Source organism: Tachysurus fulvidraco, chromosome 4 (assembly GCF_022655615.1).
Source record: "Tachysurus fulvidraco isolate hzauxx_2018 chromosome 4, HZAU_PFXX_2.0, whole genome shotgun sequence".
NCBI classification, from domain to species: Eukaryota; Metazoa; Chordata; class Actinopteri; order Siluriformes; family Bagridae; genus Tachysurus; species Tachysurus fulvidraco.
In genome coordinates, this window is record NC_062521.1 from 9,240,094 (window position 1) to 9,475,391 (window position 235,298).

A 235,298-nucleotide genomic window follows, 5' to 3' on the forward strand; every position below is an offset into this window, starting at 1 on the left:
ATCTGTGGTAATCTCACTAATGCTAAAATTTCCACAAAGACAAAAGACAATTCAGACCTCTTTGAATCCAATTACCTTGTGAAACCCAAAAGCACAGACACCATTTGCATCTCTTTACCTTTCAGGTGAACTTTAACATGACTGAGTATGGTTTGTTTAAAAATGGCTATATATGAAAACACCAGTGTGTGAATATAGAGCAGAAGACTTTGATTATAGTGCTTGTTAGTACTCTCACTTTTTTCTTGATTCACTGCCTGCAAATACCATTGAAAATCCCCTTTTTAATACATAAATTGATAAACACAATATTTTTTCCCACTTATTTCCCAGATGAACATCAATTCACCTGTATTTTTGTGAAGAATATAATGGCCATCAGTTTAGACCATCTGTCATGCAAATTCCTAGTAAGTTTTTTTTTATTTTTAATAGGACTAAAACCCATAATCCACAATCCCACACCAACAATTATTAGACTCTGTATGAGCATCTGTTCCACAGATGTCTGTTATGCTTATATGGTAATATAAACCAAAAGCCTGATATTTTCATAAGCATTCATTTGGAGACTTCAGGGACAAACATTCTCTCTGATTAAATTATTACAAATACAATACAAATACTGTATTTTAGGCAAAAGACAAAGTTTGAAAATTGATTTAATGAAACTTGTTTTTTTATGCATTCTGAAAGTGAAAGAGAGTTTCTGAGTATATTTATCAATGTATCGGTTACTCAGCTGACATGCAAACCCTTCTTTGTGCTAAGGCTTGTTGTCTTTTATCCCTCTGCTTAATAAATAATTGGAAAAGATTGCATTTGTCAGGTTTACACTGATGGTGCTACTGTTTGTCATTAAGTACCTGGGTATAGGTTTCCATTTAAAAAAAATCATTGAAGTGTAGATCACTACTGCCTGAATAGATAAGCAATATTATCATTGTTTCGAAGCTCTTAATATGAAGATGCTTCTTCAGATATTGCTTAATTGAGGAACTGTACTCCTAGAAAAAAGTTCCTTGAGAGTTCTTGGTATAGCTACCAGATCTTCTATCCTGGAACCTTGAAAAAAGGTGCAGGTCTGGTTTATATGTTTTCTACATAGAATCTTTAAGGATTTTAACCCTTGTGGGACTAACTAAAGCAAGCAGAAGGTAATTTATGGGCTGTTTTTCGTACATTGTGTAATTACTGATTATAGACTATGTCACATCGAATTAAAGAATCATCTCCTGTCCTTTATCCCAGTTGACCTTGAGACTTTACTGTAACTCCACTAATGAATTAATTTGCTGTTCTCAATACATATAATTTGTTTGGGTAAAAATAATACTGAATGGGAGTTATAACATGAGTAAGGTGTGCTAGAACAGTTTGTTCTTGATCAGAGAGCTGCTGTAGAATAGCAGGTCATTTGGCTGCACTAAATCACACTGAAATCCAATTCCATTGCGTCCTTTGCTGATTACTATCAGTGTAACAAAACTGATTGATGTTCAGGGATATGTTTAACCAGAGACACAGGGGAGATGAATTCAATCTTCAGTTCAATCTTAAATCTCATAGCCTCTGTGACATTTGCACTTTATTGGGTCATTCCTTGAATGAGCATATTAGATTTCTGTTCAATATTTTACCTCACATTCCTGACATGTTCTCAATAGGGATCCGAATGAGATTGGAAGCGCTGAATAGACACAGTAATTTATTCCTTCAATTAGCAATATAGTATATTGTTTTTCTTCATGAGGGCATGTCTCTGATAAAGGAATATCGCCCAACCTCAATTCATGACAAGAAAGAGATTTCATGGTCAAATGCAAGCACTTTTATCCCTCCACATTCATCTCACCTTGTGTTATTCCCTTTAGAGTAAAGCTTCTATTAGAGTTTTTTTTTCCCAATTTATTACTGTTCCACACATGGCAGTTGATTTAAGCTGAAAAGAAGCCACATGGCCGTGACACCATAGGGACAACAAAACTGGTGATCGAAAAAGACGAAAAATGTAAACGTTATAAATATAAATAAAGCCCATGTGATTCCACTTCAGCCCTCCAACTGTTTACATGTAATCTCATCAGTATGCAGATACAGTCAGTGTAAGCAAAATGGCTCAGACCTCATAATGTTCTGCAGGGCTCTGCATTAAACTGCACCATGTTCACATGAATTTCATATTAGGAGACTCAGCATGGTTGAAATACTCCAGTGACTTCAAATCACACAGTAGCATCTCAACACTGCATGGTTTAGTGTTTTCTCTATTCAGACACTGACTCAGCTTTTGAAATGCTGATTCAGGAGTTTTTAAAGCAAGAGATTAAAACTTGAAACCTAAAAATGCAATTCAACACATGCAAAACAGACAGGTGTTCAGTGTTCAGACTGATTCTGAGTCTTGGGTTAGGTAATGTTATGGTTTGGACCAAATGCATGGTAATGTTCTTAAAATCACATTCTGTTTTTAAATGCAAATGAATACTATTCTGAAAGATGAAACTATTGATTTGCTATTTTGTAGAATTTTTATTTTTATAGAATCTGGAATCATTGATTTTTACTACTTATTGCCACCCATTTCTGTTGTTTTTCTTCAAAAGAGATCTCAGAAACATTTCAATCATCCAATAGGAGAACAGAAGAAAATTCAAAAAAGAACTGGTGGCGCTGCTTTTTCAATGGGGTCAGAACTCAGAGTCATCCACGATACAGCACCGTGCATCAGAGAGGGTTAAGGGATCAAGGGCAGCTGCAGCTTGACAGTGTTGAGACCGTCTGATCAGATCTGCAGAGTATTAACCGTTGACCCAACTTTGTCTGTGGCTTGTGTCCATTTGTCTTCTAAGGTGGAGGTCACTTCAAATCGATACAAAGCATTTCAGACAGATCACCTCTATCCGATGATGAAACATTTATATCCACATTGCTGAGACCTCTTCTGGGATTAAAATGTCCCCATGCCCAGGACATATGGGCTCACTCACTAGTTTGATATGTGTGAAATCTGATAGTCACCAGTAGTGATGAAGTGATGGCAGTTCCTGCTCATTTCAGTGAGTCAGGTCATTAAGCTCAGCTCACCAGTAGTAGCCGATGCTTTCAGATCACAAAAGACCCATTGCCATTTTTTCTGTAATGGACAAAGTATTCAATAGTTTGCCCAATGAACAATGTCTGAAAATGTCTCATTAAATCTTAATTAATCTTTTAATTAACAAAAGAGCAATACTTTGCATTGTATTTCATAACCCATTACACATACAGAAAGCATTCACTAAGCACATTATTGTGTTTGCTGTGTGTGTGTTTCATTATGAAGATTCATTTTCATTTATACTGACAATGAACTCCTCTAATACACTGAAGACAAACATCTTCAACAAGCAATGTTTAGCACCTCGTTCTGCCTAATAATATTTCAAGCAATGGTCTGTGTCCAATAAACACAAGTAGTTGAAACTAGTTATTGGTTAGTTATCTGTGAAAAAGAGGAATTTGCAGCATTTTCTACCACAAATATCAAAACATTCATTGAGGGAATAGAATTTTCATACCTCATACAGTACCTTCAATATAGTCCCGGAGATATCTAAACACATTAAACCAACATTTTTACTAAAACACTGTGATGAAATGTACTTAAATCTGTCAACCTTCTGTATGCATTTTTGTAAACAACTAATTAAAATCTTTTTTCAACATGTTCAGAAATCATTAAGCTAGTTACTTTGGTAAATAAGTATCCCGATATTTTGTCTTTCTTCTGCACAATGCATTTTCATGAAGTACTATAGAAATACCAGTGATGTAACTAACAACCTTACCATTGCTAAAAATAACATGTGCTCCATGTAGGATGCACAATTAATAATTTTTCCTCTCTCCAAGCCCGTTTTCTGATCATCAGTTTGAGAAGCTGCCATAGCTGCAAAGTAAACTTTAACCCCTTTAACACAAGAATGTAGACGGGCATTTCTCACTAGCCCTCAGCTCTGTGTAGAGTGTAACCTAGCAACAGTGTCTAAGTGCCATTTACTTTAATCTAGATTTCCAAACCCAGTGCTGCTGAAGTAGGGCTTGTAGCTAATGTCACCTGGATTTGCATTTTCCACAGCCTGTACGAGAATGCTAAATAAAATGTTTGGCATCAAGGGAAATAACTGTGGTTATTCTTTCCATGGTGCATGGCTCCATTATTCTTTCCAGCACATTGCTTTATTGGTGGAATGATTGGCTATTGATTACAGGTGGTTTGTTTTTCCAATAAGGCACAGTAGGACAATTTGAAATTTGAAATTTGGTAGATGGAAAGCAACCATGCAGGAGATGATAAGAGTATTGTCAGGAAATAAGGCATGACACAGACTAAAAAAAAGATCACGTTGGAAAGGGCTGTGGAGGTCCTTCACTAGAGAGTTGTGAATGCTGAATTCTCTCTTTATACCTTCTGAAACTTGGCTTTTATAAGTGCTTATATTTAAAGACCAATAAATGACAGATGGGCTTGTTATAAATGTATATCCTATAAAACCCAAATGGAGATTTAAAAAAAATAATAATAATTTCATTAAAGCAATTAAAAAAAAAAGTTTCTAAGGCAGAAATTTATAGAACTTCAGGAATCAACATAAAAAGACTTAGTTGTTCATAATAATAGTCTGTAATAAGACATTCAGAACTAGTCTCTCGTTTAGTCTCATTACTGCTGATTTATATTAGTGAATTATTATCTTGAAAAGAAGGATTAGATGATGGCTATCAGCACCACAGATATATTCCAGTTCCAGTTCCTTGCTTTGGGCTAAATTCATTGGGCTACTAATTTATCATCTAAAAAATATTTGGCAGATGACTTTATCAAAAATGAAATGAAATTTTTATTTTTTTTTGTATTTATCCAATAAAGGAAAAAATCTTCTGAACTTTTATAACACCAATGCAATATTAGTTGGCACAGAGAGCACTGGATAATATCTGTGAAAATAATTGCAAGAGATAACTCTTTTTTTGCAAATAAGCGCTTCCAGCAATCGTTTGCTTTTAAATAAGGCTTTGAAACTACACTCTAGTGACATTTATCTGGGTAAATCTAAAAAAAAATTAAAACATTGCCAACATAATTATAGTGAATGCTTATTGTTAATCTGCTCTCCATGTTATTTTTTGCCAGTGAGTCAAGAGAACAGATTGAATATCAGGGGATAAAATAACAAAAAAAGAGTAACATCCTACCCCTGAAACCATGCTCTGTGTGTAGCAAACTGCCATTGCATTAACACATTAATGTGCAGAAGTCTCTCATGTTAGTAAATGTAGTTCACAGCAGAAAGCCTCTGTTCAAGGCTCAAGATTCATTTTGTATTCAGTGTCTGATTCTCTGTGTATGCTTTTCTGACAGAGTAAATATAACCTTGTTTGTTTTTGTGTGTGTTTGTGTGTGTGTGTGTGTGTGTGTGTGTGTGTGTGTGTGTGTGTGTGTGTGTGTGTGTGTGTGTGTGTGTGTGTGTGTGTGTGGGCGTGTGTGTGTTCTTTGTGGAGTCCGAACATCCCAAAAATGGAACAAAAGTAAAGACATGTTGCAAACACAACACAGCTCTGCTACAACTTAGATACTTTTCCACTAGCCAGTGCAGAATTGCAAGGAAAGGTAACAAATCCATTATCTCACATTTTTTCTTTATTTCTGTATTTGTGTTTCTTACCCAGGTTACCTTTCTCTTCAATTGTTCTTTCACGGTAAGCTTTTCATAAGTGTAATTTTAAGTGTAAGTTAATCCTACATTCCCTATAAAACATATCCACAAAAAGTCAGCTCTCTCCACTTTTAGCTAAATTGCTAATAGCTCAATATTTGCTGTGTTGCAAGGGAATAAAAATGGTGTCATATTTTCATCTGTTTTCATTATGTTTAGCAAACTCATCTACGTTTGGTCATTAATTAAAATTACAACAAAGTCTCAGTCATAACAGGTTTCAAACAATGGAGACAATAAACAGCACCACACATTTGACATGCTACATAACCTGACAACCCCACATTCTAGTCACCCCACAAGCTCCAGAGAACTCCTCCTTGATTTACACATTATAATGCAATTAGAAAACATGCACAGGATATTCAGAGTTCTGGATTTTGATTTGTTGCCATATTGAACTCTGTGTATTGTAATTAATTAAAGAGCATTGTAACAGTCCCTCCAGGATTTTGCAAATTGGGAATTGCAACTGAAGTGATATTTGTAGGTTTATGCAATCTTATAAAACAAGAGAGTTTAAAGTTTAAGAATAGAGTTTAGAGGTAGACATAAGTTACATGTCTCTACAGTAATGCAGTGTGCAGGAGACTGAGGGAGAAACTGACAGAGAGAAAATTATTAGGTATGCTTGTAATCATGTGATGGTTAAAGACAATGGATAATGACAGCATAACTAAAAGGAAGAGCCAGAAGGTGACACAGACATGGGAAACAGCGTATAAAGTGACTTGCGAGGGTGTTAAGACAACAGCATTCAAACATCCCAGTTCACCAAATACTCTATGCCCATGAACCCTCCACATCTGCTCCTTTACCTAAGAAAAACTATTTTGAAAAAGCTAGACTAAAGAAATTTGTTTTCAGCCTGGACTTAAACACTGAGACTCTGTCTGAGTCCCGAACACTAATTGGAAGGCTGATCCATAACTGCAGGGCTCTGTAACAAAAATCTCTGCCCCCTGTTTACTACTTGAGGTAGTAAAGCTTACAGCAGTAAGTAACCTACACATTTTAATTGAAGTAGGTGCGGTGGATCATAAAAAAAAATATCGCTCAGGTTCTGTGACATGAGACCATTCAGTGCTTTATAGGTCAGTAATAGTATTTTATAAACAATGTGAAATTTGACTGGGATAGGAGTGATGTTTTCATATCTTGTGGTTCTAGTTATTACTAGACTAACTGGAGAGAGTTTATAGTCCTACTGGAACATCCAGACAGTAAAGCATTACTATAAACTAAATAAAATAAACCAACCTAGAAGTAACAAAAGCATGAACTAGAGTTTCTGCATCATGTAATGACATCATATTTCTTAGTAATATTTCTGATATAAAAGAGGGCTACCCTTGTGACATTAACTACATGAGCTTCAATTGAGAAACTGAAGTCAATAATCACACCAAGGTCTTTTACTTCTGGACATAATGAAACAGAAAGACCACCCAGGGTTACTCTGTGGCCCTAGTAAGAGAACTGAATTGAAATTCTGATAATTTGTTTAACACCTTTTACCTTTTAATTTCCTAGTTGATTGCTTGAAAGTTCATGTGTGGTTATTGTACCAGGGTACTAGTTATTTCTCTTTAATTATTTGAGTGGAGCTACAATATTTAAGGTATAGCGAAACACTGACTCTAAGTAATCAGTCACCTGACCAAGTACTGTGGGTTCAGACAGCGATCCAATCACTGGATGATAATTCTGGGAGACATTTGGTAAATCTCACTGCAGTAGCAGATGTAAATATACATTGAACATTTTTCAAATCTTTCCTATACTGTACTTAATTAATAATTTACAGGAATTATTGTGTAGTATACTTTAAGGTGAATAACTGAATGATAAGCTACAATTAATCCTCTGTTCTTTATATACTCAACACTTAGTAAATTATTTAGTGAAGTTATACATCTACATGACATTAAATGTTAATTAAACCTTTTGCAAATTCTCCACTGGCTTTAGCATTCATTGTGTTTCACTTGAATTCATTGATTTTGCACTGTATTAGCTCTGTCATTTTATCAATTAGAAAATAGAAATTATACATTATATATGTAAATGAGAAATGTTGGTGTTTTACAAATACATATTATTTATTTATTTATTTATTTATTTGCCTATATTTCAATGCCTGGGTGGTTCTGTACCCCAGTGTGTCCAAAATGTGCATAGTAATTAATTGCCTGTTGCTGGGGTGAGCATAATTTCCATTTGACTGCAGTGGCTGCCCTTTTAAAGGTTGATTTATTCTGTCCTTTTTTAAAATTAGCCTCTTATACCTCTCTTTGTCTTTTTTTTCTCTCCTCTCCCATTTATTCCTCAAGCCGCCATATTGCAGGATGAGGTCCAGTAGTGATTGGATGCCCCTGTTGACATTATAATGTGAGTAACCACTTATTTCTGTGCTCAGTATAAGAACTGCAGAACCTTTTTCAGTCATCCTAATATTCCACGGATTCCAAGGCTGGACTTTTCTGTCAGTCAGATCACAACACTAATATAACACTATACTGCTGCCACTGCTGTGATGACTGAACAGGTTTCACAGCTCTTGTTTTTTCAGATTGTTGTGTGATGATTGGTGTGTATATGCAGAGCTCCCCTCTCGACAAGACCCACTGGTGCTGGAAATGTCTTCATTCAGGGCAAGTGCTGTGTTTCAGTGGAGTAGAAAGACAGTCAAGAGCATTTGGATCTGAGCCTAAATTGCTTTATTCTGTTTTATGGTCATTTTGAAAATATATGAAGTGAGTGAGAGTGAGTTTAACTAGATTATAGTTAACCTTTAGAACATGGCCCGTATTAGATTTTTATAAATGCCATTCAACGTTATATTCACACTGTACAGAAGAGTTTTTTTTTTTTTGACAAAACAGTACTAAAATACTGATCATTGTTTCTTTCTGAAAGTTGCTTGAAGCAAACCTCAGAAATGATTAATTACGTGTATTGAAATGCCAGAAGGCAACATTTGTTCTAGATATAATTTCTCATTTATTGGCATTCAAGCACACTCAATCAATAAAATGTAAATAATGCTGTTTATATGTAGTCATGTCTGGATAATTAGAATGCAAATTTGCAAACAACATATTAACAACCTTTCAACCCTGTCCATTTATTTTATTTTCTTATGAAAGATTCCTGGCCTATCATCCTATTGGTTTTTGTGTATATTTTATGGACAATAGATTTCACTCATGCAGCAGCAAGATATGGTGCTGTATTAGAAGCCGGTAGAATAAGCAGAGCCGTCTTTCTGTTTGTGTTCTGTTTGTGTTCATTTCTATTTAATGACCCTAGAGGAAAGACTGCCTCACTGATTCATTGAGCAGATGCCTGAACACAATGCCCAGTCTCTGATGAATGCTGCCACTCTTTCATTTTTCCACCCCTTGAATCATTTATTTGATGTTTCTGAAGTTCTACTATATACACAGACTTTCATTAGATGTGTTCTGGATGACTTTAGTGTGCTTTGTATTATCTGTGTGAATATACAGTAGACAGCATGTATTGTAAACTTGTCTAGATTTTTTCAATATAAAATATAAGACCATTCTTAGAAAGCATTTAATATTATTATCATTTTATATGATATATGGAATATATAAAAATATTTTTTTTGTTCTTGTCCCATTGTCCTTGTATTGTGTATCTCATTTGGATTAAAAATAATAATAATAATAAGGAAATTTAGGAAAGGACACAAGAATCCAGTTAACAATGCTGTGTTTACTGTATTTACAAAATTATATCTACCCACCCCCCCACGCACACGCACACACACACACACACACACACACACACACACACACACACACACACACACACACACACACACACACACAAACACACATTCAAAACAAGCATTCAGTTGTAAGAACTAGTCTGTGTTTATTTTTATGCTTAATCCTGTAGAGTAATAATTTCCAAAGTGGTATACATAAAAGCCACGATGCTGACATTTTTCCACCTCTCCAGACTCTCTCTGAGCTATTAAAACAAAACCCAATCTGATCATGCATTAAGCTAATTCTGCAGATGCCCTAGCTGCCTTCTAACCCTTTTAAATGAATAGAGTCATGATGCTTGCTGTTATGAGTAATGGTAGTGTCTACAACTTGATAGCTTATATTTTCCTGCCATCAGTGAGTGCAGATAAACAGTGTTCTAAATGTTTATACTTATTAAATTGAACTCAAACAACTAGCCAAAAAATCCATTTAATTTATTGATGCCTTACAAGAACTGTCACAAAAAATTGGCCACTGCCAGCAGACGGCACTGGAATACTGATGAGGTGAACCTTTTTCAACCTCTATCTATGTCAGATTATAGGCCAAGATAATGGCGTGTGTGTGTGTAGATAGATAGATAGATAGATAGATAGATAGATAGATAGATAGATAGATAGATAGATAGATAGATAGATAGATAGATAGATAGATAGATAGATAGATAGATAGATAGATAGATAGATAGATAGATAGATAGATAGTAATGCTGCAATAAAGCTTATTTATACAATTATCCATTCATGTGGCAGCAGTGCAATGTTTAAAGGTGTGAAATCATGCAGATAGAGGTCAAGAGCTTGAGTTAATGCTTGCAGCAAACACATCATAATAGGGAATGATTGTTGCTAGCAGGTGGTCTGGTTCCAATATTGATCTCCTGGGATTTTTTTATGCACAACAGTCTCTCAAATTTACACAGCACTTACATCTAGTTAAGAGCAGTTCTGTAGGTTTCAGGCTGCAGTGAGCAAATGAAAATGGACCGTTGAAGATCAGAAAGACGATAAATCTTGATTTCTGTTGGTATATGCAGATGAATTTTGTGTCAGTAGAATCCATGGACCCTGCCTGGTTTCTCTCAACAGTTCAGGCTGGTGGGGGAAATGTAGCAGTGTGCAGAATGATTTGTGGCAAATAATAAACCCCTTAATACCAGTTGATCATTGTCGTAATGCCACAACATTCCTTAATTGACAAAACTCATTGTCGAGAGTATTACATCTGATTTCCTTCCTGATGCAACCCTCCCATTTTATACAGGATTGGGACTGGCACTGAGAATTAACCCTTTATTGGCTGGGTTGGTTCTCTGCCCGGGAATCAAACCTAGGCTGGAGGAGAGAGTTTACTGACATAATTCAAAATTTGTAGTGCTTTTAACAAAAGACATTTTCACAGGAATATAACAATTCAGAATAAAAATTATTCAAATGTTCAAATTTATATGTATCCTTAATGGTCAAGCCAGAGGCGAAGGTTGCAAGTAAAAACTCCTTGAGACTATATAAGGAATTAACCTTGAGAGGAACTAGACTCAAACGTGACCCCATCCTCATCTGGGTGACACCAGAGAGTGTGATTGTAAACAGTTTACTCATACTATAATGGTTACTTCTAGCATAAGAATACCCAGTGCCATAAAGCACAAGTTGTCTTAAACTGGATCCATGAACATGACAAAAGGTTTCAATGACAAAATAAGAATTTATTGTACTTCAGTGGTTTATATACTCATGATATGAATCCAATTGTGCTTTTTGGGATGTGGTAGTATAACATCCAGTATGAACATTTCCCCTCCACAATGCCACAAGGCTGAATTTTAACTTACTTCTTCAGTTATCTCACTCATTTCCTGTTTGCATGCTTTAAAAAGCACATGGACCTTTCAATAGATATGAAGCAGTTTGCCTGCAACCTCTTAAGCTCTGAGCTGTGATTTCTCAGACAGCTATTTTGTGTATGACCCTTTTGCCTTTTCGTGTTTCTTGCCATTTGTCTAGTGCTTGTTGTTTTGACGTTACATTTGAGAATAATTTTTTTATCTTTACTCACCCTTCACAATTTCAGTCTGTGTATGGTTGTTGGATTGTTGTATGGTTGTCTGTGTTGGATTTTCTGCAATGATTCTTTTTGTTTCTTTCTTTTTCAGTTGCAATGGAGTTGGTCGTCTGGAGTGTCTGGTCGACTAGGAGGGATACGGCCCGGAGGAGCCCTCGTGGTTGAAGGCGGGGGATGTCCTGCACCCATTGCTCACAGCCGACTTTCACCAGCAACCTACATCTCCCAGAATCCTTCACCGCCGCTGATTACGCTGCCACCTGTTCCTCATCAACCACTCCCTACATAAGCTGAACTTGAACTCTACGCCGGTGCGAATTCTCAATGTGTTTCTACTGTCATTCTGAGCGTTTCCTGTGTATTTCTAGTTTGGTTTTGATCCTGTTACTGTTTACTGGTTTTTCTGATTGCTTGCTGCCTGCCCCGACCTTGTGCCTGTTTTCCATTGATGATTTCTGTATCTGCTCTGATATTGTGTTTGCCGGCTTTGACCCTGCCTGTCTGACTTCGAGTGTTTGTTCATTAAAACCGCTGCACATGGATCCTCAGCCTGTTGACCACTCATTACAGCAGACTTCGCCACCCACTGATCCAGCAGCTGTCATCCAGCTTGCCACTCAGCTCACCACGCTCACCGGAGCCCTCGCCGAGGTGTTGCAGAGCCTGCGTGGAGCTGCCGAAACGCCGAGCCTACAACCTCATCCGCATCAGAGAGAGAGACGAATGGAAGACTGCTTTCTCGACCCAATCTGGCCACTATGAGTATTTGGTCATACCATTCAGCCTTTCTAACAGTCCGGCGGTCTTTCAGTCCTTCATCACCGACGTGCTTCTCAACATGTTAGACCGCTTGGTAATTGTCTATATCGGCGACATCCTCATCTATTCCGAAAACCTGCAGGAGCACGTTCAACACGTGAGGGCAGTATTGCAGCGCTTGATTCAGCACCGTCTCTACGCCAAGGCAGAAAAGTGTGAGTTTCACCAGACCTCGACAGCCTTCCTGGGCTACATCATTTCGGCTGAGGGGGTCGCCATGAACGAAACAAAGGTACAGGCGGTGCTACAGTGGCCTCGATCACGGAAGATCAAAGATTTGCAGCGCTTTCTAGGGTTCGCCAACTTCTACCACCGTTTCATCCGTGGATTCAGCACAATTGCTGTGCCCCTGACATCTATGACCAAGAAAGCACCAACCTGACTCACTTGGTCATCGGAGGTGGAAGCCGCGTTCCGGCACCTGAAAGAAAGCTTTACCTCGGCACCCATTCTTCACCACCCAGACCCGGACCGGCCATTCATAGTGGAGGTGGACGCCTCCAGCACAGGAATCGGGGCCATCCTGTGTCAATGCCAGGGGTTGGCCAATAAGATGTTCCCGTGCACGTTCTTCTCCCGCAAGTTGTCACCTATGGAGCGCAACTACGATGTTGGGAGACCATGAGCTGCTGGCCATAAAAGCGGAATTCACTGAGTGGCGGCACTGGCTGGAAGGCGCGCAGCACCCCTTTGTCGTCCTCACCGACCACCGAAACCTCGAATACCTACGCGCCGTGAAAACCATGAACCCACGCCAGGCACGGTGGGCCATGTTTTTTACCCGCTTTCAGTTTACTGTAACCTACTGACCAGGGAGCAAGAACGCCAAAGCCGACGCCCTGTCGCGCGTACACAGAGAGACTGACCAGAACACGCCAGCTGAACCCATCATCCCCGGAACTCGCATCCTCGCTCCCATCCAGTGGGACATCCTGACCAAAATCTCCCAGGTCAACGTGAAAACAACACCACCAGCTGAATGCCCCTTGACCAAGACCTACGTGCCCGAGAACCTGCGTACAGCCCTCTTGCACGCCAGCCCTGGCTCCGGCCATCCCGGCATCTCAGGAACTATCCACCTCGCTCAAAATCAATTTTGGTGGCCGTCCCTGCCCACGGACACCTGGGAGTTCGTCCGAAGTTGCACAGTGTGCAACACCTCTAAAGCCTCCCATCAACGCCCCGAGGGTTTGTTACAACCTCTGCCCATTCCACAACGACCATGGTCTCACATCACTCTAGACTTCATTACCGACTTGCCCCGATCAAACAACTACAGTACACAGTCATTCTAACCGTCATTGACCGGTTCTCTAAGGCCTGCCACCTGATCCCTCTGACCAAGCTCCCCACAGCCTTCGAGACAGCAGAAGCGCTATGTAATTCCATTTTCTGCTTTTATGGTCTACCTGAAGACATCGTTTCTGACAGAGGTCCCCAGTTCATGTGACGGGTCTGGACAGCTTTCTTCAAACGACTGAACATCAATATCAGCCTCACCTCGGGGTACCACCCACAGTCCAACGGGCAGACCGAGCGCTTGAACCAGAAAATCATCCGCTTCATCCGGTCATATTGCCAAAGCCACCTGAGTGAATGGAGCAGGTACTTGATGTGGGTGGAACTCCTTCATTAAACACGCCACCGGTCTAACCCCCTTTCAATGCGTCCTGGGTTTCCAGCCTCCCTTATTCCCGTGATCCGGTACACCCACCGACCTGCCGGCCGTGGACGATTGTTTTCGCCAGAGCGAAGAGGTCCGGTGGCACACCACATCAACAGCTGCAGAGGGCCATCTGGAGACAGAAGACCCAGGCTGATAAGTGCCGCAGGGCGCACCCCGAATACAAACCCGGCCAGTGGGTGTGGCTCTCGACCCACGACATCTGTCTCCGCCTGCCCTGCCGCAAACTAAGCCCCAGGTATGTGGGGCCGTTTCGGATCCTCAGACAGGTTAACCCAGTCTCGTACCATCTCGCGCTGCCCCCGACCAACCGCATCTCACCTACCTTTAATGCCTCACTACTGAAACCTGCCAATGACCCGAGAATGGACCCTGAAAGCACCAACGACCCGTCTGAACCACTGCCCTTGCTGATCGACGGCAAAGAGGCATATCGAGTCCGAGGTGGTCGTCTGGAGTATCTGGTCAACTGGGAGGGATACGGCCCGGAGGAGCGCTCGTGAGTGAAGGCGGGGGATGTTCTGGACCCATCGCTCACAACCGACTTTCACCAGCAACATCCTGACAAGCCAGCTCCCAATTCTCGAGGAAGACCCCGACGTTGCGAGCGCCCTTGCGTCGGGAGCCGCTCACAGGGAGGGGGCTCTGTCACGGTCAGTGTGTCACACGCCCCTCCCGAACGCCAGCAAAGGGAAGCATCCCCAGAATATTAAGCTCTTCCGGACTACATCTCCCAGAATCCTTCACCGCCGCTGATTACGCTGCCACCTGTTCCTCATCAACCACTCCCTACATAAGCTGAAATTGAACTCTATGCAAGTGTGAAGTCTTGATGTGTTTCTACTGTCATTCTGAGCGTTTCCTGTGTATTTCTAGTTTGGTTTTGATCCTGTTTCTGTTTACTGGTTTTTCTGATTGCTTGCTACCTGCCCCGACCTTCAGCCTGTTTGCCGTTGCCGATTTCTGTATCTGCTCTGATACTGTGTTTGCCGGCTTTGACCCTGCCTGACTGACTTCGAGTGTTTGTTCATTAAAACCGCTGCACATGGATCCTCAGCCTGTTGACCCCTCATTACACACACACACACACACACACACACACACACACACACACACACACACACACACATATATATATATATATATATATATATATATATATATATATATATATATATATATATATATATATATATATATATATATATATTTGCATGCTCGTACAACTGATGAATCTGCAGACTCTCAGCAAGTAACACTTGGTGCAATCCTCAAAAAGCAATGATTATTCTGGGGTTCCTTCCTTCATAATATTATGCTCATGGTGCCATGTGTAAATTTGTTTGCTCTGTCAGAGCATGTAAATATAAAGCTACTTAATGTTTCTTTTACAGTTACAGAACTACTAGAACTGTTCTACTATAGTGAACTTTAAATACTAATTACAATAGCAAATAGCTTAGCAAATCAATGTTAGAGATTGAACCATGACTTTAGTCTGATTTATGTGGCTTTTACCGGTTGCAGTGTAAAATTACAAGTTGGAACTAGAGGGCTGCATTGGGATTGGGCTCCCGCGGGACCCGCGGGACCCAACGCAAATCTCGCGGGAGCGGGTGGTTTCACCTTTGCCCCGGGCGGGAGTGGGCAGTCAGAAAATTTAGCGGGAGATCCGTGGGACCCGGTGGGATTTGACGTGTAGCCTAATAATAAGAACACATGACGTTGAGAAGAAGATTAAAGGCGGTTTACTTGACAAAAGCAAAGCAACGCAAGTCAGAAATCTGGACACAATTCTCAATTGTCACAAAAAAAATTGGAAAGAGTTAAACTTCGTAAGTTGCAATAAATGTGCAAAAGTGTTAATTTACAACGGACATAAATCTGGCACGTCTGGCCAGAGGCGACATACATGCACAGTTCTCAGTGGTTAAAGCAAGCTCTCATTCTCTCATTCTCCAACCTCTCATTCTCCATTGTCGCACTTTAAAAAATGATGTGCCGCTAGTTGTGGTTTTGTTAAAACGGTTAATGTTTTATAATAAAAGAACAAATGTTTTTGTTAGGTGTGTTGCTTTGGTTTAGTATTAAATTATCTTATTTAAATGCAATCATGTTTAATTCTGTTATTCTGGACTTTAGCCTGAACTAATAATTAGTCTGATCATTTGTATACAATCAAAATTTTCACAAGACCTCAAGAAAAAATCCGCGGGAGTGGGCGGGAGTGGACACAAACATTGCATGTGCGGGCGGGAGTGGAACACGCAGCTTGCGGGCGCAGGCGGTCCTGGTCAGAAATTCAGCGGGAGAGCGCACGTGCGGGTTTATAAAAACAGCGCAGGGCTCTAGTTGGAACTGATTAAAATGAAGGATACACTAGCTTGATGAAACAGGAGTGATAAGTCTGCCCATTTACACTGATAGGTGTAGGACTGCTGCAAACTTTATGGTCCTCCTCCATGCAGATAGGACTAATGGCATAATGACGCTACCAAATCACACAGAATGAAACCTTCATGCATACAAAGTTTAACGGTTACTTGTATCTGTAAATGTTTTTACTGCTGTTAAAAATCATTTTATTTTTTCATAATTTTTGCTTGAAATAAGCGAAAGCTATGACAAAATCCCTCACACACTCAATGGAGCACTAAAAGGTTTCCTAATTACTTCAAGTTGAGCATTCTGCTTGGGTTGAATTACAATTTCCTTAATTAGAGAACAACCTCAGCCTCGTCTGATCCTTCTCCTCAGGGTCCTCATCCCCTTGCCATATAACAGCTTCACAAAGCCGCTATCGTCATCTCATTTACTTCCTCTGGCAAACACAGGCCATAAATCATTTCAGAGCAGCAAGCAGGCTGTTTCCACTGCTATGAAATATGCATATTTTGTCCAGGTGGTTAGTCATTCATGCTGCATGTGATGCTGATAATGTAGGCTGAAATGACCTCTAATAGGGCTTGATGAATTTCTGTTTTCACAGCGTAAAAGTGCCCATGTAAGTTTATGTAAACCTCTGCCTCAATAATTGTTATAATAGTCTGGTGACACATTGCTAAGTTGTTTTTATTGTATTTCTTATTAATACAAATCAAATGTGATAGATTTGTGACAAAAACACTAAGACTAACTGGAACTTACAGACTAATGAAGATCAGATTTGGGCTGTAATGGAACACAGAATTATAATAGTAATTATCCAAAATACAATAGTGAATTATTTGTATTCAGTCCATGAAATAATTTAAAGGTATTCTTCAGAAAACATTTACTTACCCTTAGAAAAAAAAAATTGTGCCCTTAAAAGACGTATACTAATCGTATTATGAATGTTAGATTTTGTGTCCTTTATATATTTACTAAACACATTTAGGGCAGTTAATTCGGTACTTTTTCATAGAATCCACCTTAACCCTTCTGGTAACAATGATAGTAGCATTTGTTTAATATGTCATTGTTCAATTAAAATGCCATTTATTATTGTAGCTAGTGTTGTAGCGCTTAACCATTACAACTTATTTTTTTAGCATTATTCTGCAATGAAGCCAAGACAACATCCATTTAACTATTGAAACAAATTAAACTTGTCCCAAGACAGTGACACAAAGAAATCTAGTCCTGCATGTTACTAATTTCTATGCAAGAAATACCGTTAATATAATGTATACAGCACTTCAAACATAAAATAAGCTATTGAAGAAAAACTATTTCAGACATTTGACCTTGCTGTGACCCTGTAATGAGACGCTCGCCCACTCAGTGGCAGAGGCATAACAATGCTTTAACCTATCTCAGGCAAAAACCTTGTTTTCTGTATACTTTTTTTTTTTATTTCATTTGGCTATATTTTGCTTTTACATAACACAGAAGAAAGTTTAAAAAAAAATCTGTGTAGAAATCACAAATACACAAAATATGGGTGACTAGCATTCTTGCTAATGGCATGTGAGACATACAGTAAAGGCATTTCCACTGATTCACTGATTACACAACAAAAATATTACTTTCACTGTATAATTTGTATAATTTGGGCAACATGGTTGTACATGGACGTGCTTGACGTTACCAGTGAATATCACAATATTATTGAACATACAAAAAAGAATGAGAGAACTCACTTTTATTTATTCTGCAATAAGATTGGTTAAGTTTAGATGATGTCACCTCTTGTTAATGTGAGTCCAGTTAAAATGTACATTTAGACTTAAAAAAAAGATGTTTAAAGCATGATACGTTTCCTGACTATATAATGCTGATTTGGTTTAAGTGAAACTTAAAATAGGTGTTTATTTTGCTGTGCATTTTAGTTGCTTTTAGTTAGGATATACATATGCCTTTATGTGTAGATGATATTTCTAAACCCAGTCCTCCAATGGTATAAGTTTTTTTTCAGTTCCATCACCCTACATACCCATACATGGTTGCTGTAAAATAACTAAAGGCAAATAAAGTCCATGTATTTAGATTCAATGTTGAAATACAAGACCAATCAGATGATCACGCCTGTACAATTGACAAAATGTCATTTTGACCAGACCAGTGAAATCGTGAACACCGGGAAGGAAAAGACAATGAAATACATTTGCTTGCTTCAGTATGTGGATGTGTGCAGGTCAAGACTTAATTAAGCAGGGCATAATCAAGTACAATCAAACAGGGTACATAAATAAAGACTAGGTTTGAATGAAAAGACTATTTAATTGGCAAGAGGTTGCAGTTTGGCGATTAAAATCTCCCACAAGGTGAAAATCTATAACACAGTGTAAGCATGTACACCATCATAATTTGGCATGTAGAAACTGAAAGCATATGGCCTGGTTTTAAGACTCCATGTGTTATCCCACAAAAAAAAAAAAGATTCATAAATATTTACAGCCCTCTTAGATCAAAATGTTACTGCTAAACCGAAAAAGCCCACAATCAGGTCATACAGCCCATCTATATGGCTTTTTGTCCATCTTACCCTTGAGTGTTGAATAAGCCCATTCTTATGGTCCTTATAATATTGTATCTCCTTATAAGAAGGCTTCAAAGCACTGTGGCACTTCAGATAGATTGTTGTTCGTACTTCACCATCATACAGAAAAAAAATAACACTACACAAAAGGCTCAGAAGACAAGATTGGCACAATAAATATTATGGTTGATCAAACCGGACTGATGTTTTCACCTTGTAAACAGGTATTAAAGTCTATTACTACAGTATGTCTACACAAATGCCACTGTGATAAACAGTGAATACGAAAAGGGAATGCCATGATTTACTGTGTCGTAATGTTTACAAATGAGAATCCATTCAATAATTCCATGTGATTCATAAAAGTGCTATAGAGTGTGTAGATCATTACTCAGTGCAGTACTGTAAGTGGCCTTACAGTAAATCCACATGAACTGTCAGTGGTAAGATGGGCAGCGAGGCAAGGCTACAAGTGGTTGTTCTTGGAAAGGTATGCAATAAGAGCCACTGCCACGCCAACGTAGATGCCTGTACCGATGGTGATGGACAGCACAGCTAGGAACAGAGCACGTCTGGAGCTGGAGCTGGCACGGTGAAAATCCCCTTTATTTACTGCTTTGTTAGTCTGGTGGAGAAGGAGAGAGATGCAGAGAAAAAGTAATGCTTCAGTAAATGCCACAGTAGAACAAATTGAGAATAATCAACAGAGAACATTATGAGAAAAAATGGAAAAGAGATGATGATGAGGGAGCAGTGAAAAGGAGAGCAAATAGTGAGTAGAAATTATTAATTGGCTCCTCTCCAGCATCTGACTGACAGGGGGTTCTAGTACAGAGTGGATACATAAATAATTCGAGTGCCATGATTCATTTCTCTCCTGAGGGCACCCAAGCCTTTGAAGTTCAGGAAACCTTGCCAAGATTTAAGACACATTTATATCTCAATGTTCTGAGTTATTATTCTCCTCCAATATGGCAGATGTTTCTCTATAACCTCTTAGATAGTTTCTTTTTCTATTCATTTGAGCTACAGCATACAGTAATGGGGGGGAAAACAAGCTGTCTGCCTCTAGCCTTTTGGCTGACATTTTTGCCTGAGCATGCAGCCATCAAAACAGGCAGCAGCACACTGGAACATAGCTTGATAATGTTAATTGACGGACATAAGCTCTAATCTATCAGCCAATTATATTAGGAAAAGCCAACCTAGCTGCATCAAAAGACAAATTGGATTACTGCAAGCAAGCATCACCAATCAGAGTGATCTGTGGGCCAGGGAATAGGATTGCAGTTTTTCCTTCTATATGCTTTACCTCCACACCCTTCAGCTCAGTTATCTAACACTGTATACTAAGTTAATCAAGTTTTTAGTAAATATTAGTCCCATTTATATGTTTATCAGTTTTATTTCTCGCTCTTATTTCAGCAGGAGTGTCTGTCTGAGACTAGGCAGACTAATGAGAGTGAAACAGCATGCAGGGTCTTTGGAATAGATTTAGAGCACTGGAGAATTTCTCTTTTGCTTAATAAATGAGGTTTAAAGTATTCTCTCTCTCTCTCTCTCTCTCTCTCTCTCTCTCACACACACACACACACACACACACACACACACACACACACACACACACACACACACACACACACACACACACACACACACACACACACACACACACACTCCTCTCCTGAGAGCCCCAGTTTCTCTTTTCTCAGTGCATGGTGAGAACTAGAGGGTAGAGAGTGTCAGTAAAAGTCCTCTGAAATGAAAATTGGAAACAACAGTCCACATTCTACAAAATAATCCACAGTATACATTCATAACACACGAATTCATCTTATGAATTGTGCCTTCATCGTGAGTGTGGGTGTGAAATGGTCAGTGGCAGCGCTGCTGAAAAATGTATGTGTTCTTTTTGTCCCATGAGATCAGTACGTCAGCAGGACATCAGCACAGCAGACAACACTGCAAAATCCACTGGGCTCTAAGTGCAAACACAGGGTGGAGAGGACATGTTTACCTGCTGAGTTCGCAGGCAAGATGACGATCAGTAAAACTGAAAAAGTACAGCATTTTCTACAACTGTTGCTGTGTTTTTGCATTGCATTTTTTAACTTTAACTTCTTCTGCAGGGTCGCTTTTGTGTCACTCCAGCTGTTGTCACACACTGTAATCTCAAATGAGTAGGTGGATTAACTCAGTTTTGGGGAGCTGAACAAAATATGTCTTGTCATACTGTATTCTATTGTATGAGATGTCTTCTGTTGTTAACTTTATCTGACAAATTTCAATAAAATGTCTTGTGACAACAGATTTTAATCCTTGTTATATCGCCACATATACATTACAGCACAGTGGAATTCTTTTCTTCACATATCCCAACTGAGGAGGTTGGGGTCAGAGTGCAGGGGCAGCTGGAGCAGAGAGGGTTGAGGGCCTTGCTCAAGGGCCCAGCAGTGGCAGCTTTGGCTATGCTGGGCCTTGAACCCCGATCCTCAGATCAATAACCCAGAGCCTTAACCAGTTGAGCCACCACTCAGAATTTATGATATTAATAACACAGAGTTATCATCATGACACACATGTGGTCAATGCCTTGCTGGTACACAGTACAAACCTGTATATCAGCTCTACAGTGAAAATCTTTCAAACAGAGATGCATATGTTTTCTGTCGAACATAAATATCTGGTCTTGAACAACAAGGACAAACCAACTAGTTGTCTGCTGGTCTCTCGTCCATTTTTTCCATATTGCAGGAGACAGTAGAGAGAGATATAGTTTATAGTTCATGGGCAGGATAATGCTACATGCTACACAGGAATGGTTTGAGTAACATGACAAAACCCCAGTAAAATTTTTGCTTGGTGTCTAAATTCCCCAGATCTCGATCCAATCAAGCATATGTACTGTGATGTGCTGCATCTAGTTTTAATGTTCTTGCTGATCGGTGTACTGTATGCAACACACAATGCTGGGACAATCATCTGCTGGTTTCAGAGGTTTCCTCTGTTCCTGAGCAGTATTGGAAGGAGAAATCAATGTTTGTCCCATTACATGAGCTTATACTGCTCTACTGTTTTGTCTTTGTGAAAAGAAAATTAAGGCAGTTGCGTTCTGTAATAGTGACTACAATTTCTCTGATGGTGAAGGTTGATTTTTTTCTCACTATATTTCAATCTCAGAATTTCTTACTGGAACACTGTGGGGTAAAAACGCCAATGCCAGATGAACTCCTACAGTTTATAATTACATCTTAAGTTGTTTATTTGTATCTTGTTGGACTTATATAAACATTGTAGGCCTTAATCAATTACTCATGATTTTGTTCACATTTACTTCTCAAATTGCCTGCAATACATTTAAGGAAATTAAATATTGAAACTAATATGTATCTAGGGAAAAACTGAAATACTGTAAGCCAGGTAATGAAGCCGCAATGTATCATATTAACAACCAAGTCAGTATTATTAACTACTAATAAATACAGGGTAATTACTTAATAATAATAATAAACTAAGGGTTGGGTAGTTTATCACAATCTATATTATACTTACAGAGTGTTATACACCTCCTAGAGATGCACTATTGATAATTATCCCAGTATTCTTTAGAAGCTAATAGTGAGTTAGCGGTTAATGTTGTACTACTTATTCATTCCTAATAGTCACTGCATAGTTAACTTTAAAATATTACACAGCATTGTAATATAATGTTTTACTATATGTAGTTATACATATAGGAATCATTTTCTGTTTATGAGGTTGAGTTGTTTTGTTAATAACCTGAACAACCCAACACGATGAAATCAACACTATATGGCCAATAGTTTGTGGACACCTACTGTATATCACTCACTTACAATAATTATATTATATTATATATTATATATACAATAATAATTGTACTTGCTGAAAAATTTATTCATATTTTAGTATCCTTTTAGTATTATAATAATTAAATTCAATGAAATTAAAAAGACTTTCCACTAGGTGATGTTGTATGGCTGTAAAGTGTTTAGTGGGTTTGAGGTCAGGTCACTGTGCAGGAGCATCTTCCACTTTGCGAATCATGGCTTCATGAACATCAGTGTCTTTTGAAGGAACATGTTTGGACTAGGTCTCTTGCAATGTCACAGTATCCCAAAACATTCTGTATCATTTTGTGCTTCTAGCTTAGCGAAAAAGACATAAAGAATGGCCTGAAACTTAATAACAGCAACAGTTATGTGAAACCTGTAGTGTGTACTACTAAGGTGAGGTGCATAGCATTGATAGTTTGTTTCTTCACTTTATACTAATGTATCTATAAATAAGACAGGTATTAAAAGCTTTATTATGAAACGTTAATGTGAAGAGCCTACAGATGGCTCACTGAAACATCCTTTCCTTACCAGCATTGAACAATGACTGCAAATGAAGCTGGCTTCAGAGAAAAACCTTCTTGAAATTCTTTCCCATGAGGCATAAGTAGGCACTTACTATGCAAATAAGATTAACAATTCCATTGTTCTGGCCAGATGAGGAACTCTTGTAATTACTGTTTTACTTTAAGTATGCCTGATTAAGACTAAATCAAAGCAAACCTGATTAACAGTGGCTCAATAGTGGCGATACATGGAAAAGATGAATGAAAATATAAGAGAAAAAGGTGCTCCAAAGATGAAGCAGTAGGTTTAATGTATCTCTAACTATGAATTGGATTCAATTATTACAAAGCATTAAGTACATGAGCAGCAGGATGAAACAGTGGGTGGTGTTGTCTCCTCACAGTTCTAGGCTTTAGAGACGCAATGATTCAGAGCTCTGATTACTGTCTTTGTGAAGTTTTTATTGTTCTGCCCATGTATATGTGGGTCTCATTCTTCCACATCCAGAAAAACATGCAGGAAGGTGGATAGGCTATTTTAAATTTTGCCTAGAAGTGAATGAGTGAGTGTGCCTGGTGCCCTGTGATGGACTGGAGTCCCATCCTAGCTGTATTCCTCAAGCTCAGTGTTCTTATGCTAATCCAGCAAAAATCTTATAACAGTCCCAATAAAAAAGTTGGTGTAGATGAAAAAGTGAATTTTGTACATCACAAAATAATACTGCAGGATGATTATTGGTGTTGCCATTATTATAAAGCTTATAAAGATCCTTATAGGGTAATGAAAAAAACAATTTGAAAGCTGTAATGAACACACAAACACATGTAAGAACACTCACAGCTGTATATATGTATATACATGTAAAGTGTTAACTGCTTTGTCTTTATTGCCTCCGTTTGTTGTCCATGGAAGGTGTTTTTAAGAGCTCATGCCTTACAAGGCCCACTCTAGCACATTCCCATGCCAGAATATTACATAAGGAGTTTACTCATACAGCATGCTCTAAAACCAACAAATCAGATTATGCACAGCGGATTAGCAAAAACAGATGCTGCAGTTCATATACACATATGAGGAATAGCATTTCTACCTCTTCATAAGAGATCATTTATTTGATGGATTTTTTTGTGAAGGCATTTTTATAATTGTGCATGTCTATAAGAAATAAGGCTGAAACATACACAATCAGATAGTTATGGAGGAATCCTGCTCATATTTTGAGCAGAACGTGTTCTAATTAGGAACGAGGTGGTCAAAGTAAATGTTTTGCTGACTCTGCAGTGGTTTGAAAGGTGGTGCAAACAAAACATTGAGTAATTCATTATTTTTCTAGCAGCCTGGGGAAACACTTCATATGGTCCAATTTTGATATATGTAGTTCTTAAAATTACAGGCTGTTCTAAACTGAATCTGAACTGAAATCATAATAAAGTTATAAAATCTGGTTATGTCCAGCAGTAAAAAAAAAAGAAATTCTGACTCCAATAAGCAGTACCAAAATTGTGTAAAAGCATTATTAAATTTAATTTGCATTTCATTTAATGTGTAATAAATATATAAATAAATAGATAGATAGATAGCTGACAGAAGACCTGCCCATGCAGCAGACATTTACTCTTTAATAATATAATATCTTATATTTAAAAGGCAGACATTTGTGGTCTAGTAAAGATTTTCAGTAGAAATTGTTTATCTCTACAGTATATTATCTCAGTTGGAATAATCTTAATCTAATTTAATATCAAGTTGAGATGGCCACCTAATCTACTCCTGAAAAACATTATTGCCCGTTTGGGATATTATCAGTTGGGAATTGATTATCAGCATCATTTATTTGATTATCAGCATCATTTACATTTCTACATCTCACCATCTGAGTTAAAAGCCATCTAAGGCATTTAAACACAAGCCTCATCATTGTTATTTCACTTGAGTGATCTCTGTTCATGATAATTGATTGGGAAAATCACTGATTAATTCCTCCAGGTCTGTCTGATTTCTTATAAATTCGTTTCTGTATTGTCATCTAACTGCTTTTTGATAAGGTGACAGCTTCATTTGCATTCATTTTGGTATGACAGGTAGTTATTCAGCAATTTGCTCAAAGCATGACATTCATTTTGCGAGAAAGTGCATTTAGTTAGTATGATTTATACATATTTACACATTCTGGATTCACTGCTGTGTTTGTTAAAATGTGTTTGCTAAACTTACATCTTTACAGGCAGACAGCTAAGGAGATGTTAGATAGAAACCTAAATAAAAACATTTACACTCATTTTGGGGAATTCACAAATTGGGGTACAAGGGACAGGTTTTTCCAGGCTGACATATACAGTATTTCTTGTTTAAGCATGCATATGTATACCATGCTGTAATTAGATATTTTTAGATATATTGAGTCGAAATGTTGGCTGTGTTTTTGTGTGACAATTTTATTTTCAGGGCTGTTTGTCAAAGATCTCTTCATGTAAAAGCTCATGCAGTGTGTGTGGGAGCCTCCTCTGCACTTTCAGTTTAGTGTGGACACTGTTACTCTGACAAAACAACAGCCTGCAAGCAATAAATGTTGTGTAATGTGAGCAATACAGTGATTTCTGAATTTTAAATGTTGCCCAATGTCCACTAGACATCAAAGAGGATGTCAGATTATAATGCTCTTCAATGTTAATCCAAAATATCAGGTATACAAATAAATTATTCATACACTATGGTGTGTGTGTGCTTCCAAATATGTTAGCTTCCAAAATACTTCAGAGAACCTGCTGTTCTTCCAGTCCAGTGCGTGCGATAAGCTCAGAGGATTCTTAGGGGGTTTCAGGGAATTGATTTTGGCGTGGGCTTAGTTGCTTGGGCCTGTCTGAGTAAACTTTTTTCTTTCATACGGAAGATTAGAGAGTTGTAGGTGTTGATTCTTGACGTGATGTGAGCGAGTGATATGCTGCTGAGCTGCTTTTCAAGTCAGCATTTAAATATCAGGGAATTTTTTATCCTGTCTCATTAGTACAAAGTAACTAATTAGTACAAAGCAATAGATGTATTTACTAGGTTTCGATAATTTATCTGTTTTAAAATGAGTACATTTGTACAATAAAGAAAGACGTCAAATACTTTAGCTTGGAACCACCGACAACTGGCACTTATCTACTTCCATTTTTGTTCTGTACTCCAGAGTGAACATCACACAGGACTAAAAACCCACTTGACTGTGCAGCAAGCAGAAGTCATCTCTGTTTGAAAGAATAATGTCTCCAGAAATCCTTATACTGTATTGGTGTTGTTGGTTTTACAAAAAATAATAACAATAATTGAGGCAAAGATCGAATCCTAATTTGTTAATTTTTTAAAGGCATGTATATACATATTTTTGGTTCAGAATTTGAATTTGAACTTCATAATGAGACATGAGACAACAAAAAATAAATAAAAGACCAGGATTTGATCTAACATAATAAGAATAAACAATAATGACATTTGATATTGGTGTGATATCTTTGTACAGTGAGGAGCAGGTGTTAAGAGATCTTTACCTCATGAGACAGGTAGAAGGCAGCGATGCCAAGGGGCCAGAAGCAGCACAACATTGAAAAGACACTGAGGCCCAGGTGGTCTCGCGGGGGCATCATCAGGAAGTTGTCTTCACTCTCTGAGTCACTTGAGTACTCACTCTGCAGAAAGTACATGAAAATTCATTATCGAGGACAGGTTATTTTACTTTATTTGTACACTTTCCAAACCATTTCTAAGCCACAGAAAACAGCAGATTATTGTGTCTCTAATCTCTTATTTCTAAAGCTGATGAGTTGCTACTGAGGTGAAGCCATTGCAGATGCATATTTAGCATAGCACATTTAATGACACACTTCCAATAACTGTTGATTCATCTGTGCTACAGAAACATCTGTGTTATTCCCTGAAGTATATCATATTTAAATTTGCCATATTGCTCCTCGCAAACAATAGAATAACTCGCTGTTCAAGTAACATTTGTAAGCAAGCGATATAATTAAAGGGAAAGATAATCCATTTTGAACAGAAGTGTAATCTACTTTTGAAGATGACGGTCATAAAATCTAGAATGGTCGTCGTCATTGATCAAACATCACATCACGCCTTAGTCGCACAGTAGAAGACACTCGGGAATGATTCGAAAGTCACATCCCTCTAATCATTTACACTTACTTGTTAGTCAGACAATTTATCTTAAGCAACATTCACAGAAAGCAAGTGTGATTTAAGCAGAATAATAGACTTTACCTCTATTGAGAATTGCAAGAGATTCTCCAAGAGCCAATGTAGTACAGTAACTATCTAATTCCATCACTGAGGACTGTTGTGTAAGAAGTGTTTTAGGAATAAGAAAATTATCCAATGAATATAACTATAGATGATATTGCACTACAGCTACAGCTCTTTGAATGCTGGGTTACTTATATGGTTGAATAGATGTTGCTCTAGTTATAGTGCTGAAGCTGATCTTAATGCAAATGAAGCTGATCTTAATCCCTAGAGCCAGTACAAAGAGACAAGTAGAGGTATGACTCAGAAGACTTCTTAGTCAACAGCTTCACTTTGTTTGCTGAAAGGTGAGCCAAGACAAAATAAAATCTCTCGCTGAAACAGTGAGTTAAAAGTGGAAGACAAATCTTTCATCAAGGCTGCAATGTTGAAGCAGGCTGAAAAGTTGTTTACTATAAAAGATTAGCAGGCCAAGCGCTGATCCCTGGGGAATACTTTACTTTTACTTATTATGCCTTGGTCACATCCCCTTACAAAGCACTCTGTAAGTCTCAAACTGTATTTGTGACATCCTAATAAGAGTTGCATGTGTTGTTTATGTGACTTATCTGTGAACTCCAGATGGCTGTCTTTGCTTTCACCTTACTGTTTACATGTCTAGGCTGAAACAGCTTGTATCCAATGCATTTCTTGCCACCAATTTGTACAAAGTTGGCCTTTTGCATATGTTCACAGACAAGGACATAATGGGCAATGATTCTCTCTCTCTCTCTCTCTCTCTCTCTCTCTCTCTCTCTCTCTCTCTCTCTCTCTCTCTCTCTCTCTCTCCCGCTTATGCAACACTATTTAGAACTGAGCTGTACTCTATGTGCCATGGCAACATAATCTTTGAAATATTATGGAAACATGTTGCAGAGGATGAGACAATGAGACAATAGATCAGTAAGAGTGTGGAGGATTTTACACCAACTCCACATAAAAACAGCAAAATATATCAGTGAGAAAGATATCAAAAGCAAGCAGTGGTGTTTTTACATACATAACAACTGAAGTTCTAATTTGTTTTTTGTTTTGTTTTTTTATTTTACCATGTGTGAGTTAAAGACTTTACATGAGTTAAAGACCTTACATGAATACATATTTAAAAAAGCATTGTGTTTCATCTGAATAAACAGTATCATCACCAACTCATAGAAAAGACATTAATAAAATATTATATAAACCAATCATCATTAGAAGGCTGAGAGACTAGGGTTCAGTGTAAGGCCAATGATTCTGTCACACAGCTTCTAAAGTACACCAAATTAACTTCAGAAGTGGACGTTACATAAACTGCCTCAAACTGTGTAATGGGTCTTAATTAATTATCCATCATCTTTTACACTGGTGTATACTTTTGATGATGTCTTTTGCATTACCTTTATAATATTTCTAGTCTACATTTTACAATTATTTATCTAAATATTTATCTGAGTTATGTTCTAAGATGATACTGCACATAGGACTAGAAACATTTTACGCAGAGCAGTGTGTTATGGAGAGGAATGGAACTGTATAACTACAGTACACTAACACTGTAGTGAGGTTGCATGCTTTGAATTGTAATTGCTTCACTAATATGCCGAATTTTAAAATCTTAATTCCTAAATATTTTAAAGGATCGAAGGAACTTTCAGTAATGAAATGGATCTGTACATGCCATGTAGCTTTACCCACTACAATCTGTTCAGAGTGGTGATCAGGAGCACTTGGTCCAAACCAATGCTGAGAAGAACATTGCATAAATCATTCAAGACACTCAAACAGTGCGTAATAATGGAGTATTTCTATTCCACAGTATAATGACAGTGTAATGTCATTTTTTTCATTATGAGAATCATTTATCTCTGCATGAAAGTGTATATAAATGTTTGATATAACTGCAGTTCATTCAACATGAGAAGAGGGTGAAGTATGTATTCATACGTACTCAAGAGACAAGGGTCAACGTCAGAATGTATGCATATGCAATCACATACATTTACTTTCACCTGATAAACCTGCAGGCATCACAGACCATTTATTTGCATAAAATGTATCTGTCTCTATGTAAGGATGCATACATCCACATAGCAGTGCTTTGAAATCACATACATACAATTTATGTGTGCATACAGGTGCATCTCAACAAATTAGAATGTTGTGGAAAAGTTACATATTATTTTTTCTGTAATTCAACTCAAATAGTGAAACTTGTGTTTTATATAAATTTAGTACACACAGACTGAAGTAGTTTAAGTCTCTGGTACTTTTAATTGTGATGATTTTTGCTCATATTAACAAAAACTCACCAACTCACTATCTTAAAAAACATGCTATTGGTGACATGCCAATCAGCCAATCAAAATGCTCTCTCAAGTTGGTTCACTAGGCTACACAATCATGGGGAAAACTGCTGAGCTGACAGTCGTCCAAAAGACAATCATTGACACCCTTCACAAGGAGGGTAAGCCACAAACATGTATTGCCAAAGAAGCTGGCTGTTCACAGAGTGCTGTATCCAAGCCTGTTAACAGAAGGTGGAGTGGAAGGAAAAAGGATGGAAGTAAAGTGTGCACAACTAACTGAGAGGCTTGTCAACCAAAATCAATTCAAGAATTTGGGTGAACGTCACAAGGAATGGACTGAAATGGACAAGGCATCAACAGCTACCACACACAGATGTGTCAAGGAATTTTACTACAGTTGTCCTCTTGTTAAGCCACTCCGGAACAACAGACAACATCAGAGGCATCTTAGCGGGATAAGGAGAAGAAGAACTGGACTGTTGCTCAGTGGTCCAATGTCCTCTTTTCAGATGAGAGCAAGTTTTGTATTTTATTTGGAAACCAAGGTCCTAGAGTCTGGAGGAAGATCATAGCCCAAGTTGCTTGAAGTCCAGTGTTAAGTTTCCACAGTCTGTGATGATTTGGGGTGCAACGTCATCTGCTGCTTTTGGTCCACTTTGTTTTTTGAAAACCAAAATCATTGCACCCATTTACCAAGAAATTGTAGAGCACTTCATGCTTCCTTTTGCTGAAAGATGCTAATTTCATTTTCCAGCAGGATTTGGCACCTGCCCACACTGTCAAAAGGTCCAAAAGTTGGTTAAATGACCATGGTGTTGCTGTGCTTGACTGGCCAGCAAACTCACCAGACCTGAACCCCATAGAGAATCTATAGAGTATTTTTTATTGGTCCTATGAAGTATTCTATTTTTTTAAAATAGTGAATTGGTGGGTTTTTGTTAAATGTGAGCCAAAATCATCACAATTAAAAGAATCAAAGACTTAAACTACATTAAGTCTGTGTGCACTGAATTGATATAATACACAAGTTTCACTATTTGAGTTGAATTACTGGAATAAATGAACTTTTCCACAACATTCTAATTTATTGAGATGCACCTGTGTATAACTGTTTCTTGTCAATATAGGAAGCCAGGTCATGTCAAAATATAGCATGATTACACAACATTGCATTTATACTGTCATGATCAGCACACCTGCCTCACCTCCGCACCCACAACGGAGAGAATCGTCTCCGGAGTATTAAGCGCTCCCGGACTACACTTCCCACTACACCCCGCTCAGCCTAATCAGTGCACCAGCTGTTCTCTATCAGCTGGCGCACTTAAATAAGCAAACGAACTTGATCCCATTGCGAAGTCTTGATTTGCTACGGCTATCATTCTGAGCGTTGTCTGATTATTCCTGTTTCTGGTTTTTGATCTGTTTCTGTATTTTGCCTCACGACTGATTTCTGCCTGCCCTGACCTTTTGCCTGTTGTTCTGACTACGTTTTTGCCTTACCTACACTGTCGTGCTTACCGGTACTGAACTCTGCCTGTTGTTTCCGAGATTATATATTAAAGCTGCAAATGGATCCTCAGTCTTACGACTCATCATTACAGAAGACTTCGCCCCCAAGCGATCCAGCAGCCGTCTCTCAGCTTGCCACCCAGCTCTCCGCTCAAGCCCAGCAGCTCGCCGGACACCACCAACAACTAACGCGACTTACCTCGCTCATCGGAGAGCTCGCTGCGGCGTTACAAGGTCTGCGAGGCTCCGCTGCGGCTCCGAACCCTCCGGCACCGGCGCCCCGCCCGCCGGCCGATCCAATCGCGACCCCAGCTGTCACCAGCCCGCGGCTCGCGTTTCCGGAAAAGTTTAACGGAGATCCTGGAAAATGCGGAGGTTTCTTAATGCAATGTCAGCTCTTTGTGGCGCAACAACCGTCCCTGTATCCGACCGCCGCTAGCCGCGTAGCGTTTGTGTGCACGCTCCTCACCGGGAAAGCGCTGGAGTGGGCCACGGCGGTTTGGCAAGAGGATGGCTCCGCCTTCCCCACGTTTGAACACTTCCTCTCCCAATTCTGCGCTGTCTTCGAGCACTCCGCCACGGGTGAGAGCGCAGAGGAGCGTTTGTTGGCCGTATCTCAGGGCGACCGTCCCGCCGCTGAGTACGCGCTGACATTCCGTACGCTCGCCGCCGAGACAGGTTGGGAGGAGCGACCCCTAAAGGTGATCTACCGCAAAGGGCTGCATCCGGGTCTACAAGCCGAGCTCGCCTGCCGTGATGAAGGGAGAGATTTGACGGAGTTCATTGACCTGTCCATCCGCATTGACAATTTGATGCGGACACGTCGACCTCCTACGCACACCGCCCGACACGCGCGCGAGACACTTCGCACAGCCCGACCGGCGGACCCCGAGCCCATGCAGCTCGACGCCACGCACCTCACGCCTGAGGAGAGAGCAAGACGCTTCCGCTTCCAACTCTGCCTCTACTGCGGAGAAGCCGGTCACAGACTGGCCGCCTGCCCCAACAAGCCGCCCGGCAGACGGAACACATCGGTGAGTCCTGACCCGCTCATTCCTCAATCTTCGAACTGCGCGGTAGTACAAGTACAAGTTGAAATATGGGGGAAAATGATTAACCAGTCTGCTCTAATCGACTCCGGCGCCGCGGGCAATTTCATGTCAAGGGAGTTTGCGCAAGCCTATAACGTGCCAGTGACCCCATGTGCTTTTCCTTTGGCAGTGGAGGCGGTAGACGGCAGGCCGCTCAGTGAGGGCCCCATCACGCACATCTCCAGGCGTCTCCGGCTGCAGGTGGGCCCTCACCATCAAGAATACCTACCTTTCCACATCATCCGCTCCCCGCGTCACACCCTCATCCTAGGCTTCCCCTGGCTCCAACTTCACAACCCCGTCATCTCCTGGAGAGACCTGCACATCTCAAGCTGGGGCGAAGCATGCCACCGACACCAGCCACTGCCTCCGAAAACCCCACGACCCAGCACCACGCTCTCTGTATGCTCCACTTCCACCACCTCTAAACTCCCAGCGGAATACCAAGACCTTTCGGCGGCCTTCAGCAAGACTCGGGCCACCGAACTACCACCGCACCGGCCCAGTGACTGCGCCATAGAACTTCTGCCTGGATCCACTCCACCCAGAGGGAGAATCTTCCTGCTGTCGCAACCAGAGACGGCAGCCATGAAAACCTACATCGAGGAGGAGCTCCAGAAGGGCTTCATCCGACCCTCTGTCTCCCCGGCATCCTCCGGGTTCTTCTTCGTGAAGAAAAAAGATGGAGGCCTCCGCCCATGCATTGACTACCGGGCGCTGAACGACATGACAGTCAAGTTCCGGTATCCTCTTCCCCTCGTGCCGTCGGCTCTCGAACAGCTCCGCCAGGCCCGATACTTCACGAAATTGGACTTACGCAGCGCTTACAACCTCATCCGGATCAGAGAGGGGGATGAATGGAAGACCGCCTTTTCGACCCAATCAGGCCATTATGAATATTTAGTCATGCCGTTCGGCCTTTCGAACAGTCCCGCGGTGTTCCAGTCATTCATTAATGACGTGTTCCGCGACATGCTGGACCGCTGGGTGGTCGTATACATCGATGACATCCTTATATATTCAGAGACCATGGAGGAACACACCCAGCACGTGCGGGCAGTCCTTAAACGTCTCATCCAACACCGTCTGTACGCCAAGGCCGAAAAATGCGAATTCCACCAGACCTCCACGACCTTCCTAGGCTACGTCATCTCAGCCGAGGGGGTCGCCATGGACGACTCCAAGGTGCACGCAGTACTACAGTGGCCCCGACCACAGAGCCTGAAGGAGTTACAGCGCTTCCTGGGGTTCGCTAATTTCTATCGCCGCTTCATCCGTGGTTTCAGCACTGATTGCGGCCCCGCTCACCTCTATGACCAAAAAAGCATCCACTCGGCTTACCTGGTCCCTTGAAGCTATAACGGCATTCCGGCGCTTGAAAGCGAGCTTCACCTCAGCTCCCATTCTCCACCACCCGGATCCAGACCGGCCGTTCATAGTAGAGGTGGACGCCTCTAATACGGGGGTGGGAGCCATACTGTCTCAACGCCAGGGCCCGGCCAACAAGATGTTTCCGTGTGCATACTTCTCTCGCAAGCTATCTCCGACGGAACGCAACTACGAGGTGGGGGACCGAGAGCTGCTAGCCATGAAGGTAGCATTCGAGGAGTGGCGGCACTGGCTAGAGGGCGCGGTACACCCGTTCACCGTGCTCACCGACCACCGGAACTTGGAATACCTTCGCGCCGCCAAACGCCTGAATCCCCGTCAATCGAGGTGGGCCATGTTCTTCACGAGGTTCAGATTCACAGTGACCTACAGGCCGGGGACCAAGAATATCAAGGCCGATGCCCTGTCCCGCATGTTCCGTGAACCCGGCCCGGACACAAGCCCTGAACCCATCATCTCCGAAGCCCACATCCTCGCGCCCATCCAGTGGGACATCATGACGGAACTAACCCAGGCCAACGCCCACACACCACCACCTGCCAATTGCCCTCCATCCCGGACCTATGTGCCCGAGAACTGGCGCACGAACCTCCTGGAGCTCCTACACTCCAACCCCAGCGCCGGCCATCCCGGCGTCACAGGCACCCTACACCTGGCTCAGAACCAGTTTTGGTGGCCGACTCTAGCCACAGACGTGCGCGAATTCGTCCGAGCCTGTACAATCTGCAATACCTCTAAGCCCTCTCATCAGCTCCCCGCGGGCTTACTGCTTCCCCTGCCCACGCCTCAACGCCCCTGGTCCCACATTGCAATTGACTTTGTCACCGACCTTCCCCGTTCCAACAACCACACGGTTATCCTCACCGTGATCGACCGATTCTCCAAGGCCTGCCGTCTGATCCCCATGCCGAAACTTCCCACAGCCTTCGAGACCGCGGAGGCATTGTGCAACTTTGTCTTCCGGTACTATGGCCTGCCTGAGGATATCGTGTCCGACCGCGGTCCCCAGTTCACCTCACGAGTCTGAGCGGCATTCTTCAAACAACTCAACGTGAACATCTGCCTCACCTCGGGGTACCACCCGCAAGCCAACGGACAGACGGAAAGGCTGAACCAAGATCTCATCCGGTTCCTACGCTCCTACTGCCACGATAACCAGACCGACTGGAGCACATACTTGATGTGGGCTGAGTATGCTCAGAATTCTCTCCTCAAACCCGCCACGGGTCTAACCCCATTCCAGTGCGCCCTGGGATTTCAACCTCCTTTGTTCCCCTGGTCCGACACACCCTCGGACCTACCGGCCGTTGACGAGTGGTTTCGTCGCAGCGAGGACACATGGAGCGCGGCGCACCGGCAGCTACGGCGAGCCATTCGCAGGCAAAAGACACAGGCCGACAGACGCCGCCGTGAGCACCCCGACTACCAACCCGGACAGTGGGCCTGGCTGTCCACCCGCGACCTCCGCTCCTCCGTCTGCCCTGTCGTAAGCTCAGCCCACGGTTTGTGGGCCCATTCCGAATCATCAGACGGATTAATCCAGTCTCCTACCGCCTGGCACTACCCCCGTCATACCGCGTATCTCCCACCTTTCACGCCTCACTTCTGAAACCCGCGGAGAGACCACCGAGAGACCCAGAAACCTCCGCCGAACCACCAGCACCCCTCTTGGTTGACGAGGGAGAGGCATACCAGGTCCACGAATTGCTGGACTCCAGGCGCCGACGGGGCCGCCTGGAATACCTAGCCGACTGGGTGGGGTACGGCCCGGAAGAACGCTCCTGGGTCAAGGCAGAGGACATCCTGGACCCTTCACTCACCACTGACTTCCACCTACGCCACCCAGACAGGCCCGCTCCCCGGTCTCGTGGTAGACCTCGACGTCGCACACGTCCTCGCGTCAGGAGCCGCTCGCAGGGGGGGGGCTCTGTCATGATCAGCACACCTGCCTCACCTCCGCACCCACAATGGAGAGAATCGTCTCCGGAGTATTAAGCGCTCCCGGACTACACTTCCCACTACACCCCGCTCAGCCTAATCAGTGCACCAGCTGTTCTCTATCAGCTGGCGCACTTAAATAAGCAAACGAACTTGATCCCATTGCGAAGTCTTGATTTGCTACGGCTATCATTCTGAGCGTTGTCTGATTATTCCTGTTTCTGGTTTTTGATCTGTTTCTGTATTTTGCCTCACGACTGATTTCTGCCTTCCCTGACCTTTTGCCTGTTGTTCTGACTACGTTTTTGCCTTACCTACACTGTCGTGTTTACCGGTACTGAACTCTGCCTGTTGTTTCCGAGATTATATATTAAAGCTGCAAATGGATCCTCAGTCTTACGACTCATCATTACATATACTGTATAAAAAAATAACCCTTTATTAGCTCTTTATCAGTCCTTCATCAGTAATCTTACTGTAAGTATTGTAAGATTACATTCTGCATTGGAGTACAGTTGTAGTAAACAAAGCACATAAACCTTTCAATACTGCACCAGTCGGTTCTTAATAATAGGTTCCCAACTATCAGTGGTAGTGATTAACCGGTAGGCTAGGTCAATTAATACAATTACATAATCTAATAGTATAAGCTACTAGACTGTCATGACAACAGTTCAACATCAACACTACCCTTTAAACTCATATCAATTTATTATGGTTTCATTATAGTCTACGTCTTGCAGCCCAATATTTAGAAAAGATTTTGAAATCTGAGTTTCCTTTGAATTGCATACAATATTACTTCAGGCACTATACAAATGTTTCAGAGTGAATCAATGTCCCCTTAAGACATATGGAATCATAAATTAGGCATTGTTTACAACATCCCTTCTTCTATTTATGGTCAGTTTTTCCCCTGATTACAAAACCTTTTAAGAGCAGTGAAGAAATACTGCACATGTGTAATAAATGTCAGTGTGAATACCAGCAGGTTATGCATGTGATGCTCTTTATAATGTAAGCTCAAAGGTTTTTAGAGGTTATTTATTGATGTTGAATAGATCACAGTGTGAGTAAACCACAGCACATCTGCAAGCCTTCTTCTTCTTCAGCTTCTTCAAGCATTATTGTCACCACATAGAGATCTGCAGAATGTGCGGCAGTCTTAGAACAGGTGGCCTAGGCAGGTTGGAAACAGCAGGAAACTGGCTATCCAGACTGCCCTTACACTCAGACCCCTCTCCCTTAATACACACACACACACACACACACACACACACACACACACACACACACACACACACACACACACACACACACACACACACAAACACAGCCAGAAATATGGATTGCTTCCAGTGAAACAAGACTGAAGGTTGAAAAAGAAATGAATGGTGACAAGTTCGACTACAATGCAAAAAAAAAAAAATGCTGAAAATTATATTAGCTTTGATGAATCACCTACAAACATCTGAAACATCCCAGTATTGTCAGTACTTGTTTAGAATGTGCTGTCTTTTTTACCCTGAAATTGTACACTACTGCTATAATTTCTATATGTGTCCATATGTGTGTTTTTATGGTTATTATCTGTAGTGGTTTTCATTCAGTGCAAGATGCCTTATAAATAAAAGTTACATTCTATGTTATGTTTTTGATTTATAGATAAACAATTTTAACATCATAAAGTTTATAGATTACAACAATGACACATATCCAGATCCTACCTCCAACTCTTGAAACTCATCGTCATCATCCACATCATAAGAGAGTGTATGAATCTTGGTATCCTCCATAGATAAATCCAGGAATTTGTTGTCAGTGAGCATGAGCCCATCTTTAGTAACCGTAGCGGTGGAGTTAGCAGGAGCTATGTCCTCAATGAACGTGGTCTCACAGCAGTCGCTTCCCTCTCCCCACGCTCTCAGTACTCCTTCAGGGTACAGGATGAGGTTGGGCTTATAAAAAGGGTCCAGAGCCTGGGGCAAGGCACTGGGGTTGAGCAGCTGTGGATGGTGCCCACTAATCCGTGTCCCAGTTCTGTCCTGACCTGGATGCTCGGAGGAATAATTGACCACCACATGGCCCTGATACTGTGGGGCAGAGTACACTGACACTCGCCCTTCCTTGGTCTCCACCATTACACTTCGGGTGTTGATCAGACCATTGCATTTGCAGCACTCAGGCCCCAAGTCACCACCACCTGCTGTTGATAAGTTTCTCTGAGCAGGAGGATCTTTCTCCTCTTCTGCTCTGGGGGCAGTTCTGAGCCCTGTTTCCATTCTGACCTAGTGAGCACTGTTGTTGTGGATGGTCCCTGTCCAGGCACTAGATTGCCTCATCAGTACTTCCATGAGGTGGAAGCATTGCCCTGTTCTCTCCTAGATAGAACCACAGCAAACAGAATCAATCATGTTTACCATTAATAGTTTTTACTCTAATATTCATGATCTACTCCATTGTAAAGAAAATTTTCACATATAACGTCAGGAATCTTTTCTTATAACAAGGCTACCATGACTGATTTACATACACACATACATACACAATTAGAAGTTACATTTATGCTATTCTTCTATATTTTTAGAAATGAGGCCCAAGGATCAACACATACATTCTTCATATAAAATATAAATTTTATATAAATTATATGGTGTAAATTATACTGGAGATGTTTAAGAATTTAATTAGTTGTACTTAGAATCTGTCAATAAGCACATGAAAGCACATATTGCTATATGACTATATACAGAGTTTGGAAAAAGTAATGTGAACACCCATTGTAATAGGGGTTAATATTATTTGTGTAGGCTACTGTGAAAAAAAATGTTGTGATTATCATTTATGTGTTTTTCTTTGCCATATAATGCCAATATGAAAGGAGTTGTGCTCAGCAGTGGTTAGTTTAAAACATTGTTGAAATGGGTGACTTGTCAGACTTCCAAAGGGAACAGATCATGGGAGCTCTTTAGCACCTGTAACCTTCAAGAGCAACAGCCTCCACGATTATGACTGTGTACACAAAGCATGACAGTACTTCATCAGTGAAGTATAGTGGATGAAAATCAAGACATAATGATAGGGACTGTGAAACTCTAGTAAGGACTGTGTCCAAACAACACAAAACTACTGCAGCAAACGTGACAGCAGAACTAAATGTCCATCTTTACAATTACTTTGTTTCTACAAAAAACAATCTGCAGAAAACTTCACAAAGCCAAAATCCATGAAAGAGTTGCACTTGCTAGATTACTGATCACAGACACAATGCAAAATGCAAAAAGATGGTGTCAAGGTCATAAACCCTGGACAGATAAAGTCTGGTCAGATGAATCATCATTTACAGGACATTATTCCCAACAGCAGATCGAGATAATGGATGGAAAAGCCTCAAGGAACAATAGCTATACTACTTGGACTAGCCCCAGATGGAGCATGCCAATGTGAATAAAGGCAGGTCATAATGATTGAGTAAATTATTCTTCTGCACTTTTGGTCTCATACAAAGCAAAATACAGCACAGATATTCTTTATACATATTCAGAATACTAAAGAACTCACTGCTGAAATAGCCCAGTAGTCCTGATTTTACTTTTGAGTCCTATAAACAAATAAGGAATACAAACAATATTGTCACTTCTCAGGAGTAGACCTTTCTTTTCATATGAGTTCTAATAATACATAAGCTGGCATTTGCTATTGTTGTTTCCTTTGACAGTAGCTACTGCTCAAGGTACAGAGACAGGATAAGGAGGCTGGATCCCAAGCGCTAACCTTGGTTTTAAAGCAAAACTACAATTATTACTTGAACATGAACATGCTTTATTTTGTTGAATTGTAAATTTTATACCTGCAGCACTTCACAGTTTCTGGACGGCTGTATTGTTATTCACAGTAATGCAAGAAGCATTTCTTCTGTTGCTTGAAATGATTATTGGCTGTGATGTCATTCTCATCAAATAATATCTCTAGTAGTAGCTGTACCTCTCAGTCATTTTATTCTATGACCTAAAGAGCCATTTCAGTGTTTTAATATAACCTTATATATATGATACATCTTTACTAATACTACAAATGTTGATGTGAAAACCTATTTGTAATTGAAAACTTAATCAATTATTCTTTACACATTACACTTGTAAATAAACCATAATGGAAAGCAACACAAAATATCGATTGAGTGTATTTACTGAATAATAGAAATTACAATGAATGCCTAAATAATAAGTTGGACTACAAAGGGTTACTACAAAGACAAACAGCAATAATCCTTTTGAATAGAAAGTTTTTGTGACAAAGCTATATCACTTAGAATTGAATATGAATTGGATAGTTCGATTCGTAGTTACACTAAACGATTAATTACAAAATAAAGAAATAATGCATGCAATCAGCAGAGAGTAATTATTTTTCTATTGCTTTTGGTTAAGTGTTGGTGCTGTCGACGTTTTGGGGCCGCAATGAGAGCTGTCCATGGTACTGCACTATAAGATCCAAGGAAGAAAGACAGAAAACTAAAATAAGACGACAAAAACGTGTCATTCAGCATTCAGTTATGCTTAAAATTCTTGAAATCCATGAAATAAAGCTAAAATTTCAAAAGAGACAAATGCCAAACTAATCGTCTCTAACCTTTCGAAGCGCGTAACTAACAGCAACCTGGCTTCTGTTGTCTCTCGGCGGCATCTTGGTGCAATCATTCATTTGCGGTACAAGTTCGTGATCTGACTGGTAAAGCAAGCGCTTACCTCCCGTGCCAAGTGCGTGCCATTCGACGTCCAAAACACACGCGGACTTGTGTGCCTTCAGTCCGTCGTGATATGCATGCACAACAGTAGAGAAGGTTAAATAAAAACCTCTATCCAAAGAGTAATATTTGTGAAATGAGAAGGAAAATCAGCCAGCTGGTGTGGACTCGCCTTTCGTGTGGAAGCCGTGTAGAGGACGCTGCATGGTGACACTCTCAGTTGTTTATTTAATTTATTTATGTATTTATTTATTTACGTATCACGCACTCTTCTGCATTTCAAACATGCTTCATCCAAGCTATTGGGGCTGTCTGTGTGTCCTGAACGTGTGTACTGTCCTAATATGTATAAGTGCGCTCGCGTTCCTCTTGGTCCTAAAGAGCAATCTGCTCTGGGACATCCTACACACACCACACCGTCATTCTAATAAAATCTTAACCAATTGAAACCCACATTATGCCTGTTAACATTTAACCGATGCATATAATAGTGTCCTATGGATTGCAAAATATAACTCTAATAATATATAACTCTAATAAAATTGATATAAAGTATGATGTGTGAGAAAAATCATTGTTACACAATTACAATAGTTAATCCAGTCAATGAGGCTATCAAATTTCTCCGCAAACTTTGGTTCCTTTTGGTGTCGACTAACTTAATGTAATATTGCCACCTAGTGATCTGTCCTAAGAGGGCTAGAGCACATCACTAACAGTAAATTCACTGCATTGTTTAAGATTTTTTTCCATTTGCAAAGTAGATACCAAAGCACATGATACATTTCTAAATTCCTCAGGTGCTAACTATCAACTGGCAAGAGAATATGTTCTCCAGTTTTAGTAACATTTGGTTATTTGGGACGCACATTCATGACACAGTAAATCAGTATTTTGCACACGGTTCTTAGTTTTCCTTTGGGTTATCCATTTTCCTGCCCCAGTCTAAAACATGCTAATAGGTGGTGGAACTTCTACACCACATTGCCCCCAGGGGTGAATGTTTGTGTGCATTGAGCCCTGCGATGGACTGGCAACTGTTTCTATGTGAGTTCTACTGTTTTACACCCAGAGTTACTAGCACAGACTCCCGATCCATGATAACCCTATATCCACCATAAAATCAAGATAAAACAGAATCAGAATCAGAATCAGGTTTATTGGCCAAATGTTTTGACACACACAAGGAATTTGGTTCCAGCTGTTGATGACTCTTAAAAATACAGACAGAAATAACACTATACATGTAGCTTGGATTATACAAGACAAAAACAGACATGACAAGACAAGACAAGATAAGACCAGACAAAACAGACCATATGAGACAATGTGAGACAATATTAGCAAGTTTACATTATTTGTAAGAATGAGAATGTTAGTGGGTTTATTACTATTTTAGGCCTTTAGTTATATGATTACTTATTATTTCCTAATTTCAGAAAAGATTGTGAACAGATTAAGTAGGATTTTTTTTAATCAAAGCTTTTCAATTTTTTTCTAATCAAAGCTTTTACAGCAACTAGCTAGATGTTTTCATCATGTAAGTGGTGCAGTGTGACAAAACAAGCTAGCTAGATATGTTCAGTAATGTTCTTCTTAAATGTAAATTCAAAATGTATTTGCTACAATAGTACAATGTGTGTAAATGTATGTTTTGTTTGGTTTGGGGTTTTGTTTTTTGGAAGCACTGAAATAGCTGCATAATGTAATAAAAAGTAAAATTTTTACACTCCAATTTCACACCCAAAAAAACAAATAAGTATTCTTTTCAGAGCTTGTAGGGTAGCTAACTAGTTTATCAGCAGGTTAGTTTGACTGTAGCCTTTCTACTTTAAATCACAAGTAGCTTGACAAGTTACAGTTGCCATTAATTAGCTCATTGCAGAAGAGATACAAAAGCTATACATAAACAAAAGTACAAAAGGAAAAAAGCATGAATCAAATACTAAAAATACTATAACACAATAATGATAATTTAGTTTATGATTTAAAAGATATTTTGAACATTTTCAAAACTTGTATTTTGAACTCCTTGATAAGTCTTGGATAAGTGCTTCCAGGTTAAAAGTTCAGAAGACCAAGTGGCCATTTCAGCTATCACTAGTAGAGTTTCCATTCACACTCTGTTTTATTAATGTACAAGAATATTGGTTAATCATTAAAAACATCGTTATTGATACAGTTTCCTAAATGAAATCTCAGAAAATCTCAATATTATAAAAATGGCCAATATAGCAGCTTGCAGCCTGTGAGACATGGATTGTACATTGTGAGAGTTTTTCTTGCATTTGTAATTAATAATATTCTGTGCAAAGATAACTAATTTTTTACACACACACACACACACACACACACACACACACACACACACACACACACACACACACACACACTATGTGTTGTCAAGTGTTGTCAAGTGTGTGCTGTCAAAGAAGTTACCCTCTTAGCACCTTCGTCCACTGAGAAAAGCCACATTTGGTGGATAGTATGGATAGTTTCACTGGATGATGTTAAGTCCAGTGTTAGTACCGTTGACAAGGCAGCATCCTTCTCACCTGACAGAAATATCTATCAATTTAACACACACTAGGATAAAGATTTGCCTAGTCAACAAACTCAGCAAAGCTATATAATGTATAAGGTATACATGTGAAGCAGCAGGTAAAATGCTAGTAAACAAGACCACACACATAATTGACCAGTTCTTCAAATTTTAATAGCAGATCCTGTTAAAAAAAAAAAAGACATATTGAATGCCATCACCTCTAACTCATACTCATCTACATGTTTGAATGTATTTATGCTGCTGAGACAGTAGTAGAGAAGTCTACCCAGCTTAATGAGGAGAAATTTGAATAAGGCAAATATAACTGAAAATATTAAGACCATTATCAAAGACTTGATGCAATACAATTAATGCATAATCTTGCATTTAAACCGAATACACGCAGGAGCAGAGCTGCAATATTCGAGTGTTAATAAAAAATATCATTAAATATTTCAAACTGTGAAGTTGAACTGTAAAAGTTTAATGAGTTCAGCTTCTAGCTCCTGTTCAGCCACTGGGAGCATGCAGACGTCGGGCTCAGAATATTTCCACTTCCGCTTTTGGGGCGGAAGACAAACTCATAAGTCTTCACGTAGAAGGAAATATTGTGAATAAGATTACTATTGGTAAAGCGTATAGCTAAGTTAAGAAAACGTTCTCAGGCTGGGCAACGATACGATATTAAGGAGAAGGAAATCTCATCGATTGAGGGAGAAAGTAGTGAAGACGCGGAAGTCGTATAACACTGGAGGTAAACGATAATTATGAGTTTTATTTTATATAGCATCCTGGCTAAGCTACTAGTCGGGCCGCGCTGTTTGGACCGCTTACAGCGCGCTAGCAACCATGTACTAGCCTAGCTGGATAGCTTAGCCTGGATAGCTTAGCTTGCAAATTAACAGGTCGTGGTCGCCGGCGTGTGAACAGCTTTTATCCTTAAACCCCAAAAGTCACTTTCCCCCCCAAAAAATAGCGTTATAACAGAGTGTTTGTAAACGTCCACGCCGGTGTGTTTAGCTTTAAGCTGACATGTAGTAAGTAGCATTTAGGATGGGGAGTGGCACAGGAGGGCATCAGATAGATGTGAGTCAGCATCAAAAGTCAGTCTGAGAAATAAGTTAGTGCTTGTGAAAACTCTTCTTATGTTTTAACAACCTAATAAATGCGTGTGAACGGTATTGTAGTAACTGAGCGTTTGTTTACATGTTAGCCGAAGCTAAGTTGCCTCCTACTGCTCCTGTTTGTGCGAGAGTGAAACTTGGCACCAATTGACACTCGGATGAAGTGGAAGTGTGTAAGAGAGAGAGCACCATTTTTGATACAAGGCCCCGAGTTGCTCACTGCTGTATTTTTTAACATGAACTAACGGAAAAAGAATGTGCTGTTTCATTAGCTTAGTGTACGCAGCTAACGCTAACGCCCAGTGACTCCACACTTGACCCTAACTAACTGTAATGAGTACAGTGACGTTACAGTTAGCATTACATCAGGCTTGCTATGATCTCAGTTCTGATATATAGTATAGGTATTGAAAGCTTCCACTTTGTGTTTTTTATTTTATTTTATTTATTTCAGACGACATGAGTAAATCTTTTAGCCTGTTACTCATTCATTCCTGTTCTCATTCAGGTTCATTTGCATGAACCAACAGTAGAAATAGCTTTAAATCTTCTTGGTTTATCAGACCTTTATACCAGGCCAATACACATTGGTATGGTTTGAGTAATTTTATTTACACATTTAATATGCTATAACCACCTACTGCATGTGTGTCATTATTCATTTGCCAGCTGTCATGGTGGGCGAGCGGCGCAATGGGAACCTGCTGGTTCAACTTGGACCAAAACAGCAGGCTTACCCAGAGGAGCTGATCCGTCAGAGACGTACCCATGATGGCCAGACGGAGTATCTGATCCGCTGGAGCCTGCAAGCTGTAGATGATGGCTCCATCTCAGGCAGCAGCGGTAATGAAGGAGGCAGCAGCAGTAGCGGTAACTCTGGAGTGGGAAGCTCCAGTGGGTGCGCTTCAGGAGAGAGTAAGACAGAGAATATCCTGATGTGGATGACTACTGAGGATGTGTATGCTAACTGCCCTACTCTACTTGGAAAGCGCCCACTGCAGGAGGAGAAGGCGAGACCCAGTGGCCAGTTCCCATCCGATGTCACCTTTGATGAAGTGGACCTTCGTGACATGAAGGAAGACGTCAAAAACCTTGTTGAGCGAGCTCGGAAGCAGATGGCCAAAAACAGCGATTTTGCCATTAGCCTTACACACACCATTCATGTGCTGAGTGCTTATGCAAGCATTGGCTCACTGGTGGGAGTCTTCAAGGAAACTGGGGCACTTGACCTGCTGATGGAGCTGCTGGGAAACAAAGAGCGACAAACCCGTCGCAGTGCTGGCAAGATGCTGCGTGCTCTGGCCTCTCACGATGCAGGTATGTAACAACTGTGACTGTACTCTTTGCACATACCAGTGTACCACTAATCTGGGAAGGTGTTCAACTACATTTTGAATCGGGGATTTGTGCTCATTCTAAGAGCATTTGTGAAGTCAGGTGCTAATGTTGGGAGAGGAGTCCTTGGATGCAGCCAGTATTCTGGGGCTCTTTAGTTCTTCCGCTTCATCCTAGTGAAGCCATATCTTTATGGACCTCGCTTTGTATACCAGGGCATTGTCATGCTGGAACGTTGCATGCTTTGCATTGTGGAATATGCATATGTGGAATACGGCAACGAGTGAGAGATAGATAACATAAGTGTGCTGCTGTAAAAGCCAATTTTCATATATTGAAAATAAATTACTGTATTTTTGATCACACAAAAAATCACAGAAGCTGGTGTGTCTGAAGCACTTTAAGCACGTTTTTATTCTGCTGTTAGTTGCAGTGATTTCTTGAACCCAGACTGAAAGGCTGTTTTTTTGTGATCTCAGTATTCGTGTGTTGCACACACATTTAGAGTATTTGGCACACTAATGTTTAATTCAAATACTCACTAGTTGGCTGCATCATAATTTACCAGGAAGTTGATGGAAATATGCAATGAATTGTACAGCTTTGGGCCATGCACATGTTTTATACAATAAACAATCTTCCTTTGTATCTTAAATTATTCCAGCACTAAAAATTCAGAAGGTAATTTGCTAAGAATTGCCTCTGAACCCAGAGAGTATTAATAATGAGCTTACATCAAGACTAAAGGTCAGTTGTAAGCAATGATAGCCTTCAAAGTTTCAGCAAATAAATCCCTCCTGCTGTATGTTTCATTCGCATAAATTCTTACAGGAAGTAGCTTCATTCAGTAAAAGTGGGGAGGGAGGGGTGTTGCTCTGTAGAATTTCCTTTGAAGTTTAATGTTCATGAGATCAAGTAAAACCTGGTGCACTGTGGAAATAGTATTCTGTTTACTCAGAAGTTACTAAGCAACAGTTCAGCCACAAGGAGCCGAAATGTTTGAGCTGGATGGAGAGATACAGAGAACAAACATTCCAACATTGTGGTTATATACTTTTGAACTGTATTTGACAATAATGCTGGTTCATCACTACATTTATGGAAAAACAAATGCACACTACTTATTTTAAAAGACTACGGGTATACGTTTTTTCCCCCCTTGGTTTCCGAGGAAGGATACAGTGTGTGTGCTTTCAGTGCCGGAATGCTAAGTTTCCTTTTTTAGTTTATTTATATTGAAAATAACAAAAATCCTAAAATATAGATGTTTACAGACTTATACAAACTGTAAAGTGATCCATCTATCGCTTAAATCAGTGTTTCTCAACCAGGAGCTTGTTTTACAATTACAGATGTTCGGTGAGATTTCTAAAAATGATTTGAGAAGTGGCATAATGGTAAAAATAAATCCATTATAAGCCAAATAAAGGCCCAAAATTTGGTGGGTTTTTTTAATTGCATGTACATTTAGAGAGCCCACTTCATGAAAACATTGTTCATGAAAACATTGAGTGTACAGTCTACCATTAAAGTACTGAATTTGCAAGTCCAAATCTTTTGGTTTTGCTTGACATGTGAGTTCAAAAGAGATTTAATTTCCTGATACCTTTTGTGATGTTACTTACATGTAGGTGTGTTAAACAGTACTCGCGTCTAGGTGTGTTAAACAGCTTAGAGCATGGCACCTTTTGTTGAACACACACAGTTTCCAGATGATCAGACATATTGGGACATGTGACTTGTAGGTGTATCTTGTTTCCCACATGTGTCCTGTTAAATTGATTTGTTTAAACAGTTGTTAGCTCAGAATGTGTATACTTGGGTTGAGCTAGATTGACTTGTGAAGTCTGCATTTGGTGCTGAAAAGGATCAACCAGTATGAAGAATATGTGGTATGGGGATGTGGTAGCCTAGTGATTAAGGTGTTGGGCTACCATGTGAATTCGATTCCTACGTCCACCAAGTTGCCACTGCTGGGCCCCTGAGCAAGGCCCTTAACCCTCAATTGCTCATTGTATAAAAATTAGATTAAAAAAAAAAGCCGCTCTGGATAAGGGCATCTGCTAAATGCTGTAAATGTAAGAATAGAGAGCTGTCTATGTGGTGGAGCCATTCAGAATATGTAATAGGTAGACAGATGACAGACGTTTGAGAGCCACTGGCTTAAACTGCTGTAGCTTCATCTATAGGTAAAAATCAATAGAATTAGCCATTCCAGACTGTTTATTAGATGTAAAGGAAGTGTACATGGATTATAATTTGCACAAGTGTGATTACACTCGCCTCATGTGTTTGTGTGTGCTTTTGTGCACGGTATTGAAACTGTAAAATAACTTAAGCCAGGCTGTAAAGAAAATCAAATAAGTATTAGGTTACCACAGTTTGTGGTGTTGTTCTACACTACTTCTACACAGAATCTGAAAATGTGCAGAGAAAGAGCAGCAGTGATAGATGTTAGTTTGTTTTGTTTTTTTTTAAACACACTCAGTTTTCAGAAAGGAAGTACACAAGCAAGATATGGTGCATTATCACTTATTTACACTGGCTTATATGCTTTAGTAAATATTCCAAATATCCGTTCTGAGTCAGACTGTCCGATTTTTTTAAATGTGCATAGCCACTGTTGACAGAAGGATCATTAATCCAGCAAGATTTCAGATTTTTAAATCTTAAAAGCTGTTACAATTAGCACTGCCAATTTAAGAGCATGTGCATCAGCACAAATAGGAAGATTTCATTTTCAATATAGTTTCGGTGTGTAGTTGGTTAGCCTCTAAGATCAGTTTTACTTTCATCTCACAGAAAAACAATAGCTAAACTATACACAAACATCACTTCAGCATCACAATCAAACAGCCAGTCGCAGAAAGCTAATGCATGCTTCCTACAAGAGTTTACTCATTCATGCTTGTTCTCACTCATTCTCTGGTCATGGTGAGAGAGAATGTGAAAATGTCAGTGTACTTAAAGTGAGAAATGGGAGAATAATAATTTGGCTTTCGTACTGATTGTGTGTTGTGTTGATTCTAAAATCTTAGGCACTTGATGTGTTTCTTAAACCCCCCCCCCCCCCCCCCCCGTGCTCTTTTGCAGGAAGTCGTGCCTATGTGCTGCTATCCCTAAGCCAACAGGATGGCATTGAGCAACACATGGACTTTGACAACCGCTACACCCTACTGGAGCTGTTTGCAGAGACAACGTCTTCAGAGGAGCATGGCATCTCTTTTGAGGGCATCCACCTCCCTCAAGTAAACATCCCTCATCTCACTTAGTGCCTGGTTTGCTCTTTTATAGGAACTTGTTCTTAGTTATCTGAAACTTACATTTTACTTTGCATTTTTATACTGCAAAACTAGCTGTTAATTACCCAGTAGGGAAGTAAAACCAGCAGGAATGCCGAGAGAGTATTGTTATGTGATGATCAGTAACTTTGGAGCTACACAGTGCCTCCAGAAAGTATTTACACCCTGGTGATTTTACTTTTGCTGTATTGCAGCATCAAATTCAAATATATTAGGAAGGGATTATTTTTTTGCTTCTTTTGAAGTGACTCTTTACAGAAATAAAATGAGTATCCTTCATTATTTCTAAGTCTTAAAATGTAAAAAAATTCTAAACACCACTTTAGTCATTACAAACGATTTTAGTTCCAAAAAGTAAGAAATTACAGATTTGAGTGTCTGAGATATGTTTCTGTAAGATTGCACATGCTGGCATCAAACTTCTTCCACAAATGTTCTCCAAAGCTTTAGACACTGGATGTCTGGAACAGGTTCTCAGTAAGAATTTGCTTGTATATGAGGGCATTCCGTGAACTCTGTAACTCCTACGCTGTGGTGTAGATGGACTCTTGAACACTTCTCTGATAATTTTCTGAGCACTCAGCTAGCCCGTGCCATATAGATCCACCTTGCTATAAGAGAAGTCAGTGTTCCTAAACAGTTCACAGCTTTGCCGGTTGAGTTTTTCCTCCTTTATCTTCATTGCTGTTCCTTGGGCCTCATTACAGCATGACTGATCTGAACTTTCTTTTTTAGTTCTGAGACCTTGCAAAGACAGTGGACCTTATTGTACTGCTGTACATTTGCATTCAAACTGACCACAGTGTACACGGATTAACACATTTAGTATGAGTGCGCAAGAAAATGAAATACTAGTTCTAAATTAGATTGTTTAAGGAAGTGGAGATGAATAATTAGCAGCTGTCTATTTATTTATGGATTTTAATTCTGGGGACATTGCGCTGTATTTAATTTTACATTTTAGCAAGTAACAAGCAGCAAAAAAAAAAAGATAATACCCGTTGTCCCCTAATATATGTAAATTTGATGTTGTACTGAAAGAAATAATCATTGAGGGGTGAATCCATTCTGTAGATAGTCTTCTATGTCACAAATGCTTAAATCTTCCACAGCAGTTTATGCCTTTTGCGTTAGATATATGTAGCTTCAGATTTGTGTCCTGAAACAGTATTCTTTTGTTCAGAATTGGGCTTACAGCATAAATGAGCCTTTCATTACTAGTGTACAGTATGTATGTGCATTTACATTACAGTGGTATATTTATTACTCTTATGCATATGACTATTATTATGATACTGGATCCTCTTGACTTTTTTCAAAATATTTTCTTTTTATTTATAAGCAATATACATTGCATAATAATCGAACAAATGAAACAACTCCACCTCGCCAGAGGCTAACCAACAGGAAATACAAGCATGGATGATATCATATGGATTCCTTAAAGTTTAACATGCTATTTTGACTTGGGTTGTGATTCTCTGTGGTTATAGATCCCAGGCAAACTGCTCTTTTCTCTGGTGAAGCGATACCTGTGTGTGACCTCACTGATGGACAAGCTCAACACCTTCGGGGCCGAGTTGAGCTCAGAGCGGCAGGAGCCTGGCCCCTCCTCTTCCACAGCAGCTCACCAATCAGAGCAATCCAGGCTACACCGGGAGTTTGAGTTCACCATGGCAATGGCGAACCTCATCTCAGAGCTGGTGCGAGTGATGGGCTGGGATCGTAATCGCCAGCCGCCCCTTGCCTCCACCACAACACCTTTGGGAGCAGAAGAGATAGTGGGAGATATGAACAGACGCACCTTACGTTCTATCTTCCAGCCCCGTTTTTCTGCTTCTCCCGTTATGACCACAACAGTAACAGCAGCACCTGCTCCACCCAAAAAGAAGGCAAATGGCTTCAGGACTCGCACAGACTTCTCCACACGTTCAGCTTATGTGGAGTATGTCCAGGACACCCTGAAGAGCGGCATGCAGGTGCGCATGCTGGAGGACTATGAGGAAGTCAGTGCCGGTGATGAGGGAGAGTTTCGCTACAGCAATGACGGCTCACCGCCTGTTCAGGTAGACATAGTGTTTGCTATTTTCCCCCACTGTCTTCCTTAAACGCTGTCAGATGTATGACAGACTTTGTGATTATGCTGTAGGTGTACTGGAACTCAATCTCCAGAACATACTGGGTGCACTGGCACATGATTGAGATTCTGGGAAATGGAAGCAGTGGACAAACCGAGAAGGAAACTCAGGAAAAGGCTCTTTCTCTAACCGAGACAATTAAACTTACTGCAGGTAAGACTGGATTACACACACACACACACACACACACACACACACACACACACACACACACACATTTGGGTAATAGGACACGATTGTGTTATTGGCTCATTTAGCCTTGCTCCAGTATGCTTCCCTGCACCATGGTAAAACCGCTGTTGCTAATTAATTACTGACTTTTCATGTGTGTTGGTGTATCCCATCTTCTTCTTCTTGTGTTACAGTAAGTCAGATGTTCTCAAAGCCACCTGGTGGGCTGTACTCATTACCTTACCTAACAGACAGCCTGCAGGATGATGCAGAGACACTTACTCGTGCTGAGTGGTGGGAAGTGCTTTTCTTCATCAAGAAGCTGGAGCCAAAGCAGCAACAAGAGATCAACAACATCCTTCGACAGAATATTGATGAACAGGCATTTACAGATTTCTGATTCCTTTATGAATCTTCAGAATAGATAATGGAGTACAGATGGGCTTTTTTTAGCTACTTCAAGTATGTTTCAGTTATTAAGTGACTTTTGTTTAAAGATTTCATTTTCTAATTTTTTTTTCTGTCAGATGGTGGAGCTGGATGAGGCCACTTTAATTCAGATGTCGGTTTCGAGTGAGGTTGCCCGAAAGGTTCTGCATTATCTGAAGCAGACCCTACAGGCCTCCTGCTTGGGTGACTTGCTCTGTGCACACGCCTTTGCTAAGCACTACTTGCGCCGTGGTGGAGCCAGTCTGGAGGATGAGGAAATGTTCACTGACAACTCTCTCAACAGCTCTGGGATTGGTATGCAGGGAGCCTCATCATCTTCATCAGTGACACCTAAAGCTTCTACCTCTGCTGATTCTTTTTCCATTAATGGCTGTGTATCTAAGAAACCCAAAAAAGAGATTCTTGTAGATAACAGCAGCGGTAACAGCGACACAGAGTGTGAGCTACCAGCAGAAGATGAGACTAAGTATCCCATAGATCTGGAGGAAAAGATGAAATGTGAGTTGCATCTGGTAGTTTTCGATTTTAGATTTTTACACTGAAATTACACTAAATGAGTAAAGGTTTGTGGAAACATGACCATCACACTTATATGTGGGTCTTCTCCAACACTGGAGGCGCACAGGTGTATAGGATGTCTTTGTATTTTGAAGCATTACAATCTCCTTTCACTTGAATGGGGCACGAACCCCACAACAACGCCCCTGTGCACAAAGTGAGCTCCATAAAGACGTGGTCTGGAAAGTAAACTAAATTTGGAATGGGATGTTCACAAATCTTTGTTCATATAGTGTATTGATTCCTGCAAGAACCAATACAAAAAGATATCTGTACATTCAGTCTGCCACCAAATTACTGTGGTTATGGAATTGCTTTCAATTTGAGAAAAATAAAAATCTGATATCTTTTATTTTATTATAGTATTTAATAACCCAAAAGTACAAGGTAAGAAGACAGCCTTGGAGAAAATTGGAGAGGTTGTGGACATTATGAAGAAGAGTAGCTCTGACTCTGGACAGCTGCTGGCTGGCATGAAGTTTATGTGTAAGATCCTGGATGAAGAGGGGCCTCAGGAGCGTAGCACTCTTCGATCAGACTCAGCACAGAGCATCCGGTGAGTGAAAATACACCCCGTAACAACAGATTATATCTGATTATTCAAATCCACTTAAGGAGATTTCACATGGATTGTAGCTTATGTATCTCCAAGGCACATTTGACAACTTAAAATGAATACCTTAAAAATGATGTAAGGAGGAAAAAAAATTATTTTGGAAATTGGAGCCATCTTATTAAAAAAAGAAAAGAACACATAATACAGCAATTGGTGTTCTGTTTGGCCAACATGGACAGATTGCCTACGGTGCATTTGTGCAAAGTCTTATACAGAAACAAAATGCATGAAATGACTAGGTATCAACAGTTCTAGTTCAGTTTTGCTGTAGATTTAATTGCTTCAGGAAATGCATGATACACAGTCTCTCACCACTGAAAATATGTTCCAAATTGTTCATATCTGTGCATTTCTAAGTTTCTGAGGGTCATGTCACATGTATATCAACTGAGTTTGCTGTATGATGCTTAAACTTCTGGCTAACCACAGACCCAATCCTTTATTTCTTTAGGGACAAAGTCTTAAAGCTACTGGTTGAGATGGTTGGTAGTCAACCAAAACAAAATGCCATCATGGCTTTGCTTCTAACACGTAGCCTAATGCTCAAATATGAGTGGCGGGTTTCCTTCGCTACAGAGGGTGGAGTGAAAGCCATTTTATCCTGCATGCAGGAGTATCCCACCTGCACACAAGTGCAGCAGATTGCATTAGCAGTAAGTACCTTATTGACATCCACGTACACTCATAATTTCATTGCCTTTCTTCTGCACTTTGCCGGCCAGTAATAGTCCAAGTGTCTGCCCGACTCATTCTGTGGGTGCGCACACAGCCAGCACTATAGCTAAGTACAAACAATCTAACAATGCATGTAAATACTGTAAGATGTTAGAAACAGAAAATGCATCATTTGGAATTTACTGTATGTGTACAATAGTCCACAAATCCTCCTTTTATTGTTTATCATCTTACAGATTTTAGGGATTAGCAGTTTTCCAGTCCAACTAAACTAGCCTCAATTAACCTTAATTCTATTGATCAGTGAATTTTCCAGCCTGAATTTCTGTGTTATAACAAAACATACAGGTAAATGAGCAAGACGAACACAAAATATATATGTTCTCCCTTCAGACATTAAAAGTCATAACTGGTGCCAGTAAGCATGACCTACGAAGTGTGGGAAGCTGCCTGCCCCTCTCTGAATCGGGCACTCAGATGATGCTGGAGATCTTTGCAAGCATTGGCTCAGCAACACCTGAAGGGTCAAAGGGGCTTCTTGGAGCAATTCCATCTGCCATTGATCTTATGCTGAACACCTCTAGGTAGGTGACTGAAAGCTATTATCAAAATTACTTCTGTCTCAAAATACCAGAAAAGCAAGTCTTTTTTCTGTTTAAAATTGTTTTTAGCTGACTTGATATTGTTGAAATTGTACTGCCTAAAGATAAATCATCTGCAAGTGTTTTCTTGAAGCGAACAGCCACTAGAATATTTGATTGCCTTGAAATTTCCATTAGTTCTTGTTTTACAAACCTTCGAAATCTATTAAAATTCACGATTCAGGCCATCCTTAAAAATTTTTTGGTTTGCGGTAATAGTAAAAAAAAAAGGGTCGGTAGGTAGGTCTATATTATTATTTTTTTTCCAAGTTTCAATGTAAAACAAAAAAAAAGGTACAATTTCTGTGATGGTGATTACGTAGGTAAATTAGCATATCGTGACGTCACTGACTGGGTCTTCAACCCGTGCCTTCGGGCGCATGATTGCAAACTTTATTTTGATGCTGGACACAGTTTTTCCAGAACTTCGTGCCAAGTTAAAGCGGTGTTGAGCTGTTTTAATGAATTTTTTAGATGTATTATGGTGCCCGAACCCGTAAGACTTTGAACGGTGACCGCGGACATTTTGTTTACTGCAGCCGCAGCGCGAACCGTTGACTCTGACAGTGAATGAGAGTATGAGACGAAGCGAACTCACAGGCCATAGTGTGACATCCATTAACCAATAGTGTAAACATAGATGACGTCACGGTTTTTTTTATTTAAAAGAAAGAACGTAGCCTTCGTTTGTATGTACAGTAGGCCTAGGCAATTTATATATTTACAATACTTACTAAAATATAATTATTATTATTTTATTGCTTTTCTATTAGTTGTTTAAAGAGTAAAAAAAAAAAAAAAAATGGTCGTTTTTAACACAAAAAAATAAATAAATAAATTTGAGTCAGTCCTAAAATGACAAGGATGGCCTCATTACATAATTTTTTTCAAAATATTTGAAGATGTGTGGTATTTTTGTAGAAATCTACAGTCAGGTCCATAGATATTTGGACATATTGGTCAGTGGTGTTGCATATCGTACCTGTCCACCACAGTATTATATGGTTTCGGATGGGATGCTAGAATTTGATCTTTATTTATGTTGCCATTGTTTTATGTATCTGAAGATGTTGATCTTCTAATGATACATGTTTCTCGGCTTCATTTAGTTGTAGTCTATCCGTACGGAATGGGCTGTTGGTGATAATCATGCTGATCTCCAGCCACAAGAGCCTAGCAGAACAACTGGTGGCCTGTGACATCACCACCGTACTCCGGAAGTGCCTTTCTGGACACCGCTCAGAAAGCATGCTGGCAATAATTGCCCTCACTCACATCTCCAACGTTCATAAACTGGAAAAGCAAGGTAGCATTAACGAACGCTCATGTATGTTTACTTTTGATTTCAGAACAACGTGTTCTGAGTAACTTTTTTGGATTGCTTCCTGTAGAGTCTAAGGAGGAGCTTGACTTCAAGGACACAGAGCTGAAGATGTTAGTTGTAGGTCTAAAGGAGATGACTACCACCAAGGAGGTGATCCAGACGCTGGAACAGCTGCTGTGTGATGAAACCTCTCAGCTGGAGGATGAGAGGAATGAGGTGATGCATAGCAGAGACACATTTCAGGACCTGGTGCGCCTCATGGACCAACACAGAGTGGAGCGCACAGTACAACTCTCCATTCTCAGGCAAGGAGTCCAAAGTTTGCACTTCATTTGCTTCATTTATCTGACCAGACCACACCAAATGACATAGTTTACATTAAGATTTTTAAATGGAGTGTCTCCTTACAATCCAGTGTGATGTATAGATGATTCTTAAATCTTTTAAGACATTATTTGAGGCCTTTATTTGCAGTGAATAACTTTGGCTGCTCCTGACCATCAGTTTGTGAATAAAAGATCTAATTATGACAATATTTTATGGCATGGCTTCACTCACACCAGGATTGTTTTAGTCTGGAAAAGGGTAATAAATAATAAATAATGACTTGCTTTATTGCTATGTTTCTAACAGAATCCTGAACAAGTTCTTGGACAATTACCAGGAGGATTTACTTCCCTGGCATGAGAGTATTGAACCTTCTCTCTCATCTATGACAGCTTGTATTAATGACAGAGAGGTACCTAGTTGTCTTCACATACATACTTGTTTGCTAAAAGTTCTCTCTTACTCCACTTTGGTGCTTCTTTTTTAAGATTCCTACATCTTTCTCTTAATATCTAGGCCGTGCAGCAGTTTATCCGTTTCCTATACCGACTGGCTTCTCTGAACAAAGACTATGCTGTAGTTATGTGTCGTCTTGGCACTAAGGAAACACTTGTCAAAGCTTTGGACAAGCATAGCACCAACTTGCTACTGGTCACAGAGCTACGAGACCTCATTAACGATTGTGAAAAGTATGCCAGCCTTTACAAGAAGATGACCACCAGTGTGTTGGCTGGATGCATACAGGTAATTACAGTAACTGTCGATATTGTTCCTTGTCTGAGTTTTAACAGGGTTTTCACTACTAACAGAGTACAGGAATTTATTTTTGTTAAACAAATGTCTTATATATTACTAGGGCTGTCAGCTTTCTCAGTCATATTGGTGTGAAGTTTGCAAACTACAACCTGATTGTGCTTTTGATTTTTATGTTAAATAAACTGATCCTATTAAAAAAGTGACAACTTTCTTTTCCATCTACTTTCTCTTTTTAATTTTTACTTTTTGTTAATCACTACTCTCCCATCCCCCAAGAAAAAAGTGGAGAGGTGCATAAGAACCTGATTACAATAACAATAGTATGTGATTTTAAAAAGTAACTAAGGATATAATTCATTACTATTTTCAGAATTAATTCTGTACGTTATCACATAACTCGGGTGGCCAACCCGCGACTCCCGAGCCGCATGCGGCTCTTTGCCCGGTTTCATCCGGCTCATGCGTTCATACCGAAGTTTGTATTTGTGTTTTTAATATACATGTTTGCTTCGCTTGTGTTCAATACGGTATTTTCGTCAAACGCGCATGTGAGTGGGATGAAAATACCTCAAAGTTTCCCAGTAGGAGCAAGATCATTTGAGTAAACAATTTGTGTGAAGGTCACTCTCAATATGGCAGGGGAAAAAAAGGTGACGTTCAAGTGTGCTCATGTGTATGATGCGGCTCTTTGCGGTAACACGGTAAAAAAATGTGGCTCTTGGTCTCTGACTGGTGAATGCCAGCCCTAATGTATACTGCTCTAGGATCAATTAAAAAAAATCTTAATCATCAGAAATATTTGCCATCACAGGAAGTCTCATATGATTTTGTTTCACACTAGATGGTTTTGGGCCAGATTGAGGAACATCGACGCAATCATCAGCCTATCAACATCCCTTTCTTTGATGTGTTCTTGCGCAACTTGTGCCAAGGTTTGAGAACAACACATGATAAGAAGTTATAAGTGATGAATTTTAAAACCCAGGGAGGTCAGATATGTTCAGTATTGAGTATTGAGTCTGGGCTGCAAAGTCCACAGATTGGAGCAAAACGAAATGTGGTATGTGTTTTGATTTTTAGCTCAATGTTGTTGTTTTCCAGGTTCCAGTGTGGAGCTGAAAGAGGATAAATGCTGGGAGAAAGTGGAAGTCTCCTCTAACCATCACCGAGCTAATAAGTTAACTGACAAGAATCCCAAGACATTCTGGGAATCCAACGGTTGCACAGGCTCTCATTTTATCAATATTTACATGCACAAGGGGGTAGTGATTAGGTTTGTATATATTCATCCTATATGTTTGAAACTAGTCATCATATAGAGCAATGAATATTTGTCTTTATTTATCTGTTTATTTATTAATAATACAGTGGTAAAAATCACAACATACTGTTTATTAAATCATATTTATTAAGTTATTTCTTATCACTTTTATTGCTATTAGCCAGTTTCATCCACCACTCGAATAAATCAAAACGTCATTTGATATTTTTACCCGACAGAAATAAAGCAAGGGCAAAATAAATGCATGTTTATATAGGTTTGGTTTTTCTTCTGCAGGCAACTTGCAGTCCTTGTAGCCAGCGAAGATTCCAGTTACATGCCGGCACGTATAGTAGTACTGGGTGGAGATGATCCCACAAACATCAATACTGAACTCAATACTGTAAGAAATCATACTGTCTCTGCTACACTAACGTTGTTAATGCAGTTTCTTATTCTTTTTGAACGAAAGCTTTATCTGATGTTTGACAGGTCAACGTGCCACCATCTGCTAGCCGTGTTGTTCTGCTGGAGAATATGACCCGCTTCTGGTCCATAATTCAGATCCGTATAAAGAGGTGTCAGCAGGTCAGGAGTATTTTTCTGTTCTTCTTTGTGGTGTAATGATGTTTAAATGAACAGATGTATGTGAATGTTTGGTAAACATCAAATCTAAATGAAGGAAAAAGGAATCCTGTTGAATTAATGCATGGATTCATTTTGCATCAGGGTGGTATTGATACTCGAGTGCACGGCTTTGAAATTCTGGGGCCGAAGCCAACATTCTGGCCAGTGTTCAAGGAGCAGCTGTGCTGTCGTACCTACCTCTTCTACACAACCAAGGCTCACACCTGGTGCCAGGAAATCTTAGGGGACAGGAACCAACTGCTGCAGCTTTTCAATAAGTGAGTAATGTGCTGCTTATAAGAGCTCTTTCTTATTATTTATCTGAGCTTAAAACCCCATTTTGCAAGGGACTGCTAGCCAAGTTAGCATCAGAAAGAATAACACCACAAAATGGACACGTGCAATATTAACATTTTAAAAGCCCGAGCGAAAACTTTCTCACCCAGAACATTAAGAGTACAATATAAACAAATCATTTAACAAGTTTGTTTTTTTAATAAACCAAAATATCCAAGAATGTGGAGCTAAAACATAGTAATAAGGCGATTAGGTCATATGCTAGATTATATAGCTGACTGACTGGAAATTTTAAATTACTGTTAAAATCTGACCACAATGTCTGTAAGTGTTTTTAATAAGTTACTTGCTGTGTAAAAGTAAGTCAGGGGACCTGGATTTGTTTAAACTTGAACATACTTTGCTGCCTATTTAAGGTGCTTCATCAGTTTTTACAGAACATCTCTTATGGTCCCATGAGAGTGATTGAAGTCAATGTTGTGACCTGGTGTGAAGCTGCTGTGGTGAATGTGTTAAAACTGCATTGCAAGATGATAACTTGTCTTGCCTAATCCAACAGAAGTAGTTGCATGTTGGTCTATAGGGTCTCCTTCACTAAACGTTTAAACTCAACAAAGCTTTGAGTTTTGAGTACATCTATGAGTCTAAGAAGCCAGTCTTAGAGCAGCTTGTGAGATTTGTAATAACAGAAGACAATTTACTGTCATGTGTAAATAAGAATGGTTAAAGACAGCCTTTATTAAATGACGAGACAAAGGGTAAAAGGGATAATTGGACAAAAAAATAGGTATATTTACGAAGCAACAGTATAAATAAATGCTGCATGCTGTGGTTCACATATTCTATGTTAAAGAATTCATGATCTCAGTAAGTTCTAGTCTTGCATATCTTCTGGTCCTTAATTACTTGACTTGCTGTGTTTTTTATTCTTGTAAGGTTGAACAGTGCTCTGCGTCACGAACAAATGTTTGCTGACCGTTTCCTGCCTGACGCTGAGGCTGCAGAGGCCCTTGGTCGAACTTGCTGGGAGGCTCTAATCACTCCTATTGTACAGAGCATCACTCTCTCTGGTAAACAGTCTCATATAGTCTGCTCTGAATATTTAGCTGCTAAATGAAGTGGCGAGGTCTTGTGGCTATTGTTATACTGTCAAGATTTTTTTTTTCCCCATGTAATTTATTCTGAGACAAAATATTTAAATTTTATTTAAAATGCTCTTGCACTCTTGCAACTGGGTGATGGTGATGTCCTATTTAATTATGGTTAAATAGGATTTGTGTTGAACATCCTCAGTGAAAAGAACAAAGTGATTTTTTTTTTTCTTTTCTTGACTTGACCTTATTGTAGAATATTACATTTTATTTTTCTCCGAGTAAGTGGTGTATGTATTATGTTTTTGGGTCGTGCATCTAGGCTTCTTGTTCGCATGATATCTCAAGATCGAGAGGTTGAATGTTTTAGAAACTATATGGAATATTTTTTCTTTTTTCTTTTCTTAATCAGACAGCCAAGCTCTTAGCCCACTGGCGTGGTTGCTCAGTGAGTACCTGGAGAAGTCAGAATCTTCAAAATGCTATAAGAGCAGGGCTGCGATCTTTAACTCCCGTGTGCGCCGTCTCTCCCACTTACTGGTTCATGTGGACACCAGCCGAGTGGATGTGGAAGAACTCAAACCTCCTGTCAAATCCAGTGAGTAATCTGAAAAAGTCTGTCTCCAACATATCATCTGCTTTGCCATACGTTTACTCTCATACATAAAAACCTATCAGTAGCTTTTAATTTAGCAGCACATTAAAAAAACATAGAAGTGAGTGTCTCTTAACACTGCATTCAAACCAACAAACATCAACGCATCAGGCAGCTGTTTGTTTTTCATGATCGTGTTCTATTTATGTAGTTTTCACACTTGGCACATTTTCTGTGGTCTGAATCCAAGTGCATTGTTTCCACTGTCCTGTGCAACATTGGTTTAGTTTTTAGACCAGGGCATTTGGGTGTCACAAACGCAGATGATCTTTTTCTTTCCTTCTTTCTTTTTCTTCTTCTTCTTCTTCTTCCTGTTTTTTTGGGGGGGGGGGGGGGGGTTAAAATACATAGCAGTGCACCTTGTCTGCTGTGTCCCACAACATTCCCCTGCCACTCATGGTACACGTATGCTGTGGAAAATAGTGGAACACTTTTACAGTTTGTTTAACTTCCTTATCAAATCTGGCCACGAGTATGAATCCTGTTCATGTTCACAGGAATCATGACACAATTCCAGTGCAATGGAAGTCAGACACTTCACTTCCTGGTGTGACACCTTTCATTTTAACAACTGCCAGTGTGAAAGCCCCTAAAATCTATTTTTAGGGTTGTTTTTTTTTTCTCTCAGTCATTCAGCGTGCACAAATTTTCAGACTATTCAAAATCAGTTAGGCTTCTGTTTTTCAAACTTATCTTTTTGCTTTCAGAAGGTATCAACAGAAGCAAAGATGTAAAGAGTAAGTAACAGTTTAGAGAATAATCAGCAATGTATTTCATGTGTGTTTTTCTTGCAGAATCTTTGTTTGTAATTGGGTTTTTCATCAATACATCCATCCAACTATCTATTCCATGGTGAAAAAGCACAAACGTTCATGTCATAGCATTTAAATTTTTATTTTTTTATTTTATTTTATTTTATTTTATTTATTTATTTTTTTATTTATGTATTTATTTATAGAGTGCACAATTTTTCCAGCTCTGAAAGACTTAATTGTTGTCAGTTAAGCTTTTGATTTCCATGGTCCTTTTTTTGCTTCTGTATTGTCACTGTGGGCACTTCTGAAGATTTCTGATGCAAAACCGATTGGTTTTTTTTTTTTTTGGAATTCAGATGGTAAAGAAGGAAAGAACAAGGAAGCATCTGCAGTGAGCTCGTCCTCCTCCTCATCTGCTGCTAAACCTAAAGTAAAGAACACCAGCAGCATCGCTGGCATTGCACTTTGCTGGCAGGCTGTTGTACAACGACAGGTAATTCACAACCTATTCGTATTTATTCATAAATTTATTATAATCATGTTCATAAAGTGCTACATTTATTCTTAAATATGTGGGGTTTTTTTTTTTTTTTTTTTTTTTTTTTTTTTGCCTGCAAATAAAAAAAGTTAAAATCTGCACGTTTATTTAAATGTGATAAGATTGAGTTAGTCATTTTGCTTTGTGCTTTTTGCAGGTGAAGAAGTTTCTGGACTTAACGTACAACCTCCCAGACTTTGTAGAACGCTACAAGGATATGTACTTGCGCCTGAAGAACGCCATGGAGGAGCTGTTTGGCCAGCAAACAGCCTTCGTGCTGGCACTGCGCCAGGGGTTTTCTGCAGCACTGTTGCAGCTCTCCATCATTACTGCTATGCATGTGAGTCTCACTGCTCTGCAGGACTTTCTCTCACACATTTGGTTGCAAGTCTTTTGCCTGAAAGCTCTGGGAGTGGTGATCATGAGTAACATTTTGATGACAAAATTGCTCAAATATCTTTAATGAAGAGCTGTCGAATGCTCATTTCTGATTTGTAAGAAGGTGATTATTTCCCAAATCAATTTCAACAGCGGCTTTGGCAGTAGATTCAGTTGCAAGGTTAGAATTAATACTATTCTTGTAGTAACTGTAACTAAAATGAAGACTATAATAATTGTTGTGATGTTTCTGAGTTTTCAATGTCAGACTTTTGTAACAGAAAAATACACAGATGGGTAAAGAGTGAAAAATTGGTGGTGACTATTTATAACTGCTATGACGTAAGTGATAACAGGCACTAACTTGTTTCAACGACATTCCACAATATTATATGTAACTATGAATTAAGGAAAGCACAGCATGTCATTTATTATGCAATATTCAAATTTATCACCGATTACCCAACAGCATTTTCTCTCATGTTTTATTCCTTCTATTACAGGCTCTTAATCTAAAGCTGTGATTCTCTTATGTCTTTCTGCTTTGCTAGGTGAGTGAACGGTTTGCTCAGTACATAGACCACATGATCCAGGAGAGCGGAGTGGATACTGGGAACGTGGAGACTCTAAACAAGTTACAGCAGTTTTTGGAGCCCATGCTTTTCCTCTCGGGTTTAGAGTTGGCCAACACATTTGAGCACTTTTACAGGTGTGGGAATTTGAAGACTTCTTTCTAAAAATGTGTGAATTACACTTGTAAGGGCTTATTTTTGATGGGTAGGGGTTCTATCAAAATAAATAAGTTCTGTATGGACATTGATTTAACCCTCAGGTTCTGTTAAGCCTAAAACAAATGTCAGAAAAGCAAAGTTAAATATTGAAAAAGAAAGAATGCACTGGTGAGCTCAGGAACACCACAGAAAACAAATGTGACCCTGGTGTAGAAACCCCCTTTTACAACAGTTGGCCAGATTGACAACAACTTCTACCATTCCAGCTGTGAAGCACGGGGGGTGGTAGCATCATGTTGTGGGTTTGTTTTGCTCTTAAACAGACTGGTAACAAATGACGTTTAAACTTCCAGCAGGACAGTGATCCTGAGCATGCCTTCAATGTTGAATCTCCATGACATTAAAGCAAAAGTATTGGAGTAGCCACCATAAAGCTTAAAGAATACTTGTGGGCTTAAAGACAAGCAGGTCTGAGCAAGGAGGCTCACAAACCTGACAGTTATACCAGTTCTTTCAGGAGGAATGTGCAAATATTTTGTAAATTATCGTGAGAAGCTTGTGTGAATCTGTTGGGGTTTTTATACAAAATAAGTAATATTATTTATTTAATGATGCTTAATATATAATAAGTTCTAAATTAGAGTAAGAAGGCTTTCCATTCATTTCCTTTAAAGGTACTACCTGGGGGATCGGCTGCTGAGCCAAGGGAAGGTGTGGCTGGAGAGTGCAGTGATTGAGCACATTGGTACCTGTTTTCCTGAACGTTTCCCTCAGCAGATGCTGAGCAACCTGATTGAGTCAGATGAACTTCAGCAGGAATTTCACCTTTACCGGCTGCAGCAGCTGGACAAGAGTCTGCAAGATATGAACGAGGAGGTGGGAAATGAAACTGAGATCAGATTGTACCGCCGTCCTTTTGCTGATATAGGCTTGGAAATTCATTAGATTTTAGGCATATTTACAAGCTCTTAGCTTTTCCCTGTTATGAAAAGACTGGGTTTGTGTCGGTGAATACTGATTTGTTTTGATGAGTAATAGTAGACCGTGTGTTGATCAGATGGTGGATGAGGAGATGTCAGAGCCAGAAGATGAGAGTGAGGTGAAGGTGCTGCTTTTATCGCCACGTTGTTGGGCGGTTTCTGCTCCCTGCTATCTGAAGAATCCCGCCAAATATTTCCCCCAGAATCTCTGCACCTACTTGGATGAGTTTACTGACTTTTATTCCAACAGTAAGTTGGTTTTCACATACTTGCTCTATTCTCCACACTTGTTGTTTATTGGTTATTATTTAACAATTATTAAATTAACACTTTTTTTTTTAAATTACTCTAATTTTCTTTATGTATCAATGTATAAATTATTGGATTTATTTAATTTTAAAATATATTAACTACAGAAATATTTGCTACTGCGGAACTAATTAAATAACAGCTTATAATCTGATTAATGTCAGTCATGTTGTACAGCAGTTGATCTGAGTGCATAATTATTAGTGTTTGTCAGTCAAAAGAGGCACCAAAATTGACGCAAGATTAATGGCATGCTGTTGTTTATTTAAATGTATTTATTTATTTATTTTATACACTTTACTGGTTCTGCAAACTGTTTAAATTGTACATCTTAGCTTCAATTGCAACCAGAAGAATTCAGAATGAAAGTAAAATAAATATTCCCTAGCTATACCGCTAACTCAAACACGCTGATACAGAATTCCTTTCTGCTTTGCTGTGTGCATATCAGGTGAATTGTTTTTGCCTTGTAAAGTAAAATGCAATGACGTTTCTCACTGCTTTTTTTTTTTTATATACAATTTGTAGCATTCATTTTGAGGAGGTGTTTGTGTTGGTCAGTCTGAAGTGTTTGTAAATGTGTCTGTAGGTCAGTGCACGTACCAACTTGGCAACAGTAAGCCACGGCGATTGCAGTGGACCTGGCTTGGTCATGCGGAACTGTGTTACGGCTCCTGCACGCTGTATGTCTCCACACTGCAAATGTTCATCCTGCTTCAGTTCAATCACCAAGAGGTACTATATTTTAGAGTAATTGGTCAAACCCAGTTTTTTTTTAAGACACTGGGGTGTTTTATATTTGTATTTATTCCCATATATGGTTTCCGTCTCTCAATCTATTGCATCTTTTCTGGTGATCTTCTCCTCTTCAGGAAGTGAGCGTGCAGGCCGTACAGCAGGCCACTGGCCTGTCTCCATCTGTACTGGTACATGCTCTTACGCCATTGATCTCAGAAAAGGGTGTTCTGTCCCATGAAGGTTTTAATCAGGATCTTCAGAAGGGTGAGCATGCTGCTAAATTTCTAGTATTACTATCTGTTCATATATAAACTGTTTTTGTTCTAATCCTTTCTACTTTTTGATAATATTTACTGTATTTGTTGTAATTCTTAAAATAATTCATATAAGGGTTTATATCAAATTAGGAAATTACTTTCATCCTGGAGATGGATGTGTTAACTAATTTGCCCATAATTCCTCAGGGGTTCTCAGGTTGAATAAGATGTCCTTGGCACAGAGCTCAGAGAAGCAAAGATATTGCTATCTACTGCCAAAACAGACCTACCTGAATGTAGATGAGGATGCAGTCTTAACGCTGGAGAGGAAACGGAACTATTTGTACTGCCTCATTGTGCAGATCATGAAGAATGAGAAGGAGATGCATATCGACAACCTGGTGTTCAAGGTCAAGTCTGATTCTCTAGTACCTATTAGTCTTCAAGCCCTCAGAGTCATAACTGAACAGTGTGCTTGCTAACTCTGAAAACATAATGGGAATGCATGCAGATGGATATGTATGACTCACAGCAGGTACTTGTTAATGTGTTCTAATCCTGTGTGTCTCTTAACGCTACAGGTCCTGGACACTTGTCAAAAGCAGGAGGCTGTGCGCTCTTCCAACACTGTGCGCTTTAGCTGCAGCACCACAGATGTACTATCCTGCATTATGCACATCATCAACAAGGGCTACATACGCCGTAATGAGGATAACCCCCACATCGTGGAATTTCTGATAGAAGATCCCTCCACGCCCCAGAAGAGCCAGGCTCACTTCTTCAGCAAGCTGGACCTAAACAAGAGCATGGGCAGCACTAAAGCTGACACCAGGTGTGCTGATGACCCCTAGACCACATGCGCATGGGGAGGGTGAAGACATGCAATGACTGGGGGAATATTAAGCTCTGCCCATTGGGAGCAAATACTTTTTGTTTTCTTAAGATAGGAAAGATTCTTCCCAATGGGCAGTCCTTCCAGGAAGCTGACCCCACCTTGTGTGATTACCTATGTGGACATGCATATCATTTGCATCAGGATATATTAAGCAAATATTATTGCTTTTCTCGATCATGTAAAGATCCTAAAACCTCGAGTGTTAAAAATGTTAAACAGTGCCATAATTGTAGACATAATTCTTAATTCCTGGTGAATCGCTCAGTGCCACTGAAATGGAATTCTCTTTTTGCTAGATGGGGAATGTTCATTTCAAATTTGTCAAAATGCTTTTGTTGAAGTGACCAAACAGAGACAAGTCTGAGAAACCTACAAATGTTTTTCCGTTTTATTTTACCAGAATAAAGCCAAATGTGCCTTCGATTTATTTTCTAAGATCTGTTATAATTAGAGGAACTAGAAAAATTGAAAATGTGCTGAACACCGACATGCTGACAGGTCAATTTATTTGCTCAATTTACACATGGAGATGTTCAAAAACAGGCAAACCTACAAGTTTGTTTTTTTTATTAAATTAAGAAATAAAACTTAATACTCAATTTCATGTTTGTTGCTTTTTTATTTTCTTAAACACTTTTAATAAATTGATCATTTAATCCCTTTAATCACTGTGACTAAATCAGGCTTCTTTCTTTAAACTAATCACAGTTTGATCCATTCGCAGCAAGCTTATATGAACAAAAATACATTCTAACTTACACAAATATTAATGACATGTAATGCGTAGTTCAGAGGAGAAATCGGGAGACATCTATACTGTGTGCTTTATGGGAACATTTGGGAAATCTGAACACGCATTGTGACTTGATTTGTGTATGTCTGTCTCTGCAGCCTGGGAGACCCTATTATAGCCCCTCAACGGGTGGAGGATGGGGCTTTGGAGACTGTGCTGTTCTCCATGGGTCGCACAATGACCCAGGAGGAGGTGAAACATCTGATGCGGCGCACCATCCAGCAGGTGGCTGACACGCTCAGCTTGGAAGAAGAACCAGCTGAGCACCTGCTCATGCACTGCAAGTGGAACATTGATATGTTGATCCAGCGCTACACAGATGATCCAGAGACACTGGTGCTGGCTGCTGGCCTCAAGACACTCAACCCTCAGCCTCCGCCTAGTCCAATGAGTCTCTGCCCTGTATGTCTTGTGTCCTGGTCTGGGGACAGTGAATCCGAGCCCTTGATGCTCAGCTGCAGGCACTACTGCTGCAGGGTAATTATCTTGCCTGCAGCTGTAAACATCTTTGCTTTGAGTTTAAAATTTGGAGTAAAGACATGGGTCTGATCAGCAAAATCCAAAACATGAACATTTTTATTTTTAATTTAGACCATATGAAATAAAGGAGGACAAATAACTTACCAATGGTGGCATCATTGACCAATGTACCCTGGACATATTATTAGGATATGTGTTGGATTGTTTGTTTAAGCTGCTCATTTGCTGAAATGTCAAATAGTTATTTGCTAGCAATGGTTAACTGATTTAAAATACTTTAAACTGTCTTTAAGTTATAGTAATTTGTAAAGTACAGCATTACAGCTTTGTAATACATTTCTCTATCCCTTGCAGTCTTGTTGGCAGGAGTACCTGACTGCTCGGATTGAACAGAACCTCGTGATGAACTGCAACTGTCCGATCACAGACTGTCCTGCTCAACCCACTTCTAAATTCTTCTTCAGCATTCTGACTGACAAGGATACCATTGCAAAGGTCTAAATCTGATTTCTGCTTTACAGTTATTAGGAGAACTGGAGATCATCTTTCTATACGTTGAAACCTTGTCTTGCCTTAAAGGGCATGTTCTTTTCATTCTTTTTAATGATTTTATTTCCGTTCCAGTATCGTTAAGGAATCTGAAATGCCTTCTTTTGTGTTGTATATCTTTCTTGTAGTATGAGAATGCACTCCTGCGGGGCTATGTTGAGTGCTGCTCCAACCTGACCTGGTGTACCAACCCTCTGGGCTGTGATCAGATCCTGTGCAAGGAGAACATTGGCAGCATGGGCACCTGCTCCAAGTGCTGCTGGTCATCCTGCTTCAGCTGTAACTTCCCTGAGGTAAAAGTGCAAAGAACGTTCGTGCAAGGTCTTTGTGTGACAAAATTAAATGGCACCAACTGGCACCAAAAGTATCCAAGAATGTAGCATTGTGTACAATATATGTGTATATATGTTTATATAATGACGTCTTCTTTTGCAAGGCTCACTATCCAGCTACCTGCAGTCATATGTCCCAGTGGATGGATGATGGTGGCTACTATGAAGGAATGAGCATGGAGGCCCAAAGTAAGCATTTGGCCAAACTCATCTCCAAGCGCTGCCCAAGCTGCCAGGCACAGATTGAGAAAAATGAAGGCTGTCTGCAGTGAGTATACACACACACACTCAAACACACACATTGTATATATGACAACACAAGGTAAGAAAACAAGAAAAAAAAACATTTTCTGTTAGTTCCTGAGAGTTAAAGGAATTCCTGTTAAAAGATATACAGTTTATGACATACAGACTAACTGTTGAGTATGAATTATCATACAAAGCAAATATTTACTGCAGAAAATTGGGACACAAAAGTGCTGGCACCTTGCAGATCATGTGGCATCAGCACAGTGCGTAACATCCACCAGATACTGGTCAGATTCATTTGTGATCACAGTGACAATCACTTTGGTATTGTTTTTGTTGCCAAGTAGAGTGCTTTTGAGTATTTCATAAGCTGTACATTTTATACATATCTATCTGCAGAGTTTACATTAACAACAACAAAAACAGTGTGGCTGGACATTCTGTATGCAGTCCGGTCTTGTTGATGGAGGGCCGAACAGAATGGTTAGACTGATTTGAGCTGATAATAAGGCTGGAGTAACTACTCTGTACAACTATGTTGAGCAGAAAAGCATCTCATAATACACACTGAGTTAGATCAGATGCATCAACCGGAGCCAAGAACAAGAATCTGATCTTACACTGGGCACGGGCTCAACAAAACTGGACAGCTGAAAACTGAAAAAAGACTAGGCGTTGCTTTCTAATCTTTAACTGTCTTATAGTGTTAATGAAGCCTGCAAGTTCCATTTTAGGCTGAAAGGAGTTGAATCCAACATGGTTTTCTGCAGCTGTGGACTTTCCATCTTAAAATTAACCTATTGTGCTTTCTTGGATGCTTTTCTGCTCATTATGGTTGTATGGTTATTTGCATTAATCTAGCTGTCCTATCAACCCAAATGAGTCTGTCCATACCTCGATCATCTTCTTCATCAACAAGGTGTTTCTGCCACCAGAACTGCTCATTCTCTGTAAATTCTGATGTTTAAAGCAAACATTAACTAAAGCTCTTGACCTGTATCAGCGTAATTGTATATATTGTGCTGCTTGACATGAGATCTACTGTAGATCATAAATTACATAAGTGAACAGCGATACAGACGCTCCACTTAAAGTGGCCTATGTACATGATAAGTAAGACATACCATTTTGTTCTGGCAGTATGACCTGTGCCAAATGTAACCATGGATTTTGCTGGAGATGCCTTAAGCCTTGGAAACCTACTCATAAAGACTATTACAACTGTTCTGCCATGGTAAGTATTTATACCTGACATGGTTTTTACATTGCACTCATGATACAAATCTACACATGTAGCTTGGTTGTATGCTAAATCAACTAATGATTTGTATTTGCTTATTCAGGATATATTATTGAGTAATTATAATGCATCTGTCATTACAGGTCAGCAAAGCTGCAAGACAAGAGAAAAAGTTCCAGGACTATAACGAGAGGTGTACTTTCCATAACCAGGCCAAGGTTGGGATTAGTGGCTTACAATAATGTTCTTGTTCTGTAATGCTGCTTTAAATGCTAATAGTGCCTGTATTTTACTGTTCATGACCTGTTTAGGAGTTTGCGATCAATCTGGAAAACAAAGTGTCTTCCATCAATGAAGCCTTGCAGATGAAGTCTTTGACGTTTGTTATTGATGCTTGCAAGATTCTTGCTCAAGGGCGAAAGGTGAGCTCTTTAAATCTATTCTTCAATGAATCTGTTCTTTAATTTATCCAATGATAATTGTTCCCCATATATATGTGATCATCTCCCCAAATAACAACATCATAATTCAAGCAAAATGTTTATATTTAGCTGAAGGGTGTCACAGGCAGGGCAATGTTTTAGACATCTGGTGCTAAGCTAAACAGTCTTCATGTGTTTTCAACAGTAGCATAAATGAAAAAGAGCTGTTAACTGAAAGAGGAGGCGCATGCAACTTGTGTGTATGAGCTAAATTCTGTACACATGAACTGGTGGTGTTCTGTAGTCTCAGGCTTTAAAACAGTACTTTAATCTAAGTTTGTACTTTTTGCTACTCAGGTGTTGGCCTACTCATGTGTGTACAGCTATTACAACCAAGACACAGAGAAGATGGATGTCATGGAGCAACAGACCGAAGCCCTGGACCTTCACACTAATGCCCTTCAGATCTTACTTGGTTAGTGTTAAAAAAACAAAACTGTACAAAAAAATATATAAAATGTAAACATTGCATTTTACAATCGGTTAAATCAGTACAAATATTTGATCAATTAAATATCCATAGTGTAAATATTTAAAGCGGTGTGTATTTTTGCACTCCACAGAGGAGACACTGTTGCAGTGTACAGACTTGGCATCTTGTGTGCGACTGCTGAAGCCGGAGCACATTAACACCGGCCTGGAGCTTATTCGCCGCATCCAGGAGCGTCTTGTGGCGATACTGCAGCACTCTACACAGGTAGGCTTACATTCAAATGCTTTTATAAAGCTGACAAATACACCGTAAGCAAAATAAATTCCAAACAGCCTTAAAAAAATAAACCACAAATCAGACTGTGCTGAAGTTGATAAAGCATCAAAAAATGTACAGTTTTTTTTAAAATAATCTCTTATAATTCTTATCATTCTTATCATTCTTAATATTATTCTTATTATTTTTCTTATTATTACATATTCTTATTTTTCTTTGTAGAAATCACCTGTAGGTGCATAAATTCAGAGTTATTTTGATGACCAACTTATTTTGATTTATTTTATTTATTTTTGTAGGACTTCCGTGTAGGATATCAGTCCAAGACTGGGCCAGATCATGAGGCTGCACAAGCCTTAAATGTTGCTAACACCACAGAAAAGAGCAAAGAGTGAGTTGCACAAAAAGAATAATATCAATTCTTATAAACTTGGCACAATGTTTCAATTAATTAGATTTGTATCTAAGTTTTGTATGTGTCGAAAAGCACAAAAGTGACAGAAGTGCCATCAGTACTTCAGATCACAGGTTTATATTAATGCTCTCGTTCTAGTATGCTATTGTTTCTATGGTAACGACTCATACGCACAGAGTTCTATGCCTAATGCTTCACATAATCTACATAATCTAAGGATACTATTAAACGTGTTGTTTCTTAACAAAGAAAAAAGTCTGTTAGCAACGATGCTGACGGCACCAGAGAAGCATATTTATGATGATTATCAAATATGAACAGTTTGATTTTGGTTTCTAATTATTTTGCTGTAATTTTGAGAAAATTACTCATTATTAAGACTTGGTAAATCGTGTCATTTTGTCTTAAAAAGGGTATAGATATAAATACTATAAATTGACATACAGTTTGTGCTCCCAGTATATTAAACTGTGCATGAAATCACTCTTCCCAGAGTCATTTACAGGTTTACTATAAACTGTGCTGTAAAAACTCCTCTCTGTCATTATGTACAAATAACCCAAACTGCATATTCATTAATACCAAATGCCTGACTGGGATAAAGCAGCTACTGCCATTGCTCATGTGAAAGTCGTAGTTGTCTGTGGTCCCTGTTAGTAAATCAACTTGCAAGTTTTATATATATATATATATATAATATATACAGGTGCTACAAGGTTTTTACATTTCTTACACACACACTTTTGAATAAACCAGGGCCACAGTGTAGACTATATTTACACTCTATTTAACACTTACATTTAGTGCTAGAGGAAATGGAACATAATTAATCTTAGTATTATGTGAAGAACATCACTGTTTTTAGACCTATTGCACTGAGCTGATCAGTAACAAATTTAAGAGAGTAAAACAGCTGACCTGTTTTCAGGGCCAAATCAGATAGAGGTTCTGAGACCGGAGACTCTGACAACAACAATAACAACAATGAAGATGGGGGAGACGAGGCAGAGGAAGATGATGAGTATGATGACGAGTATGTCCCAGAATGGCACGAAGACTACGACGAGGAGGAAATTGACGAGGACGACTTTTTCTCTGATGATGATGAATCTGAGAACCTGGACAGGGACTTTGTTCCTTACGACTGAATCGATAATGAATGACCGGTCACTGTGCCTAGGAAGAAAGAAAGCAAAGATGCATCAGCTTCAGTTCTGGAGGTCAAACCTATGCTGTAGAGATCAGTGTTTTCCCTCATGTAACATTCATATTCACTAGTTCAGCAGATATGTGTAACAGTGGAGAAAGCACCCTTGTGGCTGAAAACACTGGTCTAAAAATAGTAAGCAATCACTAACAACATTCAAAATGTTGAATGAACAGCACTTAAAAGATTTATTTTTTATTTAATCTTTTTTTTTCTTTCCTTTCTTCTCAGCTAACTAAGCCTCTGTATCTATTGGATTTGTTGCATTTATGTTTGCTCATTATTATGTGGTTAAAAAAAATCCACTTATGCTAATTCATTTCTTTTCCAGACATCTTAAAAAAAAAAAGTTAAGATAACCATGAAAATAGTGACATATACGCCAAAGCAGAGGCAATTACACACATTGCTTGACACAAGTCCTCTCTTCTTAATAACCTGAGCTTTTTTTTTTATTACTATTATTTACTCACATTGCTAAAGAAGGAATACACACACAGGTATCAAAACTTCTTCACAAAAGCAGTTGGCCTTGATTTATTTTATAAATTCTTTTGAATGCTTTAATATACTGTATTTCTAAACTGTTCTGGGTTCATTCTTTCGGTGATGGGCTCATATGGAGTCGTATGGAATTATCTGAAGAAAGTTTTGTTCAGGAGAATCTTCGTGGAAAGGAATTTGAATGCAGTCCACTATAAAGACGTTTGGGTCTGTAAGAAGAATCATTTGATAGCCTGGACCCAGAATTTGTTATGGCAATAAATAACTGAACATATTATTACAGAGGATCATATTATTTGCTGAGCAAACTTTATTTAGCTGATTTTTCCCCTCAAAGTAAGAGAACAAACTTTTAAAAACATGTTTATGTTGTATAAAAATACAGAGATGAAGAATATCTTGCAATGTTACATGCAATCTGTTGTAGGCTGCTTTCTTTATACAATATAGTTATTGTTCTGCTCATTTAAAGTTCTCGCTTAGACTTGTGCAACTTCGGCTAAGTAAATAAAAAAAAAAATCTTGAATTGCTTGACTGTCAGGTTATTCTTAATTATTGTGTGTTTTAATGCAGGCTTTTTTAGGGTATTCACAAATGATGACTCCGAGTGCATACTTTCGTTGTGCCCAATATCATCCCCTACTCACTTTTTCCTACACTGGAAAATCAATACATAGCACATTATAGGCAGGACTAGTTCTTAGATTTTGTAGGCCCTAAGCAACATCATACTCTGACTTAAATAAATATCTTACCCAGTTTAATGACTACTTGAATATTACTAGAAAATTGTAAATACCCTGGTTATACCTGGACATCTGGTTCTGCTATGCTTTTATCTGAATCTAGCTATTCATTTATAGCTGTGTTTCTTCACTTCTATAGAGAGCAATACGCAGTCACAATGATGACAAACATGAAATGTAGTGTACACCGTTTCAGCAGAAATCTTTAAGAATGAAATCACAAAGGGGGATTTGTGTGAGAAGTGACTTTAATTCCCTCATGAAGAATTTTGTCATGTCTACACATGCAAAATCTGAAGAAGAAAAAAGTAAAAGAAATAATTATATCCTTTAAATTTGGGGCAAGTTTCAAGTTAGACAGTTGCTAGACTGTATGATGGATGAGTCGACTCTCAGCTGCCTGCTCGTTCACAGAGTCGTTCACAGAGTCGTTCACAGAGTCGTTCACAGAGTCGTTCACAGAGTCGTTCACAGAGTCGTTCACAGAGTCGTTCACAGAGTCGTTCACAGAGTCGTTCACAGAGTCGTTCACAGAGTCGTTCACAGAGTCGTTCACAGACACCCAGTGATTTCTGCCCAATAAGCATGCAATAATAGAATATTGTACATTATAGGAAGAAAAGTGTAAATGTGCAATATACAATTTATGTCCATGTCAAAAAAGCAGATTACAAACTGTAACCTCAATGATTTAGACGTTTCATTTACTGAAGATAAAACTAAGGACAAAACAAAGAACAAGACGGAAGTGACGACATTGGCTGCATTAAACCCCAGTGGAAGAAACTCAAATTCTGCTGACGTTTATGGGTCTCAGACTTCAGCTAGTCAAAGACTGCAAAGCTTTTGCAGCCAAGTATTATACGGATTATTTTGATTTATCCAGTCATAATTAATAGTGGTAATTAGATTTATTCTTTTTTGGCTTCCGTACTTTTATTATTAAACGTTGGGATGCAACCGGAAGTCAACACTGTTATGGTGCTAGTTCCACAGTGATGGCGCAGCGACACGGAAGTTTTGCTAGCTGGGATAAATATGATGGAAATGTTACGTTTAAGAAAGTTTAATTCTTTAACAGAACTTATCAGTTAAATCTAGGGTTTGTCTGCTGAGACGAACGTGTTTTCTGCCACCGTTTTGTTGCAGAGTAACGGTTTATGTCACTCAGCTAGGATTAGCTAGAACACTAGCTTACTTTATGTTCACTTCGCTAGAACACTAGCCTACTTGCTGTAAGTAACACAGAGCTGCGGAGGTCGGTGACTGGCTGCAACTTGCAGCTGGTGCCCAAAGTTTTATCTCAAGCGAAATGTCTAAAGCCAGTCGAAAACGCTCGAAAGCCAGAAGAGCCGCAAAAGCTGCAGCAAAAGCAGCTGAATTCGGAATGGCACCGGGACCAAGGCCTCCGCCTCCCGATGGATTTTGTGGTGGTGGTCCGCCACATCCAGTGCCTCTCCTCGGACCGATGATGACTGGAGATCGCTTTCATACGAGCCCACCAGACTTTGGACCGCCAATGATGGAGGATAGACCGTTTAGAAATGAGCCCCCCGAGTTTGTCCCCAGAGACCGGTTTGTGCATAGACCAGGGTTCCACCCGCAGGAGCTTGACATTCACCAACGTTTCCGCCATCCAGATTTGGTGGATGGACCACGAGGTTTTCACCCAGAGCCATATGGAGACCGACCACTAGAGTTTGAGGGTGGACCTTCGGGTTTCGTGCCACCAGAATTTAGAGATGGACCACGTGGCTTTGTCCCTCCTGAGTTTAGGGATGGACCAAATGACTTTGTCCCTCCAGAGTTTAGGGATGGACCACAAGGGTTTGTCCCTCCTGAGTTTAGGGATAGACAACCAGGCTTTGTCCCTCCTGAGTTTAGGGATGGACCACAAGGGTTTGTCCCTCCTGAGTTTAGGGATGAACCACAAGGATTTGTCCCTCCTGAGTTTAGGGAAAGACAACCAGGCTTTGTCCCTCCTGAGTTTAGAGATAGACCACAAGGCTTTGTCCCACCAGAGACAATGGATGGACAACATGGGTTTGACCCTCCCGAATTTAGGGGTGGACAACAAGGGTTTGACCCTCCTGAATTTAGGGGTGGACAACAAGGGTTTGATCTTCCTGAATTTAGGGGTGGACAACAAGGGTTTGATCTTCCTGAATTTAGGGGTGGACCACCAAGATTTGCCCCAGTGGCAGGAATCCAGCCATCACAGTTTGTGGATGGACCAGGTTATCCAGCGAAAATCCCTGATCATGGACCACAAGATCTTCATGTATGTGTATATATAATCTCATTTTATATATAGAATCATTTAAATATAACAATATACAATTGGTTAAAAATGTCACTTGGTGTAGTGTTAACATAATATCTATCATTTCTTTTTTCTTTCTTTCTTAGTTCCTTTCTTACTTTTCTGGGTTGTGATTATAATATGAGGACTATTATTAGTGACAAGTTATGAGACTTTGAACTGCTCTTATATTGTTGCATTCTTTTTTGCTTGCTTTTTATTTTCAAGAACACTGCGTCCTCTGTTGCTTCCTGCCCACCTCTCACAACTCCTGAGGCAACTCAATCCAGCACTTCAGTCAATAATGAAAATAGTAAAAGTTCCACTACAACAACAACAAAGAAAGAAATGCCCGTTGTCAAGAGCTTGCTTGGTTCAGTCAAGTAAGAACATTTTTATTCAGTTTTAAAGCAATGTTGGCGAGGTCACTGTTTTAAATGATCTCAAACTATACTATTTTTCAGACCTCCACCTGGGCGATCACTGGGAGTCATCACATTTATTGCTGTAGGTTCCTACACACATGCTTTTTTTTTGTTGTTTTTTTTTTAAGAATAAAGATAATTGAATTCAGATTCGAGCTAACAATAAAATTGAGTTGCCATTTAAAAACCTAATTTAGAAATAATACAATAAATAATCTTTAAATTGTGTTATGTAAAAATTGTCTGTATATGTATGGCCATACCTTGAAATTGATACAGTGGTCTGTATAGTGTTGGAGGATTCAGGCATATATATGTGTGACGTGGTGGCAAAACTTTTTTTTTTTACATTCCATAAATAAGAGCAAAGCATGAAGGTTGAATTACTAGAGCAACAGGACAGCTATGCTTACAATGTTGCAATCCATACAACATAGAGACATATCAAGAAAAAGGACAAATGGAAGCAATCTTTCACTAGGCAATTTTTTTGCTGGAAGACTTTGAGTCTTTGATTCATTGGGAGGAGGCCTTACTTTGACAGACACCACCTACCGAAATATTGTTGCAGACCAAGTACATGTCTTTTTGGCAGTGGTTGTCCCTGTTGGCTGTAGTTCTTTTCAGCAAGATGATGTTCCCTGCCCTAGTACAAAAATTACTTATGAGGGGTTTAAAGGACAAAAAAAAGTTGAACGTGTTTGCATGCACTGGAGAAATACAACAAATGAATGGTTAGGCATGTTGTTGAACTGAAAACCACAACCAAAGTTTTTTCTTGGCACCGGTCAAGAGGTATAGCCGCTTCTTACCAAACCACTTCTAGGTCTAGGTCTGAGTTCTACTGCTCTGGAAGTATGGTTGTTCTTGGGTGTGTACCTTTGTACAGGACCAGCAGATCAGTTGCCCTTAGTGGGGGGCATTCAATAACTCAACTGTGGACATTCTGCAAGGAGCAAGGTGGCTAGACTATTTTGTGAGTGGACTAACCAGCTGAAAGGACAGCGGCTCCACATGGGGATACCTCATTTTGCATTAACCACTTTTTTGGAGGCCTTGCATTTCAAAAAAAGGCTGTTCGACAGTGATGGAACTCCGCTTTGTATACCTGCGATATTGAACCACTCATTGGATGTATTGGATGCCATGTTTTCCTCCATTAAGTATCCCTTTGAGGGCCAATCATTGATCTGAGGGAATGACAGATGTTTTGGAACATGTATCTGGATTGTGGTGACATAAAGGTGCCAAGGAACTGATCTGTTTGGCTAATAATTTGTGTTACAATAATTAGACATGTATTTTGTGCTTACTGTTTACAGTTTCCTTTTTGTCATTTTGAAATTTAGAACAGCTACGGATTCATCGAACGCGAGGATCTGAAAAAATATTCTTTCTCATTTGATGCTTTTTTTGGCAAACGGAACCATTTGGTACCTGGGGTTAAAGTGCATTTCACAGCAGTAAAAGAATTGGTGAGTGATTTAAAATGTAATGCTGTTATGTGATTTGATGTTATCTTCTAAGCTCTGTTGTGTTTGTAGGGAAAAGAATGTGCTACTGATGTGAAGATTGCACCACAAGGGACAGAAGAGATTGAACCCACAGTGTATGAAGGCATTGTCACTACAGTGCTGCCGGATGTGAGTAGAAAACTTCTTACATTAACTTCACTCAGCAAGGTTGTAGTTTAATAACAAACGTGAAACCATGCATACTTAGGCTACCAATAATGAAGTGCAATGAATATTACTTTGTATCTTGGCATGCTTGGCCCTGGGCTAACTGAGATATGTGCTGACCTTGATTATGACCTTGTCTCTGACGGTATCCTTTGTTTTGGGCTAGACATTATGTCTAATCTAACATGCGCCAAGCCCAGACAAGCTATAACAGTCAAATCAAATCTTGTCACGTCATCAGTAATGCATTAACCACCGTGCCAGTTTCTTGTCAATTTTGCTTATAGACAACACTAAATCCTACACCTTTCTTTTGTATAAATTCTCCCTGTTGGTCTCAGTAAACTTTGAACAGTTTTGCTATTGAATCATCGATGCCGTAGGGTTCTGTTGGCATTCTTTTCCCTAAATTCAGCTCAGATGTTGTGGCAGCAGAACAACTTAGACAACTTCTTAGAGTAAACTTGAAAAATCTCTCTCTCTCTCTCTCTCTCTCTCTCTCTCTCTCTCTCTCTCTATATATATATATATATATATATATATATATATATATATATATATATATATATACACACACACACACACACACAGTTAGGCCCAGAAATATTTGGACATAACTATTGTTATTTTAGCTGCCTGACACAACACAGCATCTAAAATTAAAATGGGCTTAAAGTGCAGACTCTCTGTTGTAATCTGAGGATATTTACACGGATAAAGAGTTTAGAAACATTACAGCTCCTTAATATGTAGTTGCCTCTTTTCAAGGGACCAAATGTAATTTTCACAATTGCCTCAAAAGCTATTGCATGGGCCGTTCCCTCGTTAATCCATCATCAATTGAGCAGACATGTTCTGGAATTGATGCTCTTGCTGTGAATCCCAACATTTGGTCAAAAGAGCTCTCAATGGAAGTGAAAAACACCATCATTCGGATGAAAAAGCAGACGAAATCCATCAGAGAAATAGCAGAAATGTTCGGAGTGGCCAAATCAACAGGTTCTCATTCAGAGAAAACAAAAGGGCGCACTGGCAAGCTCGGGGACTTAAGACCCGGATGTACACAGAAAACAACAGTGGAGGATGATCGCAGGATCCTTTCCATGGTGAAGAAAATCCTCTTCACAACATCCACCGAAGTGAAGAACACTCTGAACGAAGTATCAGTAGATACCAGAGGTCTACCAGAAAGAGAAGAATTCATGAGGGCAAACACAGAGGCTTCACCACAAGGTGCAAACCATTAATCAGCCTCAAGAATAGAAGGGCCAGATTAGACTTTGCCTAAAAACATCTTAAAGAAGCTGGCCCAGTACTGGAACAGCATTCTTTGGGCAGATAAAATCTAAAATCATCCTGTACCTGAATGATGGGGGGGGAAAGAAAGTATGGAAAAGGCTTGGAACAGCTCATGATCCAAAGCACACCACGTCCTCTGTAAAACATGGTGGATGTGGTGTGATTGCATGAGCATGTATGGCTTTAAATGGCACTGGGTCACTAGTGTTTGTTGATATGACAGAAGCAGCCAAATAAATTCTAAATTGTATAGCGATACACTTTCTGCTCAGATTCTGCCAAACGCTGCAAAGTTGTTTGGACGGCGCTTCTTGGTACAGCTCGGACAATGTTCCAAAACATACTGCAAAAGCATCCCAGGAGTTTTTTAAGGCAAAGAAGTGGAATATTCTGCAATATTCATCAAGTCAATCAACCCAAGTAGATCTCAACCCAATTGAGCATGCATTTAATTACAAGACAAAACTTGAAAGAGAAAGACTCACTAACAAGCAACAACTGAAGACCGCTGCAATAAAGGTCTGATGAAGCATCTCTAAGGAGGAAACCCATCATTTGGTGATGTCCATGGGTTCAAGAGTTCAGGCAGTCACTGCTCCAAAGGATTCTCAACAAAGAATTAATTTATTTGCGGTAATGTTAATTTGTCCAATTACTTTGGAACCCCTGAAATGAGAACTTTGTATTAAAATGGTTGCAATTCCTAAATGTTTCATAGGACATTTGTTCAACTCCTAATTAAAGCTGAATGTCTGCCCTTCAGTTGTATCTTAGTTTGTTTGTTTTTTTTTCATTTCAAATCCAATGTGGTGGCATGAAGATTGTGTGACTGTAGGTGTGTGTGTGTGTGTGTGTTTGTGTGTGTGTGTGTGTACGTGTATGTATTGGAGTGTGTGTGTATATAAAAAAATAGAATATAATGAAAAAGTTTCTTTTTGCAAGTACATGTAAGCTAAAATGTTTTTGTTTGTTTTTTTTATCCTAATAACTGTGGCCCACAGCTCAAATCGTTTACAAAGCTGATCTCAAAACATCAGAATATTTCGTTTCCATTTTGAGAAAATAATTTTTTATGCAGTATAAATACCATGACACCCAGTCAGGTTTAGTACACAATACCATGCTCATCATCACAGGGAAGCCTGCTGACTTGACAGTTGTCCAGAAGACACTTGACACCCTGCATAAGGATTCTAAGCCACGGAAGATCATTGCTGAAAGGGCTGGCTGTTCAGAGAGTTCTGTATCAAGGCATATTCGTGGGCAACGTATGGCAGGAAAAGGTGCACACGCAACAGGGATGACCATGGCTTTGAGAAGTTTGTCAAACAAAGCCGATTCAAGAACATGGGGAGCTTTACAAGGAGTGGACTGAGGCTGGAGTCAGTGCATCGAGAGCCACCACACACAGACATGTCCAGGAAATGGGCTGCAAGTGTTACATTCCTGGTGTCAGTCCACCCCTTAACCCAGGGGTCGGCAACCTTAAACACTCAAAGAGCCATTTGGACCCGTTTCCCACAGAAAAATTACCACAGGGAGCCACAAAATTCTTTTGACATCTAAATTGAAGATAACACTGCATATATCGTTTTTTAACCTTTATGGAAAGTATAGAAAAAACTGTGGTGTGTTGCATTTATGAAATCAATTAACTGCTACCGAGTAAACGCAATTTTATTTCTGCAGGCAAACAAAAATATTTTTAACAGTTTGAACTCACCTTAAGAAAAAAGACGCTGGGTTGAAGGTTACTTTCAAATAAAATGTTCAATGTCTAATTGAGTCCTTCGTATTCATGACCAGGGCTCTCAAGTTTTGAAGACAGGCCAGCATGACATCTCCAACCCCTCGCTTTTTTTCATTGGATGTTGCGTTAAAACTTTCGAAGATAGTGCTATTTTCTGATTGGCTATTGTGTAGCCTCTTTTTTGATTGGCTGATAAGTGTCCGGCTCGACTAAGAACTGAGACGCGCATGATTCCTGCCCGGTTCCACAGAGACAGCAGTGCGGACTGATACATTTTGGGCGCTGCGGCTTATTAAATATATGATAGTTTTTCTGCGTGAGAATATGATGTGTGGCGGGAGAGTGTGAGAAAAGACTGAAATGCGTGAATGTCACTCTTTATGCGTGTCACTTGACAGCCATGCATGACATCAAAAATTTAATTTGCCGGCTGCAGCAAACCAAAAATGCGCCTGCTTCTGTGTGTCAGATTTCGCAAGTCGGCAATTATGACGCAGAAAGTATTCAGACCCTTTCACTATTTCAAATTTTGAGACACTTAATACTGACTGACAACAGCAGATATTTGGGAGCATCCCAATGCACACACATTGTTTCAAGGCCTGATACTCAATGACATGGGAAATATTCTTGTGTGAGAGCAAAAGAGGGGCATGGAGAACTGAGTGGTGCCTCGTACGCAATAAAATTTCCCTCTGCCAGTTGGATTGCCTTGTCAAGCTAAACCAAACTGTCACTGGAATTCAGGCGATAAACTGCTGTAGCAACACATGATTGACTACGTCCTCTTTGCCATGCTCTTCTCTTAGTTGCCACTTTTGACAGGTGTCTTGGTGCTGTTGTTCAAATGCAAATAGACAGCCAAGCTTACTGATGAGTTTCAGATGTGCAGCCTTGCAAACTTGTTGCAAAACAGCTCACGTTAGGTTCGGCTACTCCAGCATGTTCATGACTAGATCTATTAGATGCTCACCAGCCCCATGCTTCTGCAGCATGCTTGAAGAACTTGACGAATAGCTCTGGGTTGTCCTGTGGTCTCATGTTTGGAAGCGTGATGTGAGGTATGGCTGCAGGAGCTGTTGGGGTTGTGTCTGGGAATGAGGAAGTGGGAGGCAGGTGTGGGGAAAACTCAAAGATGTGTTGGTGTGTGTGTGTGTTATTGCACAGTTAGATTTACTTACACTGTCAGTATTTGAAGTGTTTAAAGTCTTCTGTTTTCCAGACTTATGTGTTGGAAGCGCATCCAGGCCGCATCAGAACCATTCTTAAGACTGAAACTGTAAAATTGCCTTTTGGAAAGATGGACTCAAAAGCCACCCTACTACTGTTTGACCGGGTGAAATTTCAGCTGCTCACAAATATTATTACAAAGGTGCGCAGAGCAACGAATGTCACACCACAAATGCCAGAAACCTTTCAGCTCACCAAGGAGATGAGGGAAAAGGTAAGAAAAGGCTCTAACCGGAAAACATTTACAATTATATGAGCTGTTAAGTTCTTACTTTTCACTGAATTAAAACAAATTGTTTGCCCTGAACATCTGGCATTTCAATTTTCTTAATTAACAGGGAATTATAACGAACATCAATAATGATACCTGTACTATCGTGTCAAAGAAACATGAAAACCTCACTGCTTCTCTCAGTGAGTATCTGTCAGATGAACAGTTAAAAGTCATGGATGAGGTGGACTTCACACTTGTAACTGTAAGTGAGAGGAACTCTTTTATTTTTTTTAATTATATATATATATATATATATATATATATATATATATATATATATATATATTACGGTCTTAATTTGTAATTTATGGCTTATGAAGGTGAAAGAAAAATTGAAGGCCATCAGGTTGAAGAAACTTCCCGAGGGCTCGGTGGAGTTTAAAGACAAACTTACCGATACCTCTGCATGCAAATCAATGGCAAGTACTTTTTTAACATGGTGTTTAACTGCTTACAAACAGTATTTGTTTTTATGATGTAGTAACATAGTCTTTACTTGTTTTAAACTGCAAACTATTTTTGTTATTGTTAATTATTTTGTTTTTGCAATACTGTTTTTGTGCAGTGGAAACCAGTAATCTCTAAGGAAGAAACTGTTGAAGACATAAGCAGTGAGAAATATGAAGGAACGGTTTCCAAAACCATCCCCAAAGGTTCTAAAATGGAGGTGATGTGCTAACAATTTTGGATGTAGTTCCTGGTTATTTGGTGAAATTTCTTTTTGAGTTTTGAGCAACGCATTTAAATATAATTCACATCCTACGTACTGTTGGAGAAATTCAACATATATATACTTCAGTGAGTGAAATTTAACTGAGCTTGTGTTCTATCAGATTCTGGAGGACTTACCTGCTAAATATTTCTGTACTGATTTAATATAAACTGTGAATGTAAATTGCAATTTTCTCTTCATCTCAGAGATGCTTTATAAATAACTATAGCCCTAATGCCATGTGACCTTGTGTCACATTATCCAGGTGGAGGAACTATCTTTCATGATTATGAAAGTAATCTGGTCACTGTTCATGCAGATATGCTTTATCCTTAACTGGTTTTTCTATAGGAATCTCAAATGTGTAGTGCGACTTGTATCTTAACAGCAAATTCACTGACCCCATGATATTAAATTTCTGTTTACGGCATTGGCAGATGCTCCTTATCCAGGGCAACTTGCATTTTTCTCATATATACAACTGAGCAGTTGAGGCCTTGCTCAGAGCCCCAGTGCTGGCACAATGGTGTTTCTGAGATTTGAACTCGGGACCTTTTCAATTCAGTTCAATTCAAGTTTATTTGTATAGCGCTTTTTACAATGGACATTGTCTCAAAGCAGCTTTACAGAACATAAACATAGAACAGAAGGTAAACATAAGGAGAAATATAAAGAATTAATATAATAAACATTCAAGATATATATAGTTCACAGTGTGTATGTATGTATGTATGTATGGTGACCTTATGATCAGTAATACACTGCTTTAACCACTGACTCATTCATCCACTGGTGTCACTGGTTTTGTATAAAAATGGACCATGTCCATTGAACTCCATTGAACTACCTTTTGCTCTGATGTACCATTTGTAAGATACTTTTGTTTTGTTTTGGGCAGACGGGGCAGCAGCTGCCACAGGGACTTGTGATCACCACTGAGGCTGGTGCACAGAAAAGTTTACCATTTGGTTCAGGTGATGTAGTCACACAGGCCACAATGATGGTTGGTGACAAGGTCCAGTTCAACATTGCCACCAAACAGGAGACCAAGGAGGAGCGTGCCATCAACATTGTGATTCAGCCAGAAACCTTCCAGCAAGAATCCACAGAGCAACGCAAGATAGTGAGTCACTTTCGTTTGTAGGTATTTAGGTATTGGAGCCTCTTCCAAATGTTCCAAATAGAACCATATTTTCTTGTCAAGGAATTTTACATTTATGTATTATTTGTATTTTCTCAGAATTTCCAGGACCTTCGACTTACTTAGGACCATTTTCAGTGTTGTCGACTTAACTGCAAATTCTGTGCCAGTATTTATCTGGGGAAAGTTATTCATATTCAGAGATTCGAATATTGTCAGACATGCTTTTTCAGTAACATCTGGACCTCTTGGTTTTAGCCAAACACACCCACACCCTGAAAAAATGTCTTTCAACAGTTAATTTTGCATACATTTCTGAAACTAAATTTAAAACTAGATTAAACTAAAACACTAAAATACTGTTACAATTGACCTGTGTTGCTGAATAGGGTTATGTCTGGAAAATGTTTTTCTGAAAGTACATCCTTACTGCAGATCAGTAAATCCAGCGATAATTAATGCTGAGAAAGTATAATTCACTTTATATTCACTTTATATGTAGCTTTTGTCCTGTTCCGATAATTAAATGCGTAATTTTGTGTTCATATTATCCCCTGATCATATATCAGGTTAATAACAAATATCTCCATGCCATTCTTCTGAGTGCTGGCTTTTCTTCTTTGTGGTTAACTAAAAAAAATTTCTTAGCTCAGAATGGTAAGAAAACTTCTAGTATGATTATTAATTAACATTGCAGGCTTGATGCAAAGACGTATATCTGCTTCTGCTCTGTAGGAGGAATGTATTGCTTTTATTCTTCTTTTTTCTTGTTATTGGGATGCTGGACATTCAGGGCTTTCTGTTTGTTTAACAAAAATTAACAGTCAGCTGCCTAATGATGTCACACAAGCAGCAGGTTGGAGGGATTTGGTGTCTGGCTTAACATGGCAGAGGAAGCCTCCTTTAGCCTCAACTGTCTAGACCTAATGATGGAGTGAAAATTGATGACTATTAAATTAAAAGACATTTGGATAATCATGATTTTTTTTTTCTTTCTTCAGGGCATTGTTGTAAAATTGAATGATAATTCTGGGTTTATCAAGGCTCCTCTGGACCCACAACTGTTTTTTGACCTGTCTGAGGTTATGGATGAAGCCAAGCTCATGTTGTCAGAGAAAGTTGAGTTTACACTCGCAATGGTAAGAGCTCTTTTTGAATACTGTAATATCTGATAGCAGATATTTTGCTCTTCCTATGCTGCTCATATATACCGAAGTATTTTAAACAGCCGATTCTAAAACATTATCTATATGATGACTTTTTAAAATAATGCCTGGTATTTTTTTACAGGGCGCTTCAGAAGGCAAACAAGCAATTAGAATCAGAAGGCTAACTGAGAGTGTCTTCACATCTGTACCAAAAATAGAAGAAAAGAAAGAAAAGGTGAAAATACTTTTTAAATGACTTTGTGTCTGTGCTGTGTGGTGGAATTAAGAATGAAATATTTTGTTTGACTATCTGCAGAAGAAAATGACAATCAAATTGCTGAAAGACCCAAACGAGCACATCAAGAACGACAACAAAACCACAGAGGATAAAGATTGTGATTCTCTGGCTGCAGAGTGAGTACATAAGTTGTAAACTATAGCTTTTTCTGATTGGATAAAAAAAAATCCTGAATTGTCAAAATATTGAATGCAGTTGATATTCAAGCTGCAACATCTAAAGAAATCCAGTGAACAGCAGTTATGTGGGTAGAGATGGCATATTAAGTGTGTTTAGAGAAAAGCATCTCAGTATACAGAGGAAACCAAATATTGAGGTTGTCTAATGCCAACAACCATGTCAGGTCACGGTCACTGAGATCAAATCCAGCTTTCCCCTTTATGATGTATGATGTAATCATTCACTGGAACTTTTGACCTCTAACTACATGTTTTTAATATTTGCACAGTCGCCACATGATAGGCCGATTGAATAATTGCACAAATGGACCAACATAAAGTGGCTGGTGAATATATGTGGCGATATATGAACACTTTGAAATAATTGTTAGGATGTCAATTCCATAAGAAATCCATACTGGTATATATTACTGGTACTAATATATTACAACTGGTATTTAGTTGAGGACACCTATTTACAATAAGCATTGTGAGAAGCTTGTGGAAGGCTAGCCCAAACAATTGATTTATGCGAATGATGAGCAATGTCACCAAATGTTAAGTGTTTGTAAACATTGGACTCCGTGAAAGTTTTATATAGTAAATTAGATACCCTAAGTGACGTATCATAGGAAAGGTATGGTAATGTGAAATGTTTGGAGTCAGTTTGAATGTCTTTGGTCTACATGCATATATTTCTTTCTCATGATAAACATGGGCTTAAATTTGTGTTAAATAAAAGCCTCTCTAAGAAACATAATGGCCATTTATTTTTGTTTTGTTTTTTTTGCTTTAGTAACCCAGCCAGGGAAAAGGTGGAGGTCTCAAATGCTTCAAAGCAGGACAATAAAGACAAACAGGAAAACATTAATAAGGGTAGCAGAGAGCGTAGTAAAAGCCGAGAAAGCAATAGCCGCAGCCGGGATAAGAGTAACGCCTACTATGGCAAGCACAGGAGCTCCAGTCGTGATAGAAGTTACCGAAATTACAGACGGAGCCGCAGTCGTAGTAGAGATCGATCGCGCAGATGCAGCCGCAGTAAAAGCAGGGAAAGGCTCAGTCGGAGTGGCAAAAAGAGAAGTCACAGCCCAGAATACACGGATGAGCATCGCAGAAGACGGATCGACAATAAAGAAAGCAGCAGCAAGAGGCGAAGCAAAAGCCCTGATGGCCAGAACAAGACGGCAAAACATGCAGCTATCTCACCATCAACTGAGGCTGTAAATAATGAAATAGAAAAGAAGAGGAAAGAGTTATTGGAGCTCAATGAGTTAATAGCACGTAAAAAAGCAATAATTGCGATGGAACAAACCACCAAAAGTCAGTTTAAAGAGACACTGGAAATGAATGATCAACATGGGATTGCAATGTTTGATTATCAGCACAAAACCTATGTAGACAACTCATGGACCCCTGACTTGAAGCCAGTTAGGTCCATTTTAAAGAAATACTCTGAATCTCTCAGCTGTCTACAACATCAGGTCTGGGTTTTTTTTTCTGTATTTATTTTTTTAAATGGTACCTTACACCATCTTATTGGTTGTTGTTTTTTTCCCCATAAAGAAAAGTGAAAGAATTGACAGTCCAGAAGAGCCAGTGGGATGCCCAGAAACCAAAATTTCCAGTGCATACATGTCGGTTGGCTCAGTCCCTGGATGGATTAAACAGAGTTCTAAACCTGAGACTGACGATCAGGAATTAGCAAGGAAAAAGAGACAGTTAGAGGAACTAAGTGAAAGCATTGCACGTAAAAGAGCCATTATAGCCATGGAACAAAAAGCTAAAGCCCTTAGCGATGGTTCTGAAATGAAAAAGAAATACGATTTTGTGTCACGTTCAGATGATCTGGACATAACAATGCCAATCAAGAACACCTGGCAACTTGATATAAAACCTGACCTTCAGCCAAAGAAGTCCATTTTGAAGAATCGGTCAGAATGTGTTACTGACCAGGCACAGGTTTGTCTTATTTCTCTCACGATCAGTTACAATTTATTTTTGTTGACATCTCTAACTATTGTACCTTTTTCTAGCCATTCTCACATTTCTAGGTGAAAATGTTGCCATCACCAAGTGTTCCTTGCTGTTCACCAAAATGTTTGCATTTTTTATAGTGCATATTATATACTATATTTTATAGTGTATATTCTATATTTTTCATTAATGTATTTGCTATTAGGATTTTCATATACACAGATGGATAGATGTTACAATGACAGGAAAGTAAAGATGGCAGAAAAGATCCAGTAGTGTTGCCTTTGCATGGAAATCACTTTGCCGTACTTTTTGTTTCCCATTAGTCCTGAGGAAGGAAAATGTCATTGACGTACATCAGTGGAGTATTTTTAATGTTCATTTGGAGAATGCTGAAGGAAAAGACTTCAAATAATGATTTAACTTTTTTGTTTTGCAGAAGGATTTGACTTCAGGCGGTCAGTATGCTATTTTTTCAATGTCTAAACAACCTAACTCAGCTTTCCTCAGTCCCTCTGAGCCTTCAGATGCTTCATTTAAAAAACCCTGTAATCCACCTTCAGTGCTCTCGAATACTGATGATCTTTTCAAGAAGTTGATTGACACCTCTGCCAGTTCATGTAAAAGCAGTAACAACACAATGGGCCAGCAGTCCTTTCAGCCAAGTTCTAATTTATTTTATGACCAAAAAAGTAGCAGAGAGTCCAAAGACAAAAGTTATTCAACATCTCCTTGTCAGATACCACAGTTTTCTCATCAGGGTTGTGACCAGGCTTCCACAAGTGAGGCTTCTTCAACCGAGTCTTCAGCTACAAAACGACAGAGTAATCTTGCAACCCAGATGGAACGCTTTCTCGGTGCTTTAAATAAAGCAGATTCACATTTAGTCTCCTCATTGTTAAGAGATGCTAATGATTCTGGTCCACTGGAGAGTCAGAGGAACCCACAACAGCAGGCAAAAAGTAAAGTGTCCTGTGGTGGCGAATTGTATGATCCGTTCAAAGAAACGGACAGAAATGAAGACAACTATCCCTTAATAGGGAGCAGACAGAAAATAATCCCTATGTTGGGACGAATTGAAAGCACCCAAGACGATTTGTTGCCACATGAAAGAGCTGTGGTAGATGGCAGTGGCTTTTCCAAAATTGTTGGAATGAGATATGGCATTGAAACAAAGCCTGAGAATCCGTTCCTTTATGGAGAGTCAATACCTTCTACTAGCCAAAGCAGACTTTTAGAAGAACACGAAAAATTTTTGGAGGAGTGTGATCAATTTAAACAGTCCCAGGATCATTACATTGATGAGCCATATCATAATGACTCGAAATATGTAGAGGACAGAGAGAGATACAAACGACAAAAACCATCTGACAGGCGAAGAGTAGAAGGTGGACTTGGCCCAGTGCAACGCACATCAAAGGATGCCCACAAAGATGCGGACCAAAGAGCAAGCCACTATAAAATAATTCAGGATCTTCTGCAAACTGTTGGTCTTGATTTAGACACGACAGATATTAGCAATTTAGCTGATAGGACAAATGAGCGCTTGTATGGTAAGAAAGTCAAACCTCAGAGCTCTCACTCTTCTGATCACAAAGACGAACGATCAGCACGTAGGTATGAACGAAGAGATAGTAGTCATTCCACTGATTCTGAGGGTGTCAGGTCTGTATCCCCTGCTAAAAGCTCTAATCGTGAGGTCTACATGAGCTATTCGGACACACTTAAGCATCGTCACGATGAAGTCGCAGCCGGGAAGCCGGACCTATTTAGCCTTAAAAGGACTATTAGGAATAGTCCAGAAGCCAAACAAACGACACCAGACCCATATAATATTGCACCACCGGAAGTTTCACATGAAGCAGTCTCAGAAGCTCAGCCTGTTGGTTTGCAGTATACTCAAATATTCAGTGAATACTCCTCGGTTTCACACCATGTTACAATCAAGCAAGATTCCCAGCAGTGTAGTTATGCTGTAGATGGAAAACAAAATCCCTATGGGTCAGTTTCTGTAAATCCTCTGCATTATGCTTCTGGCTATCCGACACTACCCTCTCAATTACCCCCTGGCTATGGGGCTTATGCATCATCTGCCGGGCCTTTACCAATGATGCCACCAAGCCCTGCCCTGTTCTATCCACCTCTCTCTACTTTTACCCCCCCAGTTCCTCCTCCACCTGCTCTTTATCCACCCACTTCAGGCCAGTTTAGCTATGCCATGCTGCCTGCCAGCTCTGGATATGTCACCCAGCAAGCTAAACCAAGGCCTGCTCCACAGAGCAGGTGTCTCAAAACAATAAAAACAGTGCAAACTCAGAATTCTGTTAGTGTAAAGCTTTCTGCTGCCAAGGAAATTCCTACTGTCATTAGCATACAGACACAAAAGGAGCCTAATAATGAAGGTGAAACTAAATCCCAAAAAGTACCCATGATGGAAGATGACATCAAAGCTAAACAGAAAAAAAGGGTATGTTATCTTTCTTCTCACCCCCACATAGTGGGTGGGGTGAAGTGGTTTCTTGTTTGTATACTTGTACCTACTTGTAACCGAACATTCGGTTAAGGAGAGAGTTTTTGTTGTGAAATTATTTCATGTAATGCTTGCATTCACTGTTGGGCTCTTGAAATCCTTTAACACTTTTGTTTGGAGCAGCTGGAGCAGTTTAATCAGAGAATGAGACTGAAGAAGGAACAGCAGATGGAAGCGCAGCGAACACGAGGACTAAACCAGAAATCAGCACCAGGTATCAGAGTAGTATTTGACATATATAGCTATGAGGCATATTCAACAATAACCCCACTACTAAACCATGGCCAGAAAATGAAATGCAGTCATGAGAATAGTATTAGCTATATGTTAAACACAGGGCCAGTTGGGCCTCCGCTAAGAAAGGTTTGCGTGCTTTAGAGTGAAGGTATTGCAATTGAAAAGAACGATCAAGACCGTAAGGATTTGGCTAGGGCGGTTACCTTCACTGGGCATCAGGCAGTATTGAGTATTCAGTAGAATTGTTAAAGGGAGGTAAACTAGCGATGAAGATCTAAGCAAGGAGATAGACAATGTAAGAGTAGTAGGGGAAGGGCCATCCATTATCCATTTGATGCTTTTGCTAAGGAGATGTCTCAAGTGATTGAATGTTGGCAAGATTTGTATAGATAGTTTGAGTGTAAACCAGCAGATAAACAGATCAGATTTTGGATTTACTCATACAGGGTCAAGGTCACAGCAAAGTCAATTGTCAGAAGCAGTTCAATAGTTTTAATAGCATCCTTTCTGTTTAAAGTACAAGATTTAAGAGCATTTGAGAGGTAGTACCAAGTATAAACTGGCTACGCAACCTTGTGTGCAACAATTGCTTTGCTAACCTGATACTTCTCTACATACAGTGCACTGTTAATTACTGAATATGCTTTTGTAACTATGGTTCTGCCCAATATGAGGCTCTTCAATCCCCTTCAGCTTTTGCACACTATTGTGCTAGAGATTTAATTTAAAATGGACATAAGCACATAAAACAACTCGATGACAATGCAAAAATATCTTTGTACATTTATTAAAAAATCAAAAACTGTCAGTAAAACTTAGATTATAATACTTTATTCTGTACTTTGTAGAACATCCACCTTGTTCTCCATTGTTCAGCAGTTGCAATGTTGAAACGAGGAACCTTGTATGCGTAGGTATGTGCGTTTCTAAATCCTCTAATCATGAATTTGCCACAAGGGGACTAATGTTCAACAAAAGTTATAGAGAACTAGAGAGCAATACCTGAACTCAATCTGGAGTGCCTTAAACTATTATCTGAATATTTATCTATATATACCCGAACTCAATCTGGAGTGATATCTTCAATTGGGGAGGAAAATATAGTTTTTGATTTTTAATACAGGTACAAGAATTTCTAAAAGCATGTATTTACTTTGTAATTAACGTATTATTGTGTGTAAATTAATGTTCAGAATTTGTCTGCCTCTCTATCTATCTGCCTCTCTCTCTCTCTCTCTCTCTCTCTCTCTATCTGCCTCTCACTCTCTCTCTCTTTATCTTTCACACACACATTCTTACTCACTCTTTTATTCTAATCTAGATGGATGCTGGATTGATGGATAGATAGGTAAATGGTTAGGTTGATTGATCGATTGATTGATCTTTAGCTAAGTTAGCTGGAAAGTTTACCCAGCTCAAAGAAAAACCTGGGATAATACTTGCAGTTTATCGGCCACCGCACATGCGTGGCACGTGTCATGGTGGCCAGATAACCTGGAATTATCCTTGAAATTGAAGCCTACTGTGTGGTAGACGACATCACCTTGGTCTGAATGGATGACTCTTCCTACTTTAGGAGGGGCTGTTCCACCAGTGGTGCTTATGTTCAATTCACTTCTGTTCAAGTGTATTTGTGTAGCTTTACAGAACATAAGTATAATACAGCTAGTTCAAAATTATACATAGATTAATATAATACAAAAAGATCAAGATTAATATTAGATGTATTCAAATATGTTTGTATTTATAATCAAGCCTGAGGTGACTGTGGCAAAGAAAATCTCCCTTGAATGGAAGAGGAAGAAACCTTGGGAGGAACTAGACTCAAAATGGAACCTCATCCTCATTTGGGTGACACTGGAGGTTGTGATTATAAATATACAGTCAGACAATTGTGTAATGATGAAGAGGTTGTCCTTAAAGACCACTTTTAGTTGGCATCTCCTCTTAGAATGTCTGAACGCTTCATGAAGCAGAGTCCAACTGGAGCAGGTACATCTCTAGATGCCTCAGTATCCTCACAGGGTTGGCCTCATCTCAGTGAAGGTCCAAAATCTTCATGACACTGATCATAACTGGAGCTGGTACAATCTCTGGATGCCTCTGTATGGGTAGAAAAAGAGAAGCAGTAGAGAGGAATTGGTGTAGCTGCTGTTCATAATATTAGCACTAGATGATGTGCAGGTAATGTGCATTTGATCAGATTATGGGAAGTGTTATTTGTACATCTGACTAAAGAGAGAGATCTTTAGTCTAAATTTATTTTGGGGAAGTGTGTGTGAGCCCTGAACACTTGTCAGGAAGGCTATTCCAAAGTTTGGGAACTAACTGATGTCATGAGTTTTGTTATCCCAGAGAGCTGAAGGATTGTAGCATGCTAGAAGACTGGTTAGATACATGGGAGCTAAACTATTTAGACCCTTGAATGTAAGTAGCAGCAGTTTGTATTCAATTCTAAACTTAACAGGTAGCCAGTGTGGAGATGATAAACTTGAGGGTAAATGATCATATTTTCTCGAACTGGTAAGACCTCTGGCAGCTGCATATTGGACTAACTGTAGCCTATTTATTGAAGAGGCAGGACAACCACCGTCCAGTCTGGAGGTCCTGAATGCAAGAACTTTCTTCTCAGCATCAGATATGGGTGATATGATTATGTTGCTGTCTAATATAACACCCAGGTCTTTCACTGTTGAGCTAGTAGTAACAGTACATCCCTCTAAATGGAAGTTGAAGTTTGAGAGCTTCTGTGCACTGGTTTTTGTACTGAGAAGTAATATTTCTTTCTTATCAGAATTTAACAATCGAAAATTACAGGTCATCCAGTCTTTTTTATCTTTAATGTACTCGTTAACTTAGATATTTTAGAGGTTTCATCTGGTTTTGAAGAAATATATAATTGGTTATCAAAACCTGTAACATTTAAGTTTATAGAAAGTTAATCAACACATTCTGCTGGAGACAGCTTTAGGTTTTTAACTCATCCTGATACAAGTTACTAAGAAAGGAACCGAACAAACATCCTTCACTGTGCATCACTTTGTGTGAAATTTGCACACGTTCTTTACCCATTATTCTAAAATCTACTGGAATTTCCTACAGAAAGTAACATTATGTTGCTGCTGTAATACGCTGCATTTGTTTCAGAAGCCACAGTGGTCGTCTTCTGGTAGCGGCAATCTAGCCAGCTAACTGTGATGAGTGATGTTTTATTTACCTCCTCAAAAGCTAAGCTGATGAAACAACAGTAAATACTACTTTGAAACAACTCAATTTAAAAGAAATTCTGCTTTGTTTATTGTTCTATACCAGCTTTCTGAGTAGGAATTCCATGTCATAGAATATCTTAGAATTGCAGATTTTATAGTCCCCTAAATCCACTGAATGAGAACAGGAATTTATGGGCACACTTTGAGCACCATGACAAGTAAAGAGCAGGACTACCAGGAAGCACAAGCCCTGCCTTCAATGAGGAGGAAAAATGCTCAGAAATGTTCTATATCCTGTTTGGTGAGATTTTGCATTACTTTGAGCTTTTCAACTCTGAGGAGTGCTAGTGTGTTCTTGTCTCAGACATGCTTGTGATGGTTTCTTGGTGTGAACCCAGTTGCCCTTCACCTGTGTCACTGTGCCTGCCTGGAGATTATTGCAATAGTAGCTGACTTCAGACGGTTTCTTGATCCACATCTGTCTCTATGGTAAAGCAGTTAATTGTGATAGTAAAGATTAGTAAATCACTTCACATTTATTAAAAAATAATGAGCAGGGTTTTTTTTTATGGGTGCAAATACTGCAGGCTTTGTACTGCAACCTGAGATTCTAACTGGAAAAAAGCAGCTTTTGCAATATAGAATGCACAGTGACCGGGGCATTTTAATCTTAGTTAATAGGTTCATACTGATCCTGATAAAATCCAGCTCTGAAGCTTCAGGCTATGTTGTTAAGTGCTATTCGATTTAGCTATTACAGTCTGAATTACAACTATTGTGGGTTTTCAGTCAGGCAATTAGAAAATCTCAAAAATGTATTAATCACTTTAAAGAACAGCTCATGATATATTCACCCACATAGTGACTCGCAGCAACAAGGCAACCGGAGACCATTTATTTATTTTCAATGTGGGCTGATGACTTTCTGGTGACATGAGTGACAGCGACCGGATGTGGAAGTGTCCTGCGACACAACAAAGTTGAGAGAAGATTATGGAAATATGGAAAGAATTGTTGCAGCAACCACCAGTGGGTGTGAAGACAGTAGAACACACGAGGTCCATGGAAACGCAATGCTGCTTCTTCGCCTCGTATTTGATGCACACGTGCACTGCTAAAATTAATCATTTTCTACCTCTGGTAGGTTTTATTTTGGTGGCAAGAAAATTGATTTTCTCCACTGAAATGTTATTACTATAGCGACCAGTAGTAGGAATGGTGTTATAGGAAATAGTAGAAAAATTCACTGCATGTGTGAACAAAGCATCTGTCTGTGCTTTGGGCCAAAAAAGTCTAACTGATGTTTTAATAAAACTCATTATTGAAGGCAATAATGTGTTTATTAAATATGTGGTTATTTTATAAAGTCAGGAACACCAGTTCTTGTGTGTAAAAAGTTTACTGTAGAAACCTTTCGAAAAGCCCATTGTATATATGGGACTATCGCGCATATTTCTGTGAATGATCAACAACTCTTCTAAATATTATATAGGTTTAGATAGAGAACCCGCGGATCTTGTTCAAGTACATTGATGATGATGACCTATGCTTTTACATTTTTTTTTTAGGAAAAGTTGTCCGAACAGAAGTAAAGAATGTCTGGATATGTGGCCACTCCCTTGTGTTCTGGGCTGAGAAGAGGGCCACATCTCCTGAAATAGGTATGCAGCTTGGTATGGACCCCAATACTGTGCGCATATGGTGGAAGGGTGTGCAGGGCATGATATGGCAACAGCTTCTGCCCCAGCTACTCCAACTAAAGGACAACTGGCCCAAACCTGATGTGATTCTTATTCATCTGGGGGGAAATGATCTTGGCAAGATGACCCCAGAGACCTTTGTATTAGCAGTGAAGAATGACCTGGTTTCACTGAAGAGCATTTTTCCTGAATGCCACCTAGTTTGGTCAGACATCTTGCCCCGCAAATCCTGGAGACACTCAAATGACAGCACGGCAGTGAACAACATGCGGCAGGCGATCAATAAAACAATACGTGGTATTATGGCAGAGCTTGGGGGCTCCTCATTGACTCATGACAACATAATGCCAAAAGTGGACTCTGGCCTCTACAGACCAGATGGAGTTCACCTCTCTGGTAAAGGGATTGACACTTTTAACTTAAACATGCAAGACTTTCTTGAGAAGTGGGAAAGTGAGATAAGTGAGGCTGAGACTTCTGAAAGCTAAAATGACTTTTGAGGTTTTTCCATCCTTATCCTTCAGTATCTCTTGAACTCTATTGAGAATTCATTCTTGTATCTTTTTTAATGTTAGAGTTGGATTTCATCCAATGCTTATCATAATCTGTATGCATGTAATGTTTTATTAAATGTGTTAAATTCTGTTGTCTATTAATATTTACTAATTCCTGTAATTATATGTAGATTTAGTTTTTTATTGGTTGTTGAATGAGAACAAAAAAATAAAAGACAATACTTGACTCAAAAGTCTCTTTATTAAGTGCACCGAGTTCTTTCTTTTTTCTTTTTTTAAACCTTTTAAATAAGCTCATTGTGTCTGTCAAGAAACCTTCAGTCACATTTTTATGGGTTACAGCAATTGTTTGTGTATATGTGTGTGTATATATATATATAATTACACACACAGTTTTGCATGTTTGTTGTGTGTCATAAGTGTGAGACTTTTGTACAAAATTTCCTACCAATGTATTTATGTACATCTGTTCAAAATATGTGATGTGCGCTCTGCCTTCTATAGTAGACTTTCTAATAAAATTGTATCCATAAATGTAAATGTTGTATCCACAAATGAGCAAATGGCACCAGTTTGCTGTCCATACAGTGGCAGTCTTTCTTTTCTCCAGGTGTTAAGGGAACTCCCTAACTTGCTGTGTCTTGGGGACAGGCTTGGTACTAATTTATACTCGGATCACCTGCTGGACCGCACGTCCCCATGGACCTGACACACGAGGAAACAGTTATTTGGAATAAACAGTGAAGCAAGCTCATTTTTGTATGTAGATACAATAACAAGCTGTGGGATTTAAAATTTTCGAATTGTATAAGCATAACGGTTGTGTATATTTATTATAGTTTTAATAATTGTGTTTAAAAAAATAGCATAGTGTATATGTGTATATATAATTTTATTGTAAAATTTGTGTGCATTTTATATAAAGGTTTTTTGTAAATGCACTTATCAGAATTGCGCAATTATTAAAAAAAAATAAAGCAGAATGTGACTTCAGTGTTCTTTTCTGTGTTATACATTCTTAGCGGAATTTCAAAGCTGTGAGGTTGGAATAAATTGTGTATTCTAATTAATTTTTCTATATATATTTCTATCTATCTGGATTTACATCTATAACAAAAATAAACTGTTATATTTTTGAAACCATTCTGTACCAATGGGCTCTTATTAGCTGCCGGTTATTAAAACTTTTCTTTTTTTTTGAATCTCAAACCCAACCTTTTCTCCACTCATCACAGCCTTGTAAACAATAATAATAATAAGGAATAAAATATTTTAAAAATATGATTGGCGGAGAGCGGCTGGTACGTCATTTCCTGTTTAGATAGACGAATGGTTGTGCAGGAAGTAGTTTTAACACGATTTGGTTACGAGCTCTGATGTACGTATGTGTTCAGTTTGAGTAGTCATTTTAGTTCGGGTTGCTTTGTGTGCAGATATAATACGACCCGAGGAGGTAAACAGACACCACCGGAGCTTATTGTGCTGGAGCGGGCGTCTGGCGCCATGTACCGAGGTTCAAGGCCGCACCGAGGTTCATATCCTCCTGCATCGTCTCGGGGTTTTTCTCCTCGCGCACCACCTCCTGCGGGCTCGTTCTCCAGCGCCCCGTACCGTAATGAGCACGCGCGAGAAAGCACCGGCTACCAACATGGCTACCGTCGGCACCCGGAGCATCCAAGGAGGCGCTATTCATCACCGGGAAGAGTGTCGGAAGACTTCAGAGGCGATGGGCCTCCCCCTAGAGACTACGGCCATGTAGGCTGACTACATTATTGCACTCTACTCGGTCAATAGGATGCATTTATGTAGAGATTCAGACTGTATACTAGGGAATAAATTAGTCACGTCATTGACATACTGTAGTTCTGTGCAGCTTAGTATGTGTCGATGTAGGACGTGAGTATGTAGTATCCTAGTATGTAGGACTTGAGGTTACAACAGGATCTCGTTTGTTACTGGTCCTCCTGTTTACACATCATTTGGTAAAACAAAGAAAGAAAGAAAAAGACATTAACTTGCATTGTTATTTTCCTGCAGAGATTTACCCCTTCACCCCCACATGGTGGTCTGCCTACTGACCACAGTCTTGTTATAACTGTGGGTAACGAGTTGACTGGTTTATCCCAGAGCACAGGAGCAGAGATTCAATACGCCAGGTAAAGTCTATTTTTTTATATAGCAAATAAGCTAGAATTTCTCACCTGGATCGATTTTAGATGAGGAAAATGACTATATAGACTTATAGTTTGTCGCTTTACTCTGATTGGTTATTGGACATTTCCCACTCGCCAGCCTGTTGTACTCATCACATAGCTTTTATAAATTTGGGGGTTGGAAGCTAACACACACTTACTGTATAACCGTAAACAACTGAACGAACGGATGAATTGTTTATTTTTTTGTTTTTGTTTGTTTTTATTTGATCCCCCCACAGAGATTATTCTCCACAACGGTCAAGCTATGAGGGTCACAGTGAACATGGTTCAAGAAGGCACAGTCAGAGCCATTGTAGGAGCAGGGGCTGGAGCCGCTCTCCAGACAGGATTCGCAGCAGGAGTCGACCTCGCAGCAGGAGCCGTAGTCGTGCAGGGAGCCGTAGTCGTGCGGTGAGCCGCAGCCGGGCGCTGAGTCGAGGACGTAGCAGGCCACGTAGCAGGAGTAGGAGTAGGTCACGGAGCAGGGGAAGGAGTAGAGCACGGAGCAGGGCACGGAGCAAGAGCAGACCATGCAGCAGAAGCCACAGCAGGAGCAGGGGAAGGAGCAGGGGCCGGAGCTGGAGCAGGGGAAGGAGCAGGGGCAGGAGCAAGGGTAGGAGCCGGAGCTGCAGTGGTAGCAGCAGCAGTAGCTGTAGCAACAACAGCAGAGACATTAAGAGAAATAAGGAAGACTTTAGAGAGCTAGAGAGGGCCCGTCGACGTAAAGAACTGGAGGACATGCTATCGATGCCTACTAAATCCATCTTGAAAAAGAGAGTTGACTCCTCTGAAACAGATTCTCCAATGATAACACAGGTAAAGAATGATTTTCTGATTTTGTCCTGGTCTAGATTATGTATTAGATACATTAAGCACATTGTTTCATTTACCAGAGCTAGGAGTCTGTTTTAGATCATTTTTTGTTGAAGATCTAATTCTCTCGTTATCTAATGGTTTTAGAGTACAGACTCTCCACAAGGGAATTCGGGCAGTGGTCTTTCAAAGAATGCAGAACAGATATTATGTGCAGTGACTAAAAACATGGACCCCGACTTGCTGGCATCAGTGTTGGCTCAAAATTCTAATGTCAGTGCACTTGAAGAGCTCATAAGCAAACTACAGCCAACTAAAGAGAGTGGGCATGGGTTCCCTCTCCCTCATGAAAACAGCAGCCAGGAGCATACAGACTTTACTCAGCTACTAAGTGTGATGGCAGAGGCAGTAACCCAAGCACCAGACAAAAAGAAAAGCTTTACAGATATTGAAGATGAAGAGAAGTTCCTGTATGGGGATGAAGAAGAGGAAGTCAAATTACCAGCAAAAGATATGTCTAAATCTGGACAGTGTAGTTTATTGGATGTCTATGAGAAAACTGGACCTGATGTGCTGTATCATGAACCAAAGCCTTCAGTTGTACATGATCTACATCGGAAAGATTATGGGCATTCTTTTAGTCACGGGCATCCTGAAAAAGACGAAAGTCAAATAACTAAACAAAGCAAGTATCGGGATAAATGCTATTCTTCAGCCACAGCCGGGCAGCATCTTGATAGTGACCCTCACAGTAGCCCACCAGCAACCGGGACTCATGATGCTCAAGTTAGGGCAGAAGTGGAGGAATATGAGAAAATACAAGATCTCCTTAAAACTATTGGCCTTGACCTGGGGGTAGCTGAGATCAGCAAGATGGCTGCCAGGACGCAAGAGCGCCTCCAAGGTAAGAATCCTGGTAAGAAGTCGACTGTCAAAAGACAGCAGTCTGATCACAGGCGCAGGAGCTACAGCAGAAGTTCCAGTAGTAACAGCCAGAGTAGGAGTAGAAGCAAGGGAAGCAGCTGCAGCAGGAGAAGCAGTCGGAGCAGCAGCTATGAGCGCACCTCAAGTCGTGACAGAAAGAAATCCATTCCATCACGATCAAACAGCCAGAGTCAGAGGGAGGTTCGCCCTGGCACTAAAGCAGAAGAGAACCCGTGGCATAATACAGGTCCCCCTCCTCCTGAAGTTGTGAAACCTGAAACAAATAATTTCCCAGCTCACCCTGCCCATCAGATGCCTCCCTATCCGCAGCCACACACACGTGCAGTTATGCCTCCCAACTACCCTCCACCTGGCTATGATCCTTATGGGAACTACATGCCATATATGCCCCAAGGCTGGCCCATGTACCCACCTCCTAGTTTGACAATGCCTCCTCAAAATCCCATGAATGACTACAGTTCCCCTGCCGTAGACCGGCGCTTCTTGAAAGTAATCAATACGGTCTCAAATGAAACACAAGAGATGGATAAAAAAGGTGAACATCTTTGTTTATTTCATTATCACTACTTACATTTTAGCCTGCATTTTGAATACATAATTGAAGGTTGTGTTTCTTCCCATAGGCCCAAAGGTAGACCCGCTACAGAGCATGACAATTGCCTGCAGTGGAAACCAGAGGAGAGTAATTGAAGAAAAGAATAATGCCAAACAAAAGCAAAAGGTAACTATAGTCATCATCTGTGAAAGTTTTCCAGACACACAGAAAAATGTTATGGCATCAATTCTGATGCAAGACTTCTTTAGGCTGCAGATATATTTATTTTGCAATTGAAAAAGCAGTCAATTTTAAAAGGGACAGATGTTTGAAGGCATCCTTTGAGCAAGAAAGGTGGTATGGTTTCATATTTATGATGTTTCAGTTATGAGGTTTCTTTTTGTCTTTCGACTCCATTCTCAGTCTTACAAGCTGATCATTATGTTGAGGTGGTCAGAGCTGATTATGCCAACATTTATACTGTGAATGAGGAAGCATCCTGGTGTGTCACTGACAGCATCTTAAGAGTACCCAGCCACCAGTGTTACAGGATGGCATCAGCCAAATGCCCTAAATATAAACGGTGGTTTTAGATAATGAACAATTATTAGCATGATTCCAAAAAAAAATATTTTACCATATAAAAAAAACTATAAAGATTTTGTTTGTTCTATTCGCTAAGTTGTAGAATAGTTTTTAAAGCCATAGATTGCCATCCAACCTGAAAAAATATATATTTTTCCCCTTTTATGCCTGAGAGGTTTTGCATACATTGGGCACATTGGTGTCTTCACTCATATTCACACTTTTCACACAATTTGACATGAACTTTGCTAATAATATATTACATTAATAACAGCTTTCAACAGAATATCACCTGAAATGGTGTTTTGGCACATGTAAGCTTCTCCCCAGTCTCTCGATAATAGTAACATTGTGAAAGCTGACCCTGGCTGAGATGAACAAGGCCCATCACTTCTGAGTAGATTCTCTACTAGTATTTCTTTTGGAGATAATGGCGCTCACTGTGGTTTGCAATTCCAGAGCCCCAGAAATGACAACCAACCAGTAATCGGGCCTGGGGCTGTCTGTTCTACTGTATTTGAAACCAGTTCATTTTACTTATTGATTGGATCATTTTGTCTTGTTTCTATAGACAAAGTAAATTGTTAACAGCGCTATTCAAATCAAGTGTGTTGGGACAGTAACTGCCTGCCACTTGTTGAAATCCCTTCACGTGCATATGCACACAACATGTGTACACATGGTGATATATGTAACTTACCATTAAATCTGCAGTAATAGCAGCTGTCACTTAGTCAGTCCTATTCTGTGCTCTCTAGTGGTAAAGAGTTCTCTAGCAGGACATAAAGGTCTGTTTTAGTATTATTATTATTATTTTTGCCATTGTCTCTTGTCATTTGAGGTCTATGTTGTTTGTCAATTATCATCAAAAGTGCTCTAAATGAGTTCTTAAAGCTATTAAATGCACTTAGGGTATTGCCTATTACTCAGTGCAAGGCTTAAATACTACTGTATCATGGCTAGGTTACTGAAGAGCTTGAAAAGCTGAAGAAGGACAGAGAATCCCGAATGAAGAAAAAAGATAGTCTATTGAAAGAGTTGGAGAAACTGCGAAAGCAGCAAGGTATTCCCCTGCATATTCTAATAAACATTAATATGATATGGTTATTGGGATTCTTTAATGATGCTTGTGCATTAATTGTCATTTTACTGTTTTGTACCATAGGGGAGCTCCTAAGGAAAAAGCGAAGAGAGAAAGATGGTCACAAGGATCCCATCCTTATGGAGCTTGGTCGTCTTCAAGAGGATGTGATGGCCCAGATATCCAGTCTGCGCACTGAACACGAAGCAGCAGAGAAGAAGTATGAAGAACTAGTGAAAGTGGCAACAATCCTGGGGCTGGACCACAAAAACCTTCAGAGCTCTGTGGAACATGAGCACGGACCTTCACGTAGCAAGTCCAAAAGTCCAGAGAAATCTAAATCTGCCTCCATCACGTCAGACACGCAGGTAGATTTACTTTTGCTCCTAGTGGGTAAGGTCAGAAAGGAAGGAAACTGGTAAAACCCCTCCTCTCTATATGATGGTTTATTTAAGTCAGGTTTATCTTGTCACTTCTGCAAAGGGCCAGTCTGGATCTAGGTGTTCATTCCATTCAAGCAGCCGCCACAGCCGAAAGAATGAAAGCCTACACACACACACACACACACGCCCCTTCTGGGTAAGATTGGACACCTCTGATTTAACCACGTTGTTGTTGTTTTTTTTTATTCATAAGTGCTAGTGAAAGTCAGTAACGAATATTTTATTTTTCTTCTTTTGGTTTCTGAAACTGCTATTTTTACTGAGAAGCTACATACAGAAATCTAATAGTCTGGACCCAAAATCTGCTCGTCTCCAATGTCTGAGATAATGATTTCTCCAACACTGTTTTAAGTCGGGATCACACTCTGATTTTTTTAGAATCCTTTGCTATTGTTGCTTGTCTGACTGTACGAACATGATGCCCATATCACACTGTAGGATTGCAGTCAATCCTCATGTCAGACTGTACAGCAGTCAAGACTTGTTTGGGGTTTTACGTCATCGATCAATGACTCATTCTCTCGCTAAAATGGCAGGTGGCAGAAAACGAAAACAATCTCTCTATGCCGCATCCTTTTTAGTCTTGACATGTTATAGCATCGACGACACGTCATACAAGCACTTCTTTTCTCCCCATAACTCAGTCAGTATCTTTTCCTGTTGTACCTGACTTTTTGACATCTTTTCTGAGGTGGTTTTAAGTTGTCACGCTAAGTGGTTCGCCATCCGGTTTGACGCTCCAATTGGTTCTTGGTTTGACGCTTGTCGTAGGAGATGCCACACTTCACACACAGATGTGTGTGAAGTGTGGCATCAGTGTGACCCCGGCTATAGTTATAGTGCACAATAGAATAATTCTTCAGTTGAGCCTGTTTTTGAATTCATGTTATTTTGAGTTGAGAGAATTTTACATTTTAAATTCAGTTCTTGTTTCTTGCAGCTTTACAATAAGAATCCTCCAACAGAATTCAGAAATACCAAAGCATGGTTTAAACATTTCAGCGTGCAAGACAATGTTCTGCATTATTACAATCTTGGGGTATTTATAGACTAAAACAGTTGTGCTCTTAAAAAGGAAATGACTAAGAATAGTTCAACATGCTCTTGAAAATGTCAGAATGCAATTTTCTCACCATGCATTCATTGTTTAAATCAAACTTTAGTCAGTAAAACAGAGTAAAATTTATTATTATTATTTTCTTTCAAATTTTTGATTTCTTATCAAATCTGATTTCAGCCCATCCCTCCTTTTTTTTCTTAAATCCTTTATAAGGGAGTTGTTTTCTGCTCTTTCGTCTCCAAGAGCATTGGCGCTTTTCTTTATATAGCTGTAAATATATCGATCATTTCTATATGTAATGCTGATTGACTTACTGCTGATACCTACATGGCTACATGGAGTAAAGATGTACTTCTGTCTTAATGAGGATGAACAATAGTGGTTGAAGATCTTTCTCTGTGCTGCTTATCCCCATTGTGTTTATTGAGATAGAGGTGTGCGTGAGGCGGTTTTTCCTTCCCCTTTTTATCCCCCATTTTTAATCCTACCTCCGCCCGCTACTGAAGAGACTGGCCAATCTGCTCTTATTACTGTTTGCACACTAATATACCTACAATAGTTATAGGGTGTTTGTTACTGAAAATATGAAGGAACATCTCATTTAACCAGCAGGGTCTCAGACAAGGGAGTATTTTATTTTATTTATTTTTTGTGGGTTTTTGTTTGTTTGTGTTTTTGTGTCCAGTATGCTTGTTAACCCGAATGCACACCTCTACTTTCACCAGAAATTAGCCTTGCCTGTACATTTCAGGGATGATATCTTAGGAATCAGGCAAACCTTTAAATGTTTAATTGAACTTAGAGATGTTAAGAGAGCTTCTGCATTTCTTGAAGTAAACCAGACCATTTCCTGACCCGTGCCATGATTATCGCAGCACACTCCACTGCACAATGCTGTTTTCCACACATGCATACTCATGATCCGTGCCTTGCAAGTGTGGAAACAATGACAGCAGGGGCTGGCTTGCTGTGGTAAACTAATTGTCAGTAATATTGAATACAAGACTATCAGGTTCTTTTGGAGAATTTATGGAGGAATTCTGCTGCATTTATCTATATACAGAGCAGTGAACAAATAGACTTAATAAGGATGAACGCCCAAAATGTAGATTTTCAAATTTTCAATTAATTCTATTTGTATAGCACCTTTAACGACTCCCATTCAGTATCAGTACAAGCAAATAAAAGACTGACTAGTGAGCTTCCTTAAAAATAAAACTGGGATATTTATAGAAATTATTCAAGTTTGAAAAAGAAAAATGATTTATAATAACTCTTTTATTTAGTCACAAATGGCAGTGACCTTTTGATGAAAACGGTCACTCGTCGCTTCCAGATCTCTACAACATTGAATGCTCTAATGGAGCTGTGCTTTATCAGCATCTTTGTTTTTCCACATACTAAAATAATCCTGTCAGGGAATTCCTACGCTAGTTTAGAGGTTTGCTCTTTGTCTGTGACCTGGAGTAGTGATCTACTTACAGAGTTAGTTGAAACTAGAGCAGTGGTTCCTCTCACCCGGAGCACAGATGGCCTAAAATACAAAGGTAAGATTACTTTGCCAAACTTCATTAATAGGGAATCAAGGTCTATTTATTTATTTTTCAAAATCTGTTGCTGCTTTATCCCTTCCATTTGGGTTTCTGGGCATCTTACTAACATGTCATTTGTCCTTCCTAAACTAGGCTACCAAGTCATCAGCGCCGGAATCCGGCACAAGATCGGATTCATTAGCTGAGATATTTGAGTACTACGATGCAGGAAACCACTGGTGCAAAAACTGCAACATTACTAGTGGTTCCATGTTTGATTTTTTTACACACTTGCACAGCAAAATGCACAGAAAGGTAAATGAAAAAAATTACATGCTATATTCTTATAGGGATACTTTATGCCTTTATTCATATTTAATCATACGCAGTCCTTTGTTGTCACTTTGCTGCGCCTGTTGTTTTATTAAATAATAAGTCATCTATTTTTTTTTTCTTTTGTTTAAAGACTTTGGATCCCTATATCAGACCTTGGGCTTCAAATTCTGAGCATGAGAAGAACAACCCTACAGGCGAACTTATTTCTAAACCAGCAAAAGGTAGAAGTTTACTCTGTTATCCACAGCCTAAAGTGAAAATAGTTAGGTGTAATTACAGTGCTCTAAATGTGAGGGTGGGATTAGTGACTTTTTATGTGTCACTTGTCACCTTGCTGTGTTTCTCTCTCATAGGTTCTGAATTTGTGTTGCCTGTGCGAGGATTTTTCTGCCAGTTGTGTAAAGCTTTTTTTGGAGATCCTATTTGTGCAGAGGCCCATGTTACATGCCATGTGCACAATGAGAAGTACAAGGTAATTAACTCTAAGTAATTAATTTAATATACAAATACATGTGTGTGTGTATGTGTATATGTATAATTATTCTTTTTTAATTCATTTTTTAATTTTTTTTATTTTTATTGGTTTTTTTTATTTCAGAGTTTAGCTTTAAATCTTTTTAACATTTTAATTTGGCAGCAATAAAGACAATAGACAAGACAAGACTAGACTGCTCTAGAGGAGATCAGTACAATCGAGTAAAAATCTTAAAACCATTGTTATTAGTTTGTAGATGATATTATGTGGTAGCTCAGTGGGAAAGTGACGTGACATACGGCTAAGTACGGTGACCCATACTCGTACTCCTTCGTTCTCTGTATTTGACCCATCCAAAGTGCACACACAGCAATGAACACACACCGTGAACACACACCCGGAGCAGTGGGCAGCCATTTATGCAGTTGGAGGCAGTTGGGGTTCGGTGCCTTGCTCAAGGGCACCTCAGTTGTGGCCGGCCCAAGACTCGAACCCACAACCTTAGGATTACGAGTCAGACTCTATAACCATTAGGCCAGGACTTGCTAGGTGTTGGACTAGTGATCAGTAGGTCATGAGATTGAATCCCAGGTCCACTAAGCTGCCACTTACTGCTAAGTTGTATTAATTTAAATAAAATCTAAGGATAAGGCTGTCTGCTAAATGCCAGAAATGTAAATAATATACTCTGCACAAGAAGCGTGGTTGTATTATAGTGCTTTATTTAATCCAACACAAAGCTTATTGCATTAATTCATCCTTTAGTAATTTTGAAAATGTCAAACTATTATTCATTATGAATGATAACTAACCACCTCCTAATCACTTGTGTAAATGAAACAAAGTAAATGAGTTCATTTTAAAGGTCATGAATAAACTCAAGTCTGGACAAATGCATTTTCTCACTGTAATGGTTTGGCTTGTTCCTTAGGCCCATACAGAAGGCGGAGTACATTTAAAGCATCTAATTGGTTTCAACCACAAATTGTATGCCAAAGTTTGGATCAAATATATCTGAATATGTTGGGTTTACACAACTACAATTCTTACTCTGTCAAATGTTTATTAAAGTGTCTTTGTTTGTCTGGGATTTGGTGGAAGGTTGATTGCCTTATTTTTCTCTTATTTCCACAATAGAAACAAATGTACGAGAACCCACTGTATGAACAGCGGAGGAACCTCGATCGCCAAGCTGGCATGGAGAGTGAAAAAAAGCAAACTGATCACAAACGAAAGCATGAAGATGATGACTCTGAGGATGAGAAGAAAAACTCCAAGTCCAGCAAAGATCAAGTGAAAAAGCCCAAATGCAAGAATGAAGATGAGACTACACCCAAACACATCAAGGAAGAGGAACGAAAAGTAAAATACATCAAAGAGGAAGAGCATAAACCTAAATGTAAGAAAGAGGAGGTTGAGAGGACCAAATGTAGAAAAGAAGAGGAGGAAATGGCTAGGTATACAAAAGAGGAAGGGGAGCGAAACAAGTTTAGAAAGGAAGAGGAAGAGCGGTACAGACAAAGGAAAGGGGACGAGGAGAGATACAGGTCTGAAGAAGACAAATACCGATACAGGGAAGAAAATCAGTACAAGTACAGAGACGATAATGAGAAATATCGTTACAGGAATGAGGATGAGAGATCTAGGTATCGGAAAGGGGATGACAAGAAATACAAACATGGACATGAAACTGAGGAAGACAGGAGACAAAAATACAGGGAGGAAGAGGCTTTAAAAATAGCAAAATCAAAATGGGAGGAAGAGGAGGAAGAGGAGAGGCAAAGATATGGAAAAAAGGAGGATAAAAAGCAACACCAAAAAGGAGGCCACAGAGATGAAAAAGAGAAGTCCTCTTTTAAAGATGCCAAGATCGACCCTGAGAAGCCTAGTGAGGCTCCCAAGGTTTTTTGTGGGCCGAGCCCAGCCATGTTGGCGAAACTTCGCAAAAAGAATGAGGAGGCCACTACACGTGCTGTCTTTGGAAAATTCACTTGGAAAAAGCCTGAAAAGTCTGCACTGGAGAAGGAAGCTGAGAAAATTGCAGCACAATTTATAAAGGAAGATGAGGAGAGTGCTGTAACTAAAGGAGCAAGTAAAGACTCTGATGATCAGGATCCCTTTTCCAAGTCTGTAGCTGCTGCTAAGAGTATTGCTATCAAACTGCTGGGTAAAACATCTGTCACCCCTTCCCAAGAGTGGGTAGCCTATAATCAGGTCAAAATTCGGCCTAATTTACCCACCCCTTCTAATATTCAGAGGAAGTCTAATGTTGGGCAAAACAAACCTATTTCTGCTGACACACCCTCCATAGCTGAACCAGCCATGGATGAAAGCAGCAAATCTGAAACTGTGATAAAACAACAAGCAGAGAAAGAAGACTTTCTGCCAGCTGAACTAAGCTCTAAGGCATTTGGTGGTGAGGAAGTGAAATTGGAAATTGCAGCTCAGAACTCATCCAGCATTACATCTGCATCTGTCTCCATACCAACTACTTTAACTGTCACAACTCCGTTAGCCACAGTGAAGGAGGTTAAGACCGTCGAGGTAAAAGCTCCTAATGAACGCATGATTACTCTCGAGTCTGATGTAGCTGCTCCCGGAGTACCAGAGGAGGAACACAAACTGACGGTCATGGTCCGTCCTCCTCCTCAACTTCAGACTTTCGGTGGTTACGCTTCCAAAACAGTCAAGCCAAATACAAGTCTAGCAGCAGCAAAAGCAAAAGACTTATTTGACATTTTCTATGGCAGCAGCACTATGGCAAGCAGAGTTTCTAGTACTGGCAGTAAAGTTGGCTGTAAAAAAGGCTCAAAATCTGATTCTGGAAGTTTGATAACCACTCTAAATAAAAAATCAACAAAGGAGCAGGATCCAAACAGTAAACACTTAGATGACGTCTCCAACTTGAAGTGTGAGGAGCCATCGGCAAACAGAGGAGCACGGGCTGAACAACCACCTTTTGATCTCGAAGTAGATCCACTTGTAGACTCAAAAGCAGAAGAGCACTGTGGAAGATTGGAAATGGCAACAGTTGATTGCAAGAACGAAGTCGATTCTCTAGACTGTTTAGCCAATTCAGAAATCATGGAGAACATTGAGATGATGGAATCAAACGATAACCAAAATCCTCTGGACACCGAAGAGGCGATGACACTTTCATTCTCTCCACCACCAGGTTCTTTTACAGAGCAGCTGAACTTGGACACATTTGAGTTCAGTTTTGACTCTTTATAAAGAACCTCCATCCAGTAGGTTTAGGATGTGCATGAAACCTACAAATCATTTCAGTAACATTGATCTGAAAACTTTTTCTTTATAATATACATTTTTGAGATGTTTCATGTATCTTCTTAAACTCTTTGGCAGGTAATGCCAGTGAAATGATGGACTGACAAGCACTCATTCTGAAGGAAAGGAGATTCCACTGAAAGAATGAGCACTTTCTCACCAAGTAATGAATTATTAGCATATGTAAAATGTTGCACAGTTTTTGTTCAAGTACAGGGTTTTGAACTCCCTGCTTTTTTTCTCGCTTTGTTCGCAGCTGAAACGGTTCCTTAAAAAAAAAAAAACAAAAAAAAAAACAAAGGTAATGTAGACCGTCATTTTATATCATCTGTTTGAGAGTGAAATAAGTTCACGTCTAAACCCATCAATCCTTCCACTTAAGTAAATCAAAGATATTTTAATACAGGAGCCAGAGTGATCCAGGGTCAGAAGAGAAAAAGAATTGGTGTGGAGCTCGAGCTACAACGACAAAAAAAGTCTTGAAATGCATTTGTGCTTTTGAGTCCGGCATAAGCAGCTTTCTCTTTACAGCTCTTCTAGGAATTGACACAAATCTGCGATTATGATTCTATGCCTTGTTAAGTTGAAATTCTGTACACTGTTTCTATATTACTGTTGGTTGTGTTGTAGTTTCTGGTGTATAAGGTCTAGTTCAAATAAATTTCAATGACCTCCTTTTTGTGTATTAATCATATCTAGATATCACCAGTATCTGGAGGATTTGTATCTGCTTTTTGATATGTTGTAATTAAGTATCATTTCAGTGGAAGTATATGTTGCCATATATAGTGTTTTTCTATCCACTACTTCAAATCTTTTTTTTTTTTTTTTTTTTTTTAAATTATTTATTTATTTATTTTCCCGTTTTCTGTTTGCTCTTTATAGTGTGTATCCATACAGCTTATATTCTGTTATTTATTTTAACAATCTTGGTCATTTGGATTTTGTAACGTAAAATTCAACACTATTTTAAACATGTAACTTTAAAGACTGTAACATGCAAACACATGAGTACTTGTACAAGACAAACTCCCTCATTCTTTACAATAATTTCATGATTCATAGATTTTTTTCGAAATAATTTCTAGTTTTGATTTCCTAACCGCAAATTTTTCAGTCATTTTGCAATACAGCATTGAAATGCATTTGGTGTTACAGCAATCAAATCCATTACATCAAACAACAAGAATACAGGATGGTGAAAAAGGTGAGTGAGTGAACGGGTAAGTAAATGAGAACGAGAGAGAAATAGTGTGAGCAGGCATTTTAGATTAGATTCACATGTCTTGTGTGAATATAGAATACGTTTTCCATGTGGGGTCTGTTTTTATTTATTTATATTATTTATTCAGTCATTCACTTTAGAGTATGATTTGACCTTAAAGCTTGAAGTGTTTATTCTGAATGGGGGGGGGATTAAACAAACAAAAAATGTCAGTATTAAAATTAATGGCGATTTAATTATTTGGAACCTATTAAAACAAGAATGTTGCTGTTTTTATAGAGGAATTCTAGTAATTTACATTAACTTCCTCTTGTTTTTGTTAGAAAATAGGAGCAGAAAACAAGTGCCTACATTAAGCCACCAGAGGGCGCTATTGATGTGATGTGAAACAAAATAAACCAAATGAAAGCATATCGGAACCTTTTCCACTCACTGAAAATACAAGGTATACAGATTAAGTGAAAGTCAGTGTTGCATTGTTTTCCCACTGTTGCTTGCAGAAAGATTCTGGATTCATCTAATTGTAAGGGACTTTCTTGTACACTGCCCACCTCAGGTCACCATACAGGTGGTCTGGGCTCTGGCTAGAGAATATAAAAACCTGGATCATCTTTTGGTTAAGGCATTTCTTTGTTGATTTTAAAGTACATGATTTGGAAATTACTTTATAGCCCGCTCCTGATTAATGCCTATCAACAGCTGAGAAACCCTGCATGCATTCAGCAGTCCGATGAAGCCAAGAAATATGAAGGAAATCAGCTGGTATTTATTTTTGGTTTAATCTACACAATTATATTGGTAATAGCTGTATTATAAGACTTTTGGACATGAGATTTAATATGATGGTGGATAATTAGAAACAACATTATTTTTATTTATTTCAGATTTTTCTCTAAAATTTTGTAATTGCTTTATTTATTATTTTTATACATAGTAATTTAGCATTGTGGGTGGACGGAAATTCTTGATCTATCATTGGTTTTATTTTTACAGACACACACAATTCAAAATATTTTGTGAGGTCCTGATCCCCCTTCATGTCAATAAAAATCTGAAATTAAACCAATTATCAGACCAAGTTGTACAAAAATACTTTGTGTTTTCATTTGTTTTGTATATATATACACTATTTGGCCAAAGGTTTGTGGACACCATACCATCACACATGCTTTTTGAGTGTTCCATTTCAGATTCTGACTGCTGTTTTAATAACCACCACATTTTTAAGGTTTTAGGTTACGTTTTGGAGTGAGACTGCGGTGTTCTACATTAGTGAGATCATTATTATGCTTAAACAGGTTTGATCCTCACTTTTCAAGTGCAAGAAAATCTAAATTCTACAGCAATTTATATAAAATTAAATAAAAACACTACAGACTCCGCTGTGCCTAGACAGTGCTGCGTAACATAGGTTTTTTAATTTACATGGGTCAGATTGTAATCTGTACAGACAAGTACAATGTGGTGCTTATAGTTTAATAACTGATCATTAGTTTGGGTGATTACTGTGTATATGTGAATCTTGTTTTTGTGTACGTCGCTACTAGATACTCGAATTTCCTCCGGCATTAATAACATATCTATCTATCCATCCATCTATTGAAAGACATCCTATATAACTGAATTTCTGACTTTGTGGTAAAGCAGTGGTATCCAATCTTATCCGGAAAGGGCCGGTGTGGGTGCAGGTTTTCATTCCAACCAAGCCACATGAGTCTACTAAAAGCCAAGAACAACTGATTAAACAGGTGGAATCAGGTGTGGCTTCTGCTTGGTTGGAATGAAAACCTGCACCCACACCAGCCCTTTGTGGATAAGATTGGACACCACTGTGGTAAAGGGTGTGTGTGTTAGGTGTCCATAAACGTTTGGCCCTATAATAGTCAACATCATAAGTATCCAGATCTCTTGGCCTCATGTATCTATAAGAGGCAATCCAATGAGATTTTGGACCTTCAATGCTTAAAAACCTAAACCAAAGTGAGCAAAATCTGCTTCAGTAAGTGTTTCTCAGATGTAATGAAGAATGTACCGAGCGCAACACACATACACATCAACTGTACGGACTGCACAGACCTACACCAATTACACTCTCTTCCATTATACATCCATCAAAACTGTTCACATGCTGATTTACACACTGTTTTTTGCTCTTTCCACATGCTATCTAACATTTCAGAAGATTGCTGTTTGGAATAATTCATTCCAGTATTTCTGCACGCATATTATCGATTGCACATACAGTATTTACATTGGTCAGTGCTATTTGTCTTTTGTGTGATGTCTTGTATTTTTTGTTTACACTGTCTTTTGTCTTGCACTGTCCTTAGCTCTGTCTTTGTTTTATGTAGCACCATGATCCTGGAGAATCGTTGTCTCATTTCACTATGTACTGCAACAGCTATATATGGTTGAAATGACAATAAAAGCTTCTTGACTTGACTGAGTTGAGAATGTGTCTGTCTCTGTGAGTTGAGTATGAGGCTGTCCCTGTGGGGTGAGTATGAGGCTGCCTCTGTGGGGTGAGTATGAGGCTGTCCCTGTTGGGTGAGTATGAGGCTGTCTCTGTGGTGTGAGCACGTGGCTGTCTCGGTGGGGTGAGTATGTGGCTGTCTTTGTGGGGTAAGTACGTGGCTGTCTCTGTGGGGTAAGTACGTGGCTGTCTCGGTGGGGTGAGTATGTGGCTGTCTTTGTGGGGTGAGTACGAGGCTGTCTCTGTGGGGTGAGTACGAGGCTGTCCCTGTGGGACCTGTGGCCACGCCCCCTGCAGGTAAATGTCATAAAGAGCGATAAGGCGCTGTGCTGCAGTCATTCAGCACGGTGTGCAGGGTACAGCACACGGCGAGCGTAATTGTATAATTTCATAAACTATGTAGTATAACGCACTTGTGGTCAGCGTCATTTGCAGTGTTCCGCCCTTTGTAATTCAGAAAAACGAGTCCAATAGTGAACTGGTGTCGGCTTGTTTCCAGGTCGTGTCGTCTCTAACGGACCAATCAGCTTCCAGTTGGGCCTGAGAACGCAGCGCGAGCCCTGACTGTCTGAGCGCTCGAGAGTGCGGGAAAATAATTTTACTGGGCACCAAACACCGCGTCCGCAAAATGCCGAATAAAACGAAAAAAGAAAAGGTAAGTTGTTTTCCTGTGTCGCAAAGGTGAAAACAGATGTTCAGTAAGTCAAACATGACGGTAGTTCCCGTGCCTCGTATCCTGCAAACCCTCCAGCAGCTTGCAGTGTTCGTATCGAGGCCTAAGAGCTAATCTGGCTAATGCTAATGAGCTAAAGCTAAATGTTAGCGTGCAGAAATCTCCTGCTTCAGACCGACCTCCGTGCTGTCGGTACAATACGAGGCGCAGTGCTGCTGTACGTCGTAATTTATTAGAACATTCGACACAAACCTAATGTCTAGTGTCACCGTTTCTCTTCCTAACGAGAAGCTCGTTTCCTTTACACGTCTCCATCCGCCTATAGCTAGTGATCACTGTTGTGTTTCTGGAGGCAGGAGGACGCTTAAATGTCACTTTGTGTAGGTTTCTGGGCGTTTGATTAGTACGTGTGAGATGGCAGATGATGGTGTGTGATCACCGGGACGTTTTTACAGCGTCCTGAAATGATTTTCTGTGTTTGTGACATTGTCAGTAGCCTTGCTGGCTTCTTCCTCAGCAGTCCTCCTGAAGCCAGTTATAGCTCCATATTATAACAAACCACTGAGGCAGAAGTAACATTACACACAAGTCGCTGAAACACACATTGTGTACATTTCTAGTCACAAGCAAAACATCTACAGCTAGTTACACTAGCATGTAATATAAGTATATAAGTAATATATGTATATTTTATAAGCTGTCAAGCGAGATTGTAGAGATGCACACACACCTGTACATGAAAACGCAGTGTTACAGAGGTGTTAGTGCCAAGTGATGGGTGTAATCACTAGATACTGATGCGGGTGTGTGTACTGTTAAAACCTGCCCAGTATCACATCAGTGCGCATGCGCGCGTCATGTGTCTTTGCTCTTTTGAGTGAATGAAAAAAATCTATATATATATATATATAATTTTATTTTCCTCTTTTAGGATTCCCCAAAATCTGTGAAATCCAGCAGCAAAAACAATAACGTCAACGCTGGAAAGGATCCTGGGACTGAAAATTCAGACGAGGTAAAAAAAAAAATATATATATATATATATATATATATATATATATATATATATATATATATATATGTATATATATGTGTATATATACATATATATATATATATATATATATATATATATATATATATATATATATATATATAAAGTTTGAATTTGATTTGAAATTCTGATGAATGATAATTTTTATTATTCTGCCTGCAGCTGCAGTGAGTGTAATGTCCTGCTGTGCTTTGGCTTTGGAAGACAGCTGGGATTTGTACCCTTTAAATGCATCAGGGATGTTAGTAATCTGTTTTGTTTGTTTTTTTCTGGGTGGTATTTTGAGAGCGCTTCATTATAACATTGACAGTAAGAGCAGAATCTGGCGACTGAACGTTGATCAAGCTGCCTTGTTGTCTGAATCTGTAACATTACACAGAGGACCATTAGAGCACTTGATCTCTATCCAGACTGGAACATGTTTTATCAAGAAGGGAGAGGCTTGCTAGAGCAGAGGACCCATGTGAGAGCCTGGAAAGAGGCTGTTCCCTATGTACAAAAAAGAAAATTGTTCATTATAATAATATTAATAATAATAATAATATTTTATCTTTACTGCACATTATGTTCAGAGAATATTTGGGAATAGCTGTTCAACAGTAATATGGTGCTTATGAATTGTGTATTTTCTTAAAACGGTCCCACAGTTGTCGTGTTTTTTTCTTCTTCTTGTAAGCCCACAGTTGTAATGGACTAACAGAAACTGGACTGTTACATTGTTGAGTTTAGGTAAGATTTGCAAAATGCCATGTACACAGTACTTGTAGTTGTGGCATAGAGGTGTTACCAGGGTATGCGGTAACTCCGTGATAACACTGTTGATACAGCCCTTATTGCCATCTGTTGTAACACATCAGCACTTGGTAAACTGCCAAAAAATGATTTGTGCTTACATTCATGTTTGTATTGTAAGATCTATATAATACAGTCTATATGATCTTTAATATATATATTTTTACCACAGTGCAGTTGAGTTCTTAAATCTGATTGGTCAGGTGTACATTATTTTTGTGTAACCATACGGCTCTGACACTTGTTCTGGTTGTTAAATGAAGGATAGGTTTATATTAATGAGCGCGCTCTAATACATTATTGTTTTTGTTGTAACAGCTCATGCACTGGGATTTGTAGTGTGGAAGTGGCATGTAATCCAAGACTAATAATCAAGGGATAAACAAAAGTGTTGTTTAAGAAAGAGAAACTCCTATAATGAGGTTTAGTGACATTTATTTAGCCTTTATGGAAGGAGCTTTAGATGATAATACTTTAATCAGTCACGGTGCTTTGCAAGGTGTCCCAGCACAAGAAAGTCAGAGTTTGTGCTTGCCTGTGTGTCAGTAAAATGATAGTCTGTTGTGTGTTAGGTTTATAAATACTGACGGTCAGAGAGATTGAGACCGTAATAAAAGGAGAGGCTGCTAAGGGAATGACTGTTTATTATATTTGAAACGTAAGTGATATCAGGAACGAACTTGTTTCTCAGATGCTCCCTGACAAATTAACTCTTAACTGTAAACCCTTCAATGTGCTGTTCATTCATATATTAAACATTTTACTTTTTGACAAGCCTTTGTGGTATATGCAGATCAACGCTCTCCAGACTGTGCGGTTATATGTATATAATGCACTGTGGGCTGGAGTTTGTTATTAGCATATGTGACTGGCTAAATGAATTGAGTTGGTTAAATGTAAACTTTAGAAACTACACAAAACATGATGGCTTATATGATGTTATTGTCTGTGGAAAGTTCAACTAAAAAACTGTATATAAATAGACAAGATATTATGGTTCACATTTAAGCAACATGTCTGGATTAGTTGTCTGAAATTAAGTCACTGGTTGGAAAAAAGTTTTCTAAACTCTAGGATTTGAAATGATCAGACTCCTTCAACAGAAGGAGGAACATGGATTTACTAACTAACTGCTGTGCTGTATAACAAGTATTAATATCTCCTGGATCTGAGGCAAGTGTTTAAGTGACATTGCTGACAGCAAAAGGAACACAGAGGGTGATGTTGCACAGGGTGAAGTTTATTGATCGTAACTATTTTAGGTCCGACGCTATCATGCGCACCGAGCCACCATGGCCGACTGTTCCATACCATGGACATGTCTCACAGTGTTGGTTTATTCACCTGTATTCATTAACTAATCCCAGAGCTGTATAATGCTACGGTGATTTATGTAATGTGACAGTTCCTGGTGTCAAGTTTCTGCCAGTAATAGTTAAACACATTTGTGTGTGTGTGTGTGTGTGTTTTGAGCATTAGATCTCCCTGACATTCTGCAATATGTATGTGCTCCTTGTATGCTCCTCTAAACATAGTTTCAGTGATTAGCTTTATCCTAACTTCACACAAGCAAGTGACATGTTGCTCATGTGGATTGTAGTTTTTGTCTGTTGTGGGAATGTAGTAACAGCTACTGTGCACAGTCTAGCACTTTTCTTCATAGTAGTAACAGAAGAAAACGTTAGGAGGCATCAGGTAAAACTAGATAAGCACAAGTGAAATAACACACTAATCAGACTGAAAATTGGCTGTTTGAGGTGCTAGGCTTTATACAAGCTTTGTATAGATGATGATAACATTTTAGCTACTTTGTAGATAAAATAATAACATCTTTGTAATAATAATAATAAGATTTTATCTACTTTGTAGAGATCAGCAAAGCAACGTATTGCTTAGTATGAAAGTCTACTTTCACATCAGAGGTTATTTTAACCTTTAGAGGTCTGATGCCTTTAAGAGATGCTCCTATTTACTGATCTTATTACAATTTCTGCTACAATAATATGTAAGCAACATGCATGTTTGTTTGTATTGTTGAGAAAAATCAATTTTAAACGTGTTTAGTAATAAAACAATATTTTGGTGATGTGCAGACATGTCCCTAAAACACATTTAAAGGTTTTCGCAAACATTTCTGCCCTAGATTATGTAGACATAACTCTATTACAGCATTGTTGTGAAAACCATCCTGTTCATTCATTCACATAAAACATTAAATTTATTAACATTTCTCATACTTTTTGTTTGAGGAAGGCTGCGTAGGAAGGAAGGTAGAATTCCACTGCAGAGACAGTCGTGTTTGCACAGATCATTGCCGTATGAATACTGTGCTCTTTGAATGGGTGTGTCTAGATTAGTGCTAGTAACTATACACCTTGTTTGTTTTCATGCATATTACACAAACGGAGAATATTTGGTGTCCATTTTAAAATGTGACATTTTAAGGTTTCTGTAGACATATATTTCGTGTCTGTGCCACATTGATACATTGTGATTGTGATGCACTCCAGATAAAAATTCATAGAGCTGGAGGTGGCTGAAAGGAGGAAGGTTTTAAACAGAATAACACCGTCATAACTGAGAAGCATGGGGGTGGTAGTATCATGCGCTGGTGGTGTTTTGCTGGAAATGGGACTGGTGGACTTCATAAAATAGATGGTGTCTTGAGGAAGGAGGATTATCTGCTGAAGCAACACTTCAGGACATCAGCCAGAAAGTTAAAACTTGGGCACATCTGAGAATTCCAGCAGTTGTAATTAAATGGCTGGAGTTGCCCTTACAAAGCAATGACCAATATTGCATACAAAATATACGGATTGAACTGAAGAAGCAGAGCAAAATTTTGCCTTTAAAATGTCTCTACACATTTTATAAGAGGTTGTGCATGATAATGTAAGATGAAAACGATACATTTTAGTGTTGGAACAAAAATTTATAAATAAAAAAACTTTTTACATGGTGGGTAGATGAGTTTTGTCACGTATGCTATTGAACTATTTTAAGTAAATTTCTTTCTCTGAAGCATTGCAGCTGGATTGATGAATTGAAAGTATAAACCTCTCATGAATACTGACGCTTGCTTTGTCTGTGTTTATAAAGACGCAGCAGCAGACAGCCAGCAAGCGTCCTAGCAACAGCACTCCACCTCCAACTCAGCTCAACAAAATCAAGTACTCAGGTGGGCCACAGATTGTCAAAAAAGAGCGCCGCCAGAGCTCCTCTCGCTTTAACCTCAGCAAGAACCGTGAGCTGCAGAAGCTTCCTGCCCTTAAAGGTACATTGGTGCTTATGTGTCCTCCCTACACCAGGGATGAGGAGGGAAATGTGTTATAAGATCTCTTTTCATATTTTTTGTCAACCCCTTCACCTTTCTGTTCTAAGTTATAGTTTTACTGCAGACAGATTTGTTGTAGTTCTGGAACTAATGAAAACGCATAAACACAATTTTTTTTTTATCAAGTTTTGTAACATTACATTGTGTTTATCATCTCTCAGGCAATAAAAACTAGATTCTTATATCTGAACCCTTATAGCCCTTAGCACTGGCCTTTTCCTTCCATGTGATTTGGGTATGTTGTGAAACACAGTAAAAGTAAAATGTAAGGAGTCTTAATAGCATATGAATTCATTGTATATGCTTGTTGCTTGCCATGTTGGATACGCAAGACGTGAATAAACATGAGGTAAAAAAACGCCATTTGTGAGCACTAGTATGAGAGCACTAATTAATAAGACAAACCTGTTCAATGAGCAGTATTAATGAGAACTGTGTTCCATAGCTTCGTTTACACTGATTTATTATTTACTTTTTTCTTTGCTTCATGTTGGTAATTGAGTGATGGGTAAAAAGGGAGAAATGGCCAATTCCCTTGTTAGTAGGATGGTCAAGGCATGGCAAGATATTTATTTTAGACAATTTGCAAATTTACATTAAAGGTAGGGTCTCAGTTGTTTGAGAAATGCTACAGAAAACTGCTTTGGGCCGCAAAACAAAACTAACGTATAGCCAATGAGCAGAAAGGGGTGTGTCTTTTCAATATGGGCGGAGGGAGTGTTCAGTGCGCATGTGTGACATTCGTAGAAAGCGGTTTTAACATTGACATGCAGGATAAAAACAAAGAAAGAAAAGAAAAGCTTATGCTAAGGCAAGAAGTAGGACCCGTGTTAATACTGTATATTATCTTCCCTCCTCACACATGAAAACTGAAAGAGTCAGTTTGGCCAAAACCACAAATGCACAATGATCCCACACGTGAAGTGTAGTAAATCAACCAAGATGTAGTTTGTGTCTGAAGTTTTTGTTGTTAGACATTAATAATTATCTCAGTTTAACTTCTAGTACTGCCCTAACGCCATCAGCTGTCTGTGCATTCTGATGATAATTTTTGTCCTGGATTATACAGCATGGCTCTTTTTTAGCTTAAGGCTGTGATGCATATTTATTTAACAGATCATGCAGATGAGCAGTTTCCCATCAGGGATCAATAAATTATCTTGAACCACACAAGTTATAAGTCACTCTAAAATAGGTACACATCACACAAACCTTTACATGTGAGTAAACATTAAAACATTAGTTTTGTTTGCGGCTCTGTCAACACTTTGACTCATGAATTGTGTTAGGATTCTGGCACCGATTTTGGAAGTCATGGCAAACAGGAAGCCTCAAGGTTTTTCTTTCCTGCTTTTGTGTCTTTCTGTATGAAATATACTTTTGCGCAGCTGTGTTTTTGTCAGCATCATATGTTTATACAGGGTATCAGTGGTGCCAAGTGTGTATAGGAAGAAAAGATTCATCGACGTTGTGTTTGTTGAAAGGAGAATCTGTGCTGTTACTTGGGTTATGAAAGTTCATTTGGCCCTGGAGGTATGAAGGGTCAGTCTCATGACCGACTGATTACCGTTCAGCAGTAAACTGGGTCAGGTCTGTGGTTGTGTATAGGCAGACATCATCACATGAGCCCCTGGTTATTGAGTGGGAGTTGATCAAATTTTCTTCTTTCAACATCAAAAATTGTCTCTATTTTAGCCTTGGCCATGTTTCACCATCCAGCTGTTCCATATACAAGAGTTACGTCTGAGAGGGTGAAGGCTAATGTGCTTTCCTGCTTCTTTTCGAACTCTTGCTTTTGCTGTGTCTCACACTCTGAGGACAGAGATATTCTCCCAATTCTACATGCATGAGCTAATACGTGATTGGCTAATGTTGCTTTTGGAGCACATTCAGTTCCGCTCTATTGTACGACTGGCTGATTCTTTGGTAGGATTTGAACTTGTGATATCTGGAAAATAGGGCAAGCAAACGCGTTTCTGATCTTTGATCTCGGAGGAAGAATTTATAGTCGCTGATCGCAAGGTAATTAATCTAAAACAGATGCTGAAGTAATGAATTTAAACTGAAGATTTTGTCTGCCTCGTTTTATATATGTTATAATTATTTTCTAGCTGTAAAATCCATGGGTTTGGGTTAACAAAATTCTGTATGGTTTCTAGATGGAATCTGCTGTATTTCATGAGATTGTCCTAGCACAAATTTGAGTTTGAAGAAGTTATTTTAATTAAAGTAAAATGTAAGTGGATTGATGTTAATGTTCCTTGGGGCTTTTTGTTCTTCATTTAAAGTTGAGGTCATGCTGACTTCTGGGTTTCCCTAGGGCTACAGTAATTACCAAAAAAAAGATATTATTCGCTCAGATGATTAATTCTTAGAAAGTTAAAGTAATTAATATAAGTAATGTATGTATATTTATCATTTTATTAATTTATTTTATATTTATTTATTATTCTGATGCATCTCTTACATTACAGTCGTAGCTTTTTATTTATTTATTTAGGGCCCAAACTACTTAGTCCATCATTATCTTTTAGTGAAATCAAGCAATAATTTTGAATAACCTTTACTTGAGATCCTCCTTTTCCTGATCAGATCCTACACAACCACAAGAGTGTCCTAACACTATATGATCCAAAATGCAATTAGAATTTGAACACAAGCCACATTAGTAATCAGAACCCAAGTTTAGACAAGCTGTACAATTACGTCAATTAGGTTATTCGCTTTCCTGTCAGCTCTTCACAAAAGGGAGAATCTGTGTAACTCGAATGTTGTGTGTGCTTGGCTGTCACCCAAATCCCAGGGAGGTAAAAGCCTAAACCAGATCTCAATTTCTTTTTAGCTGGCCATTTCACTTATCATGTAGGTTTTTGTGGTTGGTTCACATAAACCTAGAGGCTGCCAGAAAGGAGCTGATTGCAATGCCTGATTACTTTTGAGGATTAATTCTCCACTTGGCTACTAAAATACTAAGATTTGCTGGCTAGATCAGTAATAATTTGTATAGGTCTGTTTGACTGGCTTTTACTCTTGGACCTGGTCGGCGTGAGTGAGTAAGCGAGAATAAAAATCTGTAACCACCTTCTTATTTGAATTCCAGATGCTCCACCCATCGACAGGGAAGAGTTGTTCGTTCAGAAGCTACGCCAGTGCTGTGTACTGTTTGACTTTGTGACAGATCCTCTCAGTGATCTCAAATACAAGGAGGTGAAGCGTGCTGGACTGAATGAGATGGTGGAGTACATCACACACAATCGTGATGTAGTTACTGAATGCATCTACCCCGAGGCTGTCATTATGGTGAGAGCACCCGCACCTACGTGTACATTCTGACATGTTTAGGACACTGGAAATTCACACCTGTCTATTAGCGTTCTGTGCCACTAGAAGTTTTATCCTACTTCAGATTCATATACAAGTTGGCTCACCCCACATTGCATTTTTTTTCTTTTATACAACTCATTAACTTGCCATTAACTGTTGAATGAAATGTTTAGTCGCTGTTTCAACTACACATTTTTTCGACTGCGAATTTGCATTACCCCATATGAGAAAAATACAAACTGAACATTCATCATGTGCTAATGTAGTAGCGGTGAATGTATTCACAAAATTCAAGTTTGAAGGAATAGCAGTTATTTTGAATACAGCAAAAATAAGCATTGCCTGAATTGATTAAAATGTATAACTGAAACTTAATAACGACAGTGTTTATATGATCCATACAGAGGCTTAGCTGCATATAAGAAAACAGAAGGTGCGTATTAGAAAGATTAAAAATGAAACGGGGTTAATAAGCATTATCTCTCTGGACAAGCTTGTGTCACTCTCAAGAAGTCGTTTTCTGTTCCCTGCGTCTGCTGTCATTCAGGCTGCTCACTGTAATGCTAGAGGTGTCTTTTAATCTCGTATCCTTCGCTATAGAAAGAGGCCTCATATTTGCAGCTATGAAATCCCCAATCACTGTAATCTTTATCTGCCTCAGACCGCAAAGGAGTGCGTGTGTGTACACAAACTTGTGTAGCTTTGTCATGTTATCCCTCTGTGTTGATCTACAGAACAATGTTGGACATGTCTGCAGTATTAGGTGGATTATAACTTCAGCTATCATCAGCATATACAGTAAATAACTTTTAAACCACAATGTTTGCTTATTAAATTTTTTTTAATGTTATTTAGTGAATATTTTTAAGGCACAAGCCCACACTTTCTTAATTAAGATTAATAAATATCAAGCAGGTAAGACTCTTGTGCACTGTTTATATTAGAATTAACATGTCATCCACCATGTTTCAGTTCTGTGTGACGTGGACTGATCATTTTGCAATTACGCCCTTATACATAGACGGTTTGCCTGAAAATTCTGTTTCCATGGCAACGTGGCTCCTTTTTCTAGGACCTTTCTGTAGTCCTATAAGGTATAGTCTCTTATCCCTCTTACACGATGTTTCATAAAGAGATCACTTCAGTGATGATCACTGATGAGTCATCTTAGTTATTTATTTTCATTCTCATTGTAATCCGGCTTTTGTGCATTTTGAAATTTTTAAAGCGTTACCTGCGAATGAATCTATATGAACATCCGATCTGATTTGCTCTAAAACATTCACACACCTACATGAATGGATTTAAGGAGGCAAGATTATATAAACTAGTTCAGTAACCCATATCACTTTCTCCTTTCATCTTTGCCCAAGTTGTTTTTTTGTTGTTTTTTTTCTACTATTATTTTATTTATTTATTTTTATTCCCACATCCAAACTTTGTGCCTTATGTAAGTAGTTGAATGTCCATTTCAGGGAATGAAGAGATAACGAGGCTCATTAATATTAATGACATGGTCCTCCATCAACACTGTTGCCCCTTTTAGAGTATCTGTACTCATATATGCTGACATGAATGACATGAAGTTGTGACCAGTGTTATCATGTCCCATTATATTAGGGTGAAGATGTTTACTTGAGTTTGCTGAAATTAGCACTGAAAGACATGTGGTACTTATTGTTATAGCCATATATAATAGGAAAGATGTATTGATTGTGATATTAATGTATACAGTTTTGTTGTTGCTGTAGTTTTCAGTAAACCTGTTTAGGACCCTGCCTCCTTCTTCCAATCCTACCGGAGCAGAATTTGATCCTGAGGAGGATGAGCCAACACTGGAGGCAGCCTGGCCACATCTGCAGGTGAGTGCGGTGCTCTGTTCCACCTCAGCATAATACACTGAAGAATTAGTACATTTACCGGCTGTTTTGTGAATAATGGGCTGCTGCATTTGTGGTTACCCTTTAAAACAATCAAATAAAAGCTTGCCCTGATAGTGAAGTGAGAGGGAATAGTAGTGGGGACTAAATACTGGTGGGGGAAAAATATTGTGTTTCTACTGTCTGGTGTGTCCTAAGAAGCCATGATGCATCGTGACAAGCCATAAGCATGCCACTCATAATGAGAGCAGGGCTCTGTATTGGAGTAATAATATTTTACCAGAAAACCCAGATTTGGTTATATTCCTGACTGATTTTGTCTCCTACTGTTTCCCTGCTCATTTAGCTGGTGTATGAATTCTTCTTACGGTTTCTGGAGTCACCTGATTTCCAGCCTAATGTCGCCAAAAAATACATTGACCAAAAGTTTGTATTGTCAGTAAGTATCTATTCATGCATACTTCATTACACTCAATTCTAATGATTTCAGTTCTGGAGCTTCATGGTTTATAAAATCCTGCACAAAATCACATACTAAATATAGCTATAATTTTTTATCTATCAATTTAAATTGTACCATGACAAACATGCAAATGCCTTTTGTAGCTCCTGGAGCTGTTTGACAGTGAAGACCCCAGAGAGCGGGACTTTTTAAAAACAATCCTACACAGGATTTACGGCAAGTTTCTGGGACTTAGAGCATACATTCGTCGACAGATCAACAACATATTCTATAGGTAAATTGTGTATCTTTATGCATACATCATGTGAGTCTTCTCTTTTGTGAGATTTATATATGTTTTGGTGTATTTTTAAATGCTTCTTACAGTCTAAACACATTAAATACTTCATACTATTGTTAGTCGTTGCATAGTGTAAAGATTTGTGATCTTGTTGCAGATTTATATATGAAACAGAGCATCACAATGGCATTGCAGAGCTCTTGGAAATTCTAGGAAGGTGAGCGCATACATTAAACATGTTGCGGTGACAAATCAGACCCAAGGTTTGTTTTACACTGAATTGAATGGACCTGGTATGTCACATGACTAGAACATGTATGCTTTTCTTCCTCCAGTATAATTAATGGTTTTGCTCTGCCATTGAAAGAGGAGCACAAAATGTTTTTGATTCGAGTGCTCCTACCACTGCACAAGGTCAAGTCACTCAGTGTCTATCACCCTCAGGTATTTTTCTATCAATGTCACTTTTGTAGACTTAGATTTGATGGCTCCTTAAGGATGAGCGTTTTAAGATACTGTACTTTATTTTTTTCCTTTAGAACACAGACGCTCTTATGATTGACTAAAGTTTCGATTTCAGTTGCAAACTTGGTTTAAACTTAATTATAATTTTTCATGTTGTCTTGGAGCAGAAACATAAATATGGTATTCACAAATTCCTCAGGGGCCTTAAATAAGGTTCTTTTCCCACCTTTCCTTGTAGCTGGCCTACTGTGTTGTTCAGTTTTTGGAAAAAGACAGCAGTCTCACTGAACCAGTAAGTGCTACAGCCTTTACAACTCTAATCATTACAAGTTATGACTATTTAGAAATTTGTTTTGATGGGAATGTACATTTTAGTGCCTTCCTATTATATCAATCTATACCTTTTTATGCAACAGGTTATAATGGGTCTCCTGAAGTTCTGGCCCAAGACCCATAGTCCTAAAGAGGTGATGTTCCTGAATGAGTTGGAGGAAATCTTGGATGTCATTGAGCCTTCAGAGTTTGTAAAAGTTATGGAGCCCCTGTTTAGACAGCTAGCCAAGTGTGTATCAAGTCCACACTTTCAGGTAAGCAATTGCGCTACGTACCAGTCAGGGTGTATTTCTAGAAGTAATACTGTTACCAGCTGCATGTATACTTGCTCAGTGATCTATAGGTGCAATTCTGTTTAGTTGATTATATGATTATACCAGATTTGTAGTCATATTTCACATCCTACACCTTGCTACGTTGTTTAGAATTTTGCTGTCCAGGAACTGTGAGTCCATATTGTTTAAATGTTGGCTGTTGATCAACTTAGGAGTGCCCAGTTAGAAAGCTACTAGAAAGCTACTATAATATTCTTGTATGTACCCTTTATGGAAGGAAAGTGTTGATCAAACGTTGCTGCATTCTACTGTCCAGCCCAACTAATCTAAGCTTTGTTAGAGTCAACATTCTTCATTAAAATGACCCTTTATGCTTCAGGTTGCTGAGAGGGCACTGTATTACTGGAACAACGAGTATATAATGAGCCTAATAAGTGACAATGCTGCCAAAATCCTCCCCATCATGTTCCCTGCTCTTTATAAGAACTCCAAAAGTCATTGGAACAAGTAAGAAACTCACAGGAATGGCTCTGTTACTGCTCTTGAACATAGGACTGATTTTCTCATATGTGTGCAGTAGAGGTCTTCTCGGGTCTAAAGAAATGTACCCGACCCGAATCACTTTTTACCCGAACCCGACGGGCATAATATATTTTTTTTTATTTTAAGAAAGACCCGACACGAGACAAACCTGAAAAAATTAGACCCGAGTCCGACCCGACCTGTTGGCTTTTTTTTAAACCCAACTGGACCCGAAGGTTGCGTAACTCTATACTAAAGTAATTGCTACAGCGTGGATTCAAAATTGATTGACAGGTCTGTTTCAACAAAAATGAGCTTACCGCCAGCCACACGTCGCCAGCCACATGTCGCAAGCGATCTTGGTAAACAGAGGAGAGGTTGGAAAAGTACTCGAGTCGATGCACATTAAACACAAAACACATTAATTTTAAATTACCCGAGACCCGATGCCACTATTATTATACCCGACCCGCGTTCGAGGCACACTGAAACTTTTGGACCCCGACCCTCTCGGGTCGGACCTCGGGTTTTCGGATCTAAGTGGACCCCGTGAAGACCTCCTAGTGTGCAGCCAAAACAAAAAAATGCATGCATGTGGATTCCAATGAATGGCTTTTCTTATATTGCCAGTGTATTTGTTGTCCTATAGTAACAGTAGTCTTTTTTTTTAATGCAGGACAATCCATGGGCTTATTTACAATGCTCTGAAGCTCTTTATGGAGATGAACCAGAAGTTGTTCGATGATTGCACACAGCAGTACAAAGCCGAGAAGCAAAAGTAAGGAGTGAAGAGAACTAGAAAATGGAAAAGAGAAAAGGCAAAGAGAAATATGTAGAGTCTCTGCAACAATTTTTCAGACCTTAAGTTGTGTAGGGAGCTCCGATACGAATCCCTGTTTTTGACACAGAGTGAAACAAAGTGTTTTGTTTTCCACCCTCATAGGGAGAAGTACAAACTTAAGGAGCGGGAAGAGATCTGGCACAAGATTGAACAGCTTGCTAAACAAAATCCTCAGGTACACTTTGAGCCTCTTTGAGCCTTTTATTGATGTGGTTTCATAATTTATGGTTATTGTTTTATCTTTGATAAATGAGTGAATCTATACAGTCAGTACTTTTCATTTCATGAATTGTAAGAAATTTTCTTTAAACACTGGTGATTTTACAGTATAATCTTAAAGATACAAACAAATCAATTGAAGTCCAAGAAAAACTGATTAAAGAGTTATACAGTTTATGGTTTTTCAATATTTAGTCTGTGTGAGTGAATTTAAAAAGGTAAAATGCCATAACCTTTTGGCAGATTACGAAGATCCATCCTAGTCTTCGACCTGGACTTCCTAAGGATGCGGTCAGTCATTTCTCCTTTCAGTAAAATTTCATGCAGTTCAATTATTTCTGCATCATGGTAAACATCACTACTGAAAAGGACATTTAAAGATCTGTTTAGTACAGTTGTTACATGAAAGGTCATGTGGAACACAAGTGTTTTTGTCTCTGTCTGTACATAAACAGTATATAATGTATAATGAAAACCAAGGGATACCACATTATTCCATGGAGACAGAGACTCCCACTGCTGAGGATATCCAGCTGCTGAAGAAGACTGTGGAATCTGAGGCCTCGCAGGTGGGATATATTTTGCTTATCTGCTCCCCCATTGGTCTTGCAGTGATTTTAACCATGACACGATGGTTAGTGCCAGACAGGCCGGTTGGATTTTCTTTTCCCTGCTGATCTGGGATTTTAATGCACAACAGTCTCCATAGTTCCTCAGAATGATGCCATAAAGAAAAAACATCCAGTGAGCAACAGTTCTGCTAGGCAGAACTCTTTTGATGAGAGAGGATAACAGAGAAATGGCCAAACTGGGTCAAGCTGACAGACAGGATAAAGTTAACCACACTGTACAATTGTGGTGAGCAGAAAAGCATCTCAGAATGCACAAGACACCAGTACTTGATGCAGATGGACTCCAACTGTCATGGACTAGCATGATTTTTAAACTGGATTCATGAACATGACATTCGATGGCCCTTTAAGTCTAGGGGTGTGGAGCCAATAGAACATGTTTGGGATGTTGTAGAAAATGCCGTGAAGAACTGAGGCTGTTTTGTGAAGAAAAGGGAGTATTAGTATAGTGTTCCTAATAAAGTGCTCAGTGAGGATAAAATATATGGAACTCTTTCTTAACATATTTAAAATAATTATAGCAGTACATTTCAAATCTCATGTTAGGGGTGTGTTCATCTTTTTTTTTTTTTTTTTTTTTTTTTTTTTTTTTTTTTTTAAATAGCATCATGTCTAACAATAGATCTGTCTGTAACACAAATGATGGGGTTCAATAAACATCCCAGCTGTAAGATCCTTATTGTTTCCATAGCAACAGCTCATACACTGGGAATTATATGGCAGGTTCTCCACATAATATAAGGCAAATCATAAATTATTTTCTTTTCTCCTGTTCTCTATTGAACGAGAGAGAGAGAGAGAGAGAGAGAGAGAGAGAGAGAGAGAGAGAGAATATGTATAATCATTGATATGGAAATATTTTGCTGAAGTGTTTGTCATCACAATTGATTTCCTGACATGAGTGAATCTTTAGGAAAGAGGAGATTATGAGAGGAAGGTGAACTGATGACATAACTGTTATAATGTGAGTGATAATAGGAACAAATGTTCTTAATAGGAATAGCATACAACAGACTCTGTTTTGTATTATGCCATATCACACTACCCAAGTGTGGATTATATTTGTATAGCACATGGTCTACTGTATTGTGTGCACATGCACACACATGATGAAACCTGAATAGCTTAAAATGTTTAAGACCAAGTACATGCATGCCACTGATTCTAACAGTACAGATATTTTACAATTAACCAAACTGATTGGGTGCGTTAGAACAGCGCAGGGTCCATGTGTTTGGTGGGAGAGGAAAGCTTGGAAGAGGAGGTGGGGAAGAGAAAGAGATGGCAGCAGCAAAGTTGCTTTAAAACTCTAATTTCTTTCAGGGAACGAAGGACATAAAGAAGGACAAGGTGCTGATGCGACGGAAGTCAGAGCTGCCACAAGATGTGTACACTATAAAGGCTCTGGAAGCCCACAAGCGGGCAGAAGAATACCTGACTGCAAATCAGGAAGCTCTCTGACTGGGGAACACCACAACCAGTCACCTGCACCATGCCTAGACTGTCCCACTTGTATTTGTCCAGAAATGTCGCCTGCTGTATACTCCCCCTCCTTTCCTCCTTTTGTCTCTGCTTCTTTCCTTCTTCGCTTTCTCTTCTTGGAGAGGCCTTTCTTCAAAAATGTTGGCCAGCACACAATTGTGAAGAGCTCCCATTCTCTCTCCCCATCACTCTTCCTCCCCATCTCTCTGTGTTTGTCTTTCTCGTTGTCTCTACTACACCCCCTCCCCCCACCACCATCCCCAAGCCTCTGCCATTCCAACATACCAACACCAAATCAGAAAACAATCATGGAAAACAGTATTTGAATTGTACTACCATAATTATTTTTCAAAATAATGTTTCCTCTTTAGTGTAATTTTACTCTCATTACCTCTTTTTCCCTGCTTTCATCCTGTTTTATTGCTTCTTCCCTTCACTGGTCCTGTACGTCTATATTCATTTAGGCAACTGACTGTGTTGCCTATAAGATTACAAGCAACACATATTTGTGACAATGACGGTGTATTTGCTTAAGCCAGGTTTAGGGACAAGGGAGTGTAGGTCTTTATTTCTGGATCATGTTGCCTTGCTCTTGTGGGACAGTGTCATGCACATGAATGTAAAATTGCTATCAAATTATACCACAGGCAGTCTACAGGATCTGTAGAGGTGTTTGTGTCCTGTATAGCCTGGTTGTTGATACTTTGGTGTCTTCTTGCAATAAGTTTAAAGTAAAATATAATTGTCTAAAAGTACATGGAAAAATACCTCAAGACAAGGCATCATGCTTCCTTCTTAGATGTCATAGGTTCAGGCTTGTGTCATCATTTCAGTGGCCGACATAAAGGAATTAGCCACGGTTCTTGGTCAAGATGCATGTGCTAGTGGCAGTCTGAAGTGTATGCACTGAAAGCCTTGCTGTGCAGTAGCCACATGGCAGAATCGCTATGATTTATTTATGCTTGTAGTCACATTTATGCTGACTGTCAACACCGGATTTAATGTTTAGTCTGTTTCCTGCCTTACTGGTGAACTGAGAACACAACACTGTAAGGTGTTGAATGCAAATGCTGACCTCCAAAAACACCAGCAGACCATTCCATATTTCATTATCATTCTAATGAAGAATGCTGTATCTCAATGTTCTGTACCTCAAAAATGTGTCCATAACTTACCAATCATTATACATGGATCCATGATGTATGGTTACATATTTGTAATTTGTTTTTTTTTGTTTTTTTTAAAGAAATGGATTACCAAGAAATCCTAACAATTCCCTTTAAACTGCTATTTTTATCTTCTAGCCTAACCTTGTAAACATCATATTTGTCTTACGAGTTTACAGTTTGATGTTAAAAAAAAAACCTCATTTCAACTGCCTTGTCAAGTGGGAAAGGTTAGTTCAATGTAAGCAGAGGGATGTCCATTCATCTCTACCTTTTATCGTAGAACTTTACTTTAATAAGTTATGCATCTCTTAAGGAGCCTAAGCAATATTTTTGGAAAGAAGCACTTCAAAAGTTTGGTCGAATGCTATTCAATCCATATTATGACAGTAAAGTGTACAAGAATTGCTTGTTTAACTCCCCAAGCAGTGCGTATATGGGTAACCGGCAGACTGCAGTTGTTAATTGTATATTGTTCTGTATATTGCTTAGGATTGCATCCTTGCTTGACATATCCCCTGACCATGTTTTCTTCCACCTCACTGAGATCATGTTTTCTTTCATTTGCCTTCACCTGTTGAACAGTATCCTCTGGTCTATTGCAGTGAATTATCACTCATTCTGGGAGAAAAATCACTCCTTAAATTGGCTGCCAGACACTTGTTGATGCTTGGCTATACCATTTACCTGCTACAACACATTAAATAATCAGTTATCTTTAATGATTGATGATAAAGAAAAGGTTGTACCTAATATAATTGGCTAAATAAACTAGCTCAGATATCTATGTCCAGAGTCTTCAGTTCACTTCAATGGAACATAAGTTTAATTCCACACCAAAACTCCTGAAGTCTACCTGGCACTAGCTGTAGACCGGACATGTGGTTGTTGTCTGGCACTTTCACATGCTGTAGAAGAAATGTATGAACGGATGGGTCTCTCCACCCTCAACCCCCCTCACCTCACCCCACCCTCCCCACCCCTCGTCTAACACTACTCTGAAGCTGCTTTCCAGGTCATATGTACATATGTTGTACTTTAATTAGGCAGAGCATTACATACTATGAAAGTCATATTTTGTACAGATGTTCATGTATGTACAGAACAAAAATAAAATGAAAGAAAATACATTTGTGAATGTGAAGGACATATGCATCAATAAGCTGAAGAAAAGTAACTTCATTAATCGTCGTTATAGGACTAAACACTAAAATGTCTAAAAAATATGCAAAGGAACTGAAGTGGATGATACTGAAAGGAAGGAAGAAAGATTAAGTGGTCTTGATTTTGAAGTGCGATTCAATGAAATTAATGAGGGAATCTTTAGGCGGCACTAACTATCCTGAAATATGTCAAACCCTTTACATCATGGTTTCAGTACATTTATTTTAAACAAATACGATATATAATAAACAATTATTCTTTGCCACTTCAGTCACATGACCTTACAGGCTCTTTTGATGCTTTATTGGGGATGCAAACATGGGCTGCAAGGAGAACAGGATAAAGACTTTTAGATCATTTCATTTGCGTTGCAGTAAGAGGCCTCCTGAGCTCTGCCGGGTTTGGAGAGTCTGCTGCACCATGTCCTTCCACTGGTCATCTGAAATCTCACGAGCCCAAGCTGGGATCCCCAGAGATGGCAAGTTCACTGCTGCCATGGTCCTTTTAACGAGCTCAACATGATCTGCGAAAGGTGTCAAAACAAACATTATCGAACACTGATCAGTACTAGGTATTTTTCAGTTGAGTTTATCAGAGTGCACGTTACCAGGATCCATAGGAATAGACGCATGGCTGTGTTGTGCAGCAGCAGCTTCTAGATCCTCCTCCTCATCGCTGTCTGGAGCTGGTGGCTGAGGCAGGAACAAGCCCATGGCCTGTGTGAACAGAACCGTCGGTACTGACCAGGACAGCTATAAAACATCTATCATAAACATGTAAAACACAGTACGACACTTTATTCTGTCTGTTACTTTCATTTCAACCTCTCCACACAATAACACCATATCGAACATAATATCTGTCATATAAAAAAACTGACGTTCATCAGTACATTTTCAGTTTGTAACATTCTTCAACGTTTATTTACTCAAGTGTCAAAATAAGAGATAGAATAGAACATCTAGCAAGCGTGAAGAATAAATGGCATGAATAGGTATCTGAGTAAACTTGCAGCTTGACACTTTACCTCTATTCTGTCCTGCACCTCCTGCAACTGATCGGCGTGTGGCGTCGTGTCGTTTTGATCCAGCGGTGTGTTGGAGACACCATCAGGCTCCTGGTTCAGTGGTTGATAATAATAACCTGCGCTGTTGTGCTCTTCCTCACCAGGTGCCCCGTCCTCTTCCTCACCGTCCTCACCGCTCCATTCCTCCCCCAGTCGCTCCTGTCCCAGATCCTCCTCCGAGCTCGGAAACACTCTTTCTGGACCCATAACCAGGGTCCTCTCCACTTCCATCCACGGGTTCAAAGCTATTCCTGCGGCCAGTAAATACACAACAACTCAACCCAGGGTCGTTGTGAAGCACCACGTCATTTATAGCAGTTGCTATGGCGAACAGCAAGAAAACAACTTACTCAATAGCAGTGAAAAAGCATCGAAATACTAAACAACAGGCTGATTTTATATCATTTTATACCTATATCGACGCTGTCCACGGTCGACACTTTCTTCACTGTGTATAAACAAACAATTATAAACAAACACTTAAGATCTCGGCTGAAGCTCAAAACGCACCGTATACTTCCGCACGGAAGCGGAAGTGCCATGACGCCACTTACTGACGGTAAAAAAATTGATAAAGGTATAAATTAATCAAACGTATTAATCAACATACAGTTTAATGTATCTCTAACATTACATTTTAGACGAAAATCAGTATTTTGTAATGAAAAAGGATTCCAGCTGTTTATACTTTGTAATGTGCTGCGATGGCGCTATATGACCACCAGGGGGCGCATCAACAAACCTGCAGGACGGAGACTAACCGTCGGAAAGAACGTTTTAATTTCTTAAGTTTTTCTTCAGACTGCACAGGATGAATATATATTTTTGTGGAAGTATCAGAGGAGGAAGGCAGGATGTGAAGATTTATCAAAAAATCGTGCAGAAACTGCAGACCTACGGACAGGTTTTAAGCCACGATGATGTATCAGAGAAAGGTAAATAGAGCTAAGGGTTAAATGTCATCCAGGATACTAAACATTACATTCACAGCTTTATTACAGCATCCACTCTGTTTATAACCACACGATCATCACAACAACAGTCTTATTCACTCACTGTGCACTTAATATTGTGATAACTACGTGAATAAATCAGTAAACACCGGCCTCGATGTACATTTTGTCTCTATAATAACGTTAAACATCGTCATAGCAACCGGAGTAGTTTCGTGTTGCATTGTGGGATTGATTCAGATAAAGTCTCTGTGACTCTGACCACGATAAAGCACTTAAAGTTAAATTGGTTACACTTCATAAACAGATGTTTGTGTCAGATGTCTTATAGCTGAATCATATCCATTTGATTTCCATGTATGACTTTTTTAGATAACTTGTTTCCTTTCTATAATATTTCTGTTTTTTGTTTGTTTCTTTCTTTCTCCTGATAATCAGGATGTCATTAGTTATAACTGTAGAGTGTTTGTTAGCAACACATCAACTATTTATTGGGTCTTTTATTAATCTACTAAAGACTATCAATTCAAAAAGTAACTGATTTTTGAATTCAATTGTGGTTTCCTTTTTAGGATTTTGAAGGAGTCATGGAGAATTATTTTCACCAAGATCTAATGTGCATTTAAATAACACTCTATGGCCAAACGGATGTGACCTGATGATCACAACTTGAACATCTTTCCAAAATCATGGCCATTGATATGGAGCTTTGTCCAATTTCCTGTGAAGGATTTTCACTAGACCTTGAATGTGACTGTGAGGACTGTGAGACACAAGCGCATTAGTGAGGTCAGCACTGTATGAGCCTGTTACACAGTATGAGGTCCATTTCATCCCAGGTCAGGACTCTGTGCAGGTCACTCGAGTTCTTTCACTCCAACATTTACAAACCATGTCTAAAACAAAACATGGGCCTCACAGACGCATTGTCATGAGGTTTAGGCTGCTTAGTTCCAGTGGAAGGGAAACGTAATGCTACAGCATACAAATATATCCTCAATAATTGTGTGCTTCCAACTGTGTCATAAGAGATTGGGGAAAACCCACATATGGTGTGTTATGGTCAAGTGTCCACATACTTTTGGCCATGTAGTGTAGATCACTCATAATGTAATGAGCAAGTCCATTATCCAGCACTAGAATGCTTTTTGTAAGTAGAGATATTCAGATATTCAGTAGAGATATTCAGAAACAAAAAAAATGAGACCATAACTGTTACACATGTACGTTTACTGTGTTCTGTTATGGCAGTATTGTAATATTTCCTTGAGTAAATACCATCTAATCACCGACAGGGGAAGGTCAGTTAAACTTGACATGCGAATGTACATAAACACTCATTTTCCAGTTTAAATGAAACATCTTTTACAAACAGACTTACTTCTTTTTCTGTTGCCTTATTTCTTATAATATTCGTGATGTCTGAAGGTATTGAGAGTAACTGTAGCTTGCTTGTTAGCACAAGATAGCACAAAATATTATTGTTTTTACTACTAATATCAGACTGAGAAATGACATAATTGACATGGTTTTATTTTATTATTCATCTGCATGATGCTCACATTGAGGTGTTTCTTATTCCTTAACAGTCTTATCTCCAGTGCAAAACTTGTACAAAAAAAACCTAGCTCCAGTGCAAAAGCTCCAGGCTGAACTATTGTTTTAATGAATAACCCTGATTTGCTCCTGACTCAGGTGAAGATGCTGTATCGGGTGGAGACGAGGCTATCTATGACCGTGATATGGAGTGGCTGGCTCAGTCTGACGGTGAGACTGGTTTTGATTTTCAGAATCAGAATCAGAAAGAGCTTTATTGCTTTATTTATTTATATTTTTGCGTATACAAGGAATTTGTTTGTTATACGTTTCCAGTACACAAACACTAAGACAACTGGAGAGAGAGGCATCGTGGCTGCCATGTGCAGCACCATCATGCTAATCCTACTTATTATAATATGGAAATTGATACTGAACTATCGACAATCACAATTGTCGATAATTATGGAACCTGAGGCTCAGCGAAGACTAATGAACATTTAATGGTGTTTTCCCGTTTCTTCATTAAATATCTACCATAACCGGTAGTTATCTGTCATTATTTTAACCCTTTCTCTCATTCCACTGGCAAATCACAATGGCCAGCAGAATTACAATGGACTAAATGCTATTTGATTGCCATCTATTTGTCTATTATAAGATTAATCAATACTAAAAGTATAACGAGACTGTGTTTAGCTGCTGGTGAGCAGGGTGATGAGAAAAGGGAGAGTTTTGAGGCCCCTGCTGGGCAAACAGTTTATGCCTCTTCATAATAAGAGATATCTATAGCTAAAATAGATAGCTGTAGCTTTTGGATAGTCAAACATAATGATGTTGATAAATTCTTAACCTTCTAAGCTAGGTAATAATAATGAGTGTCAACTTTTATATAAACCATTAACTTCTATTGGGGACTTTGGCAAATAAATTAGATCCTGAACACAGGAGCACCCAAAACGGGCCGAAACCTGCTTCTGGTAAAAAGAGTTAATTGTGCAGTTAAAATTCTACACTATAATGGGATATGGCAGAATTGTATCAAATAATAATAATAACCATTTTTGTTTACTTTCCCAGTCGTTGTTGCTGAAGTAACCCAACCATCCTTTGGTGTGGGTTATGAAATCGGTCAAGCCATGGCCATGAAAAAGCCGATTCTCTGCCTTTTCCGGCCCTCTTCAGGGAGAGGCAAGTTAATTAGCATACTACATTGTTAATTCAGCCTATTTCACAGCTCATTAGCACCTGTCTCTCTAGCCTCCAGTTATCACCAGACCAACATTTTGACAGTTTAGTGTATAATTATATGAAAAAAAATCTGTTTTTAATATTATTTTCTTTTTTATAGTGCTGTCTGCAATGATACAGCGTGCTGAGGGCAAGTTGGGCAGACCTCTCTTTCAGGTACGGGATTATGAGGAAGAGGATGTTGAAGGCATCATGGAGAATTATTTTGGTGAACTTACCAAGATCTAATGTGCATTTAAATAACACTCTATGGCCAAACGGATGTGACCTGATGATCACAACTTGAACATCTTTCCAAAATCATGGCCATTAATATGGAGCTTTGTCTAATTTTCTGTGAAGGATTTTCACTAGACCTTGAATGTGACTGTGAGGACTGTGAGACACAAGCGCATTAGTGAGGTCAGCACAGTATGAGCCTGTTACACAGTATGAGGTCCATTTCATCCCAGGTCAGGACTCTGTGCAGGTCACTCGAGTTCTTCCACTCCAACATTTACAAACCATGTCTAAAACAAAACATGGGCCTCACAGACGCATTGTCATGATGAAACAGGTTTAGGCCGCTTAGTTCCAGTGGAAGGGAAACATAATGCTACAGCATACAAACATATCCTCAATAATTGTGTGCTTTCATCTGTGTAATAAGAGATTGGGGAAGACCCACATATGGTGTGTTATGGTCAAGTGTCCACATACTTTTGGCCATGTAGATCACTCATAATGTAATGAGCAAGTCCGTTATCCAGGTCTTAGAATGCTTTTTGTACTGTAAGTACAGATATTCCGTTTAACAGAGGCACTTGAGTTTTATATAAATTACTGACATGTGATGTTTTTGTGTTTTGTAAAATATGGGTGATTTAAAATAAGATTCCACAAGCATTACAAACATTGTGATAGAAAATATCATAATAAAGGGTTACGGTTCATTTTTCCACATACTTGTGCCTTATTTTTGTTGTTTTTTTCTCACAGCACTTGATGTATACAATTTGATCAGAATTTATAATATTTGGAAAAGAGTGAAGTTCATAGTTTCATAGATATTGGGCTCCAGATAAAAAGTCCAATAAACTGGATGGCTTCAGAGAACAGTAGTGGGTTGTTTGTGCTCAATCCTACCCATTCTCTCTTGTGCTGAGGATTAGGCCCCACTCACCGTACTCAGGTTTGTCGTATTATGACCTTATTCAGACACAGATACTTATACTTAGTGAAGGGTAAATGCTCTCTGAAAATCTTTGTAAAGTTTAAAGTATCTTTGCAAGTGTTTATTATGCTTAAGACAAGTAAAGCAAAAGTAACTGTTTATGAAACCATCAGATTTCAGTGGCACAAAAACCTTTAAATGTAAATGTACAAAAAAGTTTGAAATGTAAATTTTACAAATGTAAATTTACTGTGACTTGTTCATTTGAAACCAATTTATTCATCTAATCAACTTGGAACATGAACATACATTCACTGCCCACTTTCAAATGAACATATGTACACCTGATAATTTATGCTGTTATCAAAACAGCCAATTATGTGGCAGCAGAACAATATACAGTATATAAAATACAACAGATATAGCAGAAGACCACATTAAGTACCACACCAGTCAGTTAAGAACAACAATCTGAGGCTATGCCAGACTGTGCCCATGGTTCTTGTTATTATAAGGAAGCTATTATAAATGTGAACAAAAAAGTATATATTAATCATGAACAAAGATACACTGATCAGGCGTAACATTATGACCACTGACAGGTTAAGTGAATAACATTGATTATCTCTTCATCCTGGTTCGTGTTAGTGGGTGGGATATATTAGGCAATTTTTCCTCAAAATTGCTGTGTTAGAAGCAGGAAAAATAGGCAAGCTTAAAGATTTGAGCAAGTTTGACAAACAGTATTCCCTGAGAGCTGTGGCCTCTCAGCACGATAATACATCCTGCCAAGAAGCAAAAATGGTTCAGGAATGGTTTGTGGAGCACAACGAGTTGGAGGTGTTAAATTGGCCTCCTAATGACCCAGATCTCCATCCATCTGTGAGATGTGCTGAACGAACAAGTCCAATCCATGGATGCCCCACCTAAGCAACTTACAGGACTTAAATGATCTGCTGCTAACATCTTGCTGCCAGATTCCACAGCACACCTTCAGGGGTCTAGTGGGGTCCATGTTTCTACAGGTCAGGGCTGTTTTGGCAGCAAAAGTGGGACCAACACAATCGTTATGATATGAGTTGTTATAATAATATAAATATAAGATGGTCATAATGTTATGCCTGATTGGTGTATGTATAAAAATCAAATTCATTTGAAAAATGTAGACACCACAAGCTAATATTAGTATCTTCAGTTCTTAGTATTACATCAACCGTAAGAAGTAATTAGCCTTTAAACATATACAATTTATGCAGGAAGAGCAGATGACTCTACACATTGAGTTCCACATCTGTCAGTTAAAATTATCCATATAATGTATGTGTGTATATATACACAGTGTCGGCTTGAAAGTTTGTGAATCCTTTAGAGAGTTCTATATTTCTGCATAAATATGACCCAAAACATCATCAGATTTTCACAAAAGCAGACAAAGTGAACCCAAACAGATCAGTCAAATATATTCACTTTATTCAGAAAATATTATTCAGGAAAATTTTCAAAAATTATATAACTGTGAGAGGCAGAAGTATGTGAAACTCTAGAATTAGTATTTAATTTTAAAGTCAAATTATAGTCCATCTGATTGCAGTCACTGGGATGTCAATCCGGTGTCCGTGAGTGTTTTATTTTATTAAAAGAAAAGAGATATATCAAAGTCTGATGTTCATGACGTGTGTTAACGGAAGAAAATTTAAGACCATTGCTACCGTCCACAGACGTGTTCAACGAGCAAAGATCACTCTAAAAGCAAGACATGGAATAGTCTTTTGGGTCAGAAAGGAACCCAGAATAACTTCTATGCAACTAAAGAGTTGCCAGGAGAAAGCCACTGTGCTCCAAAAAGAACATTTGATGTGAACAAGCCAGATGACTATTAGAAAAATAATTTGTGGACAAATGAGCCCAAGCTAAAACTTTTTAGTTTAAATGAGAAGCAAAATTTTGGGACAAAGGGAAATTTTGCATGCCAGCAGATTAACCTTATACCTTCAGTGAAACATGGTGGTGGTAGAGAATTAAATAAAGAAGTATAATATTTTTGGCTGTTATTATTATTATTATTATATTATTTATTTTTAGAAATTAATAAAATGGAAAGAAAATATACAGAAAAGTCAAATCAAATTAATATTTGGTGTGACCATCCTTTTCTTGCAAAACAGCATCAGTTCTTCAAGGTACACTTGCACCCAGTTTTTGAAAGAAACTCAGCTGGTAGATTGTTCCAAACATCTTGGAGAATTAGCCACAGATCTTCTGTGAATGTAGGCTTCCTTAAATCCTCCTGAATAATAAGTTGCCAGTTTTAAGCCTCCTACACAGCTTTTTCTGTTTCAGTTGATGACTGTGTTTCAATCCACATATGAAATTGATGACCATTAGCACTTGCTTTGTATAATTGGTTAATCATACACCTGACTTTGATCCTACAAAATCTACTTTATCACTTGTGCTCACACAAGCTTATAAATAATAGTTGCAATCCAATTATCCAAAATTAAACTCTGAAACTCTTCAGTGTGGGTCAGAAGATCGACTGAATTCCTCTCATTGCCTCTCAAAATGTTAGGAACCTTTAGATAATTACTTGTTACTTGATATATTACTTGTTATATATCAGGATAACACACCAACACACACAGCAATACATGCAATGGTGGCTCAAGGTTAAGGTGCAAGCTTCCACTGTATGTGACAAATAAATGTTTCTATTCTATAAGCAAGACTGGTGACGGAGTGGTTTGATAAGTGTGAAGTTGAACATCAGAATATCATGCAGCCACTCTGGTTGTTTTGGAGGAAATTCAATTCAATGTATTTGCATAGCTCCTTTAACAACTAACATTTACTAGCTTTACAGAAGCATAGAAACAGAATAGAAAAATCAAATGACTACTTATCCCTATGTTTTCCTCCATCAGTATCAGGTAGTGAGTGACCTGGCCACTATTCGTCACATGTAGTACACAGTTTTTGTGCAGGCATGTAATACCAGCCTTGTTCCACATGTTCCAAATTATTATACAAACACAACTTTTGTTTGTTAATCTTAAACAGTTAATAAAATTAAGGATTTTTGAAATCCTCAACAATAATATTATAGTGTGGATGTATGTACAAGCAAAACTGCTTATGATGACATCAACTCTTTCTAATATTTTGAAAAGATAATGATCAAAATGCACAGTGCAGTTTGAACACATTTAAAAGGGTCATATTTATTTCGAAACAGAAATCTGTTGTATTTCTTGCATGAACAGATCAGTTTTCAAGAAATAAAAGCAATTTAAACATGAAAACATATTTACAGATCAAGGTATGTAAATAGGTCAGGGGATAATGGTGGCCACAACATGATATTGTCTCTATGCCCATAGCAACCAAGGCGTCAATTGTGTTTTTTTGCAGCATGTGATTGAGCGTTGTCCTGCATAAAAATAATTTTATTCCAAATGACATGATTATGTTTTTATACCATGGCAAGCAATGGTAAGTTAGGAACTCCACATATTTTGCTGAGGACATTTTGCCACCCTCGAACCCTAAAGGGACCTATCATCTCACTGCCAAAACATCACTCAAACACCTTCCATGCTGACGTTTTTGTCCTGCAGAATAAATTTGCCATTCACCAACCATACAGAACTCCATCCATCTGGACCATCCTGTTTAGCACGGTATTCATCACAGTGAATAAAACTATTTAGTCTTCATTTGTTTCTGAGCCCACTGCAACATTTTTTTTTGTGAGCCTTGTTTAGAGGTGGATGAATAAATGCTTTATGCATTTGAAAGTCTTACTGATATGTCACTTGCATAATAATTTGGAATACAGTGTGTATTGTGCAATGCATAAAATCGGACAGACAGGCCAACAACTTCAGCTAATGTTGCCTAGACAACCGTCTTAAGAGACAATAGTTATGTATTGACGCATAATTAAACATTTATACCGGTTGCTATGGTTACAGGATACACGCCTATAGAATTTGTGTCCATCGTAAAGACTTTCTTCAGCTATTTTCGTTTGCTTTATCGCTATAAACAGACACTTTAGAACCAAATGAAGCTTAAGGTCTATCATTTTCTTCTCAACAGAACCGGAAACGTGTAGGAAAAACGTGACCGTCTCTTGTCACGCCAACAGAACAAATGAATATGGAGGGATTTTGCTTGATTGCCGCCAGGGGGCGCCAGCAACAATCATAACGTACGGATATCTGTGTCGTATAGCGGCATATTTACAGATAACGCTGTATTTTCATCTGCACGCGATGCATATATACTTTTGTGGGAGTATTAGGGGGGGGAGGCAGGATGTGAAGATTTATCAGAATATTGTGAAGAAGCTGCAGACCTATGGGACGGTTTTGACAGAGCACGTGGCCCACGTGGCTATATCAGAGAAAGGTAAATACACGGTTAAACAGTAGCATAATAATAGCAGACACACAACCATCAACAGTTTTATTCACTGAGCTGAAAGCAGCAGCCTGTACAATTTACCTCTTACTTTCCAATAAGTTACATAAACAACCCCATAGGAACTGAAGTCCTGAAGCGATGCATTGTGGGATTGATCCACTGCATCACAACAAAACGTCACGTGTGACATTTTAAATAAAAGTATCAGTAGATAAATTCTGTTATTATTGCTTTTTGTGTGCTTTAAGTGATTATTCAATTGAGGAAACTTAGCTTAGAAGTGTTTAGTTTGCTAAAGACAAGGAATGCAAAAAAAAAGTTCTTTTATAAGACACTTGTTTATTCCACTTTAAAAGGAACACCTATTTAAAACATATGATTTCCCCGTCTAAGAGAACTTGATTTGTTTCCTTACTTCTCATCATATCCATGATGTGTCTAGGTAAATTAGCCTGGAGGTTGCTTGTTAGTAGCCTATAAATAATTTGGGACACTACTAATGATTTTATCAGTTTTCTCAGAGGTTTATGTGATTTCTAAAACATTTTAAATGTTTTTTTTTTTTAGATAAATGTCTGCATGATGCTTACATTGTATCTGTAAGAGTTTTCAGTGCAAAACTTGGCTGAACTATTGTTTTAATGAATAACCCTGATTTGCTCCTGACTCAGGTGAGGATGCTGTATCAGGTGGAGACGAGGCTATCTATGACCGTGATATGGAGTGGCTGGCTCAGTCTGACGGTGAGACTGGTTTTGATTATATATCTATTGTTTTTTTTTTTTTTAACTACATTCAACAATAGTTATTTGCCATATTACTTTAATTGCACTGTCATTGTGTCATTCACAGAAACATCAGAAATGAATGAATTAGCATAAACGAACAGTCACGTCAAAGCAACACTACAGAATCAACAATGCTATACAATACAACACAGCAAGCAGATAGTACACAAAAGTCAGAACCTTTCCAGAAGGGAATAGATTCAAGATAGATAACATAGAGCACACATTGATTTGTATCATCCTAAACTTTTTTGTTTATCTTTCCAGTCATAGTTGCTGAAGTAACCCAACCGTCTTTGGGCGTGGGTTATGAAATTGGTCAAGCCACAGCCATGAAAAAAAGGATTCTTTGCCTTTTCCGACCCTCATCAGGAAGAGGTAATTTAAGAATTCTCAGCATACTACATTAATGTTTGCTCAGTAGATGTGTTAATGGCATAGTTGCCCCCTGCATTTGTACAGAAAATATAAGCCTAATTCACAGCTCATTAGGACCTGTCTTCTCGCCTCCAGTTATCACCAGACTTTTAAATCTCTGTTTATTTAATGTCATGTGTGTATTTTTTTTTTTCTTTAGTCCTGTCTGCAATGATTCGAGGCGCTGAGGGCAAGTTGGGTGGCACTCTCTTCCAGGTACAGGATTATGAGGAAGAGGATGTTGAAGGCATCCTGGAGAATTATTTTGGCGAACTCACCAAGAACTAATGTGCATTAAAAATACACTATATGGCCAAACGGATGTGACCATCTGGACCATCACAACTAAATGCTCTTTGTGAACATATTTTCAAAACTATGACCATTAACATGAAGCTGCTTCCTCTTTGCTTTTATAACGGTGTCCAACTTTCTGTGAAGGCTTTCCACTAGATCTTGAACGTGACTGTGAAGATTTGTCCAGGTCAGCACTGATGGGTGAGGAAGCCTGGTACACTGTCAGAACATGGGCCTCACTATTTACACAGATGCAGTGTCATGATGAAACAGGTTTAGGCCGCTTAGTTCCAGTGGAAGGGAAACGTAATGCAACAGCATACAAAGATATCCTCTATAATTGTGTGCTTTCATCTGTGTAATAAGAGATTGGGTAAGACCCACATATGGTGTGTTATGGTCAAGTGTCCACATACTTTTGGCCATGTATTGTAGATCACTCAATGTAACGATTAAGATCATTCCCCAGTTCTAGAATGCTTATTTAATTTAACAGAGGCTCTTGAGTTTTATATAAAGTACTGACATATGATGCTTTCATGTTTTGTTAAAATATGGGTGACTTTCAAAAAGAAAAGAAGATTTAAAATAAGATATCACAAGCACAAAAATATCATAATAAAGTGTTACTGTTCATAATTTTTCCACATTCTTGTGTCTGTTTTTTTTTCTCATCTCTCTGCAATAAAAAAAAAGACTTTTTAGAAGGCCCAAATACAAGGGATGGTGTGATGTAACTAGAGACACTAAAAAGGGATCTGATAAACAGTAAGCAAGAGACTTATTAAGAATTTCTTTTATGCAAAAAAAATAAAATAATAATGAGCCGCACAGTTCAGTGGAAAATGAGAACTAATGTATGAACCTGGAGAGCTCTGTTTATGACCAAATGCTGATCTGCAGGTGGCAGTACAAGAGTGTAAGCAATAGCATTTTTCTCCAACAATGAATAAAATGACAGAACAATATTAATATTGAGGACCTTCTACTTTTACTTTTGGCTTTTCCCATTAGAGGTCGCCACAGCGAATCATCTGTTTCCACATAACTCTAACCTTGGCATCCTCTATTCTTGCACTTCTCCCTCCTCTCCTCGACCAATAGTAGCCCAATTTCGACCGGCACCCTGAAGGTCAACAGTCCCTGTGGCGGTCGTTGTTAACCCAGGCCCATTTCACGGCGGATGCCCTTCCTGATGCAACCCTCTCTATTTAAAATCTATTGAATACAGAGACCATCATCCTGGTATTCAATAAAACACTTCTTAATAACATTAAGTGTAAAAAAGGGGAGTATATTCATCTGGTGATATGAGTGCACCATTTATCAGGTTTTTACAATCACCTGATTTCCCAAGTCTGCTTCTGAACAGTGAGCACCAGTTGCTGTTCTTTGCAAGGTATCCTTCTTCTTCCAAATTTACATCATTACCAAATCTACATAAATAATTGTCATATTTTGTGAGTGACGGATATGAAATTCTGTTCGTTGTCTCATGTTGCTGCGAAATCTCATATAGTAAGGTGCTAAAAAAAATGTAAATGTAATTGTCAGACTTTTTTTTATGTTTTATAAATATTGGATATATGCTGCTATTTGTCAATTAGCATATAATTCATGCATATACAGTAGCTGTGCTTGTGATTTAGTCACTTCAGGGTCAAGAGTAATTTCATGTAGTGCTATGGTTATTTTATTCTTTTCCTTAAGATTTTCTGTACATCTGAGCTGGCTTTGCTCACATGCTGACTGAAAGATTGATTCTTGAGACACATAAATAGAGGGTCAAGAAAAAAAAACTGGTATAGCAGAGACGCAGTAACTTTACAGCAGGTGACCTAACACCTGAACCAGTAAAACATCTACAAGTCTGAAGAAGAGTACCCAATTGTTTTGGCTATATGCTAAGCAATACACCTGCTCTACTGACATAAATTAGTATTAAATAATAAGTGATAGATTTAATTGATTGCCTTACATACATGGTGGAGTTGTTACATTATATTTCATAACTAAATATCTAAATCTCCATATTAATGTAAGTTATTATTTAAATATGATACAGAACAATCTTATTACATGCTATGTAGTAAACTATTTTAGTAACACTTAACTTGTGTAACCGAAGAATCCGGTGTATGTAATGCTTACAGTATGTATGTGCCATGTGTACAGGATTCATGTGCAAAATGAGTGTAAAATTTTAAATAAATAAATAATAATAAATAAAAAAAATCCACACTATTTAAGCACCTTCAACATTTAATCCATCAGTTTGTTTATTAAAAAAAAAAAAAGACGACCATGGCAATAAAAAACCCGGATATTGCTTTTGTGTCCTGAAATAGGAACCAATGAGCTTAAATAAATGAATCACATTTCCTTCTGTCTAAATACTGAGGATTACAAAAACATGTCTTCTTCTTTACCTGCAAATGCCATTAATTATGTGATCAGTTCAGTCAGAAACGAATGATGTATGATGTGGCATGACATTAAGGTGTCCTTTAAATATTTTACAAGAGAATTTTGTTATTCTCTACAATCTTAATACAACTCGGTATCTACTCAGTATCAAAAATACACATTGAAATACTCAAGTACACATTACACCAATAATTTACAGAAATAAATTAGATTTATATTTAAAAAATACTGTTGATCCTATATTGCTGTACATCAAAGTGTTTTATCTAAAGAGTTCCAATGATGGAGATCACGCTTATTAAGATAAAAATATAACTGCAAATAATGGCTAGTAGATTGCAAGTATTATTTCCCAAGCAAGTCCGACACTGCATTTATTGCCCTATTGATCTATCTGCACATCATGGATCATGTCAAATATGTAGTGTTGAGTCTCAGGTTCAGTGTCAACACACACAAGTGTTGTGGAGATATAGACACACTCTACCTGTAAGGCCAAATAACTCACAATGTTGTGGACACTTGGAATAGTGCCAAAGATAGGTATAAAATTTAGTACAGGAAATTCATGAGATATGATCTCACTTCTTTACTTGGAGCACTTCTTAACTGTCAAATGTATTCCTCTTAAGAAAAATAGAGATTAAAACTATATCCTGATTTCCTGTTTGTTGTCTTTGTGGTTGTCAAATGGATCAGATAAGAAGTGGAACAAATCTGGATCAAGTGAAGTTTTATGAAAATTTGCATGCAGAGTCTGAGATTGACTTTGTACCTATTCCGAATGGCATGAATCCATGTTCCAGACATTCAAGGAAAACAAAACAGTTCATGAAGTTCTGTTTAGTTATTTGTATGCTTTAGGACCACATTGTGGTCAAATGACAAAATCTGGGCATCCTCATGCTGGGCTGCTAAATATTACCACTGTTTATGTCTGAACAATAAGATCTGCATGGAAATGGCCTTTATTTTTTATGGCGTCTTTGCTGCAAAATTTGATATTGTGAAAATCCAGTTATTGTTCAGATTAATTTTGTGTCACCTGAACAAAATAACCCAGATGTTGATTGGTTTTTAAAAAATAACAAGAATGATATTAAACAATGAAGGTTACAAATAAAAGTTAAAATGGAAATGCAGCTTTTTTGTCATTTGGTCTCTCTTGAGATACAGACTTCAAATCTTATAACGACATTACTGACAGCATGGCCAACGGTAAGCCTGTTAAAAGCCAGCTGAAGTTTAAATTTGACTGACAGCATTCATGTTTTTTTTAATTTCACAAAACATAATCCTTGACTACCTTAGAGACAAGCACAAAGATGCAGCCTGCTAATCGATAAGCAATCACTGAGAAGCAATTATTTGGTTGACCCCTAAAATTATTTTATGTAGACTTTCAAGTTAAATGAGAATCTATCCAAGTCTTCATGAGTTACCCACACTTACCAAGCTCCACCCTGGATGGATTAATTGGCGTGTGGTGGTCATGTTTGGAAATGCTAGAGGTCTAGACGTGCAATGTTAAGTTTAGCATATTATGTGAATGAATTTAAAATTCAATAGTCTGGAACTGTCTTGCAGTCAGATTATATGGGGGATAAAGAGCAAGCAAAAAAAAAACAACAACAATTGTGTGCTATAGGGACACTAAGAGACCGATCAAGGTCCCCATATTTGCCTATATTATAGGGGAAATGCACCTTTCTGTCATCTCCCCATCACCATCATCATCATCAAAAAAAGAAAACACAAAGGCTCCAGCACAGTGTGCTTGGACCCATTATAAATTTTCCAACATTTGTACAAAAATCCCATTATACACAAATATAAAACAACACAAATATTCAATTATTATTTACAAGACAGCTGTTTCCACATTGGCACCTTCTACCTTTAAAGGCTCTGAGAAGTCTACACTAATCACTCGTGTATATGTCTTTACTATTCCCTTGTAGCAAATGTGATTTTTTTTTTTTTAAAGCAGATTAGACTGAAAAAGTCAAATGCAATGTCAAAATGTGAAGAACAAATCGAGTGGACCACAAAATTAACCATAAACTACAGTAACTGTGTATACTTCTCTTGTGTGTCACTTCAGAGGAATCTGAGTTCATTTATTGTGTTCACATATGCAGAAAAAAGCCTGATGCTGAGTCATCAGTTGGTGACCACTTGGGGCACTGAAATGGAACAAAACACCCTTAGGTTTAAGAGCAAAATTTTTTTTTGTATAAAATAGGAATAGTACAGTAATTTTCTTCATTGCGGTACTTCTGAAGACTGTGTGGTAATGAAACATTCCTATAGTCCTATCCTATAGATGCTCCCTCAAGGCTGTTTCTTGTTCTTTCACTTTACCTGCACTTGAATAGCCAACTTTTCTTCATGAATGACAGCTGATGTGACCGGGCCATTACGGTCACAAACAGACTGTTTTTCATTAAACATGACCCATCTTTATTATGAGAAGTCAAGTCTTTTCCCCCATATCTTCATATGACCTCTGTGTTTAGTCTCTTCTTCTCCAGCTCAGGTGCAGCAGATGAGTGTAGGAAGCTGATCTTACAGTCCTGCTGAGTGGCAGCTAAGTGGCGCTGCTGCATGCGACATCGCTGGAATGAATGTTGTTTGGAGGTCGGTGCTCTACAGTGATTGCAGACACATATATTCTGCCAGTGTCCTCGTAGCACCAGGCCAGCTGTAAGAGCCACCACAGCCAGAGTCAGCCCTCCTAATACCAGCAGGATTAAAAAATGTTCCTCTGAGAGTCCTGTTTGTGCACTCTGAGTCACTACCTCCTTTACAGAAATTTTTAACAGATGACCTTTATCTCCATTGGTTGTAACCCCATGAGAGTAGTTTCCTGAGGTGTAAGTGTGTGGTTTATTTGCAGTAATGTGGGGATTTTTGGAGATTTCTGAGAACCCTCCTCCTCCCCAGCCAAAGGAGTCCTTGTGTGGTGCTTGTGTTTGGAGCTCCTTGACCGGCAGTGGAATCTCACAAGTTCGACCTGTGTATCCAGCAGGACACAGGCAGTGAAAGTTGTTGATGCGGTCTATACAGCGGCCTCCATTGAGGCATGGTCCACTGGCACAGTCATCCAGGTTGACTGTGCAGAAACGGCCTGTGAACCCAGCGGGGCAGAGGCATGAAAAGCGGTTCACACCATCCACACAAGTAGCACCATTCGCACAGGGGCGCATCAGGCAGTCGTCCATGTTGGTCTCACAGCGAGGGCCTGTGAAGCCGACTAGGCATCGACAAGTTAGCTCAGGTGCAAAGCCACCTAGATCCTCACATAAGCCACCATTCTTACAGGGGGACCTAAGGTACATCGCAACAGAACAAATCTTAAATTGTATTCACATTCTGGGTCTAAAAAAATTTTTAATTATTTGAAAAAAATAATGTACAGAACTACTCTGACTTATCATGGCTCATGATAATGTGTGTATATATATATATATATATATATATATATATATATATATATATATATATATATATATATATATATATAAAATGATGGAGCATGATAATTCAATTTATTACTTATTCTTACAGTGTGAAATATCTGCAGTACAAAACGCCTCGTTCTTTCAGCGCTGCTGTGGTTTCCCTGGAAACCACTTGATGTGTGAGTTTAACTGCACTTGGTAGAACAGTAGGAGCATGACTGCAGTTCGGTAGTATTAGCGAGCTCTTACAGGGCCAGTAATGAGCCCATTGAATTACATGATTGCTCTCTAGGGCATCAAATTGACCAGGCTGTTGCACAGCTCATGTCAGTGTGTGTACTGTAGCTAATTCTAGGTTGATTACGAGAAAATGCTTTTAATTACAGACTTAAACTATGTGCTAAAATTCACCAAAAATGTAATAATTAATTGTAATCAGTTAAATAATACAATAATTAAGCGCTAAAATCATTTTTATTTTTTATATGTATCATACAATGTCTCAGAAAAAAATAAATTCATAATCAGCATCAAATGAACATCAGCTGTTTAACTGAGCAGCATTTAGCTGTAGACTAACTTGAGAAATTTATTAATGGGGATAAAAAAAAAAGCAAAAACACTCACTTGATTTTATGGCACGGCCCGGTCTTTAACTCACAGTTTTTTCCATGGAAGCCTTCAGGACACAAACAGTTGTACTCTCCGGCATCATTTAGAAAACAGGTGGCCCCATTTTGACATGGCTTCTCATTTTCACACACATAAATATCTGGATATGCAGGAAACAAATTGCAGTCAAAATTTATAAACACGTCGGTTTCACAGGGTTGCAATCCACCACAAAGTGTCACCTTTGTCACAGAAGCGTCCTGTCCAGCCATCCAAACAGGTGCACTGCCATGGCTGATGACAGGAGCCGTGGATACAGCCGGGCATCCGCACACAGTCCTCACAGAAGGGTCCTCCCCAACCTGGGTCACATCTGCACAACAATTTCACACAATAAACTCAGCATTATTTTTATTATTATTATTATTATTATTATTATTATTATTATTATTATTATTATTATTATTTAATATACAACATTATGCTCAAGGCAGACTCCCTCATCTGTGCCATCACCTGTTTATTGAGTCTATATGAAGCACCGCTAAACAGGTTGCTAACAAACCAGTTCAATTTTAAATGTATAGCATTTTACAGTTATATAAAAATTCAGAATATAAATTCTGATTATAATCTGCAAAAAAAAAAAAAAAAATTCAGAATATAAAATTACAAAAGTTTCATTTTAAATGTATAATTATTCAGCAAGATTAATTCAACAAGATTTCAATAAATAACACGAGTATATAAACACTACATTTTTTTTCAACCTTGCCACCTGTTTAATAAATCTGACATACAACCCTTAATAACAGAACTATGTAGACATAGATTTTAAAACCTTTTTGCTTTTATTTGTTTTTTATGGCCAGAAAAATGCAAAACATTTTAAAAACAGAACATCTGCTCTAGGTCACTACAGGGTCTGGTATTTTCATTCATTCATTCATTTTCTACCGCTTATCCGAAATTTTCGGGTCACGGGGAGCCTGTGCCTATCTCAGGTGTCATCAGGCATCAAGGCAGGATACACCCTGGACGGAGTGCCAACCCATCGCAGGGCACACACACTCTCATTCACTCACGCAATCACACACTACGGACAATTTTCCAGAGATGCCAATCAACCTACCATGCATGTTTTTGGACCGGGGGAGGAAACCGGAGTACCTGGAGGGTCTGGTATTTTGCTGAATTCAATTACCAAACACAATAATGTGCTTTACACATGTCGGTAAGATAAGGTAGTGATGCGGTAGTTGTAAGGGCGATAAGGGAGGGTCACTGAATTGGAATGCCAAACATTTAAAGTCAATCCATGAAAACATCTGTGTGATAATATGGTGGAAACAATATTCCATTTGTCTATCCAAGAGGGAATTAACTTCCTGGAACAGAGTGAGAAACCTGTTGGGGAATGAATTTTATAAAGCCCTGAGTGCCAACAGGTTGGGGACTGAAGGCAGAGCTGAAATGTTTAGTTACTTTCTAACCTCCAGGGGTGCTGTTAAGCACTTGGATACAACACTGACTGTAAGCTAATATTACAAGCATGTTCAGGTCCAACTCATAGCAGCCCAGGAACATCATATTATAAATAAGCTTTCCTCATTCAATAATAATAATAATAATAATAATAATAATAATAATAAGTTCAAAATATGCTTTGCAGCTTTACATTATGCCAATGGTTGGCATTACCATCAGGCTGGTCTTGCCTTTTGGGCTTAACCTAATGCCATGAATGTTTTCAAGATGTATGCTAGTGTCCTTGTCTCTTCTGTTGGACAGTGGTATCAGAATGCTGTCCAGAATATAATTGGACTACAGTCTCCTACGTGACCTCCTCATTTACAAACCCGATTCCAAAAAAGTTGGGACACTGTACAAATTGTGAATAAAAACAGAATGCAATGATGTGGAAGTTTCAAATTTCAATATTTCATTCAGAATACAACATAGATGACATATCAAATGTTTAAACTGAGAAAGTTGAGTTAAGTTTCATAGCATCAACACATCTCAAAAAAGTTGGGACAAGGCCATGTTTACCACTGTGTGGCATCCCCTCTTCTTTTTATCACAGTCTGCAAACGTCTGGGGACTGAGGAGACAAGTTGCTCAGGTTTAGGAATAGGAATGTTGTCCCATTCTTGTCTAATACAAGCTTCTAGTTGCTCAACTGTCTTAGGTCTTCTTTGTTGCACGTTATGATGCGCCAAATGTTTTCTATGGGTGAAAGATGTGGACTGCAGGCTGGCCATTTCAGTACCCGGATACTTCTTCTACGCAAGTATGATGTTGAAATTGATGCAGTATTTGGTCTGGCATTGTCATGTTGGAAAATACGGATGGAAAATACGGTTGGTAAAAGTATGGATTTCCGGCCTTGGATGGATTTACGCACAGAGATTGTTCCAGATTCTCTGAATCTTTGGATGATATTATGCACTGTAGATGATGATAACTTTAAACTCTTTGCAATTTTTCTCTGAGAAACTCCTTTCTGATATTGCTCCACTATTTTTCGCCGCAGCATTGGGGGACTTGGTGATCCTCTGCCCATCTTGACTTCTGAGAGACACTGCTACGCCGAGAGGCTCTTTTTATACCCAATCATGTCGCCAATTGACCTAATAATTTGCAAATTGGTCCTCTAGCTGTTCCTTACTGTATATGTACATTTAACTTTTCCGGCCTCTTATTGCAACCTGTCCCAACGTTTTTGGAATGTATAGCTCTCATGAAATCCAAAATGAGCCAATATTTGGCATGACATTTCAAAATGTCTCACTTTCAACATTTGATATGTTATCTATATTCTACTGTGAATAAAATATAAGTTTATGAGATTTATTTGTAAATTATTGCATTCCTTTTTTATTCACAATTTGTACAATGCACGGTGGCTTAGTGGATAGCATGTTTGCCTCACACCTCCAGGGTTAGGGGTTCGATTCCCGCCTCCGCCTTGTGTGTGTGGAGTTTGCATGTTCTCCCGGTGGGTTTCCTCCCCCGGTCCAAAGACATACATGGTAGGTTGATTGGCATCTCTGGGAAATTGCCCGTAGTGTGTGATTGCATGAGTGAATGAGAGTGTGTGTGTGCCCTGCGATGGGTTGGCACTCTGTCCAGGATCTATCCTGCCTTGATGCCCGATGACACCTGAGGTAGGCACAGGCTCCCCATGACCCGAGGTAGTTCGGATATGCGGTAGAAAATGAATGAATGAATGAAAGTACAGTGTCCCAACTTTTTTGGAATCGGGTTTTTACAATGTGACAATCAGATTTACTCAGAGAAAAGCTCTGTAGCACTAAAGCATGTCACACAGTTTATGAATGATAGTAATTCCGTCAACCAGCCAGAGAGTGAAACATGCCCAAGCTTTGACTTCAGTCCAGTTGGAAACTCTGCCGCATTAGAGAGGAATATTCTCCATGGATGGTTTTACAACTTGTTTATATGCCTTATTTCCTCTACTGCAAATTCTTCACATGAAGTATAGCATTCGGCAAGTATATTACATAAATATAGTAATATAAGATATGACTGAAAACTGTATCACGATATCAGTGTTCATATCGGTCGATATAGATAATTATTGATATTTTTTATGACCCATTTAAAATAAGGACCAGGAGAAATATATATTACATTTTAACATTTTTATTTTAAACGTAACCTTCTTCTGATCATAATCCCCTCAGTTATTAAGACAGAAATGGCAAAAACCAGGAAAAGTCAAATAATTAAAATGTAAACATAAGTCTAAAGTCACAATGGACACTTAACTATTATCTCTTAACATTTAAGGTGCAAAAGGAAAGAAAATGTAAGAAATGCTTAATAAAGTGTAATAAAATAGTGCAAAGTGTTAAATATAAACCTAGAGAAACCTGAGAATTTAGTGCAAGTTTAGTGCTAGGAAGTTCACTAGCTGTTCACCTTCTGGTGAATAAAGTGTTTTAAAATATGTGCAGTGTTTTGTAAACATAAATAAAACTGAGATTAGGGCTGTAGCTATCGAATATTTTAGTAATCGAGTATTCTACCGAAAATGTCATCGATTAATTGAGTAATCAGATAAAATGTATTTTTGCTTAATTAAAGAGCAATATTACATATACAAGAGAAAATAAGAGGGGTCTCTTAAAATGAACAACTAATTGGTTTCCTTTTTTAGAAAAATTAACTTTTATTTTTTAAATGCATAGTATTCAATGCATACCACAATATTTTCTATCAAAAATAAACATTTAGATATTACCCATTGTTTCTCTGTCTGTATTTGAACTGTGAACAATGACAAAGTTGATTAAGAAGAACATTTAAGTGCCAAACATTCTGGGTTTTAAATGAAACCTTTTCTCAGATGAAAAAACAAAAAAATTAATTACTTTCAATTTACTTTTTTAAAGTATCAAAACTAAGGCATACATTAAAATAAAATAAAATAAATAAAAATAATACAAAATACTGCCTTTAAGTCATGCAACTTAACTTCAGAACTAAAATATTCTAAATCTACAGCTCAGGCATAACATAAGCCTTTACTGTCTTCTCGGAATGATTTGTGGTAATTAAGAGGCAAAAACATGGACAGGAACTTAGACCTAGAGTCCATGCATGGTTTCACACCGAGTGCTTTAAGCATGTATAAACATGGACGATGTGCTGTTGTGGTATGCCAGCTCGATCTTGCAATGGACACACGCCACAGCGATTTCTTTACTTTTCGATTTGCAATGATCCGAAATCTTGCACATTTTCTGTTGTTTTCTCCCGTTTGTTTCTTCTTTTTGCTCATTGCCATTGTTATCGCGCCCTTCCATTTGCAGCCCGCACCCTCAAATCAAAAGACAGCTAACTCCTTGCGTCTCATTCCGCTCTGATGTAAGCGCGTTGTCACGCGCTCACACACACAATAATTGCACAAGAACGTGATGTGAGCTTTAAAATGAATTAAAAGAAGCTTCGAGACAGATGAATTTGCCTCGATAAAAGGATAAAAAAATATCGAAAATTTTATCGAGCACATTTTTTTATCGCTATCGTTCACGTGTCTATCGCGATACATATCGTTATCCTTTTATCGCCCAGCCCTATATATTACTATATATATTACTAAGTATACTAAACTTTAGTATAGTGTAACTACGGAGTTACACTCCAGGCTACACTGGCCTGGACGGCTTTCCTCAAAGTTAATCTGTTGTCCCAAATGGACAAGAAAATCAGCCTGTGTATATGGGTCCGACCCCTGCAACCTAATCACCAGTTTTCCTGAGTTTGACTTTCTAGGATCTGCTATACTGATAAACAACTCATCACTCTGGGCATAAAGGTCCTTGTGCTTTTTAAATTCATGCTCCTTGTTCAAAGCTGTGTGCCAGATCTTCACGCAATGCAAGATCAATTATTGTCTACATCTACCTCCAAGACAATCTTTAGAGCAGGGTTGGCCGAATAATTTTCTAAATGTCATTATTTTTTTACATAGCTTTATAAAAAAAACATTAAATGGCATCTTACACTATTTAAGTAGATTAAGCTGTATTCAGCCCAAACATTTACAAGGAAGTACAGTGGTTATGTCATAAGGTAAAAGGTGCAGCTGACGTATAAAACATACAGTATATGAATATTTTAATTAATGACTCTTTCACCAGGAAAACTCAGTCTGTGGGAATTATCTAAGTCAACAGATTAAAGGTTGAATAAGTACAAGATAGCATAGGTTAATTTTACCAAAATGACATAATGAAGTATAGATTTTTTTTCCACCAGACAACCTATTATGGTATTTGTTCTACATTAAAAATTGTTTAGATCATGGCCACTAATCATACCTGCAATCACCATCTTCAGCACACTTTCCATGGCCAAGTTTACAGGAGCAGTTTCCGACAGTCATTGATGCAAACAAGCCTGTTGAAAAAGAAAGCAACAAAATAGATTCAAGTCAAGTATTTAACTATTCACTGTCTAAAATAACTTGATTTGACTGTATGATTATGTGCCTGTTACTGCCATGCCCACAATCACTTTTCATTCAGATCTTCGTGGTTCTATTATAAGGTTAGCCACTAAAAATTTAATCTGATATGCTTACAATAACAATTCTGGAGGATACTAATTCTAGTCTGTTGAACTCTGACCTAGCAGCATGTGTGACTAGCAGCAGACGTGGTGTTCCTTTTCAACAGTTTATGTAGCACTTCCATAGTGACTCTGTAGGGACAGAACAGCTGGCAAACCATAGGGCTGCACCCTTAGACAGCTGTGCTTTGCTGGGTGGTTAATTTGTTTTGACAAGCTGCCAGTGAGTGATATTTCAAAGGTCTCAAAGAGGGCATAAACAACTAATTAGTTCTGTTTCCTTTTGCTTTAATGTTGCTTTGTGTCATTTAGTTATAGAGGCCAACATATTTTACATCTCAGCTGTAGTTATCAACTGTGTGTAGTGGCATTTGTGCAGGTTTCCCTATTTGGAAGTTCATAAGTTCACAATTCACTTCTCCTTGTTTTTTACTGTCCGGATACATGCAAGCATAGTTTTGGGAATGAATATTCACATTGCTGCTACAAAATGTATATGTACAAAATGTATATATTTTTGAATTCAAGATGTATGTTGATTGCATCCTGATTAGAATTATACAGTATATATATATATATATATATATATATATATATATATATATATAAATATATATATATATATATATATATATATATATGGTATATACTGTGTGTGTGTGTGTGTGCAGCTTCTAGAGGGTGTGTATTTGTGCTGAGGAGTACGAGACGAGCATGTGCTTTGGTAGAACAGGAATTTTTTTTCAAGCTGCTGCCTGTAAGAGCTTTGTTTCAACACCACTGGAATTCACTATTACTTAGGTCCCAGCCCCCAGAGTGCTTCCTGACACTTTCCCAGTCAACAAATGTACTAAGATTGAAGTAACTGTGATGTATGTTATATATTAACTGGCGGTTTTAGGGCAGATGTTATTGAGTACTCTTAGTGCCTAACGTTATTATGTGGATTTACATTAAGCCAAGCTTATAGCAACTTACAGCAAAAACATTTGCACCAGCATTAAGGGATTGGAACCATTGCTTCTCTGCTTTTTTTTGCGGGAAAACATTAGCTCATTTCTAAACAATTTCTGGTGTATATTGCTATTCCTATTTCTATAAAAATGTGTACGAGACATGATGCCATACCACTGGTATGTGAACTGACACTAATTCACTCAGGCTGGTATGAAATGCATTTTCCATTTAAACTTGCTCTGTGTAAAACCTGTATTCATGGGAGCATAGTGAACTCTAAACAATGCACACCTAGCTTGTTTGTGCCATCACTGCAACAGCTGAAAAGTACTAACAGTTATCTGAGAGTGTTTGAAGCAATCCAGAGAAACAATAGAACATGTAATCTCTTAAAAAGAGACAGCTGGGAATCCATGGATTAGTTCTAAATTGAGTTACAGCAGCATTTAAAAATTAAACAGACTGCATTGTCAAACAGTACTTTTTATGAGTTAATTGTGGGGCTGTTTTTCATACTTTGAATGCTTATAGGTATCACATATGCTCTTTTGAATCTCAGATGGTTAAGTGTTTATAAATTCTAGCAGCAATCTGATTTTGGTTCAGCTTTGGTGTGTCATTAACTGAACGGAGTCAGAGTGATTATGTATAAGGTTTTCAGATGTGAGTTGTTAAACACTTGTAGCCAACAGTTGTAGCCAAGCTAATGCTTTTTTTTTCTTTCTCAGTGATCTTTTCCTGTTGGCTACAGTACCTGCCTTTCATTCCAGATGAGAACTAAACATACCACATGAATCAGGGAAGCCATTCTGGCCCAGTCCCATAGTGAAACTTTGGCACAAGTTGCTTCAAACAGCCAACAGTACTATGGGCAACTGAACCAGCAAGCTGCCAATTGACACAGGATCGGAATGAAGATTACTTCTAGGGTTGAGTTCCTGTTTGTTATTTTTTCTAGAAGGCGTATACCTGAAATTTGTTTCCATTACAATATCTATACTGATTCATATTTGAACTTTATTTAAGCATCCATGCTCCCATAAGTCATAACAATTAATTAAGTTCTTAACAATTTCTCAAAGAGATCAGGTTGTTAGAACAGTGCCTTGCTTATAATAACTGAAAAACAGGTGAAGTGACGCTCTCTGCTTATCTGTTTTGCTCTTACTCCTGAGGGATGTAGTCTCAACCACTCGCCTCTGGAGGGATGTCACTCAGCAAGACCTAGTCAGTAGGCTTCAAGTTCAAACCACAGGGAGCTAAATTTACTCTAGCCATGAAATTCTATCCCAGATCTTCTGCACCCCTGTGGCTGTGGCCAGCACCCTGGTGCCAGTGGAACATGCAGGTTTGGTTTCTTTCATTTCAGTCCTTTGAAGGGTTGTGCAACTGCTGCCACTCCACGTGCCTTGAAGTGTGTACGCGTGTGCTTAATCTTAGGTACTGTAGGCTGGCTGGAAAGAAGAAGCTGAACTCTTAACATCTGAAAGGGAATGAGGGAGTTGTAACAAGATCCCTGTGAAATTAAGGATCATTCAATCCCAGCATCTACTCGGCTGTTTCTGCCCCTAGAAAAACATTTAGCCGGTACAGATTTAGCATCTTATCCCCTGGATCCAGTTTGCGGATAATGATTTAGCCTAAAATCTGAAGCTTTTCAGAGGCAGTGTGCTGTGGATAATATAGTTTTACCTTGTACTTCCCTAAGACATTGCACAACTGGCTATATTATCAATCTTCAACAACCAGAAAATAATGCCATAGCAACATTTTGTGTCCGCCACAGGGGAAACTGCACTACCTACATCCCCAACCTCCTCCACCTTCTGGACCTCAGATACTGTTTTATGTTATACTCTTAATGAAAGATGTGATGACATGATTTTATGTCAGTGGCATAGGCATTAGTATGCTGAAGCAATACACTCCTGGAGTAGGTGCATACCTGCATCTTATATAAGATATTTGTTACAAAAGATATGCTCATTTGAATTTCACTTGGTAATGAATGCAGCAGTGCAATAATGATGTGGATTTTAGCTGTCACATAATCCATTACTGTATATTTATTCAGTACCAGCCATGTTGTATAATCTCAATATTAGGTTATATTTTGCTGGTGTCTTTTCATAGTCAGGGAGATATATTTACCTTGGCCTTCACAGTTTGAGATGAGCCAACCACAACTACCCCAGAGAAGCAAAGTCAGAGTAACTCTCTGTATCATGATGCAGTGCAAGCTGAAACAGAACAAAGATCATTTTTTTGTTAGAAAATCTAAGAAAATACAATATAAAATAATGAGCTCGTGTTATTTTGGTCTTAGTAGTAGAGATAACAATAAATGATATTTTCCTATTTGTTATTTGCATTCAATACAAATACATGCATTTTCAGTGGAAGATTGCATAAAGCTACAAAACTGAATGGTGTGGCAAATATGTCACTGCCTGTTACATTTGCTCTGGGTTGCTTGAGCAAATATACCAGGGACTGCATGACTCCAGAAGGATTAAATCACAACAGTTAAGAATGGCACTTGCCTTTAGGCAATTTAAAACCATACATTTTCATATGTTCTATGCTGCACAGTAACGTAAATGAGTCAGCACAGGTTTAAGAACACAGTGCTTTGTCCTGGAATAATTATTCTGCACCGGTAAGACAACAAAACTAGAAGAGCATCTTTTGTTAGGAACTTTTCCCTAATGCATAAACTCAACAACAACTTCAAGATCAAACAGTGGGGAAACCTGACCACAGAACAGTTAACAGGCACACTCTTAATAATTCAGGCAACTTTATTAAACTTTTATGGTGGACATTTAGGACAACACCATGCCACTCCTTGTTTGCGTATTGACACAACTACAGATACAGGAAATGTCACTTGAACAGAGATTTGCAGTATAGTGCAACTTTTTATTGCAGTGGTCATCTACAGTATTTCTATATTCCAAACTGTAGATTATTATTATTTTGTTCGTTCTAAAGGCATTAGGTGCAATATTACACAAGATTAGCAAGTCTCTCATTGTATATGTAATATGACTTCAAAATGACCTCACAGATCTTAATTACTTGTATAAAATAATTCTACTATTTTGTTGTAGAAAGGACATCTTCAAGTTTCTTCCTCATGTCATCTCAGGAAGGTTGTCCTGGTCACCATCATCTCAGGCTTACTCATTAGGGATAAATGTTATGCTATAAGTTTATATATATGTCTATACTTCTGTAAAGCTGCTTTAAGGCAATGTCCATTGTGAAACACGCTCTACAAATAGAATAGAATTGAATTAAAAAATATTAATTCTCACCACTCACAGAAATAGCAAGTTGACCGTTTCAGCTCCTGGAGCTTAGATATAATCAAAAAGAATATATTTTTTCAAGACACTCCTGGATTGAGGAGGAGGTTTCCTGCCCTTCGTGGTTTTCTCTCATTTGTTATCCAACAATTCCGGGGATTGCATTGATACGTCTGTTGACCAGTGGACATTAATAATAGCAAATGCTTTAAACATAAAAACAGTGATTAGATTTAAATGTCTAACTGGAGGCTTTCTCGGTTACATTAGACAATCACTATTTGTTGTCCTTGATCCTGGGGGATGCCAAGTTAATTATCGGTTTAATTTGCTGCCCTGTCTTTCATCCTTGCACCTGCATAGTGAAAATAAACAAGCTATATTTATCTATTCATGTCATTCTCACAGCTCATTCACTCAGCCATTGATTATAGAGGTTGGTATTTTTAGCCATGTGTAATCAGTCAGTGTTAATTTACAGCATGCTGAAAATGAAGTGAGAGTATCTATTCTGGCTGTTTTTCACTTTTTTTTAAAGCCCTTATGGGGAATATTTTTTCAAGTTCCTTTCCAATGTTACGCATAAACAAATGACAGGTTAGCAGTAATTGTTTATTGCAAGCATGGATTTGTCAGAAAGACAAGTACAATTTACTTCTCTCAAATAGCAGTTCATACTAAATTTTATATATATATATATATATATATATATATATATATATATACACATACACACACACAAGTGTGTGTGTGCGCGTGTGTATATATGCTGCTAAAAATATATAAAATATATGAAAGTGAATATAGAAGCAAGATGCTGTGAGGGCACAGCACATGTCTATATCTCCCATCATTCCTATTTCTAGGTTATCTGTACACAATACTTGTAAATTACATAAAGGAATGTACATGAGTAAAGGTGCAGAATTTTCTAGGCAGTGAAAAATAAAGCTCAGTAAATATACTCAATGACACCAAAGAGGTTACACACCTGACTTGAGAAGGTTGGCTCAAAAAAGTGCAGGAGTCTTCAGGTGATGAGAAAGTGATGCATGCATGCACCCACCCACCCACACACACACACCCACACGCAAACACACGGCAAAAACTCTGATAGTAAACCCAACACAACTCAAACAAGTAGAGTCACACACATTGGCAGAGGAGCAAGCTGGTAGTGAGGCAGGGTTTGTTGATAGGAATGCTTTTTGGGAAAATCAAGCAGAATAAAGACAGGCAAGGATCCACCTCCTTACTCAACACCACAACCTGCCCAAGGACCAGTTCTTAAAGAGACAGATTCATCTTCTCCACCTCTATTTTTTACGACAGCACAGCATGGGTGCTTCTACATCACCCCCACCCTTCCACCCCCACCCCACTTTTTCACTACTGACTGCTCAATGTTTTGTTTTTGTGGAATTTTGCAGACATTTTATTAAACTAGATAATTATTGCTGTGTGAATAGGGTATGTAGGCATACTCTGTTAACTGTTCGTGGTCTAGTAGGAACGTTTAAGAATATTGTATTATGCAGTCTTTAAGGGTTGCTGTGGTAACAGGCTAAACTTCTAATATTTAAAAAAATGAATGTAACCATACAATTATTTGCCAGCAACAGTGAAAGAGAGGATCACTTTTCAGTGGATTATCTCAGCAACATCCAGCCGTGTAGTGTTTTAGAACAGGCATGTACATGTTCACTCCACTGTCATGTTCACGCCACCGGCTGACGAAAGACTCAAACAACCTCACATTATAAAGACGTGTGTGTAAATGAAGAACGAGAAAAAGACATGAAATAGTATCTGGAAAAAAAAAATTATTTTGCTGATTTTTTTTAGTATTTAATTTTTTTTGTCTATGTATTTATTTAACATTAAATATATGTGTAATATAAAGGTACAGTACTATTTTGCAATATAAGAAAGACAAATGTGTAAGTGGTACAGTATATAAATAATGTATTATTTTAGAATGAATTTTAATTGCAAAATGCTTTAAATACCCTGTATTGTATTGTATTGTATTGTTTCATTAAACACCTGTCAGTGCTTACAGCTTACATGTGCTCCTGAGTAGTGTTTTGCTACTGTGGGAATTAAAGCCATTAAAGCCCCCATGAATAGAAAAGCATTCATTTGATTAATCCAGTTATATTCATATACATAATTGGCTTAAGCTTAACAGCTGGATCATGTGTTTACTGAAAATTAAGTAGTTACAGTAATATAATTACAGTAGTTTATATTCGTTCTGTTGTTCTTTGATATTTTCAGTGTATGTTTTAAAGGAAAAATGCTATGATTGCAATTCATATTGGATGAATTCGATTGGAAGTCTAGAATAGTTCATATTTTATTGTGCTGATATCTGAAATATTTCAAATTCCTCATGCTTGTTGTCATAAATACACTAACTGATAAATCCTTATCTGTCTGGCTCTGGTCTGTCAGCTCCATTCTTACTTGAACGTGCATGTTGGTTTATACACACAGAGATAAGGAGCTCTTTTGATATTATTCACAACTGCTTTACTTTCCCTGTACTGTATTTGATAGCATTCTTCTCAGATTCACCCCGTTACAGATCTGCATTCCCATCGCTGCTGTGTAGTTTTCACTGTTATCACCAGGTCAGCTGTCATCATCTAAACAGGAAATCTCATAGCTCTTTCACATGCAAAAAGCTTCCTTTGCCAGTTCATTCCCTGAAGTCCACTGTGCTAAATAAACACTCAGTAGTGTTAACTGGAATTTTAGTGGGTATATTTTTACAGTGTTTCAAAGAACGCATGCTCAACTGTTTCATTGGCTAAAGATTCATTTTAGTTCTTCTGTTTTTCAAAAAACTTAGTTTGAAATGGAAATGTTATGTGCACTTGCTATTAATAGTAAATTGTATTTAAAAATGACTTTATAGAATAAATAATTATCATCACATACCATCAGTTGTTTTTACTGAATATCAAAAGTATTCATATGAAAAATGAATATTACTAGCTTCAGAGATCTTTGGAGGAATGACAGTTGGGATGGTTCTTATCTACACTTCATTCCTGTTATACCGCATCCCGGTATACACTCACATCTCAAGCACAGAAATGGATAACACATAGTATTTTTGCTATGCTGGAACACGTGTTGTGTGTCTATGGTGGGTTCTGTTGCTATAGCAACAGGGGAAGGATGCTGCTTCTGTGTGAAGCTTCCTTTCCCTGATATGTCAGCGTATTGCTTTAGTGTGGGGCATATGGCACACACTGAATCATAAAACAGTGTCAGTTCCTATAACCACCAAGATCAAATGTTATTCACTATATTCTTGTTAACAAATCAGGTCATCTTTAGACCTTTCTGTATGTCTGTCACCATTATTTGTAAAGTCACAAGTACACTTCACTCAGCTGATAACTTCTTGGTAGCTATATTCATTATAAATATTTGAATTTTGATTGCCAGCACTGGCTGTTTACACACTTCCACTGAAATAATACCGGAGAAAAGTGACACACTGTTGAAGTAATTGTCAGTTTGTCTGTCTTCGTTTTCTTTCATTTCATTAACACATATTTGAAAAAGAACATTTATCAATTCATCTCTCTCATCACCTCCATCTGTCACTGTTACGTCCATAGCCATAACCTGTTCTCAGATTAATTTGATCACCCTGCGGTCTTCTGACACAGACTGCGTATGCATTTTATTGCCAGGGAGAATATATTATGGGATCCTTTGCAGTTTTATTAGAAAGTGTTGGTATCTATGAAGTCTGTTTAACTGCCACTGATCTCTGTCAAGCCACAAAGTACACTGCAATGTATCCACGAAGAAAGTCAGAGCCTGATGACCAGTCACAGATGAATAATAAAAGGCCCTTAAGTTAGAATACATTACAAGATACATGTTAGGAGACTCAGAGTCTAGGTTTTATGGATGCACAAAGAGCATTCATTTAAAATGTCAGTTTTTGGCAATCAACATAAATGTGCCACATAGAACAATTTTACATAAATTAGATAGATTAATGTTTTATAATGACAAATGCTCTAACAGTGTTCTGAAACTTTTGTCAACAAATTGTAGAAAAAAAAAGCTAGCAAGTAGTAAATATTAATATACTGAGCCTACCCTTCATTGTGAGCTGACCCTTCCATTGTCATCTCTGTGGGTAGTCTTTATATCAGGGTTTAGTACTTCTATGCACTGCACTGCGTAGGTCCTCTCCACACTTGATATGTGCCCAAAGTGTGTAAGTGTAGGACAGCCTCGCTCTGTGGGCTTCTTTAAGCCTGTGTTTAGTTGCAGACTGCCAGAAGAAGGTGCTACAGGCTATCTACCACTCTCCCTGTACACTCAACATATTCAGATGAGAGCCAAGAAGGCACACGCGACTGCCATACTTTACACCCCTATGCCAGCTTTGATCTGCCGCTTTAGGCTCTGACCCAGGGGGCCACTCACACCCTCAACATGTTTTTTGTTGCCAAGCACCTTGTCAGACAACTTGTTTGCAATAGTGTTAAATTAAGCCCAAATTGCTCGAACAACTTTCACACTATTTTTGCTCAGAGAAATATAGTTGGGGCAAGTCACTTTTTTAAACTTTGTTCTGTTTTCTCAGTTCTTAGATGCATTATGGTATGATGTGATACAATTCAAGTAGTGCCAGAGACATTATAATATTGCATACATACAGTAGTGTTATGCTTGTAATTTAAGGGTCTTCCTGACTTCTTAGCTTTGTGGATCTCTTGCATCAACAAATAGGGGTTTTGTTGAGTCCAGCAAATTCAGGTCATCCACTATAGCCTGCAAGGAATGGAAAAAAAAAAAGCTTTCTGTTCATTTCCTTAATATTCACTGTTTTGCTGCCGATCATTTTTGAAGCAATAGCACCATCCAGTTGAATCCATGCAGGCAGGAAATATCCTTTTTTGCCTTACGTTTCGCAAGAAAGGTCTGTTACAAAGTAAAAAATATCCGGGGGGGGGGACAGTCCTTTTAATCCACTTGTCATCTGCCTCATGTGCTGAGATGCAATCCCTTGGTAAGCTCTGCTGGTTGAGTGGAACGCCACAACTCGGTTAACTGAAACATAAGAGGAAGAGGGAGCAGCTGAACTTGCACCCAGCTGTGCCACAACACCCAGGTATTTGACACCAGCAGAGACAAATGAAAATGAGAATGGAAGAAAGGCAAGTTTAAAAAGAAGATTTAGATCTTGCAGAACACACAAAATAGCTTAATGAAGCAAAGTAGTTGTTGACATATTGGCAAGTCCTTTGAACAGTCTTTTTTTGGTTGCACATTAGCAGTGTTTGTCTAATAAGAAGGTAGCACTCTTCCTGTGTGCTACAAGCCTGCAGCAAGAAATAGCATTTCATAGCTCAGATGCTCCATTCCTGTCATTTAGTGCTGTTACTGAGATGCTCCCATTGCACCATACTAAATACGTTATGGCTTTCCTTGTGCGTGTGCAAGTAGATCTTTGGCCCATGGGAAGTGGCCTGGTTGATGTAACTGAATCCTCTGGCTCATTGTTACTTGGTTGGAGGTGGAGAACAGGGGGAGTGGGATGGTATTGCACTCTATATTTGGCTGAGCCCAGTGGTGACTTTGAAATAGCTGTCAGTTGAAAGGCTGCAAGGTTGCACATTTAGATGTATGGTGCAGCTGTGAAATGCCTTCCCCCCCTAACTGCTAGTAATCTACACACAATGCAGGGTGTGGGCAGTGATATGTCAGTGGACAAAGACCTTGATGGCTGCAGTATTGAGTGACCCCCCAGTTATGTGGCATGTAGATGATTCCTTAGCCACCTGGCACTAAATGCTTGTCTGTCTATACTAGAATGAAAATTGTTGGAACAAGGAGCAACAAATATTCCACGCAAGCAGTGGCCTTGACCCCTAAGCAACTGCAAGTCAGGAAGAGCATGAGACCCACTGTACATTTTAAACCATTGTTTGGAGCAATAATAGGAATAGTTGGCTCTTTTCTTACAGGTCCTTATGAACAATGACTCTAAATAGCCTCCTCTCCCATACAATTTCACCTGACTTTATTAATATGAAGCCAGATAATTCTAGAATTTCTTTACTGGCAATATTATTGAATTTAAATATACTTTGAGGGGGTGTCAACAATTGATTTTTTTTTAATTATTAACACCTGAAATCTCAATAATCCATTACTTTTCATTCTAACATCTCAATAATAAATGTGTCAGATGTTTGATTGTTTTGAATTCTAGCTATTTTTCAGAATAGATATCTCATTTTAAGACTGCAGGACAGGTGGAATTGTCAGCATTGTAACCTAAGACTTTACTCTCTGGAAGCAGTACAATGCTTTTGATTGATGAGCATGGCTTGCTGGAATCCCTCATACCAAGCAGGTCTTCTCAGAACACAAACATTAGCATGGTTCAGTGTGAAGCGTGCAACAGTTGAGCTAACATCCTTTGCTAGGAAAGTATGTTATCTATTATAATGTGGTATGAGGTAGCACTATAGACTCAGCTGTGCCAGCCTGGAGCCAAGTAATTGTCTACACTTGCCACATGAGGTTGATTGCTTAATTATGGTCAGTATCTAATGTCAAATGTTTGTTTGTAGGTTTAAATGATAGGCTTTAAATCAAGTCATTATTTAAACATAGAGAAACGTCCTTCATAGTAAACAGTCATATATTAATAAATCACAATAACACACACGTTCCCTGCTGCCTGGTAGACTTTTTGCTCCTTAGCTGTTGTTTATGTTATACTGAAGAGTGCTTAAGAGTGTCTTCACTCACCATCAAATGTAATTGGCTGCTGCATGTCTAACAGACAAGTAATGCACAGTGGATCTAAGGTATACATGTACACAAACAGTCATGTTCATTCTACCAGTCATGAGTCTGATTTTTCCACATCAGCATGAAAAAACTCTTTAAAAGGTTTTCCTATTGTAAAATTTTCTTAATAAAACTATTAGATAGTAAACAGTAAAAACCAATAAGATAATTTTTCAGAGCTGAAAGCCATATTTGTGAGAGAAATCTGATTTAATCAGATTGAGAACAAAGAGCAATTGGTGCAGTTTTGCCTCCATTACCCATTATATATTTGAGTGAATGTAAAGAAACGTCTATATTTTTCTATATTGAATAGATTGCCAAACAGTTGCCTCTTGAATTATTAGTGCAACTTTGATAAAAAGTAATATTTAAAAAATACATTAAAATAGTACTAATTTAGTACTGAGATGATAAGTATACAATATATAGCAAAATATACAAATATGTTACACATTTTCTTCCAATTACAAAGAAAACACAATGATGCTAGATGTAATAGCTACCTGACCCCTGCTTTGGTGGCAACTAACTTTCACACAAATTGATGTATAAAAGGTTTGATGTGTTAGTAGAAGCAAAATGCATAATTTTCAAATATGTGACTGGCTGATTGTGTTTCTAATGCAATGGATGGTGTGTATGTGTGTGTATATGTGTGTGTGTGAAGACCAGAGAGCTGATTATTAGGGAAGGCAAGCCATGTTAAAGCTGAGAAAAGAGTAACAATTCATCAGATCCACTGCACAATCATTGGAAAAAGCCAATTCATCAAATTGGAATACACTAAAAAGGTTCCAAATATATCCCACAAACATCACCACCAACCTCCACAGTGCAGGTGCAAAGGTATTATAATCCCTCATTCAAAAAAAAACAAGTATAGAGGCCACAGATGCAAATTACTCTTCAGAAGTTAGAATCTGAAAGCCAAAAAAATACAGAGATGATCCACAAAAGTTCTGGAACCAAAATGAAACTTTACCAAAGAGAAAAAAAAAATCAAAGTGTGGAGAAAGAAAGTATCTGCTCACATTCACACATGCTCCCAGTCAAGCCTGATGGATATAGTGTCATGGCTGCTTCTACAACAGATTTACTAATCTTTATTGATGAAGTAAACTCATTATGGTTGCAGGAGATTGAATTATTAAGTCAACAAAAACATTTTGTCTACCAATTTACAGAGAAATCGATCCCATTGGGTCCTATAATTTCTAATCTAATTTTGAGAAACTTCATCATATACTGTAGCAAGACAAACAGCCAAAACACTGCAAACACAACAAAGGACTTCATTAGGGGACAATTAACCCAACTGAGCAGTTTTCACCTCCTGCAAAGGAAACTGGAGGACAAATCCCCCAAAATAAACAACAATTGAAAGAATCTGCAGTGTTAGTTTGAAATGAACAGTAACAGTTTGATGATATCAGTGGTTTGCAAGCTTGATGTTGTTATTGGAAATGTAATACTATCTGTTTCAATACTTTTGCATGTTCTAAGTTGTTTAACACATCTAGATGTAAATATAAGGAAATGAAAGTGAAGATGTAAATGGTGAAAATTAAAAAGTTCTTCATAGCTATGGAACTGGTCACTTTTAAACTTTTATCAGTCTGATCAAATCTCAAAAGTTTACATAGCTAATACTAAATGTTCTTGAACAGGATAGAAACATTCTCCAGAGCAACTGGTCAATCCTTTATATGTGGAACTGTAGTGAACAGGCTAAGCTCAGTAAAGTTCAGTCTTCCTGTATAACAGCTGATTTTCCTCTGTGTGAACACCAACTCTCTGGAAATAAAACGCTCACTGAGCTCTCTATCCTCTGATTTCAGTATAAATTCAAGCTTTAAAAACAAATAAATAGCACAAGGCTGCCTACTTTCTTGCCTACTTTTGAGAGGTCTATGCTTGTTTTATAAGGTTTATAAGGCTATAGTGCTTACCTTACCTGAGGCAGAGCCCAGTTAAACAGTTCCAATAGTTCCAAAAGCTTTACTCCTTCCAGTACACTCTCCCAGTGCCGATGAGTTTACTGTACCATGTGTGCATATTCACACTGCTCTCAAGTGCAACTGTACTCTCTAAACCACCTGTCTGCTGAGTGATCCTCATCGTCACACCGACATTAACCTATAATGCAGATGTGAGAGTTCCAAGTGTGAAGGCCATAAAGGCCAAATTAACCTTTTCTCAGTATAAGAAGATAGCTAATATAGTAAGTGCAATGTGATACTAAGGATGTTAACAGTACTGAGCAGTTCTGTGTTGGCTCAGGTTCAAATTCACTGTGATATAGCGGAAGGGAATGGGTGAGAAGCATTAAGTCTCTGATTTCATACACTGTTATGAATGTAATAAGCTTTATAAGCCAAAAGGAATTGAGGTAAGTGTGAGCTGAGCTAGTACAGAAGATCTGGACCTCCACTGGGAAGATCAGACACTTTGAGGAAAACACATTTCTTGTGCATTTTAAAGTATTCTTCTTCTTCTTCTTCTTCTTCTTATTATTATTATTGCAAAACTCATGTCTGCATACGAGTCATTTTAAAATTCTGTTTATATTTTTCTATATACTGCATGTAAATCTAACAATACATCTAACAGTGAGTTTCTTTATTAGTTATCTATGTCTAGCAGGCTTAGGACTCATTTAAAAAAATGTCCTATTGTATGGCATTGGTAGTGATGATGTGTCTGCCTTCCTTCTGTAAACATTCTTCACTGTAACACTGTAAGAAACATGTATCATACATAATGATGAAATGCTAAACCCATTACAACTTAATATCAATTACTATTGCATGTTAATGAGGAATAAGGTCACAGAAGTGTATTTCACAGCCAGTTAGAGTGTCTAAGCTTTGATGTCTCCTAGTAAAAATACCCTCAAGCTATTCTGGAAAAATATTATATTTTGAGGTGACCTCAGCTGAGGGGTGTCCTGTCCATATGAGTCTTCTTATTTCTCCTTGCTGTCCAAGAACCTAGTGTCACCATCAGATGATAAGGGCCTTTAATAACTGGACACTTGATCTATGGTTTCTGAAGAGGATGGTGAACATAGCTCATAAGACAACATATCAATCATGCAGATAGGACAGGTTCGATCCAAGGGACAGAGGAAAGCAGATTCACCATGTGAAGACAGATGTCTCTAAAATACTGGGACAACAAAAGGCGCCGATGGCAAAAATAGTCAAAAATACTTGTACTTATTTCTAGCTGCAGAAAAGCTTTAATGTATGCAAGAGTGGTCCAGCTATAAGTCGTCCAAATTCAATGCTAAACTTGAATAAATCCCACATCGGAGTTCACGGTAATTATTGTTTTTAAAGAAGAAACCTAATGACCTTTTAAAGAAACTTGCAGCCATTTACCACTTCCTTTAAACTCCTTAAAAGGTGGATCTTTTTGATGCGAGTTTATAAAAAATGAATCTGTTTGTTTGGACTAAGTGTCAATAATTTGTAAGTCATAGGTGTTGATCAGTGGTAACATGAAAACATACCAGCAGCCGCCATCACTAGTGTCATCACCAGGCAGGCATGTGTATTTCCCTAGTAAGCTCTACTTACGGGCTGACCCTTGTGTGCCTGCGGTCGATCAGTAGCAATCACAGGGCCTGAGTGAGAGAGGTGGTGAAATGTAACAGTATTTCAAGTTTGACGTGAGCAGTCTTTGAAGTCTGAACTGCCAGAACTACTTTTATGCCAATGCTGTCATCTGCCGACAACTACATGCTGAAACATCAGTTGTATATCTCTCAAGACTTTGGACTTATATCAGTTTTCCTCTAGAGGTGGATAGAAAGATAGAAGGTTTAAAATAAGAGCAGGGACAGGAGAGGAGAGGAAGACAGAATAAGACCAGCAGCTGATGGAGTCAGGAGATGTTGTGCATGCCTGTCATAGCTTCCATTGCTTGAATAATGTTCCTACTGTATTGTGGTGAGTAAAGTGGATCTAGGTTGGATGGGGTGTAGTTATTGTTTTCTCCTAATCATAGCCAGAATCATTCTTTAAAACCTAGTGGATGGTGGGTGGAGGATTGATAGAACTGTCTGTCATTATTCTTTATGGCCAGCTGCTTGTACAGCTGCAGTGCTGTCATTAGCCCTAATGAGGACCGACTAAGAGCAAAGTGCTGATGGGTTCTGATAAGTGTTGTATAATGAGTGCTAATGAATGGTTACCTATTCAGTGATCCCTGCTGGCATGATTAAGGGTTGCTGAAGTCATTTTAAAAGTATCATTAATTTTGGAACCAACACAACGGTTCTGTAATAAGCTAATAAAAGAAATAGTTAAGAGCTAAATAGAGCTGGTGATGGACTTAATGGCCAAATAATACAGTATTTTTTTAATAATAATTAGCTTGCTTGGTAAAATGTTGTTTTTCCTAAAACAAGAAAGACTATTTATTTTTTACCATAAATTAAAACATAAGTACTAATAAGTGACACACACACACAGACATATATATACATACATACATACATACACACACACACACACACACACACACACTAATATATATATATATATATATATATATATAGAGAGAGAGAGAGAGAGAGAGAGAGAGTCACGTGAAGTCATTAATTATCATGTTTGACTCCTTTTTAAAACTTAATGACAACTGAAATCACCTACACAACCCTGATCACAAGTTTACATATCCTTGAAATGTTTGGCCACATTATAAACACACAGGTTGACACACACTAGGTTTAAATGACTATTAAAGGCAAGGTCTCCGATGTTTGAAAGCTGACATTTGAACTCACCAAAACAAACAACCCTTAACCCAAATGGGTCCCACCCCTGTATTGATAGCTCCGCACACACATACATACGTAACCCAGGCAACTAAAGGAAAGAAATGTGTCGATCATAGCTGAAGGGAAGAACAATACAATTGCAGATAAACAAACAAGCAAAAATTACACACAAGCGTAATCATGCAAAGGACGGCATATATTAGTTCTGGGAAACATGGCAAAACCAACGTTACTCACCTATCCATAGATATACACTAGATGTTGCCTTGTATATGGCAGTACATTGGAACGAATGCGTCAATTGAGCCGCCATCTTGGTACAGGGACCCCTCCTCTTAATGCATCAGGATCAATGTAGGCAAAGATATAAAATCACCATAAATCGTCATGAATGCGATTACTAGGTTTTTTTTTGTTCGTTCCAACAGTCAGACATGTATTTATCATTAAGTCCAGAGAAAATTTAAGGTTTTGATATTAAGATAATCTACTTTTTCACAATATAATGCATAGTGCTAGTAGGTGTAAGTTTATTACTTACATTCTTCCACTTGAGTAAACTTCAAATGAACAATCTCTACTTACCTTATAGCCTACTGCATGCAACACTGCTACAATGGTGTGACTATACATGTTCATTTAAACATTTAGATTGTATTGATTTATTAAATATGATACACAAAGCAATTTGCAGGTGGAAGCAAATCACAAATTTGAGAGGAACATATTGTGAAAGTTAGATAGTTGAGGTGCCAAAGACCGTTCAATCTTTTATTTAGTCCTTTCCTGCAATACTTTTGCCACATTAAATAAGTATGTAATAAAGTCACATAAACCAAAAAAAACAAACAAAAAAAAAAACAACAACTAAGTTTTACTTTGAGGCTGAACTTGTGTTACACTGTCAACCTCACTGGTGACATCCTTCCAGGACTGTCAGCGGAGTTAAAAATTGTTTAGCATCCCTGCAGATTTTTTTTTTTATTACAATGTCAGCAATCAGAAGCTAGTTTCATGGCAAAAATTCAATTACAAAAACACAAATATCATATAAATACAATAAAAACAAAACAAATATAAACAGCAAGTCATATTATACATTTTTTAAATTAACATAAGAAAAAAAATCAAAACCCTTTTCAGGCATAATGTCATTAAATATGTCCTTAAGTGAAGTAACTTGATAAAAGAGCATTCTGCTTGTGTTAAGTCCAGGATATCATAAAACACTTTCTCACCTGTGAAATGTAATCCCTTGCTGACTGGTTTTTATATTTCTTTCGTCTGAACAGCCAAACGCAGCACGGAAGTCCATGCATTTAAAGTACAAGAGCACTGTACAAAGATGGCGGCGGTTTTGACGCATTTTTAGGACCCCAAGGCGACATCTATGTACAGATATCGAGAAGGAAAAAAGCGCCTCGGCGTCTTAAGTAAAAGTTGGCCACATATTCACAGGTTGGAATTTCCCGAGTCAATAACTCCTGAGCTAAACGCTGTTACTACACAAAACGCGGTTGTAGCTGCCTCTCTACATTACTACGATAGAAAAGAGGTGTTATTTGTGTAGTAACAGCGTTTATCTCAGGAGTTATTGACTCGGGAAACTCCAATCTGTGAATAACTTCCTGCTCCTTCAGTTTTCTCCAGCGCTGGAAAGCTGATCCTATATTAACACGTCCTACTTCTTGCCTTATAGTAAGCCTATCTTCGCTTTCTTTGTTTGTTTTTATCCTCCATGTAAATGTTAAAACTGCTTTCTGATAATGTCACACATGCGCACTGAAAACTCTCTCCGCCAATATTGACAAGACCCGCCCCTTTCTGTTCATTGGCTACACGTTTGTTTTGAACTTTGTTTAGTTTGTTGTCCCGACTCAGTTTCTGAAGCATTTCTCAAACATCGGATACCCTACCTTTAAATGAAAGTTACCACACATAGACCAAGAAAGGAGGACGCAAAGAAAAACCCACAAACAACTTCGAGAGAGGGGCACGGTGGCTTAGTGGTTAGCACGTTAGCGAGTTAGCACTCACACCTCCAGGGTTGGGGGTTCCGCCTTGTGTGTGTGGAGTTTGCATGTTCTCCCCGTGCCTCGGGGGTTTCCTCCGGGTACTCCGGTTTCCTTCCCCGGTCCAAAGACATGCATGGTAGGTTGATTGGAATCTCTGGGAAATTGTCCGCAGTGTGTGATTGCGTGAGTGAATGAGAGTGCGTGTGTGCGCGCCCTGGGTTGGCACTTCGTCCAGGGTGTATCCTGCCTTGATGCCCGATGACGCCTGAGCTAGGCACAGGCTCCCCGTGACCCGAGAAGTTCGGGTAAGCGGTAGAAAATGAATGAATAAATGAACTTCGAGAGAAATACTGGCTGCTCTGAGAAAATGTGGTGTTGTTGTTTTAGGGAGCACAATAAGGAGGTACTTTAACAAATGACCTGTATGTTCGAGTTGCCAGGAGAAAGAAGTTATTGCGCCCATGCCACAAAAAGGCCTGCCTTCAGTACACCAGACAGCACCTAGACAAGCTTCTGGAGTCATTTGGAGTAATGAGACCAGAACTTTATAGTCACAAATAAACACTATGTTTGGAGAGGAGACAACAAGGCCTATGGTGAAAAGTACACCGTCCCCACTCTAAAGCATGATCTCGTGTTTTGGGGCTGTGTGAGCTCCAATGGCACAGGGAAGAATTCACCATGCTATCAGAAATACTGACTCACAATTTTTTTCTACAGCTTGAAAGCTGCAAATGGGACTCTCTTGATTTCCAACATCACAATGATCCAAAGCACAAGGCAAGGTTGACCCTTCAATGGTTACAGCAGAAAAAGATGAAGGTTCTGCCGCAGCCATCACAGTCTCTTAACCTCAATATCATCCAGCCACTTTGGGAAGATCTCAAAAGTGAAGTTTGTGCAAGACAACCAAAGATTTAGAGGAACTGGAGGCATTTTGCCAAGAAGAATGTGCAGAGAGAATTAAGGACCTCATGCACAATTATTACAAAAGACTGCATGCCATCATTGATGCTAAAGGGGCAATAAACAATATTAAAGTATGCAAACTTTTGACCAGGGATTATTTCCTAAATTTCTTTTTTGTTACATTTTGTTTGTAATTTGTTATATATATAAATGCATCACTTATCTAATCAGCTAATGATGTGGCAGCAGCACATGCAAAAATCTTCAGTTAATGTTCACATCAAACATTGGAATAGGGGAAAAGTGTGATCTCTGTGACTTAAAGTGGAATGGTTGTTGGTACCAGAAGGGCTAGTTTGAGTATTTCGTTAACAGTCTCTAAAGTTTACAGTTCTGTGGGTCGAAACAGCTTATTGATACGAGAGGTCAGGAGAGAACGAGCTGATTGGTTTAAGCTGCCAGGAAGGATATAATAACCAAAATAACCACTAGTATTCACAAACATGGTGAAAATCTTCAGGCCAAGAAGAGGAATCTGAGGCCATTATATAGGCACAGGCTCATCGAGACAGTTGAAAATTAGTAAGAAAAAAAAAACACCAGGTCTTTTACAGTTTGGATGCCAATGGATAAAGTCACAGAGATCTCAGTTTTATTTTATTCCTTTTGATTTGTATCTGCATAATTTTATATATATATTGCTGCTGCTATATGATTGGCTGATTGGATACCTGCATAAATTGGCAGGTGAACAGGTGTTTCTAATAAAGTGACTAGTGAGTGTAAGATATACACTTTGTATATAGGAAATATATCTTAGTGCCAATGCAATATATGTTTCACAGAAGTGCCATTCTATGATAAATTACTAAATGAATCCCATTAGTGAAATTACACAGAACTACACATGACTATAGCTGTACTAAGACTCACACACGACATAAATTCTGGTAGTTATCCTCCCCTTGTGGCTGTACTCGGTAGTGTCAGTGGCATCAAAATGGACAAATCCTCAACCCCGAAGAAAATTACCTAACCAATCAGCATTACAGAATATCTTAAATATATACATTTTTTTTTAGATCTTTAAGGATAGACATTTTTTAAATAGCACATGTTCTAAGCTTTGCAAGAAATAAAGAAACACTTTGTAGAGAGATGCATTCCAAAATAATCCTTTGCTCCTAGATTCTTTCAGTTATTTGAGATTTCTCTGTCCTTGAAAGGCCAGCACAACTACTGAAATGCACGAACTGTAATGTGCTATTATGAGGATCATATGGCAGCTCATCATTGTCCTCAGGCAGGAAGTCTGGCTGCTTCATCTCCATGATTCATATTAGTAAGACAGATGCCCTTCCATACGCTTCTTTGCATCAATGAAAGAGCAGCAGGTTTCTCCTGCTGTGCCTTAGATAGGTTTTTCAACAGTCCAGAACCTGCTCCAACTGTGAAAAATCAAACAGCGACATGAGCCAAAGCTAACGGTGAAGTGTAGAGTGAACACACACACACACACACACACACACACACAATCACAATTATAATTTTTTTTTTTTTAATCATTCATACTGAAGTGCCCACAGACATAAAGCATTTCTTGGTTCTACTGTTTTGGTTAGCAGTGTTTTATGCAAAATTGTATGTTTACACTTGAAACACAGAAATCCAGATCAGGCCCTCATTGAGCCCTTATCTGTTTGAACGAGCACTTGTTACAACTGTTCTCACTATTCAGGCAAAACAAAGCTACACTTGACTGCTGCTGTAGTGGTTGTAAACACATGGAACAGATTCATATTCAAGCACGCATACATAAGGAATACACTTTATACATTACAATCACAATGCTCATTTGAAACAAATCTGTTCATTTTCATTCCAGTGGCATGTTATTGTTCAAAGAAAGAAGTGAAATGTGCTCCTGATGTTTGAAGTAGGAATAAAGGAGACACTTTGACACTGAGAAGCTTTGATTCAGTAAATCCATACTGGCAGGTGACTGGTGCTGGCCTGGTATTCCTGATACACTTTCCTTTTTTGAATGAAATGCAAATGCAAATGCTCCTCCACCCTCAACCGACTTCCTTTCACACTACCATGCAGCAGGTCTGAGGTCAGCAGACCTTTTTTCTGTTTCTTGGAGTTAATAAAATCCAACTTGTCAGCATACTGAGAAACTGAAAGATCCTCTTTCCTGTAGAACCATCTACACTGGAAAGTTTACTGACTGTTACAAAGCACCGATTCTGAGATTACGTCCTTAAATGTTATATCAGCGGCTCATTACATGAAAGTTCACTATGTCAACAATTATAAAGCTTCCTTCATTAAATGACAGCACTTGTTTGATTTCTTTGTTATTAGACTTACATAACGTGTACTTTCTGTCATTCAAGTCCCTGTCACAAAGAGCTGTTGCTTTAAACATTATAATATCAATACGTATAAATGAATTACATTTAGAAATTGCCTCATACGTAATTACTATGAGGGCTTTGTCACTGTCTGTGAAAAAACAGATGTGGAAGAAAGTGAAAAAGAAGAAGTAAAAGAAGAAGGAACTGAAGATAGAAACAGGATCTATAAAAATTAACTTGAATCTGTGCTTTTTCCTCCTGTCTTGCGAAGGCAGTTCCTTCTTAGGAACTTTTGGTCAAATCTAAAAAAACAAAAACAAAAAGAAAACAAGCTTTACATTCCTCACGTCACTGAAAATCAGCAGAACCCTTGACTGCCATCTGGTGCTGGTGTTCTTTAGTCTCCTCTCCTAAGTGCTGATGCCAGAATTTGGCCTTGTGCATCTTTCTGCTCAGAGTTTGTGTTGATGTAGGTATGTTTACTAAACAACACCAGTGTACATAGACATGGAAGAGATGTTTCTTTACACAATGCTATGATTTTTTTTTTCAGTAAACACTTCATATTGTTTCAGGTGTAACAGATAATCCAGAGGGAACAGTGGGACAAATCAACACGTTCACAGGATTACACAAGAAGGTAAAAATCCAGGCATAATCGCTGTTTAGACTGTTACACATTTATAAATTACTGTTAATTTTTCTCAGTATCTCAAACGTCAATATTCCTATTATTAATAAAAATAATAATAATAATAATAATAATAATTATTATTATTATTATACATTATGCCTAAATTCAATTCAAGTTTATTTGTATAGCTCTTTTTACAATTGACATTGTCTCAAAGCAGCTTTACAGAACATAAACATAGAACAAAAGGTTAATATAAAGATTAATAGAATACAAAATTCAAGATTAATATTAGATGTATATAGTTCACAATGTGTATGTATTTATCCCCAATGAGCAAGTCTGAGGTGACTCGGGCAGCAGTGGGGAGGAAAATCTCCCTTAGATGGTAAAGGAAGAAACCTTGAGAGGAACCAGACTCAAAGGGGAACCCACCCTCATGTGGGTGACACTGGAGGATGTGATTATAAATATACAGTCTGATAAATGTTGTATTGATGCAAAAGATCATATGGAGTTCATAAATGTATTAACTATATTTACTGGCTGGTTTTCAAGGCAGCATCTCAAACCGCATGAACTAAATTGGTCGTCACCTATTGCTTACTGTTTAGTAGGTAGGATGCGGATTGGGACGAAGCCCAAATCTTTGGTCCCACCTGCTTTTTCGTTCCACTCAACGCGCACTGCGTGGGGATTCCTCAGGATTACCCGGCGTGCCTCGCGGGAAAGATGGCGCTGGGAGAGACGAAAGAAGGATAACTTTCGTTCGGATCCTAAACAACGTACGCTCAGTGAGAGCTGGATTTCGGCGCATTGGTCGTGTCTTTGGAAGCCAGTGAAGCATGAACGGCGGACCTGGTGTCTTTACTATCGCAGTAGAGAACCGAAAATAACGTTAAATGACGAAATGCGGCTTCTGACGGTAGCAAAGTGTTAGTTAGCAAGCAGGCGGACTGGTGGTGCTGAGTGACTTAACACAGTGCACAAACTTTATCACCGTGGCTTGGAGTACGGGCTTGTTCATCTAATCTGATCGTCTGGTTCTCCACAACGACTTAGGAACAAATAATAGTCGGTAAGAACGACATACATTTATCACTGTTACTCAAATAGCGCGTGTTTGTTTGTTTGTTTGTTTATTATGTCTGACAGTAACTCGGTCACTGATATCGAGTAGAGATCAACACACCCACTAAACACACTGTATGGTTTAATTATCGATATAAATCTCACTTATACATCGTTACTAAGGTCCAGGTGATCAGATTAATCAGCAAATATGGCATATAACAGACCAGAGGAGACTGTTAAACAGCCTAAAGCTGGACCTGAAATGTCGCTCTGTCGTTGTCTGAAACCGACTGCAGAAGCCGAACTGATTTTAACTGTAATATAAATGCGACGACTTCACGATCCTTTTTAATCAGACTGGTGTTTCATTGTTTAGTATCAACCGATTCAGGATCCTTTTTTTTTATTCACACACACACACACACTGATAGCAACGTGAGCCTGAGTGTGAGAGGAAAAGGGTTTAATAATAGGATTGAATTCGGATTAAATCTGTTCCTTCAGTTGAATTCGCCACCAGATCGAGTTCTAGGTGCAGATCACGTTTGTCAATGTGATGTGAAAGAACAGAGCTCTGTGTTAAGTCACTTTTGCAGTAAGGATTGAAGATTTATCCTGGTAATGAGTCGACAGAAAATCCATTCAAGACACAGATTCCAATCCACTTTAGGATCAAAATGCAAAGAGAAATGTTTTCACCGACCTCTTACTGAAGCCGCATCTTCTGTGTTGATATGTAATGATGCATGGATACATTATTTTACTTTACATTCTCCACATACACACTATGGCAAGCTGGATTTTATTGTATCGTGTCAATCCATTTGCTGTTTTCCTGCAATCAGAATGCACGTTTCATGGTTTTTTGTACCTGGAAATGTCAACTAACAGAATCAAATTACAGCTCTCATGCCATTTCAAGGAGACTTTACAAGCACTTAAGTATGTGCCAAGAAAATAACCTATATGTAAGTGTAATGTACAATAGTCCCATCAGTCAAAAATAATAGGCACAAGCTGTGTTAGAATTGATAAAAAGAAAAAAATTGAGAAATCTTTGTCCAGTTTACTCTGTAACAGTTAAATGTTTGTAAGGATTAAAAGTGGCATCTAAAGTTGTTGAGCGTTAATTGCAATCATGAGGAAATGTGGAAGTAACTAAGAATATGATTCATTAAATGTGCCTCAAATTTTATAACAAATTATGTATGGTATCACGGAACATATTTGTAGCCCACAAATGGTTGAAACAATTTTACTGATGTTGTGAACAATTCTAACTTGAGTTTCTCAAGTAGGATTTGATTTTCATTCAGCATTTTGACTGACTTTGTACAGTCTTATTAAATCACTCTCAAAATCTCATTTAAATGTGTTAAACAAGAGTTTTATAAAGTAATGTAAGCATTTTCAGGTCACTGAGCTTTTAAATTATATATCGAACACATTTGCTCAGGATTTCTGAATCCTAGTGACACACAGTTAAGTTTAGTAGCATTCAGATATTGTTAAAGTCTAAACCAGTTGTTTCTTTAGGTCATTCTTAAAGGGATACTCACAACTGATTATAATGCAGATGTGGAAAACATTAACTTTTAGTCAATGCTTATGCTGAATTGCTCATCGTTTACCTCTTATTCTGTTTAGGCTGCATTTAAGGTGATAGTCATTCGTGTTATAGTGGCCAGATGGTTGAGCAGTAAAGCTGTACAGACCTGTCAAGTCTTGGGAGCGGTACGATATGTGATGGCACTGCACTTATTGCATGTTCTCTGCTAACGGCATTTGTGAGTCAGTGGACATGCACATGCATGGTTCACTTCTGATGTGTGAATTCCTTAAGAATGGTGGTGTTTGAATGGGATTTTATCAATGAAGACATTTCCGGGGATTTGTAAAACAATATGTTGAAAGTAGTGCAAAGTAGCACCACTATTAGCACACCTTAGCTAGTGTGAGGGGTTGCAAGATGGGATAGACCTGTGTGAAGTAACATTTCATTGTGATTGTATTTATATTATATTATATTATATTATATTACCAGAACCTTTACTCACTTTGTGTAAGATTTGCACTTTGGTCTTGCTTGTATTAAAGTGCAGGTTATCGCTAAAAAAGCACTCTAGAGCCTTCTTTGAACACAAGAAAAATAGGAGACGTATAAATTAGGAATGTTTTACAGTTGCAAGTATTTTGATCCTTCTGATTTTTACTGGCACTCACTGGAAGCCCTGCCATAATAATACATTACACCATAGTACTGTACTGTACAGTAGAGGGCTGCATTAGGATTGGGCTCCCGCGGGACCCAACGCAAATCTCACGGGAGCGGGCGGTTTCACCTTTGCCCCGGGCGGGAGAGGGCGGTCAGAAAATTTAGCGGGAGATCCGTGGGACCCGGTGGGATTTGGTGTGTAGCCTAATAATAAGAATGGAGTCAACACATGACGTTGAGAAGAAGATTAGTATTAGCATTAGTATTAATTTATCTTATTTAAATGCAATCATGTTTAATTCTGTTATTCTGGGCTTTAGCCTGAACTAATAATTAGTCTGATCATTTGTATACAATCAAAATTTTCACAAGCTCTCAAGAAAAAATCCGCGGGAGTGGGCGGGAGTGGACACAAACATTGCAGGTGCGGGCGGGAGTGGAACATGCAGCTTGTGGGCGCGGGCGGTCCTGGTCAGAAATTCAGCGGGAGCGGGCAGGTGCAGGTTTATAAAAACAGTCCCGCGCAGGGCTCCACTGTACAGTACTGTCCTTAAACCTGAAATAGTGGATATGCTGGTTTTCATTTCTGGTTTGATTTTTTTTTGTTTGTTGGTTCTGGAAGATTAAAGCATTTTCATAATGGTGAAACACAAGCAGGGAAAAAAATCAATATTTCACAATCCTGCATGGGGAAGGCTGGAGAACTGCTAAACGTATGGTGATACATGTATGTCTGATTCAATACTTCACTGATTCATTGTTTCCTGATAAGTGATTTTATGCTTCACAACTGATATTTAGTCAGTTATTAGAGTTCTTTATGAGGGTTTGACATTTTTGTGCCAGCTGTTTGGATACACATTGGGTGATCTCCGTAATTGGAGCTTGTAAAGCAGAGTGGCTGTGCAAACTGTGGTAGTGAAATCTGGGCTGCACTTTTGTGCTAATGAGGAGAGATGAAGCACAGGCTGGTGCACTTTGATACACTGTCAAATCAGCTCCCTTTTTATCTAAGCAGATTTTTTTTTTTAATTGTTTTGAGTTAAAGGATTTGTGGGGAAAAATGGCCTGAGGTATTGAGGCATGCAGTTGCAGTAGTGCACACGTCTTTCAGGTCTGTACTGTGTACTGGGCAGGTTTAGGTGATGCTGAATGAGTTTGCATGTGAAATATTGCAGTAGATAATGTTTATATTTCATCATTTGGAACTTTGGCACAATCCAATCTAAGTGCAGTGTTGAGTAGTGGAGGGTTATGAGCCCTTCTCAAGGTGGCTTTTAAAGCTGGCGTTAGTGATTCTACTGCTGTGAAACAACACTGTGATCATGATCTACTTATAATGTGGTGAATATCAAAGGTTGTTTTGGAGGGATGTGTGAAGGCTTTAAAGTAAGAAAGTCACCGAGTCTGTAGCACTGTGCACTGGATCCATTCCTCTCCTCAGCTGTGCCCCAGTCATGGTGGAATGCTCTTGAGTAACCACCGTTTAATTCTTGTGCAAATTAGCCCTTCAGCTGCCCACTCTCATTGTCAGCATGTCAGGGCCATGTTTTATGTTTGCTGCATCAATCCAGTTATCTGTGACCCGCAGTATAACCATTGCATTTTGCTTTCCAGTCTCTCACGGTTCAGATACCTTTTTTTTAAACCCCTTGAATGAGCCTCAAGATCTAACTGTGGATTAATATTATCTCTGTGTCCTCATTAGACCTCTAAAAAGTATTCTTCATTCCTTCCCGGATTTAGTTTTTTTTGTTCAGGGTGTTTATTTTTTCCTTTCAGAAAACTACTTATATTAAAATTGGTAAAGATTATTTGCAGCACAGGATTCTTCTTTCAAGCTACTACTGGTGAAGACACAAAGTGTAATTACTTTCTAGCAGAGCTGGACTTTGACATACATGAAATGTGAAGGTCTTTGGTTGAATGAATGTACCATATGCACAACTTTTGGCCAGAATTTGCTTCTGCCATTACAAATTCGCAGACTGATTGATGCTTGCTAAAACGACCAAAACTGTAAAAAACAATGGCCGTTATAGTGAAATGTCGTCTCTCATCATGGGTCATTTTAAGACATACTTTAGCACAACAAAAGTAACAAGAGGAAATAACTTTTATGCTTGCCTCTTTTCCTATAACCAGATTTTAGCAGAACTATAAGCTACGTTTTTAATTTGCTCTTTTCTGTCACAACCACTCGCTTATAAACTACTAACAAGTTGATGTGGGAAGAAGTTAACTTCATCCTCAAGGTCTTTTAAATTAAACACATCCCTCAAATGAAGTGTTTGTCTGACATTTCCACAGTACATTGCCTAGGAGAATATCCTTAATTTCAGGTGACTCTTGATATTGATTCACAAAGCGTTTAACTTGCTATAAACACTACATAAGTGCAATCTATAAAGATGCAGATTTGCCCAATGCTGCCATCCTCATAGGTGGAGAAACAACAACTTCCTGCTGTCCCTTAGCAGAAATATAATTTTTAAGATTTAAAAAAACTGGATACATGTAATGACCAGACAAAGGGACAGTTATTCTTGCCGACAAGTACACAACTGGTGCTGGGAGCTTATCTGTTGTATCTCGGCACGACAGCTTTACCCCAAAGGTGTACAGAAGCCCAAGGAGAACCACATATTCTCTGGTCTTTTTATGCTTCAAATGGTTTCGCTTGTAATTCCTTTAGAATGACTTCTTTCCTCTAGTCATGGTCTTCATGTTTGGATTTGATTTCAGCCACGTCACTAATCCTTGCACAGCGAGTATTAGTTATTTAAGAAGGTTTCAGACATCAACTCTGTCTGGTTGTATATTAGGAACCCCGGGGGTGGAAGTGTCGTGTTGCAAGTGCCATCTTGCAATGGCACCTCAGCTGCCAACACATAGCAGGACATTCATTGACTCATACAGTATGACGCTCTCTGTGTTCCTGTCTCCTGCTCACTGTCTTGTCCTGTTTCCTCTGAATTTGGAGCCCCTCCAATCAATGCCCAATATCAACCCGTTTAGCTAAACATGTCCGGGTGCTGTTTTGAGATATATCTTCTATCGATGTTTCCAGAAAGACACATCAGTTCCAGTATGCCAGGCAGCGTTCTTATACCCCGACAGACTGACAGACTATTTATGTCAGTAGGGCGGCTGTGCTACTGTGTCAGGTTACAGCAGTAATGTAAGTGATCTAGAACTCAGACTGACTTAAAGAAGTTCCGGTAATCCTGTCTGCTCTCTGAATGTACTCATTAACATTAAAGGAAGATGCACAGGGGCTGCATGTGACTTAATCTGCAGTGTTCTCTGAAATTGTTCCCTTATCCTGTTACCTAAAGGGTTTCTGCAGCAGACCCAAGATTGCCTTAAGCTCTACTGATTCCTGGCACCTTTGCAGATTGGATATTATGGCTGGTTGAGTGCATCCTTTCCAAGGAATAGTGAATCAAACCCGAGGAGCCGAAAAAGAGCCGCTTCAGCGTTGTTCTGACCTCCCATGAGGTTGACCGGTACCAAGGAGACATAAAGTGATTACAAATCTCTCTAGCTGTTAAGCAGCGATTTCTGTTTCTTTTTGGAAAGCAAGCACAATGCATGCGTACATGCTGCTCATGCATTCACATATTCTTCAGCTCACATTTGTGGATTTGATGGGCACATGTTAATGAGTGCCTTTTCATTTTGCACATGCTTTGGCACACTTCCTGGCATTCTTTCTAGCTGGCAGCAGGTAGCACAGCTCGTGAGAACTGCTTGTATTTCTGCAGCTCCACCATGTCAACCAATGACCGCATCCTCAGCTGTTTTCTCTCATGATATCTCTTCCAAATACTGCACTCTGGGAATTTTGGGTGTCATTTCTGATATGTTGTCTGTTCCTTTTCTCTGTACAGTAGGAATACTAGGTAGCTATGAAGTACAGGCTTAATAATGACACGATGCATCACAAAGCAATCATTCAGTTGCACTGCTTAAACCCTAAAAGTCCTAATCTGTGTATCCCTTACAAGTCTAAAATATTGAAAGCACACTGATCATGTTATCATATTCTTTCAGTGAGATCCTGTAACATTACCAGGAATCATAGCACTTGACCAGTAGACTGATATCTCTGGATCACAATGACAGACCCGCATTACAGTTCATATGCTAGGATTATCACTAATCCAGAATTTATCAGTAGCTTTAAATTGACACCAGCCCCATGTGCTGCAGTTTTCAGTAACTGTGAAAGAGTCAGACCTCAAGCATTTTAACTACAACCTCAGAAATTCACATTAATTTGCTTTATTTTGGAATCAGATAAAAGGATTGTTTCCAATCAGAAATTTTCTTTGTTCAGATTTGGTTTAGTTTTCAGAATTGAGTTCAATAAAGTTGTGAAGCCAGTCTCGTGAACCATGTTATATCATTATGCTCCTAGTAGATAGGTCTCATGGCAGTACCTTGATGGTAATAAAGGAATTGCTCAGCTATCATCACCCAATGAAAGACTGGCAACTTTGACCTTTACTGTAGAATTTTGCACATTTCCCTTCAGACAAGTAGCTGTCTTGTTAATTAATGTGTGTACTTTGCTTGCTCTTTGCTTGCTTTCCTAAAAGCTTTTAATTAGAGCCAGATATCCTGAGGGCACTAGATGCAGAAATATAATAAATTGTCTAAATTAGAAGTAAAAGTAAAAAAGCCTACCTGGATTAGATGTCTCTTTGTCCAATACTCTCTGTGGTCTCTGACTGATTTTCAGCTGGCGGCTCATATAACACAAGGCTGGTGCACACAAATCCAGCCGAGGAACACACTGGCATGCTGAATTTCAGTCCTAACACACAGAAAAATTGCACTCTCCAGAAAATCAAAGCATTGTTTGGATCCAAAAATACGTCTAGAAGATACCAGGAATTTCAGAATGTTTGTCTGTCTGTCTGCAGGGCTGAACATGGTGTGGGGTGGAGGGGGGTGTCTTCTGGTTATATATATTTTATTTTTATAAATATTTTGTTATTGTTACAATTTCTTAGAATGACTATAGGATGCACCTGATCACGTCCACCCAAATAATTGCTGGCATTAACATGGCTATGTAGGCTTATGATTGGGCCAGCAGAATACCAAAATATGGCCGCACAAATCTTCACAGATCTACCCCCATCTTTGACAGCTGGAACCAGACAGTCCAAGTTGTTACACTTCTTTGAGGCTTTTTCATCCATTATCTCTATCTGCTGTTGGGAATAATGTAAATGATGATTCATCTGACCATATTTTTCATTTTCAGTCTTTATCTGTCCAGGTTTTATGACCTTTACACCATCTTTTTCACCTTTTTGCATTGTGTCTGTGATCAGTAGTCTAGCAAGTGCAACTCCTCCATGGATGTTAGCTTTGTGAAGTTCTCTGCAGACTGTTTTTATGGAAACAGAGTCTCTTACGGTGGACATTAAGTTCTGCTGTCACGTTCGCTGCAGTAGTTCTGTGGTGTTTGGACACAGTCCCTAGCATTGTTTTGATTTTTGTCCACTATACTTCTTCACTGATGAAGTCCTGTCTTGCTTTATGTACACAGTCATGACCTGTGCCCTTTGGAAGTCTGACAAGTCACCCATTTCAACAATTTGCAACTAACCACAGCTGAGCACAACTTCTTTTATATTGGCATTTTATATGTGTGTGTGCGCATATATATATATATATATATATATAATGAGAGAGAGAGAAGAGAGAGCAAAGAAAAATACATAAATGATAATCACAACATTTAATTTTCACTGTAGCCTACACATAATATTAACCCCTATAACAACGTGTGTTCACATTACGTTGTCTGTCCCCTGTATAGGAGTCATGAGAGGAGCTTTTGACCAGATCTCACTAGGTACCAGGTTATTAGCACAGTACTAACTCAGGCTTGCTGGAAGTCTTGGTTTTTCTTTGATGTTACATGGTGATCCATTGAACATCCTCTATTGAAATGCAGAGTTCTGCAGAGCAACAGCAGGATCAGAAACACTTCATAATCTTGTACATTACTGTCGATACTGACCTACTTTTCTAGTGATTCTCAGATTTGTAAACTGCCCTTGGTTATATAAAATCTGTCCAGTCTGTGGAGACTGAGTAGAAATCAGACATTGCTTACCCACGTTTACCTCCATTAATGCATATTATCTGTATATTTCTTGGTTACTGTTGTAGATATATTTATATATTTATCTGAGCATATTTGTCTGTCTGTCTGTCTGTCTAGTGGATGTTATGTAAAGTTACATATGATTAGTCTCTTAGCTATAGCCTCTTATACGGAGCCTAATGTCTCTCTGTGATAGACAACTGCGCTTTGGATTTTTGCCAAAATTCTACCAAATTACGTTAAAAAAGAACGACAGATTATGGCTATGGACTTTATTGAGAGGTAGACGAACGTAGATCAGATTGGAGTCTGTAGCTCCTCTGCAGACCTATTTTAATACATCTCTTTTTATACGGCTTGTTTAATTGGAACTTGGAAAAACCTCTGTCTCTGACATGCCAGTGAAAGCCTAGTGGAACAAATCTGCTTTAATAATAATTCCTAATAGCACAGAGTTAATTCTTCTTGTTGCCTTTCTGTAATTCTACATAAATTAATAACCTTTGCTTTGGGAGCAGAAATTTTAAGTCTTCTGTGCTTAATTCTCTAATCCATCACACAGAGTATGATTCAGTTAAACTTCGGTTCATTTTAATCAGCATTTATTACATTGAGAAAATCCCCCATCTACTAATTATATTCATAAGATGGACTAAAATGTGGATTGCTTTTATGCAACAGTTCTATGGGCGGAGAAAAGTGACATTTTGCACATAATTTAGACAAATGTATTCTTTATTTTTTTTCCCCAGCTAGCAGAAGTTGATCTCGATAAAACGCACACTATTGCAGATCTCTTACTAGCTTGTACACATTGCTTCATGTGACTTCTTATTGCTTCCTGAAAAATTGGCTTCCCTTCTTTCCCTTCAATTCCTCTTCATTTTAAGCCATAATTTATATTCCAGAATAACTGCCATGTCTGCTGGTTGCTCTAACACTGCTGTAGTAATTGTTTCAAACTAGACCGTGGAATTCTATGTGACAAACACACCTGAGTGGAGTAATGCACATAGTGACAATTCCCACTGTGGTTATTGGAATTATAGTCACGTCTCTTCTTACGGAGCTTCTTTGTCATTCCTGAAGTTCTCCCCCTGGTTGGAGTCTCATTGCCTAGTGGTCATCCTGCCAGGGATTGCTGCATGCTCAGCCAGTGACTCATGGGATTGTTGGAGCTGCCCGGAGACTGTCGTACCTACTTTGATCCAATGTTGCATCAGTCAGCTGTATGATCTGGTCTTTATCAGCAATCATTTGAAGACTTTGACAGAAAGAAATTAGTTTACGACGACCCATTAGTTCCTCAGGAGCTCTCGGTTGCACTATTATAAGCTGTTGTAGAAAGGACATTTACATTATTTACTGTCCAGTATGAGGATGGGTTTCATTCTGAGCCAGGTTCCTCTCAAGGTGTTTCTTCCTCATATCATCATCTCAGGGAGTTTTTCCTTGCTTTTCCTCTAGGGATAGATATATAGTATTTTAAATTATAAAGTCATGTTTTTTAATTCATTTTAAACTTTAAATGTATATATTTTTTTCTCTCTTCTGTTTCTATACTACTGTAAAGCTGCTTCGAGACAACATGGATTGTTAAGAGCCCTATACAAATAAATAGAATTTGAATTTGCTAGTCACAACTGATGCCGCTCAGATTAGTGGACTAGACACAACTGTTGTGTAAAATGTTTATACAACGTACTTTACTATTTTTGTCTGTCACCTGAAACTACTCCTACCTTTCAGGGTAGAATCAAGTGATTAGAAATTGACTCTGTCGCTCATGCACGCACACACACACACACACACACACACACACACACACACACACACACACACACACACACAAACTGCACTCAACTACATTCCTGTCCCTCAGCCAGTATGTAAAACAAGTGGCACACAGATTTAGTTTGTGCATAATGGCCATGAGCTGTAATTTATGGACATTGTGCATTTTTGTAATTAATAATTAACTACTTAGCTAGTTGTTTATTTTTCAACCTTGTACTACTACTACTACACATATGAGCTTCTAGGCCTGGCATGATTGATGATTGTATTGGGAGTATTGATTTGATCTAACGAGATCCTGATAAGGTAGGACGATCGTGTCACACACTGTCTTTAGTTTGAGATAAATAAATAAGGGAAAAATCAGTTTTCGTTTCCTCTGTGTTTCCTCTTAGCCTACTCTCATCATATACAAACTTTAAGAGCCTTATTAGTGCTGCCTGACTTCTGAGCAGAACGTCAAATCCATGCTGTCAAAGAAATAAAGCCATAAAAGTCTTTGCCTGCAAAACACGAACAGGGTTTCAGTTCCAGAAACTAACCATCGTGTTGTTTAGCAGGATGACCCCTCCTGTGTGATGGGAATTACAGGTGTCTGTCCGTATCTCCACCATCTGAAAGCTCTAATTATCATGGGAGAGAGTAGCGCCATCCCTCCTGCCCTGAGAGCACGACTAATTATATGCCCTCTCGTAGTCACAGGATAGCTGTTTCACTGTCAGGATGCAAATCTGTGACCTGCCAGCAATAAGCTGTAGGTGGTTTTTAGCACTAAAAAGTTTGGGAACAGACACAAACTCGCAGCATGATGTCTGTCTGCACCTGTAGGTTCAGACATCACAATATTAAGACATCATCCTTTATAGTACTGCAGCCAAGTTGAGGTGTGTAGAGGCAAATAAACCACTGACGAAATGGTACTTCTCAGTAGCAGTGTGTACTAGTGGTTTAGTTGTTTACATACACGTCAATGTACAGATGCATTTGGCTAACTTGGGGAAAGACTGGAAGTCTGTTCATTCACCTGTTGCTTTACGCTGTGCTGCTCAGTTAAATCGGCATCTCCAGCTGAACGCTTGCTTCAGCAGCCTGCCTCTCTTATTAACTTTAGGACTCGCCTAAATGCACACGTACATCAGCTGCATATTGGTTCTGGAGTCTGGACAGTGAAACTGGAAAACATTTATTTTGTTCTCTGGTTATTTCTCATTCATAAATAACAGTATAATCTGTGACACTATAGGATTTTTGCCATACTGTGACTAGAGATGGCATGTACACTGATACTGATGCTGAAACCTTGAGTATCAATCAATATACAGTAGATACATAGCTGATTATTATTTTAAAATCTACTATGCTTCGAATGTATTTTCAAAACCTTTACATGTAAATAGTGACCATTCCAAACTAAAAAAAAAACTTGTCCGGTCTTTTCCATTTGTTACACAATCATATCTTTTCACTTTCATTCTTTTTTCCTTTTTTATCTAGTCCCTCTGTATGCTTAAGACACACAACAAGGCAAATCATAATATAGTAACATTTGCAAGTTTTATGTGTTTTATGGACTTAATTAAAAACGTATCCTCATGCAGGTAAAAAAATAAATAGACACAAGCCTAAATTTAGTACTCATTTAAACGATGACAGCCAGTGACTCCAGAGGATGTTTACCTTGTGTATTGAGGAAATGATGGGAAATCTGACAGGAAGTCACTGGAGGGAAAGCATCCGTTACAGTAATCTCCAGATGACATGGGACTAAACAAACATCCTAAATGGCCGCTCTAGGGAAATGACCGGATCCTACAGAATATTCTGAATATCTAAGCAAGAATACAATGAAAGAATTTCCTTCAGGATTAAGACAGTTCTGTCTCATCTTGTCTTAGCAATATGTTGTTCTGCTGTGGGATCCTGATCATCTTGACACAGAGATGCTACGTCGATATTACTGAAGGGGTTTGGCTACAAAAGTTAGCCGGTTTAGGTTACATGAGAACCCAGAGTGACTCAAACCAACATGCCTGGAGCCTTTAATTGTGACTTGTTCCATGTACCATAGAACTCAGAAGCAAGCTGTGGTTACATGAAATTACTCAAACACTTACTCTTTAGTTGTCTGCACTACATAAATATCAGAAAAATGCTTCACAGTGACCTCCAAACTTGCTGCTGCAGAATATCTGTATTGTGATCATGATGTTATTTGAAGGCCATATCTCTCACCCCTTTGTTCCCATATTGCTGAGTGTGAACAAGAACAGAATTGATGAAGGATGTTGGTCTCCGAGGGCCGTCCTGTATCCAGCTAATCTAAGTATATCTCAAACACATGCTTGTGCGTCTCTAAGCCTTTTCCAAAACGAGCTGTTGTAGCTTCAGCTGGAGATCTGCAATAAATCAGTCTCAGTCAGCCATGAAATTGCTGCTTCTTTTTGGTCAATAGAGGGAAATGAAGATAAAGGGAATGAATTGAGGACATTGTTGGACGTGTCTGTGTGCATCTCTGTCTCCGTCAACAAGCTCATTCACTGGTGAGTTAATGAAAGGCAGAACATTGGCTTCACACCTGGGTGAAAGCCTTCATCTGTCCACAGTCTCAGCATGCTTTAGTCTGTTTTGCAGGTATCTGCTTCCCATGGCTGATTTTTTGAGTGGCAGTATGATTCATCTTCCTCTTCACACACACACACAGACATGCATTTTGAGAGACTGTAACTGCCTCTGTGGTTAGCTTTGCCCACATATCAGTGCTGTTCATACTTCTGCTTGCAATGATTTTTGTTTTTTTCCCATTTGCCTTCCAGCAATTGTCTTACATCAAGGACTATTTACTACAGATGCACATTGTTTACTCTTGTACTAATGACTTTTTAATTTAGCATGTGAAAAATAAATGAAGTGGGATGTAAGGCTGAATTATATTTCAGCATTAATAACATTTATTAATGATTCTTTTCTGTCACAATTTTCAAATCAGAAGCGAGTTAGAATAAAAGTGCATGCGGAATTGGTCAGTGCTCATGCGGCTGCATTTAAGAGCTGGACATCTTTAATCAACAGCAGCACGTATAACACGTTGCCGTGCTGGAACTTTAGCCGTCTCGTTCACACACGGACCGTTTATTTCAGCCGCTCCGCTCCCACTGAGGCCAATCTGATTACATTTAAACATCTCACACCATGTTATTTCCTTTTATTTCATCTCATTTTGGAATCACTTCAGTATATCAGGAGCATTTTATTAGTCACTCCCTCAGGTTGCAATTAGGAAGCTGTGTTAATTACAAAACAGCACTTTACACTTAAGCGCCCGCTGGCATTTGTTTATTACAATGATGCACTCGGTGCTGTGATGGATAACACACATGACTTCTGTAGACACAATTGTCATTTCTGGCTTTGCAAAAGTCTTTTGTGCACTCGTGCAAACATGGTGATTTGGAGAGAGAGTGTCAGCAGTGATTAGTCATTATGTTGAACAAATTCTTTAGCCATTTTCTATCTATGAGATCTGGGCTTTCAAAGTTTTACTTTATATCTTTAAAGCCTTAACTAAAGCAAGTTTAAATGTTTTTTATGCATCCATGCAGGCTGTAAGATGTTCTACTGTACATACACATGCGCACACACACACATCTTTTAATATCTTACAGAGTTTCAGCTCACTTCAGCTCCTGCTAAGATTGATTCATTTCTACTGTAGGTCTAAACAGTGTTCTTCATTTCTCTCCCTGGTGTCCTGTGTCATGTGAAGTGTTCATGGTTCTGGCTCTCTGCTTTTTCAGCACATCTTCCTGTAGCTGACTGAAAATCAGGATAGGATTCCCTGTTGTTTTCTAGGTTTCAGTGCATTTTGTTTGGCACCGAATCTATAATGGACTCTTTTATTGTGAGCAGGTTTGTTCATCTGGAGGAGTGAGCACACACACACACACACACACACACACACACACACACACACACACACACACACACACACATACACACCAATGTAGTATTAATAAAACTCCAGTTAGTGTCTATGTATCATATGAGAGCTTGCGGGTTTATGTAAATTTTTGTATATCCCAGATGTTATATTATTATATAATTTAAAGCACCTTACAGGCTTTAAATGATATTATTTAGCGAGTTAATGCAGGTTAATATACAGGTTACACTATCATGTTCATTTCAGTTTCTCACACATTTTCTGAAGCTTGGTGTTAAAGGTTCGAATGAAAAGTAGTCCAAACAAAGCCAGAAATTTAGGAAAAATTATAAAACTAGCTCGTCAGTGCGGAAAAGGAAGGACGTAAAGCCTATTTTCCCTCAGTGCTTGCCAACATGCTGCATTGTTGGAAGATTTCTTGTGTTTTGCCTTATTGTTTAGACGAAGTTTTTAGATCAATGCGAGGTGGAGATTTGTGTCCAAAATTTTTTTAAGTGGTACGGGAGCTAAATAACTGTTAAATAATTAAGAAAAGTAGTTCTTTTGACTCCTTATGATTGGTTGTTCTTTCTTTTCTAAGCAAACCTTTCAGGTCTAAATATATTTTTGGGGAAAATGAACTCTTTCACTGGCATTAATCTTTAATTATTAAGCAGGAATCTGCATGGAGACCTGCTGTTTCTTTAGTATCCCAAACAATCAGGAAAACATGGCAAAGTGAAAAGTGTTTCTAAATCATTTATACCTGTAGTGTTTCTAGACACGAGAGATTATCTTCATTTATTGTGATGCCTGTAAAACCAAAGGAAAGGAGTCTTTAACAACAATGTGCCCATGTTGAGAATGGCATCAGATCAAATGTTCAAATAGGTTAATATGCATGAAAAGTGAAATAGAGTATAAGCATAATAATGATAACTTGGCTATTAAACCTACTGTACTTGAGCCAACCAGATTTCCCAACGATTCTTTGTCAAGTCTCCTTGTAGCTAAGGTGAGTTTAATCTTCAACCTAGTACTAGTATAACCTAGTACTGAATAACCATAGGGGACAACAATGACAGCAGCATGTTTTTGTAAAAGTGGCAATCTTTTTTCATGGCCATGGACACTCGTATTACGAAAGAGCAGCTGAAGCGCAATTTAATAATAGGACTTTTTAACAACACAATGATAATCAACAAATGGACTGAGTGACCTATGACCCTATTAAGAGGCAACTACCAACTCATACGCTGTGGGTTTTTACCTAGCTAGCATCAAAAATAACAGAAGGTTTTATTTGTGTATTTTTATATTTAATTATTTAAAAGTAAATGTAGTATTTGTGTTAGGTCAAAGCTTTTTTATTCAGCTAAAAACAGCGACAGAGAATTTTAGGCGCATGACTGTTTTGCAGAGATGCTTGAAATAAACACTTATCTCTTTAGTTTAGAGCGACCTGACAAACGGCTGAAAGGCGACCTCAAGTGCCGTCCGTAGAGTTTATTACATTTGGATGAACAGTGTACAAGCGATGAATACTTTAACACTCCTCCTTATTTGCTTAATACAGTTTAATATTTCTAGAAAAATGTTGCATATTCTTAGAAAATATAATATTTAAAAAAAATGGATTATTTTCAGTTAGTTAAAGGGAAAGGGTTTAGGCGTTGGGTTACTGATCTGAAGGTTCTGGGTTCAAATCCCAGGACCACCAAGCTGCCACTGCTGGGCCCTTAAGTAATGCCCTCAGCCTTTAACTGCTCGGTTGTATAAGAGATTATAGAGATAATTGTTCTGAGATCAATGGCATTTTGTATGGATAAGAGAATCTGCCTGATTCTGTTAATGTATCGGGTTATTGAGGATGGGTTCCCTTCTGAGTCTGATTCCTCTCAAGGTTTCTTCTTCATATCATCTCAGGGAGTTTTTCCTTGTCGCCGTCGCCTCCTACTTGCTCATTAGGGACAGGGATAGATATAGTATTTTAAATTAAGTTAATCTTTTTTTAAATTAATATTAAAGTTTAATTGTATGTATTCATTTATTTATTTTTCTTCTTCTTCTTCTTCTTCTTCTTATATATTTATTTCTTTTTTCTCTCTCTCTCTTCTGTTTCCATTCTTCTGTAAGGCTGCTTTGAGATGCCAAAATGAATAAAAAATGCTGTGTCTAACTTCTGAAATGTGAGTGAAATTAGTGAGCAGTGCAGAAATTAGTGAGCAACTTATGTGGCTCTTTGCTGTATATGGGCGAATTCCAGTCTGGGCTTCTGAGACTTGAGCGGTTTGTATCTTGTGCTTTGGCCCCTATATTTCTGCTCTAGAGGTCTTCTTCAAACGGATTGTGATGACTTCAAATTCACACTTCACAGGATAGGAATCAGCCACTTCTCACAGTTCTCTGTCTCAAGCTAGTTTCTTCACTTGTTCCCTCTCTCCCTTTCTCTATCCATTCCTTACCCATGCACTAGCTTCAGTCGTACCATCAGCGTCTGGATATTTCTGTAACTCCTCCTACATCTGCACCAAGTGTGTGAATGTTTGTGTGCCGTTTATCCGCCTCCCGTGTGACTGTGTGCTGTTTGCTGGTGTGTGAGGAACTGCAGGGATAATGGGATTATACACAGCTTTACACTGAGGCTTTTTGGAAGAAACTGCCACTGTGACGAGAGAGCAGGTCGTAGTTACCATGTAGGGAATAATTTACTGTAATGAACCACATTTGAACTTTGTGTTAAATGATGCTAGAATTTTTTGCCATATAATATTGTAGGTTCTAACATAATTTACCAAAGTAGGGTAGCATTGGTGGTTAGGTTGTATGAACATGTATGCAGAAGACTCTTGGCAAAATCTGTAATAAAATCAGCCTGTGTGTGTGTGTGTGTGTGTGTATGTATATATATAAAATGTTTGTTTGTAATAAATATATTATATATAATTTATTTATTTATATTTTAAACATACCCATGAATGTCAGTTCTATTAGCTGCTGAGAAGGCATTTGCTTCACTCACTTCCCTATAAAATTGAAACCCATCCTGGAAATGCTTATTCATGCTAAAGGCATTGCGCCATTTAAGATGCACATCAAACGTTTGAAACAGTACTGTTTCTTGACTCGTTCTTCAAATTGATATTTCTTCAAGCTATTCATTAATGATATTTTGACCAGTTAGTTTGGAAAGAAGTGAAGGCCCTAACGGTTTTTCCTCCTCAAATATTTCTTTAAGGCATGATCGTGAAATGTAGAATCTTGGCTGCAGGCATTTGTACTTTACAGGTTTATGACTGAACAGTTTTCATATCTGTCACTCTTAAACTTGGAGCAGGATAGTCCATATCTATGAAATTACTGAGGAGCCATTTCTCTTCTGATATTAAGCCTGAACAAGTCTGCTGGTAAAATCTGATGCGTGTAGATATCCGAGGCCGGGTGAGTGGACCTGTCTGAATTTATTCACAGCAATTGGAATAACTTTGATGGTAGAATTGGTCCAAATGTTCAGTGAGAGTCTGAAGTAGCCTTTGGAGTCTGAAGTCCCCTTTATAATATTTTACACTACTAGTGATACACAACACTGGCAATTTACTGTATGGTTCGGTGCATAATGTTCAATACAAACTGTCACAGTAGATCTGCAACAACGAATCAGCAAAATAAAATTCAGGAAAATGGTTGGTGTCAAATTTATGGAACTTTAATTAGAAATGTTTCTCAGTACTCAAATACAGAAACATTAAACAGTGCACTATGATGATGTCCTCACAAACTAACTTGTATTTTCAGGTGAATAATATTTCTTTTTGTAGTCCTTGGTTTTGGAGGAATGTGAGAAACAGTGGAAGTTTGATGCACTGGCTTCAATTGTTCCTTTGCACCTTTTTCTATTTGCACTTCTGGTAGATGATAAATGGCATTTTGCTTATATGTCTGTTTGTCTGCCTGCTTTATCAGAAAACTTTGTCTTGTTATTCTTTGGCCAAAAGTTTGGTACAACCTGATGAGTTACGTGTCAAATGATTTTTTTAGCAAATCTTTCAAGTAGCCAACAAGTTTTTATTAACACGGTAAAAAAAACATATCAAATTCAGTTGAAAAGGGTTGTGAGATGTGAGTCAGCAGATATTTCTTGTATCGTTATTTTGAATGTTTGAGTCTGGAGTGAAACAAATCAAGCTTTGAAATTGGAAGACGTATGTTGTGTGGAACCAGTAAACAAAAATGTACAGAAAAGCATTATCTTGCGTTAGTTCAGGTGTCTCATTGAGCCCTTCACAACTCAAATTCACAGTGGGCCAAAATATAAAACTGCGATAAAGTCACGTGCCAAACTGAATATTTATTGAAAAATGAACTGCAACTGATATGTAATGTTCAACCTTTTTCATATAGAAACAAACTTTAGTTTTTCTTAAATGCAGGATTTGGAACAACCAGAGCTTGATATTACAAACACATAAATTAAATTTGAAATAAAAGACACATCAGTGGTGTTCATTTCGCAAACTTTGACCATACACTTTTTGACAAACTCTCCCTCATTAAAGGACTGGGCAGATTTTGCAATCTCTGCTGCCACAATAACGCTTTACAGCCTTTACAGCAGCTTCACTTTTTGATTTTGCTTTCATGAACATAGTCTGTTTGTAGTATTAGCGGAGCATGCGGCTAGCCAGCTGTAATGCACATTTGATCTGATCTCGCGGGCCAGAGTTTGACACCCCTGCTCTAGATGCATCTCTAGATGCCTCGAAATAGGTAGAAACAGAGAAAGTAAGTGGAGAGAAATTAGCATAACTGCAGTTCATAATATTAACCAGCACTAGATGTTAATGTGCATTTGATATTAGACTTGTATCTTGCAAAATGTGGTCTGAAGAACATTGACCTGTGAAAGCTTGTCACAGAAAAATGTGCTGTCATTTCAGTTAACATCCGTAGCTTTATATAGCTATGAATATATATAGATAGATATGTTAAAAGTTTAACATGTAAGAGATTTGATCAGGTCACCACACATGAGGTGCTTATAGCATTCATTTGACTGTGAACAGAGGAGCAGAACCTGCGTAGCTGCACTACAGTACCTCAGCTATCAGCCATCAATAAATGACTAATAATGATGACCACTTGGAGTAGAAATTATACATAAAATTGACCGTTCTTGACACTATCCTTTCAAACGGCTACGGATTATCCACCTCTGTACCATGAATCTTGTAATGCTGATTGCGTAGGCAGAGACTGTCGGTTAGTGGCCATGATTTGGTAACTCTTCTCTTCAATAAACTGAAGGGACTTTTTTGATGTTTTAGGCTGCAGATTTTATTTATTTTTTAATTTTTTAATAGGACACTATTTTGTGGGGTCGTTGTCAAACTCGCAGGGAAAGTCCTTACTTTACCGCAGACCTCACTAAATGGCGGACTAAACTTTAAAAAGTACCAGGTTGTGCTTTTAAAAGCACTCTGATCCATTTCTGATAAATTCACCAGAATTAATAATCACATCCATAGCACTTTTCTCCAGCTGTGGGCACAGAACCATCAGATGTGTGCTTCACTGAACTGAGTCAGTGTTTACAGCGTGAGGTGCAGTGCATACTGGAACTTGGATTGTACTGTATTTATTCAGCACAAACATCCAAGCATTGAATAGCAACACACACACTTAAACCCCATGAAAAGGATTTTCTTCAATGAGTAATTTGCTGCAAACTAAATGATGACAGCATGGCTTCCATTTAAAAAAAAAAAAAAAACAACAACAACAAGAAAAAAAATTGGTTTTTAAAAGATGAATGGACAAATTTTGACTTGCAGTAAGTACTAACACACTGACTTGTATTTTCTGAAACCAGTTTAATAATAATAAAGTGGTGATTTAAGGTGTCGTGTACATCGAATATGTCCACAGATGTGCGGTGTACAGTCACGCAGTATAACCGAACTGAGAACCAGGTATCCTGCCATTTCTTGTCACCACACAGGAAAAGTACAGCTCTAAAGATTATTAATGGTGTTAAACTTTTAAAGGTGTAAATAAGAAACTACTGCATGACAGTTCAAATTCATTCGGCAATCTACAGTAGACAACTGTTGGGAGGAAATGTTTAGATCTTAAATCAGTACCCTGGCTTAGAGGAATCCTGGCTATCCAGAAATCTCTTTATCATTAGTTAGACACGTGATTTCATGGCTTGTTTTTCCATGATTCCTTAAACAATGAGAACATTTAACATATCAGTGCTTTCCTCCACAAATATACTGCTCACTGAAATCATACATTTGATCTCCCAATTTATTAAATCAATCTTTTTTTCCCCCTTCAAATTTGATCTGCTATGTTCACAGAACAGTTATATTAATAAATCCTGATTTGCTCTATAATATGTAATCTATTTATGCAATATTTATATGCCAAATAAGTGGGTGGAGATGAGATGAGCCATTTTCAGCAACCCCTCCCAAACCCCAGGAGGCCAGTCATTTTTTTCACTGATCTGAGTGCAGTAGGAACATCGCAACCCTTTTCATCACATCCAGTAATCAAGCTCTCCTAAATGTTATACTCTTTAACCACAATCACAACCACTTTAGCAGCCCGGAAGACAGATGCACGAGGTCATACACATGGTCCCACAAGGCTTTAGAGACTGGCAGCATGTGACTTTGGTGCCATGTTTATTTTCACCAACCTGTCTTTTGTTTCAGGTCATCAATAGCCTGGGAGTTCACATGCCAGGAGGAGAAGGGCAAGTTGGAGGAAGAGGAGAGCGAGAAGGATTGAGTTTCCCTGGTTACCGGAGGGACACGTTCACTGCAATGACTGGCGCTTGAGGTGAGAAACAACACATTCACTGTTGCGTTTTAATGCTCTTCTGGACCCCTATTTTGTATGTAACACATTCACTGTTGCGTTTTAATGCTCTTCTGGACCCCTATTTTGTATTTCTAAGGTTCTATCTGACGACTGTGTGATGTTATTGAGGCATTTTAGACCGCTCAGCAGCCTCAAATCTCATGGTTTAACTGTAGTATTTTAGTCATGTTCTGCTGTAGAATTTCTTTAATGCATTCCGGGACTTGTAAAGAACATGTTTAGAACATTACCTATTTTTCATATCGGACAGTCCGATCTCGCTTTGTCTTTACTCTGGCTGTGTGTTATCATTTTTGTATCATTCACTTTGTTTTACATGTCATAATGCTCACACTTTATATAATACTTAGTACTTATACTCTGTTGAATAGCCTTTATTTTCTTGGCCTTGTCATTTTCACAGTGAAATCAGAATTCTTTGTCTTTGTATGAAGCCAACACGCTTATATTCATTTCATTCGGCTCTCATTCCTGTCTTATCTGGGTTCAGCTGGGTGAGGATTAAGGAACTTGAAGCTACAGTACCTGACTCTGCCAATTGGCTACAAGTATAATGAGTCTTTTTTTTTTCCCTACCAGATGTGTGGATATATGAACCATGGTCTCATGTGTCTTGTTAAATTATTCAACGTGGGCTAGGTGAGCTCTAACCTGTCCCTGCTCAGGTGCTTGTTAATTATTAACTATCAAGTCTTCATTTCATTAATTTAACTCAGTCCTTTTTTTCTGTCTAATTGCACGCGTCCCTTCTTCCATCGCTCTACTGGTGTGTTCTAGATACTGTACAGTCTACAGTCGTTCATTCGCGTACAGTACATGCGCTAGCAACCGTTCTGAATGAATTCCGAGTCTGTCCCTCATTGTTTACCTGTGTGTTAGGATGGGAAGATGTCAGCATTGGTGCTGTTTGCGTCTCACTTCCAGGGCACCACCAGCTGACTGTCACACACAACCACTGGCCTTCACATTTGTTATTCTGTCACATCCTGCTGCAGAAGTGTATATTGCAGAAGGCCTTAAACATTACACAAAGGAAAGCTTTACATGCTGTATGCTGTCAAATCACCAGGGGGTCAATGCTCTATAAATGTGTCTGGGATGGGCTGATAAAATGTTTGCTGCAGATTTGTAAGCTGCTTATATTTTATCATAAGCTCATTAGCTTTAAATCTGGAGGAATTTTCGCAGATTGCTATGTCTGTGATGTATGTTATGCTATTTCTCTAAAGTTGTTGTTTAGCACATTTATTATCATGATTTATATTAAGAACAACCGTGATGTAGGTGTGTGTGTTAAAACAATGTCCACTAGAAAGGCAGAAGGCAGAATTATGAAGTAGTGGTGATATTTTTGCATGATCTTTCGCCTGCTAATAGAATGAATAGAGCTGTTTAGGATTTCATGGCTATTCACGGTATATGATAAAGTGGTCACCTCACCATTTTCAATAATATTTTGTTTTTTCTTCCTCTTCTCTCAACAAGTTTTCCATCCGTTCTCCTCACAAACACATTCACTTATAATGACAAAATAAATCCTGTAAATACAGTATAGTGTAAAATAGTGTTAATACTGGCAATGAACTGGCAGAGATCTTATGAGTGGCATTTTCAAAAAACTTTGTCCTCAAAATATCTGGGTCTTTCTGGGATTTTAGTTTCGTCCAAATTTGTCTGTACACACACATGTCTGGGATGCTTCTGCCATATTTGACTTCTGTTCAATAGCATTGGCAGTAGAAATAATCCCAGTTAGATGTGACATATTGGTAAAAATTCTATCATTGCCTATTTGTCATACACTTACAGAGCACTTTATGTAGTTATCTAGTCAGCATGGATAAGCAGCACAATGCATAAAATCAGTCAGGAGCTTTATTTAATGTTTCCGCTATCCTCAGCATGCTTTCAATGGATGATCTTAATGATTTTGACCATGACGTGTGTGTTTGCAGCCGCATGGGCTGGTATGAGTGTTTTTAAGAAACTTCCTGATCTCCTTGGGTTTTCATACACAGATAGTCTCTAGAGCAGGGGTGGGCAATTAATTTTTACAAGGGGCCACATGAGAAACCTGAATTGTGTCAGAGGGCCACACCAACGATAACTTGATCTTAATTCTGCTCAACTTTCTTCCATTGTAAAATGCACTAACTAAATTCTATATTTTGAATAGCTGGTACTGATAATCGGAAGAATAAAACTATTCTGTAAATATTTATATTAGGCAATGTGAAATTGTGGTGTATAGGTCAAATAGGAAAACAAAAACAATTATTGAATCAGTGCAATTTATTTTTAACTTGTTAATCTACACAAACAATGAAAAGCAACAAACAACTTAACGAGTTTATAGAAATACAGCAATACAACAAACAATAACTTGTAATGTTTTCCACCTCATTTTACCTCTTCAGTGAGAATAATCCAGTCTGTTCTGGGCTTGAACAAGGGCATTGACATCTGGCTGATTGTCTGAGGTGGCTATGCCAAGGACAGCTGAGAGGTGGTCAATAGTGATAGAGGATCTGTGTTTGGATTTGTTGAACTTCATCACTGAGAATGTCTGTTCACATACTTACTGTAGGTAGGTCCAAAGAGGACTAGAATCCTCTGAGCATGCCTCCTCAGTTGTGGAAAGTTCTCTTTTTTGAGGGTGGAGCAAAAGTCCAGCAGTGAGACTGACCTGAAGTGCTCTGCCAGAAGTGTGTCAGACTGCAGGTCAATGAGCAGGTCCATCTGAACAGCACTTGGTGCATTATCCACACTGCAGTTCGCTACAGACAGAGTGGGCGTGCTCGGATTGACTTTTCTTTTCTGCTCCACATTCTTCTCATATTTAGAATGGTAATCGGGATGTTTGGATTTCAGGTGAGAAATTAAACCCGACGTGGAGAAACTCTTTGCAGATACACCCCCTCTTGAAATTTCAGCATTGCATGTTTTGCAAATCGCTATCCGTGGGTCTTTCTCCGAGATATTGAAATAAGTCCTCACCACAGACATGTTGGCTCTTATCCAGATAACCTTGTGCTGGCTGCGCTTTTTAATTGCATCATTACAATTGCGTCTCGGCCGTGTTGTTTCTGTGATTTAGGTATTTCGGCAGAAGATTTTCGGTGGCCGAATGTTCGGTGCATCCCTATAATTTATCATTGGCCTCACGCGGGCCAGACAGGGACGTGCAAAGGGCTGGATGTGGCCCGTGGGCCGTAGTTTTCTCAGATCTGCTCTAGAGATTATATCTCAGAATGCACAGCAAATCTTGTGGCAGAGGTTCTTCAACAGAAAGACATTTCTTTATTTTTATAAACAAGTAGACACAATTTCAAAGATTTTATAATCCACTTTTTTATTTTTACCAGTTTTTTAATGGAGGATTAATACTATGAATGATGATTTATACAATATATGAAGGTGTATATGAATTAAGCCTTTGCTGGTTGTAATACTGGCCATTTACTGTGTTGATGGAAGGACTAATTTGCTGGTTAGCAGTTAAAATGTTTCCATGACATTTTCTCATTGCATTTGAAATGGATCTATGAGCAGGTTTACATGTTTCGTGTTTTTATGTTTCAGAATGTCCTGGGCCTGACAACAACTGAATCTCAGACACCACCACCTCACTTTTTGGGTATGTAACATTAATTAGTTAGGAGAGTCTGGTAATAGTTTTTTTTTTGTGGTCCTTTGGCAGCCTCTAGAAATAGCCTCAACTGGTTGAATCCATCTGTGTTCTGAACTCCCTAGTTGCTTTAGTAAAGACAGGTTGATGCGCACGACATGAAAAAGATGCTGCAGCTCTGTGATGAGCGTGAAATTATCTGCCCATCAAGAGGGATATTTACATCAAATGAGGCGATTTGAACTGTACTGACATGTGACTCATAAATTTGCAGTTTAATGTGTTGTACTTGCAGCATCTGATGTTTTGCTCTTCAGAATATATATAAGTGTACAGCAGGTCTTTAGTGTTTGTGCATCTGTACTTGTTTAATATTAAGGCCATTAGTTTAGCTCTAAACTAATATTTATAGCTCAGCATAACATTTTTTTTTTTGCCCATTTTGCAATTTTTCCTCAAAGCTTTGAGACAGCAGGAACATATTAACACCATCTTCCACACAGTCCCTGTAGGCTCCTACTGTCTGCTCATTCACTGTCACAGACATGACATTTAGTGAAGCTGACTCAAGCCTGCAGTGGCTGTTTCCGGGCCTCCGGTTTCTAAAAGGATGCTCCTTAGAGAAGAGAAATGGGCTCTGACTGCAAATGCTAGCTGGTCACTGCAAGGAAGTACACACAGTACCAGTTTGGCAACATTGGTGTTTGTGAGAATTAACCAGTAAATACAAGCATGCACATGCTTTAATAAAAGTTTAATCACCTTTTCTTTATTTTTAATGACACCAAAAGACATTCACTGCATCAAACATAATAAAACATATTTGGATCCTTTAATTCCAGTTTGATTAAAAAGAGAAAATCCTTACAGCAGATATACTACATTTACCAGAGAATAGGTCACTCTGGTGAAAAGACACATCGTGACACACACTCTGGTGACAAGACGCATTGCTAACTCAAACAAAACGACTGCATTGACATGTTCTAGTTTTTTTCTCTTATTGTTGCAACTGCTACAGCTTCAACTATAGATTTTCTTAGTATTATCGTATCGTCAGTGATTAGCTACATTGGTGGACATCTATGGAGTTATCACTGTTTTGTTAGTGGACCATCCTCTTACTGCTGGTGTAGCAGATCTACAGTAAAAACACTAACACTATTAAATTACAGTGTAGTTACTACAGAGGATATTGCACAGATATCACTCTGCAGCACCTACTAGAGGAAGGAAGAAGGTATTTATAAAATACAGTACTTAGTTTAATTATAAATAATGGTCTAATTTCTTTTAGTTTTTTTTTAATTGCTTAGCATTTTTGTTAGCAATTGTTTTTATTTTTCCATGTAATTTCATCTCTTATGCTGATCCATCATGTAGAGTTTTACTGTTTACTGTTTGGTTTGTGATTACTGTTATGAACTACAATAGACATGTTAGTCTATTTTTTTTTATTCATTTCCTCGAAGAATGACAATTAACCCATGTGAAATTCAACAATGCAAGTAAGCGACAAAATAATTGTAATTAAGCAATGAATTCACTTCTAACTGTAATTCAAATGTCAGAGTTCCTAGAAATGAATGACAACTCTTATTATGGAGTGCACTGAATTATAATGAAGGGCCTCGATTAAGAATGACTGCAGCTCTCGCGTGGGCCTGTAAGTGTAAAGGCCACATTATAAACCAAGCCCACTTTTCTGTTACTGATGGAACTTCTGTTGGTCCATTGATGAAAAATGTTCAAGGCTTTCCTCAAACGTACACAACTAGCGTGCGTAACAAGACGTAAAGGCACATGAAATCCTCATCTCTCAATTACTATCTTAAGAAAGACAAATCTGCATTGTTCTCCCAAGCTCTTTTGTCTTATATCTCCTGTGATAGAGGCTGATTTTTCTGAGTCATTGACTGCCTGTGAGTCATAAGCAAACTGTACCTAGATTATTTGGGTGAATGGATTTAACCATCTTTGTCTGTGTTCTTGTGTGCAATTTAGATTTCCTGTCATTTGGATGTGGTAGCACCAAATTATTAGAAAAACCTGCATAGGTAAAGCATGTGTTTGTAAAAAACATCAGTGATGCTGCAAGTTGAGTTTATTTACAGGCTGATTAAACAATAAAAAAACAACAGTCCAAAATCTGGTTCGAAGAATGTTGTTTTTTGGTGGTGCTTATTACAGTCTGTAATAAAGAAACTAATCTCCGTTTGTTGTAGTGTGAGATTACTAAGTGAAAATGTTAATCACACTCTATTATAGTGTAGATTACGATAACTATATCTACTTGTGAACTATTCTCACAAACGGCAATCCACTGATACCTTTAGTAGTTCCAGCGGTTTGGACTCAAACCTGAAAGAAAATGCTTTTGTTGTGCAAGCTTAACAAATTTAACAGAGAATGTTTTATTGTTAATGATAACCTTTATTGAATATTTATATGCATTAGAAGATTTATTAGTATTATCCCTTTAGCTTTAATGGCACTCACAAGCTAATGTAAAAGCTGATAATTCATGTTAGTTCAAAACCATGGGAGTGTCATCTGCTCTTCAGCGGCTCAGTCTGAAGTAATATCCGAACTTTCATACGAAGGGTTACAACTGGCACTTTTTTTAAAGCAAGCGCTTATATTTTCACTGTAGTATGTCCCCTGCATAAATGTGTGTCTGTTTGCATGTGTGTCGCTATGACCTGAAGCCCCTCCCTTAGTAGAACAGTCCTGTGAATGCCATTGATTTAACATTGGTGGAAATCTGTGACACACAAGCTTTTTTGTTCCTGTTTTATCAGTAAAGATGGGTCTCATTGTCCTTAAAATGTTGCTGTTTTAAAGAATGACCTCATCAAACAGGAAGGTCTGACCCAGTAAGCAGAGGAAAGACCTGTGGGTGTGATGGTTTTCCACACTGTTTTTGGCAGGCTATAAGAAGTGATTGGGGGAAATGGTGTCCAGTCCTTCCACATGATTTGTTGGCTTGTGGTGGTAGCAAAGTGTCCTCATGTAGTTGTTAATCAAACAGAGGGGTGAGATTTAATTGTGTTTTGTAATATCCATTAACTGCTTTTCAAATGCACTGGCTTGTTTTTGTGAAGTATGTCTGGCTTCTATAAAAGGGGTGTTCTAATTCATCTGGGTCAGAAAAGCTTAAGGGTCAACCCAATGTCAATGAGTCAAGGAATCCATAGTGCCAATTTTCCCCATTCTAACTTTTGCTCCCAATAAGAATAAACCTCCAATAGTGGTTTATCTGTTTGAAATACACTTTAGCTGGTAATCAGTCACTATCTTAAAGGGAAATACACTTTCGTCTTCTCCCCATTCATCCTAATCGTTTCTTGTTTTCCTCTCTCATGTAAAGCTTTGTTGCAAACATGCACACACACTTATTACACATTCTCACATGTTCAGTCAATTTTTTTGTAAAATACTCCACACAAACATTAACAGTTTAATGGTTATCTGAAATGGCAAGCCCCTCCCTCTCTTCTTCAATCTCTGATGGGCTGCTTCCGGCAGTTTTTCCTTACTGCCCAGTGCGGCTGCATGCATCAAAGCCTATCGATTTAAACTGTTTTTGATGGCAGTCGCTTGGGGAGATGGAAGTAGTGAGCTAGGGGAGAAAGAGAACAGATGAACTGAACAGCCTTTTTTTTTAATGAAGCAGGACTCTAGGTTGGTGGTCTTGTGTAACCTTTTATATGCTTTGGCAGGATAAACCGTCAGTGTGTGGACAGAGACTGAGCTTCTAGAATGATGAGTGCAGCCCCAGCCCGCAAGCCGTACCGCAAGGCACCTCCGCAGCACCGTGAAACCCGGCAGAACCATCCCATTTTACGAGAGGACCTTACTGGCAGCCCCACAGCAAACTGTGACTCTCTGGCTCCAGCACAACATGCCCCCAGCAAGGTAATTTGTCTCCAAGATTATTCTTCCCTTTTGCAGAGCACACAATTTACTAGACCTTACCCAAAATACCCGGACAGTCTTGAGGGTCCAGATGTTTTCTCATCATCGTGGTCAGATAGCGAACTGGATGTTTCTAGTCTCTCTAGCTTAGAGCTCATTGTCCTTCCTCCTCCACGGATATTCAGCCATGGTGCGGTCGGAGTGACCCTTTCTCCCAAACCGAGCAAGGGCATGAACAGGTTTATTAGCCGTAGCGAGGACCTTCTTCTGAAGTCTGTTGAAGAGGATCGTCCTATCTGGAAAGGGTCCCAGAAGAGTGCCCAGTGCATTTCCCCAGCCCACTCCAACAGATGTGGAGAGCGCTCATTAGTCTTTAAGGAAGAGGCAGAAATCTTTGTTCCCAGAGTGGAACAGCATCTTTCTACGTCTGTATTTTCAACACAGGCACCTCCAACCAAGGGTATCCTCAAACAGACTCAATACCTGGGCGTACATGCAAAGGACAGTCTACGCAAGTCCAAATCAGCTGAGATGCTGATAAGGAGCCACAGCCCTAAGAGAAAGCCCAAGAGCATGTCCTTGGACCGGGAGAGGAAACCAGCTGTGTCTTCCCTAGGACTCGATGCCAACACATCCTCTGCTTCACCAAGTTCAGTACTGCCAGAATGGAAGATCCAGTTCCTGGAGGAAAAGCTTAAGTTCTCACAGTTTTTGGATGAGATTACATACAGTGTTTTGAGCCCTGCTAGCTTGAACTTGCTGGGTTATAAAAAGCAAACCTTTAAAGGAATCCAGGCCCAGCTGAGTCCTTGTCAACAAGATGAACCCAAGAAGCATAGAGGAAAGGAGCATGAGAGGAACCAACCATTGGGTGCATGTGACAGCCAACAGGACACTGAAGCTATGAGAGAAAAGACAGGCAGGCATTTTTCTTTGACAAAGGACAAACTGGAAAAAGAACCAGAGAAATGGCATATGGGACAACATAAATCCAAAGATTCTGATTATAGACGGATGGACGTTGGCGTCGATTCCATGCATAGCGGTGATGCAGAGTGGGATGGCAGAATTCGACAGGGGGTTCAACAACAGTCATCACCCCAGTCAGCCCAGCTGGAGCTCAGGACTCAGCCAAATGACACAGTGAATAAATTAGGGCTGACAAAGGCTCCAATGTCTACAGTTCATATGGAAAGTGCAAACATTCCAGTATCAGAAACTGCTTTTTTGGTTTTAACACAAATTAAGGTATGTGTACCAATTTTTGTTAATTCATTCTCCAGACCCCTCTGTCTTTGTCAAATCTCAGCCATGTTCTTTAGAGGCACCTGGCAAATCAAAGAGATGATAATGTATACAAGGTTTACTGATTTTAAACAGACTTTTTTTTTATTTACCAGAGAACCAGATTAGAATAGCTATGTGGAGTTGTCTGACATAACCACATGCTCCCTTGTTAAATTCCAGATATATTGAGGCTTAAAACCACCAAGACGACGTGTACAGAACCTTGAAGGAGACGTTCTTCTTTTTAGTAAATTGTGGAGAACATTCAGTTGAATGTAGTAATTATGTACTAATTCAAAGTAAATCATAATACTTAAACTCAGTTTAATGCAATTGTCATAATTTGCTGTTTGGATTTTTTCATTATTTGTTCTAAACAAAATCTGCACATTATTGGATTGAACTGTATTAGTAACAGCTCAATTAGTCTGCGAAATGGTGAGATTATTAATGAAAACCTACTTTTGCAAGGTTGTTACCGTATTGAGAACTTACATTTAGCAAATTTACAACACCAAATGAATGGATGTACATGTTATGATTTTGTATCTATCCTTATTGAATGTATGTTTTACTAGATGGTATACACCTTAGAAATGGGATGCTAATGTACAAATTATCAGATGCTCTCTACGTTTTTTTCTTTCATTCTTTTTTTTTTAATTTTTAAAAAAATTTTTTTTAGTGAACTCATATTTTAACAGTTTTATTTATTAAGTTAACTGTGGGATGTTTGGGATTTTAATTTGCAGAAGACAACAGCTGCCAGAGAAATTTCACAGCTTCACAAAACAAGGATATTAACCTCCCATGCCAATTAACTCTCCATATTTCTGCATGCGCTTGTTCTTAATTAACAATTTTGTTGTCATGTGCAAGCTGTTCATACTTAATTGTACTTGTAATTGTAGGTTGAAATCACTGCTTTTAATTGCCAGGGAGGTGAAAATACTTTTATAAATCAGACCAGATCGATAATTTAATGATAGAAACATTCATACTTGCCTGATCTTATATGTATTATATGTACTCTTATTTTCATTGCATTTAAACTAATGCTTATGTATTTTTGCAGGAGTCGGTTTCAGATGCAGACAAAGTCAAGTAAGTGCCTGTTGTTGTTTTTTTTTTTTGCTCTTTTTCTTGCTGTATAAATTAAACACTCATGTTTTTTTTTCCCCTCGTCATATTGGATGGCAGTCTGTTGCGTGTGCATCACTGTGTTGCTTTTCATGGACCTTACATAATTCATGAGAGATATTTTTAGTATGCTAACCATGTTCATGTTATGTGTGGACAGCATGTTCTTTATTTCTAGCTGAGGGGTTTTACTGTTTAATTTAAACCTGACATACCCCTGTCTGGGGCAACAAGATGAAGAACTGACAGACATACTAGACCTCATGGGAAATGTGTAGGGCAGGTGTCAATCAACGGGAGTGACTGAACATCTCAGTGCAGAGATCAATCAGAGCGCAAAAAAACTTTTACTTTGACTTTCACTGTCTTGCTGTTTTAAGTACATTAATGCTCAGCATGATCGCTGGTGTCTCGTTAGCCACTGAGGAGAGCCGACCCAGTAGTTCCTGCTCTGTCATCTGTGCAAAGCTGCTGGAGTCATGTTTTGACCATTTTCAATTATTCAGAATTAGCCATAGGAATCACTTTTTAGTGATGCATATACGTTTTTTGTATTTATTGTTTCACTGCATTATAATGTACTTCCTTATGCCCTTGTATTATACTAAATATTTCAATGGAATTGTTCAAGCACAGCATATCCTGGTGAAAATTAGTAGCATGACATTAAGAATCATTGTTCGAGTGAAATGCCTCAGTGAACGTAAACAAAAAAATGTCGACCGAAAGTGATATTTAACCGAAGCCACGTGAGAATGGTAGCTTTATTGATTGGCCTAGATGCTCACTCATTAGGGAAAAGCAGTGAATGTTTTGCAAGGCTTGACCAACTTTCTTTTTTTTCTTTCTTTCTTTTTTTGTACCTTGTCAATGTCAAGGTCAAAGCCCAGCCATCCCGAGAGTCCAGGTCCTATTAATGCTCTGCTTTCAGTTGTTCACTAAAGAGGACGGACTCATGTGGAGAGTCATACTTCGGAGCTCACAGTTAATGGAGAATTACAACTTGCTGCACATTTGATTGCTAAAGCAGTCTACAGCATAAAACCTCTTGAATAAATAAAGCTGATGGTGATTAGGAACTTGTCTTTTCTCCAGGTTAATTGGAAAGCCTTCACTTCCTTTCCACATCAGGTACCACACTCTGTAACACAGAAGACCGTTAATACGAACAAGGAACTTAATTCCTACTTACTAACGGGTCTGGTCCATTTTCTATAATGATGAATTCTTACTGCCACAGAAAAAGGCCATTTTATCTGACTGTCGATAAATCGATCTTCAGACTGCTAGAATATTTACCAGATAATCAACTACTAATTTTGTCTTGTAGCTCGTTGGCAAAAATGCAAGATTATATCTCTCCAGTTATAATGTCCGGCTTTGAAAAGCTTGCTGTGTTGATGTTCAAAAGTATGTTTCCCCTATGAAGCTTGTGAAAAGAAACATGTGCAGAATAGGGTCAAGTCAGTCAAATGCTTCTCCTTATTGTGCTTCTCAAAAACACCACCACTTTTTCCCAGAGCAGCCTGTATTTCTCTCGAAGTTGTTTGTGGGTTTTTCTTTGCGTCCTGAACAATTCTTCTGGCAGTAGCGGGTGAAATCTTTCTTGATCTAGGTGTGGAAACTTCCTTTTAATAGCCATTTAAACCTATGTGTGACAACCTGTGCGTTTATAATGTGGCCAAACATTCAAGGATACGTAAACTTTCAGTTAACATTAGGTTTTAAAAAGGTGATGATTTTAAAATGTGATGATTATTACTTCACGTGAGCACTATCCTTAAATAAGAAAAAATCTTATCATACTTTCCAAATAAATGGAAATATTTAACAAATTCTTTCAGGGTATGCAATCTTTTGTGCATGTGTGTGTATACACCATACAAACACCACTCAAAAAAAATAAATGAGTTCACCATTTGAGTGGTGTATGTGTAGAAGAGTGTAAAATGTGATCATTAGCTGTTTTGAAGTCCACATATGCTGATTTTATCTTAGATGTTAATATGACCTTTCTGTTCTGAAAGGCTTAACATGACAATAGGATCATTCGGTCAGACAGGAAGGAGACGGTATATCAAATCCTCAGATTAAAATGCACATTAATGGATTGTGTGCAATGGTATAATGTATAAAGAGACTTCTAGAAGCAAGGGCGCACACACACACACACACACACACACACACACACACACACACACACACACACACACACACACACACACACACACACACACACAAACACAAACCTATGCATGCCAGGACCCAGTTACTGGAAGTAATGGCTAGTGCACTTTTCACTTAAGTGGATATAGAGAGGAAAGTGAGATGGGTTATCACAGAAGAGAAAACATTATAATAATATAATATGGAATCATTTATTAAGTTGGCTGCATTTATTCCTAAATTGTTCTTAGGTGCCTTTACAAAAGCAATTTGATCTCTATGAAAATCCCATCATTTTTAGAAAACATTCATGCTCTTGAGTCTGTGTAAATTTACAATCAGCCAACTTAATGTAATCTTCATCTTGGTTCAGCTTTAACACGCATAGCCATAAGCTGTAAACAAATGCCTCAGATGATGGAAGATTTAGCTCCGATAAGGGAAAGGATGCTTAAAGACCAGAGAATGAAACTTTGCTGTGAAATCAGTTCTGTTTGACACACCTTTCAACTTTCATTTCATACTCGGTGTACATGATCACCTGGGTACAGGGTAGAGCTGGGTGGCTTCTCTGTTTTTATGCCACTATTTTCTTTGTCTTTTTTTTTTTTTTTTAAACTTGATTCACATATAATTGACCTTTTTTTTGTGTGTGTGTCCGTGAAACCCTTTCATGAATGTGTTTAACACGTGTGTGTTCAGTGTACACATGCGAGTGTTACATTATTATTTGGTTTTCCTTACACAAACATTCACATACAATTTACTATTATTTTTACTGCTTTTTTTTTGTCAAGCTTTCTGACTTTATTTTGCCCTTTGCTACATTTGTTTATTTATTTATATGGAGAAGATCTTTGAACAAATCAGACTTTTTTGTGATTAATTTATTTTTTAATTATTTAGCAATCTGTACATGCTTTTTGTTTAATTAGAAAGCTGAGGGTTTCTGGGAAATGGTTTTAATGTGAAAGAGCAGCATGTCCCCAGAGCCCCAGTAAGAGCACTGCAGAGACAGTTCTGTAGCACATAGCAGATGTATTGTGTCTCATGACAGTTGCCCTTGTCTCCTCACCACATAACCAACTGCCCTCAGCACATAATGCCCTCATGTTCTCTCTCTCTCTCTCTCTCTCTCTCTCTCTCTCTCTCTCTCTCTCTCTCTCTCTCTCTCTCTCTCTCACTCACACACACACACACACACATTTTCTATTTACATATGTGCATGCCTTCACAAATATCCATTAGATTAGTTTTGCAGACACACATAAGCATTAAGTTTTGGACGCAGTCCGGATGCAGGATTCAAAGTAATGTATAGGACAGGATGTACTTGGTCAAGTAGTTTACTTACGGAACAAGCCATTTCTCAAGCACTAATATATTAGAGGTATTGATTACAATTTTTTCCTGTGTATGTTTCCAGGATCTTACAACAGCAGAATGAAGACCTGCGTCGCCATCTCACACATACCACCCACAAAATGGAGGCAATGGAGGCGGAGTTTGACAGCCGTCAACACTACATGCAGACAGAGATGGGCCGAACACGAGACGATCTGGAGAAGATGAAAGACAAGTTTCGAAGGTTAGACCTACCATCTGCCTTTGTCTCTCTCTCTCTCTCTCTCTCTCTCTCTCTCTCTCTCTCTCTCTCTCTAATACCCTATGGATGTATTAGCTCAGTGACTCTGCCTTACTCAGTAACACACTATCGGCCAGACAAACTGAATCAGCCTCCCGTGGCTGTTGACTGGCTTTCACCATCTGCTTCTGTACTTACTCTGTCTGGGACTTTTACCTCTTCTTTCCAACAAGCAGCGAACACCTTTCTGTTTCTAATGACCTTAATAAAAGTAATAAGAGCATAAATATGCTGAGCACCAACAGTTTAAATTAATCTGATGTTCACAAGGCCTGCTGAATTTGTTTGACTGGAATGAGTGTCTGAAAAATGCTCAATTTCATCAGTGATTTAGGTCATTTGCCTTGAGCACTTCTGTCCTTTCCAGTGTCTCACGGTTACACTCAAGACCACTCATCTTTCACAACTGAATCAAGACCACCTCACTTACACTATTTAAGTGTCTGTACTTGAAACACTAAAGACGGTAACTGAATTGAATTAATTGGATTTCATTCAGCTCAGTAATTTAGTGGGATTTTGTTTAATCACCAAGAAAGCAACCCAAAGTGTGTATCACATGCAGGAGTGCACATGAACATCACCACAAAGAGAAAACAAGTAAGCATTGGGAAGACGTTACTGATGCTGTAATATTTTACCTGGCCAACAGATATAATATACATCAAAACTACAGTATAGTATCCCACCATCTCTCAGGGTAAGAGGTAGCTATACATGAAGACTCTCTTCTGTTCTGGCTCCGAGGTGGTGGAATGAACTTCCCCTAGATGTTCGAACAGCTGAGTAACTTGGCATCTTCCTACGATGGGTGAAGACCCACACCTGACTGAACTTCTATTTTTAAACTTTATGCAAATGTTAATTTAAAAATGTACCTATTGTATCTGTATTGTGTATCCTATTCATCCAGCATGATTTGCTCTCATTTACTGTCACTTGTTTCCTCTGCGCTCATCTTCCTGATTAAGTCAGTGTCTAATTCTGGTGCAATCAGACCGGTCTTTATTTCCAATCAGGCTGCGTACCTGTCTCATAAGTTTCTCAATGGCAGCCGGATTCAATCAACATCCTTCCTGTCAAATCAGAGACTGCATTGCGGCTTTTACTCCCCTTCTTCAGCCCGCAGTGCTGGTTTGTATAATAGTCAAATTGGATAACAATCAGGTAATGAATGTGTGCCAGTGTGCATCAGTGTATGAATGTGTATCAGTGTGTGAATATGTTGTGCCATGCTCACATGTTTGTAACATGCACTGGTGTAACCCCAGAGGCCTTCTACATTCAAGTTGTCATTTTTAAATAATAGTTTGTGTTTTTCGTCTTTTCTCCAGTTTATCAGCAACCATTGCCCAGTCTGACCAAATCTGAGGAACCAACCTAATTTACCTCTGCCATTTAATTGGATATTCTGTTTTCTGTCTATTCCTGGATAAACATTGTCTAATGTTGGTTACCAAACACACTGTGCATGGGTCAATGATACCCGAGTTATATTCCACATTATGAATTTATGGCTGTACTCATTGGCAATCGGTGGTGCTTCTGAAAATGAATGTATTCAGTTTTAATTGTTGACACAGAGAACCCCTTGCGTAAAATAAAATTGATCAGGAAGAGAGAGTAAGTATTAATGTGAAATAGACTCAATCGGTCAATCCCAGTTATTATGTGTAAGCACAAATTTCTATTGATATTGATGCTCCCTTATTAAGTCGATGTGTATGTACGGGAATAATGTAGTGTTGTATACAGGATCTGCAAGGCTGAGACTTGATGAATTGAAACAGAGTTATAAAACATGAATTGTTCTCAACCCACAGTCCATGTACTGAGAATGTGTTGAGAATTGAATATTAGATGAAGGCATAATCAGACAGCAAAGCAGGGCATATTAATGCACTGTGTAATATCGTGTGGTCAACAGATCAATCAGCGTGTTTGCCAGAGTCCCAGTCGACGATGTGTTGTATGTGTTTATGTTGTGTGTCTATCCTTTCTCACTATATTTGGATATATGTACCGTATAGAGCATATTAACTGTATTGAACCATCAGAGTATTATAAGCACGCATGACCATTGTAGATCAAATAATGTTTAGCTCAGGGAAATCAGCATAGTGTTCTGATTTCTAGGCATCAGATGATTTATTAGAGCGTCGATACATTTTTATTTTGAAGGTGGAGTCGTGACATCAGTTGTGAAGCGATTAGCTGCAATTCCAAAATATCAATATGAACCGAGTTTGGATGAAAACTGCAGTTAGGTTTTGGACACTAATGTTGATTGATGATGATACATCAATATTGATAACACTTGATGTAACTCTGCTCAACAAAAATTAATGGATGGTTCCTGTGTGGGTCATTTGTCTAATGACTCATCAGATCGGCAATCTCCAAAATATTAATGTTTTCATTGTTTATTTTATTGATTTTTTGGAGCTCTTTTGGTTTGATAGACAATGTGACCTTTTATTGGGTAATATTTAAAAAAAAAAAAAAACACTATATAATAAAAGTACCAGACAAACAAAATGTGTTTAATGTGACTGGGAATCCAGTGTCATTATAACGGAATGAAATACATTTTGAAGCATTTATTACTGTTAAATGATATGTAAAGGCCAACAACTATGATTTTTATGCATTCCATGCATGAACACATTTCATATCTAAATGCATTTCAGCACAGTTTAAGAACACCACATGTCCTGGGGATATATGTGTATTGCTCCTAATTGTAGGCAAGAAGTAACGTGTTATGGTGAGAAAAATACATGGCTTTTTTTGTGGTCATTTGTGTACAAGTCTCAGACCTGCATAAAACCTGCCAAAAAAAAAAAAAAAACAATACCCCACTGCTTCCCAGAGGTCTGTTTGACTGTCTTGCTCATTTTAAATCTGAACACAGGCCATCCCTGCCTTGTGTCAGTGCTGCCTTATTACGGATTTTGAGGATAAAGGATATATAACATGGCCAGCCTGTATCACTCGAAATGTAAGGCAGAAAACAGGCTGCTGAAATATTGCATCCAGAAATGCATTGCTGAATCGCTAATTGTAAACTACAGTTGTGTGTTAATGACTGGTCCTTCATCTCTTAAAAAAAGCAGAGCATTAGCTGATGCAAAGCTAATCGAGTGTTTCTTCCTGTTCCTGCAGTGTTAATTATGTGTGTTTCTCCCACAGACTGCAGAACAGCTACACAGCCTCACAGAGAGCCAACCAGGATTTGGAAGAAAAGCTTCATGCCTTGGTAATCATTCTCCCTTTTACCTTTATCTTCTAAATTCATTTTAGTAACAGATGTCTTTCATTCCCTTTCTTTTGGTTTCACTAATATAATGATCTTCAGTATGTATGGAGGGAGTCAGCACAGCATTTATCTCACTTCATGCCACAGGGATTAGATTAGACTCTGTAACACTGACAAACATTTAGCATGCTTATTAAATACTTTTTTTCGTATGCAGTGGCACTTACACTGTATATTCTTGGTCATGCTGCTGCTCCTTAACTCCTTTTTAACTCATTTATCACACTCTGTGACTTGCAAAAAAATATTTTTGTTTTTGTTTTGTGTAATAATATTTCTGAACCCTTTAAGTTTTCTTCAAATCTAAAGAAATAGCTCCTAATAAACCATCTGGTCATCTTCCCAAACACTTGTTAGAAAGGTTTATTGCTACTACCCCTGCACCCATACGGTTTATTTGTGCAGTATTGTTCAAAATAATAGCAGTACAATGTGACTAACCAGAATAATCCATGTTTTTTTTTGTTTTGTTTTTATTGCTATGTGGCAAACAAGTTACCAGTAGGTGCAGTAGATTCTCAGAAAACAAACAAGACCCAGCATTCATGATATGCACGCTCGTAAGGCTGTGCAATTGGGCAAATAGTTGAAAGGGGTGTGTTAAAAAAAATAGCAGTGTGGCATTCAATCACTGAGGTCATCAATTTTGTGGAAAAAAAGAATCAGGTGGCCCCTATTTAAGGATGAAGCCAGCACTTGTTGAACATGCATTTGAAAGCCTGAGGAAAATGGGTCGTTCAAGACATTTGTTCAGAAGAACAGCGTACTTTGATTAAAAAGTTGATTTGAGAGGGGAAAACCTATAAAGAGGTGCTAAAAATTATAGGCTGTTCAGCTAAAATGATCTCCAATGCCTTAAAATGGAGAGACGTGGAAGAACACGGAAGACAACCATCAAAATGGATCGAAGAATAACCAAAGCGGCAAAGGCTGAGCCAATGATCAGCTCCAGGATGAGCAAAGACAGTCTGGAGTTACCTGTAAGTACTGTGACAGTTAGAAGACGTCCGTGTGAAGCTAATCTATTTTCAAGAATCCCCGCAAAGTCCCTCTGTTAAAAAAAAGGCAGAAGAGGTTACAATTTGCCAAAGAACTGGCCTAAAGAGAAATGGAGGAACATTTTGTGGACTGATGAGATTAAAATTGTTCTTTTTGGGTCCAAGGGCCACAGACAGTTTGTGAGACGACCCCCAACCTCTGAATTCAAGCCACAGTACACAGTGACGACAGTGAAGCATGGTGGTGCAAGCATCATGATATGGGCATGTTTCTCCTACTATGGTGTTGGGCCTATTTATCGCATACCAGGGATCATGGATCAGTTTGCATATGTTAAAATACTTGGTCATGTTGCCTTATGCTGAAGAGGACATGCCCTTGAAATGGTTGTTTCAACAAGACAATGACCCCAAACACACTAGTAAACGAGCAAGTCTTGGTTCCAAACAAACAAAATTAATGTTATGGAGTGGTCAGCCCAATCCCCGGACCTTAATCCAATCGAGAACTTGTGGGGTGATATAAAAAATGCTGATTCTGAAGCAAAACCAAGAAATGTAAATGAATTGTGGAATGTTGTTAAAGAATCATGGAGTGGAATAACAGCTGAGAGGTGCCACAAGTTGGTTGACTCCATGCCACAAAGATGTGAAGCAGTTTTAAAAAACTGTGGTCATACAACTAAATATTAGTTTAGTGATTCACAGGATTGCTAAATCGTAGAAACAAAAACGTTTGTGCAAAATAGTTTTGAGTTTGTACAGTCAACGGCAGACACTGCTATTTTTTTTAACACACCCCTTTCAACTAATTGAACATTTGCACAGCCTTAAGAGCATGCATATCATGAATGCTGGGTCTTGTTTGTTTTCTGAGAATCTACTGCACCTACTGGTAACTTGTTTGCCACGTAGCAATAAAAAAAATACTAAAAACCTGGATTATTCTGGTTAGTCACATTGTACTGCTATTATTTTGAACAATACTGTATAAGACTTAACAACTGACATTGTCTCCAAGCAGCTTTACAGAAGCATAGAAACAGAATAAAAGTAAAGTTTAAAATTAATTTAGTATTTATCTCCAACATTAATCCCTAATGAGCAAGCCTGATGTGACGGTGGCAAAGAAAAACTCCCTGAGATGGTATAAGGAAGAAAACTTGAGAGGAACCAGACTCAGAAGGGAACCCATTCTCATTTGGGTGACACTGGACAGTAAATAATGTCAATGTAAATAATGTTTTTCCTACAACAGTTTGTAGTCTAGTGGAATTGTGCAACCAAGAGATCCTGAAGTACTAATAGTTCAGCGTAATTTCTGAGGTCATTATAGACTTTAACATTAATTCATTCCTGACAAAGTCTTCAAATGTTCACTGATCATCCTGAGCACAAAGCTGACCAACACAACAGCAGTTCAAATCTCATGGGTCACGGGCTGTTCATGGAGTTTTATCCCCAGTAGAGTGTACCACCAAGCAACGATACTCCAACCAGGGTTAAAGGGTCACGATAGATAGGTCCGGAAAGAAGAAGAGATCTAACTGGGAACTCCGAACAATGGGAGCTCTGGAATGGCACGTATAGCTCGAGAGAGACAGAAAGAGAAAGCAAAAGAGAGAGAAAATCTTAGGTATGTTGTAATTATATGAGGGTTTTATATCGTGGGATGTGTGCATACTAAGGGCTGAAGTCCACACATGCATGGCCATGTCTCACTGTCTCATGTTTATCTGAGCCTTACATGACATTTTCAGCACTTTACTTTGCAGGTTTTTGTATCCAAAATAAATGAAGGAGGGAGGGTTCGGGTTAGGTTAAACGGTTAAAGCAGCACTGATAAAGAATGGCATGTATCTCAGAAAATCAGCAAATTCTCCGACACTGGGAATTTGCTGAGATACATGCCATTCTCTATCAGTGCTGCTAAGAAAATATTTATCCAAAGAAAGGAAGACCATATGAAGCCCACAAGCTCAACCCACTGTATATACAGTACCATGCACTGCACTTTACTTTATCATGACCACTTATCACATGACTTACTGTACTGTCCTGATATCAGCCTCTGACTTTGAATATGAATATTTACTTCAGTCCAGTGTCACCCAAATAAGGATGGGTTCCCTTCTGAGTCTGGTTCCTCTCAAGGTTTCTTGCTCATATCATCTCAGGGAGATTTTCCTTGCCACCGGCTTGCTCATTATATTATATATACACACACACACACACACACACACACACACACACACACACACACACACACACATACACACACACACACACACACACACATACATACAGAGAGAGAGTAGAAGGATGTGTGTATCTGGCAACTCAAGTCCCAGACATGGACACCTATACACCCTCATGCAGTACAGAAGTAGTCCAAAATCATATGGAAACCACAATGGCTCTGTGGGTTACCAAAATAATTAGGCAGATTTACGAATTGACAGGGTTGAGTTGACTAACAATAAAACTAGCTGTCTTGTCAATAAATATAGGGATTGAATACTAAGTTGTCATTTTATAGTCCTGCTTATTTTGCCTACTAATATGAGCAATGTCAAGTGCTCATATTAGTAGGCATACAGTAATGCATATACAATTAACTTAACTTTTTTGTTCCTGTATTAATGTTAATGTTTATAATTTTAATTTAACAACAGGATTGTATCAGACAGTATATTATAAACTTGTTGTATTATGATGAGGATTTTGTTGAAAAAGTAAAATGGAAATTGTAAATGGAGTTTAAAAGGTCAGTAAATTTGTAAGTGTGATAAGAATGAAAAATGTTAGTGATTTTTTTTTTCCCCCTCAACATTTAACATTACTGGAAAATGTATTTTATTTCGTTTCTTAAATTTTTTTGATGTTTCTGATCAACATTGTCGTATGTCTATGTTTAAGTGTTTTCATCATTTGATTTCCAGGCACTTTAAATTTAATAAATCCTGAAATATCTACACATTGTCATATAATCACATCTATGGTGGTATTATTTATATATATATATATAATTTTTTTTTAATGGCTCATGACTCATAAATGACTCATTGTGTACAATCATACTATGCTTTGTGCCCATCAATTCTTTCTCTTTTTCCATCTTCTCCTCTTATTTACTCATGCTGCCATAACTTGGATCTCACATTGCCACAACCATCACCATCAGGCTGCCATCAGTCAAAACTGGGTTCATGCAGTTGCGTGATCACTCATTCTCTTCTATGTGCTTACACTTCAATGTGCATTAGTGTAGATGTCATTCTCCAGTCTCTAGTGTCTCACCCTTCTGTTCTCCCTCTGCATGGCAGTGCTTTGATATCAGCAGCATGACTCTAGAGTCCAAGTGTGCAGTACAGTGGTTGAAAAGCTCTAACTGTTGTATTTACTGTATAAGATTTTGTCTGTCAGACCTTTACAGTCTCTTTTATACTCTGCACCGATGCATCAGTACTAAAGAGAAATCCATTCCTGTTGTGAGATTTAATGTGAGATTCTTTTAGAATGAGCCATCAGCAAAATGTGTGCTTGCTGAGGGGCTTTAGGCATTTCGACTACTGAACTTCAACTGTGGCTGTTCAATATATAAACAGTGCTCAAGTTTCTGTCTTCTTTCTCTGTCTCTTTTCTTGTCTTCCCCTTTCTCACTCTTTTGGATTGTCTTTTAGTCTAGGACTGATATTACTAGTTTTGCATTGACTAGTTTTAATAAACAGCTGCCTTTTTTTATTGTTCCACATAACCAACTGTAGCACCACTGCTAAATTTTATAATAAACATTGGAAACAGGCTTTTCTGGCACTTCGTATCACACTGCACTCATAAGCTAATAGTAGACAGAGTTGAATTTTAGGTACCAGTGTATCCATGTCCTGAACACACAAAATGTTTCGCATTGTAATTAAATGTAAATCACAGGAATTGTTCTCCATTACAGTCCTCTTTTAGTCTATTACTGGAAATACCCTGGGGCTCAGAAGCCAGTATTTAGAATGTCATATCCAGCCATCTAATCACATGCCCATTTAAATTACTGTGTGCAAAGCACAGACCTGCTTAGCTTTTCACTTCTGTGATGTTTTATGAAGCACTCAATTCTATTAAATTCACTGGCTCTGTCAGCGTTCTCAAAGAGTGCTGAGGGTCCATTATGCAGACACCAGATTATATACAGTCAGAATGCAGTTAATATGCTGCTAGTGAAAAAAATCAACACACACACAGTCTAATCTGAAAATATTGGAATGGCAAGACATTTAGTTCTAGATGGTGTTAAACAACTTAGAAAATGGCACCATTTGTTTGAACCCTATTTTATTTTTTTTTAAATGAAATGTGGGAACATAAGACTAATTGATGATTCTTCTTGCCCAGTTAGATTGGCTGTTTAAAAGTTTATTAACTACTGAATGTCTACTTTTAAGCCTTGGATTTCAACATAAATGCCAGAGAGCTGTCTGTGGAACAAGTTTGAAACTGAGAAAAGTGGGGGAAAAATCTGAGCATTGGGCATAGCCAATACAATTATTTGGAATATCATGAAAAAGACGATGCTGAGAGAGATATGAAGAAAAGCCCCCAAATAGCCAGTTACATCATCAACAACAAAGGTATCACAATTCAGTGTTCAAACAAAACTTCAAGAGCAAAAACATAGAGGCCATACCACAAGATACAAACCACTCATCAGCAGTAAGATACAGAAGGTCAGATTAGAATTTGCAAATATAAACGAGCCACAAAAATACTAAAGCCAAGCTTAATCTCTAATATACCACATGGAATTGCTTGATGAATTCATGTTAACATAGAGTAGAATCACAAAGGAACATTTCCAACATCTTGTGAAATCTGTGCCATGAAGAGTTGAGGCTGTTTTGAGAACAAAGGGGGTCCCTAATCAGTATTAGTGCAGTTTTCCTAAAAGAAAATGTTCACTAAGTGTATACTGCTCTCTTACTGCTTCTTTCAGCACTGTGCAGTGTGATTGCCAAGCTTGTTTAGCTGATATTGTGTCATTACTCTGACTTATCAAGGCAAATTCCAATATACCATTTACCAGTTTATTTATACATCAGCCTGCAATATTCATGTCATACACTTAAGCTGAATGGATCTCGCTTTCTCTGTCTGTCTGCCTGTCTAGATGTAAAGATTCAGCATTTTTTCTTATTTTTCTGTTCTGTTCATTCATGCTGATGCTGTCAGTAGAGATCTAAAGACTAAAGACGAAAGGAAGATTTTCATTTCATCGATAAGGAAATGACTGTCTGCCCTTATTTAAAACACTAGCTGAGGTTTTTGGCTGATCCATTGAGAGAACTGCTTAGAGGGCTACTTGTAATTTCTGCTCACTCTGTCTTTTGCAGCTCCGGAAAGTGGAAAGAGACAAGAAGACCATGGATCAAGAGATAGTGGAGCTCACAAACAAGCTTGTGGATGCTAAGAACACTATTGACAAGCTAGAGGAACTAAATGTATGACGTTTGTGTGTGTGTGTGTGTGTGTGTGTGTGTGTGTGTGTGTGTGTGTGTGTGTGTGTGTGTGACATAGTGGACACAGTATTTTCAATGTTGTAGAATTAAAATTGGTACTCACTGGAGCTGAAAATTGAAAGTTACATTAAGAGGTTCAGCACTAAGCTTTCATGCACTGCAGGTCTGTGTGCAGTCTTGAACAAGACTTTGACTGATAGTTCTATAGATAGAACCAGCAATCTCACATTGAGACATGCTTTTCTTTTCTATTGAGATATATACTTATTTTAGATACAGCTCGTCAAATCAGTATCCTATATTATTGCACGTTGCATAGGATACCCAGGATTGTAAGGAATGTCTGCTGAATACTTGTGCACAGATTAGTTGTACTGAAAATCATGATTTTCAACATGACTTTCTCTTTCAGGAACGTTATCGGCAGGACTGCAATTTGGCTGTGCAGTTGTTAAAGTGCAACAAGTCCCATTTCAGGAACCACAAGTTTGCAGATGTAAGTGTTGGCATTGTGTATCTATCTGTCTTTGTGAAGACCTTTCAGCATCACATGTTTTAATCTCCATAGTGATGCACAGTGCAAGGAGTGTGAGGCCATGTAATTAAAGGTTTCTTTTCTTTGATAAAAATGGAAATGGGTGGATTTCTGACTGTACAAAGCATTAGGCAAAACAGTGGCAATATAAAGGGGACTATGTTAAAGAGACTATTATCAGTTATTTAATCATTTGTCATACTGTGCCAGATTTACCCCTATGCTGGTTAGTGGCAATTAAAATTGATAATAAATGAAAGCTGTTTAGGTGAGCCTGCACCTTCTTTACCCTTAGATAAATATCCTTGGCTGACAGGAGTGGAACCTGATGTGGACTTTTACTCTTGTAGCTGATCTACCTCAAGGTTCTGATGTGCTGTGTTCACCTAGATGCTTTTCAGTTCACCACAGCTGTAAATATTGGTTACCATAGTTTACCATTGCCTTCGCCTTCAGATTAAAGGTGCTTCTTCTAACAGAACTGTTGCTCTTTGCGCCTTCCATCCCATACTCAACCACTTTGTGTAAAACTCTGTAAAGTATGTTGAAATCCCGGGAGGTCAAGTGATGCTTTCCTTGATGATCAAAATAAGGATTGCATCTTAAAATCATGTTTTCATTACATATTTTGTTACAGCTCTGTGGTTCTAACAGACACAATGGGCTATGAGCTGTGTGCATCGAAGAGAATTCAGCAGTGCACTCATAATGGTGCATAAATGCCACTCATGAGCTCTCTTCCGAGCTAAAAATGACATGACTTTTAAGGGTAAATCCTTCTCTCGTTAGCAGTAATGTACCTCCAGTGGAATTTCATACTCTGTTATTCATAAAATGCATAAACGTAATAATATTTAAGCTCATATAATGTGTGCAAAGTCTTAGTATAATGGTATGAACTGAGGGTAATTAACAGTGTGAGGTACAGAATGCTTGTGTAATTAATGAGCACTAGAAAAACAGCTAAATGTTTTGCCACTATTGTGGGTTGTGTTTACTTCTTTGGGAGGTTTTATAATGATGTGTTATACTTAGATGATGTAATACACATGCCATAAAGAATGCCTATTGTAAGCATTGGGTGCTGGGAAACCTTTTCCAAACAGCAGTCATTGGGAATGCATACAAAAAGCACTGTGCCACTGACTGTGGCGAATAAATGTAGAGTAAAACAGAATGCACATAATCGTGTGTGTGTATTTGGACATTAATCACTCTTCTGTTTGCTTGAGCATAAAGAAGGGCTCCAGGTTGCACTTTTGTATTTATTGGCAGCAGTCAGCCAATTTCACACCACTAAATACAATTGTAGAATGATATAATTTGAATAAGATTTAGTTATGGAGGCTTAAGTCTTAGTGTATCTTTTTGCCTCTTGTAGATTTCTATTCATGTATTTGAGCTAAGACTGTGCAATGGTATGATGCAGTGGTTCAGCCTAGTATCCAGAATATAAATTATTGTCTTGACTGGTTGGGTGGAATAGCAAACTTAGCTAAGTGAAGTACTGGGTTTATATTCAGAACAATTTTATTCGGGAGTCATGTTTTGAAGTGCTTTGTGGAATGCAGTGATCTTGTCTGCCCTCACATCTAAACCAGTTGTGGTGCACTTGCTGGACTCACAAGATTGATCCAGCATCAGCTGAGCTAAACTTTATGATCAGAGATATTCCCTTCCAGTGTTCCATGAATCAATAAGCCCCAGTTAGCCTCATCCAATTAGTAAGATAAATGTCCTCATTTTCTGCCCAAACTTTTTTTTTCTTTTTTTTTCTTTTTTTTGCTTCTTTACAGTTAAAATCTGGTTTCATTAGCCTCTATTCTATGTTAGAGACATTGGGGGTTTTTGAAAAAAAAAACCCTGAAATTGCCTTCACCTGGTTGAATGGTCGGTCTCTCATCAGCTTTTTCACATTTCTGGGAAGAAAATACATTTCAGTTACAGAAAAGGTGCCAGAATATTTTCCTCTAATTTTAAGATTCATTTACTGAAACAAAAAAGAAAGGAATCATGCTTATTTATGCACATACTGTGAATCTTTGTTAAATACCAATTCAAACACTTTCATTTTTAAAGCTGAAATGTTTTTTTGTCTGCAAGCAATTATATGATTTATAAAATATGAATTTGTCTTTTGCTGACTTGCTTTGTAGTTGCCATATGAACTGCAGGAGATGGTGAATAAGCACATGAAAAGCAGTCTGCCTGACAAGACTCAGAGCCCTCAAGGAGCCCATGGCCAAGACCCAGACACACTCAGTCTGACACCTGCTGATGTGGTGCCCACGTCTGTTATTGCACGGGTACTTGAGAAACCTGAACCCCTTGTTCTCAACTCTGCTCAGTCCAGCAGCAGTGGCCGCCCAGTGGCTGAGGATGTGTTTGTCCATGTGGATATGACTGGACCCCGAAATGAGAGTGCTGGCCGAGAGAATGGGGGTTCTGGTCAGACTAAGCTTAGTACCGGCACTGCATCTGAGCAGTCGCATCTTAATGGTATGTTCCAAAGTCCAGAAGGCCAGTCAGCTGACAGTGGGTCAGCACCATCCTTTGAGAAGTTAAACCCCTACCCTACACCTCCTCCCCCACATCCGCTCTATCCTGGCCGCAAAGTGATTGAGTTCTCTTCTGATGATAAGGTAAAGATCCCTAAGAACAGCCCACTGCCCAACTGTACATATGCCACACGCCAGGCGATATCTCTTAGCTTGGTACAAAATGAAGAGGAAGCTGGAGAACGGCAGCGTACTGTCCCCAACAGCCCTGCAGTGTCTGATGGAGGTTGGCGATCTGGAACCTCCTCATCTTCAGGTGGAGGGCATGTATCGTACCCCAGGACACCTCAGCAGAGTGATTTCACTGACCCTTTGTCTAGCCAGTCAAGTCCATTCAGCAGCCCGCCACAGCCACCGAGTGCCTTTGCCAGTTCAGGTAGCTCTGAGGAGGACTTGCTTACCAACTGGCAACGAATGTTTGTAGAAAAGATCGCACCAGCCTCAGAAGGGACCCTGGTTAATCGCACCTCCTTCAGCAGTGAGACTGTAAAGGAACTCCAGAAGAGTCGCAGCGGCAAGTCCGGTAGAGGAGCTTCAGACCGAGGTATCCTGCGTGGGGCCTACTCTGATGGAGAAGAGGGCTCCTCTACGCAAAGTTGGACAGCCAGCAGAGAGTCCAGCCTGGATACTGATACAAGCAGCATTGCAGACCTGCGCACAAAAAGGGGTGAGTATGGTGCTACCTTTTCTCAAGAGGAAAGTGAGCAACTGCTGATGGCTCTTGACAATGATGATGGTGCCAGTGGTGACACAATGGTCATGGCGGAGTCCAGCCCAGTCTCTTCCAAGCAGCAGGGGTTTTCTGAAGATGGTGGGTCTGTAGGCAGCCCAGCCGAAGAGCGAGACATCCTTCCACAGGACTTACCCATCATCAGCCCCAGGGTCCTTGCTGGCTTGGAGGATTACACAGAAAAGCCTCCTGCTCACCGTCACCATAGTGGCCCCAACCGACCTCAGAAGAGCCCCAAAAGGATGGGGGTCCATCACCTGCACAGGAAGGATAGTCTTACCAGGGCTCAAGAGCACGGAAACCTGCTGGACTGAGAAAGAGGCCTAGCCCCTTGCTCCTTATTTCACCTACAGTGCTCTTCTGCTTGTTAGCTCACAAGTCTTACCAGGCCACAAAAGGAAGCAGGAATCATATAGTGACTGATCAACTAATACCCAGGCTGCTTTCCTTTTATGGGTTATTACTGTAACACTTGAGCCACTTCTCAGAAGCAAGAAGTTCACTTAGTTATGGTATTTATATTACAGATTAAGGTGGTCATCATACCTTTAAAGAAGTCTGTACTTCAGTCATCCTTTAAGAATGTGAGAGCATGTAAGAAGTTAATTTTTCCATGCTCCAACATCTTCAGGACATCTTCAAGCTGTGGTGTAATTATGAGATGAATCAGGATATAGCCATATAGACACCTCTGTATTTGGCCAATGTAATGTAATGGGGGAGATCCAAATGAAATAGCACTGTAACTTGTTGCTGTAAGGTACTGAAATACCACAGAAACTGGAAGAAAGTCCCCTTTTCTGTTGCAGGGTTTCAGCGTGAGAGCTGTCTATCTTTAAAGATTAAAGAATGAGTTGGTGCTCTAGACTGAGATCCAGATACCGTTGTATGGTTTGGATTATGCAGGTTTCGTGAGATCCAGTGGATTTTAAACTTTCAGTGCCTAACCCTTTTTAATGACTAAAGTTTTCCCATCAACCTTTAAAAAGTATTGCTCCTTATGTCTACTTTCAGTTTATGTCAGAACTAAGAATTCCATCTCACTTCACAACTACCAAACTAACAAACACCAATTTTTATTGAGCTGCCAGAGTAATTTATGATCCAAAATAATTTTTTTTACTATGAAAGTTCCTGGTATGTGGCGAAGGTCCATAAGAGCATTTCTTGGTAACTCCCACTCACAATGAGAGTCTGTGGAATAGAATTGGATGTCTTGTATAACTACTAAATCTTTTAAATCTTAAACATTCTACTGATGTTTGTTTTTGAAATATAGTTAGACAAAATTTAGACCTAAATCTGAGCTTTGGTTATCTATCTTTCCCCTCTGAAGAATGTGTGGATTTGTTCAGCATTTATTTAATTTCATTTGTTTCTTCAGGATTCAGTATGAGCAAGAAAACATCACACGCTAGGATTCCAGTGAAAGCAAGATTGTTATTTATTGGTGTCCAATCACGTAGGTAGTCATCCGTTTTCATAGCTGTTGCCAACAGAGAAATTTTACTCACTACAATTTAATGTATTTTAAACAATACAAATGGCTGTCAGGATATTTAAAAATTTCTCAATGCCATTAAAAATGTCCATGCTATTTTTATCAAATGTAGGCCAAAGGAAATCTTCATTTCAAGCTCACCAACTGGTAAAATAACAGTATGTCACTTGATGTATGTTAAGGGCTCCTGATGGACGCATGCAACTGGTGCTATATCTTATTTTCCCCAAATGTTTGAGATATTTTCAAAGAAACTCTGAATCACTATTAAATTGTCACAACTTGGGTATTCTAAAATATTGACATCTTAGTATTAATCTAATCTTAGTAGTTCAGCATTTATTGATAAATATTGGCCTATGCTAGAACGTAAAAATACACAAAAGAGCCTTCTCCTCTTTACCTCCATACTAAATACGGCAGTCGACGCATCAATCTGGAACGACTGCCTTTGTCTATTAATTGGCACTCCATGGAACTGTCTGGGAGTTTATTACAGTGAAATAAAATCTATCAATATGTTTGAGTTAGTGGTCATTAAAGTTAGTATTTAATTAACATGATGTCAGTTGATTATTTATTTTTATAAATTCTTAAGAAACGTCATTTAAAAGTATACATTTGTCTGTTTTGGAGTGCGAACCATTCTGTAGCTGAGACCATTTCTTTGGAGTTACAGTGCACTACATGGGTCCTACAATGTCAGCATTACATGCCTTTATTTAGTTCATATACAGTCAGGTATATAAATATATAGGAAATTGACAAAGTTGTTATTTTAGCAATTTTTATTGTCTAAGACAATATATTGCAGTTGAATTGCAGTTACATTAGAAACATTAGCTGAAGGTTCTGACATAATTGCAGATTTAATTTGAGTCTATTTACATCCAAATCTGGTGAATGATGCAGGAATAAAAAAAAACTTGTATATGTCCTATAAGGGACCAGATTTAATTGGACTGTATTGGACTAGTAACACACCAGCTCCATAGCAACATGTTATATTTCCTCATCATTTCAATTAAAAGTAAGCAGGTAAAAAAATGATTTCAAGTGTAGTATTTGCATTTGATTTTCTTTTCTTCTCCATACTAACTTTCAGTATGAAAAGAATTGAAAGTTAGTTAGAACTGAACATGATCCAATGCACACCACCTCATCTTATGGCATGGACGTGTAGGGCTGAGGCTACTTGTAGAAGGTGCTGTAATTCCTACACTGTTCACCTGATTTAGATGCAAATTCCCTTTTATTAAAGCTGAACTTTATGTAATATCAGCTGCAATACACTGTGGTAGATAATTAAAAGAATACACACGAACTCTACCCCAACCAGCTAACAACAGTACTGTGTATACAGCATCAGTGCCATTCTTCCAGAATCTGAGTTATGTTTATGTACGTTGTATCCATCAGCAAGTTTTACGTATTTAAAGACGAATTTATATATTTAAGGCAGTGTATTAAATGTTAACTGGTGAACTGGTCAGAAGTCATCTCTGAAGTGTGGTGTTTCACAAGTAGATCCTGAGTTTGTCCACATTTTTCTTCTTGCAGTGTTGAACATTATAATCTCATTGTTAAACAAGACTCACACTGGTCATGCAGTACGGAAATCATATAAAGTGTCATATATGGTATACATTATATTGCACATGAACATGATTCATAACCATGTCATTGTAAGACATATCAGTTTTCTTAATGTGTATTTCTCTAGTGGTTTAAGTTCTATTGGAAGTGCCACCCAGTTCTGCGCTTCTTGAATGTGTCCCCTTCATGACCAGCCTGCATACAGAATATGTTCACATTCTGGTTTTCCTCGGCTTTACACTTTATTCCTAGTGTGGCCGATCAATCTCTCTTTTCCCCCCTCTGTATGTACCTCAAAGAGCCCATAATGAGTAGAACTATAACTAGCCCCTGTGCTGAATATTTGATGTCTTCTCATGTTTGAAAATAGCTTAGTGGTCCTGAAAGGAGCGGGAGAGACAAAGAACAGTCTGTCAGAGTCTTACACGTGAAAACGGACGTTCTTAAATATTTTAGGACCTCATCAGCGAATTAGACGAGTTCGTGCAAATACAAAAAAAAGAGCGAGAGAAAGAGAAGGACGGCGAAGATAAAGTGCACCTCTGTAATTCATGTGGTTAACACAAGATGAATGAAAGAACGAAGATGAATGTCTAATGCGCCGGGTATATAAATAGACTTTAATATATGATGTGTTAGAAGTGTAATGACTTGCTATCATTACTATAATTGAGTTTGTAATTGATTGACAGTTCCTTTCTTTGATCCACTGTGACCTCTTTGAAGGTGAGGGAAAGCAAAGTGTTGACAAAGTTGAGTAGGCTTTTATTTTTTCTTCAATCAAGCTTGCAGGCACATCTTAAACATGACGCCCACATTTACCCTCCCTTTAACCTTCAAGATATTATTTTCCATTAATAATTATTTCTTCCATTTATTCATGATTCTATTAACATCTACATTTTTATTTTTCGATTCGATATTGGACTAACTTTAGCCTGTTACTTTAGAAAAGGAAAATGTAGATACTTAGGGATGTGCCTTCAGTCTATTTTAATACTTGAATAGCTGTAAGAGCTGACGGACGGATATTCTTCTAATCGTTAGGAGAGAAGAAAAACATTTTACCGTGCAGTTAAACTTTCCTCCTGTTGTTGGCATTGCACGTGTTTTGGTTGAACAGACATCATACTGATACGTAAGATATGTAACAAAATTGTTAAATACACAGCAGCAGTTTTATTGAATGTCAGCTGAATATCCTTGGAGCCCAAATGCTACAGCATGTCACGCTGGCATTCTCAAGATCTACCTACTAGATTTCATTGGATTAAGGTGATCACAGTGGTAATGCATGTTTATATGAAACTGTCTAAAGATATTTACAAAGTAGAGCCTATTAGCTAAAGCAGTGAATGAAACGTATGTGAAAGCAGCACGAGAGCAGCGACTGGTGTAAACTGTACTGCGCCGTGTAATGGTTGTTACGAGAATGTGTCACTTCTGGTGTAAAACAGGCTTAATCTGAGGCGTACCTGATTAGTGTCCACTGAAGTGAAATGATTCATGCTAAATGTTCTTAGAAATATATTCGCTCTTATCCCACAGCCTTCATATCTAACCACATGCATGAAGGAAAGCAATGGTCCACTCACCTCCAACTTGAACAACACTATAGTGCTGTGCTCCGCATCAGAATATTGCCTGACACGGTTTTTCTTTTTCTTTTGTATACTTCTCACTGATGTCATTTGGACTTTAGGCATAATGAACGCCTGACTAGTGATTTTAGTATTCGAATACTGCTGCCTCAAATAGCTAACACAGTAATCGAATAACGATTCAAACAGCTGAACTTGACATTTACTGGATAATTTACAGTATTTCTTTTATTACTTTTGTTTTCCGGTTATGGTCACTTGACTTCTATGTTCCAAACGTGGCCTATTTTTTCTATTAGTGCTAGCTTGAAGCCGTGCTCTGTAAATATTCACATGTATTTGAAATACCAAAAGGGTGTCAATGCATCCAAAAACACCGTCACTCAAAAATAATGAAGAATCTATTTCATGTTAATGACTCAGGCACATTTCAAACACAACTTCTGTTTAGCTATGTGGTTTGTCACTGTAAAATCTGTCTGTCCACATGCTTGCTTATTTTTGGCGTGTATTCGTTTGGTGTGTACAAATCGTGCTTCCTCTTTCCTCGGTCTGACTGAAGAGAGATGGTGCTTCTGTCATTCATGTTAGTTCTTTTAAATGGGTTTTATTTGTTTCCCCATTACCCTCCTGTGCAATGTCTTCTTTATTTAAATGTTACTTGAGATTTGACTGTGTAAATATTTGTTAGTGAAGTAGCGACACCTTGTATGATTTTTTTTTCTTCCTGTAAAAAAATGACCTTAAAAAGGGAGAAAAATTCTACAAAAAAAAAGACTGTTATACTCAACTAATTTTATCTTCTTGATTTGTAAACTGATGTATATTTTAAAGCAAATAAACCTATTTTAAATCTAAAATTGTCTTGATTTTATCAAGATCTTGAACACCTGATACATGTGCAGATCTTCCTGGGGTAGAAATGTGACCAGAATATTACTATAATGCATTTGTTTAGCCAAAGACCTTTTTCTTTTCTTTCTTTTTTTTCTGACATTAATTATTCAAGTGCCAGTTTCTACATCCACATGTAGAGAAGCATTTATTAAGACTGGTAGACTTCTGAACAGTTTCTAATAGTTTTTGAGGTGAGGAATACAAAGGAGCTGATTAAAATTCTACATAGCTTCGTTCATTTACAACCCAGATTAAATTTCCATGACTCCAGCTCTGCTGCATCGCAAAGCTGTTCTCTTTCAACTAAGTGGTAGAACGGGGTCCTAATTAAGTTAACTTTCCATTTCAGCTGTCGATTCAAAGCCATCATGACTGATGAATGTGGCGAGTCTGAGCTTTTACGTGAAGCACCTACAGGAAAGAACAGTATCTTGCTAATCACGCTTAAAATCTCTCCACTGATATTATTGTTTATACTGTAGCTGCTGTATGATTCCTTGATTCCTTCAGCACATTTTGTCTGTTCAGTCTTTGGATTCAAGCTTTAATTTAAACTGAACTTAGAGTCTAATTGGTACTTCATCATTTTGAGTCCTTTTAACATGGGCCTCCTGTCAGAGGGGGATTAGTGAGTAGAGGATTCATGGCACTATTACGCACTGGACAAATTGCCTTCAGCTTGTCTTGGTCACTTAGCAGCTCAGGAGATTGATCATGGGCCTTTCATTTATTATAGAAAACACTCTGTTCCAGTGTAGCCTGGCTCGTTCGGCAGCTGCGTGGCTGAAAGGCCAGGGTGGCAGTGGGGAAGGGGAAGGGGAAGGTTTCTCCTGCAGTGGTGTCCGCTTCCATCTCTGATCCTTGTCCTTAGGGAGCTGCGATAATCAACCTGCAGCAGCAGAACACAAAAGCTAGTGCACTGCAATATGGAGATGTCTTATAGGTTGTGGGGAAGAAGAAGCCATTGCAGATTTTCTCACACTTTTTTTAAATAGACAGTTAAGCAGCTCTTGACACCAGTCTAAGTAAAAGGCTGATGTTTTGTGTGTGTGTGTGGGTGTTCAGCTGATGTGCTGAAGATTAAAGTCTGTTTAACAAAAACTAACTACTTTAGCTGTTGTTGGTAACATCTGTTGGTGTGATTTCTGGTTAGTTGGTGGAAATTTATGGCATAATGAAGAAAAATTCAGGATGGTAAAACTGTTAGTAAAGGCTTTTGTTTTTATATATATATATAATGTGTGTATCATTGATCATGGATGGTTTTCTCTCTTTTTTTTTTTCTTTTGCCTCCATGGTACTTTTGAAAGCCAACATCCCTTCCACATATACTGCAGTTTTTTCCTGTGGCTGCACATCTACCGTGCTGGAACCTACGTTCATTTACTGATACCTGATGTTTATCTAATGATCTCATGTGTGTCTCCCATTAAAAACAACCAGACCCTGATGACTGCAGACCTTTACAGACTTAAGAATAAAACTCGTATTCAGCGCAAATCCCCATGTCAGATATTTTCCTTGTTTACGTCTCCTAACCTTAACCTACAATATCGTTCGTCTGTAACAGCACGCTAAA

At 38.7% G+C, this 235,298-nt stretch overlaps 10 protein-coding genes and 1 long non-coding RNA gene across 32 annotated transcripts; 8 read left to right on the forward strand and 3 right to left on the reverse strand.

Annotated features, from left to right (window-relative positions):
- The first annotated feature begins 5,555 nt into the window (after window positions 1-5,555).
- Window positions 5,556-11,859, forward strand: LOC125141000. The gene is made up of 3 exons (XR_007140312.1): window positions 5,556-5,653; window positions 8,093-8,150; window positions 11,721-11,859. It is a non-coding gene; the product is annotated as an uncharacterized LOC125141000 (long non-coding RNA).
- A 7,619-nt stretch (window positions 11,860-19,478) lies between these two features.
- LOC113645052 (synapse differentiation-inducing gene protein 1) lies at window positions 19,479-41,085 on the reverse strand. Of its 3 annotated transcripts, XM_047812978.1 has the most exons (5): window positions 40,704-41,085; window positions 39,517-39,556; window positions 37,683-38,336; window positions 26,990-27,127; window positions 19,479-19,720 (listed from the first exon to the last, which is right to left on the reverse strand). In XM_047812978.1, exons 3-5 carry the CDS (start codon window positions 38,235-38,237, stop codon window positions 19,562-19,564), a joined length of 852 nt encoding a protein of 283 aa, XP_047668934.1. In that variant the 5' UTR covers window positions 38,238-38,336; window positions 39,517-39,556; window positions 40,704-41,085; the 3' UTR covers window positions 19,479-19,561. The 3 variants fall into 3 exon arrangements, with proteins under 3 accessions (XP_047668934.1, XP_027006154.1, XP_027006152.1); XM_027150353.2 differs by lacking the exon at window positions 39,517-39,556 and having other exon boundaries at window positions 40,588-41,085; XM_027150351.2 differs by lacking the exon at window positions 39,517-39,556 and having other exon boundaries at window positions 40,704-41,084.
- An 820-nt stretch (window positions 41,086-41,905) lies between these two features.
- On the forward strand, window positions 41,906-73,663 carry LOC113644947 (cullin-9). 4 transcript variants are annotated; one of them, XM_027150107.2, is made up of 42 exons: window positions 41,906-42,031; window positions 45,041-45,688; window positions 48,800-48,954; window positions 50,502-51,074; window positions 51,158-51,299; window positions 51,512-51,699; window positions 51,845-52,265; window positions 52,689-52,881; window positions 53,393-53,594; window positions 54,010-54,200; window positions 55,367-55,563; window positions 55,649-55,886; window positions 56,215-56,320; window positions 56,425-56,652; window positions 57,506-57,596; window positions 57,766-57,937; window positions 58,223-58,328; window positions 58,418-58,513; window positions 58,655-58,830; window positions 59,786-59,919; window positions 60,353-60,538; window positions 61,303-61,332; window positions 61,707-61,843; window positions 62,046-62,228; window positions 62,818-62,975; window positions 63,672-63,873; window positions 64,055-64,226; window positions 64,876-65,021; window positions 65,159-65,288; window positions 65,489-65,691; window positions 65,863-66,113; window positions 67,068-67,446; window positions 67,804-67,944; window positions 68,127-68,291; window positions 68,435-68,598; window positions 69,720-69,813; window positions 69,963-70,037; window positions 70,131-70,241; window positions 70,599-70,716; window positions 70,865-70,998; window positions 71,310-71,401; window positions 72,354-73,663. In XM_027150107.2, the coding sequence occupies exons 1-42, from the start codon at window positions 41,980-41,982 to the stop codon at window positions 72,571-72,573; spliced, it is 7,800 nt and encodes a 2,599-aa protein (XP_027005908.2). In that variant the 5' UTR covers window positions 41,906-41,979; the 3' UTR covers window positions 72,574-73,663. The 4 variants fall into 4 exon arrangements, with proteins under 4 accessions (XP_027005908.2, XP_047667988.1, XP_047667989.1 ...); XM_047812032.1 differs by having other exon boundaries at window positions 61,306-61,332; XM_047812034.1 differs by lacking the exon at window positions 41,906-42,031 and adding an exon at window positions 43,797-44,001.
- Window positions 73,664-74,682: 1,019 nt separating this feature from the next.
- si:dkeyp-121d4.3 lies at window positions 74,683-96,693 on the forward strand. Of its 6 annotated transcripts, none has more exons than XM_047812450.1 (20): window positions 74,685-76,015; window positions 76,052-76,164; window positions 76,414-76,568; window positions 76,650-76,692; window positions 77,960-78,085; window positions 78,155-78,253; window positions 82,564-82,785; window positions 82,910-83,047; window positions 83,166-83,264; window positions 83,411-83,512; window positions 84,456-84,680; window positions 85,700-85,837; window positions 85,989-86,081; window positions 86,163-86,260; window positions 87,099-87,783; window positions 87,866-88,261; window positions 88,716-90,743; window positions 90,930-91,020; window positions 91,892-91,957; window positions 95,821-96,693. In XM_047812450.1, the coding sequence occupies exons 1-20, from the start codon at window positions 75,196-75,198 to the stop codon at window positions 96,438-96,440; spliced, it is 6,357 nt and encodes a 2,118-aa protein (XP_047668406.1). In that variant the 5' UTR covers window positions 74,685-75,195; the 3' UTR covers window positions 96,441-96,693. The 6 variants fall into 6 exon arrangements, with proteins under 6 accessions (XP_027005993.2, XP_047668406.1, XP_047668405.1 ...); XM_047812449.1 differs by having other exon boundaries at window positions 74,686-75,985; window positions 76,022-76,164; XM_027150192.2 differs by lacking the exon at window positions 95,821-96,693 and adding an exon at window positions 92,365-93,088 and having other exon boundaries at window positions 74,683-76,164.
- A 1,087-nt stretch (window positions 96,694-97,780) lies between these two features.
- On the forward strand, window positions 97,781-110,430 carry znf318 (zinc finger protein 318). 5 transcript variants are annotated; one of them, XR_007140397.1, is made up of 13 exons: window positions 97,781-98,222; window positions 98,505-98,623; window positions 98,902-99,478; window positions 99,623-100,955; window positions 101,044-101,141; window positions 102,504-102,603; window positions 102,706-102,989; window positions 105,810-105,971; window positions 106,123-106,213; window positions 106,346-106,464; window positions 107,605-109,918; window positions 110,012-110,056; window positions 110,162-110,430. XR_007140397.1 is itself a non-coding variant. In XM_027150195.2 (12 exons), exons 1-11 carry the CDS (start codon window positions 97,971-97,973, stop codon window positions 109,699-109,701), a joined length of 5,232 nt encoding a protein of 1,743 aa, XP_027005996.2. In that variant the 5' UTR covers window positions 97,781-97,970; the 3' UTR covers window positions 109,702-109,715; window positions 109,834-110,430. The 5 variants fall into 5 exon arrangements, 2 of the variants coding, with proteins under 2 accessions (XP_027005996.2, XP_047668407.1); XR_007140399.1 differs by having other exon boundaries at window positions 107,605-109,715; window positions 109,834-109,918; window positions 110,012-110,430; XR_007140398.1 differs by having other exon boundaries at window positions 107,605-110,056.
- Window positions 110,431-113,765: 3,335 nt separating this feature from the next.
- On the forward strand, window positions 113,766-131,975 carry ppp2r5d (protein phosphatase 2, regulatory subunit B', delta). Of its 2 annotated transcripts, XM_027150147.2 has the most exons (17): window positions 113,766-114,108; window positions 115,058-115,141; window positions 119,072-119,246; window positions 122,407-122,606; window positions 124,382-124,492; window positions 124,857-124,949; window positions 125,117-125,247; window positions 125,411-125,470; window positions 125,589-125,697; window positions 125,957-126,010; window positions 126,135-126,305; window positions 126,706-126,833; window positions 127,525-127,626; window positions 127,792-127,864; window positions 128,152-128,199; window positions 128,364-128,477; window positions 129,864-131,975. In XM_027150147.2, the coding sequence occupies exons 1-17, from the start codon at window positions 114,082-114,084 to the stop codon at window positions 129,999-130,001; spliced, it is 1,818 nt and encodes a 605-aa protein (XP_027005948.1). In that variant the 5' UTR covers window positions 113,766-114,081; the 3' UTR covers window positions 130,002-131,975. The 2 variants fall into 2 exon arrangements, with proteins under 2 accessions (XP_027005948.1, XP_047668010.1); XM_047812054.1 differs by lacking the exons at window positions 113,766-114,108; window positions 115,058-115,141 and adding an exon at window positions 115,359-115,421.
- A 665-nt stretch (window positions 131,976-132,640) lies between these two features.
- mea1 (male-enhanced antigen 1) lies at window positions 132,641-133,983 on the reverse strand. 3 transcript variants are annotated; one of them, XM_027150148.2, is made up of 4 exons: window positions 133,831-133,983; window positions 133,380-133,669; window positions 132,960-133,068; window positions 132,641-132,875 (listed from the first exon to the last, which is right to left on the reverse strand). In XM_027150148.2, exons 1-4 carry the CDS (start codon window positions 133,958-133,960, stop codon window positions 132,712-132,714), a joined length of 693 nt encoding a protein of 230 aa, XP_027005949.2. In that variant the 5' UTR covers window positions 133,961-133,983; the 3' UTR covers window positions 132,641-132,711. The 3 variants fall into 3 exon arrangements, with proteins under 3 accessions (XP_027005949.2, XP_027005950.1, XP_027005951.1); XM_027150149.2 differs by having other exon boundaries at window positions 133,380-133,739; window positions 133,831-133,960; XM_027150150.2 differs by having other exon boundaries at window positions 133,769-133,910.
- A 98-nt stretch (window positions 133,984-134,081) lies between these two features.
- On the forward strand, window positions 134,082-138,100 carry LOC113644963 (2'-deoxynucleoside 5'-phosphate N-hydrolase 1-like). The gene is made up of 4 exons (XM_027150153.2): window positions 134,082-134,353; window positions 136,067-136,138; window positions 136,988-137,098; window positions 137,259-138,100. Exons 1-4 carry the CDS (start codon window positions 134,230-134,232, stop codon window positions 137,384-137,386), a joined length of 435 nt encoding a protein of 144 aa, XP_027005954.2. The 5' UTR covers window positions 134,082-134,229; the 3' UTR covers window positions 137,387-138,100.
- A 4,175-nt stretch (window positions 138,101-142,275) lies between these two features.
- On the forward strand, window positions 142,276-144,890 carry LOC113644962 (2'-deoxynucleoside 5'-phosphate N-hydrolase 1-like). 2 transcript variants are annotated; one of them, XM_027150152.2, is made up of 5 exons: window positions 142,276-142,724; window positions 143,411-143,482; window positions 143,795-143,905; window positions 144,105-144,160; window positions 144,386-144,890. In XM_027150152.2, exons 1-5 carry the CDS (start codon window positions 142,589-142,591, stop codon window positions 144,395-144,397), a joined length of 387 nt encoding a protein of 128 aa, XP_027005953.1. In that variant the 5' UTR covers window positions 142,276-142,588; the 3' UTR covers window positions 144,398-144,890. The 2 variants fall into 2 exon arrangements, with proteins under 2 accessions (XP_027005953.1, XP_027005952.1); XM_027150151.2 differs by having other exon boundaries at window positions 142,285-142,724; window positions 144,105-144,890.
- A 1,587-nt stretch (window positions 144,891-146,477) lies between these two features.
- Window positions 146,478-173,504, reverse strand: dlk2 (delta-like 2 homolog (Drosophila)). 3 transcript variants are annotated; one of them, XM_027150074.2, is made up of 6 exons: window positions 172,984-173,504; window positions 159,955-160,043; window positions 156,597-156,675; window positions 150,987-151,117; window positions 150,760-150,904; window positions 146,478-149,998 (listed from the first exon to the last, which is right to left on the reverse strand). In XM_027150074.2, exons 1-6 carry the CDS (start codon window positions 172,989-172,991, stop codon window positions 149,167-149,169), a joined length of 1,284 nt encoding a protein of 427 aa, XP_027005875.2. In that variant the 5' UTR covers window positions 172,992-173,504; the 3' UTR covers window positions 146,478-149,166. The 3 variants fall into 3 exon arrangements, with proteins under 3 accessions (XP_027005875.2, XP_027005876.2, XP_027005877.2); XM_027150075.2 differs by lacking the exon at window positions 172,984-173,504 and adding an exon at window positions 162,106-162,364; XM_027150076.2 differs by lacking the exons at window positions 159,955-160,043; window positions 172,984-173,504 and adding an exon at window positions 158,972-159,408.
- A 5,833-nt stretch (window positions 173,505-179,337) lies between these two features.
- On the forward strand, window positions 179,338-233,682 carry tjap1 (tight junction associated protein 1 (peripheral)). Of its 2 annotated transcripts, XM_027150281.2 has the most exons (10): window positions 179,340-179,742; window positions 200,522-200,648; window positions 204,273-204,327; window positions 208,041-208,236; window positions 210,599-210,627; window positions 214,256-214,417; window positions 217,667-217,733; window positions 224,176-224,283; window positions 224,714-224,797; window positions 226,993-233,682. In XM_027150281.2, the coding sequence occupies exons 4-10, from the start codon at window positions 208,081-208,083 to the stop codon at window positions 228,436-228,438; spliced, it is 2,052 nt and encodes a 683-aa protein (XP_027006082.1). In that variant the 5' UTR covers window positions 179,340-179,742; window positions 200,522-200,648; window positions 204,273-204,327; window positions 208,041-208,080; the 3' UTR covers window positions 228,439-233,682. The 2 variants fall into 2 exon arrangements, with proteins under 2 accessions (XP_027006083.1, XP_027006082.1); XM_027150282.2 differs by lacking the exon at window positions 204,273-204,327 and having other exon boundaries at window positions 179,338-179,742.
- The last annotated feature ends 1,616 nt before the right edge of the window (window positions 233,683-235,298 follow it).

Coding starts and splice junctions, on each gene's coding strand:
- LOC113644947 (XM_027150107.2), top strand. CDS start 41,980: ATGACAAGACAAGACAAGATAAGACCAGACAAAACAGACCATATGAGA. Junction 55,564..55,648: donor TCATAAACTGGAAAAGCAAG/GTAGCATTAACG, acceptor TGCTTCCTGTAG/AGTCTAAGGAGGAGCTTGAC. Junction 61,844..62,045: donor AGGCTGTTGTACAACGACAG/GTAATTCACAAC, acceptor TGCTTTTTGCAG/GTGAAGAAGTTTCTGGACTT.
- mea1 (XM_027150148.2), bottom strand. CDS start 133,960: ATGGCACTTCCGCTTCCGTGCGGAAGTATACGGTGCGTTTTGAGCTTC. Junction 133,670..133,830: donor CGTGGACAGCGTCGATATAG/GTATAAAATGAT, acceptor TACTGGCCGCAG/GAATAGCTTTGAACCCGTGG. Junction 133,069..133,379: donor AGGTGCAGGACAGAATAGAG/GTAAAGTGTCAA, acceptor CTGTTCACACAG/GCCATGGGCTTGTTCCTGCC.
- LOC113644962 (XM_027150151.2), top strand. CDS start 142,589: ATGCATATATACTTTTGTGGGAGTATTAGGGGGGGGAGGCAGGATGTG. Junction 142,725..143,410: donor CGTGGCTATATCAGAGAAAG/GTAAATACACGG, acceptor CTCCTGACTCAG/GTGAGGATGCTGTATCAGGT. Junction 143,483..143,794: donor GTGGCTGGCTCAGTCTGACG/GTGAGACTGGTT, acceptor TTATCTTTCCAG/TCATAGTTGCTGAAGTAACC.
- LOC113644963 (XM_027150153.2), top strand. CDS start 134,230: ATGAATATATATTTTTGTGGAAGTATCAGAGGAGGAAGGCAGGATGTG. Junction 134,354..136,066: donor CGATGATGTATCAGAGAAAG/GTAAATAGAGCT, acceptor CTCCTGACTCAG/GTGAAGATGCTGTATCGGGT. Junction 137,099..137,258: donor CCGGCCCTCTTCAGGGAGAG/GCAAGTTAATTA, acceptor TCTTTTTTATAG/TGCTGTCTGCAATGATACAG.
- si:dkeyp-121d4.3 (XM_027150189.2), top strand. CDS start 75,196: ATGTCTAAAGCCAGTCGAAAACGCTCGAAAGCCAGAAGAGCCGCAAAA. Junction 76,693..77,959: donor GAGTCATCACATTTATTGCT/GTAGGTTCCTAC, acceptor TTTGAAATTTAG/AACAGCTACGGATTCATCGA. Junction 78,086..78,154: donor TCACAGCAGTAAAAGAATTG/GTGAGTGATTTA, acceptor TTGTGTTTGTAG/GGAAAAGAATGTGCTACTGA.
- znf318 (XM_047812451.1), top strand. CDS start 97,971: ATGTACCGAGGTTCAAGGCCGCACCGAGGTTCATATCCTCCTGCATCG. Junction 99,479..99,622: donor ATTCTCCAATGATAACACAG/GTAAAGAATGAT, acceptor TAATGGTTTTAG/AGTACAGACTCTCCACAAGG. Junction 102,604..102,705: donor GAAACTGCGAAAGCAGCAAG/GTATTCCCCTGC, acceptor TTTGTACCATAG/GGGAGCTCCTAAGGAAAAAG.
- tjap1 (XM_027150282.2), top strand. CDS start 208,081: ATGATGAGTGCAGCCCCAGCCCGCAAGCCGTACCGCAAGGCACCTCCG. Junction 217,734..224,175: donor AAGAAAAGCTTCATGCCTTG/GTAATCATTCTC, acceptor TGTCTTTTGCAG/CTCCGGAAAGTGGAAAGAGA. Junction 224,284..224,713: donor ACAAGCTAGAGGAACTAAAT/GTATGACGTTTG, acceptor TTTCTCTTTCAG/GAACGTTATCGGCAGGACTG.
- ppp2r5d (XM_027150147.2), top strand. CDS start 114,082: ATGCCGAATAAAACGAAAAAAGAAAAG. Junction 126,834..127,524: donor TCCAAAAGTCATTGGAACAA/GTAAGAAACTCA, acceptor TTTTTAATGCAG/GACAATCCATGGGCTTATTT. Junction 128,200..128,363: donor CTGGACTTCCTAAGGATGCG/GTCAGTCATTTC, acceptor GTACATAAACAG/TATATAATGTATAATGAAAA.
- LOC113645052 (XM_047812978.1), bottom strand. CDS start 38,237: ATGGAAACAGGGCTCAGAACTGCCCCCAGAGCAGAAGAGGAGAAAGAT. Junction 27,128..37,682: donor ATGAGTTTCAAGAGTTGGAG/GTAGGATCTGGA, acceptor TACTTTCTGCAG/AGTGAGTACTCAAGTGACTC. Junction 19,721..26,989: donor CCTTCTACCTGTCTCATGAG/GTAAAGATCTCT, acceptor CTTCTCCACCAG/ACTAACAAAGCAGTAAATAA.
- dlk2 (XM_027150074.2), bottom strand. Junction 151,118..156,596: donor GCTGAAGATGGTGATTGCAG/GTATGATTAGTG, acceptor ATTGTTGTGCAG/ATGTGACCCAGGTTGGGGAG. Junction 149,999..150,759: donor GGGCCGTGCCATAAAATCAA/GTGAGTGTTTTT, acceptor GATGTACCTTAG/GTCCCCCTGTAAGAATGGTG.